This window comes from Dasypus novemcinctus, chromosome 11, assembly GCF_030445035.2.
Source record: "Dasypus novemcinctus isolate mDasNov1 chromosome 11, mDasNov1.1.hap2, whole genome shotgun sequence".
Lineage (NCBI taxonomy): Eukaryota > Metazoa > Chordata > Mammalia > Cingulata > Dasypodidae > Dasypus > Dasypus novemcinctus.
This window is the reverse complement of record NC_080683.1, coordinates 56092160-56313617: the sequence shown is the minus strand read 5'-3', so window position 1 is coordinate 56313617 and position 221458 is coordinate 56092160. Positions and strand designations below refer to the sequence as shown.

General features: G+C 38.2%; 2 protein-coding genes and 2 pseudogenes across 6 annotated transcripts; 3 read left to right on the top strand and 1 right to left on the bottom strand.

Annotated features, from left to right (window-relative positions):
* Positions 1-2162: 2162 nt before the first annotated feature.
* UBE3D (ubiquitin protein ligase E3D) lies at positions 2163-190548 on the top strand. 5 transcript variants are annotated; one of them, XM_058307084.2, is made up of 10 exons: positions 2163-2419; positions 16966-17162; positions 19512-19602; positions 29542-29770; positions 38437-38506; positions 46313-46382; positions 47582-47690; positions 50835-50998; positions 118275-118413; positions 187413-190548. In XM_058307084.2, the coding sequence occupies exons 1-10, from the start codon at positions 2358-2360 to the stop codon at positions 187431-187433; spliced, it is 1152 nt and encodes a 383-aa protein (XP_058163067.1). In that variant the 5' UTR covers positions 2163-2357; the 3' UTR covers positions 187434-190548. The 5 variants fall into 5 exon arrangements, with proteins under 5 accessions (XP_058163067.1, XP_058163065.1, XP_023445750.2 ...); XM_058307082.2 differs by lacking the exons at positions 118275-118413; positions 187413-190548 and adding exons at positions 55125-55310; positions 56834-57296 and having other exon boundaries at positions 2174-2419; XM_023589982.3 differs by lacking the exon at positions 187413-190548 and having other exon boundaries at positions 2174-2419; positions 118275-118443.
* On the bottom strand, positions 6649-7363 carry LOC139440056 (mortality factor 4-like protein 2; annotated as a pseudogene).
* On the top strand, positions 133183-148717 carry LOC139440055 (tropomyosin alpha-3 chain pseudogene; annotated as a pseudogene).
* A 7767-nt stretch (positions 190549-198315) lies between the features above and the next one.
* Positions 198316-198642, top strand: LOC101442486 (large ribosomal subunit protein uL23-like). Its single transcript, XM_058307638.1, has one exon. It carries the CDS (start codon positions 198316-198318, stop codon positions 198640-198642), a length of 327 nt encoding a protein of 108 aa, XP_058163621.1.
* Positions 198643-221458: the final 22816 nt, after the last annotated feature.

Genomic DNA, 221458 nt, shown 5'->3' with positions numbered 1-221458 from the left:
TGTTAAATATATCAATACAATGTGTCAATATTTAAGCGCTTAATAGCCTTTGGGATTCAAGGTGGATGACAGGCGCTGAAATCATCTCCTTTCAAGAGGATGAATTATTTGAGACAGAATAGCAGCGAACTCATTTCTTTTAACTGGGTTTATCTCAATCCATGATTTTTAATTACTGTGATGGTACAGAAATTTGTGCCCCACCAGAATAAACTTAACCCCCCCACCCCCAAATATTGGTTTTAACAAAGTTTCGTATACTACTATCTTTAGGGAAGTGGATTTATTTATTCCTTGAAAATGCTTCAAATCAATATTTTTAGGTATGTGGTAATTATGACCTTGGAATGATGAAGTAGAATGCCAATACACATAGAATTTTCTGTATACTGGCCAGATTGTTTTTATTTTTTAAAAAAATGAATGGCCTCTTGTTTTAAAACAAGTCCTATTGTAATTCTAGTATGGTCGTATATTTTAATATTTCCCCATTATACTAGTATATTTTAAATTATACTACATACATTCCTGTGTCAAAATTTCAAAAAATTATTTTCTGATAGTAATATAATCTTTATAACTTTGTCGAGTCAGTTTTTACTTCTGTAAAACTAGACAATGGACGTGTACATATAGGATCATATCCATCTTCCTTTTTTCAAGATTTGTTGAATGGTTAATCCTGTGATTCAAGACAGTGGATTTCAACCACATTCTTTTCTGCATAGGTAACACTGAAAAAAAAATGCAACTTTCAGTCTTGCAGAAGTCGTTTCTAAATTGAGAAGAAATGTCAAGTCTGTCCTTGACATTTGTTGACTCATACAGAGGGAAGGTACTAAATGACCTTAGTTCATAAACAAGAGATGAAGATAAAGCGGGTTTGGTGTGGGGAATCCGCCCCCCTGTATCACACACTCCCATTATCTCCCTTTCTTGGTGCCTTGTCTCTACCCAAGTTAGCCGAAGGAGTCTAACTTTTGTGGTCATTGTGAGGGAGGCTAATGCAGCAGGGCATGCCAGATGAGAAGCCTTGTCAAAGCACAGCCTGTCTCTCCCAGTCCATCTTTCTCAGTGCTCCTGACCAAAGCCCCATTTTTAAAAAAGTGCATGCAAAAATAGCTTTCTAGAATATATAGAGTAAAATATGTTAGTAGTTTGAAATAAGGGATACTGATTTAATTTGAGAGCAAATTCTCTTATCCTTAGTCTTAAAGTAAATGTTTGAATAATATTCAGCTTATTTTGTTACTCCCCTAAATACTGTCAACACCCTAGTCTAAGTTTGCCTTATGATGCAGAGGCAGCATTTCAAATCATTTTTCAAAGAATACTGTACTTATGCATTGTTTTTCTGTTTCAATACAGACAGATTTGTACCAGCTGTGATGTTGTGCATACCATATGGATCATTTTAAAGAAAATTTCAAAGTTTCAAATAGATTCAACAATTGTATTTCATTACTTGCTTTAGTATTTTTTTTAAAGATTTATTTTTTATTTATTTCTCTCCCCTTCCCCCCAACCCCCCCCCCCTTGTCTGCTCTCTGTGTCCATTTGCTGTGTGTTCTTCTTTGTCCACTTCTGTTGTCAGCGGTACAGGAATCTGTGTTTCTTTTTGTTGCGTCATCTTGTGTGTCAGCTCTCCGTGTGTGTGGCGCCATTCCCGGGCAGGCTGCACTTTCTTTCACGCTTGGCAGCTCTCCTTATGGGGCGCACTCCTTGCGCGTGGGGCTCCCCTACACGGGGGACACCCCTGCATGGCAGGGCACTCCTTGCCTGCATTAGCACTGCGCATGGGCCAGCTGCACACCCGTCAGGGAGGCCCGGGGGTTTGAACCGCGGACCTCCCATGTGGTAGACTGATGCCCTATCCACTGGGCCAATTCTGCTTCCCTGCTGTATTTTAAAGGCACTAAAAAAATACCTCATTATCTTGTAGGTTTTGCAGTTGGGTTTCTATTTTAAAACCTCTACCCTTTGCCATACTATATCTCTAAGGCAGAAAGGTTTCATGTACCCTATGAGAGTTTCTTTTACTGTGAAAGAATGGTGTTTTGTAAAACTTTTTTCAAGTAAAAAATTTTGAAACTTGGTCTCTTTAAGAAAAAAAAGTGCATTTCTCTCCGGCTCAGAGCTGTCGCTGAGGCGCGCTCTCCGTCGGGCAGGCGGCGCTGTGGGCTGGAAGTAGGCTGCGCTAGCCCGGCGCTTGGGTGAGGGCGGAGCACGCAAGCAAGGCTCAGGCTCGTCCAGCTCCTGTTCTTGTTCCTGCTGCACGTGCAGCGGCCCGTGGTCCTTGTGGCCCGGGTTTGTCTGGATTCCTCGGGCAGGATTCCATCCTTTGCTGGGCGGCCACAATGGCAGCGCGCGTGTTCCTGGAGGTGCGGAGAAAACTGCAGAGCGCGCTGCTGATCCTAGGGTAAGGCCAGGGGCGGGAGTGTGGGCATCCGGGAGAGGCGCCCAACCAGCTTTTTTGCTTTCCGGGGAGGTCTCCTCCTTTCGCGGATTTTGAGTTTCTTTCCACTTGCTTAGATAAGTCTCTGGATGCTCAAAGTGGAGTACTCCCCAAAGTGCTGTCCCCAGACCGGCAGTCTCGGGGCATCATCACCTGGGAGCCTCACAAGACCTTCAGAATCAGAATATCATATTCTAAGTGTTCGTATGCGCCTTAAAGTTTGAGGGTCAGTTAGTTATTCAGTATACTCCTGGCAATGACCGGCGTTTCCAACTAAACAAGGCTAAAAGTGCCTTGTCTACCTTTATCCTGATTATAGGACTAATTTCGACGAGTGAGTTTCCTGTTTTGTAAACACCTCCTCCTTTGTTTTAAAAAAATTATTTCCCCAAAACGAATCGCAGAGAAACGCACACAGTCGTTCACTAAACGCATGTTTAAAAGTTGCAGACTTCTTATTGGAGCTTATTCTTTTATTCGTATCCCAAATCCAGTAAGAAGTTGTTGTTTACTACACAAACTCGAAACTTTTAGGAAAAATGTTCTCTTCGTTTGGGAGCAACTTTAATAGTATGTGGTCCCGTCACCTCTTCCCTTTTGACCACTCTTTCAAAAAGAGTAAGCTAGATGGAAAATCCTGAAAAATTCATTTTATGACACAGCGCCACTCGGCGGCAGATGGATGCTTACTTAGCCTGTCCACTTATCCTAATATCTGGTATGGCAGCTTTGGATTTGACATGAGAACTGGGTTCAAATCTAGCTTCTTCACAAGGGTAGACTCATTTAATTTTTATTTCTTCAACTGTAAAATGGAGATGATATTTATAACTATATGAAAAATCATGAGTTCATACAAATATCTCCAATTCCAGTCCACCCTGTAGAGTTGAAGGCTCAAAAAGATAATGTATGTATAAGTCTTTTTAAAATTTTAACCATCATAGAAATATAGATGGCTTTGTATTTCAGATCACTTTAAATCCTGAGTTTCAGCTCCAGAAGAGGAAATTCTTTGCAATTTGCAGGCTTCTGCACCCTTCCCAACCAAGTACTAGAGGTGGTGACTGTGCCCAGTATCCACAGGTTAATTGAATTTTACCTTAATACTTATACTGTAATACAATAAGTATATCATTTATCATCCTGCCACCAGCATCCCAGACAATGTTACACTGTCCTGTTCACTTTCTCCCTGGCCATTTCCTAGTGTCACCTCCTCTAGGACTGGTGTTTGAGTGCACCTACCCACAACCATGCTATTCCAGTAGCCTCCGGATCCTCTGAAACTGTATATTTTTCACATACATTACTCACTTCATTCTTAACTGGTTCTGATTTTTGCAGATGGTGATTTTTTTGTTAACGTATATTTTATATACAATAAAATACACAGATTTTAAACAGTTTGATGAGCTTCGTGTAATGTAAACATCTATATATGTACAACTCAAAACAAGGCACAAACAACTCTAGGGAGTGGATGTGACTCAAGCAGTTGAGTGCCTGCCTCTCACATGGGAGTTCCTGGGTTCAGTTCCTAGTGCCTTCTGAAAAAAACAAAAACAAGCAAAACAAACAAAAAAACTAATTCAGGGAAACTGATAGTGGCTCAGTGGTTTAGCACTGGCTTCCCACATACAAGGTCTCCGGTGCCTAATAAAAAACCCAAAAACCTCTATCAGTTCAGAAAGTTCTCTGGTGTCTCTTTCAGTGAATGTAAAAATTAGCCCTGTTAACTATCATACTGTGATAACTGAAAAGACCAGCTGCAAGTTAATAGAAATGATGTTTCTACCAAGGTGAAACCTCAGTTGTCAGGTGTCATAACCTCTTGATTCATTACTCACCCGTGAACTCCCCATCATCCCTTTCTAATTCTCAACTCCTGAACAAAGATTACTGAGATCTGCCCCCCTTCAAGAGAGCACTGAATCCTCTCTTGAGGAGAGAACTGATCCTAATTTGTTTTAATCCCACTGAAACTCATCAGCCTGAGCTGACGCCTTACAAAAAAACCCACAAAAAAGCCTCCCTAATCTCTCGCTCTCTTTTTTAAAAGATACATAGCTCACACAAAATGTCATATTAAAAAATATGAAGTTCCCTTGTACCCCCACTCCCACACCCCAATATCTCTCATCAGGGACCCTTCATGGGTCCCCTGAAGTACTTTTCCTTGTTTAAGCAAGTTAATAAATTTAACTTTGCTGGACTGCTGGTTTGTCTGTGGCGGTCTTTGGCTATTGATCTTTGCTAACAGTCAATTCCCCCACCTAGAAGCAACCACTATTCTGACTCTTATCAACATAAATTTTGCCTGTCCTTGAGCTACGCATAAATAGATTCATATAGGATATACTATTTTTGTGTGCCTGGCTGCTTTCCTTTAACATAATGTTTTTGAGATTCATGTTTCACCTGTGTTGTTGCATGTATCTTTTTTCCTTAGTTTTCTGTTGTGGGTGTGTATATATTTATACACACACACACACACACACCACAGTTAACTTATCTATTTTCTTATTGCTGGATATTTTGGTTGTTTCCAGAGTTTGCTTAATAAATAGGGCTTCCATAAACATTCTTGTACAAGTCTTTTTGTGGACATACATTTTCATTTCTTGGGTAAATACTTAAGAATAGATTTACTATGTTATAACACAGATATGGATTTTACTTTATAAGGAATTGCCAAACAATGCTCCAAAGTGGAACACTGAAAAAATGGAAGTTCTCATCAGAAAAAAAAAAAAAAGTTTCACATTCTTGTGTACATTTAGTTTTGTCCATTTTTTGTTTTACCTATTCTAGTGGGTATGAATGATATCTCGTGGTTTTAATTTGCATTTTCCTGATGACTAATAATGTTGAGCACCTTTTCATTTGCTTTTTTGCCATTTTATGTTCTTTTGTAAAGTATCTGTTTACATTTTTTTTTTACCATAAAGTAGATTTTTATTTGCATTGAAAGAGTTCTATATATAATCTGGAAACAAGATCTTCCTCAGATATATATTTGTATTTTCTCCCAATCTGTGACTTGCCTTTTCATTTTCTTAATAGAGTCTTCAGTGAGCAGATAATTTTATTTTTAATGAAATTAATTTATCCATTTTTATCTTTATGGTTATGTCTTTTTGTGTCCTAAAAATTATTTGCCTACCTCAAGTTTTTTTCCTGTTTTTTGTTTTTTTTTAAACCCTCCCTAGGAGTTATATCATTTTAACTTTTACATTTAGGATTGTAATTGTCAATTTAATTTTTATGTTTGGAATGAGGTAGAAGCCATAAAGCTTTTTTTTTTGCTGTTTTTTTAAATTTTATTTATTTGTTTATTTTTAAAAATAAGTGTGTACAGTTAACACCATTAAACAGACATTATTTTCCTCATTGAAATAATATGTGTTCATTGGAAATCAGTTGACTGCCTCTTTCTAGATGATTTCATCTGTTCCACTGATCTTTCGTCTATTCTTAAACCAATATAACATTGTCTTTAATGTAGCTTTAAAGGAAGTCTTGAAATCACATAGTATAAGTATTCCAGCTTTATTTTTTCTTGAGATTGTTTTGAATATTTTAGACCCTTTGCATTTCCATATAAATTTAAGAATCGGCTTATTGAGTTCTACCACAAAGATGCTTGCTAGAATTTTGATTGGGATAGCATTGAATCTATAGATAAACTTGGGAATAATGGCCTTCTCAACAATATTGAATCTTCTAATCCATGAACATGGTAAAGCTCTCCATTTATTTAATTCTTTAATTTCACTCAGCAGTTCTGTGGTTTTCAATGTAGAGAAATTGTACATGTTTCATTAGATTTATTTCTAGATATGTGATAATTTTTTATGTCACTGTAAGTGGTTTTTCTGTTAATTTCGTTTTCCAATTGCTCATTACTACTATCTGGAAACAAAGTTAATTTTTGTATACCGACATGTATCCTGCAAATTTGCCAAATAATCCTTGGCGGGAGTCAGGCCTCCTCCTAGCTCTCTGCTAGGCTGGTAGAGAACTGTGTTAACCCTGGCCCTTGGAGGTGGGGGTGGGGGTGGGACTTTCCTGGGATGCTGTGTGGCCCAAGGTCTCTGTAGATGATGCCACGCTAATTGATCAATATACCTTAAGAAGAGGAAGAGCCATGTGTGAATAATAATAATAATAATAATGCAAGACTCTTCTCATCAGGGTGCATCTAAGCCAACACATATTGCTGCAATTCTCATGAATAATCTCAGTATGTGTGGTGCTCCATAAAGCTGGGTCATCAGTCATCAGGGTGAGCCAAAAGGATTTCAGCATCCTGGGGCCTTTTATATTTGTAGAGCAGCTGAGTGCTCTTTTATTCCTGCCATACCTTCATTAATGGTGTATTCTTTATTATTGATGTTTCCTTGAGATTTCTTGCAATTTATGTACTCGTCCAGAATGGCATCTACATTTTTCTTAGCCAGAAGCTGAAATAGCTGCTTCTGTCTGGTAACTAAGCCCCAGTCCTCAACAACCCATAATTTTAATTCTTCAGGAATCTTCACTTTAACTTACATTCAATCCTTAAACACCTCTTCATTTTCAACAGTGGGGTCTGCCTAGGCCCTTTTCTACCAAGGTGGCTGAAGTGTTCACTGGCATTGCCACCATTTCCTTTTCCAGGAGTCTTCAGCTAGTTCTTTCTTGTCTTCCTCTTGAATCCAGAAGCGGGGTGGGGTGTGTGTACTCTGCAGAGTGACCCCTCCCACCCCTAATCTGTTTCAAAAAGCTGGTTCAAAATCCTTCTGCTGTGGACCAGCTGTCTTCTTTCCTGAGGATGCCCCTCTCATCTTCTCTGTGTGTTGTTTCTAGTTGGTTTTTTAAAGTTGTTTTCTGCAGATTGTTGTACATGAGGTTGAGAACTTGGCTTTCTGGACTTATTCAACCCTGTTTTTATTTCAATGAATAATCTTTTTCCTTTGTCCCTTTCCAAGATCTCCTAGTGCATTCTCAGAAGGAATCTCACAGGTCTTCTGGGGAGATCTGGAAGGAAGAAGTTGTAAACACCCTAGAAAACAGGTATCTGAGATTCTGTAATCAGAAATCAAGGATGGTTCTGCACTCAGGATCAGATCTTCTGCTCTTTACCATACAATGAACATTGCTTTTCTGATGGTAACCTGAAACGGAAATCCAACTCTTGCCAACATCTGACGCGTGATCACAGCCCTTCCTCCAACCGCCATACACCCTTTTAATTTTGAGATTTGTTTTGTGCCCCTGTACTGGTGAATGATCCATGTCCACTTAAAAAGAATGTGTATTTTGCTGCTGTTAGGTCTAGTATACTATAAATATCAAATAGATTGATTTATAGTGTTCACATCTTCTTTTTTTTTTTTTTTTTTTTTTTTTTTAAAGATTTATTTATTTAATTTCCCCCCCTCCCCTGGTTGTCTGTTCTTGGTGTCTATTTGCTGCGTCTTGTTTCTTTGTCTGCTTCTGTTGTCGTCAGCAGCACGGGAAGTGTGGGCGGCGCCATTCCTGGGCAGGCTGCTCTTTCTTTTCACGCTGGGCGGCTTTCCTCATGGGCGCACTCCTTGCACGTGGGGCTCCCCCACGCGGGGGACACCCTTGCGTGGCACGGCACTCCTTGCGCGCATCAGCACTGCGCATGGCCAGCTCCACACGGGTCAAGGAGGCCCGGGGTTTGAACCGCGGACCTCCCATATGGTAGTCGGACGCCCTAACCACTGGGCCAAAGTCCGTTTCCCAACACATCTTCTATATTCTTACTGGTTGGTTGTCTGCTTTCTCTACATGACTTAGAGGTGAAAATGAAAATCTGCAACTATGATCATGGATTTGTTTACTTGTCCCTTTAGTTCAATAAATTTTGGCTATATTTATTTTGAAGCTGTTATTACATGCTGATTTAGTGTTATTATGTCTTCTTAATTATGAATTGCCTTTATCTCTGATAATATTCTGTCTTGATTCTACTTTGTTAGATACCAAAATAGATAAACCAGCTTTTTTATCCTTACTGTTTGCACAGCACATTTAAAAAAAAATATATATATATATATATATTTTTCATTAGAGAAATTGTGAGCTTATAAAACAGTCATTCATAATGTGTAGAATTCTCATATATAATCCCTCCACCTTGCATTGTTGTGGAACATTTGTTACATATTATGAAAGATCATCATCAAAATATTACTAGTAACTATGGTCTATGGCTTACATTTGGTATATTTTTCCATATGTCCCCAGATTACTAGTACCATGTATAAGTATTGTACATCTATTATGGTTAATGAGAGAACTCATATTTGTACTGTTAACCACAGTCTTGCATTGCACATCTTTTTCTCCCCTTTTGCTTTAACCTATTTATGTCTTTATGAAGTTTTTTTTTTAAATAGCATGTAGTTGATCATTTTAAAAAAATCCATTCTGCCAATTTTTACATTTTATGTAGAATTCTTAATCCATTTACACTTAATGTAAACATTGATTTAGTTAGGTTTTGTTCTTGTTCCTAATTTTAAAGAAATGTGTCTAGTGTTTTATCATATGGTATGGTTTGACTAGGTTTTGGTGAATTTTGTTTGATAGATTCTATAGTTCCCTTCTATTCCTAGTATATTAAGAATTTTGATTTTGAATAGGTATTGTATTTTATGTCATGATTCTCTGAATGTTTCGAAATGTTCATATTTTTTTCTTTAATTATTATATCTGTGAATTAACTAGAAAGTGAAACAAATACATAAAACAACATTTTTTTCAGAAAGACAAAAACAAAACAAAACAGTGCAAGAATATGATATCTGAGAGAAGGGAAACAAACAAGGTAATTCTTACAAGTATACCAGTTTATTTTCTGAAGTTTCCCTGGTAGTTTCCAAAGAGGTAAAACCCAGGAAAACAATCTCAAACCTGAAAGTAAGTTGCAGTAAGGATATTCTCCTATATAACTACCATGTAACTATCAAAATTGGGAAAGATGTTGCTACCTTCTAATGCCCATACACCATTCAAGTTTTGCCAGTTGTCTACACAGTATCTTTAATACCAAAAGGATCTCGTTCAGAATCACATATTGCATTTACTTTTAATGTCTCCTTAGTATCTTTTAGTCTTTAAGAGTTCCTCAGTTTTCCTTAACTTTAATTATCCTGATATTTTTGAAGATAAAAGTTCGGTTATTTTGTAGAATCTCTCTCCATTTATGTTCATCTCCTGTTTCCTCAAGATTAGATTCAGATTGTGCATCTTGGGCAGGAAATCACAGAAGTGATGCTTTGTTCATCTCATTGCATTCTATCAAGAGCATATAGTTTTGATTTGCTTCATTTTGATCTTGTTAACTTTGATTTATTGTCTGTCAGGCTTCTCCTTTGAAGTTACTCTTTTTCTCTTGTAATTAAGTGTTTTGTGGAGAGGTAGTTTGAAACTATGTAAATACCCGTTCCTCATCAGATGTCCATTTTATTCATTTGTTTATTGTATCAGTTTGCCCCCATTTAATAAGCGGTTTACTTTTTGCTTAAATTGTCACATATTTATGTAATGAAAATATCTTCATACTAGTTTCTGTGTCTTTTTGACATGTCCATGTCTTTCTTTGAGTTCTTCCTTACTTTTTTTAAAATTTATTTTTATTTCTCCCCCCTTCCCCCCCCCAACCGGGGTGGGGTGGGGAGGGAGAGAAATAAATAAATAAATCTTAAAAAAAAAAGACAACTAATCAGTGATAATTATGCAGATCTCCTAAATCAGTTCAAAGAATTGAAGGAAAATACGACTAAAGCGATAAAAGCTATTTGCAAGACACTGGGTGAGCATAAAGAACAATTCGAAAACCTGCAAAGAAAAGTAACAGGTTATGGGAATGAAACACACAGTGGATGAGATTAAAAATACATCAGAGGGAGCAGATGTGTCTCAAGCAATTGGGAGCCTACCTCCCACATGGGAGGTCCTGGGTTTGTTTTCTGGGTGCCTCCTAAGGAAGACGAGCAGACAGCAAGCTGACGTAACAAGCAGACAGTGAGCAGACACAGCTAGCAGACAATGAGCAGACAGATGAGGGTGCCATCTCAGGGAAGAAAAATACACCAGAGGCACATAACAGCAGATTCGAATTGCTTGAAGACAGTGATTTCAAGGACAGAACAGCAGATTTGAATTGCTTGAAGACAATGATTTCAAGAACAGAACATCTTAACTAGAAAAGACAGGAGAACAGAAAGAGAATGAAAAAAATGGAACAGTGTTTCAAGGAATTGATTGACAATGTGAAACACACAAACATACACGTTACTGGTGTTCCAGAAGAAGAGAATAGAAAAGGGACAGAAAGAATATTTGAGGAAATAATGACTGAAAACTTCCCAACCCTATGAAAGACATAAATATCAGTATTCAAGCAGGACAATCCACCCCAAACAGAATAAATCTGAATAGACCTACTCTGAGACACCTGCTATTCAGAATAACAAATATCAGAGATAAAGGATTCTGAAAGCAACAAGAGCAGAGCAGAGCAGAACCTCAATAAGTTAAAGTGCTGACCTCTCATCAGAAACTAGAGGTGAGAAATGGTATGATGTATTCAAGGTACTGAAAGAGAAAAACTTCTAGCCAAGAATTCTGTATCCAGCAAAATGTCCTTCAAAAATGAGGGTGAGTTTAAAGTCTTCACAGACAAACAAAAACTGAAAGAGTATGTTACCAAAAGACCAGAATTACAAGAGATACTAAAGGTAGTGCGGCAGCTTGAAAGGTGAAAGAAGGGCAAGAGACTTGGAGAATAGTGTAGAAATGAAGATTATTAGGATGGGTAAATAAAGGGTAAAAAACTAGACAATAGTAAGATTTGACAATGGAAAGCCAAAGGATAAAATGAACAAAGTAAGTAATACTGTGGCAATTTGATACTATTTATAAATTCCCCAAAAAGAGAAAAAAATATGTTTGTCAACTGATCTCTTCCTCCGGGTGTGATACTCTTTGGTTGTATAATATTAAATTCAAAGGTTTGGGAAGCAGACTTGGCCCAATGGATAGGGCATCCACCTACCACATTCAAGCCCTGGACCTCCTTGACCCGTGTGGAGCTGGCCCATGCGTAGTGCTGATGCGCACAAGGAGTGCCGTGCCGCTCAGTGATGTCCCCCGCTATGGGAGACCCACGTGCAAGGAGTGCGCCCCTTCAGGAGAGCTGCCCAGTGCGAAAGAAAGTGCAGCCTGCCCAAGAATGGCGCCGTACACATGGAGAGCTGACACAACAAGATGACGCAACAAAAGTAAACACAGATTCCTGGTGCTGCTGATAAGGATGGAAACGGTCACAGAAGAACACACAACGAATGGACACAGAGAGCAGACAACTGGGGGGTGGGGGGAAGAGGAAATAAATAAAAAATAAATCTTAAAAAAATAAATTCAAAGGTTTACTTGATAAAGGAGTACGGCTTTGATTTGACCAGGTCAGTAGAGCATGACTAACAGTTGAGTCCCCAGCCCCTTGGTGGGCTGACATAAACAGACAGTCACTCAGGAAGACACAGAAAGAGAGAGAACTCCATAGATACCAAAGGAGAGAATGTCATCTTTGATCCTGCAGCTCTGGGAAAAGAGATGAGCCATTTTTCTGATAGTTTATAGCTGACCTTCTGAAGAGACCAGAGCAGCTGAACAGCTGAGAAGGTCTGGAAAGAAACAAACCCTATGCCAGCCTGTAACTAAGAGAGTAGAAGGCCGAACCCTCACAGAAATTGGCAACCATCTTGCTTTATCATGGCTACAGACTTTGGTGAGAAAGCAACCTTCAGTTGGACACTTTAGAGCCTTGTAAATGCAAGCCTTTACCCCAAATAAATACCTTTTATAAAAGCCAACAGATTTCTGGTACTCTGATTCAGCATCCTTTGGCAAACTAATACCTAATGCCTTTACAGTAATAACATTGAAAGTTAATGGCTTGAATTCACCATTCAAAAGGCATAGACTGATAGAATGGATTAAAAAATATGAGCCATCTATATGCTGCCTGTAAGAAACTCACCTCAGATGTAAGGACACAACCAAGTGAAAGTGAAAGGTTGGACAAAGATATACCACACAAATAGTAACCAAAGAAGGGCTAGAGTAGTGATATTAATATTGGACAAAATAGATTTTAAATGCAAAACTAAGGGATGAAGAAAGTCATTATAAATAAAAGGGAAATTCATCAAGAAGAAATAATTAAATATTTATGCATCTAACCTGAGTACCCCTAGATATAGTAAGGATTAGAGCAGAAATAAATGAAATTGAGGACAACAAAAAAGAATCGACAAAACCAAAAGTTGGTTATTTGAGAAGATTGACAAAATCAACAACCCCTTAACTAGATTGACAAAGATAAAAAGGGAGAAGATGCAAATAAATGAAAGCAGAAATGAGAAGGTGGACATTACCACTGACCCCACAGAAATAAGTGAAGTCATAAGAAGATACTATGCAAAACCGTACACCAAAAAAACTAGACGATATAGATGAGGTGGACAAATTCCTAGAAGCACACGAACATTGTACAGTGACCCTAGATGAAATAGAAGACTGCAACAAACCAATCACAAATAAACAGTTATCAAAAACTTCCCAAAGATGAAAAGCCCAGGACCGGATGGCTTCACAGGTGAATTCCACCAGTCATTCAAAGATGTTCTAATACCAATCCTAATTAAGCTCTTCCAAAAAAAAAGAGAACTGGGAAGAACTCTACCAAACTCATTCTTGAGGCCAACATCACCTTACTACCAAAGCCAGTTAAAGATACTACAAAAAAAGAAAATTACAGACCAATGAATATAAATGCAATGAATGTAATGAATATAACGTAATGTAATATAATGTAATATAATATAATGTAATGTAATGTAATATAATGTAATAAATGTAATGAATATAAATGCAAAAATCTTCACCAAAATACTTGTGAAACAAATCCAAAAGTACATTAAAAGAATTATACACCACAATCAAGTGGGTTTTATCCCAGGTATGCAAGGGTGGTTCAATACAAGAAAATCAATTAGTATAATAAACCACATTGTTTAATTGAAGAAGAAAAACCACATGATCCTCTTGATTGATGCAGAAAAGGCATTTGACAGAATACAGCACCCTTTCTTGATAAAAACTCTAGAAGTAGGAATAGAAAGAAGCCTTCTCAATATGGCAAAGTGCATATATGAAAAACCTACAGCTAGCATTGTACTCAATGGTGAAAGACTGGAAGCTTTCTTGCTGAGATCAGGAACAAGATGAGGATGACCACTGTCACCACTGTTATTTAATATTGTGCTAAAAGTTCTAGTTAGAGCTATTAGGCTAGATAAAGAAATAAAAGCACCCAAATAAAAAGGAGTAAGTAAAACTTTCTATATTCATTGATGATATGATCCTGTATCTAGAAAATCCCGAAAAATCCACAGCAAAGCTACTAGAACTAATATACAAGTTCAGCAAAAGTATAGGAATACAAAATTAATATGCAAAAATCAGTAGCATTTTTATGCACTACTGATGATTTGAGGAGGAAATCAGAAAAAAAATTCCATTTTTAGTATGACTAAAAGAATCAAATATTGAGGAATAAACTGAGCCCAGGACATAAACCACCTGAATTCAGAAAACTGCAAAACATTGCTAAAAGAAACCGAAGAGGACTTAAATGAATGGAAGGACGTTCTGTATTCATCAAATGGAAGACTAAATATCATTAATAGGTCTGTTCTACCCAGACTAATTTACAGATTCAATGCAATATCAATAAAAATCCCAGCAGGGAAAGCAGATTTGGCTTAACTGATAGAGCATCCAACTACCACATGGGAGGTCCAGGATTCAAATCCAGGGCCTCCTGACCCGTGTGATGAGCTGGCCCACATGCAGCACTGATATGCATAAGGAGTGCCGTGCCACGCCCAGGGTGTCCCCCACATAGGCAGGGAGAAGGGGACAGGGAAGGGGAGAAAAAGAAAAAATTTGAAAAATCTTAAAAAAAAAAACCCAACAGCCTTTCCCCCCCCCCCAGAAATGGAAAAGCCAATAATCAAATTTATTTGGAAGAGTAAGGGGCCCTGAATAGCCAAAAATGTCTTAAAAAGAAGAATGACATTGGAGGACTCTGGGCATATTAGATAGGATTGGATTCAGATGTTTCACTTTTACCTGATTAAATAATGATTGAGGCTTTGATTGGGCCACATCAGTAGGACGTTGAGTCCCCGCTCCTGTGGTGGGCAGGGACTCAGAAAACGACATGGCAGAGGAGAAAGTTGGAGTTTTAAAGTTGGAATTTTGATCCTGGAGCCTGGGAAGTAAGCACATAGAGAAGCAGATACATGAGGAAAGAGAGAAGGCTCCATTAGACAAGGCAGAGGCCCCCGAAAGAGAGACGAGCTGTTCACCTGACAGTTTACAGCTGGCCTTGTGGAGAGAGCAGAGCAGCTGAACCCAGAGAGAAATGAACCCTGGGAGAGAGACAAGACTTGTCCCAGCCTGCGGCTGAGATTGGAAGAAGCTGGGACCACAGAGCCTTGGGAGGAGGAGGAAGACTGGACCCTCGCAGACATTGCCCTCCATCTTGAGTCAACATGTGGCAACAGACTCTGAGAGAGAAAGTACCACTTAGGGTACCTTGAGTTGGACTCTTAGGGCTTTGTGACTGTAGACTTCTACCCCAAATAAATACCCTTTATAAAAACTAACCAGGGGGAAACGGACTTGGCCCAGTGGCTAGGGTGTCTGCCTACCACATGGGAGGTCCGCAGTTCAAACCCCAGGCCTCCTTGACCTGTGTGCAGCTGGCCCACACGCAGTGCTGATGTGCGCAAGGAGTGCCCTGCCACGCAGGGGTGTCCCCCTCGTAGGGGAGCCCCACGCGCAAGGAGTGCGCCCGGTAGGGAGAGCTGCCCAGTGCGAAAGAAAGTGCAGCCTGCCCAAGAATGGTGCTGCACACATGGAGAGCTGACACAACAAGATGACGTAACAAAAAGAAACACAGGTTCCCGGTGCCACTGATAAGGATGGAAGCAGTCACAGAAGAACACACAGCGAATGGCCATAGAGAGCAGACAACGGAGGGGGAGGGAGAGGGGACAGAAATAAAAAATCTTTAAAAAAAACCACCAAAAACTAACCAGTTCCTTGTATTTTGCATCAGCATCCTCTTGGCTGACTAATACAGGTATATACATCTTGATCCTTGGATATTTAATACGGTCGTGTGCTTTTCCTAAGAACAAGGCTATTTGCTTATGTATCTATCTTAGGTACTGTTAACCAATTCAAGAAATTTAACATTGTTACAAACCTTACAGCTGATATTGCAATTTTTTTCATGTGCCCTGATAAAGTCCTTCTTTCCTTCCTTGTTAGATCTCATCTAGGATCATGTATTGCCTTTAATTGCCATTGTCTCTAGTTTCTCATATTTTACTTTATCACTTAGACTGAGTAATTTATGTTTATAGTGATTTAAGTTAAGAAGTCATTTCACATTTGGCATACATATATTGTGGTTTTCTTCATTAATTTTTTATTTTTAAAATGGTCAGGAAAGTTATTTCTCCTATGCCATTTATTCCACATAGCAGCTGTATTAGGGTTCTCTGGGGAAACAGAATCAACAGCAGATATCTGTATATAGTATGAGATTTTATAAAATTCTCTCATGTGACTGTGGGGATGCACAAGTCCACATTCCGCAGGCAGGCTGCAAACCAGGGACTCCGATGAATGTTCTTCATGAGTTCCCAGGAGACATTGGCTGTACAAAGTCAAGCTGGAAAATTCTCTGAGTGCTGAAATCTCTTCCCCTTTTAAGGCATTCAACTGATGGGATAAAATGTCACTGATTGCTGACTGCAGTCTCCTTGGTTGATTGTGGATGTAATCAGCCGTCTATGCAGTGAACTCACTGAACTCACTGATGACTAACCTCCGTAAATGTTGTATTACAGTTAGCCCAGTGCTTGCTCGACCAAACAACTGGGCAAAATTACCTGGCAGAGAGGACACATTAGATTAAACATCATAGCCTCCTTGTCAGAACCCTGCATATCAAATAATATTTAGCTCTAGTTTACTGTAAGTAAAACATCATTGTAATGCTGGCTTCAAAAACAAGAATTAAAAATGTGTCCTAGGGGAACAGATGTAGCTCAGTGGTTGTGTGCCTGCTTCCCATGTACAAGGTCCTAGGTTCAATCCCTGGGACCTCAAAAGGAAAGAAGTGCCCCAGGGCTCTCATGTTACAGTGACAATAAAATGTACTTTCTGACCTGGTCAAAATCCCGTATAGGTTGGTTTCCTTGATGTAGGGTTTGCTGCTGGCTTTCTGGGGGCAGTGACTTAAGGGCCCATATTGTAGAAACAAATATCGGTGGTCATTTTTGTCTCTTTCATCATTATTTTTTCATCAGTGGGAAATAATTTGTTTGGGTTTTATTTTTAACTACCAGAGAACCAAAAGAAGGAGGTATGCCCATGGATATCTCTATACTGCAGTCCTCACTCCAGGTGAAAATCCCTGCAGGCTGCACGGAGATCTCACTGCCAGCAGGGGTCAGGTTGGTGCCTTCCTCCTGTGGTGGGCTGCAGTACGTGGCTGAAGATGGATTACACCTGCGACTCCAGGCACGGGCAGAGTTAAGCACAAGTGAGTAATATCAGTCCTTTTGTTTTTGCATTTACTTTTTTTTTAAAGGAGGTACCAGGGATTGAACTCAGGACCTCGTACCTGGCACTCAACTACTTAGCTCCACCAGCTCCACTGCACTTACTTTTTCATCACAAATTGAAGCCAACATTTCCTTTGAAAAGCTCAACTTTTCCCACGTGAAAATAAATGCTCATCAGTGGCATGGAAAGAACCGGGGATCTAGAAGATTTAGGTGCTCTAACCAGCTTTGCCAGTTATTAACTGGGCGCAGTAGAACATGTTACTTGTTCTTTCTGAGGCTCTGTTTCTTTAATTGTAAAATTATCTGCTTCACAGGGTTGATGTGAAAATTAAACAAGATGGCAGTTGTTCAAAACATGTTTGATTTTGAAGATACTTAGAATTTATTCATTCAGCAGACATTTAGCCCTTTCTGTGTGCTGGCATTGATCTAGGTACTGGGGATGCAGAAGTGAACAACACGGGCAAGGTCTCTGCTTTCATGGAGCTTAGTGAGGAGAATGGAGCCCCCAAAGACATAGGATTTGGGTCATTACCTCCTCTTCTGTAACAGTGAATATACAAATAACAAAACTGGAATTCTTATTATTTAGTTAGGCCAGTAAAAATAATTTATTGAGAAATGGGGGAAAAGAACAGACCTTACTGAGAGATGGAAGAGAAGGACAGAAATGCGCCCTGAGTTTTGATGTGGGCTTCTCTAGGCAGAGAGAGCCTGGGATTATTTCTAAAAATTGAAATCAGTTTAAAGGACTAAACATTGTTTGGGTTTAACTGTAGGACACAAAAATATGACATGTTGCATGTTGGTTTGCATATTGTTTGTATTCATTGATCTCCTCTTTCTTTGCATTTTTAAAACACATTTTACTCAATTATCTGAAAAGGGAAACTTTCAAAGGCCTGTACCAGAATGCACGAAAAGGTGTGCAAAGTAGAGTCCTCAAAACTTAATTGCTCTAGTGCCTGGCACAAAATAGGTGGTAAGTAAATATTTGCAGAATGAATGACTGTCAGGTGGTTGCAGACTGATGTAAGCTTGGATTGAAATGTATTGTAGGAGGCAAGTTGAAAATTTTAGTATTCAGTTGTTTTTCAGTATTTTTAAAAAGTTGGCTTTTCAACTATAAGAAAACTTACAAGGAAAACTGCAGTAAACATCATATTGTTGCATTAATATAAATGGAACATAGGTCAAGCCCTGGCCCTTTAAATGGAACTTACTATAGTAAAATCTGATACAGCACAAGCCTTAGGTCCATTGCCAGCTGCAGAACTCTCCCAGGATTCCACTGTGACAAAAAGTTCTGATTTTCAACCCGAGCCAGTGCATACTGCTGTTTGGCCAGCAGAGGGTAGTGTTTCATTGAAAAATTGTTTATTGGTTCTGGAAAGATTAGTTTGAATGTCTTACCCAGGGTCTCTTGTTTTAGCTGCTTAAGTTAGAAAACACAGTTTATTTTTTGGTGTTGTAGCGATTTGTGAGCACCCCAAGAAGTTAAATTGCAAGATTTTTAATTGCCAAGGCTTATTCTTTCTCGCATCAGTTTTTTTAATCCTTAAATTGTATACAAGTAGTATACATCAAATTCAAATTGTGCAATTCTAATAGGTATGACCTAATTTCTTTAATTAGATATTTTGTGTGGACTGATATTTTTATTTTCTTTGGAAATGAAAATTTTCTTTCTTCCTGAATGAAATAAGGGAAACTAAGGGAATGCTTATGCATAATGCTTATGCTGCCATTTCACATAGTGCAGGGAATAAAGCATTTGTCAGAAATTGAGTTTTGCTCAAGGAAAATTGGACTGTCAGGAGCCATTCCGTTCCTAGGGTCATGCCCAGTAAGAACCAGCTTCAACATCCATTATGTTTGTATATACTGGTAACACACAAGAATAAACACCATATTCAAATCAAATTAACTTTAAACTTAAGAGCTATATTTACTAGTAGTCATACTGATGAAAAACTATACCTTAAAACAGCTGAGAAAGGGTGAAGTTGTGTAATTAGCTTGATGTGAAGGAAATAGTTTATTTTCTCTCATCCTTAATATTGATATTTATAGAATGAGTGAAATAACTCTACTGTATGTTACATGGGTAGTCTGGGGGAATACATGGCTCTGAAATAGCAAAAGTCTGTTGTTTTTGAAAATACTTCACAATATTTGCTTCTGGTTGAGTCATCAGATAATATTGCAGATCATAAACGGTGTTTATTGGTGGCAATTTATTGTAGCTATTAAAACTCTGTAAACACACTAGTATTAATATATTCTAAACCGTTAACATTTGCTATTTCATTGATTTCCTTTAGAACTGATTTCAATGTTTAATCAAAGCTCACAGGCCCAAGAATGTTGCACATTTTATTGCCAATCCTGCGGTGAAGTCATAATAAAGGACAGGTAAGAAATGTATTTAATGTTGATAGATTTTGTGCCCAGTGGTGGTTTTTCTCTTTTTCTATCATAATTTTGAAGTAAATGCTAAGTAGTATATGGCCTTAAAAGGAAAGCCAGCTTAATGTCACTTTGAACAAAATCAACCACAGAACTCTCCAGCAATCTCAGAGCAGTGGGCTCCTCTCCAAGTGATAAAGGGGAAAATAGAATGTTGGCTTTGAGGAAGCAAGGCTTATCTTGGCAGAAGTGCCTGTACTGTTCCCTGAAGTACTTCTCTGAAAAGAGACATGGAATCTATCACATACTAACCCATCACTTTCATGAATGAGGTTTTCCACACTGTTAATTTTGTGAATAACAGAAGCTTACCTCTTTATGCAGCAAAACTTTTTATTTGAACCATTTCTATCAGTGTCTTTCTAAAATCTATTGTCTATTTCCCTGCTTAATAAAACAGAGCATATAGAGCACAAATATCTTTTCTCGATGATAGGTTAATCTTGTAAACAATTCTTGTGCTGTGATTACCCTTTTGAGATGGGAAGGGTGCTTTGTTGTATTCTTTGTGTTCCCCAATCTGCTCTTTCAGTGTGTTGTTTTTTTTCCTTTTTTTCTGTCTTCTCCCTTGCTGTTAACAGCCTCCTTGTTTCATGGGGACAAATCCTTCTCCCTGAATTTTCAGCTTTGAATCACTCATAGGCTGGAAAGAGAAATCAAAACTTATTGTTAACAATATCTAAAATAAAAGTTCAGAGTTCTCCTTTAGAATGGTTTCCTCGAGTTAAGTACCTGAGCCTTGCTTGTGAGTGGATCCTTTTCCCCATCTGGAAGCTGCTCTCTTCCAGCATTCCTCATCTCAGTGAAAGCCAAACTTTCCTGCCCACATCCTAGAGGTAGAAACCTGTTGTCGCCGTGGCTTCGTTCCTGTTCCTCAGTGGCCACACAGAGACAGTCATCAGATGCTCTTGCTAGTACTGTCTCAGCATTCAGCCTTTCTTACATACGGCCACTTTCTTCCACCCCAGTGCCCCTGCCTTTGCTCAGGCTGTTGTCTTCTTGCCTAATTACACTTGTGGCCAGCTCCTTATCTGCTTAGCTTCCCTCTAGTTTTCCTGCACTTAATCCTTTTTCTATTACTGAGTGATCATTCTAAAATGCAGCTAACTCCCTTGTTCAAACCCTTCCATGGCCTCTGATTTCTTTCAGGATAGATTCCTAAAGTCATCAGCATGCCATGCTAGGTCCCTTATGAGTTTGCCTCTGTTCACCCCTTGTCCTCACATCGCAGGCCTCCTTTCCCAGCTTCTTTACTTCCTCCCACAAAGCGCCCCACTATCTGTGTACACTCTATGCACAGCTCTGGTGATGAGTGAGCAGCCCACAGTTTCTTTGTGCTTTTCCTCACCCTGGGCCTTTATGAGAGCTACTCCCTCTCCTGGAATGCACCCAACACCCCCAGTCTTCCCATGGTCAGCTCCTACCTGAGCTTTGGTACTCAACTGAGGTCACCTACTACTTGGGAACCTTCCTTGAACTCTGGTTTAGTTTATGACAGGAGTTCTTAACAAGAGGTCTATGAGCTTGAATTGAAATTTAAAAAAGCATTATTCTTGTGGAGACATCTTGGTGAGCGTGTGATATACTTATTAAATAATACACAATATAGCGTGTACTTAGTAAGGGGTCTGTGATTTTTCACCTGAATGGTGAAAGGGTCCATGGAACAAAAAAGGTAAAGAATCCCTGGTTTAGGAACTGTTCTAAGGTTTATTTGCTTCTCTTCCTGATTTAGCTGTAAGCTCTAAGGGTAGGGCCAGTCTTATCGACCCCTGCGTCCTTAAACCCCTTTGTATTAAGAATGCAGTAGAGTGTAGGGGTTAGTAATTCAGACTGGGAAGCCAGATCGTCTGAGTTTGAATCTACCACTTGCTATATGTGACACTGGGAAAGTGACTTAACCACTTTATGCTTAATTTCCTCATTATGAAAAAGTAACAATAGATCCTACCTCATAGGGTTGTTGTGAGGATGGAATGAGTTAAAGTTCTTTTAAAAGTTCCTGGCACATCGTAGCATTCAGTGTATGCTAGCTGCTCCTATAATTCTTATTTTTATCATCAACATAGTCATCCCTAGCATCAGACACAGTGCCCGGTGACTAGTGGGTTTTCAGTACATCCTTGCAGAGTTAAATTGAATAACTTTGACATGTTTATTTTGGCCTTTTACCAGCCTTTCTTCCTTGCTGCCTGATTCCTTGCAGCATCCAGGTAGGTAAGATTGTAGGAAATCATGTGGTATTAAGTGGGAGGTTATGAAAGGAATATTCTCAGTATGGCCGTCTTGGGTAAAAAGGAGCTGACACTAACCCTGCAGAGAAGAGGAGAGCATTTGTTGTTCAGATTACCTAATAAGGGTTGAAGTTGCTGCAGAGTACCCATGCTCTGACAAGGCCACTGGAGCCCATAAGGGTAGGGGATTGTGCTTTAACCAAGAATTTTTCCTTTCCTCAGTCTATTTCATGTTTTTGGTTAGTCCCCAGATGAAACTTCTACAACCTTCATGCTTATGCAACAACAAAGTGACCTAGAAGTTAGAGTAGAAACAAGTTAAATTCACTCTAATGGTCTTTCCTGGTGTTGCTTATACTAAAAGTTATTTTCATTCATCATTGCCTTATATTTATGTTTCTTTGAAAATGGATGATGGCACGAAAAAATCTCCACCTTTGACCCCCATTTTTCCTATTCAGTAGTTGTATTTTCTGTTTTGCATCAGTCTTTTTTAGGATTATGGAATTGAGAACTCAAAGGGTTTAGAGGCTAACATTGAAAGAGAATATTTACCTCCCCACCCCTAGACTGTGTAGGATAGAGGCAAGACTCAGAGATCTGCATCCTGGGTTTAAATTCCAGCCATACCACTTAGTAGCTGGGAAGCCTTGTCTGTGTCACCTCCAAAGACTTAGTTTCTTTTTCAGCAGACATCATAAGGCCTATTTTTTGAAATTGTCAAGAGTGTTAAAAGGATGTAATGTGGGAAGTGGACTTGGCCCAGCGGTTAGGGCGTCCATCTACCACATGGGAGGTCCGCGGTTCAAACCCCGGGCCTCCTTGACCCGTGTGGAGCTGGCCCATGCGCAGTGCTGATGCGTGCAAGGAGTGCCGTGCCACGCAGGGGTGTCCCCTGCGTAGGGGAGCCCCATGCATAAGGACTGCGCCCCGTAAGGAGAACCGCCTCGCTCAAAAGAAAGTGCAGTTTGCCCAAGAATGGCGCCGCACACACAGAGAGCTGACACAACAAGATGACGCAACAAAAGGAAACAGGGATTCCCATGCCACTGACAACAACAAGAGTGGACAAAGAAGATGCAGCAAATAGACACAGAGAACAGACAACCAGGGTCAGGGGGGAAGGGGAGAGAAATAAATAAATGAATAAATCTTAAAAAAAAAGATGTAATGTATATAATAGTAAATGCTCAACAAGTTCTATTTCATTGGTTTTATAGACTCCTATCTCCTTTTCCAAATTGTTTGTATAAGCAAATTAGCAAATTGTCTAGTGGTTTTTGATTCAGGACTGCGTACCACAGAAATAAACCATGTATTTCTCTCTCTCTTTAAGAAGACGAACAGTGAACTTGACTTAACTGTTGCCTCACTTAAGCCAGGCTTACCTCAGCCTTTCATATCAAACCTGTCCCACATCTGTATGCCTTGTGGCATTGTAGGGAAATCCTTAAGTGAATGTAAATAATTTAAGATTTTATTTACATTTCACTCATAGGCAGCATATCCCACTAGTCTTTGGTTTATGGGAAAACATGCTTCCTACAGTATTTGCACATGGATTTCATGTTCACTGTTTATATTAAACCCAGTGTTGTTCTCCCTCAGTTACTTTTTAAAAATATGGGTGCTAAGGACAACTTCTGTACTTGGTTTAAATAGAAAGCAAAACAAAAGTTATTTCAAATGAGGTTTGTATGTGCTGCAATCAAAATCAACTAATGGTACACATCTTTATTAGGAAGACATCTTGGAATGGGTTCAGTTTGTCTATACTGGAAACTATTCTAATAGGAAAAACGGAGCTTAGTTAAGATCTGCTCACTGGCTAGTGTTACTATGTGGGAATCAGTCATTTGAATTCCCTGGTCCTTAGTATCCTCATTTGTAAAATGAACAGGTTGGATTAGATAAGCTTATTAAGCTTCCTACCAGCATGAACATTCTCTGATTACTGAACATCGTAAGGTTATACCTTGGGCTTTTGTGGTGAATGATTATTTGGGTAATGCAAGATAGGTGCTTGTTTCTTTTTGCTTGTTTGTTTCAATGAAAAAGGTCTTGTTAAGCAAATTGTAGAAATATGGTACAGAGGACCGAATAATTTACTGAGACTCGTTAATGGGTTTTAATCACTTATTAGCACCAGAGCACACAAAATCCGCTAATTACAGCAGACTTTTTTTCTTAATAGGATCACATGTTCTTTGCCATTTGTTTTTATTTGGAAACAAATAGTGCTTTGTTTCTTTATAATAAAATTCTCTAATTTACACTTTTTAACAGTTCAGGATAGTTTTTCTATAAAATTTGAACATACGCAATGTTTGATTATGCTATTGTTGAGAACATGTGAAGGCCTATACAAATATTAATAGTACTTGTATAGAATACTTGTGTCCTCTTGAAATGTGATATTGCATTACTTTTTGAGGATTGGTTATCTCCCTAGATGTATTTAGTCTTTAGCTTAATAGCTCTGTATAAAAATGGAATACTACAAGTTGTAGCGTGAGAATCACTCAAATTGATCTGCCTAAGAGGCTTTAATACCAAGCAACAATAATATTGAAATTCACTTCTTCATGAATGGTCTCAGAAGCAGCCATATGGTCATTATTGGGAAATTATGTCTTCTAGAAATAAAATCATAGCAGAATTAAATTGGTTGACCAAACAGACTTTCAAACATAAGCCTTTTGATTTTCTATTTGAGAGTAAAGTGCTCTCCTGAGGTCTCTGGACAGGCCCGCCCAGCTACTCATGAGGGTATCAAAACTTGAGAAGGAAACAAGAATGGACTTTTTGGAAGCATGAAAGATGTTAGAGTAGCCAGCCACTTTGGTCTACCTGGCAGACCAGCTGTAATTGTAATCTGAAAATAACTTTCCTATGAATAGTCACTTTTCTGAGAAAGAGAACAAAGATATTAAAAGATTTCAGATAAAAACTGGAGTATTAATTACCTTTAATGAGCTTCTGGAATAAATTATTATACTTTTATGGGTCTAATCATACTATGTACTATGTTAGTATTAAAGAGTAACATAAGTTTTATAGGATTTGTGGCCTACCAGTTAGTCTCAGCTGAATTTATCTAAATTCCAGCAGCCATATTTTGGGCTTTAGATATTTAATGTTAATTATTAGGATTCTTATTGTTCACTTGGTAATAATCCAGTCTGTAAAAGCTTCATTATTACCAGTGCTGTAATCACCGATTAATGGTTGACTTAAAGGTTAATGGACTTTTCACTTCCTTCTCTATTTATTGTTTAAGTAGTAAATAAATAATCATCAATTCATAGCATTTAATAAAATTGTGTATTTTAAGCTAATTTTTTCTCAAAAGTTTGCTATGCTCAAAATGCATTAAAATATCAGCAAATTTTTATTGTAATGTCTTGCTCTTCATCATAGTATATTATGATGAAAGAAATTTCAAGAAATAATTTCACTCTCTTTTCTGAGCTCTTTTTTTAGTTAAAAACTACCTGTTTTTCAAAGTTCTCTTGGGTAGTAAATTATATCAAATGATACTTTTCAGGGTTTCAGGTAGATATATTTTCGGTAGAGCTGTGATTAAAATACATCTTCTATTATTAAATGTTTTATGTTTTTTTTCTAAAATATCAGGGAAGTTTCTTTCTGCTGTAAAAACACCTTTGCAATAACTTGTGAATTAGGCACTTTTTTGCTCCTGATGTGTTATAGGATGTATTATAAATTGTTAGAGGACATACTATAGTTCTTATTCACTGTGATATAGGGCCAAGTTAAATTTAAAATAACAATTTTTGTGTTAATGTGCATCAAGCCTTCCAGATCTCTATACATCATGGTGCAGTTTTAGTTCTTAGTTATGTATAGGATTTTGATATTTCTATGTTTTGCAACGTATTGAGGGTCTGTTTATTATTGTTACTACCTGTAGAACATTAGGAGACAGTATCTTAGTGATGAAGATGATCTAGGAGCTCATTTAGACCCAATTCCCACTCTAAACAGCAAATTTTGTGTGTCTTCTTCCTCTTCTTTATAAAATTTCAAATCTCACCTGTTACTTCCCTGCTTAAAATCCTATAATGCTTCCTCCCTATTTGTAGAGTCAAGTTCTTAACCCTTAACATGACGTGTAATAGCACACACTATTTGCCATTCTCTCACCTTCCCAGTTCCTTTACTGCTGGGGAAGGGAACATATTTCAGGGTAAAAAGTTTAGTTTTGGATCCAGGAAGACTGGCTTAAGATCTTGATACCACTCATCACCTCTGGCTCTGTGAACTTGTGCAAATTATTTGACGTTCCTTTCCCCCTCTGTAAAATGGGAAGTGTAATTTTTCTCTCATGATGTTGCTTTGAGCATTAGATGGTATTAGGCATGTGCAGTGCCCAGTGGGTGGTGTTCTTAAATTCAACTAAACATGCTGACTTGAGAGACTACCACATGCATGTTACTTGCTAGCTGGCGAGCAGGGCAGCATTGGGCATTCCTCTCAGCACAAACTTGTCTGGGAGCTTTTGTCTCCCCACTTGACACAGTTCCAGGTGCAAAGCTCAAGTTCCGCATCAGGCAGGTGTGGAAACTGCCCTAACTTAAAAGTCTCATGCCTGACAACAGCCAATATCTCTTGTAACCATCTTTGGCATAGTTTCTGGGGTTCCTGCCAAGAAGTTCACTCAGGGAAGCCCAAAGCACGGCATCTTCCTCAGATATTTACAGCTCATTCAGAGTTCCTTCCAGCCAGATACAGTTTACCAGTCAGTCATTTTTACCATAAACAATGTTATCTAGCAGTATGGTTGATACCTATCATCTTACCTGATTTCTGGGGTTAACAAACTAACAGAATTAACCAAAGGTCAGTTTCTCAAGCAGCAGAGGAAAAGATTTTGTTAACCTTTTCATCCTTTTATACAACAGATTGAACCAGGGCTTTACATAATATAGTTACAAAAAAGGCTAGTTCATTCCTTCAACAAATTTTTAAGAGCTTACACTATGAGTCAGGCACTGTGCCAGCCATTAGGAACACAGTGGTAAGTTAAATACATATGGTGCCCATCTTCAGATTGTTTTCTTCACCCGCAATGTCCTTACTTTGTTACTTTCACCTACCTTTTCTTAATGTTAACATCTTACGTCAACTCAGATTGGGAGATAGTCTATAAAATTCCTCGCTAGTACTTCTCAAAGCTGTAAAGATCATGAAAAATAAGAAAAGACTGAGAAACTGTCTCAGACCAGACATATGAGGAGACATAATAACTAAATGTAATGTAGTATCATGGATGGGATCCTGGAATGGTAAAAAAGGATATTGTGGAAAGGCTGGTGAAATCCAGGCAAAGTCTGAAGTTTTGACAAATGTGCCATAGATTTGTAATATGTTAACATTAAGAAAAACAAGGTAAAGTGTATATGAGAATTCTGTAATGTCTGGTTTTTTTTTTTACTTTTTTTGTCTTTATTTTTTTAATGTTACATTAAAAAAAATGAGGTCCCCATATACCCCCCACCCCCCTTTCCCGTCTCCTTCCCCCGTAACAGCAACCTCTTCCATCATCATGAGACATTCATTGCACTTGGTGAATACATCTCTGAGCACTGCTGCATCTCATGGTCAATGGTCCACACCATAGCCCATACTCTCCCACAGTCCACCCAGTGGACCATGGGAGGATATACAATGTCTGGTAACTGTCCCTGCAGCACCACCCAGGACAACTCCAACCCCTGAAAATGCCCCCACATCACATCTCTTCCTCCGTCTCCCTGGCCCCAGCAGCTACCATGGCCACTTTCTCCACACTCTGTAATGTCTTTGTAACTTCTATGTAAATCTAAAGTTATTCCAAATTAAAAAGTTTTAAAAAAATAATGAAATGACAGAAGAAAGGGTTAAGTGATTTGAAATTTAAAACTCATAAACCAGATTAAGAGGTAATAACACTGAAAAAATATTTGCAACAGTTGATAGATGGCTGATATTTTTAATATAGAATACACTTATAAAATTAATAACTCACTAAGAGCTCATTGGAAAATAGTTATGGATCACAATTCACAGAAGAAACAGGGTCAATAAATATGATAAACAGCTTAATCTTACTAGTAATTAAAGAATTGCCAGTTAAAACAGTATTGAAACATTTTCATCTATTAAATTTGCAAAGATGGAAAAATGATAATATTCAATTCTAAGTAAGGTAAGTGGAAGAATTAATGATTAGCACAGCCTTTCCAAAGAGCATTTTGCCAATATGAGTTTTGGGTTTAAAAATCACAAAATAATCAGATATGTGCATACATTTATGAATAAGAATGTTCATCACAAATAATTGGTAATGAAAAACTAAACAATCTAAATATCTAACGTTGAGGGAATTATTTAAATAAAAACTTGTGGCATTATCTATGATTGAATATTATAGATTCATTAAGAATCATGCTATAACTTTAGATAAAATAAGCAGGATATAGTTTTCATATATCCTTTGATCTCAGACTTCGTGTACATGTGTACAAATGTATCTCTTAAAGGGGTAGCAAGTCAGAAAGCTAAGTATAGAATTAACACATGACCTGGCTATCCCACTTCTAGGTATACACCCAAATAATTGAAAGTAGGGACTCAAAAAGATCTTTGCACACTGACATTCATAGCAGCATTATTCATAATTGCCAAAAGAGGAAAGCAACCCAAATGTCTATCAACTGATGAACAGATAAACAAAATATGGTATATACATACAATGGAATATTGTTCAGCTGAAAAAAAGAATGAAGTTCTGATATATGTGACAACATGGGTGAACTATAATATCATGTTGAATGAAATAAGGCAGATACAAAAGAAATAAAATATTTTATGATTTCACTGATATGTAATAATTAGAATAAGTAAATTTATAAAGTCAGACATTAGAATATAGTTACCAGGGGTTGGGATGGGGCCGGGGAATGGGGATTTTTATATATGTTGCTAGAGTGAAAATTTTTAAAAAACCAAAATACCATAGGACTGTATAACACAGTGAAATCTAACGTAAACCATGGACTATAGTTAATAGTACAATTATAAAGATGTTTTTTGTCATTTGTAATAAATGTACCTCACTCTAGTACAAGGTATTGATTATAGGGTGGTATATGAGAACTATGTATTTAATGCATGATTTTTCTGTCAACCTACAACTTCTCTGATAAAGAAAAAAAAAGGATGCCTATGCATTAAAAGGATCAAAAAAAAACCCGCAAAAACCCAATAAGGCTAATTCTGAGGGCTGGTATTATGGATTATTTTTATTTTCTTAGTGTTTCTCCGTATTTTCCAGATTTTCTATAATAAATTATACTATATACTTTTTTTTTTTAAAAAAAGGTGGCAAGGAATATAGCACCGTGTAAAAAATAGTTACTTGTCTTTGGGTAGTGAGAAATGGGTGATTTTTTTTTTTTTCGTATACCTCTCTGCATATTCAAAATTGTCTGTAAAGACTATATAATACTTTTGTGATTGGAAAAAAGGTAACGTTGCATGGAGTGTGGTTAGTGAGTGTTCTTTCATTCTTTAATGTTGGTTTAATTAAATAAATGTTGAAGTTCCATTTTGCGCTGTGAAAAATATTTTGTCCTCTTTCCGCCAGGAAACTGCTGAGGGTGCTCCCACTGCCAAGTGAGAATTGGGGAGCTCTAGTTGGAGAATGGTGTTGCCATCCCGATCCTTTTGCTGACAAGCCGCTGCATCCACGAGAGAATGATTGCTTTACTGGAGACTCTTACCTCTTGGTAAATTTAAGAAGAGATTCGCAGCCAAGAGTTGAACCAGCTCAAGTGGAGATGTACCGTCTTTCTTCTGAGAACCGTTGTGAATTGGTAAAATGTCTTTTCAAAATAAATGATAATTTTGAGGTTGGCTTAGACACTGGTTTCTCCAGTCTTTTATTGATTCAGGGCTTGTTATACAGATTGTTCTAAAGGTGATTTTCAGCTGCCATGGAGAGTCAACTGGGGTGGGGCACTGAAAGAAGGAAATACAGAGGACTTCGTTGTGCACAAAATTGGGAGTGCTACCATTTGCCAAACCAAAATGCCCTACTTTTTCATTTTGAGGGCAGTCTTCTACAATTTATATACATTTTCTCCTCATTATCTGGTTTAAATTAAAAGTGTTCTCTTGCTCTAGGATATATGCTGTATGATTAGGCCTAGGTAATTTGCTTTGTCTGCCCAAGTCTAGACTTTGCTGATGTCATAAAAGCAGCTGCCATTGAAGGGAAAGGGGAAATTAAGTCCAAGCGTGCAAATAAAGCTTGTGCTGCAGATTCCATGTCAGTGCTTGCCAGCGTGAGATTAGGTGGCTCCTGCCATATAAGTTGCTTTAGGGAAAAGACCATTTCCTCTCACTGCAGAGGACTAGTGGTTTACTTTATTTTAAAATCAATGGCATTCACTTGGCCCTTACGAGAATCATTCCCTTGATGGCAAGTCCATACTGATGTGATTTTAAAAAGTAAAGAAAACCATTGCCAGAGAATCTCCATTTTAGCATCTGTTTATTGATAGAAACAAAAACATTCTTTTTAAATTTTACTTAGAACTCATTTAATTTTTGTAGTAAGAACTGAGCTAGCAACAGGAAATACGCAGCTGTTGGGCCATTCTTAGGTTGTAACTTAGTTTATGGAATTAATTTCTATTTTGAGGGAGATTAAGGAAGTTCTTAAAATGGTGAGGTTAAATGGTTATTAACTTGATGTTATTTAAGTGACTCATGTATCACCATAAATACAAAATCCTTTCCTGAAATATGGCTCATTTCAAATTATTGTACTTTAATATTCTTTATTTTTAAAAGATTAGCTCTAAAAAGCAAATCTAAATGTATGGTATAATTACATTTAATAAGACTATACATTTAATATGATTATATTAAATTTTATTTTATTTTATTTTTTTTTTAAATTTTATTTTAATCTCAGTTTATGTACATTATTGTTTTATTTGTTTTGACTTTAATTTTTATGATTATACTATTCATTTAAAAAATATTTGGAAGGTGTGAGCAGAAGAGGAGTGGAAAAAGATTAAGAGAATGTAACAAACTCCCTGCTACTCTGAAATATATTCTTTGAATTATGGCTTTATAAATTTATAGGAATGTCTCTTAATTTTAAAGAAGCATGCTGTTTGTTAGGGAAACCCCTTCATATTTAGACAGTTTTTAGTATCAAAGGGAATATGGGAAATTACTATCCTGAGAAGCTGCTGTTAACAGAATTGTTTTCATGTTATCCTAGATGGAAGCTTCATTTTAATTGCATATTTATAGCAGTTGAAGAGAATGTCTGTGACCAAAGTGGTAATATAAATTTGGAGGGATCTGCATAAACAGTGTCCTCAAGGCCCATGGTAACAAGGCTGTTCTTCGGTATTGAAAACCTATTTCTATTATCACCCAGTCTAGCCATCTAGAAGGGTTTTGACAAGTCACATGGTGACACTACATCTTAATGGTATCTCTTGGGAAACATATTTTTTTGGTAAGACAACATCAAGTGTCCTTAGAAATTGAAACAACACAAAGGAAATTAAAACTAGGACAGGTGGCTAATCCACCTCTCTGAACAGAATTATTGTCTTTCAGATATATTGATTTAATTAGTCTATAACAATGTCTTCCTTTGGTCTTTGCTCTGTAGAGTTCCCACACTGTTAAAGGCTGTGAGGCTGCTTCTTTACACAACTTGCTGTATTTGTCCTTTAAGCATAGGTCAAGAAAAATGCATTACAAAGCAGAGTTTCTTTTTAAACAAAACTAAATGTGTTATATTACTAAAAAAAGACCTTACTTTAAAAAAACAGGTATCCTTTGAAAATAAAAGGCCCATACCATCATGTGGTTCTTTCCCTCAATGCATCCTTAAAGTATACAGTATCTTTTTTGTGCCTCTGTTAAGGTAATGGTATGGGCCTTTTATTTTCAAAAGTTATCTGTATAATGGAATACTACTCAGCTATAAGAAGGAATACAGTACAAAGACATGTGATAATATGGATGAATCTTGAGGACCTTATGTTGACTGAAACAAGCCAGGCATTGAAGGACAAATATTGCATGACCTCTCTGATATGAAATAAGCAAACCAAACTGCCTCAGAGAGCTAGATACTGGATGATAGGCTTACAAGAATTGGAGGGGAAAGGAAGGTGGTGAGCTGACGCCTACATGGGTCATATCTATGATAAAGTGGAAGTAAGTAGTTGTACAGGGAAGGGATAAGATGGGGGCATAGGGATACTATTGGGTGGGGCTTTGTAGGCTTGAGGAGGGCTCGGGTTGGGAGGATGGGTCACACAGCCCGAGGAATTGGGGGCAGGTTTGGGGGGAACAGATGAACATGGGAGATTTCCAGGTATGTGGTTGAAAATGAAATGTTGAGAAGACTCTTCAGAAAATATAATAAGAAAGGGTTACCTGTTTAAGGTACTTAATGGGGGGCATCTGGCACAGGGGTAGGCTTCTAAGGAGTGTGTGAGTGCACATCTTGTCATAGTGTGTTATATCATTGGGTGGAGACCCATACAATGCGTGGGAAGGTGTACCCGCATCTTGGGAAGGCCTGATGTTCTCAAACATAGGGAATTGTGTCTCTCCAGAGAATTGGTGGTTCCCAGTGGGGGAGTGTGTCAAGACCTCAGCATTGCTGCAAATATCTGTGAATCTGGTCCTTCAAGAAGTGAAGCTTGGTTGTCACTGTGGGCCCTGAGGGGGGAGGGGGGTAGGAAGGAATAAAATAGATGGAAGCAGGGTAACTGGGGGCAATGGAACTGTTCCACAAGACTGTGCAAAGATGCATAAAGGACATGCTAAATTTCACCAAAAATGTGTTAAAGTCTATAGGCTAAAATGTAAACCATAATGCAACTAAAATTTTAGAAAATTGTACAGTCTAAAATATAAACCATAATGTAAACCAAAATGAAACCATGTCTGGAAGCTATGTTTCAATATTTGTACATAAGCTACAACAAATATAACATGAACATATATAAAGATCATTGCTGGGGAAGGGGAAAAGGGTTTGATGTTGGCTATATGGGAGTCCCCTATATTGTATATGTGACTTTACTTTGATCTAAAGCTTTTTGGAAGACAAAATTAAAAATTAAAAAAAGAAAAGATGTAGACACTGAGAAAGGAATGTAAGAAATTGCCTTGTCACTGTACACACAGGACAATACCTGTTACAGTGATGAAAGGTAAAACATCAAAAACAAAGTTTTATGATATTTTTCATTTTTAATACCCCAATTCATTTTTTACTTTATTTTAGTTTTTCTAAATTAGTATGTATTCTATTTCTAATCTTTAAACCTACCATTAATATTTCATTTTCCTACTTAAAGAGTTTGGCAATATATTAGGCTTCAGTTTTGAAGAAGTTTTGGACCACAGAGGGATTCAACTATGGCAGGGGAGGAACAGTGGTGTGGGGTGTTAATGATGGTGGACACATGTTTGGGAGGGAGTTCTCCAGGGCATGTATATAGGGTATATAAAAATGTTCAGATATTCATTGGGTGTTTACATAGTAGTTACAAACAACAAACGAGGCAGTGCTGAGTTCCTAGGCAGGAGAGCTCTGTCACATTCCCCAATGGAACAGCAATAATCCCCCAAGTACAAGGGCAAAGACCAGTGAAGAAGGATGGTCCAATGATGAGGATCATCCTTGATACTGATGACTATGCTTATGAGCCTGTGTGCCTGAAATTTCAACTAGGCCTAGAACTGCAGGGTGCCTAAGAGTTACCTCCTGAGAGCCTCCATGTTGCTCAAATGTGGCCACTCTCTGAGCCAAACTCAGCATGTAAATGCGTTACTTTCGCCCCAGCATGGGACATGACTCCCAGGGATGAGCCTCCCTGGTACCGAGGGATTACTACCAGTCACTAACTGGTGATGCAACTAGAAAAAGACCTTAAATAAAAGGGGGAAATGGTAAAGACAAATGAGTTTATATGGCTAGAGTCTTCAAAAAAGAGGAAGTCATCAGAGGGGTCATGCTTATGCACACCTCAGCAGGATCCCAGAGACAGCCACATGAGATACAATCCCAGGTACTGGTGCTCCTGAGGGCTACAGAGACACACCAGTTCTACAGTCATGGCAGATGGCTCTGGAGTTCAGTGCCTGGTCAGTGGGTCCTACTTTGGAATTTATGTTCCTCAGTGTGATGAAGTTGGACTCAGATGTCACCTTTCTACACATGCCTCTTTGTCACTTTTACTGAACCTGTGGTTGGCGCTGGGGTTGGTGTATACTCAGGAGACTTGAAGCTCTGGACTGGCCATGTGCCAGCTGGGCCCTGAGCCTCAGCAGAGTTGCAGCTCCTACTCTCTGGTTCATTGGACTTACCCAGGTCAGATAATAGGGAGGTGAAGATGGTCAGCCACCACACCAGGGAATCGAGAGTGCCTACAACTGCAAGCAGGAGAATCGCATCCATCAACCTGTGGGATCTAAACCCTCTCTCGATTTGGAGGTGGACTGGACATCACCATCCCAGGGTACACGATGAAGGAATGACATATGGATTAGCGTGGACTTACTAGTATTCTACTATAGAACTGTTGTGACTAGTAATGGAAGAAATCATAGCATTGATGTGGAGAAAGTGGCCACGATGGTTGCAGAGGGCAGGGAGAGGGAAGAAGAGATGTGATGTGGGGGCATTTTTGGGACTTGTAGTTGTCCTAAATGATATTGCGGGACAGATGCTGGACATTATATACCCTGCCATAACCCACTGAATGAACTGGTGGAGAGCATAAACTACAATCCATGCAGTGCAACAGTACTCCAAAGTACTGTTTGCATTCACAAATGCAATGAATGTGCCACAATGATGAAAGAGGTTGTTGATGTTGGAGGAGTGGGGTGGGGTGGGTATGGGGTATATGGGAACCTCTTATATTTTTTGATGTAACATTTTTTGCGATCTATCTTCAAAAAATACAATTAAAAAATATAAAAGATATCTGAAGATTTCTTTTGTTTTATATTTTTTGATGTAACATTTTTTGTGATCTATCTTCAAAAAATACAATTAAAAAAATATAAAAGATACCTGAAGATTTCTTTTGTTCTTAACACTCGTAATCTCTTGTGTTATTTTTGGTGATGACCAACATAATAAAATTTTTGTGTCTTTTTATAAAAGGATAATAAAGATGGCACCTCAACTTTTTATGAGAGTCATAATGTTGTTCTAGATTTGTAAAGTCTAGCAACAAATGTGACTTCGTTTTATTTTTTTTTAAAGAGCAAATGAAGTTGAGCTTTAATTATAGTATTGCTAGTAAAAATGGCTAAAAGCTTTACTTTTACTTACCTGGGGTACTTAAAAATAATTTTTTCATTTTGGTGATTTGTTTGTTTTGTTAAATTCCTAAGTGTTTCTTTTTTGTTTTCTTAGAAAAAATGTTTGAACTTTGTAAACATTCACAAAAGTAAAAAATACATATGAACCTCACTATACCCATCATCCTGATTTATCATGTGTACTTCATCTGTCCATTTTTCCTTTTTTCCTTGTGCAGAAGTGCTTTAAAGCATTATATCATTCTCTTCTTACATGTTTCAGTGTATGTCTAAAAATATGATTTTTTAACATAACCATAATGTCATCACACCTAACAAAATTGACCATTATTCCTTTTTTTAAAAGATTTATTTTATTTTTCCCCCTTCCCCCACTGTTGTTTATGCTCACAGTCTGCTCTCTGTGCCATTTGTTGCGTGCTCTCTATGCCTGCATATCTTCTCTTTAGGAGGCACTGGGAACCAAACCTGGAACTTCCCATGTAGGGGAGAGGTGCTCAATCGCTTGAGCCACTCAGCTTTCTGTTTTGTTGTCTCTCATTGTCTTTCCTCTTCGTTGCATCATCTTTTGTCTCAGCTCACTGTGCTTGCCCATCATGGCAGCTAGCTGTCTTGCTCATCTTCTTCAGGAGGCACCAGGAACCAAACCCAGGACCTCCTATGTGGTAGGGGGGAATTCAGTCCCTTGAGCCACATCCTTTTCTCCATTATTCCTTGATGATAGAATAACTAGTCTCTGTATAGATTTTATCAGTGTTCTCAAATGTATTTTTTACTTTTGGTTTGTCTGACTCCACACAATGGTTGTTTGAAGTAATGTGTTTTTTATTGATCAGATTTAAAAATTTTGTTTATTCATGCTTGGTAAGGCAACAATCTTATTTAAGCAAATAAACAGAAACCACTTTCCTTCATTAAAAGGAAAAAACAGTGGTATGAGAGTAATTCTAAATGAATTATATAGCAGAACATGATGAAAAATTTTCTGCTTTGTAAAGAAAAATTCTGAAGCATTGGTACCCTGTATTACTATAATACCCTATATTAGTTTTATGTAAGTATATTAGTTTATAGCAGTATTATAACATCCTGTTAGTTTTTAGTAAAACCTTTAGTAAAAGTTAATAAGGGTGGTCAGATTTAACGTGTACAAAACAGGAGCTTTTAAATAAATGTCTTTGATACCAATAAAATATACCATAGAGGTATATTTTACTATAAGAAAAAAATGGGACTGTCAAAAAGTAAACCTTTACAGTTAAGCATACCTGGTTTCTGAGTTGTGTTCTTCCTGTAACCTTGCCTGGACCCTGAACAAATTGGCACCTGCTTTTGTTTCTCTGTTTGTCTATTAACTATGATGGGAATGACCCCATCTAGTTACCTGCCTTGGCCAGGCTCCACAAGACCTGCTGTCTGTGATGTACTGACTATAAAGATGTTAACCTAAAGGCCAGAGGTGACACCACAATGTGAGGACAACTCTGTGAAAGGGCCGGGATACATTTTTGAGTAAGATCTGATCTGAGTTATGGAACTCGAACTGTATTTTAATTTCCTCAGCCAAGACTCTTAGAGAAAGACCCAAAATCTGTCAAATCCTGCAGCCAGATAAGCCAGATAACAGATGGTTTCTTCACTGTAGGAAGAAACTCATCTAAGGATTCTTTCAAATGGGGAAGAGCCTTAGGGCATTTATGGAGTTTTATGAGTAGCATGGGTATGAGACTGGGCCAAAGAATGAATCATAGAGAAAGATCTCGATATAAGTTCTATAGTTGCTTTAGACTTTTTTGACCTCTCACTAAAGTATGAAATGTATTTTTACATTAAGATCCAATAACACGCACACACTTCAGCCAGGTTTCTTGAAGCAATAATTACCATATATATAAAGCACTATGATATTTTTTTACTCTATTTCTGTTTTTTTAAAAAAATGCTGGCTCAGACCCACCGAATCAGTTCCATGACCCATGAATGACTTGTGACCTGTAGTTTGTAGCACACTTAGGGTAGAGCTTAAATGCATGAACTTTAATGTCCTAGGGTCCTCGATTCAAATTATCAGCTATCAGTAACTAGCAGCAGACCTGTGGAATGTAAATCAAATGAGCTTCTTGTATAAGTTTTCAGGAAATGGTTATTATATCAAGGGAAATATAACTGTATTCCAACTTATCTAAGCAGTTAAGACTAACTTCTCAGATTAATGCAAATGTCCTGTATCAGAAAGTCACTATCCTCCCTTACTTTGACCAAAACTGTATACTGTGGTTTTCCAGGAATGGTAAGCTCAAGTAACCAGAGTTGCAGAGCTTTCTTCTCCCTGCCCACCTGTGTTCTTCCATGTTGTAGTATGTCTGTGTGAGAGAAATGCTTTAACAAAGGTTATTACTGTGGATGAGAAAAGAGTATTTGTGTGTGTGTTTAATGTTAGATGAATACTAGCACTTTTAAATGTATCCCAAATAATGAAATAACATTTTAAAATATTTTGAAGTTTAAGAATGTTTCAGGATTTTGTCCCAGAACATTATCCATCTTTCCAGTGATCCCATGTGTCATAAAAGGAAAAATAGAATTACGTGAACATGTTAAGTATTTATGACTTCTAAATTGTGGGTGATTATGAGTAATAGATTATTTTTACATAAGCTACATGGAACTAGGGGTTCCATGAGTTCTGACTCTGTTACTCTACCCTCTCTGCCTCAGTTGCCCTCTATCTACATGTTCTATGTTAAATTCCACACCAATGCAAGATATTAATAATAGAGTGGTCTATGAGAAGCCTGCATGGTTATTCTCTAAACCCACAATATCTCTAATAATTTTAAAAAGTATATTTGAAAGTGCTTTTTATAAATGTAAGGTGCTTATTGTTCAAATTAATTGGCAAATTTGGATAATTACGAACTGACTAGGTTTGGAAAAGTCAGTCTATACATAATTCTTCCTTTAGATTTTTGACTTGAAAAAAATGATCTCTGAGCATGTGAATTATGCATACAAACTAAAAGTATTCCCAGTATTTAGTAGAGGGCAGAATAAAATGTAAAGTTCAATATAAACTCTGGGGACTATGTTAAAATTATATATTCCTTTTAAGAAAAGCAGAATGACATTTAAATGACATTTTTCTCTTCTACAGAAACCAAAGGCAAATACCAAAGTAATTTGTAAGCGTTGCAAGGTAATGTTGGGACAGACCATGTCATCAGGTAAGGATTTCATAACAAATCAAAATGATTACCTTCTTATTAAAAAAAAAAAACAAGCAAGATTTTATATATGGTAAAGATAAGTGATGAATCTATGTTATAGAAATGATGCTTTTTTAAATAGAAGCAACTAATATATCATCCAGTATTCCAAGAAGCTTGTATAGTTTAGCCTTTGAAAGTACATAATATTGAGTTTTAAACATTAACAAGTTGAGTCATTTTCAAAAGCTTCATATCCTCTTTGTAGATATAAAGCAATAGTATAAAATTTACAGTGGTTCTGTCCTGAAGAAGATTGCAACATTTTTCTTAACTCCTCAATCAGAAGAGTTGATTTTCCAGGCTGCCTTCTGCCCCAGGGCTGTATTTTGGGGCTGTGGGATGGGAGGTGACCTGTTGAAATAGAAGAAGATATTTTCTAAGTTTTGTACTTTTTTTCCCTGCAGTGTTAACTATATTTTACATAGAGACTATGTTTTACCCCTTTAAAATATAATAATGAGATTCCTGATGATGCAAATGCATGGCTATTTAAAGATATGGTTTTAAAAGGTCTGGAGAACTATAATGTGCTGTGTTAGCTTTGTGGGTGAGGAATAATTGGTTTTAATGTAATTAGTTAGAAGATGTGATTTAGGTGAAGCTATTGTATTTAGTGGGAAGGCAGATGCTATTTTATGTTTGTTTTTTAAATTGTCAAAATTTTGTAAGTAGCTATTTTCTCAAAGTGAGCAGAAAAGGAAGAATGAATAGTAAAGGATGCCACCCTCAATGGTATTTTTGAAGAATGAAAGCAAGCACCTTAAGCAACAATTTAGAAAATGTTAAGGCTTCCAGTTAAATAAGGTGAATTGATATTTTAGTTATTATTTCTCTCTTCTCTGAAGCTCAATTAAAGCGTCAGTTAAGGACTAAAAATGATGTGTATGCACAAAGACAAAAGAAATGGAGAAGAGATGTAAACAAATTTTGGAAGCTGTAAAGCTGAGAGACACATGGTAATGAGGAGGAAGCAGCTGCTCAGGTGTCTGTAGAAAGTTATTCAGATGAGGAATGAGTGGATGTTTGCTGTAGAATCCCAGAACAGCTCAGAATTTGGAGGCAGCAAGAAGCAACATGTAACAGGGAAAGGAGTTTGAGGCAAGGGGCAGGAGGCTGTATGATTAATTTATACATAGCGCTATTAGACTCCTAGATTTTCTTTTTCACTTGTCACTTGCTTGTAACAACCAGGAAGATTGGAGGACCCTTTCTTGAAATAATGGACAAGTACCAATTAGAGAAAAGGACTTGGAGACGCTGATTCTCAGAGTTTGGGCAATAAAAAATGAGTTTGTAGTTAATCATCCTATCGGCAGAAAGCCTTGCTCCTATACACCTGAGCTTCCTCTCAGCAGTGCCTCATGCTTAAATATGAATGGAATGCTGAGGATCACCAAATATTTGAGAAACTTCTAACATAAAAGAGACAAAAGCAAGCAAATAAGCAAGCAGAGTAAAGGCACTCAGATGAAACAAACTAAGTATGGTATAGAAGAAAATCTTTAAAGAAAAGCCAACCATAATAAATGTCCTTGAAGAAAAGAAACAACATAATTTGGAGACATTAGAATTAAAAATATAGTAGTTTATAAAAAAACTAATCAAAGGACTGCAACGTAAAATTAAGGGCATAACCTAGAAATCAGAACCAAAAAACAGGAATGAAAATTGGAGAGGAAATATTTAAAAATTTATCATGTAAGCTTCTTGAGTAAGAGATGCTATCTATTTTGTTTATTACAGTAACCTTGGCACTTAGAACAACATCTGGCACATTGTAGGGACTCAGTATATATTTGTTGAATGAATGAATAGATGAATGAATTGAACCTTTTAGAACACCAAACATATAACTAATAGGAATTCTAGAAGGAGAGAATATAGATAACAAAGTGTAGGAAATTGTCAAAGAACAAAAACAGCAAAAACATATTACAAGACTGTTTTCTAGACCTTGATTTGAGTTTCTTAACTGAAAGGGTCCATTGAGTGCCCAGTGAATTAATGGAGGAGTGGCAGGGAAGCCACTCCAAGCCACAACATTGAGTAATTTCAGAACAAGAATGAATTTTCTAGAGAAAAAATCAGATAATATCTAAAGGATTGAAATCTGCTATTGGTTATTTATCACCAAAACTAGGGATTTAGAAAGAGATGACATAGGGTTTGGGAAACAGAGTCCAACACAAGAGAGCAGGATAAGGAAAACCCAGGGTGAGAGATGTGCTGCAGGCCTAAAGAATAGTGAGCTTGTATTGAAGCAGGGAAGGTTGCTATAAAGACTTTTCCAGTTCTAAAGTGGAGTTGATATTTGTTGGACCATGTGTAGAAAATAATCTTGAGACAAGTCATTCTATCTTTGGGAAGAATTATCTAAAGGTACTTGGAAAACTAAACAAATGAAAAAAGAAAGCAATTTTGAACTGCAGGAAAAAAACAAGATTGGACAAGAAAGGAAACATCTCACTTATTATTATGGTCTTAATAATGAAAACACTAAATATTGATTTTTACCAAAAATTATGTGTAATACATAAATATATTAGGAGGGTGAATAGGTGTGCATGTTTGTGTGTGTGGTGGTAATAGTATAAGAGGGACTTCTAAAAGTTAGTCCATAGGATTTTACTTCCAAAAATGTTGATATAAAGAGGATGTAGTTCTTTTCTGAAGAGTGGAATTGTCCAAAACTGGACAACTTCAAAAAATGTATTGAAACAACCATGTGAGGGCAGTGGGAAATAGCCAAAGTTAAGCAAAAATTCGAGAATAATACAGTAATGAAAAACTGCTACTACACTGAGTAAGAATGGCAAGATTGTGACCTTTCTAACCTGGGGGAGTTGCCATCCACCATCGCTACTCCCAGATCAGGCAGAAAAAAAATACCACACCTTTAGTGTCTATAGGTGGTGGATTTGGTTCAGGGTAGATGGCAGAGAATCTAGAAATTTAAGGGGGAAATTTTGGAAGCTAGAGGGCAATAGAAGAAATGAGATAACTTTGTCACACAACCCAGGCTTACTGTTAAACTACACAGGCCCACAGTAGCTGCCAGAGAGCCCAAAGAGAATTGAAAGCCTGGGGAGACCTGTGAATTTGCTGTGCCTCTGGTTGCATTCCTCAATCCACATACAACTTGGGCAGCAGAAAGTGGAAGTCTTCCCTTCTCAAGGTATTTGAGCAAAACCTCTACCTATGTTATTTGCTGACAGCTGGATTATGCAGGTATAGTGGGTATTTTCTAGGGAGTCAAGCTAAAAAAAAAAAAAAAAAAAAGAGAGAGACATCAGTGGCTATACATTGTGAAGGAGACATTTCACAGTTTGAGTCCAGGCCATTTAATTACCTACTAAATCAATAAACCAGCAGGTGCTGCAAGAACAAAACATATTCCAGAGTTGCTATAGTTATTTCACACAATGTCCAGCTTTCATGCAAAAAATTACTAGAAATACAAAGAAACAAGAAAGTGTGACTCATGCTCAAGAAAAAAGAGTCAATAAACTAGCTCTGAGTAAGACAGTGTGGGATTTAGCAAATATATTGAAGAAGTTATAAGTATGGCCAAAGGAAAAAACCTAATAAATGCACGAATAAAACCTCAATTGGAAACTTTAGAAAAAGAACCAATTTGTAATTGTAGAGCTAAATAAAATAGCTTAAAAAAATTTACTAGATGAGCTAAACTGCAGATTTGAAATGGTGAAGAAAAAAATCATTGAACTCGAATATAACTTAATAGAAATTAATCCCGAGAACAGAGAGAAAAAAGATTGCAACAAAATGACCAGAACCTCAGAGATTTGTGGGACAATATCAAGTCTTCCAACTCACAATTAATTAGAGTCCTGGAAAGTGAAAAGAAGAAGAAAGGAGTACAAAGATATTGGAAGAAACATCTCACTGAAATCTCAGCAAATTTGGTGAAAAATATTAACTTTTAGATGCATGAATTTCAAAGAACCCTAAGTAGGATGGACAAAAAGAACACTTCACACAGGCATGTTGTAGTCAAATTGCTGAAAGCCTAAGATGAAGAGGAAATCTTGAAAATAGCAAGAGAAAAACAACATATCACATAAAGAGATGATACAATGTATCACTCATATATGGCATATGGGGATGAAACAATTAAGGTGTACTTCTCAGAGCAATAATGACAACCAAGAGGACACTGAAATGAGATTTAAAGTGCTGAAAGAAAAAATTAAAACAAAAAACACCCATCAACCAAAAATTCTATAACTAGAAAAACTACCCTGCAAAAATGAAGGCAAAATAAGGACATTTCCAGATGAATAGATGGAAAGAATGCATTGCTAGCAGACCTACACTACAAAATGCTAAAGGATATTTTTTTGGCTGAAGTGAAAGATACAAGAGCGTAAGTTGAATTCATGGGAAGAAATGAAGAACAGGGAAATGTAAAATATGTGGATAAATTACCATAAAAGCAAACTCAAAAGAAGTAAGCAAGCAGAAAATCAAAGCCAACTTTTCCCTGCAATTCCCCCAAGTTGTTAGAATTAGAACTTTTATTTTGACTGCTTTGAGAAGTGAGGATAGAAATGAAAACTATACTGGATGGAGAACTTAACAGGTAGCTCTACAAAAAAAAAAAAATGAGTACCTCGAGGACTTTCTGCTTGCAATGAAAGTAAATCAGAAATGGAACAACACTATGGTATTACAGACAATTACCAGTCCTTGGGACTTCAGGGAATTTCAAGTCTTGAACTTGGTTTAATGTGTTTTGAACTAGACATAACCCTGAGTATCTGGCAAAACAGAAAAATTAACCTCTGGGGGTACTTCCCTTCATTGTAAAACTCATATTATTCCCGCATAATTCTGCAGATACAGTGTTCAGCATCCATCTGAAGATAAATAGGCATACAAGTAAACTAGACTTCATCAGCAAGAACTAATAAAAATAGCAAACAATAGAAATAGACTTCTATAAATGGGAGACTGTGATGCAGTGATTAGTAATGTAAAGACAGATTTGAAAATATATGAATGGAAACACTAACAGTAAGCACATTTGGAAAAGATCCATAATACAATTTAGGAAATACATGTCATTGAACTTAAAAAAGTTAGTGGGTGGTTTAATAGTAGGTTAGGCACAGCTTAAAGAAAGAATTAGTGAACAGCAATAAGAAAAATATCTGTTATTTAGCACAGAGAGAATAAAATGCAGAAAATGTAGAATAGAGAATAAGAAATATAGAGCCTACATGGGAAGATCTAATGTATTTTTAATCAGACTTCCATTAGAGTAGAGAGAAAAAAATGGAACATAGGTGATATTTGAAGAGATTGTTACTGAGAATTTTCCAAATATGAAAAACAACAATCTACAGATTCAGAAGGCCCAGTGAATTCCCAATATTGTCCAAGTAATATAAATTAAAAGAAATCTATAGCTAGCCACATTAGACTAATATTACAGAAAATAGAAAAGAAGGAGAAAATCTTGAAAGTAACCAAAGAAAAGTACAGACTATCTTTAAAGGAGCAGCAGTAATGGAAGTTTGAAGACAGTAGAATCATATAGTCAATGCTCACAAAGAAATAACAGTTAACCTAAGATTTTATATCAGGTGAAAATGTCCTTCAAGAGTGAGGACAGGGAAGTGGATTTGGCCCAGTGGATAGGGTGTCTACTACATGGGAGGTCCAGGGTTCAAATCCAGGACCTCCTAACCCATGTGATGAGCTGGCCAATGCACAGTTCTGATGGCATGCAAGGAGTGCCATGCCACGCAGGGGTGTCCCCTGTGTAAGGGAGCCCCATGCACAAGGAGTGCGCCCTGTAAGGAGAGCCACCCTGCTTGAAAAAGTGCAGCCTGCCCAGGAATGGCACCACATACACGGAGAGCTGACGCAGCAAGATGATGCAACAAATGAGACACAGATTCCAGGTGCTGCTGACAAGAATACAAGCAGGCACCGAACACACAGCGAATGGGCACAGAGAGCAGACAAGGGGCGGGGGGAGGGGAGAGAAATAAAGAATAAATCTTAAAAAAAAAAAAGAATGAGGACAAAGATAAATATATTTTCTGACATACAAAAACAGGGTATTTCATCACTTATTAAATTTCTTACTAAAAGAAATTTTATCTTTATGTCAGAAGAACATAACCCTAGATAGGAGGTCTAAGTTGCAAGAAGAGGGAAGCGGACTTGGCCCAGTGGTTAGGGCGTCCTCTGCTACATGGGAGGTCCGCGGTTCACACCCCGGGCCTCCTTGACCTGTGTGGAGCTGGTTCATGCGCAGTGCTGATGTGCGCAAGGAGTGCCGTGCCACGCAGGGCTGTCCCCTGCATAGGTGCGCCCCGTAAGGAGAGCTGCCCAGCGCGAAAGAAAGTGCAGCCTGCCTAAGAATGGCGCCAATGCACATGGAGAGCTGACACAACAAGATAACGAAACAAAAAGAAACACAAATCCCCGTGCCACTGACAACAACAGAAGCGGACAAAGAAGACGCAGCAAATAGACACAGAGAACAGACAACCAGGGTGGGGGGAAGGGGAGAGAAATAAATAAATAAATAAATAAATAATCTTAAAAAAAAAAAGTTGCAAGAAGAAATTGTAAAGAAAATGTGTGGGTGATACTAAATGACTATTAATTGAACTATATAAATAGTAATAATATATCTTATGGGGTTAAAAATTACAGAATTAAATTATGGCTGAACAAGAACTGACAAAACTTCTAGGAGATAAAGATAGCTACCATCATGACTCTTATATATATGCTATTTATTGATCCCCCCCCCCTTTTCTTGCTCATATATTGAGCAATTGAAAACATTAAAAAAAATAAAATTACCAGGAACAATTTTTCATCTTTTAAAAAATTGTTTGACAATACCATTTTTAATGGTGTGTATATTTATCTTGCCTAAATGTATAGGCATGACATTTTATTTAATCCATCCTCAATTTTTAGGTATTTAGTTTTCAATATTCTTTTATTATTTCTTTTTCTTCAGCATCTTTATAGTTAAGGTTTTGCATATATCCATGAGTCTTTCTTTGGGATAAAATTTTAAATGTTTAATTATGGTGCAAAAACATATATTTATTTTTCAAGGCCTTTGCCAAATTACTTTCTAGTCTATCATTTTTAATTTTGTGACAGTAATCTGTGAATAAGCATATTCATTTCTTCATCAGTGCTGCACCTTATAATTTGAAAATATTGTTGGTTTGATCTGGTTTAATATTCATGGTTTTCTGTAAACTAAGTAATCATATAAACATATTTGGTAAGAATTTTATGTTAGAGTCTGTGAGATTCTGGGTAAATACTAATGTGAGGTTCATGGCATCCATACATGGGCTTTGGGATACTATAATTAAAAAGCCTTTATCCTCTCAGTTTATGGCTCATCTAGAGAAATAAGGATGTCAAATGACTAATATGTGGATAAGTGGGAAATGACTGTAATGAGACTTTTATATAATCTTCTGTAAGTGTGAGCAGAATCTTTTTGCTGAACAGATCCACGATTTAGGGCATGCATTTCTAAAATGACACTGTGCCATCTGAAGCCTCAAAACTATCTCCATGGAATCACCAATGCTTTGTCTTCTGAAACTATGTAGTTTTTGGAAAATTTTACTCAATGTTAATTTTACCAGTATGTTGAATATTAATTTAGAATGTCATACTTTGGAACTGATACTCTCATAATAATTTAGCATATTAGGAGATTCTTAATTTTCCTCATTTTGTTCCTAGAAATCACAAAGTTTTATATGACAGAGATAATTATTCAGCCATCTGAGAGGAATTTTCCCATCATACCAAGGTACAAATAGCAAATTGTTTATTTTATTATTTCAAATGTAGGGAAAGGTAGATAGAATTACTATTTGGTAATTCATTTTTATTTATAGTTCTCTTTATATGAGAAGAAAAATAAGCCTTTGAGAAAGGTATTTAGTTATTTGAACCAAGCCACACATAAAAGACTTGAGGATTTATTTATTTATTGTTTTGTTTACATAGTGGTATAGACAAATGTGCTCACATATATCTACTGATTCAGGAAGCTTTTTGTGTCACATATTCAGGATCTTAAAATCTCAGTTATCAATAGATCTTTAATTATTTCTGGTTTTATTTCAGTCAATTTAAAATTTGAAGTATGGTCAATTTTCAAATGACCCTTATGTTTTAAAAAATGGTACTTAACCACTAAATCTATTAGAGTTTGTTTTCTTTAAATCTTTAAAGTTTGCAAACAAAAATGAGCTTTGTGTCTTTATTTCAGTTTATTTATTTTTATTCAAAAGTTATTTCAAATTAAAAAATTAAAATAAAAGACAAAAGGTAGCTCAATAAGTTATGGACGCATTACACCTCAAACATTCTGTCCATACACTTTTATCTCATTTAATTCCAACAACAAACTCAATTGTTTCTCCAGTGTTCAGAGAAATACAGATTAATTAAATGATATAGCCAAGGTCTCCTTATTAATGAAAAAGAGAGAAGAGAAAAAAACAATTTATTTATTGATGCTCAAAAGTTTTAGCAATCTGAACGTAACTTTGAATTTCATCTACCTGTACATACTTTGATTCTGTACCTCAGAAATGACACTTTAAGGAAATATAAAATGGAAAATATGGTAAACAATACTGTCTAATGTTTGGGAAGAAATTTTTCACTTTCTTTGTAACCTAGTTATTCACTGTACAATGTGCTACAGTGCAAATGGAATATTGACTTGTGCAAACATGGAATTTTTTTCCTTTTCCAGTAGGGAGGAATAGTTGGGTTAGAGGACTGGAGAGTAGGTGATAAGAAGAATAAAACAAACAAAAATCTTTAAAATATATTAAAATTTACATCAGCATCAGTTGTGAGGGAAAGACAACATATAGAAAAGTGTGGCAAGCAGATGTCATGCCTTTTAGCTACCCTGTGGTTATTTTTGGCTCATCTTGCCAGTTAGAGTTATTAGGAGAGGCACATTGTGAAAATTGGTTTTTGTTCAAACAGGTCTCAGTTTGTTCAGAGTGTTATTGCCCAGTGTCTGGTGGAACTCTCCTCTGCTAGAAGCACTTTTAGATTCACTATTCAAGGACATGATGGGAAAGCGTACATCTTGGTAAGAAATGATTTCATCCAGTTTTTGTAGCCTAGTAAGCCACAGTCTGAGAATTTCTTTAGTTTTTGTCATTCTTTTTCTTAAATCTCAGGTCTGGAAAATAACTGATTAAAAATTGACTTTTAGGATCAGTTTAATTCATAAATCAAACTCAGTTTAATTACAAATGGTCAAATGCCTCTATGGGCTAAGAACTAGAGACATAGGAAAATAAAGCCCAATACCCCACACAATATGATTTTTTCCTCTCAATTTTTAGTGGCTTATCATGGTCAGTATAACACCATTCTGCCTTGCTTTTCTTTTCTGTTTTTGTACACTTATGTATAAAAGATGTATTATTGCCCCTGTTTTTTATTATGTAATTATTGATTTTTTTGTTTACATAAGTAAGACATTCTTGTACAATATTTGGAAAGTAGAGAAAAGCAAAAGAAGAAATTAAAAGTCATAGTTAATCTCATCAACCAGAAATAATCCCTTTGGTTTCTAGACTTTCAAATATATTCTAAATATTCCAAAATTGGGATTGCATTTTTTCCATCATTTTCCATTATGTAATTCTTTATAAACATTTTTTTAACCTCTGGAAAATTCCATAGAACATAATTTAACTATTTCCTTATTGACCACTTATATTGTAGTGAATTTTTTCATTATAATAAATAATGGTGCTTTGAACATCTTTCTATATCAAATTTAAGTGTATATTCAAAAAATTTTAGAGTATATATTTAAAAGTTGTAAATTTCAGCTTTTAATTGTGTTGTCCTAACACTCTGGGAAGTTAATATTAATGGGAAAAAAAGGGTTGAAATTGTAGGTGGCTGTCTAGAAATTGGAGTAATTCACAGTCATTTTCATTTGTGTTGTAACCATAAAAGGAAAAAGAATCTAGGCCATACGTTTTATAAATGTATCCCTGTGTGAGAATAACTCAGTGGCTAGAAGATTGTCGCTCTTTCAGCTGAGTAGTGGCAGGGGTGTGGTAGTAGGAGTATGTTCTTCCTGTTAAGGCAATTTTGTTTCATGCATTGCAATTTATGTAAGATTATACTTAAAAGTAGGGTTCTCCTGCTTTAAAAATATTCATAATCACTATGACACTTAAAATCACAGAACTTTGATGTTTGAAGGGTAATGGCAAGTTTAGGAGGAGAGGATTTGCAATGAGCAGAATCATCCCCTTCATGTACCACAAACATCTGATACTATACTGCTTCTATTAAAAATATTGTTCTGGGGGAGCAGGTGTAGCCCAGTGGTTGAGCACCTGCTTCCCATGTATGAGGTCCCAGGTTCAATCTCTGGTAACCCCCCCCATATATATATGTACACACACAAACATATACATATATACATATGTGTGTGTATTGTTTTCAGAAAAGAATTTGCACATTTACATGGAATCCAAGAATCATGACCCAAGTCTCTCCTCTGCTTCCATGTCTGTCTTATTCAATCGATAAACATATATGAACACTTCTTATTTGAAAGACACTGTTCTAGTTGCTCAAGGTAGAACAAAAATGCCTTCAAGGAACTCATTGGCTAATTGGGAAACATGGTAGAAGTAAGGAGGGAGAGGGTTGAGATTGTCTTTAGGGGTGGCTTTGTAGCCAGCCAGCCAGCCATTACAGGGACCCCATGCTATTCTAATTACAGATAATTTATGTGCAAGGCTAAACTATTTCATGACTGAAATTGATACTAAGTATAACCTCATAGTCATGGTCAGAAATTACTTTAGGGTTTCTATTGCAAGATTTTTCAAGTTGAGTATCAGGAATAGGAACTTTTTATACATAATAGATATTTAAGTTTAAAAAATTCTTTCAAAAAGTAATACATTCTTGAAATGCATTCACACAACACAAAAAACATAAGTTGTAGTTCCCTCATCTTGTCTCCTCCCCTGCCCTGCTTCATCATACTATCCAGATGTAATCACTATTAAAGTTTGGAATATGCACTTTTTTGTTTTTCTAACCTCATGATAAGTGTGTACATTGAGAGGTACATGTTTGGGAAAAAAAGTCATGTGATTAGCATTTTTCTGAAACATGCTTGCTTCACATAACTATGTCATGAACATTGCTTCTTGTTAGTGTAAATATAGATCTGTCTCTTTAACAACTGGTTTTCCATTGTATTCCTGTTAAAGACAATACTCCACTGAAAATATGCTTTGCACATGGATTTTAATACTTCCTTTAGAAAGTAATCTTTGAAATAGGATTGCCCAGTATTAAAATATATATATTTTAAACTCTGATAGATATCACCTTCCAAATCAATGTACAGCAGACATTCTTGGTGCCCCACCCAGATCCCCTTTACTGGGTGAGTGCCTGCATCCCCCGTCTGCTGAGAGTGTTGGCTACTAATGGCTCAGAGATATTTTCTCACCTGTTCTCATTGCTACTGTCTTCCATCCCTGTCTGGTCAGACTACTGCCAATCATTGACCGAGTCAGGGGTCTAAAAGGCTGGTTCCTCCTGCCTTAAGACGGGACCAAGTCTGTAGGTGCAATTCATGCACTAGAGCTTCTTATGGGATCTGACATCCATGCCTAGCTCCTTCCCCTGCCTTGTCCTGCTTCACTAACTCCTTTCATCTGAGAGTATTCCTGCAATGAATCGCATGCACCCAAATCCCAAAACTCTTCCACCAGCAGTGTATGGGAATGCCCATTTCCAAATTCCTCTTCCAAAGTGGTTGTTATAAATTTTTTATTATTACTCATGATGTTAACCTTTTTATATGTTTATTAATCACTTTTTTCTTCCATTAATTTGCCTATCATATTCTTTGCCTCAGCCAATTTCTGTTGTGCTGGTTCTTCCCCCTTATTGATTTCAGGAGCTCTACATTATATAGACAATAACTTTCTTCTAGTGTATTGTCTTTTTAAACTTGAAAGAATCAGTTGCTCTTTCAAATTTGAATACTTCAAGTACATTAACTCCTTGTATCCTCTCTACCAAATTTTGTGCTTTGGAAGACCAACCCCTACTTAAAAATTATATATAACATTCTGCTATATATTTTTCTGGTATTTTTATAATATTTTTTGAATGGTTGTGTGAGATGTTGGTAGCATAGTGATATCATTACACTTGACTTTTGTCTTCACATCTTTAGTTATGGCTTTTAAACACAGACAGTTTGGTGATTGGATTTTTGGGAAATTCTAAAAGTAACAAAAAATTCCCCCTGTTGGAAGACTCGTTGAAGACCTATTCCAATTCTGCCTGGAATGCTGTCAAGGTTCTCTATCAGCCTTGCATCAAAAGCAGGAATGAAAGGTAAGTTGTGCTTTTGTTTTCTCATTCCATGTTACATTTAGCTTCTGTTGCCATATTTGGAGTTTAACAGATGAGCCAAATGGTGCTGTATTACTTCCTTCCTTAAAGCTGCTAGGAGTCATACTGCTAAATATTATGCTTTCAAAGTAGATTGAGTTAGCTCAGACGAACCCTGCTAATATGCAGAAAATTTGCTTTTACTGAAAATAATTGGTCTTTTTCTTGTAATCTCAGCTGTGGATACATATGTGCTGCAGTACTAAATCAAGCTTCACCAACCATGAATACTTACTGATAAGCACCTTCCAGGCATTAGGGATACAGTAGTGAACAAAAAAATAAAAAAGTTCTTTCCTCCTGGGATTTTCATTCCAATAAGGGAAAGGCAGACCATAAACATAACACAGGCAAAAAAATCAAAGACTCATATGTCCCTTACTAGGTTTCAGGCAGTAACCTAAGGGCTTTTAGCTCATGTAAGCCTAACTACTACCTTGCAGGGTAGGTAAAGTAAGGACACTAAGAACCAGGTGTTAAATTAATCTAGTGAAAAATAAAAGCAAGGTAAGAGAGTATCAGGATAGGTGTTGAAATTGTCATTTTACATGGAAAAATCTGGGAAGGGTCCTCAGATAAGATGACATTTAAGAGGAAAACCTGAAGAAGTTAGGAGTGAGCTATATCTGAGAGCAGAGCATTGCAGGTAGAGGGAGCAGCAGGTGCTTTTATGTGAACACATTGGAAGTTTACACAAGTCCTGTACTTTCAAATGGGTTTGATCAAATATGTTCTAACAGCAGAAAGATCCCAGTCTTTTTCATGGAAGTAAATAAGTCATTTTTTAAAAGTTACTGTTTTTCTTTTTTCCAAAATTATGCAAGTAGTACAAATCAAAGATTCAGACAAGACAGATAAAGTAAAATATGAAAATTTCTCCATCATGTCCCTCTCCAGAAGTAAAAATCTTGGTGGATATTATTCCAGTCCTTTTTCTATTAATTTTACATCTTCACATAATTTACATGATACAATATATATTTTTCACACTTAAAAAAATATTGTATCTTAGAATTTCTTTCAATGTCATTGCTTGGGATTTTATGAAATGGATGTACTATAAATTATTTAACCATTTTTATACTGACAGACATTTGGGTTAATACTTTTTGCTTATAATTAGTATTGCACTGTTTATCTTTGTACATGTATTTGTTTTGCAATTATCTGCAGGTTTTTCTGTAAGAGGGGTTTTCTAGAAATAGAATTGCTGAATCAAAGGATGAACATTTAATATTTTGATAGGTGATACCGATTTGTTTTTTCAAAAGGCTTTGCCAATTAATACTCCCACCTGAAGTTTCTATCAATGTCCATTTCCCTACAACCTCACCCAAACTGTCATTTAGATTTTTGCCCTTCTGATGCCAGTCTAAGTGAAACAGGTTCATTTGATTAATCTTGTGTTATGTTGAGGCTTGATCAGAGAAGATGGCTTATGTGTTTTACATTTTAGGGAATTTATTGAGATTTGTGTGCCTGTGTGTATGCCTTTATATATTTAGATATCTATAGGCAAGATTATGACAATCTTTTATATTCATTTTTTCATGATTTGAAATGTGAATTTTTGAGAAGGGTTTGTTGAGTCTCACACTGTCTAGAAAAACCATTTACTTCGGGTCTTGGTATCAGTTTTTACATTATATATTTTGAAGCTATGCTATTAGGTCCATAAAGGTTTGTGACATGACAACTTAACTGATGGTACATTTTATGAATAGGAAATATTGTTCTTGTTCCATTTGGCGCTCTGGCCCTTTAATTCTAATTAGCATGATGTTACTATGGCCATCTTTACTTTCTTTTTCTGATCACTAACTTGTTATATCTGTTTCATTTTTCTTTGTTTTTAGCTATCCTGTGCCATTTTATCTTAGATGTATGTCTCCTAAACTTCAATGTGAACATTCTATTTTAATAGTGATTGGTTTAATTCACATTTATTGTGATTATTGATATAGTTGAACTTAGTCTTGCCATCTTTTGAACTGGTTACCTTTTTTTGGTGTCATTTCTTTCCTTTAATGATTTGGAAGTAAAAATCTGTGTCAAATTTCTAGAGGTTGGGTGGCGGTCTTGGCCCAGTGGTTAGGGCATCCGTGAACTACATGGGAGGTCCGCGGTTCAAACCCTGGGCCTCCTTGACCCGTGTGAAGCTGGCCTATGCGCAGTGCTGATGTGCGCAAGGAGGAGTGCCCTACCACGTAGGGGTGTCCCCGCGTAGGGGAGCCCCATGCGCAAGGAGTGCACCCTGTAAGGAGAGCCACCCAGCGTGAAAGAAAGTGCAGCCTGCCCAGGAATGGTGCTGCACACATGGAGAGCTGACACAACAAGATGACACAACAAAAAGAGACACAGATTTCTGTGCCACTGACAACAGAAGCGGACAAAGAAGACACAGCAAATAGACACAGAGAACAGACAACCGGGGTGGGGGGGAAAGGGGAGAGAAAAAAAAATCTTAAAAAAAAATTTCTAGTGGTTCACCTTGAAATTTTAACATATATATATAAACTTATTTTTTATTATTACTATATAGATTAATTAGTACCCCTCCCCTTGATTAGAACAGGAAAGACTCTTAACAAGGTTTCACGTTTCTTTTCTTGCTTGCTGCCTTACCTACCCTTTTCCCTATGTTGAGATTATCTGAGATTCTGATGTTGGTAGTTGTGTTTATTCTCAGAGAATATATCATTCCAAAGTCCCATTCCATTTATTTACCTCTTACTTACATATATCATGATCATGAATGTTTTTATATTTTTACTTTATTTGTCCATTTACATCAAACAGAATGTTTGGTATGTTTTTTTTAAATATATACAGGTAGAATTCTGTTTGATGTATCTTTTTGCGATTTATTTTTTCACTCAATATTCTTTGCTCCACTTTTTAAAAATTCAAAAATAATTTTATTATAACACATATATTTATAACATAAGTTTGCCATTTTAACCATTTTTTACCTCTCTAACCATTTTTAAATGTACAATTCAGTGACATTCATTACTTTTACAATGTTCTCACTGGCTTCCATTATTAAAACTTTTTCATCACCCAAAATGGAAATGTGCTTCATTTTTTAATTTACTGGAGCATATTCTTTAGTGGTTCTTTAAAACTGGGACTGGAGTAGATCCTTGCATATCTAAAAACATCTTACACCTATTTTGTATATCTGAAATCTTTAGGATTTCCTTATTTTTGGCTTTCAGAAGTTTCATGAGGATGTGTATAGCTTGAGTGTTCACTCAAAATTTTCTCTTATATCCTAATTTGTTCTTGTTTTATAGAAGCATTATTCCCCCAATCTCTGTGAGAAAAGTAATTATACTTAAAATCTTCCTTGGGTGTTAATTCTTCTTTTTGAAAAGAGAGGTTGTGTTTGATATGCACCTCTCTTTCGTGGTGTTGGTTTTCCCAAATGTTTTGTGATTGCACTAGAATTCTTATACTACAACATAAGCTACAGGCAAGCCAGAAACTTTGCCCACTTGCCCTTATAATATCCAGATGATGAATATTTGCTGTAGGTGTCAAAAAATGTTTGCTAAGTAAGTTAATGGTTTTCTGCTTATTGTTTTATTTGATCATTACTTTTCATCTATTGGTGACTTTGGGTTCTTGTTACCATAGCCTGCCTTGAGGGATTAGTAGAAGAGAACTCAAGGACATACTTTCAGCCTGGGTGCCAGTCTGTCTTTTGGGAGTTAAGAAAAGTAGGTGATTGTGGATTTGGTTATGGTGAGGAACCTTATATTTATTATTATGTATAGTCTTTACACTGCCTTTCTTGAGAACTATTACAAGGATTCAATGTACCTGTCCATTGTTTCACTCTTTTTTTTTTAGAGGTTTATTTTATTTCTCTCCCCTTCCCCCCATCCCCACCAATTGTCTGCTCTCTGTGTCCATTCGCTGTGTGTTGTTCTGTGTCTACTTGTATTCTTGTCAGTGACACTGGGAAACTGCATCTCTTTTTTGTTGCATCATCTTGCTGCATCAGCTCTCTGTGTGTTTGGAGCCACTTCTAGGCGGGCTGTGCTTTTTTTTTTTTCCACAGGGGGCAGCTCTCCTTATGGGACGGACGCACTCTTTGCATGTGGGGCTCCCCAATGCTGGGGACACCCTTGCATGGCACAGCACTCCTTGTACGCATCAGCACTGTGCATTGCCCAGCTCCACACGGGTCAGGAGGCCCTGGGTTTGAACCCTGGACTTCCCATGTGGTAGGCAGATGCTCTATCAGGTGAGTCAAATCTGCTTCCCTGTTTCACACATTTTTAACAAATCCCTGTGACACTGGAAATATGACTACAGTCAGTTGGGTTCTGCTGTTTTGATTAGTGTTTTCTTTTTTTAAATTCTGAATGCCTTGGGGACAAGTTGATGTCCAGTAAATGGGCTTGATTACTTTAGTTTGCGTCTTTTATTGTAGTTTTCACCCAGCTATTATTTGATTCTTTGTCCCCTAAAGATAGTAACAAACTGAGTAAACATCCTGTGAATTATTTACTTTTTTCTTTTAAAGACATCAGCATCTTTTTGGGCATGACTGAGCAATCTAGGGACTTCATGACATATTTTTGGCACATGGAGTAGAGCATTAACCACCAATTAGCTACAGTTTTTTTCTAGTGGAAGTTTGGATTGCCGGACAGTAGTCTAAAAGAGGAAAATAGCAAATGTAACTATGGTTTTATTTCCATGAGCACACACAAAAAGGTGGCATGTAATATTTTTAGAACATTCCTTCTAGCAAGAGGCATATTTCTCTTAATATTTTGAAGTCTGTTGTCATCCCCCAGTCCTACCCCGTCCACCCCAATTTTCACCCTAGTATTTTTTTTTTCTTTTGAGGACTAATGGTTTTTTATTGCTCCAGGTTTTACATGGGGGATTCATTTTACATCTTAACATTCCTTTAGTCTGCATTTCAGAGTTTAGGTCCTAAATATTAACTTTTTTAGCTTTGGACTCCAATCTAAGGTAACTTCTGTAATTTCATTCTGCTAATATGTCAATCCATCTGTGCCTCATATTCTCTAGACCAGGGGTGTTTTTATACCCACGGGAACATTTGTCAATGTCTGGAGTCAATTTTGGATGCCACAACTGGGAAGCTACTGACATTTAGTGGGTTGAAGCCCGAGATGCTATTAAATACCCTACAGTGCACAGGGCCCAAACATCAGTAGTGCCAAGGTTGAGAAACTCTAAAACCAGGTTGTATGTCTACCTTTTCCTTCTGGGTGTTAAAGCCCACTATTTTATCAAAAATTTATTTAAGCCAGCATGTAAGAGAGAATATTGACTGTACCATGAGCCAAAATCCTTAAAATGCCACTCGTTAAATTTGTTAGAATAAACAGATTAAGTGGTTCAATATAATACGAATATTTATTGTTTCACTCCTTTTTTAAAGGAGTGAAAAGTACTTTAAAAAAAGGAGTGAAAAGTACTTTTTCCCATTACTTTCAAAAGATGAAATGTCTGATAGGAATCTGGAGAATCTGGGGAATTTGAACTGAGAAAAACTATTCTACAGTCTCACTTTTAATGGCATTTTTTGGAAAATATACTGAGGGATAAATGTTGATGAAATATTATATTTAGGGAGCTGATGTGGTGAAGTGGTTGAGTGCCAGCTTCCCACATATGAGGTCTGGGGTTTAATACCTAGTCCTGGGTACCTCAAAAAAAAAAAAAAAAGAAAGAAAGAAATATTATATTCACCCCTGTTTTCAGTAAAATTTAGGTTTCTCCCTTTAGCAACACTAACAAAGAAAAAAAGAGAGAAGATGCAAATACACAAAATAAGAAATGAGAAAGGCGATATCACCACTGACCCCACAGAAATAAAGACTATCATAAGAGGATATTTTGAAAAACTATATTCCAACAAAAATGACAATCTAGAGGAAATGGACAAATTCCTAGAAACACATAAACAGCCCATATTGACAAAAGAAGAAATTGATGATCTTAACAAACCAATCACAAGCAGAGAGATAGAATCAGTTATTAAAAATCTCCCAACTAAGAAGAGCCCAGGGCCAGATGGCTTCACAGGTGAATTCTATAAAACATTCCGGAAAGAACTGACACCAATCCTGCTGAAACTATTCCAAACCATCGAAACAGAAAGAACATTACCCAACTCCTTCTATGATGCCAACATTACCCTAGTACCAAAGCCAAACAAAGACATCACAAGAAAGGAAAATTACAGACCAATTTCTCTAATGAACCTAGACGCAAAAATACTTAACAAAATACTTGCTAATCGTATTCAACAACACATTAAACGAATTATACACCACGACCAAGTGGGATTCATCCCAGGTATGCAAGGATGGTTCAACATAAGAAAATCAATCAACGTAATACACCATATAAACAGATTGAAGGAAAAAAATCACATGATTATATCTATTGATGCAGAAAAAGCATTTGACAAAATACAGCACCCTTTCTTGATAAAAACACTCCAAATGATTGGAATACAAGGAAATTTTTTGAACATGATAAAGAGTATATATGAAAAACCTAAAGCCAATATTGTTTACAATGGAGAAATCCTAGACTCCTTCCCTCTAAACTCAGGAACAAGACAAGGATGCCCACTGTCGCCGCTCCTATTTAACATTGTCTTAGAAGTACTTGCTCGAGCACTGAGGCAAGAACCAGAAATAAAAGGCATTCAAATTGGAAAGGAAGAAGTCAAAATTTCATTATTTGCAGATGACATGATCCTATACATAGAAAACCCTGAGAGATCTACAACGAAGATTCTAGAACTCATAAATGAGTTTAGTAAAGTCGCAGGTTATAAGATCAATGCACAAAAATCAGTAGCATTTCTGTACACCAATAATGAGCAAGATCAGGAGGAAATCAAGAAACAAATACCATTCACAATAGTAAATAAAAAAATCAAATACTTAGGAATAAATTTAACTAAAGAGGTAAAGAACTTATACACTGAGAACTATACAAGATTGTTCAAGGAAATCAAAGAAGACCTAAATAAATGGAAGACTATTCCTTGTTCATGGATAGGAAGACTGAACATTATTAAGATGTCTATCCTACCAAAATTGATCTACACATTCAATGCAATCCCAATAAAAATCAATGCAGCCTTCTTTAAGGAACTAGAAAAACTAACTATGAAATTTATTTGGAAAGGAAAGAGACCCCGAATAGCCAAAGACATACTGAAAAAGAAAAACGAAATTGGAGGAATCACACTACCTGACTTCAAAACATACTATAAAGCTACGGTGGTGAAAACAGCATGGTATTGGCATAAGGAGAGACATATAGACCAATGGAATCGAATTGAAAGCTCTGATATAGAACCTCACATATACAACCACATAATATTCGATAAAGCCACCAAACCCTCTCAACTGGGAGAGAGTGGCCTATTCAACAAATGGTGTCTGGAGAACTGGATAGCCATATGTAGAAGAATGAAAGAGGATTACCATCTCACACCTTATACAAAGATCAACTCAAGATGGATCAAAGACCTAAATATAAGAGCCAAGACCATAAAAACCTTAGAAAGCAGTGTAGGGAAACATCTACAGGACCTTGTAATAGGTAATGGATTTATGAATATCTCACCAAAAGCACGAGCAGCAAAAGAACTAATAGATAAATGGGACTTCCTCAAAATTAAAGCCTTCTGCACCTCAAAGGAGTTTGTCAAGAAAGTAAAAAGGGAGCCCACACAGTGGGAGAAAATATTTGGCAATCATATATCTGATAAGAAACTTATAACTTGCATATATAAAGAACTCCTACATCTTGAAAATAAAAAGATAAACAATCCATTTAAAAAATGGGAAAAAGACTTAAACAGACACTTCTCCGAAGAAGAAATACAAATGGCAAGAAAGCACATGAAAAAATGTTCCAAATCTCTAGCTATCAGGGAAATGCAAATCAAAACCACAATGAGATACCATCTTACACCCATAAGATTGGCAGTTATGAAAAAAACAGAAGAATACAAGTGCTGGAGAGGATGTGAAGGAAGGGGAACACTCATCCACTGCTGGTGGGAATGCAGAAGGATCCAACCATTCTGGAGAACAGTATGGCGGTTTCTCAAAAAACTAGCCATAGATTTGCCATATGACCCAGCAATACCACTGCTGGGAATATACCCAGCAGAACTGAAAACAAGAACACAAACCAATATATGTACACCATTGTTCATAGCAGCATTGTTCACTATTGCCAAAAGTTGGAATCAACCCAAATGCCCATCAACAGACGAGTGGATCAATAAAATGTGGTATATACACACAATGGAATACTACTCGGCTGTAAGAACAAACACACTACAAACACATGTGATAACATGGATGAATCTTGAGAACCTTATGTTGAGTGAAGCAACCCAGACATTGAAGGACAAATACTACATGACCTCAATGATATGAAATAAACAAGCTGCCCTAGATAGCAAGAGACTGAACGATAGGCTTGCAGGAAATCGGAGGGTGGAGGAAGGATATGAGCCGATGTCTGCAGGGGTGGAATTTAAGACGAGATGGTGGTAAGTATGAACACAAAGAAGAGATAAAAGGGGGGCAAGGGGTTGCCTTTGCTTGGGGCTTTGCGGGTTTGAGGGTGGCTGGGGAGGGACGGGTGGGTAACGTTGCCCAAAAGTGGGGGGAGGGAGGGGTAGCATACGAACCAGGAGAGGGTCAGGTGTTGGTGGAGAGTAAAATGCCGAGAAAATCATATCAAAATATAATAAAGAGGGTTACCTGTTTAGAATGCTCGGAGGGGAGGGTCTGATGCAGGACGGGCTCCTGGGGAATGTCTAAATGCTCATTCTGCCAGAGTGGGTGACACCATGGGGTAGAAACCCAAGTAGTGAGAGTGGGGGTGGACCCACATCCTGGGGAGGACTAATGCCATCCAATAGAGGGAACTGTATCCCTCGAGAGAAAGGGTGGCTCCCAGGGCATTGGGGCAGTTGAGCAAGTTAGGCCCTGAACACTATTCCATCTATCTCTGGAAGTGGCTCCTCAGGAAACGGAGGTTGGCTATCACTGAGGGCACCAAGGTGGAAGGGAAAATGGACGTTAAATGTGTGGAACCAAAGTAAATGGGGGGTAAGAGAGGAGTTTCTTGAGAGTACACAAGGATGGATATAAAACATGTAATATTACACCATAACATATAGGAGATGACAGACTGATAATGTAAACCATAATGTAAAACATAGGATAACTAAAAATGTAAAGAACTGTGTATCCTAAAGTATGCACCATAATGTAAACACAGATGTCACCTTGTTAGAAAGCTAATGTCTCAGACTCTGTACATCACTTTAAGTAAATATGATATGAATAGGGCGTAAGAGTATCACTGTGGAAGGGAAAAGGTTTTCTGGTGGATGTGTGGGAGTGCTGTATATTATATATATACATTGCTGTGGTCTAGGACTCCTGTGAAGAAAAGCTGAATAATTAGGGGGGGGGGGAAAAAAAAAAAAAAAAAAGAAAAAAATAGGATGTGGAATTTTTTCAAGTCAACATTCTTTATCTAAGTTCTTTATCTAACTTTATCCAAGTTCTTTATCTATCCTTTAAACTCATCGCTATATGCCATTCCCTAGTAAGGGACCATGACATTATATTGGGCTTCAAATTTCGGGGAGTTCTGGATCACAGAGTGTTTCAACAATGGCAATGGAGGGATACTGGTATGGGATACCAATGACAGGTGATATATGACTGACAGGGAGCTGTACAGAACATATGTCCAGGGTGCATGGTAATGTTTGGATATACTCATAGTGGCAACAATTAAAAACCACAGTAGGGGGGGTACTGGGTTCCTGGCCAGTGGTGCTCTGTCGTGGTCCCTAGGGGAGCAGCGACAGTCTCCCAGGTACAGTGGTGGGGACCGGGAGGGAGTGAGGGTTCAACAGTGAGCCCCTGATACTAATGACTATGCTTGTGAGCTGATAAACCCAAAATAAGAACAAGGCCTAGAGCAACTTTGTGCCTGGGAATTTCCTTCTGTCAGCCTTCATGTTACTCAAATGTGGCCAGTCTCGAAGCCAAACTCAGCATGTAAATGCAATGCCTTCCCCCCAGCGTGGGACATGACACCCGGGGATGAGCCTCCCTGGCAACGAGGGACCACTATCAACTACCAACTGATGATGCAACTGGAAAATGACCTTATACGGAAGGTTCAATGCGGATCAGCAGAATATCCATGTCTACATAAAATACCATGACTTTAAAATGCTGTTTGACCTAAAGTAAGGGGGAAATGGAAAGGAGAAATGAGTTTATATGGCTACGAGTTTCTAAAAAAGAGTCTGGAGGCTGGCAGAAGGTTTGCCCTCATGCACAACTGAGCAGAGTCAGAGAGACAGATAAAGCAGATACAACCCCCAGATATTGGTTCCTTTGAGGGCTAAAGAGACCCATGGGAGTTACGGTCATGGCTGATGGGGTTAACTACCAGGGCAGATGGCCCCTCTTTGGAAATGGTGTTTATGTGTGATGAATCTGGACTCAGATGGGATCTCCCTTCATAAGACTTTCATGCTAATGTGCTGGAGGTGCAGTTAATGTTGGGGTTTAAGATATATTTAGGGGATTTGAATCTCTGGACTGACAATGTGATAGCCAGATCCTGAGCCTCAACAGACTCCAGCACCTACAATCTGATTTATTGGACTTACCACACTCAGCTAAGATGGAGGTGAAGAAGGACAACCACCACACCATGGAGCCTAGAGTGATTACAACTGAAAATGGGAGGATTGCATCCAGCATACAGGTGGAATCTGAGCCTCCTCTTGACATAAAGGTGCAATGGACACAACCAATCCAGTGTCCACATAGAAGAGGTGGCATTGGATTGGGAAAAGTGGACATAATGGACAAAGGGTATGGGGAAAGGCAGGAAGAGATGAGAGGTGGAGGCGTCTTCGGGACATGGAGCTGCCCTGGATGGTGCTTCAGAGGTAATCACCGGACATTGTAAATCCTCACAGGGCCTACATGATGGAATAGAGGAGAATATGGGCCATGATGTGAACCAATGTATATGAGGTGCAGAGGTGCCCAAAGATGTACTTACCAAATCCAATGGATGTGTCATGATGATGGGAACGAGTGTTGTTGGGGGGGGGGAGAGGGGGGGTGGGGGGGTGGGGTTGAATGGGACCTCACATATATATTTTTAATGTAATATTATTACAAAGTCAATAAAAAAAAAAAAAATTAAAAAAAAAAAAAAAATAAATAAAATTTAGGTTTCTCTCTGTAGGCTATATATTGGTAAATATTGCCCCTAAAAGTGTTTTTGCCTTAAGGTAATTATCATTGCTTTATCTAATGAAAATAAAAACACGTATAAACCACACCCATACTTATTTCATGTTTATCCAATAGTGTTAATAGTTGTTTTCATTTATGAAGTAGCATTTCCTTTTCTTTTCTTTTTTTTTTTTTTTAAATTTATTTATTTATTTAATTTCCCCCCCCTCCCCTGGTTGTCTGTTCTTGGTGTCTATTTGCTGCGTCTTGTTTCTTTGTCCGCTTCTGTTGTCGTCAGCGGCACGGGAAGTGTGAGCGGCGCCATTCCTGGGCAGGCTGCACTTTCTTTTCACACTGGGTGGCTTTCCTCATGGGCGCACTCCTTGCGCGTGGGGCTCCCCCACGTGGGGGACACCCTTGCGTGGCAGGGCACTCCTTGCGCGCATCAGCGCTGCGCATGGCCAGCTCCACACGGGTCAAGGAGGCCCGGGGTTTGAACCGAGGACCTCCCATATGGTAGACGGATGCCCTAACCACTGGGCCAAAGTCCGTTTCCCCATTTCCTTTTCTTTTTCCCTTTTATTTCACAATAAAATGGAAACTCTGCTTAATTTTGATGCTCTGCACCTGATGTGGCAGAAAATATTATTGCCTGAAACACTTTGGGGATGAAATTAGATAAAATTAGGTGGTTCAGAGGAGCTTGCGCTTTTGATTGGTGAAAATGTAAAACAAGCAAAATGTCAATTTATGCTGATTTTATACTCAGCAGAATATCTAAGATCTGTTATTTATTAGTTGTGTAAACTGCTGATAGTGTGTGGATATGATGCTTAAAAAGAATGAATGAATGAGTGAATTAATGAATTGTTATGTGTCAGGAGCCTTGACCCACCTCACTTAAGTGTATATTCTACCTCCCCAAGTGGGAGTCACAGAATGAAGTTGTCAGTGCACTACAGTTAGATACATTGCCTTTCCAAAGTAGAATCAACCGAAAATAAACTTATGCACGGACAATATCATCATTTTAATTGTAGATTATGGTCAGAGAATATTTAAAACTGTTTGAACCTCAGAAATCATGGAGTCCAAGTAAGGTTGTTTTTTTTTACTCATGAGGAAACTGAGAAATGATATGGTTAGTATGTTAGTGATAGAGGCAGAAAGGGCCAGGTCATCCTGATTCTAAATTCAGTGTGTTTTCATGATATCCTGTAGTCCCTCACCATAAAATTTTAGATATCTGAAAATGCCACTACAAATGTATATCCTTCCTCAAGAAAAATTCACTTGCTAGTTTAGAATATGACAGGGTTTTGATTACTCCCCCAAATACTCAGTGAATATCTGTGTATCTTGATACAAGATCAGTAGCAGAAACTTCTGATTTATATAACATTTGGATCTGATGTTATAGATCAAAATTTAAGGGTACAAATATGATTTTTTTCAGAGGTCCAGTTCCATTAAATGGAATCCATTCAATCCAGGAATCCATTGAGTGGAAATTAATCTAAAAATATAGGAAAGTAGTCAGGTACCTATGGGAAAATATAAATGCTTCTTTGGAAACTACCCTTTACACATCCGTCTGTTAGTACCATATTGTCTTCAAGACTTATCCATCTAAATCTTGGATAATGTTCCTAGGGACTGTTGTTCATTATTAAACAGGCTGAGCATGCAACTCCTAAAGTGGACCATAAATACAATGCCTAAGCTCAAACTTACTTTATTTGGAATCACTATACTACCCATGAATTCATTTGTAATTATTAAAGAAGATACAGGAAATAAGACTATGGCATATAATAAAAGTGAAATTTTTTCCTAGAGAATCCAATAAAAGCAGGCTTCCTATGAAAAACAGTTCGTCTGTTGGGATTTCTCCCTGAGGGGAATCTGATTTCCTTCTCCTAATGAAAGGAATGTAAGCTCAGTATACTTTGACCTGAGGGTAAAATGGGGGAGGGGACTGGGACTGGATAGAGGAAGAAAGGAGAATGTGAATATGAAAATGTTTACTTTTCTATATTTCCTAATTATATGTTAGATATTTTTATAAGGCAGACAAAGTAGTTATCTTAACATTTCATAACAGAAAGGATTGTGGTTTATTTCTCCTTTTTAAAAATTACCTTCTACTGTATTCAGTATTGTAAGTGATTCCAAAGTAGAACAAAGATTTCTATCATAAAGAAACTTAAGGCAATATGATAAATTTACCAAAAACACACACACACACACACACACACACACACAAAAACTTCATAAGACCAAAATCTATATAAATGCTAAGGAACAGATTTTCATGGAAAACTGTATTCATTTACTGAGTCAAATAAAATAGAGAAAGATAGGAGGTACTCCCCTTCATTCCTCTTTTCTCTCCTCCTTACCTCCTTCTCCACCCCACCAGAAAAAGCTGAAAAGGGCTGAGAGGCGGACAGGGAAAGTTTACACATTTTCATATAGTAGATTATAGGGCATACCCCAGTAGGTGGTTACTGAGTTAGTGGCATGTGGCTTTCAGATTGAGAGGCTAGCAGTTATCTACCCAGAGTCTCCCATTTATCTGTTTAGTATATTGAGCTATCCTTACAAGCTTTTTGTTTGAAGAAACAAGTTTCACAGCTGGAAGAAAAAAAAGTTTGAGAACCCCTGTTCTTTGTCACATGGATTTCACTGGCTTGTGCTTGACTTCATTAGGTAATGGCAAGGTTACTATTTCCAAAAACAACCATAAACTATATTTCTCCCAGAAACTCATCCAGGGCTACCAATAATTAATCAGTTGAGTCTTGAACCTGACAGCTCTTCAGATACTCAGGTAATCTGACACTTTATCCTAGGTTTTCTCTTCTCCAGGCCAGACATCTTTCAGTGACATGGTTTCAAGCTTCCCTTTCCTTACGTAGTCACTTTTCCTTCTCTCTTGATTTCCTTTCCTATTACCATTTAGATTGCCCAGCAGTAAATGTTGCCCCAGCATCTTATTAGCTATGTGTGGATCAGATCAATTGGAGAGAAGTTATAGCTAGGGAAACATCCTAGAAGGCTGTTTTAGGTAAGTTAGACAAAAGGGTAAGAAGGCATTTTAGGTGGAACTAAATAGGAAAGTCTAGATTTCAAGAATCCATTGACCTTGGACATTGAACAGGAAAGTTTTCAATCTCAGGTATTGGAGATGGACATTTGTTCAGTCAACAAATACTTATTAGGGGTAGTCTAACTTCTAGATAAAGGAATACAATATTGAGCTAAAAGAGAGCTGATGCCTTCCTTATAGCCCTTATTATAGTCTAGTGGAATAGATATGTAAGATTGCCACATGGTCATGCTATGAAGAAGAGATATATGGTGCTACGAGAGCAAATATAGGGAAATTGACCAAGCCAGGATAGGATCTCATGAAGAATTGATGTTTGCTGATACCTGAAGGGTAAGAAGGTGTTAACTATGTGAAGAACATCTAGGGAAGGGGAAAAGCAAAATAGAGGGACCTGGGGAAGGAGAAAGCACAGTGAATACAAGGTATGGGAAGAAGGCCAAGGCCGCTGTAATGGAGAGAGTGAGAAACAGGGCAGGGGTAATTAGAAATCAAACCAACTCTGGACCCTGAAGGACACTTGAAAGAATTTTGTCTTTATATTTACCTGAAGAACAATGGAAATCTATTGAATGTTTTACCCAGAGAGAAGAGTGAGATGATTTAATTTATACTTCAGATAGAGTATTCTGGCAGCCATGTAGAAAATAGTTGGATATGGGTAGATCAGATAGGAAGCTATTGCAGTAGCTCTGGAGAAATGATTATAGTTTAGACCAGGGCAATGGTAGCTGAAGTTGATTTGAGAGATACTTAGTAAGTAAAATTGCAGTGCTTGGTGATTGATTGGGTTTTGGGAATTATCACTATTCACTGAGATAGAGAGCATTGGAAGAATATCAAGTTTTGGGAAATAATCACAAAGTGCAGTTTTATACATGTTAACTTTGAGGTGTCTTTGAATCATCCAAAAGGAAATATCAAGTAGAAAGTTGCATATATAGACCTGGGATTCAGGTGAAAGGTTTGGGATGTAAAGCAACAGAGTATTGTTTCACAGAAGTTGAGGGAAGAAAGTACTTTAAGAAGGCGGAAGCATTCAGATGCTGCTGAAAGGTCAGGTAATTTGTAATTTTTTTTTTTTTTAAAGATTTATTTATTTATTTAATTCCCCCCCCCCCCCCGGTTGTCTGTTCTTGGTGTCTGTTTGCTGCGTCTTGTTTCTTTGTCCGCTTCTGTTGTCGTCAGCGGCACGGGAAGTGTGGGCGACACCATTCCTGGGCAGGCTGCTCTTTCTTTTCACGCTGGGCGGCTCTCCTCACAGGCGCACTCCTTGCGCGTGGGGCTCCCCCACGCGGGGGACACCCTTGCGTGGCACGGCACTCCTTGCGCGCATCAGCACTGCGCATGGCGAGCTCCACACGGGTCAAGGAGGTCCGGGGTTTGAACCGCGGACCTCCCATATGGTAGACGGACGCCCTAACCACTGGGCCAAAGTCCGTTTCCCGAAAGGTCAGGTAATTTGAATGTCAAATGTATATTGGATTTAGATTATGCAGGTCATTGGGGACCTTAGCAGGGACTATTTTGTAGAGTGGGCAAGAACCTAGATTGGAATAGGTGAGCTGTGAGTGAAAGTTGATATAGCAGACAAAACAAGCATGGATAGCTCTTTCAAAAAGTTTGGCACTGAAAGGAATGTGAGTTAGGAATGAGGATGAATTGTTGATTGAAGGTTGACAAGGTGGGGTTAGACTCCTAGAGTCTATATAAAAACCAATAGGTAGGATCCTCTTGAGGGGAAGAGCTTGAGTATACATGGGAAGTGATGACTATTGATGGGTAAGATTCTCAGCAAGATAAGAGAGGCTGATTATCTCAAGCTCATATGGAGCAACTAGCCTTCAGAGCAGGGATGACTCCCCTTTTGTAACAGGAAGGAAGAATATTGGATCAGAGTGGATGGAACAGGCTTGCATATTTGGTTTTGGGAAGATGAGAGACTTGTCCTCTGATAGCTTCTATTTTATCTGTAAAATAGGAATCAAGAGAAGGCATAAGAGGGAAATAGATAGGGGTGATGGGCACTGGGAGGTTTGAGGAGAATGGAGAAGCTTTAAATGGTTATTTGTAGAGGATGGAAGTGATGTGTGGAATCGACAGGCATTGTTCACTACCCATTTGAGGCTTGCAATCATTAATTTATAATGATATTAATCTTTCCTATGATGTGACTTTTGGCAGCTTATCTACTGGAGTGCAGGCATGGAGAAAGGAGATTGTTGGGTTCATCAAGGGTAAAGTTTTGTCAGCTGGATGCAGAGTATTGTGTTACTCTTCTGCTATTAAAACGAAGGACCTCAGAATCTACATGGCCTATTTTTAATGAAGATTGAGGGTTTGGAAACGGGCCTTAAGCTGTGATAAAAGAAAAATTTACTTTTTAATTATATAACCAAAACTTATCAAAATGTCATTTTTAAAAAAAGGCAAAAAGATTATTAATGAGAAATGATCACCTTATAATATATTAAGGAAATATCTAGTTTCTTAATGGATTTTTAGTACTTATTTAAAAGTATACTAGGAGGAATTGTGAGAACATGGCATCACTTAGCAGATTAGGCTCAGCAGTCTTACAAAAACAATGGAGAAAGTCTAAAGCTGCCAGAGGGACCTGCTTTGGGGGTCAGTAGAACACGACAGCACGTCACAACTCCCCGGAGGTTGAGGGACAGAGAGATGAAGCACCTGAAACTACAAACCATGACTTACTAAACTTCCTGGCTGCCCTCCCCCGCCCCCAAGATATTCAGGGGCGGTAATACCCGAGCATTGAAGCCAATTGAGAGGACACCAGACATTTTCCTCCCTAACAACTGTTACAGTGGAGAAGGGAGGGAAAGCCAGGGGGCTTTTCTTCAGTGAATTTGGTCAGCAGAGCCCACTTTGAATCAATCTCAGCACTGGCCAGACAAAAACTAAGGCACACCAAGAGAGACCCCTCTGTGGAAATGTGCGCCAATGAACGCCATCTGCTGACAGGTCTGGAATTTACATGGACAGAAACTGCTTTTAGAGTTCTCTATCCAATCCCTGGGAGAAAGATTGCACCCTGTTAGCAAGTCCTGGGCACAGTTTTGGTAACTTAAGATGGGCAACTTTAGAACTTAGGATAAGTTGAACCAAATATCAAAGAGCTGTGAAAAAATAATAACAATAGGCAAGAGAGAGAAATTGGCCATCAGAGTAAACTCACCAACATGTCAGATGCCTAGACATCAGCAAAAAATTATGAGCCATACTAGGAGACAGGAAGCAATGGCCCAGCCAATGGAACAAACCAAATATCCTGAAGAGATTCAGGATTTGAGACAATTAATCAATGATAATCACACAACTCTCATAAATCATTTTAAAGAATTGAAAGAAAATATGACTAAAGAGATAAAGCATATTCAGAAGACACTGGGTGAGCATAAGTATATTCATTGAGCTAAATAAGATTTTCCACATGATTTTTGTAGTTTTATTTTATAAGGAAATTTCTTGGCCTATTGTGGGATAATGAGTATAAAGGAAAAGGTACATCATAATATCTCCCAGTATTTTAGTTTGATATTTATGTTTTAAACAATGACAGTTTTGCTGATTGGTTCTGCTTTTAGTCTGGACGTGGGTGGGGCGGGAGGGGTGAGAAGTGAACTTTGAATTCTAAGATCAGCTGTAGTAGAAGGAAGAACTCACTTCCTTTCCTCATCACTTGGTGATTTTTTTATCTAGATGGCTGGAAGAGCCCTCCAGGTGCTTGCAGTGGTATTGAAAGCCAGGATAAATGGAACATTACATTATTATCCTTTCCACTGTTAAGGTTGGCTGGTACTGTAAAATCCATTGGGGAAGGCAAGTGCCTGTCTCAGTGGCCAGGGCAGGGCTTCAGGCCAGAGGCTGAATGAGCAGCCTCCTGGGAGTGCTCCTGGAGTCATTGCTCCCTACAAATTGCCAGAACCTTACTAAAACCATTTTCTTTCCTGTGTCAGAGGAAAATTCTTTCCCTACCTTAAACAAATTAATCATTCCTAATTCCCCAGGTAAATAATGAAGGCATTCTCCTGGTAAAATAATTTCAATATCATAGGTAAAGCTTAACTCCCCTTGACCACCATTTTCAGTTCCAGTCCCCTCTTAATAAGCCACCAATGTAACCAGGTTGCTGTGTATCTTGCCAGACCTTTATCTAAAGACATACATATGTTTTTATGTGTCCTGGAATAACATATAGAAATATTTTGTGTTCTCCTTTCCTTTCTTTTTTTAAAAATATAAATAATATATATTACAGAATGCTTCTGCAATTTATTTTTTCATTCAATATTATGTCTTCTCAGTACATATACCTGCATTATTGATTTCTTTAGCTGCTGTATGATATTCCATACTGTAAGTCTTTCATGGCTTAGTTATTCAATTAAAATTATTTAAAATTTTTCTCTAATACTAACAGTTCTGCAGTGAAGATCCTTATATGTGCCTCCTTGTGCACATCTGCAAGGATTTCTTTCAGCTGGGTAGAAAGAAGTGGAATAGCTATTCCTAGAGTGTATATATATATATATTTTAATGAGTTTTTAAAATTTTGGGTAGTTTTAGATTTTCAGAAAAGTGGCAAAGGTATAACAGATCATTCCCAAGTACCCTTACCCAATTTCAGTTCCCCTACATCTTACATTATCATGATACCTTTGTCAAAACTAAGAAACCAACATTGGAGCATTGCTATTTACTAAATTCCAGGTTTTATTTGAATTTCACAAAGTTTTCCTTTAATATAGTTTCTCTGTTCTGGGACCCAATCCATGATACCAAATTGCATTAATGTGTCCTGGTCTCCTCTGGTCTCTGATAGTTTCTCATTCTCTTTTTTTTTTTCCATGACCTTGAAAGTATTGAAGAGAACTGGTCAGAGATTTTGTAGAATGTCCCTTAATTTTTATCTGGTGTCTGTTTTTTCATGACTAGATAGGGGTTACAGGTTTTTGTCAAAAATAACACAGAAGTGATGTGATCTTCTCATCACATCATATCTGGGGGTCCATGATATCCACATGACATCACTGGTGATATTAACTTTGACCTTGGTTAAGATAGTGTTTGTCTGGTTTCTTCACTGTTAACTCGCTATTTTTCCCTTTTCCATACTCTCTTCTTTGGAATCAAGTCACTAAATTTGGTCTACATTCAAAAGTGGTAGGGGATAAGTTCCACCTTCTGGAAGAGAAAATATCTATGCATAGTATTTATAATAATGTTATGTAAGGAAGGCTTGTCTCTTTTATATATTTACTTCATTATTTATATCTGTATGGAATCAGCATACATTTTATCCTTTGGGTTATAATCCAATATGTGTTAATTATTTTGTTACTTAAATTGTTTTAGCTTAGGTCATTGGGAGCTCTCCAAGCTGGCTCCTGTGTCCTTTGGCTTGTTCCCATACATAATTTTTGAGCACTTCTTTACTTTCTGGTAAGCGCTCTAAATTTAACTTGTATTTTCCTTGCCCCAGCTCTAGAGTCAGTACTAGTTCTTTTTATTGGAGAACAGAAGTGTTCATTACTACTGGTATTTTAAATTTAATAGATATTGACCAGTTTCCCTCCCAGTGACTATTCTGGTTGGCACTGTTACCTTTATCCTGATACCTGTGTCAATACTCAATATTATCAGACTTATTAATTTTGGCCAATCCTATGATTACATCTTTTTAAAATCAATATTTCCCAGATTACTAGTGTAGTTGAACCTTTTTGTTTATATTTACTAGCCAGTTGAGTGTCCTCTTCTGTGAATAGCCTGTTCATATTCCTTTGCCTTTTTACATTGATGGGTGTCTGTAAGTCTGTGTGTGTGTGTTTGGTATTAGGAGTTCTTTATAGATTGTGAATAGTAATGCCATATCTGCTGGGAATACTTTTTTCACCATTTCTTACTTTTTTTTCCTTAAACTTTTTATTTTGAAATAATTTCAGACTTACAGGGCGGGGAGAAAATAATACAAAATCCACACAGAAAATTCCAACATATTCTTCCAGATACCCAATGTATCAATTTTAGCATTTTGTCCCATTTTCCATATCATTCCCTGTCCATCCATCCACCTGTCCACCTATCCGCCCACCCACCCAACCACCTTCCTTTCTTTCTTTCCCTCCCACCCTCCCTTCCCTCCTCCTTACTCCCTTTCGCTCCCGCCCTCCCTTCCTTCCACCCTCCTTCCCTTCCTTACTCCATGTAAAGATAGGGTATGCACATCATGCTCTTTGTACGTACATTTTCTAAGAACAAGGATATTCGCTTATGTACCCACCTTAAATACACTTATTAAATTCAAGAAATTTAACATTGATATAATCCTTACAGATCATATTTCAATTTTTTCGTATGTCCCAATAATGTCCTTTTTTTTTTTTTTGTATTTTTTTATTGACTTTGTAATAATATTACATTAAAAATATATATATATATGAGGTCCCATTGAACCCTACCACCCCCACCCCACCTCTCCCCGCCCAGCAACACTCCCTCCCATCATCATGACACATCCATTGCATTTGGCAAGTACATCTCTGGGCACCCCCGCACCCCATGGTCAACGGTCCACACCATGGCCCACACTCTCCCCCATTCCATCCAGTGGGCCCTGTGAGGATTTACAATGTCCGGTGATTGCCCCTGAAGCACCATCCAGGGCAGCTCTATGTCCCAAAGACGCCTCCACCTCTCATCTCTTCCTGCCTTTCCCCATACCCATCAGCCATCATGTCCACTTTTCTCAATCCAATGCCACCTTTTCTTTGTGGACATTGGATTGGTTGTGTCCATTGCACCTCTATGTCAAGAGGAGGCTCAGATTCCACATGGATGCTGGATGCAATCCTCCCACTTTCAGTTGTAATCACTCTAGGCTCCATGGTGTGGTGGTTGTCCTACCCCCAATAATGTCCTTTTGAACCTTTTCTCCTCCATTATTAAATCCAATCCAAGATCATGTATTACATTTAGTTGTCATTGTCTCTTTTGTTGCTCCTTTTTTAAAATTGTAGAAACGTATATACAACATAAACTTCCCCATGTCAGCCACTCCCAAATATACCATTCAGTGCCTGTAACTGACTTTTAAACTTTGTTTATGGTATCTTTTTTTTTTAACCCCCCACTCCCACCCCATGGCTTTTTCCTTGCTCTCTCCTCTCTGTGTCCATTCACTGTGCATTCTTCTGTGTCTGTATTTATTTTTCATTTCTCCCTCTCCTTGTGGCTTGCTTGTTATCTGCTCTCTCTGTCCATTTGCTGCTTACTCTTCTGTGTTTTTTTGTGCGCTCTTGTGTTTTTTTGTTGCGTCACCTTGCTGAGTCGGTTCTCCGCGGCACTTGTGGGCCAGCGGCGCTCTGCGGTGCCCAGGTCTGCGGCTCTCCGCAGCATGCAGCCAGCCTGCCTTCACAAGGAGGCCTGGGACGCGAACCCAGGCCTCCCATATGGTAGACAGGAGCCCAACTGATTGAGCCACAGCCGCACCCCTGTTTATGGTATCTTTTAACATATAAAAGTTCAACATTTTGATCTTGCTAAAATTAAATTTGGATTTGGAAAGCTTTTGCTTTTGTGTAGTGTATAAGGAGGTCTTTCTAATATATCCATTTTTGCTTATACTCCAATCATTAACTGAAACTGCTGATTCAAAAATCTCAAGTGAACCCCTAGTGAGCAAAATCATTTGCTTTTCCTCATTCTTCAGCATTTAATGTAATCCACTATTTCTCTTTGGAAGTATTTGTCTTGTCATTCTCCTGATTTTTCTGTGGCCTCTGACCTCTTCTCTTCCCATTTCTAATTTCTCCTATAACCTGCTCGCAAAATGTTCTCCCTGACTTCATTTTTCCCTTTGCTAAGCTTATTTGCTCTCATGGTAGTAACTCTAACCTCTGCTGAGTAAAAACATTCATGTCTGCATTTCCAGTCCTACCTTTCACTTAAGTTCTTTGTGTACACCTCCATCTTTTTTTGTTTTTTTAGGTTGCCTCTGCCAGACATTGCATTGACTTCTCAAATTCAGTATGTCTAAGGCAGAAGAAACTCATTAACATTCCTGTCAAATACATTTCCTTTGACTTGTATTTATGTAGTGGCATCATGATTCTCCTAGTCACCCAATCTCAAAACCTAAAGTTGGCCTTTGTTTCCTACCTCCTTCACATCCAACCACTTACCAAGTCATGTCCATTCTACCTTCTAAACTCTCCTTTGAATCTCTTTCTTTTTCCTTCAGCATTACTATCATCCTAATTCAGATGGTCATCACTCTTTATGTGGAGTTTATAAAAATTTCTTCAACCTTTCTGAATTCTAATCTGGACTACGTACTTTAGCCAAGCTGGTCATCTCAGTCATGTCACTGTCCTGCTTTCTTTTGCCTACCCCAAATCTTTAACTCTTTGCATTAGTATTTCAGGTCTTTTATACCCTGGATCCAGTTTAATCTTCCCAGCCCTGCCTTCACCTATGCCTGTCATATGTTCTAAGTCCAGTCAGAATGGAATATCTGCAACTTTCCAAATAGTCACCGTGTAGGTCACATATAGTTCAATATGTTTGTATACAATTACCAATAGGATTCTAAGTTTTACATTTCGGCCAATATCCATTTTATTTTTGTCGTATTTCTCTAAGAAAGGGATTGAGATTCACAAGGGATCATCCAAATTCTCTGTCTGTGAAGCAGAAATAGTGGTGGAAATGGATTTATTTACTAAGAACTGCTATTTTAGAACCTTGGACTATTAAGGCTTATACCCCCAGACTCCTGTAAGCCCCCAAGTAAGGGAAATTCATTCTTCTTGACTACCTAATAAACCGAAATTTAGCTACTGCTTCTAAACCTAATTTCATTACCTACTCTTTTCCCCCCCCCCCATTGGATTGCAAGCATGAGTTCTAATTGCCAGCAAACTCATCCTAGTCCTTTTCCATATTACCATGTATCCATAAATAGCTGTTCTGACTCCCTTTCTTCAGCTGACTCCCTTTCCTCTCTTTTCCACATTTGACTCACATGCTTGTCTCTTTTGCAAATTGCTGTTCCTGCCCCCTTTAGGGTATTTCTTCATTGTTTTCCATGCTGAGCTCTCGTTTACATCTTGTACTTGAATTGCTTTCTCTGGGATTTTTTGGACTCAACTCCAGTAACTACTCATATATCCATACCACCCTCTTCCCAGTGAGGGTAACTGTCTTAGTCATTGTACAACCTCCAGACCCACCTTGGCTTACCAGTCACTTTTTTACATCTTAAATGAAACCATTCTCTGTTTAAAACCAACTGCAACAAAGACAGAATTTTGGGGTGGGAGGATTCCTTAAAAAGACCTTGTTCTTAGCAAAATTTTAACCTTAACTGTTCTTCAGATGGTTATAAATATTTTCAAATTATTAGTGTAATTTAAAAGATACTGAAGCAGCTGTGTTCTTTAGAAGAGTATAGTATATAGAACCTAGAATAAGATTAAAGTGATCATGCAATCTTCTAATAGGTTAAGATGGTAATGAGGCTTCATGGTGCTGTTGCAGAAATGTTTTAAACTTATATTTAATTTAATAATCTTATCTGCCTTGGAGACTTCAGCACTCTGAAATTTCCTTATCTTTTGAAATAGGTATTTGTAACATTCTGCACGTCCACTTAACGTTCTACAAGTCCATGACTTTGAGCCACTTATAAGCATTCTAAAAACTATTGTGTTTGGTTTCTCTTATGAACTGAAGGCTTGGTTTTCTCTTATTGCAAGTATTTAACTTAAGCCTCCTGTGTGTACAACTTTCCATGAGGAGATAAGAGTGCAAATATAAATAGGACATAATTCTGACTTCCAGAGTCTCAGTGTTAAATTTCAGAAACTACAAATAACATAAAAGCTCTATATAGTACATGTGCTATTCCCTATAATAGATACAAACAAAGGGCTTTATTGTTAAAGGAGAAGGTGTTTGATCTGAGAATTGAGCCTGAGGAAAGGGACAAAGGTAGAAAATTGCAGGATATATTTCCCACAATGGAGTGCAAAAGATTTTAATAAGCTTTTGTTGGCTGAAAAAGTTGCCACAGTCATGTAATGTTAAATGAGGTTGTCTTTGTAAAACCCTATTAGTGTGCAGTTATTATTGATGTTTTCATTATCATTTTTTGTTATTAAATGAATTTGTGAATCAGCAGGTTCAATAAAAGTGTATATAGGTGTTTTTACTGCTTTAATGCTCAGTGCCATTAATATGCTAAAGTTCAGTGAGTGACATATAGTATGTAGCATTTATTAACCTTATATGATCATGGAACCCTTTTTCATAGATTACCATTTGGGAACACTAGGTCCAAAGAATATACTTTTAAGAAATTGCACAAGAAAATACTGTATATAAATACAGCAGAGTGGATAAATACAGGAAAGGAACTTTCCTTGAGATTAATTTAACAAAATTTGGAAAATAAGAGTGTAAGGAAGGATGGCAGAATATATATACACACATGAGGATGTCACTTTCAATGGCAGCCAGTAGGTGGCAGTGTATGACAAGTATAGCTTGGTGACAGTCCAGCAAGGGGAATAGATTGAAGGAGGAAAGAGTTGGTAGTTTCTAAGAGTACCTTCCTATACATTAAAAGAAGGGAATTTCTAAGATAACTTATATACTATTTTAAGATTATGTTTTAAATCATTTAAATAGTGAATTGTATTTTGCTAGCACAGGCACACACACATGCACACACAACCCTGCCCTACTGTCCACACAGTAATAGGATAAAGGTTGTTTCAGCATTCATTTTGTTTATTTATGCATTCAACTAATAGATACTGTGTTGGATGATAGGTATACATTTGTGAATAAAAACAGAAGTTTTTGCTCTTGTAGAATGTTTAATCTAGTGATGGGACTAATCTATATCTAGCATTATGTATTATGCAGGGCTTCACCACTTAACCTAGTGACCGCATGGAAAACACTCATAAGGAAAAGTTAGTTCCTACTAAAGGACTCAAACAGAAGTAATCTCTGGAGTGGTTCATAAATACTAAATATGCCAATATATCAGTATTGCCTATGAGCCTTTCATGTTGGACTCTGTCCAGTGTGCTGGGTTTCCAGGATTTTGGTTAGAGAAGAAAGCTGGTCTGTGAGGAATTGCAGCTACTGGATGTTATCCATATATACAAACACAGACAAGTGTTATTCACCATAGAACCCATGGCCCTGCACAGAGGAAGAGAAAAGGTGGAGTAACCAACAGTTCTAAAGTTGTCATCCTGCTTCCAACTCACACTTCTATTGGGTACTTCTCTTTCTCTATCTTACCTTCACTGAATAAAGAGTGCAGACATTTTTGCAGATAAACTACCAATAAATCCCACTTCTTTACCTTGGAGACATGACTCACAAATGTTGGAGGACTTTTTTTACATCTTGGAATATTTATATAAATTCTCTGCGCATGTTTACACTGAAATTGATTGAAACAAAAGAAAATGTAATTAAAAATTTTTGACTTACAACTGTTTTTTTACGTGAAGATCTTAATCTTTTATTGAGACACTTGGGATTTTTCAGGTGACACTAATTAATGCTAATGTGACTTGTGCATCTAATTCCCTGCAACTATATTGATTATGCCTGGCAGCTCTGCCTCCCGAGGCAGTGTGCTTGGCAGGTTTATAGATAAGCAGAATCTAGGTGAAAAACCTTGAGGGAAAATTCTAAAAGTTGGGAATGCAGGAAATGTGCAGCAGTAGGGTTGAGTTTTTTCAGAACATTTGGAAGATAACTTTTAACTGGTTAGGAGTTGCAATATTTATTTTGTATTTAAAAAATTTTGTTTTTCTAAGTGGTCAAACTCTCTTTTCAACAAAATTTGTTCTCGTTACCTTCTTATATAAGATCTTTCTTAGCCAGAATTTTGGTGAGGAGGATTTATTCTTAAGCCAAGGAAGCATAGCTCAGAAATCATCATCCAGTCTTCATTTTGAGAGTTCAATTCATTTGGGGAAAACTAAACAACTAAAGATTTCATTTAGATGCTTCTAAAAAATGATTTGCTATCAAATCCACAGGATTATTTTTGAAAACTACCTAATCCTGCTTAACTCAGTGTATTAATTAGTCAATGTCATATATTTACTTAATAAACATAATTCTGCGAACAGTGAGGGATTCTAAACAGATTAAACATAATCTCACCTTCTTGATATCCATGGTTTATGATGGTTTTAAAATATGCCTACAGATTCTTTGGTAGTTCTCCCTTCAACAGGTAGAGTCTAATTCTCTTCTCCCTTGAGTATGGGCTGGACTTAGTAACGCACTTCTAATGAAATGAAGAAAGTTGATGTGACAATGTGTGACTTCTGAGAGGAAGTCATAACAGGCACAGCAGATTCCTCCTTGCTCTGTGTCTTGAATCACTGACTCTAGGGGAATCCTGCTGTGGAGAACCCACAAGGCAGGGCACTGAGGCCTCCAGCCCCAGTCCAGCCTTCAGATGACTGCAGTCCCTGTCAACATTTTAATTGCAACCTCAAAAGGGACTATACATAGCCATCCAGCTAATATAGATGTTTGTTGTTTTAAACAACCAAGTTTTATGGTAATTTGTTAGGCAGCCATAGATAGCTAAAGCAGACGAGAGAGAAACCTAGAGTCCTTGGACATATTGCCCCCATCCCCAGAAAATTTCATGCTTTCTATGAGCTCCATAAAATTGGATAAAAATTATGGGTATATGGATGTGCATTTTTCTTGGAAAATATTCATAGCTTGCACCAATCTCTAAAAGGACTCAGTCTCTGAAAGATTCCAGACCCTTGTGCTGAGTGTTCAGAGGACACAACAGTGGGGCCCAGAGAGATAGATAGAATGGTTTTATTAAGAGAAACATCCCCTATACACAGAGAGTCCTTGAGACATATTTGTTGATGAAGGCTGGAATTGAATTGGACTTTAAAAAGTGAACAGAGAGGGTCCACTGAGGTCACATAAAATGCCCCAGAATACTGTTCCCTTACAGAGTCTTTAAACAACTAGCAAAAACTGGCAGAGCCAGCATTCTCAGAACTCTGGAAAATAGCTAAAAGGTTGTACTAACTGGACTAGTATTGAATCAAGAAAACACAGTTTTAAAAGCTGGGGGGACGGGGGATGGGGGGGAGTGAAAAGATCTAAAGAACTTAAGTAGGCATATAGGACAGTGTTCTCTTTCAAAGCAAGCTTGATTGTTTTAGCTCATGGGTAGGCAGATTATAGCCAGCAGGACAAACCTATCCCCCTACATCCCCTAATCCTCTCAACCCCTCTCCCTTGCCTTTGTAAATAATATTTTATTGGGACATAGTCACATTCTTTTAAAAAAAATTTAAACATTTATGGCTGTTTTTGCCAAACAAAAGCTGAGTTTAGTTATGACAAATGTCCCATAAGCCTAAAATACTTACTATCTGGCCCTTTAAGAAAAAGTTTGCTGGCCTTACTTTTGAATTTTGAGATGAGATTGGCATTCTTTTGGCAGAGAGCAGTAGCTGAAATGCATCTTTCTAACTGATGTGTAAATACACTATATAACATGTAGCAGACTTACACGAAAGTAATAAATTAATATTTACTCCTCAAGCCCTGGTCTAAGGAAGACTGGTTATCTGGACAGCTCGCTAGAGAAATGAGATTTGTGGAGTGGGGGACAGTGTTAATGATGCCGAGTAGGAGGTGAACTTCCCAGAGGCCCTGAACCGCTAACAGTGGCACTTCAGCTGTAAGAAGCATAAGTAGGAGAGGCCTGCAGGAACTTATTCTATAAAGGAGCTCTTGCTCCCTCTGTATTTCTCTCTATCTGACTTTTTTACTGAGGGTGGGGGGCATGAAGACTCTTGCAAACCTTATCTATAAATGATAGACATGTTATTTTGAAACAAGATGCTAGAGAGTTGGAGTCTAGGCTATTTCCTTTTTAATTCCATTTTATATAGTGCTGTGAACTCTATTGCCACTACGAGTTCCTGATTGATTCTTCTAGATAAAAGGGATATTCACTTGTGTTTTGGGTGCATTTATGGCACTTAACCTCTGATTCTGTTTTCTTATATTTAATATCCTGGTAACAACTGGTTTGGCTTTATTCTTTTGGTTCTAATGTGTTAAACACTTACTTTTAATTATCTAAGGTATTTCTCAAACTTCAGTAATATCTGGTTCAGAAAAACCTAGAAAGGAAACATGGCATGTGGTAGATCAGGTTTTATACAGTCTTTGGCCATATCTCTCAGACTGTAAATGGCTGCCCAAGTTCTCTACCTACAGCCAGATACAGATATATACCACATGTGAACATGGGTTAAGGTCCACAGCAGGAAAGAGCAGTTACCAAATTCATGACTCATTAATTTATGCATCTGTGTTCAAAGCTGATTATTAAATTTATTGTTGGTTTTGTCAGTAAAAGGATATTTGCTTTTTTTACCTTTTTTGCTTTACTGAGTGGGCAGGTTCTCAGAGTACTTTGGCTAACATCCTAAGAATTCTAACTCTTAGAACTCTTAGTTATAGCTAGGTTTCTATATATATATGTATATATATATATATATATTTATTTATTTATTTATATATATAACTTTTCCCCCTTTTATTAGAGAAATGGTGGATTTACAGAATAATCATGTATAAAATAACAGGATTTTCATATACCATTGCACTATCAGTACCTTGCATTGGTGTAGAACATTTGTTAAAATTGCCGAAAGCAGGGAAGCGGATGTGGCTCAATCAGTTGGGTGCCCACCTACTACATGGGAGGTCCTGGGTTTGGGTCCCAATGCCTCCTAAAAGAACATGAGCAGACACTGTCCCTGCTGCAATGAGCAGATGCCACAGCAGAGCCACAGGTATGGCTCAGGCTGTTGGGCACTCGTCTCTCACATAGGATGTCCTGGGTTCAGTTCCCAGTGCCTCCTGGAGAAGGCAAGCTAACAACGAGCAGACAGATGAGAACTATCTGTGGGATGGGGGAAAAATAAAGTAAATAAATAAATCTTTTTAAAAAAAATTGATGATAGCACATTTAAAAATAATTATATTAATACTATTAATTAAATAAAGTACATGGTTTAACTTAGGGTTCACTGTGCAGCGTAGTTGCATGGATTTGTTTTAAATTTTATTTTGTTACCATATATACAACCTGACATTTCTCCTTTTAATCATATTCAGCTATATATTTCAGTGCTGTAAATTGCATTCACAGTGTTGTGCTACTAGAATCACCACCATCTGTTAATAAAACATTCCCATCATTCCAAATAAGAACCCTGAACATTTGAAGCCTTAACTTCTCATTCCCTATCTTCACCCCATCCCGGGTAAACCTATATTCTAGATTCTGACTCTATGACTTTGTTTATTCTAATTGTATTTTTATACTTAGCTTCTTGAAGAAATGCCAAGCTGTTTTGTACAGTGGCTGCACGATTTTATATTCCCACCAGCAGTGACTGGACTGAGTGTACTTATTTCACCATATCCTTTCCAACACCTGTTGTTGTGTGTTTTTAAAATACAGCTATTCTGATGGATGTGAAATGATATCTCATTGTGGTTTGAATTTGCATTTCCCTGATAGCTAATGATGCTGTATCTTTCCATGTGCTTTCTGGCCATTTGTATATCTTCTTTGGCGAGATGGCCATTCAAGTCTTTTGCCCATTTTTAAATTGGGATGTTTGTCTTTTTGCTGCTAAGTTGAAGGATTTCTTTATGTTAATCATTTATCAAATATGCGATTTCCAAATATTTTTTACTTTCCAATATCTTTTTACTTCCATGATTAATTCCTTAGAAGAAGACATGTTTTTTAAATTTTGATTAAGTCCTATTTATTTATTTCTTTTGCTGCTTGTGCTTTGGGTGTAAAAAATTTAAGAAACCATTGCCTAACACAAGGTCCTGAGGATGCTTCCTTATGTTTTTATATAGGAGTTTGATAGTTCTCGCTCTTTTTTTGAGTTGAATTTTGTATATGGTGTGAGGTAAGGGTCTTCCTCTTCTGCCTTCTCCAGTCTGCTCTTGAAACCCTTTTGGGCATTTTTCATTTCAGTTATTGTGGTCTTAAACTCCAATAGATCATTCTACTGAGACTTTAATATTGTTCATTCATTGTTTTTTTTAGTATCCTGTAGTTAAATTATTAATTAATTATTAAATTAGCAAATTATATAAAGGCCGTTGATTTAAAAAAAACAACAACATTTAGACACATAATGGCAGAGATGACCCCACTTATAATAGCAGAAAATAATAAAATACCCAAATTGAACAAGAAATTAACAAAACTTGTATGATGAAAATTATAAAATACCCTTGAAAGAGACTACAAAAGTAGTCTTACACAAATGGAAAAATATGCCATATTCTTGGACAGGTAGGCTAAGTATCTCTGAAGTGTCATTTATCCCAAAGTTAATGTAAAAGCCCAATAAAATAAAATCCAAATAAAAATACCATCAGTCAAACGCTGTTGACTGTTGTTAACAGTAGAAAAATGAGTGTGTTCTCTCATGAACTATAGTAAATGTACAATACTAATACATAGTGTTAATAATAGGGGATGTATGGAAAAAATATACCAAATATATGCTGTAGATCATACTTAGTGGTAATAGTCTCATCATGTTCTTTCATAATCTGTAGCAAATGTTCCACAACAATGTAAGGTGTTGGTTGAGGGGTGGTATGTGGAAATTTTGCACATTATGCATGATTGTTTTGTAAGCTCACAACTTCTCTAATTAAAAAAAAAGTGCCATCAGATGTTTTTTGTTTCGTTTTGCTCTTTCAGTTAGCAAGTTGATTATAAAGTTCATTTGGAAACAAACAAGGAGAATTCAGTAATACCCTATAAAAGAAAAGAAATCAGAGACGGGACTAGCTCTTCCAAGTATTTAAAGTCTATTATAAAGCTACTATAATTACAACTGTATGTTATTGATACATGATTAGACAGACCAGTTGAACATAATAGAAATTATAGAAATAAACCTGATTGTAATATATATGGAAATGTAGTATATTAGTATAACAAAGGTAGCCTTTCAAATCAGTGAGGAAACATAGACTTTATTATAATACTATTGGGATAATGGAACAGATATATGGAAAAAATATAATATTTTCATTATTTTTTATATCTGACACTAGGATAGATTCCAATTGGATCATAAGTATAAATACTAGAAGAAAATTTGGGTGAATTCTTCCATTTCTTTGGAGTGGGGTAACTTTTCTAAGACTCAAAATCTAGGAAGCAAAAGGGAAAAAAATAATGATTTGATTACATAAAAATAAAAATTGAAAAAATATTTTGTATAATCAAAAGCACCAGAAACAAAAAAAAAGATAAATGAAACACTATGAAAAAAATATCTGCACCTTAAATGACAGACAAAGCTACAATTTCTAATATACAAGGAACTTCTCCAGATGGTGGTGGGGCAGGGAGAGGCTAGCAATCCTATAAAAATCTGGGCTAGATATAGTCACAGATATGTCATAGGAAGAGAAATACAAAGGGCTCTTCAACCTAAAAAGAGTGCTCTACCTCACTCCTAATAAAAGAAATGCAAAATAAATCTCTTCTGAGTTTTATTAGGTTGGCAAAAAATTCACAAGTGTGACAACATAATTCTGTTAGTGAGGCTGTGTGAAAATGGGAAATCCAGATATTGTTGGGAATCTAAAATCTTTGATGGAGCAATCCTTCTTCTAGGAATTTATTCCAAAGACAATTAGCTAAAAATGAAAGGCATATACATAAGGCTGTTCATTTTTACCACTATTTGTAATAACAAACAAACAAAAAAGGAAAAACAGTCCACATATCCATCAATAAGAGACTGAATTATAATACATCGTTGCAATTAAGAACACCATACAACTATAAAAACTAATGAGGAATATCACTTTATGCTACTGTGGTAAAGAAAAGTTTGTATAGTATACTATTGTTTGTTGAAAAATGGTGAGACTATGACTATATTTACTTATATTTTTTAAATTGAAGGATATATCATAAAACTTAAATTAGCTTAAAAAGGAAGGAATAGAAGAGAGTGAACAGAAAGGGATAGAAGTCAGACTTTTTTTTTACTATATTTTATTTCATAGATTTTAAGGAATCTAAGTTCCTATTTTACATAATTTTAAGGCAAGATTTAAAAAAAGCCATTCCTAGTGGATGTGGCTCAGTTGGGCACCCGCTTTACCACATGGGAGGTACCAGGTTTGAGTCCCAGTGCCTCCTAAAAGAAGATGAGCAGACACCACCTCCTGTCCCAGTGAGCTAGACATCGCCTCCTGCCTCAACAAGCTAGATGCTGCCTCCCACCGCAACGAGCTGATGCCACAAGCCAGCAGACACCGCATGTGGATCAGGTTGTTGGGATTTCCCCTCACATGTGGGAGGTCCCGGATTCAGTTTCTGGTGTCTCCTGGAGAAGGCAAGCAAACAATGAGCAGATAGTTTAGAGAACCATCTGGGGGAGAGGAGGAGATAAATAAAGAAAAATAAAGTAAATGAATCTTTTTAAAAAAAGTCCATTCCTGAAAATCCAAAGAAAATGAAAGAAACGAAAGGAACCTAGATGTGTATACAGTTGGTGGCATAAACACACAAAGAGGAAGCATTTCAAGAGACTTTGAAACACAGTAATTGGATTGTACTTGTCTCTTGGGATATATCCTGAATTAAAAAGGAACTGGAAAAACATCTTAAAACTTTTCAATAATCATATTATTAGTGATAGGATGATACTGTTATACTGAGACCATTGTGTGTGCAATTTTGGATGAGTCAGATGGGTAATGAGTAGTGGGACTTTTGCTATGTGAGAAGGAAATAAAGACATGAGATTGATGAAGATAAAGAAGAACTGTAGTCTTGAATTTGTAATAGAAGTATTAAAATGAACACATTGGGAAGTGGAATTGGCCCAGTGGATAGGGTGTCCGTCAACCACATGGGAAGTCTGCGGTTCAAACCCTGGGCCTCCTTGACCCATGTAGAGCTGGCCCATGCGCAGTGCTGATGCGCGCAAGGAGTGCTGCGCCACGCAGGGGTGTCCCCCACATAGAGGAGCCCCACGTGCAAGGAGCGCACCCCATAAGGAGAGCCGCCCAGCGCAAAAGAAATTTCAGCCTGCCCAGGAATGGCACCACACACACGGAGAGCTGACGCAGCAAGATGATGTAACAAAAAGAGACACAGATTCCCATGCCACTGACAACCACAGAAGCGGACAGAGAAGAACATGCAGCAAATGGACACAGAGAACAGACAACTGGGGCAGGGGGAAGGGGAGAGAAATAAAATAAATCTTAAAAAAAAAAATGAACACATTATTTATTTTAGTCTTTAAAAAATGTTACTTTTTAGCTCTGTTTGCTGCAAAGGCCTAAAAACATTGACTAACCTAGTGGCAATGAAATTCTTGAACCTAGATTTGTGGGCTCTAAAAACCATTTCCAAGTAAAAGCAGCCAGGGCTCCATCCAGAAATAGGTGATTCTAGGTCTGTAGTAGCAGTGTTCAAGAACTTGTAATGTCTTGTTAGAGCAAAAAGAAAGGAAGCTACCAAACGTTATCAGGGCCATGTCAAATGGATGCAGGTGACAACTTCAATAGGCTCCATTAGCCAAATGGAGCAATTTGAATATCATTAAGGATAATAATTTAAAATAAATATGTTTAAATTCATACATTCATAATGAAACACAAAAAAATCAAACAAGAAATTTCATTGGTCATTATATATATATATAGTTAGGAGGTACTGGAAATTGAACTTGGGACCTCATACAGGGAAGCAGGTGTTCAACCACTAACCACTGAGCTACAACCACTCCCCTGGTCATTACCTTTTGAAAATACTAGCAAATATAGGGGGAAAAAGTCTGGAATATCCATTTCCTGACCCCTCACGAAATCATAGATCTTGGCAATAATCATTTATGATTACTAGTATCACAAAAATAGAGACAGTGAGAGAGATATTGATTAGATACCTCCTTGCAGAAGTATATAACCCCACCTATGAGGTGGTCTTCCCCAAAACATTATACCTGATAAAACCTCTAGATCCAACTACCTGTTTATAGGAAATTTAGGAGTCAGAGGAACATGTTAGATTTTATCATCAGATTGAATCAGCAAAATCCAGACTGAAAAACCACAACAAACAATCTGGTTTTGTAAAAAAGAAAAAAGGCAAGAGAAACAAAAAAGATGGAGGGAGAACATATAAACGTAGGACTTATCAACCAGTTATACTCTATGGACCTATGTGGTTATCAATGAAAAAAAACTAAAAAACGAAATTAAGACTATGAACATTGCGTACTTATTTGATAAGATTGCAGAATTATTGTTAACTTTTTTATGTACGAAAATGTTATGGGTATATTTTTAAAAGAATATTAATCTTTAGAGTATATATTGAAGTACTTACAGATGATTTCCATAGGGTAGTGATTGTAGGTGGGGAATATAGCTGAAAAGAGATCAGCCCATGAATTGACCATTGACAGGGATATATGCATTTATTATACTGTTTTCTCTACTTATATTTATGTTTTGATACTTTCCATAGTAAAATAAAATTTTAAAATTTAGGTTGGGAAACGGACTTTGGCCCAGTGGTTAGGGCGTCCGTCTATCATATGGGAGGTCCGCGGTTCAAACCCCGGGCCTCCTTGACCCATGTGGAGCTGGCCATGCACAGTGCTGATGTGCGCAAGGAGTGCCGGTGCCACGCAAGGGTGTCCCCCGCGTGGGGGAGCCCCACGCGCAAGGAGTGCGCCCGTGAGGAAAGCCGCCCAGCGTGAAAAGAAAGTGCAGCCTGCCCAGGAATGGCGCCGCCCACACTTCCCGTGCCACTGACGACAACAGAAGCGGACAAAGAAACAAGACGCAGCAAATAGACACCAAGAACAGACAACCAGGGGAGGGGGGGGAAATTAAATAAATAAATGAATCTTTAAAAAAAAAAAATCTAGGTTAAATAATTTTCATTGAGAAACAGAAGCAGTATAGTAGATTTCTGCCTGGCTATTAATCAGTTAATCCTTTAAGTAAACAATCATCAAATGACGGAAGCTCTTGTATTAATGCAGTGTTCTTGCAGCAGCATTTGATAAGATGTACTTGGATTGAAAATCAACTTCTATCCTTTATCTAGATCTAGAATATGCAGCATTATTTTTTTCTCCTTCAAAAATGAGAATAAATTTTTTCTTAAAAGTTCCATCATGCCTTATAAAACCATTAGTAGTCCTCAACAAAGAAACAATAAGAAGGTTCTTTCTCAACTTATAAATGGGTATATCCCAAGTTTCTGCTAAGGCAATTGCTTAGAACTAAAAGAATGATTTCTACTAGAAGTTATGTTATAAATGTCACATAGATTCCCAGGAAGTTTTTAAAAATCTATTAATCCATAACATAATGTAATTCACAAAGCTGACAGAGTACTAAGGGTTCAGTACAGGCATATATTAAATTGTTTTTCTTGGAAAATGCTTTCCTCACTGAATTCAAGACTCCAAAAGATGAATGAGTTCCCTGCGTCTTCATAGGAGTTGGTCTCCTTATACTACTGGATCATTTAGTTGCCATGTGCTTTGTAATTTTTTATTTTATTTTATTTTTAGGAGGACTAGGGTTTGAACCCTGGAGCTCGTACATGTTTGGTTTTAGGCTCTTGCCTACAGCCCATGTTGTAAATGACAGACTTGGACCTGACTCTCAAGATTTCCAACCCCAGGTCTGGAGCTCTTTTCATTATTCTACAGTAATAATCATGGTAGGGTTATTTAAATAAATGGATACTAAGTTGAAAAAAGCAACTTGAATAGTAAGAAGATTCATCCATATAATATGAATCGCTGTTGGAGGAAATGGTAAATATTTAGCTTAGAGAGAAATCAGAAGAAAGTGTTAGATGTTTTCATGTATTTTCTGAAGGGCTCTGAGGGTCTAAAGAGCAGATTTCCCTAGTGTGAAGAACTTCCTTGTAGCAAGCCTCTCTGACGCTGGAGTTTTTGAGCAAAGACCACATAGTAACATGTCTGGAATATGGCAAAGGGGCTAAATTCCTCTCAGGTTAGTTTCTGCTCTGAGGTTCTCGCATTGAAATCTACATATTTTCAGAGTTGGGTAGAAAGTCTGAGAATTAATAATAATGAGTCCTGTATCAGGATAAAAATGGCAGGTGATTTATAAGCAGATTAAAAAAATTTAGCAAATATTTACTAAGCACGTAAGTGTTTCAGGGTGATATGCTAGGCACTAAGGTATTTTTAAAAAGCCATCTCTAGTGTTCCATTTTTCAAACGTAAGATTATGTTCTGGTTTCAATCATTCTCTCACCTTTGAAATATACTATGTCAGTCTTTATCTTCTCAGGTCTCATTAAGAAGGGGGGAATAAATGTTAACATTGTCCATCACTTATGTTTTTATTATTCCAATTGATTTAGTTTCTACTTTTGTTGGAACTATCCTCTCTGTGTCGACTTTAATTCTGCAGGGTAGAGTCAAAAGTGTTGAAATGACCTCTTAAAAAAGGAAGAGGAAAATAAATCACCTAAGATAAAATATGTTCTTGTATCCCAGGCTGTGAGGATAAAATATGTGGTTAGATGAGTAATGTATCAGAACCCTAATGCTATTTAAACGTACGGGTGGGTGCATTGTGTGTATTTTGTGTATTTAAAATAGAGATTTTTGTTTGAGCAGTGTCTTTCATTTGGTGTACTTCATGGTGATTTATCATAATCGACTGCTTTAAATTATTTGAAATAGCGAGACATATGAATTTCAACCATAACTTCCCCAAGGCTAGAGAAGTCAGCAGGAGCTCGAACTGCTAGGTAGACATTTTTTTTTAAAACTCATATGCAAGTGTAAAACTTTTATGAGGCTGCTTTAACAAGGTCCTTTGGGATTTAGGGTTATTTATCTAAGCTCTTATTAAAAATGAAAACTTCTATGTTTAGCAAAACTGATCCTAACAATACTGTAAGCTGGAAGAATGAATACTGTTCTGCCAGCTGTCTCAAAAATAGTTAGGAGACTTTGGGGCTAGTGCCCTCCACACTGACATTATAGTAATAGGATAGTGACAGCAGAGCCAATATTTCAAAGTTCTCCTTCAGTTAAGGAAATTTAGCTCTACTCAGCTTGTAATTTAGTGTTTGACATGACTTATTAAAATGACTTCCAGGCCTGGAATTGAGCCCTGTTTCACAGAGCAGTCCAATGTCTCCGTCAGAGTCAACTTGCCCGAGGACTCTGGTGCCTGGTACAACAAAAAGTCCATGAGCATCTTTTCATTTATGGTATCTCTGCTTGTTGAAGTATCTTTGGCTTCCACCCTCCACCTCTGAGAAGTAGGACATGAGAGAAAGGTTGTTTCTGAGATTAATGTGCCGGAGTCACTCTGTACATAACCCAGCGGAAGGGTTGCTGCAGGAAAAATTTTATAATCTTGAAATGTGTTCAGCTTCTTTGTAGGTATGTTCTGGTTTGATGAGCCTGGTCCTGCAGTAAATCTATTCTTAGGCATACCCAGAAACTATGGCTTTAAATTATCTGTAAGGCAGTACACTTTTGGAGAGTTGAAGACATTATGAGGGGAAAGAGCAAATGTTAGAAAGTCAGAAACAAGACTTTCTGCTGATTTTAGGAGTTTATAAGAATTAGGCTAGCGTGGGTGGGCTTAGCCAAGTTGGCAAAGATGTTAAGATGAGAAGGTAGGTGGATGGATGGATGACTGGATATGTAGAAAGGTAGGTAGAGAGACGAATAGAGATATAAAACTAAATAATCATTATTGGTGATATAATTGTTGGTGAATAGATATCTGTGCTACAAAGTAAAGCAAATTTTACAAACAGACATACCTGAATTAAATCATGGTGACAAATGGAGAATTTTGAAGATGTTCATGATAAAGTGACTAAAAAATGAAAACTATGTGCCAATTAATATTTCTAGATTGTTTTTAAGAGTCTTTCTTCAAGATGTGATGTGGGGGCATTTTCGGGACTTGGAGTTGTCCTAAATGATATTGCAGGGACAGATGCTGACATTATATGTCCTGCCATAACCCACTGAAAGTACTGGGGGAGAGTGTAAACTGCAATGTAAACTATAATCCAAGCAGTGCAGCAGTGCTCCAAAGTATGTTCACCAAGTACAGTGAATGTGCCACAATGATGAAAGAGGTTGTTGATGTGGGAGGAGTGGGGGGGGGGGTAAGGAGTGGGGTATATGGGAACCTCATATCTTTTAATGTAACATTTTTTGTGATCTATGTGTCTTAAAATTTTTTTTTAAAAAAAGTCTTTCTTCAACAGTTAACCTTAACAGTATCGACATTAGCGCATTGGAAATAACAAGGACTTAGTCTAGGAGCTTCTGAGTGACCACCTCTGTTTCAAGGGAAGTGAATAGGCTTCCACCACAATAGTTAGATGAATAAGAGTGTCAGACACACAAATGATATTTCTAGTGAAGGGAGTACAAACCACAGGTTAACAGTTAAAATTTAGAGAATGAAGAAGACAAAGGGAAAACACCGGGAGAGATGATGGTAGCAAAAATGTTGGCTGAAGGTCAGAGGTAGAGACAATACAAGTATAAAATTTAAACAGGTGCACATTGTCAGGGTAATAGCAAAACAAACTTAGGTTTAGGAACTTCTGTTCTGAAAGAATCTCAAAGCAGTTGTAAATGGGGAAGAAAACTGTATGTACACTTGGTTTTAACTCTTCAACTTGAACAACTGTTTCAACAGTTGAGTTGCTAAGCACTATCAAAAATAGAATATTTTAATTTTGGAGAAACCCAACTGCTGAAACAACTGTTTGGTCTGATTAGACTTAAGCTGGCTCTGCTTATGTTCTGAGACCTAATGGAATCAAAGCACATTGGCTATTATTATAATTTTATTACACATAGTAAAAATATGAATGGATACTAGGTTGGATGTTAGGTGGGACACACCCTCCAAAGAGGCTGCATTGCCTGGTTTCTTTTGGCAGAGTGTTAGGGCAAAGAACATGGGCTTTACCTTGTCCCAAGTTTTTGGAAGTACCTGAAATAATTTTGCCTTATGTTTTTTGGACGCAAGTCTTTTTTCCTGACACATTAGGAAAAAAAGCATCCCTAGTTCTAGTAATATATTTTTATCCTTCTCATAATAATAGATAATATTCTTGCTTAAGTCACCTCAAGTAGTCAATCATTTATATCATTTATTTTGAATTATTTGTTATTTAAGCAAAGAATCCTATTAATAGTAACCACCAAGTTTATCAATTTGTAGGCAACATACTTTTAATATCTAGAAAAATTTAAGGGATGGTGACAATGGAGACAATCTTGAATTTCAAATTTACCATATTTACCTTTTTTTCATGAAAAAACAGAATTTTCTTTTTTTTCATGAAAAAGCTTTGAATAAAACTTTGGAGCATATTTGCAATTTCTATGATCAGTACTCTTGATGGTCAGCTAATGGATGATTGGTAGGTATAAAATTTAGGGGACTGTCAGGACTGACCTGTTAGATCTTACCCTTATATTTATTTTTATTAAGGTACATATAAATCAAATTCTTACAGAGGAATTGAATCTGAGTTGGGAGAAATGAATTTTCCTCTATACCAGATAACAAAGATTGTTTCTTACCTTACCTGAAATGGGTATGACTAGCTGAGCCCTAATGCTACCACTTAACATTGACATGTGACTTCACAAAAATGTCTGAAGTCCTAAACATGAGGACATCTCCTAAAATCAACGACTCTTACAAAGGCAACATGAATAGGTTAGTGATCTTGAGACTTGGATTTTCATCTCTCCTCATGGAAAGACAGAATTCTTGGTACTAAGTTCATCTTCTCATGTGTCAGAGAAAAAGCCGTTTGTGACTTAGGGGTATGTGATTCACATATTAATATTTGAGATACCTAAATTGGCCAGACCTCATTCATCTGAGCTGAGCTACATCATTGCTAAGTGCACTTTTGTGAAGAATGGCTTTCTAAGAGAAGGCCATCTGAGAGTGGACTTGGAAGCAGTGTGAAGAGAAACCTGTGATACTGAGGGTGTCTATATTTGGGAAAATAGGGGAAAATAGGGTTGGATATGGTGCACACCACCAGGCTACCACCCATCTTGAAGAGATGGCCTATAGAGCTCTGAAAGGTCATTTCTGTCTTTCCTGCTGAGTCCAGGGTTGGTCTCATGGTACATCTCAGCACAATTTTTGCCTATCAATTTGAATTGAAAGATGAAGAAAACCTATTTGTTATACTGGTCTAGGATATCATCAAGGAAGAAAAGTCTTAAGCCCTTGTTTTGTGCTTTCTGCATCATAAACACTTTTACATCCATATTTGCAAAGGACTTAATACGGTGGCACAGAATGGGTAATATTGAATAATGAAAATGTCAACTGAGTTGGCCCCCTGATGGGACACGGAACCTGGTCATGTCAAGTGGGAGGTTTACTTAGGAGAATGTTGTTAGAGTGGACCTAATTGTGTTAGGTTTCAACCCTCAAACATTGACTTCTATTTACTCAGGGAAGTGATTAAAAGATTAAATGTGTATTTCTCAGCCTCCTTTTCAACTAATTTCCTCTGAAAATGGAATGTGGAAAAATTGTGAGCCAGGGGACCTTCTCTTTTAAAACTCTTTGAAAACATTTTCTAAATAGTTCCATTTATTAATATAATTAGCACAATATTATGATATATAATTAGATATATATGAGATAAAAATAGAACTGATTTTATTTTATTAAAAAATGGTAATTTAGAAATAGGATTTTAACCTTAAAGCAATATTTCTTACTCTGGTGTTCATGAATCTCTAAGGGAGGACACAAGTGGTTTCGGGAACAGAGTGCTCTAAGAAACACCTAAAATTATTTGTAAAATTTTCTTTGTAAAGATGAATACTTTTCTGGAGACAGAATCCATAGTTTTAATCATATTTTCATAGACACCTGTGACCTTCAAGTGGTTAAAAAATCACTACCTATCAATTCATATATGAATACCTGAAAGTACATCCACACAATGGAATACTATAGAATCATTAAAAGAACTAAGTAGGAAAAAAAAAATCACTGTTTTAAAGCCCTTTTAATCTGGCATCTTGGTCTTGTGAATTTATAAGAATTCTTTCATACAGATTTTTTGTCTCTATCTGTGTGATATTTTTTCAAGTTTTTGTTTAACAGCACATTTTTTTTTTTTAAATTGTAAAACTTTATAGTTTGGACATGCGCCAGGCAAGGTGGCGCACGGCACACGCGCAGTACGGCGCGAACCGGACGGCTGCGCTCGGCCGAGCCTCCAGCCCCGGCTCACCCTTCCGTCCCGCGGCCCGAGGAGCTAGAGGGGACCTACGCTCGTCGCAGCCAGAAATGACGGTCTCACCCCGCAGCGTCTAGCGGAGAAAAGGGAAGAGCAGTCTGGGATGGGCGGGCGCGCTCAGGGGAGCTGACTCGGAGTTGCGGCGGGCGATGGGCGAGCGGAGTCACCGGGGAAGAGCCTAGAAGAGGAAGGAATTGGCTTGGGCGCGGATGCCGCTCTGATACGGGGCAAGGCAGAGGGGCCTGCGGTTAAGAGCGTGGGTTGTGGACTCGGAAGTGTGCGACTGCCCGTCCTGACCTTGCCATCTCATTTTCGTGACCCCGGGGAAATTGCTCAAACCCTTCAGGCTGTTTCCTCATCTCTAAAATGGCAACAATAATGGAAGCTACCTCCTAGGCGCGGTAGTTTTTGATGAGTTTCTGGAACTTCCCTACCACAGATCCTGCGATGCATTACTGAGTCAGAAGGCGGGAAAGAGGAGCAGTGTGAGAACTTGGACCTTATGGCCCTCACTCAAATGCAGCAGCTGACAGTCGGAGCTCTTGAAGAACTCTGTGACCAGCCTGGTGTAACTCGGGGGAGGGCTGCATGCATCAAAGGAGGCGTCTTAAGAGCATCATGACTTGCTTTATGTGTCCACCTGCCTGGGGAGCCAGGCCTGGCTCTTCCACCTGGACCTTGATACTGCGGCACAGGTGAACAAGAACCTAATCTGAGATGACTCTTGAGAGAGCCCTGAATCTGAATCTGCCATGATGCTTCACCCAAATTGCACTGTACCTCCAAAATCTGTTCCCACGGGAGACTGCAAGGTATCTTCAAATGGAGGCACTCACAGAGGAAGGCTGAGGACATTGCCATGAAGTCAGCTCTTTGGGTTATTCGGTCTTCAACCTGGCCCCTCTTTCTTGGCATTCTGTCCTCAACAGGAAAAAAATAAAAAAGAGTTACTATGTAGGCCTCCTCCCACTCAGTTCCTGACTTCCCTAATGAGTTTGATTCTTAAACTATATGTGACATTTGGTTAAATTAAAATTTTATGACACCAGAATTGTCAAAAGGAAATTATTTATTATTGTGTAATGTTTTTCTGTTTTTTATCTTAAATATTAGTAGTGATCTCCATTTTTAAACTCAATTTTGGAAAAACATAGGCTGTGAACTTTTCTCAACCTTTAATTCAGGGTTTCTGCTGAACTAGCAAAGGACATTGCCTCAAAGAAACTAAATATTTTTTTCTTTTACAATTTATCTTTTTTCTTCAAAATGTATCAGTATAAATTCTTATAAACAGGGACTATTCTTTTGGGATCATATAGTAGATTTCTTTGTATAGACACACATATGCTTAATATACATTTGTTGATTATTTCAGTGGTAGGTGTCAGTATGAAAATGATGATAATAGCTCATACTTATATATCATGTTCTGTATGCCAGGCAACTGTCTTAAGTATTTCACATAGAATTGCTCAATGTAAAACCACTTTTGTCTGATTGTCTTTACTTTTCTGGCAATATTTTAAGAATTTGAGCTGCAAGAAATTCCACAACTCAACCTTCACCTCCCCAACAAGAACAACTAGAATTCCAATGTTTTTCCTTTACTGTTTTGACTCCAGGAAGCTGTCACTTTTTAGATACATGCTTGTCCCCGCAGCTTGACCTTAATACTCAACAGGTAGCTACTTTGCTTATTTTAGGACATAAAGCAGCAAAAAAAGCCTAAGGCACCTATAAGGTAAAACAAAACAAAACAAAAAACTTTATAGTTTGTGTGTTTGCAGTAATTTCTTAGATATTCTGGCAAGATTTTTTAATTGATTTACTGTTTACATTTATGTCTTTAATACATCTTGGATTTATTTTTGAATGTGGTGTAAGATTTCTAAGTTTCTTTTTTTCCATATAGTTGTTTATTTGTAGCAGCACCATTAAAAATCCATCTGTTTCCTCCTTAAATTTTAATACCCCGTATCAAGTCTGAATACCGTAATATGTTAAATCACACAAATAGTAAGATCTCTTTTTGCATTCTCTGTTTTGTTCCATTGATGATTTACTTCTTTAATAATACCATATTGATTCGAATATACTGGGTATGTTAAATGTTTTGATGTTTGGGACTGCAGTTTTGGCCTATCAACATTCTTCCTTTTCATGGAAAAGGATTTTCATGGAAAAATGATTTTCAAGCATTTATTCTTATATATATCATTGTTTTGTCTAGTTCCAATGAAAAGCATTTCCCTTGGGATTCTAATTGAAATTGCATTCAGTTAAAATACAAATTTTAGGACAATTGGCATTTTTATGATATTAGGTATATCTTTCCTTTTGTTTATGTCTTGTTTTATATTCTTTTTTTTAAGATTTATTTTTTATTTATTTCTCTGCCCTTCCCCTGCCACCCCCCCCACCTCCCAGTTGTCTGCTCTCTGTGTCCATTTACTGTGTGTTCTTCTGTGACCGCTTCTATCCTTATCAGTGGCGCTGGGAATCTGTTTCTTTTTATTGTGTCATCTTGCTTTGTCAGCTCTCCATGTGTGCAACGCCATTCTTGTGCAGGCTTCACTTACTTTCCCGCTGGGCAGCTCTCCTTATGGGGCGCACTCCTTGCACGTGGGGCTCCCCTACGCGGGGGACACCCCTGCGTGGCACAGCACTCCTTGCGTGCATCAGCACTGCATATGGGCCATCTCCACATGGGTCAAGGCGGCCCGGGATTTGAATCGCAGACCTCCCATGTGGTAGGCGGATGCCCTATCCATTGGGCCAAGTCCATTTCCCTTGTTTTATATTCATGAGAAAGGTTGTATAGTTTTCTTTCTGTAGGCCCTTGACTTTTAAAAAAATTTTATTCCCAAATGTTTTATAGTCTTAGTTCCTATTGTGAAAGAAGAAAAAACACTTTTTTCCATTATTATTTCTAGGCTCCCTCCCTGCACCCTACCCCTGGATAATAGAGAAACTCTTGGTTTTTATTTAATTATCTTGGCCAAATTTTCTTATTAACTCTTATTATTAAAAGTAGTTTCTTGGGCTTTCTAGGTAAAATATATCACCAAGAAAAAAGGAGTTAATTTTAGCTTCTTTATAGAAAATGTTGGCTAATCATGGTGGTAGTAAACATCCCTGTTTATTTTCTGATCGTCAATTGAATGATTTTATGTTTTGACATTTAGTTTAAAGTTTGCCTTTGAGTGTTCCTTACAAATTGACAAGAAGAGGCCTGGTAAGTAGCCAGGGTGACTGATGGCATCCTCTGGAGTTGAACAATGAGGTAGTCCACAGCGACTCAGCAACACGTTGAAAAAATAAAAATAAAAAAGAAACAATTTATAGGAAGCAAATCCAAACAGCCAACAAATATAGGAAATGATGCTCAAATCCACTGGAAAAAGGCAAATGTAAACTAAATTCATAATGTAGTATAATTTTGCTTCCATCAAACATTCATCCATCAGATGTTAACACATTGATAAGACTATGGAGAAAAGGGTGCTCTTGTGACTCTAGTAGAAATGTGAATTGGCATAGTGTTTCTGGAAAAACCTATTCAAATTAAAAAGATATATACCCTTCAAGCTGATAGTCCCACTCCTGAGAAATAAAAGTACCAGAATAAAAGGATACATAATAAAACTATTATTGTAGCATTTCGTAGCAGGGGGAAAAAAAAAACTGAAGAAAAAAAAGTAGATCTCAAAGGTAGCTATATCTATAATATTTTGGACATATATACCTTTGGACAGTCACAATATCAATATCTCAATATTTATAATATTTTGGACATACACAATATTTTGATATACACATCTTGAACTGTTATACAGTAATTAAAGAGTGAATTATTAGAGCCAAAGCAGTTGACTTTGAGGGAAGAAGAGAGAGAAGTGAGGGAGGGAAGACAAGGAGAATGCATTAAAATGTGGGGTTTGGGAAGCAGATTTGGCTCAACAGCTAGAGCATCTGCCTACCACATGGGAGGTCCAAGGTTCAAACCCAGGGCTCCTGACCTGTGTGATGAGCTGGCCCACACGCAGTGCTGATGTGCGCAAGAAGTGCCGTGCCACACAGGGGTGTTCCCTGCGTAGGGGAGCCCCACATGCAAGTAGTGTGCCCAGTAAGGAGAGCCACCCAGAGTGAAAAAAGTACAGGCTGCCCAGGAGTGGCGCCGCACACACGGAGAGCTGATGCAACAAAAAGAAACCAGATTCCTGGTGCTGCTGACAAGAATATAAGTGGGCACAGAAGAACACACAGCAAATGGACACAGAAAGCGGACAACTGGGAGTGGGGAGGGAGGGGCAAGAAATAAAAATAAAAATAAATCTTAAAAAAAATATATGGGTTTGACAAATATTTCTTAAACAGAACACAGAACTTTAAAATTAAGGCATTAAAACATTAAAATTAAGAGCTTTAAAACATGCTTGTGAATGGATGTAGCCCAAGTGATTGAGCACCTGCTTCCCATGTGCAAGGTCCCGGGTTTGATCCCCAGTACCTCCTAACAAAAAACCAATAAATAAACCAACTCTCATTGGAAAGCAGATGTAGCTTAGTGGTTGAGCATCTACTTCCCATGTACAAGGTCCTAGGTTCAATTCCTGGTACCTCCAAAACAAAAGTATATACTTATCATATGATCCAGCCCCTCTTGAGCTTTTATCCCAGAGAAACGAAAACAGATGTTCACATAAAAATCTGGACTCAAGCGTTCATAGCAGCTTTATTTGTGATGGCCCAAAACTGTCCTTCAGTGAGTAAATGGTTTAACAAAATGTGGTGCACCTTGCATTGAATACTACTCAGCAGTAAAAGGGAACAAATTACTGATACACACATTAACTTGGATGGATCTCAGGGAATTTACAGTGAGTGAAAAAAGCCAGTCTCAGTAGATTACATGCACTCCTATTCAAATAATATAACATTCTTGAAATGACATAGTTACAGAGATGGAGAACAGATTGGTGGTTACCAGGGGTTAGGGAGTTGTGGAAGGAGGGAAGTAGTGGCTGTGATTGTGAAAGGGTAACACAAAGGATCCTTGTAAGAAAACTGTTCTGTGTCTTGACTAGAGCGGTCGTCACAAATATCTACACGTGTGATAAAATTGCAAAAATATACATACATGTACACAAAAGTGAGTGCATGTCAGACTGGTAAGATCTGTGAAAGGTTGGTGGAACCTTCCAAGGTTAATATAGTTATCCAGGATGGGTCCATTTAGGGAAACTGGGTAAAGGGGTTACATGATCTCTTTGTGAGATTTCTTACAACTATCTCAAAATAAAAAGTAGGAAGACATGAAAGAAATAGAAGAATGAAGAAATAGGAAAAAATAAAGAAAGGACAAATGAGTAAATGCCAACCTGACAAGATAAATAATTGGGAGCTTGATTTTCGTGACACAGTATGAGAATCATAAAATAAAATCAAAATAAATATTTAAAATTAATATTTACCTACTGAACTGCATAAGTTAAAGGCCAGTTTGTCTCATGTTCCTCTGCTTGTAAGTAAACATCTAGAGTTAATAACATTAGAATATTTCAGTTTCTGTTGGGAATGTTTTTACTACTTCATTATTACATAATTAAGCCAGTATATTCAATACTCATCCATATCAATAAGACAGAGCCAAATATATATATATATCCCCAAAGCTGATTTAATTTTTCCTCAAATTCCTTTTTTAAAATTTGATATATAATTCACGTAACATAAAATTTGTTACTTTAAGGTGGTTTTCAGTATGTTCACAAGGTGAGCAACCATCACCATTTGATTCAAGAACATTTTTATCACCCAGAAATGAAACTCTACCCATTAGTAGTCAATCCCTATTTCCCCCTCCCACCAGTCCCTGGCAACCACTGGTCTGTTTTTTCTCTATTAGGATTTGCCTATTATGGGCATTTCTTCTAACTGGAATCATACATTATATGGCCTTTTTGTCGGGCTTCTTTCTCTTAGCATAATGTTTTCAAGGTTCATCGATGTTGTTCATCAACAATGAATAAGATTTGATTATATGAATATGCCATATTTTGTATATCCATTTCAGGTGATGGACATTGGATTGTTTCCACTTTTTGGCTATAATGAATAATGCTGTTGTGAACATTCATGTACGATATGAATATGTTTTCAGTTCTTTGAGGTCTATGTCTAGGAGAGGAATTGTTGGGCCATGTGGTAACTCTGCCCTTTGAGGAACTGCCAGTCTGTTTTCCAATGCTAGTCTCTTTTCTAAAGAGCCTGTACCATTTTACATCCAGCAATGCATGAGAGCATTTTTCATCTTTATAAATTGATTATAACTGATATATATTTACATTTTAATAAATAGAATCATACAATATGTTAAACAATATATTTGTTCATAGTAACACATAGTTCTTTTCTATCTGCTTGCTTCACTCAATATAATGTCCTCAGCTTCATCCATGTTGTCTTATGCTTTATGACTTCATTTCTTCTTACTCCTGCATAATATTCCGTTGTGTGAGTATACCACAGTTTGTTTATCCATTCATCTGTTGATGGACACCTGAAATGGTTCCACCTTTTGGAAATCATGAATAATGCCGCTATGAACAGATGTTTGTTCATGTCACTGCTCTCAGTTCTTCTGGGTATATACCTAGTAGTGGTATTGTGGGGTCATGTGACAAATCTCTATTCAGATTCTTTAGAACCTGCCAGACAGTTCTCCACAGTGGCTGTACCATTCTGCATTCCCACCAACAGTAAGTATTCCTGTCTCTCCACATCCTCTCTAATACTTGGAGTTATCTGTCTTTTTAATAGTGGCCATTCTGATAAGTATGACATGATATCTCATTATAGTTTTGATTGATTTGCATTTCCCTAATTATGAGTGTTGTTGAACATTCTTTCATGTGTTTTTTTGTCATTTTTTATTTCTTTTTTGGGCAATTATATATTCAAGTCTTCAGTGCATTTTTTAATTGGGTTTGTATTTTTATTGTTGAGTTGTAAGATCTCTTTATATATCATGGATATTAAACCCTTATCAGACATACGATTTCCAAATGTTTTCTCCCATTGAGTTGGCTGCCTATTCACCATTTTGACAAAGTTCTGTGAGGTGCAAAAGTGTTTGATTTTGAGGAGGTCCCATTTATCTATGTTTTCTTTTGTTGCACATGCTTTGGGTGTAAGGTCCAAGGAACCACCACCTACCACATGGTCTTTAAGATGTTTCCATACATTTGCTTCTAGTAGTTTTATGGTCCAGTCTTTTATATTTAGGCTTTTGATCCATTTTGAGTTGTTTCATTTTTTTTTTAAAGCTTTTATCTGTCTATTTATTTACTTATTTATGCCCTACCCCCTCATTGTTTTATGCTCCCTGTCTGCTCTCTGAGTGTTCTTCTGTGTCTACTTGTCTTTTCTTTAGGTGGCACTGGGAACCGATCCTGGGACCATCTGGAGTGGGAGAGAAGTGCTCAGTCTCTTGTACCATCTGGCTCCCTGGTCAGCTGTGTCTCATATTATCTCTTTTGTTGTGTCATCTTGATACACCTGCTCTCTAGGCAGGCCAGCTCTCTGAGCAGCCAGCACTCCTGTGCGGGTCAGCATTCCTGCATGGAACAGCACTCCGTGTTGGTTGGTTCTCCACTCAGGTCAGCTCGCCACATGGGCCAGCTTGCCTTTCACCAGGAGGCCTAGGAATTCGAACCCCGAACCTACTATATGGTAGATGGGAGCCCAATTGCTTGAGCCACATCCAAATCCCAATTTGATTCTTATATAAAGAGTGAGATAGGGACCCTCATTCAATCTATTCATTATAGAAATCCAATTATCCCAGCACCATTTATTAAAGAGAATGTTCTGTCATATCAACATGGGTTTGGTAGGTTTGTCAAAAACCAGTTGACTGCATAGGTGAGGGTTTATTTCTGGACTCTCAGTTCTGTTCCACTGATCAATGTGTCTGCGTTCACTGACATGTTGTTTTTGTTTTAAAGATCTATCGTCTTTTTTCATCTCTCCCCTTCCCCCCGCACTGTGTTGTCTGCTTTCTGTGTCTTTTCACCGTGCGCGTTCCTCTGTGTCCATTCACGTCCCCATCAGCAGCACCAGGAATCTGTGTCTCCCTTTGTTGCGTCAACTCTCCACGTGCGCGGTGCCACTCCTGGGCAGGCTGTGCCTTTTTTGCATGGAGTGGCTCTCCCTATGGGGTGCACTCCCTGCACATGGGGCTCCCCACATGGGGGACACTCTTGCATGGCACAGCACTCCCCACGCGCATCAGCACTGCGCATGGGCCAGGAGGCCCCAGGTTCAAACCCCGGACCCCCCATGTAGCAGGCGGATGCTCTACCAGTTAGCCAAATCCACTTTCCACTACCATGCTGTTTTTGTTTTTTTTTTTTTTTTTTTTTAATTTTTTTATTTTTTATTGACTTTGTAATAATATTACATTAAAAATATATATGTGAGGTCCCATTCAACCCCACCCCCCCACCCCCCCTCTCCCCCCCCCAACAACACTCGTTCCCATCATCATGACACATCCATTGGATTTGGTAAGTACATCTTTGGGCACCTCTGCACCTCATATACATTGGTTCACATCATGGCCCATACTCTCCTCTATTCCATCATGTAGGCCCTGTGAGGATTTACAATGTCCGGTGATTACCTCTGAAGCACCATCCAGGGCAGCTCCATGTCCCGAAGACGCCTCCACCTCTCATCTCTTCCTGCCTTTCCCCATACCCTTTGTCCATTATGTCCACTTTTCCCAATCCAATGCCACCTCTTCTATGTGGACACTGGATTGGTTGTGTCCATTGCACCTTTATGTCAAGAGGAGGCTCAGATTCCACCTGGATGCTGGATGCAATCCTCCCATTTTCAGTTGTAATCACTCTAGGCTCCATGGTGTGGTGGTTGTCCTTCTTCACCTCCATCTTAGCTGAGTGTGGTAAGTCCAATAAATCAGATTGTAGGTGCTGGAGTCTGTTGAGGCTCAGGATCTGGCTATTACATTGTCAGTCCAGAGATTCAAATCCCCTAAATATATCTTAAACCCCAACATTAACTGCACCTCCAGCACATTAGCATGAAAGTCTTATGAAGGGAGATCCCATCTGAGTCCAGATTCATCCCACATAAACACCATTTCCAAAGAGGGGCCATCTGCCCTGGTAGTTAACCCCATCGGCCATGACCATAACTGCCATGGGTCTCTTTAGCCCTCAAAGGAACCAATATCTGGGGGTTGTATCTGCTTTATCTGTCTCTCTGACTCTGCTCAGTTGTGCATGAGGGCAAACCTTCTGCCAGCCTCCAGACTCTTTTTTAGAAACTCGTAGCCATATAAACTCATTTCTCCTTTCCATTTCCCCCTTACTTTAGGTCAAACAGCATTTTAAAGTCAAACCATGCTGTTTTGACCTCTGTAGCTTTGTAATATGTTTCAAGCCAGGCAGTGAAATTCCTACCATGTGCTTTTTTTTTTTTTTTTTAGAATGCTTTTGGCTTTTCGGGACCCCTTTCTCTTCCAAATGACCTTTGTAATTGCCTTTTCTATTTCAGGAAAGTAGGCCTTTGGAATTTTGATTGGTATTGCATTGAATCTTTAAATCAGTTTGGGTATGGTTAACATCATCATCATATTTAGTCTTCCAATCCATAAACAAGGAATGTCTTTCCATTTGTTTAGGTCTTCACTGATTTCTTTTAGCAGTGTTTTGTAGTTTTCTGCATAAAGGTCCTGTACTACTTTTGTTAAATTGATTCCTAGATATTTGAGTCTCTTTATTGCTGTTGTAAATGGAATTTTTTTCCTCATTTCCTCCTCAGATTGTTCAATACTAGTGTACAAAAACATTACTGATTTTCACATGTTGATCTTGTATCCTGCCACTTTGCTGAACTCATTTATTGGCTCGAGTAGCTTTGTTGTAGACATTTCAAAATTTTCTAAATATAGGATCATGTCATCTGCAAATAGAGTTTTACTTCCTCTTTTTTAATTTGGATTCCTTTAATTTTTTTTCTTGTCTAATTGCTCTAGCTAGAACTTGTAGTACAATGTTGAATAACAGTGGTGACAGTGGGCATACTTGTCTTGTTCTCAATCTGAGAGAAAGTTTTCAACCTTTCCCCATTGAGTACGATGTTGGCGGTGGGTTTTTCATATATGCATTTTATCATAGTCAGGAATTTTCCTTCTATTCCTATCTTTTGAACAGTTTTTATCAAGAAATAATGCTAGATTTTGTTGAATGCCTTTTCTGTATCAGTTGAGATAATCATGTACTTTTTTTTCCCCTTCAATTTGTTAATGTGGTGTATTACATTGATTTATTTTCTAATGTTGAATCAGCCTGTATAACAGGAATAAATGCCACTTGATTGTGATGTATAAGTCTTTTGATATGCTGTTAGATCCAGCTTGCAAGTATTTTGTTGAGACTTTTTTTTTTTAAGATTTATTTATTTATTTGTTTCTCTCCCCTTCCCCCCCTCCCCACCCCGGTTGTCTGTTCTCTGTGTCCATTTGCTGCATCTTCTTTGTCTGCTTCTGTTGTTGTCAGTGGCACGGGAATCTGTGTTTCTTTGCTGATGACAAATTCAGTCTCTTTAAATGTGATTGTTAAGTTCTTGTATTTTTTGCAATGTCAATATAGGTTGTTTGTGCATTTCTAGGAATTTGTCCATTTCATCTAGGTTGTCCAGTTTGTTGGCATAAACTTTCTCATAATATCCTCTTATGATCCTTTTTATTTCTGTGGGGTCAGTTGTAACTTCCCCCTTTCATTTCTGGCTGTATTTATTCGCATCTTCTCTCTTTTGTTCTCTGTTAGTCTAGCTAGGGATTTATTTTTATTGCTCTCAAAAAAAACAGCTTTTGGTTTTGTTGATTTTCCTTATTGTTGTTTTTTTTTTGTTCTCAGTTTCATTTGTTTCTGTTCTAATCTTTATTATTTCTAGTTTCTCTAGTTGTTTAAATTTTTGAGTTTAGTTCTTTCTTCCTTTTTTAAAAAAATTTTATTTATTTATTTATTTCTCTCCCCTTCCCCACCCCCCACCCCAGTTGTCTGTTCTCTGTGTCTATTTGCTGCATCTTCTTTGTCTGCTTCTGTTGTTGTCACCGGCACAGGAATCTGTGTTTCTTTTTGTTACGTCGTCTTGTTGTGTCAGCTCTCTGTGTGGGTGGCGACATTCCTGGGCAGGCTGCACTTTCTTTCCCGCTGGGTGGCTCTCCTTACAGGGCGCACTCCTTGCGTGTGGGGCTCCCCTACGTGGGGGACACCCCTGCGTGGCATGGCACTCCTTGTGCGCATCAGCACTGCGCATGGGCCAGCTCCACATGGGTCAAGGAGGCCCGGGTTTGAACCGCAGACCTCCCATGTGGTAGACGGATGCCCTAACCACTGGGCCAAGTCTGCCGCCCTTTCTTCTTTTTTAATATAGTTGTTCAGGGCTATAAATTTCCCTCTCAAGACTACCTTCACTGTATCCCATAAGTTTTGATAAGTTATATTCTTGTTTTCATTTGACTCAGCGTATTTATGGATTTTACTTGCAATTTCTTATTTGACCCACTGATTATTTAGGAATATGTTGTTTAGCCTCTACTCATCTGCGAATTTACCTTTTTCCTGTCCATTATTGATCTCTGGTTTCATTCCATTAAGTTCTTAGAAGGTGCTTTGTATGATTTCAATCTTTTTATATTTATTGAGAGCTGCGTTTTGACCTAACACGTGGTCTGACCTGGAGAAGGATCCATGGGCACTTGAGAAGAATGTGTAACCCACTTGGTTTGGGTGCAATGTTCTGTATACACTGTTAGGTCTAACTCATTTATCATATTGTTAAGTTCTCTGTTTCTTTGTTGATCTTCTGTCTAATTTTTCTATCTAATGATGTGAGTGGGGTGTTGAAGTCTCCAGTGATTATTGTAGAGATGTCTGTTATGTCTGTTTCTCTTTCAGTTTTGCCAGAGTTTGCTTCAGGTATTTTGGGGTACTCTGGTGAGATGCATAGATATTTATGACTGTTATATCTTCCTGGTGGATTGTCCCTTTTATTAATATATATAATGGCCTTCTGTATCTCTTACAACTTTTTTGCATTCGAAGTCTTTTTTCCAATATTAGTATAGCCACCCCTGCTCTTTTTTGGTTACTCTTTGTATGGAGTATCTTTTTTCAGTCTTTCACTTTGAGCTGGTTTGTATCCCTGGGTCTAAGGTGAGTCTCTTGTAGGCAGCACATGGATGGCTAATGTTTTTTAATCCATTCTGTCAACCTGTATCTTTTGATTGGGGAGTTTAATCTATTTACATTCAATATTACTCTAAATGCATTATTTGCTTTCACCATTTTCTTCTTTGGTTTCATACGTCCTATCATATTTTCATCTGTATTTTTACTCTTTGGTTATTCTTTCTGTTATTCTTTCTCCTATATTCTCCTCCAAGCCTCTCTTTTCTTTTTGTTTGAGGTTCTAAGCCTTCCTTTAATATTTCCTAAATATTCTTTTTTATGAACCCTCTTTGTTTGTTTGTTAGTGTATATTTTTTTACTCACCTTCATATTTGAAAGACAGTTTTGCTTGATAAAGAAATCTAGCTGGCAGTTTTTCTCTTTCCCTGTCCTAATTGTATCATACCACTGTCTTCTTGCCTCCATGGTTTCTGATGAGAAATCCACGCTAAGTTTTACTGGGTGTCCCTTTTATGTGATGTTTTGCTTCTCCCTTGGTGCCTTCAGAATTTTCTCTTTATCTTTGATATTTGACATTCTGAGTAGTATGTATCTTGGAGTGGGTCTATTCACATTTATTCTGGTTGGGTTATGGTGCACTTCTTGGACATGTAAGTTCATATATTTTGAGAGAATTGGGAAATTTTTGGCTATTATTTCTTTAAATACTCTTTCTGCCCCTTTTCCCTTCTTTTCTCCTTCTGGAACTCCCATGACATATATGTTATTGTGTTCCATGTTGTTATTCATCTCCCTCTGCCTCTGCTCAATTTTTTCCATTCTTTCCTCTCTCTGTTCTTTTCTCACTTCAATTTCAGCTGTTCTGTCTTGGTTGTCACTTATTCTTTCTTCTATCATTTTGAGACTGCTGTTGTATTGCTTTAATGTGCTTTTTATCTCATCTATGGTGTCTTTCATGCCCCTGACCTCTGTTGCTTTTCTCTTCAGGACTTCTGATTCTTGTTTGTGTTTGCTCAGTGTCTTCTTGATGGTGTTTATCTCTTATCCATATTATCTTTCAACTCATTAATTTGATTTTGGAAATTTGTGCGCATCTTATTAATTAGTTTTCTCAAATCCTGCATCTCTTCTGGGGTTTTGAAATATTCCTTTTCTTGGGACTTGTCTTCCATTTTCTTAGTATAGCTCATAATTTTTTGCTGATTTCTCAGCATCTGATTAAGATGGTAGTTTACTCAGATGCTCAATTTCTTTCTCTTTCACGGGTAGTTTGTGGTGGAAACTGTGCATTTCTGCTGCTTTTTGATTCTTGATGCAAGTTTTGCCATTGTCACAATTTTCCTTCTCTGTCCCTCTCTCTTTTGGGCAGTGTCCAGCCTTCTCCTGGTTTCCTAAACCTTATGAGAACTTTTCCCAGGCTATTTCAGCCTGTCCTCTAGTTAATTTTCTGGTAGAGAAGAGAGTCCTCTATCTTTCTGGTCTACCATCCCAAATTCCTTTTTTGACCATGTATGTTCTTCTCTTTTCTCCCTTTATTCAGATGCTAATGAGTAATGAAATGCCCAATAAAGAGACAATAAGCAGGGTATATTAGGGGACTGGGACAAGGCTTATTGGCCTGGGAAAATTTTCCAACTCAGAAACTGGCTGTTTTAGCCTGTAGAAGGCAAGAGTCACAAGTGCATTTCTTTTGTTCTCCCACAGCATGACTGAAGTTCATTCAGAGTTCTTTTTTTCTTTTCTCTCTGCCTCCAAGCCCATGAATGGACTTCCATTGGCTAAAGAGTAGACAATTTAAGCAATAATAAAAGTAGTAACTGCAATGAATTAAAACCAATACCTTTAACTCTATGAATTCATAATTATTTAAAAAATTTTAAAACTCCATTGGCCACCTTTTTAGGAACCTAAGGAACCAATTACATTATTTTGAAAACTTAATAAATAAAAAAAAGTAAGTAATTTATCCTGCTTTTCCTTTATAGACTATATTTTCAGGTAACCAAATAGAAAAAGATTTGCATTATTAAAAGATTCAAACTAATAGATGAAGAAGCAAAACAGAATTAGAGTAGTATTATTTTACCATCCCCAAAGTAATGGATCTAGGCAGTGCTGCTATCCCAGAGAGAGAAAGATAACCAGACATTATTTACTTCTAGATGGAAATATTCATCACTCATGACAGTCTTACCAGAAATTGAACTTGAATTCGATTAAGATCTAATAGATCTAATACTAGTCAACAGGAAATACAGCAGTCCCCAGAGGATCATGTTAAATAGCATCTTGAACAAATGAGTTGCAGCTAAAGTGGTGGGGGTGGGGTGGGGGACCTATAGATTAAGAATGGCTTAAAAAGCAAACAATTATCTGCAATGCTTGCAATATATAGACCTTATTTAGATCCAGATTAAAAATTTTCTTTTCTTAAATCATGAGAGATAAGGGAATTCAAACACTGACTAGATACCTGATATTAGGGAATTATTGTTAATATTTTCAAAGTGTGACAAATGATTTAGCTGTTACCTCTTATAAAAGAGTATCTTTTAGAGATACATACTGAAATGCTATGCTGCCTGGGGTTTGCTCCAGAATAATTCAGAACCAGGGAGTATTGTGTAGGGATGTAGATAAAACCGAGTTGGTCATGTAATGCTGATCTTTTAAACTGGGTGATGGGTACAAAGGTCTATTATACTTTTCTCTCTAACTTTTGCGTGTTTAAAATTTTCTATGTCCACACTATCAATGGCAACAACAACTATATATATGAGGGAGTGACTGGCTTCTTTAAATGGACCATTTCTAATTGTGAAGTTTCTAATGCTAGCTCTTCTATTTATGCAGTTTCTGGTAGGAATGTTCATAAACTAGATTCTCTTCTCTAATAAAAGTGTTCCCAGTATAATTTCTGTGTTCTCAGCAACTGGCATCTTGCAATAATACAACATGTATGAAAATGTCCTATTTTTTTGGCATGAATGAATACATTTAATTTAAAATTTGCCTTATTAGTATCTTATTTAAAAAGAACCATCTTCCCATGCTTCCTGATGTGTAGGAAGGGGGAATGTTGCTTTGACAAGCTTTGACAACTTTTGAAACTTGAGATTACAAAAATTGTATACCCAAATTTTCTTCTCTCAAAATCCTTTAATTCAAAGAGAGCTGAAGAAAAAAATATATTTATGATTTAAAAGTGTCAAGTTTTTTCTGTAATTTCCAAAGAAAAAATTTTTTGTGATACTGTTAATTAATTAATGAACATTATGAATATATTAATAAGCAGCAGTGGGTAGGTGCCTTTTTCAAGGTCTAATTTTATTAATATTTTTAAAATTGGTAAGTATAAAAGTTAATAGGCTTATCATAAAGCTGTACCAATACTTTTAGTTGTTTAAGAATTTTGTGTTTTTGACAATGGTTTGTAAGACTTTTTTGTTGATTTTGATTCCTTATCCACATTATCTATTAAATAGTTGTGTGTTTATAGTGATGCTAGTGCTAAATTGTGGTCATTTGCCTGTTGGGCTATTTTAAGAACTTAAATTGATGGGCTCATCATTGTTAGAGCTTTAAGATTAAATTTTCAAAAGATAAAGATATAAACAACATACTTTGATGTCATTAGTAGGCTATTTACTTTCTTAGGTTCTCCTAAAGCTGAGTCCAGATCAACTAGTAGAATATGAGAAATAAGAGATTAAATTTAATATTTCCATATGAGAGCTCCTATACTATATCAGTCTTTTTTAAAATTAATTTATTTTTAATGTTACATTTAAAAAATGAGGTCCCCATATACCCCCCACCCCCTCACCCCACTCCTCCCATAACCACAACCTCCTTCATCATCATGGGACATTCATTGCACTTGGTGAATACATCTCTGAGCACTGCTGTTCCACATGGTCCATGGTCCACATCACAGTTTACACTCTCCCCCAGTCCACCCAGTGGGCCATGGGAGGACATACACTGTCCAGTAACTGTCCCTGCAGTACCACCCAGGACACCTCCCAGTCCTGAAAATGCCCCCACATCACATCTTTTCTTCCCATTCCCACCCTCAGCAGCTACCATGTCCACTTTCTCCATCTCAGTGTTACATTTACTTCCACGACTAATCACATTAGTTCCAGAATAGAGTATCAGTAAGTACACTCTAATCCATACTCTATTCCTCCATCCTGTGGACCTTAGAATGGTTGTGTCCACTCCACATCTATATCAAGAGGGGGCTTAGATTCCAGATGGATGCTGGATGCAATTCTCCTGCTTTCAGTTGCAGGCAGTCTTGGCTCCCTGGTGTGGTGGTTGACCTTTTTCACTTCCCTGATAGCTGGCTGGGTAAGTCCAATAAACCAGAGGGTAGGAGTTGAAAGTCTGTTGAGGCTCAGGGCCTGGCTATCACATGGACAATCCAGAGATTTACAGGTCCAGTAAAAGTGACAGGAGAGGCTTGTGAACAAAGTTCACACCTGAGTCCAACTCCATCATACTCAGGACCACGAACTCCAAAGTAGGGCCAACTGACATGGCACTGAAGTCCATCTGCCATGTCCATAGAACCTGTGGGTCTCTGTAGCCCTCAGAAGAACCAATACCTGGGGTCGTATCTACTTTAGCTGTCTTTGGGACTCTGCTGAGATGTGCATAAGGGCGACCTCTCTGATGACCTCCCAGCTCTTTTTTGGAGACTCATAGCCAGCCAACCACAGGTCCGGTAAAAGTGACAGGAGAGGTTTGTGAACAAAGTTCACACCTGAGTCCAACTCCATCATACTCAGGACCACAAACTCCAAAGTAGGGCCAACTGACATGGCACTGAAGTCCATCTGCCATGTCCATAGAACCTGTGGGTCTCTGTAGCCCTCAGAAGAACCAATACCTGGGGTTGTATCTACTTTTGCTGTCTCTGGGACTCTGCTGAGATGTGCATAAGGGCGACCTCTCTGATGACCTCCCAGCTCTTTTTTGGAGACTCATAGCCATATAAACTCATTTGTTCTTTCCATTTACCCCTTTTATTCAGGGTCAAAAGCATTTTTAATTCCTGATATTACATGTAGGCTGAGATATTCTGCTGGTCTGAGTTGACCCTTTTATTCAAGGTCATTCTCCAGCCAAATCATCAGCTGGTACTTGGTAGTAATCCCTTGGTGCCAGGGAGGCTTATCTCCAGGAGTCATGTCCCATGCTGGGGGGAATTTACCTGCTGAGTTTGGCTTCGAGACTGGCCACATTTGAGCAACATGGAGGCTTTCAGAAGGTAACTCTTAGGCACCCTGCTGCTCTAGGCCTAGTTCTTATTTCAGGCCCACAGGCCCACAAGCATAGTCATTAGCATCAAGGGCTCATTGTTAGATCATCCTTCCTTATTGGTCTTAGCCATTGCACTCAGAGGATTGTTGCTGTTCCATTGGGCATTGCGACAGAGTTCCCCCGGCCAGGGAATTCAGCACTCCCCCAGCCATCGTTCCCAACTGTAACCATTATGAAAATATCCCAACACTTTTATACATCCCACACATATGCCCTGGAGAACTCCCTCCCAACTATGTGCCCCCCACCAATAACACCCCACACCAGTATTCCTCCCCCACCACAATCGAACCCCTCTGTGGTCCAAAACCTCCCTGAAAATGAAGCCCAATATATTGCCAGGTTCCATTAATAGTAAAATGGGATATAGTGATGGGTTTAGAGGTTAGATATAGAATACATACTAATTTAGAAAAATTAAAGTGAAAATAAATTGGGGTATCAAAAAATTAAAAGTGAAAAAGCTTTGTTTTTGATGTTTTGCCTTCCATCACTGCAGTAAGCGTTGCCCTGTATACACATTAGCAAAGCAACTTCTTCCATCTCTTCCTCAGGGTCTATGTCCTTTCTTTTTCTTTTTTTCTAATTATTAAGCTTGTTCACAAAAGCTTTAGACCACAGTAATTCATATATACAATATACAGTACTCCCACATATTCAACATCAGACACTTTGTCTCTTGCCCAGCAATAATCTTCTTACATGTTCACACTATATTTACTGTAACTGATGTACAGATATTGAGACAATAGCTTTCAAACAAGGTTACACTTGGGTTTGCATTGTGGTCTATAATTTAGACTATACAATTTTCTAAATTTTTAGTTATCTCCAGTTTTACATTATGATTTACATTTTAGCCTATAGGCCCCTAGACATTTTTGGGTGTAATTTAACATGTACTATATCCATCCTTGCATAATCTTATGGAACACTTCCATTGCCCCACAGTTACACTGATTGCACCTATTCAATACCTCTTTCCCCCTCCCCTCAGGGCCTACAGTGACAATCATTACTTTTTTCTCTAAGTGATATGTTGCCCTCCTTTGAAATATTTTAATTTTTGGTAGAGTTGTACTACCATCTCTATTTATCATTTTAGGTAATGTTACATTGAATGATCCCAGTGTTTCCAAGCAGACCATCTCTATTTTCTCATTTGTTTTTAGACCGCAGTTCTTTTCTTAATATTGATGGTGTTTGATTCATTCTGTTTCATCAAATTTGTCAGAAGTGATAGAAAGTTCTTTTTTTACCCTTCTTGTTCCCTCTTTAAAAATAGATAAGCCATAGTCAATTCTCTAGGAAATTTTATTGAGGCGAAAGTTCAGAAATAAGGATAGTGTATCCTCTGCTTGCTCTCAGACTAAGGTCACCTGGCTGACAGTTCTGGTCTCTTAGGAAAGATCTTCCTCTCCCATGTCTTTAAAAATCACAGAAGTAGGTTTCAATTTTTCTAGTTCTTAGTTCCCTTTGAAGTATTCTTTTGTGTTAATTTATAGTGGAAGATTACTGAGTTAGCTCTAACAATCCATGATGTCTTTATAAGAAATACCAGAAAAAAATCTAGATTCTGCCCTCTGTTCCTTTTTTTAATTATTATTAGAGAAGTTGTGGCCTTACAAAACAATCATATATAATGTGCAGAATTCCTATATATCACCGCTCCACCAGCACCTTGCATTGTTGTGGAACAAAACCACTAACTATAGTCAATAATGTACAATTGGTATATTTTTCCCATACACCTTCTATGATTAACACTATGTATTAGTATTGTACATTTGTTATAGTTCATTAGAGAATACTCTCATATTTGTACTGTTAAACACAGTACATCTTCTGGCACATTGCCCTGTGTTTCTTAAAATACTTTTATCTTTAACTGAAATTTGTACTGATACTTGAGCCATGGCAAGATAGTTGCAAGTGTCACCCCTGCCTCCTTAGTCAGTGCATCCCCAAATTCCACATAATGTGATTGGTGATTGCTTTAAGATAAACTGAATTTTAAGTTTGCCAAGCCATTTCCCATCCTTCCTTCCCTCCCTTGCTCCCTTCCTCCCTTCCTTCCTTGTTGAAGATAAAATGTGAAAACATTAACTGAAGTTTTTGGGGAAACTTTCTTTAATAATTATTTGCGTTTTTCATATATTATTTTCGGTCTCTGTCCATATGTGTGGCCACTTCATGTGATGAAAATTATAGAGAACATTTAAATCTTGATGTTAAAAAAAAAAATAAGTCCTGGGACCAGTGAAAAATATATTGTGGAAATAAAAAGGACAGGATGAATATTAGCAGTTTGTGCCATGTTAGGTCCAGCTAGTTTGTCTAATTTTAAAAATAAGGTTATTTAAATTATTAGAAAATGAGGTTATTCTAAGATACCTAAAATTTACCCTTTTATTTGCTTTTGGAATTTTCAGTCTTCGGGGATAGAATTCTTTAAAAAATATAGTATAGTAAAAAGAAAATGGGACTTGATGGAGAGGATTATGATTTGAGTTTCTTTTTCATTGTTTACTGGTTGTGGGATCAGCCCAACACTCTTCACCTGAGTAGGAATAAAAAATTGTTGAGGATTAAGTGAAATAATTCTGTTACTGGATTCTCATAGCATGCAAATGTTGTTATATACGTAGAGACAGGTGTAGCTATATATAAGTAATCATGTTTTTTCTTTATAAATTGTGGTCATGATTAGTGTAATGAATACCCTTTTGTGTAAATATCAGTGATTTGATACATTGGACAAATTGTGTGCCTACTCCAGAGTGTTATAAAGAAATGAGGCTGTAGAGTGCTTGTCCAAGATGACTCACTGGTGAGCAACAAAGCAAGGCTCATGTTTCTAATTTTTGTTTGAGTAGCTTTTTTGATAGACCACACCATAGCTATTTAGCAGCATGTAGAAACCTTTAAGCAGCATTTAAACATTCTTTAATCTGTACTAGAAACCACCCTGATACCCTAGCCAGCCAGCTTCAGTCCAAATGCTAACTTAACATAGAACTCCATTGAGAAATATCATCATGCCTGCCTCTTTTTAGTTTTGGATCACAGAGGGGTTCAGTTAGGTCAGAGGAGGAGCACTAATGTGTGGTGTCATTGATGGGGGATGCTTGGGTAGAGGGAGTTCTCCAGGGCATGCATATAGGGTATATAGATATATTTGGATGTTCGTTGGGTATTGACATAGAGGATAGAGTATCACACGACAACTGAGAGTGCTGAGTTCCCATTCTGGGAAACTCTGTCGCACTCCCCAATGCAGCATCAACAATCCCCCAAGTACAAGGGCAAAGACCAGAGAAGAAGGATGGTTCAATGATGGGCCCTTGATACTGATGACTATGCTTATGAGCCTGTGTGCTTGAAATTTCAACGAGGCCTAGATCTGCAAGGTGCCTAAGAGTTACCTCCTGAGAACCTCCATGTTGCTCAAATGTGGCCACTCTCTAAGCCAAACTCAGCCTATAAATGCATTACCTTCCCCCCAGTGTGGGACATGACTCCTGGGGATGAGCCTCCCTGGTACCAAGGATTACTGCTGAGCACCAGCTGGTGATGCAAATAGAAAAAGACCTTGAATAAAAGTGGGAAATGGTAAAGACATGAGTTTATATGGCTAAGAGACTTCAAAATGAGTCAGGAGGTCATCAGAGGGGTCACACTTATGCACATCTCAGCAGGATCTCAGAGACAGCCCAAGTAGATACAACCCCAGGTAGTGGTGCTTCTGAGGGCTACAGAGATACCCAGGTCATGGTCAAGACAGATGACTCTGGAGTTCAGTGCCTTGCCAGTGGGCCCTACTTTGAAATTTGTGCTCCTGAGTGTGGTGGAGTTGGACTCAGATGTAACCTCTCTATGCATGCTTCTTCTGTCACTTTTACTGAACCTGTGGTTGGTGATGGGGTTGTTGTATGCTCAGGAGACTTGAACCTGGACTGTCTATTTGCCAGCTGGGCCCTGAGCATCAGCAGAGTTGCAAACTTACTCTCCAATTCGTTGGACTTACCCACGTCAGCTAACAGTGATGATGGTCAACCACCACACCAGGGAACCGAGAGAGTCTACACTGCAAGCAGGAGAATTCCATATATCAGCCATGTGAGATCTAAGCCCCCTCTCAATTTACAGGTAGAGTGAACATTGCCATCCTAGGTTCCTCAGGATGGAGGAATAAAATATGGATTAGAGTGGACTTACTGGTGTTCTATAGAATTATTGTGACTCTAGCAATGGAAGAAAGTTATATCACTGATGTGGAGACAGTGGCTGCAAGAGTTGCTGAAGGCAGAGAGGGAAAAAGACGTGTGATATTGGGGCATTTTCAGGACTTGGTGTTGTCCTGAATGATATTGCAGGGACAGATGCAGAACATTATATATCCTGCCATAACCCACTGAATGGACTGGGAGAGAGTATAACTACACCATAAACTATAATCCATGCTGTGTAGCAGTACTCCAAACTGTACTCATCAAATGCAGTGAATGTACCGCACTAATGAAAGAAGTTGTTGATGTAGGAGGAGTGGGGGGAGTTGGGTATATGGCAACCTTTTACATTTTTTTATTGTAACATCTTGTGTGATTTGTGTATTTTTAAAAAAAAAGATAATAAAAAAGTAAAAGACAAAAAATAAAAACATACATATATGACTTCCTTTACATTTCTCTGTGACAACACTGGACTTGAGTGGGTACACACCTTATTTGTATGATGCATAGAAAATTTCTGGAAGAAAACATAAGTAATATTTAACTGTCATTGTTCCTGGTGGGCAAATATGGTATCTGAGTGGGGGGGAAGAATTATTTTATGCTATTTCTTTGCAAAGTTTGAATAAAGAATATGAACCTGTAAAAAAAAAAAAACTACCTAAAAGCAGGTAAAGCTAGGTTGCATTTTAGCCATAAATAGGACTGAATCCCCTTGGCTCCTGGAGTTGGCCCATGAGTTCTAGATTCATGGGCACTGGAGAATCCTCAATTCAAAATAACAAATGATTGAGGCCTTACTGCCAACAAGCTGGGATGATATTATAGTTTTATTTTTCCACTTTATCCCCTGTTATTTGCGATCTTGTATAATTCCAAATGCTGTACAGCTGCTTTTTCTTTTTGCCAATTTAAGTTTTCTCTTGGTTAGGTCTAACTGACCTTCCACCAAGGATTAAGAGATTTATGGGTATAACATTAAGGTGGGTTGTTGGGAGGAGAATGTATATGAAAGAGAAATGACTGTCTTTATGAGAAAAATACCCTCATCAACAAAATGCCATGAGTTAAAAGTAATTAGGTTTTTCTTTGCCTTTAAATCTGGCACTAAGCTTTTTATTCAGAAGAAGTTGAATACTTGTCTTTTTCTCATGCTTACTGTCTTTTATCCAGTTCTCTGTCTGTTAATTTGAATACCTATAATCATCTTGTAGTGTCTTTTTGTTCTATGCTGTTAATATTTAATTTGTTTCTGATTATAAAAATAACACTTGGAAAATAAAAAAGTGCAGTGTTTCCCTGTAATGGAAATAGGCATTATATTCATTGTATTTGCTTCTGATGCTTTTCCTCAGCATATAAGTTATGTTGAAATCGTACTGTATATGGAATTTTCTGTCTTCCTCTTTTCTCTTAAACATAACATATGAATTTTTCCCATGTCCATCTTACTATCTTTCTTATTGAAATTTTAGACCATATTTAATAAGGTAACAGTTCAAGAAGGGTAAAAGAACTTACAGAAAGATGGGAATATGCAAATATATATTTTACAAGCTAAAGACTTACCATACATCGGACATAGGTGTTAGCTGATTCAATTGTTAAACTTGTACTTAGTGTTTGAGTGGAGAAGGCAAAAGGGACTTTGTCCTCAGTGATCATTGTGGTATAGTGGAGAACACAGGCTTTGGATCTTGGCTGACCTGAGTGTGAATCTATCACTTACTAGTTATATGATATTGGACAACCACTTAAACTCCCTGACTGTTGGTTTCCTGTCCTTAAAATGAAATGAACAAAGCTTGCCATTCAGGGCTACTGTGAGGATTAGAAATGATGACTATAAATAAAGTGCCTGGCCCAGTGTCTGGACATATTAGATGCAGGAAAAATGATAGTCAGAAGAAAGAAACATAAGGCCTAAGGCTTATGAAATTTAAACATTCATTGTGGAGAGCATGCTATAACCATAGTAAATTAAGATAACTTTGTTTTAAAAATATTTATTTGCATAATTTACTGTTTTTCTGTTCTCATTCCAGTATGTTACTGCCAAAAAGAGAAATGGAAAATAATTGAAAAATGACACTCCTCAAAGATAATTTCCACACTGTCTGGATCCTTATTTTTGAGTACCAGTAGGGAGGGGGAAGGAGAGATAGCCACTGCACTACTACTAAATTTAACTTTTATCATGGGCACCAAGCATTTTATTTCCATTCAGAGACTATTGAGAATGCTATATAATTAGTAAAAGCAGGAAGAATAGCACATCCAATCAATGTAAGATAATTTTTTAAAACACCAAAAAGTTACTCAAATATGTCCTGGCTGAAATTGGACCATTTTTAGGCAAGTAAGCAGTGTCTTATTCCAGTCCAACTAGGCAAATTCTTCAAAGAACAGTTAAAATTTCCCACCCCACATTAGAAATGTGTCTGGACAATAAGTAACCTCATTGACGATACAGATAAACCATCTGTTATGACTTAAAGTATTAAAATCCATTTTGCCTTTAACTGCTGATGTTTTCTAAAACTTTCATTGTTCACCACTGGTATGGTTAAAGATTGCTTTACAGGGAGAAATTTATAGAAAGGGTGAAAATGTATTTCTCTTTAAAAATTAGGACAGTGATAAGAAACACTTTGGAAGGGGAACAGGTGGGAAATGCACAAGTGTAAAATAGTTGACAGCACAAGACGTGTTATTCTTGCTGTGTTGTTTTCTCATAATTATTTCCTAATTTCCCCCCTTATTCTACACACTACATGGTTGTCAGGAAACCAGGATCCTAGAATCAACTTTGTCATTTTCTAACAAATCTGTTTTATCTCACACAAGTCCCTTTATTTTTCCAGCTCTCTGTTTCCTGATCTCTCAAATGAAAGGATTTTCAAATAGGTTCTACAGGATGTAGAAGAGATGGTCCAAGGGCTGCTCTGGAAGATGCAGGGGAAGCCTCCTGGCAACCCTTCCCTCTCAAACAGAGCAGTTTTGCTTTTATTTGTATTATAAATTAGGTCTTTTACATAATTTTGTTGGGCAAAAGGGTTATATCACTTTTTCAAGGTTTGAAAATCTCTAACATAGATGTTTTTTAGGACATATCTAGTGCAGAAAGAATTTCTCCTTCTGTAGGATGGAGATAACAATAGTTCCTTTTCATAGTTTACTGAGGGTTGAACAAGGGATTACATGTAGAAGATAGGAAACATTCAGTGTGTTAGCTATTAGGCCCCATCCCTCAAGAGACCCCTCACAAATAAAACTGCATTTCATATGACTCTTTATACTTTGAGCATGAAAAATGACAAACTGAAAAAATTGCCTAAGCTATCCATTATAGATCAACATCACTGTAAATATATCCTGGACATTTACTCTGTGAATTTTTACTGTAACCATTTATTTCTATTTAGTATACCTTGCTTTTCTTCCCACAACTGAAAGATTTTTTGTATATTTATAGAAATACCAGCTTTTGATGTAGACCAGATACAAGATGAAATTAACATATTGGTGTATTTCAGGCTTGCCAGTACATGGGAAAGTGACATCAGTGTCCACTCACTAACCCTGCCCGCCACAACGTGCTTGGAGCTGCTGTTGATCTTAGCAAGGAATAACGCGATGTTGCCTCGCTCCCTTCGTTATATGAATTCCTTTCAGGTAAGAAACTGCTCTTTTATCAGCTTGTGATTTTGTAGTTCTACTGCTGTCTTTTAAAGGAGATTGCCCAGGGAGACCCACAGTTTCAGATGATAAGAAGCATAATGCATATATTTCTTTGTTTGTGAATATCTTTTTTAATAAATGAACACACTGAGGCTCAAAAATTGATTAGGTATTTGTCAAGTAGCTTTGAACCCAGATTTCTCCAATGCCAGAGCCAGGGTTTGTTCTCTTAACCTCCATCTTTCCTTCCTTTAAGAGAAAACGTGAAAACATCTGTCAGAAGACACATGAATTATTCCTCCTTTTCCAGTTTTACCCTAAAAGCCAATATCCTAGAGTGAGGGTTTTCAGTCATTATTGGTGGCTTTGCTACTCTTAGCTTGAGGCCAAATTGCCAAATGGTCCTCAGCACCATCTCTCTCTCTCTAGCCCTTCCCCACTCCCCATGATACTTAGCTGTGCTCCTGGCAGAGTGCATGGTCAGATGGAATTCAGCAAATATGGATTGACCTGCAGGAAGCCTCCCTCTCTGGGTATCAGCTAATAATTACTGAGGTTGCAAATGATAATCAAGTTGTGACTTTATAGCCACTGAGTGTAATTGAACATTCCTGTGACTTTTGACTGGAAAAATGTTCATGAGCCTTCTGATGCCGCCACATGCATTGCCAAGAACTAAGAAAATGTAGGTTGGTTCTACTTCTGAAGGGCTTGTGTATCTTAAGATAACTTCCAGATCAGGGTATATTTGTGGAAGGGCCTAGTCGTAGCATGGCTTGCTGCTTTTCCCAAGGGCCCACAGATGCATCCATTGCTCAGAACCAGATGTGTTGACCTGGTGGGATAAGACACAATCCTCTAGCAATTAAGGGAACTGCCCGTACATTCCCTTCCCCTGCTGTCCTGAATATGTAAATATTCACTGGAGACAGTCTGATTAAAGCGGTCATATTTTATGGCATCCGGCTCACCACCCAGGTAGTATGTCTGGCACAGAGGCAGTGGATTTCCTCAACCGTGGCACACTTACAAAGAGGGAGTGTTGTGCATGGAACATCTCCCTGCATCTGCCATGGATTGAGACCCACTGACCATGGGGAACCAACCCCACTTGCAAAGATGACTGTCGCTTCTCTGAGTGAGTAAGACATTGCATCCAATGCTGTGTGAGTCATGCTTTGTGGGCAGCACCGACACCTGCAAACCGTGAAGTGAGTTGGTTCCCTAGACCGAGTTCCTGGCAGCATGCATTGCTATGCTCTTGCTACCTGCAGGTGCTAAGAGGTGTTTCTGACCACCATTATTGCTTAGTGCACCTCTGTTAGGTAATATTACGAGACGCAAACTTTCCTATGTATTATATCTAAGAAGATTGGTAGAAAATTGATTGTGCTCATCTAATTTGCATCCATATTCTCCTGACAATCTGTTACATTGACTGTCTGTGATTTTCCTTCTATTTCTGAGCCCTGGGCACTGATAGAAAGTTTGGGTTTGGCCTTGGCCTTTGTGTTTGTACTTGTTATTCGATTGCCAGCTTCAATTCTGGACTCTCAAAGGGACCTTAGAGAACATTTTCTCATTTTGACTGAGAGGAAACTAAGATCCACAGAAATGGAGCATGTGGGCCAGGGGATAGCCAGGTTAGAAATGGAGCTGGACAGCACTAGGCCTGGGTCAGGCCTCTATGAGCTCTTCAACTGCAGTACTAGCAGAAGTGCTGGGAGACAGAGAGTGTGTAAGTGGTAGGTAGAGGCAGGTTGTGTCTACCTTGGAATGTCCATACACACCCCTTGTTTTGTAGTAATTTGTAATTATTTTATTTATTTGTCTACAGTCTGTATAGAAATCACATACAAAGTTTGTATATACCCAAAGACTTCTATCAAGAAGACACTGGAGACCTAACAGTGGTTATCTTCAGGGAGTGAGGTTAGAAGACAATTACTGTATTTTTCATTTCATTCCCTCCTGTGCTGTTTGAATTTTTAATACCATGGGTGTGAAGGAAGCAAGAAGGGCATTGACTCTGACCTTGAGGATTTTACAACCTTTTGAGGGGAGAAAGGAGAAACATGAATGTGTGAAACAAAATGAGAATAACTGTATTACAAAGTAGCCTCCTTATAAAAGGATTAAAGGTAAAAGAATATTATTAGGGGAGTGTGGAGCATTTAACAGGACCATTGTGTTTTTCTTCTCCTTGAGACAGAGGAGGCTTTGTCCCTTTGAGGATCTCAACTTTAGTCTCATATAAACACACATGCTTGGAAGCCTTGCCTGTTCTTGTTGGCATTAGTGTTCTCTCTCAGTACCTTTGATCAGAGGCACTCTTAGAGCCATTTGGATGTTAACTACTGAAATGTCCCTGTGGATTGATGATTTATGTCCTCTAGTTTCAGTCCATTTGCTGAATATTATTGTCAGGAACACACAACACTTTCCCAATTTCAAAGGCATAGAGAGATTTGGCAGGTGCTCTTGAACAATGTCTGTTCAATAGATTTTGTCCCTACTGTCCCCTTGGAAAGATGCATTCTTATCAGGTCTTCCCAATGGCTTCCCAATGGCCCAATGGCCGGTCTTCCCTCCAAGGTAAAGGCTCCGTGAAAATGGGGACGATGTCTGTCAGCATTAGAAAGAGATACTCTGCTTTTTCATCTTTGTAACACCAGCCTAGTCATGTATTAAAATGGCAAGAAATGGGGCTGCTAACTTTGCAGGTATTTAGGATTTCTTTTTTAAATTGGAAACTCAATACACATTTTTAAAGAGCTATATTGGCAAGCACTATAAAATAGCGGACTGATACTTGTTAAAGATTCTATCTTTACGTTTCCAGGCCAAAGCACTCTGAGCAATGCTTCTTTCTCTAAAACTGATTATTTTACGTTTCTGAAGACTCAAATGACATTCTTGCTTAAGCTGTTATCAGTGCCAAACCCCAAAGGGAAGAATTTATCTTATTAATTAGACCTATCAACATATATGAAATTCTAATTCCTTAAATTACAACCTAATGTTTCTCTCAGGCCAAATAGGGATACGTTTTGGTGGTTTTGTTACAGTTTTAACTTCTACTTTGTTATGATACCTTAAGATCCCCAGTGTGTTTATAAGCAAACAGAATGTAGAATTTGATTGAAAATAACTGAAGTATTGCTAAGAACATGCTGCAGTTTTTATTGTTGCAGCTCCAGAAGAGAGATGGACTTAACATTCCTTATCGTGTCACTCTCTTCTTAAAACCTTTCAGTGGCTTCCTGTGGCAATGAGAATAAAATCTTAACTCTTTAGCCTGCCTTCAAGGCCTGGCAGTATCTGGCTCTGCCTTCTCCTCTGACTTCATCGCCTCCCCTCTACTTCTCATGCACTGTGCTCCAGCCACACTGGCTTCTTTCTGTTCCTTATCACAACAAGCTGGTTCTTGCTCCAGCCACACTGGCTGTTCTTTCTGTTACCAACAGAATACTCTGGACCAGGTGATTGCATGACTGCCTTCTTCTTGTCATTCAGAGAGGTTTAACCTGACCATCCCCACAAGTTCCCCTCTCCTCATCACTATTATTCCATAACTTCACCTTTTTTCTTCTTCAGAGCACTATTTGAAATGATCTTGCTCATTTATTCCTTTGTCTTTTTTCCTTTTTTCCTCTACTAAATGTGTGTTGAATGAGAATGGGGGAATGCCTGGTTTTGTTCAATATTGCATCAGCAGAACTTAGAACAGTAACTTGGTTCAGGAAACATTTAATAAAGGATGGATGGATAGATGGATGGATGGATGGATGGATGGATGGATGGATGGATAGATGAATGGATGGATGGATGGTGGTCAGCGGTCAGCTGGGTGGGTAGGTGGATGGAAGGATGGATGGATGGATGGGTGGGTGGGAGGGAGGATAGGTAAGTGAATATAATTCAGATTGACTATGGCCATGCTCCACCCTAGAAATCCAGAAAACTGACCTGGGAAGGAAGCAGAGAAATGAGCAGTACCAACTCTTGGGGCTGTAGCAGTGACCCTTTCCTGCTGGGGCAAGGCTGGACTCTACAGGTAAAGTCCAGATTTATGTCAGCACAGCCTGGGGCTTTGCACAAATAAGAAAGACTGAAATAAGAATTCAGCCTCTGGAAAGAACTAGCAAGATTCAGACAAACAGGGTGACCAGTATAGAGAACTCAGCACTCTCTGGGCTCTGTAGAGCACAGTTGGGGAATGCAATGATGCCCAAGCTGTGGTGACATAAACCAAGGCAGAGAGGATTGGGTGTGTAGTCAGGTCCTGTAGAGTAGGGCAGGTTACAGCCTGCTGCTGCCATTAGTGGTTCCAGTTTCCTTCCACTCTGAGTGAACTCTGCGGTGAGGTGGCAGAAGGCCTTTCTATATCCTTCTTGCTGGGTGGTAAAAGGCCCTAAATGCAGTCTGATTTTAACAGGTTTAAATCAGAGCAAGATGTCTGGAAGATGGAACTTTACAGGTAAACGGGTTAGAACCAGGACTGAGCAAGTGCTGCTGATTTTATTGGTACTGTGCATTTTTCTTAGAATTCTGGACTATTGTAGCTAGAAGGACCAGTCTAATGACCTTTTATAGATAAGGAAAGAAATCCAAGAAGATTAAATTGATGATCAGAGACTGAAACCCTGATTTCTGTCTTGTACTTTCTGTGCTACGCAGGATACTGTCTTCTCTCTAGTTGGAGATTTTTCTATACCAGCATTTCTCTATTCCCTGGGATATAAATAGATGTTACTAAAAAAAATGGAGGGGGGAGGAGATGTTCAGTAATCAGGTAATAATAGTTAATGTTTATTGAATATTTTCTGTATTGTAGAATTGTAGACTCTGTTCTCAGTGAATTACACTTATTAGCTCATTTCTTCCTCCCAAGAAGGTATTATCATTCCCATTTCATAGATACAGAAGCTGAGCCAGGGAGGTTAAGGGATTTACCCTAAGGTCACAGAACTAGTAAATGTGGAGGAGCATAAAGTACACAGCTTGGCTCCAGAACTCCCCATTCAGAACCACTAGGCAGTGTGGCCTCTTTAAATAAGTTTCATTAAACAAAGCTAGATGGATATTTATTTTAACTGTAGAACTTCTCAGGACCTTTTATGTGCGTAAGGGCTGTATGATTCTTCTAGATGAGGTAATATTATTTCCCCAGTGTACTTGCTATTAGGAATTCTTTCTAGAGGCATTTTATGGGATTAATTTCTGCAGAACACAGATGGGGAGAGAGTATTTGCTAAAGATGTGGATGTCCAAGACAGAGTGCTCACATGTGCACAATCTTACTGGCAGTCTTGCTTATCTCCAAAAAAAAGGTAGTACTGCTTTTTGAGAAGTATCAAGAGGATACTATTTCTTCTTTTATTGACTAGGTGATTCTCCTTCTGGTCAAGTCTACCTTGGTCAGAATGGTACAACATCTGCCTTTGGAATTCCTTGATAAACACTGGATGAGGCCGGAGGTCCAGAAAGGCTCAGCCCCATCTGAGTTTTGCTTTCACAGTCTTTACCTACTTCCAGTTCTATTCCAATTGGGTCCAATCCACCCTAAAATACTGCATAAATAGTAGTAGCATGGCAAAGAGTTCTGTTAATAGATTAAGCCATCTGGCTAAACTCTGTCTCTCTCCTGATTTATGGCTTGACTCCCACTGAGAATGCCCAAGAGTCATCTTTGGAAATGTATACCCAATTTAGGCATAAGAATGGGCTGTTCTTTAGCCTGGGTCCCTGAGCTGAGGAAACCTTTTTTGTTTATTCCTACACCTTACCTCATTAACTCTAGCTCTATCCAGCTGCTCCAGGCCATTCAAACAATGTAAATGGAGTTTTCCAGGGCAAAAAGCCCCCAGAAATAAAGCTTCTCCTTTTTCCCAGATAGATTGCTGCATTCTACAATAATTCTGAATGTTTCCACAAACATTACTCTTTTTTTTTCATTCCTCACAACACCTTCCCCTCCCCCACCCCCCGCCCCATTTTAAAGGTGAAGAAAGTAAGTAAAAGTCATATGGGCAAGTTCATAAATGGGTTGCTGTTTTAAGCGTAGGTCTCCTAATTCTGAGTCTGTTATTTATTCCATCTCACAACAATTAAATCAAAGAAAATGCCAGTAGTACTCTTGGGTAGTCCTGAGTCTTATGCTTCTTATTTTTCAATCTGGAAGCAACAGTAGCTCTCTAGTGCTACATCCTTTTACTAATCTCATCCTTTAGAGAACCAGAACCTTCAAACATGGGAGTATGTGAGTAACATTCTCAAGCACTATGGATCCTGGCAAATAATTTGAGCTTCATCAAATTCTAATTTCATGTATATGCTATGTGTTTAAATAAGATGGTGAAAATGCGTAGAAAAAAAGAAACAAAGAAGCTTTGTAGGCCTTATCTATTACCACCTGATAGTCAGGGTTGACCAGGAATATTTTCTCAGCTCTAGTTGTAGTTGAAAATCATACATTGTTTCAGTGGAAGGTGTGAAGCAGATGAAGCTATTTGAATAAGGAACCCATATACTATTCCAGAGAAGGAAATTGTCAGTGATGTTACTTGTATGTAGTCTGATTTTAAATATAAGAAACCTCCTGACATGCAAATTTTATCATTTCCAAGAAGTGGAAATTCTCAATTATTTAGAAATAATTTTACAAACAATTCTCCCTTCTAGTTTTTCACTACCTGTCAATATCTGTATCAAAAAAGAAGAAAACGTGAAAATTTCATTTAGTCATTTTGCCTTTTGTTGTCCTCTCAAGTGAAAAGCTTTAATGGTGTAGGAAGTTGGCGTTTAAATTTTATTTTTTTTTAATAATCTATATGGGCTCCAAGAAATAGGCAGATAGAGGCCTGGGTACTTTACATATGAATAGCCACAAGGGGCTATAGAAAGAAAAAGTGAAATTTCTATCTCACTGCCATTTTTTCTATCTACTTTTGGATGTTTAGTTACCTTTAAATAGCTTTATATGTCTACTACATGTCATTTCACCTCTGGGTAAATTATACCTATTATTATTTTTTAAGCAACATTTTTCCCTGATTAAAAGAAGATAATCATTTTAGTGATAAAAAGAAAATACAAAAATGTGTAAAGAAAAATAAAATCACTGGGAATAGCTAGTATTGGCATTTATAGTAATTTGTCCTAGTCTTTTTTAAATGTTTACGTAGTCATACACACACAAATATATTACAATGTAAAAGTAACATCATTGTGACATTATTGTACTGTTATTGGCAGTACTTTGCTCTTGGTTCTGTTTCATCTTCTACCATGAAGACAGTCTTCCTCGGCAGCAACAGTAGCTCTTAAATCAAGGTCCTGAGAACCTTTTAAATAAGGGCCCTGCTGTCAGGTGACGGGGATGGGGAAGGAGACTTGTGAGCCATTCCAGATGTCCATGGACTGCTGCTGATGTAATGATGAGGCAGACAAACCTGCACTGAGATGGGCTGCACTTGCTTCTGTTTCCACTCTGCTGTCCTGGTGCACATCCCAGCGAACAGAGAAGGGAGTAGCATTGGGACCTGCAGTTGGGAATTATGTCGGCTCTCTTTCCTTCCTGTGAATGCCTTTGTCCTCAGGGGGCAAAGATAATCAGGAGTTGAGTGCTACTCATTATACTTATCCAGACTCAAAGGTAGTGATGACTGCTGTGACTGTTTTCAGTCTCTCTCCTCAAAACAGATTTCTGAGAAGTACCTCAGCATTTTGGATGTGAAAAGGATGTTACCTTCTTCATATTCCTTTTTGCCCTGCAGGGTGTTCTGTGGTTTGGGGAAATACGCAGGTGCCCTTGGTTTAATACAATTGTCTATCCTAAATTCTCCCTCCCTCTGCCTCCTTCATATTGACCTCTATTGCTTTGCCATACTCCAGACAGAATATGGAGGGCTGAGCTGGGAAGAGATTGGAGGCGCCCACGTTGCATCTGCTTACCTGCCCGATTTCTCACTGTGTGTGCTGCTCCGTGGACATGTCGATCCCTACCAAGGACTGCAGGCAAAGCTGGGCAGTTTCCAGGCCTTCGATGGCACTGGGCCTTCACTCTGAGGAGCTGCCCTTTGGTGGGGACATCTGACTGGGCTGGGGGCGTTCTGGCCTTCCTCCTTGAGAGGACTGGGAATGAGGTCTAAGCTCACTGTGTCAATGATTATGCCTCTGTTTTTCATAAATTGTTTTTCTGGTTTCAAAAGAAATGAATATTCATGATAAAAAATGTGGTGTGCTTTTTCATTAGCCAAAATAATACTTGTTTTCACTTTTAGCCTAAAAATACAGAATCCTGAAGTGGAACCAACTACTTCTTGCCCAGTTCAGTCTATCTGTCCTTCATGGCTGGGTGGGGAGAGAAGGTCTGGTGGCAATGCCTGACAGGCTTTTAGCAGCCTTCGTGATTTGGGGGCACTCACTGTCTCTGTTGCTCAATATTCAAAACTTTGAAACTCACATGAGAGGGAATCACTGGAGGACAGATAAGAATTCATCTATTTCTGTGATGACGTGATTACTTATTTAAAATTCAAATTCCTGAGTGAGCTGAGGGATAATGATTCAATAACTGTATAGTAGAGCCCAGGAACCTGCGTTATAACAAACATCCAGAGTGGCTGTGATATAAATTTTCAAGAACCAAACTGAGAAACACTTACGTGATAACAGAATATACCCTTAAAGTGAGAAATGAAAGAGGGGGAAAAAAACAATGCTTAATTATGACAACATCTAGTCACGAGCTTCAATAGTTTCATTAATTTCTTCTTTTTGTCACTTTTCCTTATTAACCTGTACTTACTACAGCCCCCATCTATTGAAATAAACTGAACCATCGTTGTAGTTTTTCTATCACTTGTTTTTCTTCAACCATAACCTTTTCCTTTTACATTCAGGTGTTATGTAAAGTGCAGATAGTAGTTGCCTCTGTAACTCACCTTTCTGTCATTTGGTCTGAACGTTCAGCATCCCAGGGGCTCGCATTCTCTGGCCTTCCTTTTTCACTAATGGATATGCATTCACTGTAGTCCTCTTTCCTTCTCTTATCAAGTTGGATTTGGTGGGACAGTCACCCTGATGATCTAGTCTCAGATCTGCCACCAACTGGAATGTGACCTTGGTCTAGTCAGAAAACCTCTATAGGTCCCAGGTGTTTTATCTATACAGTGAGGGGGTTAGGCTAAATTAGATTTCATTAAAGTAAAATCAAACAGTCATTTTGTCTGTTCCCAGCTGTTCCTAATTTATTTAACCCAGCTGAATAATAAAACTTTATTTCTTAAAGGGACTAGGTCCTTATTTCTTTTGAGCTTCTTGAAAATGTTCAACTGAAAAAAAATTTTTTTTTTTTTGGCATGTGTATGCTTCCCCAGAGAATGGAATTTATATAGGGCATGTCTCCTGGCCCTTGGCTCCATCTGCCTGTGAGAGTTAGATCACTGCTTCATGTGGATGCAAGCAAAGGGAGAATGCTGTCAGAGGAAAGGACCTTGTCAGAGGGAGAACCTTGGCATGTTCTCTGGACCGCCGTTGATCTCTTCCTTCTCTACCCTGCCTTTGGCTTCTTCCACTTTTAGCTTTACCCTTTGTTTTTGACTCTGAATCCTGGTCTACACTGAAGCATTTGTGGCTTAGGAATTTCCTAGTGGTTTCATGTTTGTATTTATTTTATTTATAGATATGAAGTATTTATAAATACTTCAAGAAAGTATTCTAAAATATGAATTCTTCCCTTGCCTTAAAGCTACTAAGCAGAGGACCTCGTTCTCTCCTACGCGCCGAGCATGCTGTGTTCAGTCAGGTGGCTTTCTGGCAGTGAGTCTGGCTCCCTTGAAGAGGAGGCTAAAGATATATGTCTGCTTTGAGAAACAAATTGGTATCAAGAGTGAAGCAACCAAACTCTCTTCTCCCATAGAGAGAGGTGCTGTGTTGTTTGTAGGAGGTTTTCTTGGCTCGAAGAGAAAGCAACACTTGGGAAAGATGCCAGTCTTCAAGGAAATGATGGATTGGAATGTGAAGCTGTTCTAAGCCTCAACTGAGAACCTCTCATGAGCCTCCTAGTAGTGATTAATTGTTTCAGCAAAGTGAAAGTATTTAAAACAGAAAAGTTGTTGGGGGGCTAGGCCAAAGGAATGGTGAGGAACAAAATATGAAGTTATCTTATTGTCTTTTTGGTCCTCATTCTTGCAGAACTGAAGCCCTGGAAATGTGATAGCTGAGGAAAAGTCCTGGAGTAGAGATGGGAGATAAGTCTGGGTTCTGGTCTTAACTTTTATGATATCTGCTACCAGTGTGACTGGGCACCCTGTCCAGCTCCCAGATTTTCTCATTCCTCCAGCTCTAAATTTTACTAATTCTAGATTAAAGTAGTTGAAGGATTTACAGAAGTATAATAGATTGTGGATTCAGTTAGCCAGAAGAGAGGTTAGAATCCAATCTGCCCTCCCTTTAGAGATCAAACCACTGCTTCTTTGCGGTTTAGAAGTAGCAAATGATGGTTGCAGAGGAGGGATAGTGTTAGAGCAGCCTAGAAAGTGTCTATGTAACTTCAACCTGGGGTTTTATGCATTAGCTTCAGAGGTTAGCTTTCAATAATTTAAGATAGTTTGATTCATCTATAGCCTACAAGGGGGTGTCTGGTATATTATCTGAAGCTGAGATTTCAGAACACAGAATAAATTGGAGTAAAGAATAAACTGTGTAATGTTTAGCTACTGGCACCTTTTCTTGTTTCATTAGAGCTGAGTTGAATACAATTTTTATAAAATTACATTTGTCTATAATCCCTATGTTTCTGACTCTCTTCCAGTTGACCTTAAAGTATTAGTTTTCTTGTCCTTGAACTTCAATTTGACAAATCATTTGTAAAGATGATAAACATTTGAAATATTGTCCCTTTGAGCCATCAGTTGCTTTTCAGCATCAAGTTCCCCAATAAGCTAATGTGTTTGGCAGAAATCAGTACTGAAAACAGAAGACATGTTTCTTGGTATTTTAATTTTTAGTAAGTGGTTTTAATCTACTTGCATTTATTGTGGTTACTAATATAGTTGGACTTATTTCTACGTCTTTGTATGTGTACAGATATGTGGGAGGGATTGTATGTAGTTTTTTAAAAAAATTAATTTATTGAAGTATATCATTCAAATATAAACATACGTAAACAATAAGTATATAATAATAGTTGTGAATTTAGAAAACAAACATATAACATCATACAGGACTTTCATAACTCACCCTACCACCAATAACTTGCATTGTTGTTAAACCTTTTAAAATAATGATTAAAAATGATTGTCAAAATATTACTACTAAACAAAGTATTTTTCCCCTAACCAACCCTATTATCTTTATATCATTTATATATGAACATACATAAAGAATTAAGTGTGTAATAAAAGTTGTGAACTTACAAAGCAAGCATGCATAACATCATATAGGGGTCCCATATATCAACCCTCCACCAACACCTTGCATTGTTGTGAGACATTAGAAATTATGAAAAAGTATTGTCAAAATCTTACTACTAATCATAGTTCTTATACATTTTGTTGTGTTTTTCCCCAACCGACCCTATTATTATTTTTTAAATATATTTTTTTATAACAGCAGTTGGAAACTTATGAAACAATCATGCACATATGCAGAATTCCCAAACAACACCCCTCCATAAACACACCATACTGTGGTGGAACATTTGCTGCAGATAAAATAATATCATCTGATTGTTATCATGTCCATAGTGTACATTTGGCTCACATTTTCCATACTGCCTTATTACCAACACAGTACATCTTTGCATAGATGCAAGAATATTATATTATTACTACTAACCACAGTCCATAGGTCACTCCAGCTGTATTTTTCCCATGCTTCTCCAAATTCCCAACACCCTGCAGTAGTGACAGACATTTGCTCTAGCTCACAAAGGACACTCTTGCATCTGTACCATCAACCACAATTCTCATCCATTTCTTGGTTTACTGTGCTATTCAGTTCCTAGATTATTACCTAGCATTTTGTCAATTGGTATTTATATACCTAGACTACTATTTTCAGTCACATCCCCATTTATAAAATAGCTTACTCACTGTGTGTTACCATCCACTCTATCCATTTCCGCACTTTTACAGCACAGCTAATTAAAACTTCTACATACATTAAACATCAGTATTTCACTCAGTCCTCCTCTTATCTCCTTTAAGAATCCACCACCTACCACCAGGTATTGAGGATATTTTCCCACAATTTCTTCTAGAAGTTTTATGGTTCTTGCTTTTGTTTTTAGGTTTTTGATCCATTTTGAGTCAATTTTTGAATAAGGTGTGAGATAGGGGTCCTCTTTCCTTCTTTCGGCTATGGATATCCAATTCTTTCAGCACCATTTGTTGAATGGATTGTTCTGCCTGAGCTGTGTGGGTTTGACAGGCTAGTCAAAAATCACTTGACCATGCATGTGAGGGTCTGTTTCTGAACCATCAGTTTGGTTCCATTGGTCTAACGTGTCTGTCTTTAGGCCAGTACCATGCTGTTTTTTACCACAGTACCTAGGTAATAAGATTTATAGTCTGGAGATGAGGGTTTACTTTTCCTTTTTATGATGTTTCTGGCTATTCAAGACCTCTTACCCTTCCAAATAAATTTGATGATCCTATTTTCAATTTTTTCTTTAATGCTGGTGGAATTTTTATCTGGATTGCATCAACGCAATTCAATGCAATTGATATATAGATTCAAATCTATATATCAGTTTGAATAGAATTTACATTTTAATGATATTTAGTCTTCCAAATCATGAGCATGGAAAATTCTTCCAATTACTTAGACCTTTTTTGATTTCTTTTAACATTGAGTTGCAGTTTTCTGAATACAAGTGCTTTTATCATTGGTTAAGTTTATTCCTGACTATTTGAGTTTTATCTATCATATTTTATTTTCACCACTTTTGACACTTTTAGTTACTTTTATTGATATAATCTTCATTTCTAGATTCTCTTCCAGGCCTCTTTTTCTTGTCTTTTCTTTTCAGGCTCTAGCACACCCTTTAGTATTTCCTGAAAATCTGGTCTCTTGCTTAGAAGTTCTCTCAGTTTCTGTTTATCTGTGAATATTCTAATTTTGCCCTCATTTTTTGAGGATATATATTGCTGGATATAAGATTCTTGGCTGAAAGTTTTTCTTTTGTAGTATCTTAAATATGTCAGACCACTGTCTTCTTGCCTCCATGTTCTCTGGTGAGAAATCAGCACTTAATCTTATTGGTTATCTCTTATATGTTATGCATTGCTTTCTCTTGCTGTTCTCAAAATTCTCTCTTTGTCTTTGGCATTTGACATTCTGATGAGTATGTGTCTCGGAGTTGGTTTATTCAGATTTTTTCTGATGGGAGTACATTGTGCTACATGGATATCTATGTTCTTCAGTAGGGTTGGGAAATTTTCTACCATTATTTCTTCAAATATTCCTTCTGCCCCTTTTATTTTCTCTTTTTCTGGGACACCCATGACACGTATGTTTGTAAGTCTTTTGCTGTCATTTAGTTCCCTGGCACCTTGTTCGTTTTTTTCCATTCTTTTTTTCATCTGTTCTTTTTTATTTTCACTTTCAGAGGCCATTTCTTCAAATTCACCAATCCTTTCTTCTGCCTTCTCAAATCTGCTATTATATGATTCCAATTTTTAAACATTTCATTTATTGCACCTTTCATTCCCATAAGATCTGCTATTTTTCTATGTATGCTTTCAAATTCTTCTTTTTGCTCATCCAGTATCTTCTTAATATTCTTAATCTCTTTAGCCATCTCACTGAATTTATTAAGGAGATTTGTTTGAACATCTATGATTAGTTGTCTCAACTCCTTTATGTAATCTGAAGGCTTATCTTGTTCCTTTAACTGGGCCATAGCTTCCTGTTTCTTGGTGTGGATTGTACTTTTTTGTTGATGTCTTGGCATCTGGCTTACTAGAGTATTTATTCTGGTGCGGTTTTTCTCTTTAGTTAAGGGCTTCTTGCCCTTTCTCCCTTGCTGGTTGTGCAGTAGAAGCCAAGCATGTACTTTGTGCTGTAAGGTGTGAAGGCTCCAGCTACCCTCATTGCACTAGGGAAAAATGAAACTTCTTCCAACTTTCTCCTTTGCTAGGAGAGTAATGACAGAGTTACAGATGTGTGGAATTATCCAAGTCTTAAAGGTCTAGACTGTAGTTGCCTAGAGAGACTGATGAAGCATCATGCCCCTTTCTCCCCTGCCTGTGGCAGGGATGGAATTGCAGGTGTGGGCAGTAGTCTATGCAGTATGGGTCCAAGAAGACCTCAGTTGTCCTAGTGGACTTCTGATATTCAATCTGTGCCAGCCAAAGTTAACTGCAGTTACCTGGATAGGTTGGTGCAGGGCCTGCCATCCTCCTCCCTGCCAGAGGTGGGGCTGAAGCCTAGGCTAGGGCTGCAGGCCAATCTGGGTGAAAGAAACTGATTCCTATCATCACAGAGATTTTCTGTCACCCTGGCTTCCCCTTAGGCTGGGGGCAGAGTAAAAATGGCGGCCACCAGCCTCTTTCTGACTTGGGCTGATCCATACCCCAGCTGTTCCCAGGGTTATATCTTAGCCAGTTGAGTCTACCAATCAATAGCCAAAATCAGTGGCCAACTGTTTCTTCCTCCCCTGTTTTTGGAAAAGGGTGCTTCCAATTCCAGCCACAGAATAGCTCCTGGGGCGGCTCATGCTGCCAGAGTAGGATAATCACCAGCCTCCGCAGCATGGCTGGTAATTTCCCAGAGATGCTGGCACAGGTACCTGCAGCTTCCTCCCTGCTGGAGGTGGCACTTGGGCCTAGGCTGGAGCTGCAATCTGATCTGGATGGAAAGAAGCCAGTCCCCACCAGCACTGTCATTCTCAGTCTGCCTGCTTCCCCTCATGCCAGGTGCGGAGTTAAGATGGCAGCTACTGGCCTCTTTCTGATTTGGACAGGGTCAAACTTTAGCTGTTCTCAGGATTATACTTTAGCCCACTGAATTTACTCCTCAGTAGCTGAAATTGGTTCCCAACCACCTCTTCCTCCTCTGTTTTTGGGAAGTGGAGCTTTCAATTCCAGCCATGAAACAGCTCCCAAGGTGGTTTGTGCCTCCAGTGGAGGATGGGCACTGGCCTCTGTGGCATGGAGTGCTCTACTTGCGAATCTTCTCTGCAGGTGGGCAATCTCCTCCTTCCATTCCTTCAAGGATGTTGTGGGATGCTTTTCTGGCCTCCTGGAGCCCCCAAACAGGTGCTTCAGCTAACTCCAGAGAGCTCTGGGTGTATACTAACTTCCCTGTAGCAGGAGCTGACTCTAGGAGCTCCTTACTGCACTGTCATCTTGCTGGTTCTCTGTATGTAGTTTTTAGATTGATGTACTTTATCTTTCCTTTTTTTATTTCTTATTTCTTGCCCTCTATTGTCTTTAGTTTTTTCATCATTTTTTCCCCTTTAAAAATTTCTCTGCTGATTTGGAGCTGATAGCTTACAGTATTCCTCTTCTGTTCATTATCCTTAAATTTTTAAAATACCTAAAACCCTCTAAAAAAGATAAAATTATTCAGTGTCTTTACTTTTTCTCAAACAAATAAGGACCTACCATGACTACATTGTAAGTGCTCCTTCCTGTCACCCCACATTGCCTCCATAACTATAATCTTCTGTTTTTGTTTGTTTCACTTAAAAATTATAAATTGGTTATTAATTTTAAATACTTTAATATTACTTATTGTAGCATATCAATTGTCATAGTTTTTGTTTTTGTTTCTTCATGCCACATCCTTAGGTTTTCCTTTCACTGATGATCTGTGAATGGTAAACTCTCTTAGTATTTGTATGCCTGAAAATGTCTCCATTTTGTCCACAGTTTTGAATGAGGTTTGGCATAGAATTCTGTATCCCTTTTGTAGTAGTTTGAAGATCTATCACTCATTGTCATCTACTATTTATATCTGTTGATTAAATAAGCTGTTGTAAAATGATTTACTGTTTCTTTGAACATAATCTTCCTCCTATATTTTTTTCCCTGCTGGTGTGTAAAATTTTATCTTTGTGCCTGATGCACGGTAGTTTTACAATGAGATCATAGGTGTGGGTGTTTTTAGTTTAGTCTACTTAATATTCTGTGAATACTCTGAGGACTCCTCTTTTTAATTAGTTTTGGAAAATTGTTGGACATTATATATTATAATTCCATTATTTCCCTGATTTCCATCTTCTGACCTCCTTTTATATATTAGAGCCTCTGTCTAGTTTCCTTATCTCTTAACTGTTTTTTCATGGGTTTGTTTTGTTTTCTGTCTCTCGGGAATTTATCCTGAATCCTCAGCACTCAGGATAAATTCCTTAGTACTAGATCTTCTGATTCACTTATTCTGATTTTATGATCACTATTGAGTTTCATTCTATGGCTACATTTTCAATATGCCAATTTTTTATCTTTTTGAGGATCTCAAAAATACCTGTTTTTAAGTCTGTAGTTGGTTATATTGTTTTTAATTTTTGCCTGGAGCTTTTTAATCTCCCAGTTCTAAATTTTGTGGCTGTCTCATTTATGGTTTGATTTCTTATGTTTTGGGATTTTCGTTTACAAGCTTGCCTTGTTTGATTAAGTTCTCTTTTCTTTTCCCTACTCTCCCCACTACTTGCCCCACTCTCTTGGTGGCTATGCAACTGCCTCCCTGGGCCACTTGTCCAGCACACAGTCTACAATAGTGGCTCTTTGTGGTGATAGCTGGGCTTTCCACGGATTGCTCACTAAGCCAGTAGACAGCTTGGCTCTTTTTCTATCTGGAATTTAACTCTGTATCTTCCCTTTGATTTATAAATCAAAGCCACTAGCAGTTGTCAACAGCAGCTTTCTTTGGTCTCCTTTCATAAATACTTGCCAGTAAGCCTGGGTCCAGGCTCCCTCTCCCCGCAGAGTCTCCCTTGGCTTCAGCCCCAGCAGGCACATTACTGCAGCTCCACTTCTTCACTTTGTGCTTCTGGTCCATAGCTGTGTGTACCTTGTGTTTTCAGTGTAGCTATGGTTATACACTTTCTCATTTTATGTTTTATCATTACCATGTATTTGAAGATTTCAAAGCAAGGATGTTTTTTTCCTTTATAAGTTGATTTATATTTACATTTTATATAAATGGAATCACAAAATATGATATACAATGTATTTGGCTCATAGTAACACAGTCATACAGTTTTTGTCCTTTTGCATCTGGTTTGCTTTGCTCAACACAATATCCATGCTTTATGACTTTATTTCCTCTTACAGCTGCATAATATTCCATTGTGTGAATACACCCCAGTTTTTTAATCCATTCATCGGTTGATGGACACCTGGGTTGTTTCCATCTTTTGGCAATTGTGAATAACGCCACGATAAACATAGGTGTGCAGGTATCTATTTGTGTCACTGCTTTCAGTTCTTCTGGTTGTATACCCAGTAGTGGTATTGCAGGTTCATGTGGCAAATCTATACGCAACCTCTTTAGTAACTGCCAAACAGTCCACCACAGTGGCTGTACCATTCCACATTGCCACCAACAGTAAATACATGTTCCTATCTCTCCACGTCCTCTCTAACACTTGAAATTCTCTTTTTAATAGTGGCCATTCTGATAGGTGTGAAATGATATCTCATTTTAGTTTTGATGATTTGGATTTCCCTAGTATTGAGTGATGTTCAGAATTTTTTTGTGTTTTTTTGCTATTTTTTTTATCTTTGGACAAATGTCTATTCAAGTCTTTTGCACAATTTTTAATTTGTTCATTTGTCTTTTTATTGTTGAGTTTTAACATCTCTTTCAATACCATGGACATTAAACATTTATTAGACATGTGATTTCCAAATATTTTCTCCCATTGAGTCAGCTGTCTTTTCACCCTTTTAACAAAATCCTGTGAGGTGCAAAAAGTTTTTAATTTTGAAGAGGTTTCATTTATCTATTTTTCCTTTTGTTGCACATACTTTGGGTGTAAGGTCCAAGAAACCACCATCTGCAAGGACTTTAAGGGTTTCCCTACATTTTCTTCTAGTAGTTTTATGGTCCTGGCTTTTATATTTCGGTGTTTGATCCATTTTGAATTGATTCTTGTATAGAGAGTGAGATAGAGGTCCTCTTTCAATCTTCTGGTTATAGATATTCAGTTCTCTCAACACCGTTTGTTGAAAAGACTGCTTTGTCCCATTAACATGGACTTGGTAGGTTTATCCAAAACCACTTGACCATATAGGTGAGGGTTTATTTCTGGACTCACAATTCTATTCCACTGATTGATGTGTCTGTCTTTATACCAGTAGCATGCTGTTTTAACCACTGTAGCTTTGTAATATGTTTCAAGGTCAGGCAGTGGAATTCCTCCCATGTCACTCTTCTTTTTCAGAATGCTTTTGGCTATTCAGGTGCACTTTCCCTTCCAGATGAACTTGGTAATTGTCTTTTCTATTTCTAGAAACTAGGCTGTTGGTTGGTATTGCATTGACTCTGTAGATCACTTTGATTGATATCATCACAATATTTATTCTTCCAATTCATGAACATGGAATGTCTTTCTATTTGTTTAGGTCTTCATTGATTTCTGTTAGCATTGTTTTGTGGTTTTCTGCATATAATTTCTGTACTTCTTTGGTTAAATTGATTCCTAGGTATTTGAGTCTTTTTGTTGCTATTATAAATAGAATTTTCCCCTAATTTCCTCCTCAGATTGTTCAGTACTAGTGTACAAAAACATTACTGGTTTTTGCTTGTTGATCTTGTATCCTGCCACTTTACTTAACTCATTTATTAGCTCAAGTAGCTTTGTTGTAGACATTTCAGAATTTTCTAAATATAGGATCATGTCATCCACAAGTAGTGACAGTTACTTGCTCTTTTCCTATTTGGATTTCTTTAATTTTTTTTTTCTTGTCTAATTACCCTAGCTAGAACTTCTAGTACAATGTTGAATAACATTAATGACATTGTCTTATTCATGATCTTAGACCTTTCCTCATTGAGTATGATGTTCGCTGTGGGTTTTTTTTTAATATGCATTTTATCATGTTCAGGGATTTTCCTTCTATTCCTATCTTTTCATGTTTTCTTTTTTAAAAAAAAGGGTGCTGGATTTTGTTGAATGCCTTCACTGCATTGATTGAGATTATTGTATTTTTTTCCTTTAATTTGTTAATGTGGTATATTATGTTGATTGATTTTCTTATGTTGGACCAACTTTGTATGCCAGGAATAAATCCAACTTGGCCATAACTCTTTTGATATGCTGTTGGGTTCAATTTGCAAATGTTTTGTTGACAATTTTTGCAACAATTTTAGAGACATTGGTCTGTAATTTTGTTTTCTTATAGTGTCTTTATCTGGCTTTGATATTAGGGTGATGTTGGCTTCTTAAAATGTGTTTGGTAATTTTTCCTCCTCTTCAAATTTTTGGAAGAGTTTAAACAGGATTAGTGTTAATTCTTTTTGAAATGCTTGGTAGAATTCACCTGTGAAGCCATCTAATCCTGGACTTTTCTTTGCTGGGAGATTTTTTTTTTTACTTTTTTTTGTTGAAATATATCACTCATACATAAACATACATAAACAATAAGTGTGTAATAGTTGTGAACTTACAAAACAAACATATAACATCAAACATATATAACATCTCACCCTACCACCAATAACTTGCATTGTTTTTAAACCTTTTTAACTAGTGATTAAAGAACATTGTCAAAATATTACTACTAAACAAAGTAGTTTTCCCCTAACCAATCCGATTATTATAGAGATTTTTGATGACCAATTCAATCTCTTTAAATGAGATTGGTTTGTTAAGTTCTTGTTAATTTCTTCTATTTCTTGCATACTTTCAGTGTAGGTTGTTTGTGCATGAGTAGGAATTTGTCCATTTCGTCTGGGTTGCCTAATTTGTTGGCATACAGTTTCTCTTAATATCCTCTTATGACCCTTTTTATTTCTGTGGGGTCAGTCGTAACTTCCCCCCTTTCATTTATAATGGTTTTTATTTGCATCTTCTCTCTTTTTTGTTTGTTAATCTAGCTAGGGGTTTGTTCATGTTATTGATCTTCTCAAAGAACCAGCTTTTTGTTTTGTTGATTTTTCTCTTTTTTGTTGCTGTTGTTCTCAATTTCATTTATTTCTGCTCTAATCTTTATTATTTCTTTCCTTGCACTTGCTTTGGGACTAGTTTTCTGTTCTTTTTCTAGTTTCTCTAGTTGTTCAGTTAAATCTTTGCATTTAGCTATTTCTTCTTTTTTAATATTGGTGTTTAGGGCTATAAATTTCCCTCTCAAGACTGTCTTTGCTGTATCCCATAAGTTTTGATAAGTTGTGTTCTTGTTTTCATTTGTCTCAATATATTAATGGATTTCACTTGCAATTTCTTCTTTGACCCACTGATTATTTAGGAGTGTGTTGTTTAGCCCCCACTCATTTGCAAATTTACCTTTTTCCTGTCTATTATTGATTTCTAGTTTTATTTCCATTATGATCTGAGAAGGTGCATTGTATAATTTCAATCTTTTATATTTATTGAGAGCTGCATTGTGCCCTACCATGTGATCTGCCCTGGAGAAAGATCCATGGGCACTTGAGAAGAATGTATAACCCACTGTGTTTGGATTCAGCACTCTGTATATGCTTGTCAGGTCTAACTCATTTACCATATTGTTCAAGTTTCTGTTTCCTTGTTGATCTTCTAAGTCATTTTTCTATCTAATGATGTGAGTAGTGTGTTGAAATCTCCAATGATTATTGTAGAGATGTCTGTTTCTCCCTTTAGTTCTGCCAGAGTATGTCTCATGTATTTTAGGGCACCCTGGTGAGGTGCATAGATATTATATTTTTGACTGCTATATATCCCTGGTGGATTGTCCCTTTTATTAGTATATAATGGTCTTCAGTATCTCTTATAACTTTTTTGGATTTAAAGCCTGTTTTGTCCGATATTAGTATAGCTACCCCTGGTATTTTTTTATTTCTATTTGTGTGGAGTACCTTTTTCCAACCTTTCACTTTCAGCCAGTTTGTATCCCTGGGTCTAAGGTGAGTCTCTTGTAAGCAGCATATAGATGGCTCATGTTTTTTAATCCATTCTGTCAGCCTATATCTTTTGATTGGAGAGTTTTATCCATTCACATTCAATGATATTATTGTAAATGCATTGTTTATTTCCACTACTTTCTTTTTTGGTTTTCATTTTCATATTTTCATCTGTCTTTTTATTCTTTTGATTATCCTTTCTGCTATTCTTTCTTCTATACTCTCCTCCAGGCCTCTTTTTCTTGTTTTTTTCCTTCAGGCTCTAAAGCTTCCTTTAATATTTCCTACAAAGGTGGATTCTTTCTGTTTTTTTGTTTTGTTTTTTGTTTTTGTTTTTTTGATTATTTATAATCACCTTCATATTTGAAGGACAGTTTTGCTGGATAAAGAATTCTTGGCTGGCAGCTTTTCTCTTTCACAATATTAATTGTCTTGTACCCTGTCTTCTTGCTTCCCTGGTTTCTGATAAGAAATCCATGCTAAGTCTTACTGGGCCTCCCTTGTATGAAATGGTTTGCTTCTCTTAGAATTTTCTTTTTATCTTTGACATTTGACATTCTGAGTAGTATGTGTCTTGGAGTAGGTCTGTTTGCATTTATTCTGATTGGTGTATGATGTGCTTCTTGGACATGTAAGTTCATTTCTTTTGTGAGAGTTGGGAAATTTTCTTCTATTATTTCTTAAGGTATTCTTTCTTTCCCTTTCCCTTCTCTTCTTCTGGAACTACCATGACACATATGTTGTTGCATTTTGTGTTGTCATTCAGTTCTCTGAACCCATGCTCAGTTTTTCCCATTCTTTTCTCTCTTCAATTTCGACTCTTCCTTCAGTATCACTTATTCTTTCTTCTGTAATTTCAAATCTGCTGTTGTATGCCTCTAATGTGTTTTTGAGCTCACCTATTGTATCTTTCATTCCCATGAGCTCTGTTGCTTTCCTATTCAGGATTTCAGATTCTTCTTTGTGCTCACTTAATACCTTCTTGATGTTGTTTTTCTCTTTAGCCGTATTATCTTTCTACTCATTAATTTGATTTTGGAGAAATCCTGTCTCTATTTTGGGGTTTATATATACTCCTTTCTTGGGCCATGTTTTCCATTTTCTTAGTACAGCTTTTACTGATGTCTAGACATCTGATTAGGATGTAGTTTACTCAGATGCTCAATTTCTTCCACTTTTGTAGGGATTTAGTGGCAGCAGGCTGTGTAATACTCCTGCTTTTTGATTCTTGGTTTGACCTGGATCATTAGGATTGTCCCTGCTAGTTGCTCAAAACTGGGCTCTAGACCCAGTAATTGGTTACAGACCCACTTCCTTGGGCCTTGGGGAGGAAGGGTATAAAGGTCAGGAAAAACCTCCTTTATTTTTAATTTTCTCTCCTGCACATCCTTGATCTTCCAGCAGATGGTGCTTTTTGGCAGCCCTCTTAGTTCAGTGCCTGATAAGAGTGTGTTTATTGCAGCACAGACAGATCAATGTGATAGAGGTTCCTGCATGGAGGCTAAAAGCCTTATATTTCAAACTTTCTCAGAGATAGTTCTCCAACCTTGCCTGGCAGCCCCCTCCCTTTCCTTGGGTAGGAAATATCTCTATTCCCCTTTGTGTCCTCAACAATCAGTCTGGTAAGTATGAAAGGAGATTGGAAGTATCCTATCTCTTTAGCGCCTTTCCTGGAGTGGTGGATTCCTGGAGCCCCTTTTGTCTTTAGTTACTGGCCCAAAGGCCTGAGTATTCTAAAGTCTCTTTAGTGTGGGGGAGGTTGACAGCAGCAGCAGCCACTGGTTTCAACTCACAACCTTGCTTTGTTGTTCTCTCTCCTCTGGGCGGTATCCAGCCTTCACCTGGTGTCCTAAACCCTAGAAGATCTTCTTCCAGGCTGTTTCAGCCTGTCCTCTCGCTATTTTTCTGGAGGAGAAGAGAGTCCATGTCTTTCTAGTCTGCTATCTTCCCAGAAGTCCCTGCCATCTTCCTGGAAGTCCTGAAGGCAAGGACTTTTAATACCATCTTTGGCTGTCTATATCTTAACCTTGGTTTTATATCTATAGAAGGAGAGTAACAGCTACCCTTCCTGTTGTGAAAACATGCAAATAATAAAGGCAATTTTATACTTAATTTGATATCACATTTTACTAATACTTTCTGTCTTTGAAGTCAAATCTGTTCAGGATTGGGGGGATGTACATGTTTGTGGATGAAAAATCTTAAATCGTAATAGTATTTAACATCTCAAAATTTTAGTTGTTTGCCAAACATTGTTAGCTATTCAGGTCACACATTTACAGTGATTTCTAGAGATAAATGGATTGTGGCTTTCCTTTTACTTTTAGGTTGTATGAAAAGTAAATTACATTCAACAATGGTAGAGACAGCTTAGAATTCTGTATTAGTCAGCCAAAGGGGTGCTGATGCAAAACACCAGAAATCTACTGGTTATTATAAAGGTATCCCACTCTGAAATGTCCCAGAATCAGTTCCTGGAGCTGCCTAAATGAGAATACAAGCAGACACAGAAGAACGAACACACAGTGCATGGACACAGAGAGCAGACATCAGGGGGTATGGTGGGGTGGGGGTGGGGGTGGGATAAATAAACAATAAGTCTTTAAAAAAAAAATGAATCAAAGGCAGAAGACATAGCCCTAAGTTTAACTCTAGAAATATAAAATTGAAAGTTTTTCCTTCCTATTTCCTCATATTGCTGCATTCTTGGCAATAGCCAGTCTGAGCCCTGCTTTTCCCTTAAGCTGTTCTTTTTTTTTTTGTCTTCTTTATTTTTTTAATGTTACATTAAAAAAAAATGAGGTCCCCATATACCCCGCACCCTCTTCACCCCACTCCTTCCCCCATAACAACCTCCCCCATCATCATGAGACATTCATTGCACTTGGTGAATACATCTCTGAGCACTACTGCACCTGATGGTCAATGGTCCACACCATAGCCCACACTCTCCCACAGTCCACCCAGTGGGCCATGGGAGGACATACAATGTCCAGTAACTGTCCCCGCCGCACCACCCAGGACAACTCCAAGTCCCGAAAACGCCCCCACATCACATCTCTTCCTCCCACTCTCTACCCCCAGCAGCCTCCATGGCCACTTTCTCCACACCAATGCCACATTTTTTTCAATTACTAATCACAATAGTTTATGAATAGACTATCAGTAAGTCCACTCTAATCCATACTCTATTCCTCCATCCTGTGGACCTTGAAATGGTTGTGTCCACTCCACATCTATATCAAGAGGGGGCTTAGATTCCACATGGATGCTGGATGCAATTCTCCTGCTTTCAGTTGTAAGCACTCTTGGCTCCCTGGTGTGGTGGTTGACCTTCTTCATCTCCATGTTAGCTGAGTGGGGTAAGTCCAATAAACCAGAGAGTAGGAGTTGCAAGTCTGTTGAAGCTCAGGACCTGGCTATCACGTGGTCAGTCCAAAGATTCAGGTCCCCTGGGTATACACTAAACCCTAGCGCCAACTACAGATCTGGTAAAAGTAACAGGAGAGGCTTGTGGACAGAGATCACATCTGAGTCCAGCTCCAACACACTCAGGAACACAAACTCCAAAGTAGGGCCAACTGACATGGCACTGAACTCCATCTGCCATGACCATAGAACCTGTGGGTCTCTGTAGCCCTCAGAAGAACCAATACCTGGGGTTGTATCTACTTTATCTGTCTCTGGGACTCTGCTCAGGTGTGCATAAGGGCAACCCCTCTGATAACCTCCCAGCTATTTTTGGAGACTCATAGCCATATAGACTCATTTGTCCTTTCCATTTCCCCCTTTTATTCAGGTCAAAAAGCATTGTTAACTCCTGGTATTATATGTAGACTGAGATATTCTGCTGGTCCGAGTTGACCCTTTTATTCAAGATCATTTTCTAGTTACATTATCAGCTGGTACAAGGTAGTAATCCCTTGGTGCCAGGGAGGCTCATCCCCAGAAGTCATGTCCCACGCTGGGAGGAAGGCAATGCTTGTACATGCTGATTTTGGCTTTGAGACTGGCCACATTTGAGCAACATGGAGGCTCTCAGGAGGTAACTCTTAGCACCCTGCAGCTCTATGCCTTGTTCTTATTTCAGGTGCACAGGCTTACAAGCATAGTCATTAGTATCAAGGGCTCATTGTTGGACCTTCCTTCTTCTTTGGTCTTTGCCATTGCACTTGGGGGATTGTTGCTGTTCCTTTAGGGAATGTGATAGAGCTCCCCTGGCTAGGAACTCAGTACTTCCTCAGTTGCTGTTTTTAATTGTAACCACTATGAAAATATCCAAACATTTTTATGTACCCTAGATATAAGCCCTGGAGAACTCCCTGCCAACCATGTGTCGCCTGTCAATAACATCCCACACCAGTATTCCTCCCCTGCCATTGTTGAACCTCTCTGTGATCCAAAACTTCTTGAAAAATGAAGCCCAATATATTGCCAGGTTCCATTAATAGTAAAATGGAATATAGTGATGAGTTTAAAGATTAGATATAGAATATATATTAATTTAGAAAACTTAAGGTAAAAATAAATTGGGGTATCAAAAATTTTAAAAATGCAAGAGCTTTGTTTTTGATGTTTTGCCTTCCATCACTGCAATAAGTTGGCCTAGGCAAATTGGCAAGGCAACTTCTTCCATCTTTTCCTCAGTGTCTACGTCCTTTCTTTTTCTTTTTTTTTTCCCTAATTATTAAGCTTGTCTTCACAAAAGTTTTAGATCACAGTAATTCATATATACAATATACAGTACTCCCACATAGCCAACATAAAACCCTTTTCCCTTCCACAGCAATAATCTTTTTACATAGGTACAGATATTGAGACAATAGCTTTCAAACAAGGTAACATTTGGGTTTACATTGTGGTTTATATTTTAGACTATACAATTTTCTAAACTTTTAGTTATCTTATGTTTTACATTATGATTTACATTTTAGCCTATCAGCCCCTATATATTTTTGGTGTAATTTAACATGTCTTATATCCATCCTTGCATAATCTTGTGGAATACTTGCCCATACAGTTACATTGATTCCATCTATTCAATACCTCTTTCCCCCTCCCCTCAGGGCCCACAGTGACAGTCAATCTTCATTGCTTGAAGAGCTATATTCAGAGATACTTGCAACAATGTTGAGGGCTTGACATGCTCGACTGCCCTAACGCATTGAGAGTCACCATTTCTCTCGGGAGATACAATTCCCTCTATTTGAGAGTCCTCCCCAGGATGTGGGTATACCTTAACTCTCATTATATGGGTCTCTATTCAGTGATATAACCCACTGACAAAATGAGCACTCACACACTCCCTAGAAGCCTGTCCTGTGTCAGATTATCCTCTTTAAGCATCTTAAACAGGAAACCTTCCTTATTATATTTTTGAAAAAGTTTTCTCAGCATTATACTCTCAACCAAATATCTGAAAATCTCCTAGGTTCATATGTTCCCCCACGCTTCCCCCAATTTCTTGGGCAATATTACCCATCCTCCCATCCCTAGTCCCCATCAAGCCTGCATAGCCCCACCCAAAGGTAACCCTATGCCCCCATTTTATCCCTTCCTTGTACAAATACTTACCTCCAGCTTATCATAGATTTCACCCATGTAGGTGTCAGCTTACATCCTTCCTCTACCCTCCAATTTCCTTTAAGCCTATCATCCAGTCTCTAGCTCTCTGAGGCCACTTAGTTTACTTATTTCATATCATTAAGGTCATGTAGTATTTTTCCTCAATGCCTGGGTTGCTTCACTCAACATAAGGTTCTCAAGATTCATCCATGTTATCACATGTGTTTGTAGTGTATTCATTCTTAAAGCTGAGTAGTATTCCATTGTATGTATATACCACATTTTATTTATCCATTCATCTGTTGATGGGCATTTGGGTTGATTCCAACTTCTGGCGATAGTGAAAAATGCTTTAAAACATTGGTGTGCATATATCGGTTTGTGTCCTTGTTTTCAGTTCTACTGGGTATATACCCAGCAGTGGAATTGCTGGGTCATATGGCAAATCTATAGCTAGTTTTTTTAGAAACTGCCAAACTGTCCTCCAGAATGACTGGATCCTTCTGCATTCCCACCAGCAGTGGATGAGTATTCCCATTCCTCTGCATCCTCTCCAGCATTTGTAGTCTTCTATTTTTTTCATAGCTGCCAATCTTATGGGAGTAAGATGGTATCTCATTGTAGTTTTGATTTGCATTTCCCTAATAGCTAGAGATTTGGAGCATTTTTTCATGTGCTTTTTAGCCATTTGTATTTCTTCTTTGGAGAAGTGTCTGTTTAAATCTTTTTCCCATTTTTTAAATGGGTTGTTTGTCTTTTTATTTTCAAGATATAGGAGTTCTTTATATATCCTGGATATAAGTCTCCTATCAGATATATGGTTACCAAATATTTTCTCCCATTGTGTAGGCTCTCTTGATATGAGTAAGATTTGCCTTGTGTGGTAACCTTTTAAGCTATTAATTATTCCTCCCCTTGCTAATGCTAGGGGAGGGGCCCCAGCTGTAATTAGTTACCCCACCAATGGTGAGGGCCAGTGGTGATGCCTGTTTGGAATATCCAGGGCCTCCACTTGGCCTTGGAAGAGTCCCAACTGTGACCTCAAGGTCAAGGTCAAGGTCTCAGCAGGGTCTCTACGCCATGTTGTCTTTTGGCCATGTTGTGGCTTGTCTTGTCCTCATTTTTGTGTCCTAACCTGCCTCACACAGAAAAATTTTACAGAAAACCAGAAAATGAAAATTCTAATACACATTATTTGAGGAAAATCCTCTCCCATAAAACAACCATGAGGTAAAAGAAAACTGTAATTTCACATTCTGCACAGAATTAAATACACTCAGCCAAGCATTTGAGGATATGAAAAGCCACCCTGGATCAGAAATGCAAAATTGGAAAAAAAAATCAGGATAAATACAAAGGCAGTTGACTGAACTCAGTAAAGAAATGAGAGAAAACAAACAAAGTTAGCTTAGAAATGAAGAGTATATTAGAAACTGCCAATGTGAAAATAGACACTGATGAAAATTGATTAAGGAGCTTGGAGAAAGATAGGAAATTAACCAAGAGAGAATAAAAATGACATAAAGAAGTAAAAAGGTGAAAGTGAAGGTACTAGAAAGATATAAAATATAAAAAATATATAAATATAAAATATATATACATATTTTATTATCATAGCCCCATGAAAGAAAAATAAAGCAGTCATTCAGAATATTTAAAATTATAATTTATTTATATATAAATTACAATAATATTTAAAATTACAATTTAAGAAAATATTCCAGAAATTTTAAAAAGATCTGAAACCTCACTCTGCAGAGTTTTGCAGGATATCTGGTAAAATTAACCCAGAACAGTAAACTTTGAGACAAGTGCTAGTAAAACTATTAGATTTCAAAGACAATGCTAAAATCCTCAAGGCCTCTAGGTAAAAAGATCAAAAAACTTACGAAGGCAAAATAATTAGACTATAATCAGGCAAAGCAAGACAACAATGAAGCTACATTAAAACAAACTGAAAACTCAATGAAAGACAGGGTGAATAAAAAATTATTTAGTTAGACAAACTGTCCCAGTATTATGGCTACCATAAAACAGTTTTCAACATACAAAAAAACTTAGGGAATCTTTCACCTGTCAGCCCTTCTTGAATGGGGGTTGACAAACTGTGACCTCTGAGCCAAATTTGGTCTAATGCCTATTTTTGTAAATAAAGTTTTATTGGAACATATTGTCTGTTAAAATGGCAGAGTTGAGTAATGGAATAGGAAATAGCTGGCCCACAAAGTCTAAAACATTTACTATCTGGTCTTTTACAGAAGTATGCCAACCCTTATACTAGAGAATTCCCAAGCAATGACTGGGAAAATTTCAGCCACAGGCTTATGAAGGGTATTAAAAGTATATATATATATGTAACATAGAACTAAAACATAGATAGGGGTGACGGTAGAAGACTAAAGTGTAGATGTTATGAATTGTGATCATTTGAAATAATGCTGCTTAAAAAGAATGGGAGAAGAAGGGATAGGGAAAGATGAAAATATTTTATGAAACACAATTATTGTATAGGCAATAGGTGAGTGATAAAGGATATCAACAAACAAATAAACAAAACCCCAAAATCACAAACAAAACCACCTGATGAACCACACTGAAAGGTTAAATAAGAAATCAGGAGACAAAGGGCATTGAAAAGTAGAAGTACAATAGTAGTCACTAGAAAAAAATAGCAGACCTTCCTAAATACCAATATATGACTCTTAAGGAGAAAGAAACATAAGAAATGTTTTTTTTTTAATCTCATGGTTATAAAATATTATGATGGATGTACATCTAAACCTGTCAGTCATAACGTTAAATGGGAATGGGGATTTCAGGGCAGAGTAGGTGAAAGTAAGGGTGAGAAGTGGCTGCAAGGTGGAGTGGAGGAGGCAGGAACTGGAGTGCAAGCTGTTGTTGGGTGGGCACCACCGCTAGAATCACTACCATCAAGGCGGTGAAGTGCAAGATCCAGGTTCTACAGTAGCAGACTGATGATACCAAGGAGAGAGGCAGGCACCTCCAGCGGGAAGTGGAGGGAGAAGGGCAGACCCGGGAATAGGCAGGGCGAAGAGGCCTCCTTGAACCGTTGGATCCAGCTAGTTGAAGAGGAGCTGGATGGTGTTCAGGAGCACCTGGCCACTGCCCTGCACAAGTTGGAGGTAGAGAAAGCTGCTGATGAGAGCAAGAGAGCTATGAAGATTACTGAAAACTGGGCTTTAAGAGATGAAGAAAAATGGAACTCCAGGAAATCCAACTCAAAGAAGCTAAACACATTGCAGAAGAGGCAGATCCGAAGTATGAGGAGGTGGCTCCTAAGTTGGTGATTATTGAAGGGAACTTGGAACATGCTAAGGAATGAGCTGAGCTGTCAGGGTCCCATTGCTGAGAGACAAATGAGCAGATCGGACTCATGGACCAGAACCTGAAGTGTATGAGTGTTGCTGAAGGGATGTATTCCAAAAAAGAAGACAAAGAAGAGATAAAAATCCTTACGGAAAAATTCAAGGAGGCAGAGACCCGTGCTGAGTTTGCTGAGAGATCTGAAGCCAAGCTGGAAAAGACAATTGATGATTTGGAAGATGTATTGGCCAGCCAAAGGGGTGCTGATGCAAAATACCAGATATCTGTTGGCTTTTATAAAGGGTATTTACTTGGGATGGAAGCTTATAGAGCCCAACTGAAGATACCATAAGAGGTACTTTTCTCCCTCAGGGTCTGTTGCCACGTTTTGATGCAAGATGGCAAGCGATGTCTGTGAAGGTCCAGTCTTCCTCCTCTTCCCAAAGCTCCATGGTCTCAGCTTCCTCCAATCTCAACCACAGACTGGAACAAGTCTTGTCTTTCTCCCAGGCTCGTTTCTCTCCGGGCTCGGCTGCTTTGCTCTCTCCACAAGGCCAGCTATATACTGTCAGGCAAATGGCTCATTTCTCTTCCTGGGGCCTCTGCCGTGTCTAATGGAGCCTTTTCTTTTCCTCACATAGCTGCTTCTCTGTGTGCTTACTTCCCGGGCTCCAGGTCAAAACTGTAACTTTCTCCTCTGCCATGTTGTTTTTCTGAGTCCCTGCCCACCAAGGGGGCAGGCACTCTATGTCCTACTGAAGTGGCCCAATCAAAGCCTTAATCATAATTTAATCAAGTAAGAGTGAAACCCTTGAATCCAATCCAATCTAATATGCCCAGAGGAGCGGACCAGTTTACAAACATAATCCAATATCTATTTTTGGAATTCACAAGCAATACCAAACGGCCACAGAAGATAAACTGAGATGCAATAAAGAGGAGCACCTCTGTATACAAAGAATCCTGGACCAGACTTTGCTTGCCCTGAGTGAGATGCAGAGGGCCCCAGTCTTGCCCTGCTGCGGCTCCTTCCTTTGACCCTGACTCTGCCTGAGGCCCTCCTGCCTGAAACTGTCCTTTAAACTGAGGGCTGATCTAGCTGGAAAGCTGCTTTCTCCTCTTGCTCTATACCCATCCATCCACCCCTGGCCTGTGCCTTTTTCACCAAGCTGTCTCTACCTCTCCCAGGTTGCAGCAGGCCTAAGGGCTGAGCACCTTTGGGAACAGTATTTAAGGAATGTGAGCACAACGCAAATGGCTTTAAAAGCATGTTGTAGTGTATACGTTTTTGTTGTTGTTGTAGGAACCATTTGTAAAACATTCCAAATAATTCCATAGCTCTGAAGCAGCAGTCTAATCGCTTTCTCACTTTTGGAAGATAATTTTTCAGCTTAATACATATTGCCCTCTGCAGAGAGGAGGGAAACAGGGATGGGTCTGCCTCACTGAGCGCCCAGCAGAGCCCAGAAGAAAACTCATTGAAATGTGCTCTACACAAAGCACCAGCCAAACCAGGAGCGTGATCCCAGGAGTTAGTGCCCACTCCCACAAAAAAAATGCTGTTAGGTTTTCAGCTTTAAGTTTTCTTATGGCAGATTTTTTAAAAAGTTTTTTCTCATCATAATTGACCAAATTAATATAGTGAGACCCCTGTCTAAGACCAAATCTTTGTCTGTCCTTTACCCCTTCTCAACGGCTCACAGAGTAGATCACGTGCCCCTTATGTTGAGGTGACCACTGATTTACTTTCCTGTCTCCTTTTAAAAAAAGGAAAGAAAAGAAAATTACATGTTTGCCACTGATTTAGCCATATCAAACATCTCATCACCCTTTTCTGGGTCTGAAGCTGCTGTCTCTAGAAGTGCCATAATGCTTTGGGTCAGTCAGTGCTGGAGAAATCTTGAATTGCTTATGGACAAAACTTTTTTTAAAACTTTCTATTATTTTGAAACTTTGCTTCAAGCCAAAGCATTAAACTTGACAAAGAAGGGCACTCTTTAATGCCAAAACCATAGCTTACTAACAAGAACAAACGAGAAAGGCCATCTACCTGGAAATGTATAAATCCTCCCATTAAACAATTGCTAGGTGTGAAAGGAAAAATTTATTATAAATTGAAATTTTGGAGTTAAAAAATAATGGCAATATGTTAATCTTTTGTAACTGGCTTCTTTCATGCAGCATAATGTTTTCAGGGTCTGTCCATATTGTGGCATGTATTACTACTTTATTCTTTTTTACGGCTAAAAACGAATTCTGTTGATTGGATATCCCACATTTTGTTTATCCATTTATCAGATGATGGACATTTGAGTTGTTTCTACTTTTTAGCTATTATGAATATTGTTGCTGTGCACATTTGTGTATAAGTTTTTGTGTATTTTAATTTCTTTTGGATATATACCTAGAGTTGCTGTGTCATGTAGTAACTCTATGTTTAATCCCTTTCAGGAACTGCCAGACTATTTTGCAAAAGAGCTGCACCATTTTACAATTGTATGATTTCATTTATCTGAAATGTCCAGATTTGGCAAATCTATAAAGACAGAAAGATTAGTGGTTTCCTAGAACATGAGTGGGGATGGTAAATGGGGAGTGACTGCTAATGGGTACGAGTTTCTATTTGGGGTGATGAAAATGTTCTAAAGTTGATTGTGGTGATGGTTGCACAACTCAGTGAATATACTAAACACCATTGAATTGTACACTTTAAATAGGTGAATTATAAATTCCCAGGTCAAATAACTAGGAAAAGAACATCATTAGCAAACTCAAAGGACAACTGACTATCAGGGAAAAAATATCCACAATGTATACCACAAGCAAAGGCCTAATATCCTAATCTATAAAGAAACTCTTTAAAATTGACAAAGGACCAAAAACCCACTAGAAAATGCAAAAAGACCTAAGCAGGCAATCTATACAAAAAGAGATAGAAATGACCCTTGAATATGCATAAAAATGTTCAAATCTGTAGAAAATGCAAAACAAAACTACACTACAAGTGACATGTTTGTGTATGCCTATGAATAAAGAGTAACACAGAAAAATTAAAACAACACTGAGATGCCAATTCTCACCTGTCAGACTGGAAAAAAAAGAGACAGGAAAATAGGCACTCTTAGACATTGCTGATGGAAATACAAATTGGCACAAACATTTTTGGAGAGAAATTTGACAATCCCTAACGAAACCACACATGCAGGTACCTTTTAGTCTAGCAATCTTATATAGATAGATAAATTGATGGAAAAATAGAGATGTTTATATGTATTTGTGGGTTATTATCTATACATATATTTTCTAGCTCTGCCTGCTGATAGACAGTGACACCCTAGTAGCAATGAGTACACAGATCTTAGTTTATATATGCCTTAGCTTCTAAACAACATTCTCTGATAAAAGAAACTCAGCCTCCTTGGAGAAATAATGGATTCCAGTGCTGGGACAGGGAAATACAAAGTGAACTGAGGATATTTTGTGGTACCAAAAGTAAGGAAGTACTCAAAAAATATTGGGGGCTTGTCAGAATGACACAGGAGCCAACCTGCCGGAGGTCCTAGTGACCAAAGTTAGAATACTTTGAAAAACAAAATAAATGATTATTGAATTGATTTTAACCCATAGTATAAAATAAATGTCTGTGCATCCATACTAGTATAAATAAATAAACAAATAAATTCCTGAGTGGTAGAGAAGAGACAGTTCATCCTTACAAAATAATATTATTCATTCAATGTACAAGGAAAGAGGAAAATAAAAAATTGCTACTAAGCAAATGCCACTGTAATAATTTTTGCAGACAAAATCAATCGATGTTAAAATTAGTGGGTAAAAAAATTTTTTTAATTTTTATCTTTTGAAAGACACTTAGGTTACATGATATGTTACATAAAAATATAGGGGATTCCCACATGCCCTGCTCCCATATCTCCCACACTTTTCCACATTAACAACATCCCTCATTAGTGTGGTACATTGATTGCAATTTTTGGACACATTTTGGAGCATTTCCATTAAGCATGGATTATAGTTTACATTGTAGTTTATTCTCTCTCCCATCCAATTCTATAGGTTATGACAAAATATTTAATGGCCTGTAACTGTCATTGCAATGTCATTCAAGACAATTCCCAAGTCCTGAAAATGCCCCCATATTATACCTGTTTTTTCCTCTCCCTGCCCTCAGAACTTCCAGTGGCCATTGCCTCCACATCACTGATATAATTTCTTCCATTGCTAGAATCACAATAAGTCTATAGTAGAATACCAATAAGTCTACTTTAGTACATAGTTCATTCCCTGATCATGAGGATTCTGGGACGGTAACATCCACTCCATCTTTAAGTGACAGGGGACGTTGATCCCATAGGACCGATGGCTGGGACTGTCTTGCTTGCAGTTGTAGACTCTCTCGGTTCCTCGGTATGATGGTTTGTATCATCACCTCCTTGTTAGTTGTCCTGCGCGAGTCTAATGAACTGGAGAGTCAGTGTTGCAACTCCATTGAGATTCAGAGCCCAGCTGGCACATGGACAGCCCAAAGAGTTAAGTCTCTTGGCTGTACACCTACCAACTTTAGTACTAATAATAGGTTCAAAGAGAAGGACAGAAGAGCCATGTGTAGGGAAACTACAGTTGAGTCCAAGTGTGTCACACTGGGGAGCATAAATTCCAAAGTCAGGCCCATTGGCAAGGCACCAAACTCCTGAGCTCTTTGCCCTGATTATAGTTTCTGGATGTCTCCAGAGGCCTCAGGAGTCCCGCTATTTGGGGTAGTATGTACTTGGGTAGTCAATGAGATCCTGCTGGGACATGCATAAGCATAACCTCTGGTATGACCTCCCGACTCACTGTGAAGTCTCTTAGCCAAATAAACTCATTTGTCTTTACCTTTTCCCTCCTTTGCTCAAGGTCTTTTTCCAGTTGCATTACTAGTTGGTACTTGGTAGTAATCCTTTGGTGCCAGGGAGTTTGGCTTAGAGAGAGGCCACATTTGAGCAGCAAGGAGGCTCTCAAGAGGTAACTCTTAGGCGCCCTGTAATACTAGGCTAAATTTCAATTTTAAGAGTAAAGGTTCATAAGCACAGTCATCAATATCAAGGGTCTGTCAATGGACCATCCTCCTTCACTAGTCATTGCCCCTATACTCAGGGGATTCTTGCTATTCCTTTAGAGAATGTGGCAAGTTCCTCAGAATGGGAATTCAACATTCTTTCAATTATTGTGTGAATCTCCACAGTGGGTGAAAATTTGAGGACAAATCGGACATATGCATAGTCTTCAAATATCTTCTCACAAGATACTTAACTAAAAATATAATATAGTAACTTTTCAGTGGAGAAATCCACACACACATTAACCAATCAAAGTTAACGTCTCCAGTAATGAGACATATTGACACCAAGAACCCTTTGATACAATGCACTGAAAAGGAAAGGAAACAATGCCATTTCTCTGATATTCTTGTCAAAATGTATAACCTCTTAATCTCAATCATGAGAAAATATGAGATAAATCCAAATTGAGGGACATTCTATAAAATATTAATCAGTATTTTTGAAACGTCTCATGGTCATGAAAGACAATGGAAGATTAAAGAATTGTCACAGGTTAGAGAAAACCAAGGGGAGGTAAAAAATGAATGCATGTGGAATCCTAGATAGGATCCTAGAGCAGAAAAAAGACATTACTGGAAAAATTGGTGAAATCTGAATGACATTTGTAGTTTAGTTAATAATATTGTACTAGTATTAATATCCATGTTTTGGTAGTTGTCCTATAATTTTGTAAGATGTTAATATTAGGGAAAGCTAGGGGAGAGTGTATGGGAACACTATTATTTTTGTCACTTTTCTGTAAATTGTTATATACAGAGAATTATAAATAATATTTATATATAATATATATATTGTATAAAATAAAAAGTTTAAAACTTAGATAGAAAGAGTTCTAAAAAATCAAGTAAAGTAAAAATGTTCCACACATTTGGAGGCCCAGACTAAGGCTTATCCTCAGAGCCCTAAGAAGCGAAACATGCTGGCAATTTTTAACTGGGAAAGAAAGGATTGGAGAGCAGTTAGACTAAATTTGGGAGTTAGGGCCAGGAGGTAAGCAGGGATACAAATCAAGAAGTCATCACACTGATTGCACTTCACTGTACTACTAATATATAATTATATAGCACTTGTGGTATCTCAAAACTTTCAAACTTGTTGACTATGTGAATCCATATTCTAAGGGATGGAAGGGTAAATAGAAAACGCTGAAGAAATAAATGTTGGTATTGTCATTTTAAAGACAGGCATGCATTGATGAATATTAAGGTTCAAAGTATAGCCAGTTGCATTGAGGAGATGGAATTTTCGGAAAATTGGGAATCTAGTTTTCAGTTCTAGAAAGACTAGCTGTAGTTCTTTATTTAAAAAAAAAAAAAGCTTAGGAAAAATGATAAGTTCTCAAAAAAAAAGTATCACCCAAAAGTCTTAGTTCCATGGTGAGAGAGAGAATTCCATTATGTCAGGTTTTTTTTTTTTGAGGTGCCAGCACTGGGACAAACCTGGGACCTCCTGTGTGAGAAGCAGGCACTCAACCACTTGAGCCACATTGCCTTCCTAGGTTTTTTAAAAAATCTCCATCCCATGTGATTGACTCCCAGGGTCATCCCGGACAAACCTGGCTGTCAAAGAGCCACTCCCATAGATGAAGGACAAAAGCTGTTAAGAAAGGGTTCATTGGCTCTTGGGCTAAACAGCCTACTTTTACCCAAAAGAAGATTTGTGATTTCTGTGACTCTGGTATTATCATTTCTCCATGATTTCTCTATGATTATTATCATAAAATAAATCAGGAATCATAGTAGGTGTAGTTTTATTATATTGGTTACTATATTGTTCTTTTGGAATTCTCTTTGACATAATGCAGAATAGCTGATTAAATAAGATGTTTGGAGTCACTTAAATACAAAGTTGAGAATAGGTTTCGTTATACAAGCCTTTATTATAATTGTGCTTCCATAAGAAAACCGGATTCATATTACATCACCTAATTTACAGCTTTTTCCCCCTCAAGACCATAATTTACCATATGTACAAAGACTGCTGCTATTTGGATTCCCATGGATATCTTTATCCAGCATTTTGTCAGAGGGGAAATTGCCTTATGCATAATCTGAAATAATTGAAATAATTGGAAGTGTAATGAGAGCCAACATTTAGAGGCTCCCTTGTGCTTCTTTCTACTCTGCAAAATAAAATTATCTCTGAATGCATTCATGTTTTAAAATTTAAACAGACTTGGTAAATGAATCTTGTTTTCTAAGTGTGCAGAGGGGCTATTATAAGATGGTTGGTATCCCTGAAACAGGTGTTAAAAGATCTTTTTAAACTTCCCAATACATTTGCAAATTTACCATGATGAAGTAGCAATTTGCAAATACAGAGCTGATTACAGAAATCAGGATAGAGTTGAACTGTATTTTTAAAAAATTCATCGTATTTTTGCCTCTTCCTCTGCTTTTTATGATACATATAACATAATAATGTTCTCATATGTTCCAGAGAGATTTGTTGGCTTGTTTTGTTTTTAGTGATTGGTAGAACTTAACTCAAAAAAGCCATGCATATGTGTGGCTCCCAGGATCATCTGCTTTAGCATCTGACCAAATTTTGTATTCTTTTTCACTTTTTACATGGTTTCCACTTCCTTTCTACATTCAAGTTTAGAAGTCACAGTCAGGTAAACTCAAAAGTCTGAGAAGAGGCAGGTAAAGCAAACTGGGTGCCTTCTTTAGACAATATCTTCTAAGGGTCATCTAAGACCTTTGTTTTATGTCCCTATGAGGGGGAGTTAGTTTGTTTCAGTTCATGAGATTTTGGGTCCTGGAGCTAGAAAAAAATGCAGATTTGAATACCAGTTCCACTGTGGACTTATAGATGTGTGGTTTTGGGAAGGATTTCACATTTGTAAATAAAAATTTCATCTCTCTTTAATAGGGACAAAGAAAACAACCAACATTTGAAATATTAGTTATCGAGTGTTTTTATAATTTTATTATTATCCCTCATATGTTAGAGAATGCATCTCTTGTCTTCCCTCCTATTGGGCCAGGGTTCTTAGAAACTGCAGAATCTACTGGCCAGTTTGAGTAGGAATAGAGTTTATTAAAGAATATTAGGTAGTTATGCAAGCAGCCAAGCACAGAGCCCAACATGTCCCATTTTAGTGAATATATCACTCCATAGCTTACACAGGTGCCTCTCTACGCTGCTCTCCCCACAGGGACAGATGCTTCCCACCATTCTCCCTGCAGGGTGGATTCTCCTTGTTTCCTTAAGTTATTTCCACAGCTCTGTCCTGAGGGGGCATTGTAGTGGTGTAGCCTCATTCTGTGACTCTGCCCTAGAGCCTAGAGGCTGGGGAGGCAAGTCTTCTGGCTTCTGATTTTAGAGAAGTGGGATCAATTAGGAGGAACAGTCCGCAGACATTTCAAAGGGGTTGGAAAGGTACTGGGCAGGCAGAAAACATGGCAGCATTCCAGGGACATTTTTGTTACAGTAGAGTCATTAAAAACAAAAATATATCCAAATAAAAAGGTAATTTTGGTTATTATTCTTTCTTCAAATCTTATATTTTATTTAAAGTAGACTTTCTTTAGGGACAGACATGTGTCACTTGTCCTTATTATTCAAATTTTTGTTCCTATATATACAGGACATCTTGACTTTGGTGGGCCATAAACACAAAATCCAAGCAAATTAAATCTAAGGGAGAAAAAACTCACTTTCCTTACCCCCAGAGATGTGCTTGCTTTTGTCATGAGTGTTATCACTAGCTGACCTGTTTCTCTGCATGGGAATATTGAAATTCTTTTTTTCCTTCATGATGTGGGAAGCTGTCAGGTTTTCTTTCTGATTTTTTCCCACTTAAAAATCATTTTGGTAGTTCTGATATTTTTTCCTTTAGTCGTCATTCTCTTATCTTACCTGCTAATCTGAAAGTTATATAGGTAAATTAAATATCTGTGAAGAAAATTAGCATGCTAACACTGTAGGTTGCACAATTTAAGAGAAAAACAGGTGTCTTTGGCTTTAAAAAAAATAACCTAAATATTTCTCTCTAGTTTTAAAAGAAATACATAATGATTATTAGAAATTTAAAAACTGAAAAGTCTAAAAAGGAAAATTTTAAATTGCCCCAATCACATTCTTCAGAGTTAGCATTTTGGTGTGCTTCCTTCCTTCCAGTTTTTTCTCTGTATGTGTATCCTTGTTTGTGTGTGTGTGTATGTAAGAAAGAAAGAGAGCAGCTATTTTTATGAAGTTGGAACCATACTCTATCTAGTGTTGAATCTTGCTGTCTTCATATATGTCATAAATGGTTTCCCATGTCATTGAATAATAATAATAGCCAATATTTATTGAGGGTTTACTATATGCAATGTCCTAGGCACTTTATATGTATTCAATTTTTTTCAAGAGTTTCTAATATAGGTATTATTATTATTTTTTAAAATTGATTAATTAATTAAATATTTCTCTCCACCCCCTCGTTGTTTGCATTTGCTGTGTCCCGTGTCTTTAGGAAGCATTGGCAACTGAACCAGAGACCTCTGATATGGGAGGGAGGCACCTAATCACTTGAACCACCTCCGTTCCCTGCTTTTTTGTTCTCTCATTATGTTTTTTCTTCCTGTGTCTCTTGTATCATCTTGTTGCATCAGCTTGTCATACCTGCCGGTCGTATCACCTCGCTGTCTTGCTTGTTTTCTTTTGGAGGCACCAGGAGCCTCTGCTCCCTGCTTTTTGTTACATCTCTCATTATGTTTTTCTTCTTGTGTCTCTTATTGCATCATCTTATTGTGTCAGCTTGCTGCATCTCCCTATCATGCCAGCTTGCTGTCTTCTTTAGGAAGCACCAGGAACTGAACCACGGACCTCCCATGTGGTAGGCGGGAGCTCAGTTGCCTGAGCCACATCCACTTCCCTAGGTACTGTTATTATCCACTTTCACTACATGAGGAAATTGAGGCACAGAAAGATTTTTGAAATATATTGCCATGGTCACAATAGGAGTCAGTGGTTGAGGTGGGATTCAAACCTAGGTCCAGCTTGAATCTGTGCTCTTAACCATTAAACTACTGCTTTGCATGATTCAGAAACATGATTTGTGTTCTCTATGTGATATTCAATCATATATAATATTAATTTTGCTTTTTGTCACTTAGTGTTTTATTTTTGTGAATAATTTTCCTTGCCATTAATATGCTTTGCAAAATTATATTTTTGTATATTAGAAATCTTCATTTGTTTGATTGTGCCCTGTGCTTGTACATTTCTTATACTATTTTTGTGAGATTTTAGTATCAAGGTTTTGATAGCCCCATAATTTTGGAAGAACTGTTTTCTCTAGAAGACTTTGTATAAGACAGAAATTACCTATAGGCAAAGAGCTTGAATAGACATTTCTCCAAAATGGCCAAAAGCACAGAAAAAATGCTTAATATTATTAGGAATTAGGGAAATGGAGATCAAAACCATAATGAGGTACCACTTCACACCCACAAGGATAGCCATTTAAAAAAAAAAAGGAAGATAAATATTGGAGAATATGCAGAGAAATTGGAACTCTGTTGCATTGTTGGTAAGAACGTAAAATGAGGCAGTCTCTGTAGAAAACAATATGGTGATTCTCAAAAAGTTAAATATGGAATCATCATTTGACCCAGTAATCGCATTTCTAGGTATATACCCAAAGAAAGTGAAAATGGGATCTCATAAAGATATTTGTTTACCACTGTTTATAGAATCATTATTCACAATAGACAAAAATTGGAAACAACCCAATATTCATCAACAAATAATGGATAAATAAAATGTGGTATATCCATGCAATGGAATACTATTAAGCCATAAGAAAAAAATAAAGTTATAAGACTGCTGCAACATGGAAGAACTTTGAAAACATTATGCTCTGTGAAATAAGAAAGACATGTAAGGACAAAAATTATATGACATCAGTTATAAGAGATGAATAAAAGCAAATTCACAAAGAAAGAAAGCAGATTATAGGTTCCTGGCAGGGAAGGTGGGGAGGGACAAAAGAGGGGGAATAAAGGGGGTGCCTTTAAAAAAGAATTCTATGAATTCTGTGAATTAAACCCTTTCTCAGGGTCTGCTTCTAGGAAACCCAAACTGCAGCATCCCCTTTCCCTTAAGGAAGTCCAAGTAAGTCTATTCCTTGCAATCTAAGGAGCATAATTACCACAGTTACCCAGAGTCATCATACTATTGCTGTGATGATACTATAACTTATTCACAGAAAACATAGAGACATAGGTATAGAAGAAAGACAAAGCAAATGGGAGAGACTTTTAAATTGTATATGTTTTCAAATCTACCTATAATTTTGAAAGTCTCTTGCTCCTTGAGCATATGCTTGATACTTCTTTTATTTCCTTAGACATACTTATTATATATTCTTCCATAATTAAACTATCTACAGTTCTGTGGATCTGGTTCAATATGTTGTTTATATTGAGTGATTGCACATATATTGAGTGATTTTATATATGCAATATATGTTGCACATATATTGAGTGATTTTATAATGGCGAGTTTGTCTTCTCAATGGAACTGTATCTGTTGGAATTTTTTGAGGCCTGGGATGAAAGTACCTTTCTGGGGAGAGGATTATTTGTGAGGCACTATAGCACCATAGTTAGTGTACATTCTAACCTCAGACATGCCTAATGTGGGCATATGATTAGAGAGTCTCAGCTGTGCCTTTCCTTCCCATATCCCATGATCCACCCTGAGCCAAGACCCTGGCATGCAAGTAGCCTAATCCTCTGTCTCCCTCAAAAGGCAGGTTTTTTTGGTGTTTTTTTTCCCTAGTTCATTCCCTGTAGGGGAAGGAGCAGGAAAGGAGGGGCAGGAGTGTCAGCTTTATGTAAGGGTGTCTTAATCAGGCTCTATTTTACAGGGCCCCAGGTTTGTCCTTTGGCTTCCAGCTCGAGTTTAGACTTGCAAGGTTGGATCAGTACCTCCAGAGTAAACTGTCTTCAGCCCTGACTTTATTAAGAAGCTTCAGGATTCTTTCCTACCTTAGAGGATTCAGTTTATTTCCTGACAGCTCAACCAGGTGTTTAAAAAAAAATTTTTTTTTATATTTATTCAGCATTTTTAATGTTCTGTTCTGAGAAGGTTTCTCTTGACATCATGTCTACCATATTTGAAGAAATGGGAGTTGGATCTTATAAAGAAAAGAAAAGAAAAAGTTGTGTTTTAAATCTTATGTGGTAACTTCTTCAGAAGTAACACAGATCAACCTCCATTTCTAGATCACAGTCAAGAGCAGGGAAATAAGTGAAAATGTAGCAGCAGCTACCATTTTGGAGGCTTTAAATAATATAAACGGTTCTAAGCTCAGTACTTTACAGGGATAATCTCATTTTATCCATCATCACTATTCTATGAAATAGCTACTATAATTCCCACAATAGAGATGAGCACACTGAGGCTCGGACAGTGTTAGGTTTCTTGCCCAAGATCACACAACGAATCGGTAATTCATAAGGCCGACCTTGGGTCTAAAGAAAAGGTTAAACTATGCTTGGTGCAAGCTATTTATGCTTGGCACATTGGTATTTTAAAAGATAACATAATGTGTACTGTTTTAAATTTCCATTTAAATTGTGAAGTTTCCAGATCAATGTAATATTATTTTATTAAAAAGATAAGCATATCAAAGGAATACAAAAGGCAATTTACCTTGCCTCCTGTACTACTTAGCTCCTCTAAGAAAAATTACTCTTAGAATACCTCCCAAGGATGTTTCTGGATATAAAATCCCAAAAGACATTTGTCAGCCTAGATGAGAAGGAAAACTTTAGCCAAGGACTTTAGAGATTAATGGTTAGATTTGGTTCCCTTTTGCTCATAATTCATTCCAAACCACTTCTCTCTCATAACTTTAGCCAATTGCCTGGTATTTGGTTACGTTGTTAGAACCTACTTCTCCTTATAAATGTGAATGTGTTTTTTAATTGTTTTAAAAATTCATATATATATTTTACATTAGAACCTTAATTTTATGACTCAGACTTGGAAAATGTGACTTCTTTAGTGCAGTTATCTCATGATATTTGAAATATTTTTTTCCTCAGACAGTATTTACAATCAATTTTCTTTTTTTTTTTCTTGTTTGCCAGTATTTCCTTTTTGTCTGTTAGGAGGGAGAGATTGAAACTACAATATCTATGTGCTTTTCTTAAGCAAGTTTTCAATTCTGAAGTAACCAGGTCAGTCAGTCCAAGAAAATCAGGGAAAAGACTGCTGGTAAGCAGCTCCTTTCCTAAAATCAAAAGTGGGCAACTTCCCTGGTGATTTTACTTCCTGCATGCCAAAGTAGTAATCAAGACCTGTGCTGCTGCCTCCAGGATTTCACTTGTGTCCTCTGGTTACTTCTAAGTCTGGGGCCAAAAAAGCCGTACAAGTCATCATCACTTTGGAATTTATCAACCCAGCCCCAACCCTGACTTGAATCTTAAGAAATCTACTTTCTCCTTTTTGGTGGGCCCATTCCCCTTACATCTGGAAGCTCTAACCTCACAGGGAACCAGGATTTAAGCTCATTAGTGTCCTTTTGCCCTTTCTATATGTGGGGGAAGGAGAGAAGAAAAAATTACCTTATAATTCTTTTGTGAAGAAAATGATACACTAGTTTATAGCAGCAAAGATGATATACAATATCTTAGTAATTATATATCACACTTTATGTTTCCATAGCACATTAATTATATAAGCTAAACCCAGAACCCATACTGAAAAGTTCTTTCATCCTCATCTCAACTTTTTTATGGAGTAAACTAGGTTGTGTTTCTTACTCCCTGGTATATCGTTTTCTCATTTGTGAAATGGCTTTAAAAACCCTGTGCCTGAGGATAAGTCATACGTATAAATGACTTAAAAAGCTCAGATTGGCGGCGGACTTGGCCCAGTGGTTAGGGCATCCATCTACCACATGGGAGGTCCACAGCTCAAACCCCAGGCCTCCTTGACCCGTGTGGAGCTGGCCCATGCACAGTGCTGATGCGCACAAGGAGTGCCCTGCCATGCAGGGGTGTCCCCGCATAGGGGAGCCCCATGCGCAAAGAGTGCACCCTGTAAGGAGAGCCGCCCAGCGCAAAAGAAAGTGCAGCCTGCCCAGGAATGGTGCTGCCCACACAAAGAGCTGACACAACAAGAGGACGCAACAAAAAGAAACACAGATTCCCATGCCGCTGACAACAACAGAAGCAGACAAAGAAGAAGATGCAGCAAATAGACACAGAGAACAGACAACTGGGAAGGGGGGCCGGGGGGGAAGGGGAGAGAAATAAATAAATAAGTAAATCTTTTAAAAAAAAAAAAAAAAAAGCTCAGATTGAAGGGTTCATATGACAGTACTCTTCAGGTTCTCTATTAGTCAGCCAAAGGGGTGCTGTTGCAAAATACCAGAATTCTCTTGGCTTTTATAGTGGGTAGAAGCTTACAATTACCAGGTCATAAAGCATAAGTTATTATACTTCCCTCTCCAAATTCTGTTGCCATGTGTCAGAGCAAGATGGCTGCCTATGTCTGCAAGGGTTCAGACTTCCTCATCCTCTTAAAGCTCTGTGGTCCCAGCTTCTTCCAATAGTCAGCTGTAGGCTGGGATAAGTCTCGTCTCTCACCTGGGGCTCGTTTCTCTCTGGGCTCAGCTCTGACAGTTCTGCTGTCTCCACAAGCCCAGCTGTAAACTGTCAGGCAAATGGCTTGTCTCTCTTACCAGGACCTCCGCCATGTCAATAGAGCCTTCTCTATTCCTCTGTGTTTTTCTCCTATGTGTTTACTATCTGGGGTTCCAGCATCCAAAATCCAACTAACTCCTCTGCCTTGTAGTTTTCTCAGTGAGTCCCCACCCACCAAGAGGGCAGGGACTCAATGCCCTACTGACGTGGTCCAATCAAAGCCTTAATCATTATTTAATCAAGTAAAAGTGAAATCTCTGGATTTAATACTATCAAGTATGCCCAGAGGAACAGACCAGTGTACAAACACAATCCAATATCTATTTTTGGAATTCATAAACAATGCCAAACTGCTACAGGTTCTAAAGGGTTTTGTTTTGTTTTGTTGTTTTGTTTTTTAGGCCAGTAAAAGAATTTACTTGGGAAACGAGAGAAAGAACAGTGCTTGCTGAGAAATGGGAAAGAAAGAAATACACATCAAGATTTGGTGTGGGCCCCTCTGTGCAGAGAGTGCCCTCTGCCTCCTGTGATTACCTTTTAACTGTTAATTATTCCACGCCCTTACTAATGATAAGGGGATGGGCCCCAGCAGTTACTGATTACCCCACCCATGGTTGGGGCCAATGGTGAGGCTCTGAAGGTTTTTTGCTTACTATTTACTTTATTTCCCAGGTAGAAAGGTAAATGAGCATTGTTCCTTCAGAAATTAAAAGAAGACTTGAAGAGAAATTTAAAACTCTTCAAAAAACTAAAAAGTTAACTTCATTTTCCTACCGCATCCATTACTACTTGTTTGTACTACCCTCCTTCCTCTCTCCTTTTTTATCTCCTTCTCTTCCTTCCCAGTTGAGCTTCTGTGATCTCTCAGAGAGAATAGAAATTCATTTCTTTTTAAGAATTTACTCTTTAATTTCAAAGCTGTAATGAGACCTGTAAATTATTCTCATTTTAAACTTCACAATTTTGCTCCATAACCTTTAGAGATAGAGGATGAAGCAGAATTTTGAGGCAGAACCTTAGCCTTTCCCCTGTTCTCTAAGTGCTTCCATATATTTCCTCTCTGTAATCCTCTGAATTAGTTTCAGTTTCAATAGGTAAAAATTGGCTTTACTAGCATCAGCATCTGTTTTCTTAAGAGATATTTTAAGTACAGGAAGCTGGGTAGATAAAATGAAATTTTCCTTCTAGAACATAATTATCTCAAAGCAAATAAAGTAGGCATTGGGACAAGCTGAACACACACAAGTATGACATGCAATACTCCCCCAATTAACTGTGATATCCAGAAGTGAATGTAATTTTGACTGATTTTATCGAACAACAGACAGTGTGTTCATAAGTGTATTTTCCCTATACTGGAGATAGATTCCATTGTATTTTCTTTTTCCATTTAAAAGTTATATTTGAAATGTGTATAGTTATTATTTGTCTAGAATAATTTTCTTGTAAGATTACTGTTAAATCTTTATCAGATTTGTATCCTCTCTCCCCACTCACCAACCCTGGATTTATCTCTTTCAATACCAGTGTATTTTGCATTTAACTTGATATTGCATTCCACAGAGCTAAATAAATATAACTAGATAATTTGCCAGTTATGATTATATTCTGAATTGTGCCAGCCACCAGTATGAGCCTATGGAAACGAAATAAAATGTGTGAGCTATGACCTTCTATGTTGTTATCTTATAGACTCTGTAGTAATAGAACTTACGATGTATTAATGTGAACAGTAGAAAATTATCACATGCTTAGATATTAGTTCGATTTCTGCAGAAATATCTGAATATTTTGAGCTTTGCTATATTTCGTAATTAAAGGTGACATCATAAGGACTATGTTAACACAGATTTACAGACCCTCAGAAATGACAGGGTTTAAGAGGCATGATGGAAGCATGGCCTTGGAAGCCAGACAGGTGTAGTGTGACATCTCACCCTTCCACACAGCTGGCTGTGTGACCTCAGGCAAAACATGTCTCTGAGCCTCTGTTTACTCATCAATATATTAGTAGTATTACTTGCCTTATGGGTGTTGTAACAACAAAGACAATGAATACATGAAAAATACTTGGAATATAACAAATACTAAATAGATGGTGGGTATTTTTATCTCTATGGCTATTCCTTCTAGTTCTAGTTCTAAACATCTACTTCTGTCACTATTAGAGATCAGGCCCCTTATCTCCCAGCTGAATTTTCTGTTAGCTGTCCCACTCTGTTTCAAGAAACTATGTTATCTACCCTGTCTTAGGTACTGTGAAGGACACAACAATAGGATGAACTTTACTCCTTGCTCTGACTGCCATCATGTAATATGACCTACAGCTGCCTAAATCTATGTCCAGAATCTTCAATGTGATTATAAGTTCCTTGAAAACAGAACAATCATCTTATGCTTTTATAAATATAACTCTTGGTGGAGGACTTGGCCCAGTGGTTAGGGCATCCGTCTACCACATGGGACGCTCACGGTTCAAACCCAGGGCCTCTCTGGCCCGTGTGGAGCTGGCCCATGTGCAGTGCTGATGCGGGCAAGGAGTGCCTTGCCACACAGGGGTGTCCCCCGCGCAGGGGAGCCCCACGCGCAAGGAGTGCACCCCGTAAGGAGAGCCACCCAGCGTGAAAGAAAATGTAGCCTGCCCAGGAATGGCGCCGCACACACAGAGAGCTGACACAACTAGATGGCGCAACAAAAAGAAGCACAGATTCCCGTGCTGCTGACAACAACAGAAGTGGACAAAGAAGATGCAGCAAAATAGACACAGAGAACAGACAACCAGGGTGAGGGGGGAAGGGGAGAGAAATGAATAAAATAAATAAATCTTTAAAAAAAAAGAAAAGAAAAATATAACTCTCAATACCCAGAGCTCTGCTGGTCGTGTAGTAGGCCCAGCTGTTTAATGAGAGAATATTTTTAAAAATCATAATCCTAGGGGGAGCATGTTGACAAGGCCATGTAGAAAGGGCTGTGTTTGTGGAGAGTGTGAGAAGTAGAGTTGAACAAGCTGACCTCCCATTTCCCCTCTCATCCCAGTGTTGTGCCATCCTTCATAAACATGTTAAGTGATGGGGTAAAAAGCAAAAGCAGAGAAATACCAAACCTCAAATAGAAAAATGTTATGTGGAGTGGTCATTTTTCAGTACGTATTTGTGAAATCATATATTTATACTCAAATTGTGTACAGCCTCGCATAGACCCAGACCATGATCCTGATGTTGTAACAGAATCTACAAGAATGATTGCTTGCCAGAATATTCCTGCTAGCTCCTGCTAATGTTATAACTGTTTGTTTTTTTTTTTTCCGTGTGTGTGATCTTCTGTAATCTGCTTTTGCCATATTATAGCTCAAGGTTAATGCAATACAAACAACATTATTTAGGCTTGTATCTTAGGGGCATGAAGTTCTAATTTTGGGTGAAAATGACCAAATATATTGCTTTGTAGGTTTTATTGCTTTTTGCTAGTTCTCATTTTTCCCCATCCCAAGTTATCAAATGTTCTATAAAACTTAAAACTTTTTGCTTCTAAAAATATACACCCAACCTTTTGTTGTCTGAAAAAAAGGAGGGGGAAACATTTCACATGTTCTAAAAAAGAAAAAGGTGGTCAATCCACTTGGGGTTTCTGGTACAACTATAGCAGCATGAAGGCCTTTGGGATGAAGATCATCCTGTGAGAAGTCAGGGAAATGGAAAATGTAATTTCCCTTGTCTTCTGAGAACGGACAAGGATGGAGTTAGATTTTTTTTTTTCTCTACCTGCTTTCTGTTCCTGGTCCTTATTTTCTTGCCATTAGCAGGCATATTATGAAGATGGTGGGAAGACATGAGGTATCATCTTGATTGTTAAAACAGCAAAGTAATGAAACAGCAATAGATACAGTCAGATGCAGTCAGGAGAAGGGGCTCTTCGCAGAATGCTGTAAATTATTTATTTAAAAATGGACAAGGGGCCCCACCTTGTTGAAATTTTAGTAGGATATCGTGCAAGAGTTGGTTTTTTAGCCCTCTCACTCCCAGCGGCAAACTCCTATCCACCAGAAATCGAGCAGAAGGCCAATTTAGAAAGCAGGTAGAAAGTAAAGCCACCCTTCTTGAAGCCATGGTGGGAACACAGGGTCCCCTCTGCAAGCCGGTCTCTCTCTGCTCCCTCATCCTCCATGGCAGCACTGGAGGCATCTACCTGTAGCAGCTGCAAAACCTCGGGTCTAATAGTTCTTGTCTCCACCTAATCCACACTGCTTAACTTCTTTATGCTCACTGACATCTTCAGGAGTCTGATAAAAGCTTTAGACACTTACTTCTAGAAAAATGCACATCCACTTAAAATTTTGTATGCAGTTATTATAAGGACATTGATGGACCACTCGACCACCTTCACCAGGCACATAGAATAAATCCCCTGATCCAAACACCTTTTAAAAGTCAGATTGCATCTTCCTGACATTAAGCAAAAGCAATGCAAAACAACAAACAAACAAAAACAGGAGAGGATAACATCAACCACCCTGATATACTCCACCCAAGTCCCTTTAAATTCTTTTTGGGGTGAAACTATCAAGAAACTTAGATTCTACTTTTAGCTCTGCAGCTATGAGCAGGCCATTTAAGACTTCTTTGGGGCTCTTCTACTCCATCTCTGAAAAGATGGGATTTGGCTGGGTTATATTTGGAGTCTCTTCCAGCTCTAGTATTCTGTAATTCTGTTAACCAAATTGAGGGGAAACATAAAATCAGTCAAATCCTCTCTACGTCCCATCATGTAGTGTTTGCGTCCATTCATTCATTTTGAGCTGGTGGTGAATGGCATTCCCCGTCCCTTAGGCTAGGTGTGAATGTTGTAGTTGATAAGCAGGGCAACATTTATGTGTGCAAATGGAAATATAGTTATGTTGGTAAGTTTGAATCAATGAGGCTTTTCTTTTTCTTATCCAGTTATCCCTCGTTCCTCATTATCCTCTTCTCACAAATTCCTCTATCCTCCTCCCTAAGCAAAAAGAAAATTGACTTAATTTCCTTCCTTTTCCTTATCTCATTCAAAGTAGTTAGCTACTCCTCAGAACTAAGCTATATCTAAATAAGTTTGGGTCTTTTCTTTTCTCAGTAGTATGAGCCCACTAACAAGCAGTAAATAACTAGAGAAGCCATCATAGGTTTTGCAGCATCCTGGGAACAGTGTCTGCCCTGGTGCATCTCCCTACAGCTAGGTTTGTCATTCTGGCTCCTCCTCATTTTCTGTAGGTAATTATAATTTTTGACATAATTTTTGAAGTGACTAGCATGCCTAGAATGGAAAATAACCCACTGACATCCTTCTCGGGATAAAGAAGGTTGTTATTTTTTGTTTGTTGTTTTATTTTGATTCATTTGTAGTTTATTAGTCTGCCTGGCACATTGGAGGAGCCCAATGAAAGCATCAAATGGCTGACCGTGTGGATGTGCATGTGAATGAAGCAGCCCATTCTCCACGGTGTAAGTGACCTGAGTTTGTGATAGTGAATACAGAAAGCAAAATTGTGGCATTCCATGCAAGTGTGACTTTATTGCCTACATCCCAGGCACAAAATACCCATATAACTCAGTACATGGCTCTTTGAAGCTCTGACAGTTTTTTATATTCCATTTGCCAAATCCCTTTGTGCAGTTACAAGTAAAGTATTACACCACTTTCATTGGAAAAAAGACTAATTTTACATTGTAGTAATTGTACCTGCTCTGTGACAAAGTCTTGATGTTTTTTAAAAAAACATTTTCCAATTTAATAGCTCAAAGAAGAAGATCATCCCTAGGGAAACTGTGACACAACTCTAAATTTACTCATTGTGCAATTGTCCTTCAGTGTTAAAATGATTTTTAAAAAAATAGTAAGGATGAATGTGAAAAGCAAAGGCTGAGAATAACTGGCTAAGCGCGAAGGTCATTAATGACACTAAGAGGAGTAAAAATGATAAAGCGAACACAGAAAATTATATTCTGTGAAAAATGAAATAGGATTCTACTTAGCAGGGGAAAAAAAAGGAAGACAACAAAAAAGGATGGATGAAGTATTTTTAGTACATTCAGGAGGATGGGAAGAAGGACTGTACCCAAGTGAAAAACTCTGAGTTGGAGCCAAAGAATGGGTTCCAGCCCTTACCAGAATTTCAGAGAAATGTAGGCCAATAAGACACGTAGGAGAGAAGTCTGATTTCCTGGAGACATTTTATCTGTTCCCCTGGAAGAAAGTCCAGTATCAGTTTGTCTGTGAATCCATGTGCCTGATTTAAGGAGGTGCAGCACTAATTGGAGAGAGCTGCTGGTGTTAAGAGTGCTGAGCCTTTCTGACTGATGACAGAGGGTAGATTTCAGTCCCTCTCATAATGTATCCTGAGATTATAAAACTTTCAGTGTGGATGCTATGGCTCCCCTTCCTATACAACCCTTTTTCTGCACTCCTTATTGTCATTGGCGAAAGGCATTCATTACCTAGAAGGGAGCAGCACTAGTGAAATGTGCATAACTCAGATTGTTTTTGCAATTCTGACTGTTGTGTTTAAATAAACTCTTGACAGAAATAAAATACTGCCCACACATGGGCCATATGCTGAGTTTAAAAGGTTGCTATGGGGAATGATATAACATTTAGTCTCCATGACTATACACTGCCTAGCACAGATTCCAAATACATGACTAATTTATAATGATAGATTTTATTTTTCATGTCATTAGAAAAAGAGCAGCACTACGGTTGCTGTCTCAAATGCTGCGCTCTTGCTGTTCACTTTAGAAGCAGTGTTCTGGTATGGGGACTTTTGCTGTGTCCCTAAGCACAGCTATTGAGAGCTCCATTCTGGCCCCATTACTGTGTAGGAAGATGATCAGAGAGTACAGAATGAACCGATGATCAAGTCTTATACTGAGATGATAAATGAAAACATGGTGTCACAAAATCCATTCATGTCCACTCTGGTTTTTTTTTTTTTTTCTTTTTGCCTAAAGTTTTTGCTGTGACCTACTTCTGCAGATAAGAAAAATGATTTCGCCATCCTTCTGTGACATTATGGCTATAGTCAACTCTTCCTAAGTGTCTTGGTGTAGGTGGCCATACGAGGATAAGCATTAATTATTTTCAGACTGCTGATGCATCACTCTGTGGTGTCTATATTTGTCTTCTACGAATGCATCATCGCTCTCTAATTATAGGTGATCTTGTGGGATTAGGTCTTCTGAGTTAAACAGATGAGGGTGACACAAGATATACAGGGAAAGTAAACACTTGAAAAATTGGTGAGCCATGGTAATTAAGATCCAAACTCTTCCTTGGTATTAAGAGTGACTCTTAGAGCAATCTTCACATTGTCAAACTGCCAGTGTTAACACCTGCCTAATTCCTACATTTGAAAGCATGTACTGATTGAGGTCCTCTTCTCAGTTTGTGTTTTCAGCATGGAAATTGTTATCATCACCTGATTCTAATTCTCGTAATCTTAAGTGGCATCCCAACAAATTACTTTTGTAGGAAACAAAAAATTTCCAAGGACCCCACTCTGTGATAGTTATCTCTCTGCAGAACTAGGAGCAGGGAGACATGTGTCAGTCCAAGGACCTCTTGGACTCTGCTTCTTGGTCTGTTTTGAGGCCTCTGAATCAGTACAGGGCAAAGTGATAGGCAAAGTTGTAAAGACCAGATCTTTCCTGGCTGAGGTGCTGTGCCGATCCATCTAGAAGTATTAGCGTTCAGGGGCTGGAAATATTGAAGAGAATGGAGCTCTTTTCAGCTCCATCCTCTCCATCCTATAAAAGATTATTTTATTTGACTCCCCAATAAAAAAGTACTATACCTAGATTCTAGTTATACAATTTATTAATACAATCATTTGTTCATTCCATCCAACAAATATTTACTGAAAGACAGGGTGTGTAAAACCTCCCTCGTGGAAAGGGAAGACAGAAATTTAGATAAGGCAGTACTGCTCCACAAGCATTGAGAATTAAAACCCACCAGTGCGCTGTTTCCTTAAACCCCAGTCTCAGAAGTGACTCTCTGAAATCAGCAATTCAAGTGTTTAGTAAAGGATGAACATGAACATAATGCTGGTGTGATTTGAAAGTACACGTCAAGGATGGGGGCCAAGCTGTAAGCTCCCATTTCTGAAGCGCAGTGCCATTTTAGACAGTAAAGTTGGGGAGGGGGAGGACTGCTTCCAATTCCATTCTCCTACTGTGCAGCAGATGTGCCCACAGGAACAACTGCACAGTGTGAGGTTGTCAGGTTTCCAAAAGAATTTAGCTAATGGGCTTCATTGCTCATAGACTTCGAAACCTGGAGAATCAATGTGAAGGTTAGAGACAAGTACAGAACTTGAGGCTTCTGAAAGAAAGTTAGTGATGAAGTTTTGTGGGCAAATTTTTAACTTGGGAGCTCTAATTTGCCACCCTTAAAATTTGAAGCAGCTCCCCCTGCATAGAGAGAAAGAGAGCAGATGTGAATGCATGTGTTAAAAAGTCAGCTAATTTAAACTTAAGGGAAAAGTTCTTGGCTGGGGAGAAGGCCAGAATATTGAAGACACTCTGTAGCATCTCCTCCAGAGGCATTTCTGAATAATGTCTCTCTTGAATGGTTTAGGTATACAGGTAATGGGAAAAGCTGACTCAGGGCTGCCTCCAGGCTTAGCAGAGAATATATTCTGGGTACCACTGTAAGCATTAGGGAAGGCCTGAAAATCACTGGCAGAAAGACTAATGTTATACAGTTCAGATTCCCCTAAGGGGGGAAAAACATTTATGAAATTCAACTTTAGTAACCTGAGTCATGAGCTACTTGTTTTCTGCAAACATCAGAGTTAAGAGTACCTGTCCAATAAACTATTTTATGGCTTTACGTTTTCTGATCCATTTTTCTTTCCACTTAAGAACAACCTTTTTCTTTGTTCCAGAATTTTTTTCTTTGATTCAGAAAAGACCTTTGAAATCAGTTTCCAGCTTGCTGCTGGGACACATGTAACAAAGGGGCTCCTTTGGAAGTCCTCTCCCAGCTCCAGGTCTCCCACTCCCTGTGGAGACCTCAGACCACGTGCATTAGTTGAGAGCAGAGCTACGGGCCCTCAGAAGAGTGTGGCACACTGGGGTTGGGTAAACGAATGCTGAAATTTACTGGAAACCTGGGCTGACTCACCTCCACCCCCACACTGATTTATCATCCCTGCAGATGGTCTTTGTGCACTGACTGTTTAAACATTTCCCTACCTAGACCAAAATTGAGTTCCTTCCGGAAGTTTTAAGTAGAGTAATGCAGGCATGAGTTGTACAAGTAGAAGGGAAGATAGGGAGAGTGTGCTGAAAGGAGGGTTTTTGAGATGGCTTACCCCACCCCAGCTATCTTTTCCCCAATATTTTATTATTTCAATAAACAATTGTTCACCATTTGAATAGATCATGAATTTATTGAGCAGTTGAGCTTATAAGAGTCAAATATGAAATTTTTTCCCCCCAATTTTCTCCTGCAGCCACACTTTGGAGTATGGGGTAGGTTGGGTTTGTGTGTGTGTGTGTGTATGTGTGTGGGGGTAGATATAATGAACATAGTAAAATGTACCCACTAGATCCCAGTAGCATTCTCCCAATCATGACAATCAAAAATGTCTTCAGACATTACCAAATGTCCACTGGGAGGCAGAATAACCTTGTTTGAGAGCCACTGATATATACCCATGTAACCACCTTCCTAAACAAGATATAGAACATGTCCATTCTCCCAGAAAGTTTTCTTGGGGCCCTTTCCAGTCAGTCCTCCTTCCCCTGCAATCACTGTCTGAGTCTAGATTTCTATCCCAGATTAATTTTACCTATATTTGAATATTATATAAATTGAATCATATACTGTATACTTTTGTGTCTGAACTTTTTCACTTAACCTGTTATTTTTTGAAATTTATCCATGTTATTGCATATACCAGTGGTCTTTTTAAAAAATTGTTTATTGCCTAGTAGTATTCCATTGTATAACCATAATTTGCTTATCCATTCTTCTTTTGGCCAGGGGGGTGGGGGGTGGCGACATTTGGGTTGTCTCCGTTGTGGCCCTGTTTTGAATAAGCTGCTATAAACTTACTGTTTTCATTTCTCTTGTGTAAATATCTAGGAATAGAATTGCTGGTTGCCGGGTAGATGTGTTGCCACTCTTCTTTTTTTCATTTCAGCTATTCTGGTATCTCATTATGATTTTTTTTTTTGAAGATTTATTTATTTATTTATTTATTTATTTTTCTCCCCCCCCCCCCCAGCCGCCCACCCCGGTTGTCTGTTCTCTGTGTCTATTTGCTGCATCTTCTTCTTTGTCCGCTTCTGTTGTTGTCAGTGGCGTGGGAATCTGTTTCTTTTTGTTGTGTCATCTTGTTGTGTCAGCTCTCCGTGTGTGTGGTGCCATTCCTGGGCAGGCTGCGCTTTCTTTCGCACTGTGCGGCTCTCCTTACGGGGCGCACTCCTTGTGCATGGGGCTCCCCTACGCAGGGAGCACCCCTGCGTGTCCTGGCACTCCTTGCGCGCATCAGCACTGCACATGGGCCAGCTCCACACAGGTCAAGGAGGCCCGGGGTTTGAACCGTGGACCTTCCATGTGGTAGACAGATGCCCTAACCACTGGGCCAAGTCCATTTCCCCTCATTATGATTTTAATTTGCATTTCCCTGATGACCAGTGATATTGATCACCTTTTCATGTACTTCTTGTGTGAAGTGCCTGTTTATCTAGTGTTGATTTGTAGGAGTCCTCCCAGTGTTACATTTGAGTTTTACATGAACTTGCTGCTGCTTCTCAGGAACTAAGATTTTGGCTGATTAAATTTGGCCTAAATTATAAAAACTACTATAAAATATGCTCTTTTTTCCCCCCCATTTCCAAACATACTGTAAAGTTTAGAGAATATTTTCCCAGACAACTATACAAAACTATGTTTATTTTCTTTGGAATAGTTTTCCAGTGCCCACACTATCCACACACTCATCAGCACAACCTCATCTTTTCACCGCTTTGAAAAACAAATTAACAGCATGAGCCTGCCCCCACACAAGGCAGTGGGACATCTTTATATAATTCCATGCCCAAGGGAGTTTCTTGGTGAGCCTTTTTCTGGAAGCAGTTATTTCTCCCTCCTGCTTCCATTTTTCTTTTACCTATGGAAGAATGTCTTTACCTAGCTTTTGTGTTTGTTGTTTTTTAATTTAAGTTCATTGTCTGGAAAGATTTTTTTTTCCATTCCCATTTTCCAAGAACAGAACTTAGCTATTTTTCCTAAGTGGAAAAGGGAAGGGACTAATGAGTGTTTTTTGTAGTTAGTTCCTGTCCAACAAAATAAATTTTGTTGCTAGGGTGATGTTTTCTAACCTCTCCTCCTTAGCCAGCCAGACAAAAAGATTCATCTCTGAGTAGGGTAGGATGCAAGGACACTTGAGGCAGGGGTTTCCTCACTATACTTTAAAAAGGAAACATGGAACCCTGAGGGGGAGTGGCTCGTATATTTGTGTACATGCAGGAACGTGTCCAAAGCACCTCATAAGAAGGAAGAAGATCTCTAGTTGTGCTCTCTAGATACCGTTTCCCACTTTAAAAAGACCCAGGCTTCTTGGGAAAATGGCTAATTCTATGTCTGGGATAAGAAATGTGCAAGATGAGGCTGATTCCTGACATACCAGAAAACAAAGAAAACGAATGTGATCTCCTAGGGCCATGCCTAGGGTGGTACCAACAGGACTTAGCGGTTTCTTGAAGACATTCTCACTACAAGGATGTACCAATAAAAATAATAACTGCAATGGATTAAAGCATATAAAATAAATTTTAAGTCCATGAATCCATAATGACACTAAAAACACAAAAACACTCTGTGACTACATTCCAGTTTATGGAAAACTACAGGACAATTGACCTTATTTCTTCAAAACCTAAATCGCAAAGAGAGAAAAAAGGAGGGAGGAGGGACCTATGGTTTAAAAGAAATGTAAAAGGCATAGCAAATAAACTCAGTACTTGGATCATATTTGGATTTTGAACAAACATCTACTGTATTTCTGAGCTACCTGGGGAAATTTGATCACTGACTGGATGTTTGATTATAGTAAGGAATTATTGCTAAGGTTTTGTGTGATCATGGCATTGTGGTTCTGTTTTATACTAATCCTTCTCATTTAGAGATACATACTGAATTATATGCAAAATGCTGAGTTTGAGTTTGCTTCAGAATAGTTCTGTGGCAGGAATTTGGATGAAACCAAAGCAGCCATGAGTTGGTAATTATTGTTGCTGAGTAATGAATACATATGGATTCATTATACTATTCTCTTTGCTATATAATATGTTAGTATTTGAGATTTTTCACAAGTTAAAAATAAGCAAATAAAAAACAGGCAAGCGCCATGCAGATTGTTGGTGAGTGCATTGACTGGAGAAGCCAGCCTGCAGTTTGAACAGGGAGAGGCGACTGCCAGGAATGGCTGGACTTGAGTGAGGAGCTGTATCTTGTTGCGTTTGTTTATAGGTGTGTCTGAAAGGAAAGATTAGTATCCCAGTGATCTGATCTTCCCCCAACATTCTCTCTTGACATTTGTTTATTGGCATCATACTAGTTTCCTATCTTGGCTCTTGAGAAAAGGAGTAAGATGGCACAATCTTATCTCATGTCCTACACTAATCCTCATAACCACCAGTGGGCAGAACTGGAGGGGGAGACTCACTCACAGCCCTCTCTTAGGCCAGACCTTGTATCTTTGTGCTCTCCTACAGCCTCTATCTGTGTAGAGAGTGCTGCCTTTTCCACACTTTACCTGCTTTTAATATTAATTTTTATTAGAGTGGTTGTAAGTTTAACAGAAAAATCAGGCAGAAAGTACAGAATTTTCATATCCACCTTCCTCCCCCATCCACACACAGTTTTAACATTTTGGATTAGTGTGGTACCTTTGTTACAAGTGATGAATGAATGTTTTTATAATTATGCTATTAACTCTAAGTCCATAGTTACATTAGTGTTTCTTCTTTGTGTTGTACAGTTCTATGCTGGTATACCCCAAATGAATCATTTTAGCCGCTTTCAGTGGTGTTGATTACATTCACAATGTTGTGCTGCCATCACTACCATCTATTACTAAAACTTTTCCATCTCCCCAAAGAGAAACCCTGTATCAACTGACCATTGAAGCCCCATTTCCCACCCATAACCTGTATTCTAATCCGGTCCCTTTAAGGTACTTTGACTCCAATTCTCCTTTTCGTGTGAGTCTTTTCATATCAATTAGAGCTTACCTTTCTTCACCTTCCTAATAGCGACCTGATTCTTCTGGCTTCTCACAGAGTTAAGATAGTTGGTGCAAAGTGTGTACCCTCAAATACTGGGAGCCCTTGATTACTGCATCCTCTTTTCCAGTCCCATGCCCTAAGTTATTCTTGACCCAGAGAAGCTTTTTGGTCAGTGTTGCATAGAAGATCCTCTTTATCTTCCATGTGACTTAAAGTAAAAAAAAAAAAAAAATATATATATATATATATATATATATATATATAAGAAGCCATGTGGGAAAATAGCACATCAGTTTTTCAGTGTGTCTTCCCTTCTGTCAGTATGTGAATTTACTGTAGTTTGGGTTTGTGGTTCTGAAGTCCTCACAAGCTCTTCTCTACCCCTCCTTTACAATAAATAAGCTAATTACAGTTTTATCATCTCTGTTTATTTCTAGCAAACCCAAATAACAAGCTTAAAAAATAGTGTTTCTTTATAAACAGATATACACACGTTTTCCTTTTTAAAGATTTACACATTTTTAAATATGTTTTCAAAGTAATGTGTAGCAAATGGCTAAAGAAAATAAGCATCTGATTACAATATATCCCTTTCTCACCAGTCCTTCACTGTCATTTAATTATTCCAAGTCATAATCTTTTACTGAACTGAGTAAACTATGCCAGTAAACTCATCCTGCTTTCTGAACTTACAGAGAAAAATTCCTTTCTGAGACTTCAGGCCAATTTTTCATCTATTCTTTTGGCTTTCCTCATCTGCCAGAAGCTTTCTCCTCTAGTGAAGGAATTATTTTCTTTTTATAAGAAGGGCTTTAATTTGCCATTTTCTACCTCCTCTTTCTTCCTCTTTGTTCTTTGTGGATGCCAGTCATATAGTTAGTGTGTGTATTTACAGTGGGAACTTTGGGATATATGTTTCTATTCTAAAAGGAGTAATTTCTTTTTAAAAAATAGAATGTCTGCATCATTCCAACTGCTACTAAATCTGGCTTAAAATCTGAGTATTATGGATTCCTTCTGTAACTAAAATTATCATAGCAGTTCTCTCTCGCCATAATTAGATGGAAGGGAGCTTGTATAATGGAATGAATATTAGTCTCAGAGACAAAAACCTGTTGGCAAATCCAGCCTTATTATTAGCTTATAACAAGGAGCAAAAGTTACTTAACTTCTCTGAACCTTGGTTTCTTATTTATAATTTGGGGACAATTAAATTAGATATTTAATTCAAGTGGATTTTGTAAGGATTTAGTGAGATGTGACTATGCCTGCCACTTAATCTCTTCACTGCAGAAATACCTATTAACATTTGCCGAAAATTTCATACAAATTATTAAACAAATTAAACCCTCTGTCAACAGGTAAAAGAAAAGGACATGAATTCACAACTGATCAAAAAGAAAACAATTATTAAACAGAATTTTGGGAAAATATTTAAACTCAAAACAAATTCAGACAAAACAGTGAGGCATCATTTTTCTTTTATATACTATTTAAAAAAAATAAGACCTAATTTTTGTGGCATTGTCAGTTAGTACAACTTATTTGAAGAAAATATGCATCGAATTATAATAATATTCATACTTTTCAATCTAGTAATCCCATTTCTGGGATTCTGTCCTATGGGAAAACTTTAAAATATGGGGGAAAAAAATCTATCAACATGACAATAATTATTTCAGTATTAATTATGACCTTAGCAAACTTGGGAGCAATCTAAATTTGTAGTGGATTAAATTATGATAGACTGATTTGAAGCTTACTGTAAAATACTAAACAGCATTTTTACATAGGATAAAAATTTGTAATATGAAAATATGAACATATGATAATATGAAAAATGAATCTTGAAACTATATGGAAATGTATCCAACTGATAATTATGTAGGGGTATTAGAGCATATGGTCCTTTTTCCTTTTTACCTGTTTCCTCAAATCTTTTGTAAGGTAATACTACTTTAAAATTAAAATTTGAGTTTTGGTCTGATGTATTCAGTCTGAAATATTTATCGAGTGCCGATTACGTCTGGAAAATTCACTCTGGCATTTTGAGTTTTAAACAGTGCCAAAATCTTGCCTCTTTACTTACTCCAGGGCAATAAAAAAAGCAAAGACGTGTACATAGTGGACTATTTAGAATAAGTACTTCATATTCAGCCTATGATTTAAGGTGCTATTGTGTGTAACCTAAGCATTTGCTGGGCTGTCGGCCCAACCCGTGTTAAATATAATGGTGTTCTTTCTTGCTGCAGCCATCTGCTTCAGGAGGCATTCCAAAATTCACTTTCTGGCTTTCTCAGATCATTCCGCTGAGGAAAATGGGATCTAAGTGATGTATTGACCAGAACATCAACTTGAGCAAGACTCAAATTGCATCCCAAAGCTACGTCTAGAGGTAGATGTGGTGAAGTAAATTAGACAAGATCATTTGCCAAGGATTGTAGCTTATTATTTGTAATGGAAGTTTTTATTGAGATCATTGTAGATTCTGGTACAATTTTAAGAAATAATATAGAGAGATCCCTTGTACACTTTGCCCAGTCCTCACCTCCACTCACTTACCCCTGTAATAACATTTTGCAGAACTATAATATAATGTCACAACCAGGCTATTGACACTGAAGCAAGTGCCTTCCCTCCCCTCGCATCTTCCCATCTTACTCAGATATCTCCTGTTTTACTTATACTCATTTGTGTGTGTATGTGTGTGTGCTCATTGCATTCCATAAGGTTTTATTACTTGTGCATTTTCACGTGTCTACCACAGTCAATGTACTGAACAGTTCCATCAGCACAAGGATCCCTCCAATTGCCCTTTTATAACTACACCTTCCTTTCCCCCCAGCCCCCTAAATCCTGACAACCACTAATATGTCCTCTATTTCTAAAATGTTGTCATTTCAGAAATGTTATGTAAATGGAAACACAGTATATAACCTTTTGAGATTGGCTTTTTTCTTTTTTTTTTTAAGAAACGTTTTCCCTTCCCTTCCCTCTCCCTCTCCCCCTCTCTGCCCTGCTGTTTCTGCTGTCTGTGTCCATTTGCAGTGTGATCTTCTGTATCTATTTCTCTTTTTGTCTTCTCGTCTTTCTCCTCTAGGATTCATTGGGATTCAATCCTGGGGACCTCTCATGTGGAGAGAGGTTCCCTGTCACTTGTGCCACGTTAATTCCTGGTCTCTTCTTCACCTTGACTCTCTCCTTCGTGTCTCTTTTGTTATGTCATCACCTTGCTGTGTGACTCACTTGCATGGGCACTAGCTCTCCACGTAGGCACTCGGCTCGCCACACAGGCACTGGCTCACCACATGGGCACTCATGTGGATACTCGGCTCACCACGTGAGTACTTAGCTCACTGTGCAGGCACTCGTCTCGCCATGAAGGCACTGGCTCGCCATGCAGGCATGCTTTCTCTTCTTTTTCACCAGGAGGCCCCAGGAATCAAACCCAGGTCCTCCCATATGGTAGGCGGAGGCCTTATCTCTTGAGCCACATCCACTTCCCGAAATTGGCTTTTTTCATTCAGCGTAATTCCCTGGAATTTTTCCAAGTTGTTACATGTATCATACTTTGTTCCTTTTTATTGCTGAGTAGTATTCCATGGTATGGAATTATTATAATCATTATTGTTTAGCCATTCTCCTGGGCTGATTTCATCCTTTGGCTTTTAAAATAGTGTTGCTGTGAACATTCACGTAAAGTTTTCACATGAATTTAAGTTTCCATTTCTCTGGAATAAAATGTCAGTGAGTTCATGCAATTGCTGGGTTATAGAGTAATTACATGTTTAGTTTTAAAAGACACTACCAAACTGTTTTCCAGAGTGGCTGTACCATTTTACATTCCCCCCTACAATGTGTGAGAGATCCACTTTCTCCACATCTGCACAAGCTTTTGATGTCAGTGTAGCCTTACTTTGAAGTCCAATTTGTGACAATTGAATTGAGCAAATAATTTTACCAAAGAGACCCATACTGGATGACTAGATTTAAAAAAGAAAAACACAGCAGGAATATTAGAAGCTCTCCAGTCCTCCAAAATACCCATTCACTTAACTCTTAAGAAACTAACTGCATACATTAGGTCAATTTGAGAAGTTTGGCTCCTTTGGTCTCTAGCCAACTAGTACAAAGTACTCAGCTCTCCTTTATAGGAGACACTGAGGCGAATTGCCTACATCAATTTCAGAAAATGGGGCTAGGCAATATTTTGTTCCTTTCTCCCTTGTATGACAAATGTATTGTCTTCTAGAGGAAAAAAATACATATTTTTAAAGGATTTTTAATAGCCTAGAACAGCACCTTCAGTTTGCACTGGTCTAGTAATAAAGGTACTGGATTAGGAACTAGAAGAACTGTGAATCCCTCTTCTCTTCTAATCGGCTGTGTCAACTTAGGTCAGTTACCTTCTCTAAGACAGTTTGCTTGGCTGTATAAGATGGTTGGACTAAGTCAATGGCTCTCAAGCTATCAGCTGGAAGTCTTATAAAAGCACTGATTGCTGGGCTGTACCCCTACAGCTTCTGATTCAGGAGGTTTGGAGTGGGGCTCCAGCATTGCCTGACTAACAAGTTCCCAAGTGATGCTAATGATGTTGGTTCAGGGAACACATATTGAGAATTGCTGGATTATGCTAAAGGGCCTTCTGGGTCTCACAGTCTAAATACCACCATCCTCTCTTTTGCACATACTCCCCACCCCAAACCAAACCAAACCAAACAAAAACAAAAGCCCTCCAATTTTATTTCTGCTGAAAGACATTATGCATTTGTCCCTTTGTTTTTTTAAGTGGCACCAGTGTAGAGTGGAATATAAGGTGAACATTTATAATATTATAGAAGACTAGTTATTGTCATGGGAGAATTATATGTGATACATTATTAGTTTAAAAAAGCACATTCCAAATGTCTAGGTATACATAGAAAAGAAATACCTAGAAAGAGATATCCAAAAAGTGTGGTAGATCACTTGTGCCATTCTTTCTGCTTGACAGAATTCTCTGCTCATGCATCTGAATGGTCCTGCCTCTGAGCCACTGGTTACAGCATTTCACTACTGCCTGCCTAATGTGCTCATAGCCCTTTTCCAGTGTCAACTAGTGGACTCCACAGCCACAACCTCCCAAGCTATTCCTTCCTCCATTATTGACATTGGGTTGTAAAGTATTTTATAGATTAAACAAGTTTCTCCCTTGACTGTTAAAAGAATTCATCTTTACAGGTAATGTAGAAGTTTAAAAATGGAAATATCATTGAAGTAAGTAAATCTGCTTACATGGCAAAATCTAGGCCTCTGTTATGGAAAGCTATTTTATTCCTCAGTATGTGTGTCCGAGTTCCCTCCTGTAATTTCTAATTGTACTGATATCCTAAGGATGGACTTACCTTTGTTGTCTTCAATTCCCATGCTTCTCAATCTTACAAAAGATAAGAGTGAGCATGGATTGCTCGAAATATTATTTGTTAAAAGTTTTACTGCTGAAATTGAAATTATGTTAATGAATTAGTAATCTAGAAAACACAACATTGTCTTTCTCCTTCTTCACTCCTGAGCTTTAGTCACTGTTTCTGAATAAACGTGTTTGGTCAGAGGTCCATCACCAACAGGGCAGTGCAGTGGGGCTTTTGAAAACACCACTCAAGTCCTGAGTGGCAGTAGTACCACCATTCCCTGCTGTCAAGTTCCCTCCTGCAGATACCCCATGGGAATGAGAAAAATGACCTTTAGATTAATGAGCAGTAGTGTATTTATTGTGGTAGCACTGTTTTTATATCGTGCATTTCAACATCTACACTCTCTATATTGGTATCATAGGATTAAGTCCTAACAAATGTTTTATGTTTGAGACAAGCTATTCTCATCTAACTAAAGACTATTGTCATATAAATATTGAACCCATGAGTTTGATATCATTAGCAAAGTTACTGGATTTGCCTTATATAACTGGAGCTCCAGTGATTGGTTGGAATTCCTTATTCATATAGAGTTACAATAGCAGTGCCAACATCCCTTTCCACATCTGCTTATTCTAAAAGGAGTGATGAGAAGCCTGTGTTTAGAACTTAACTGCTTTGTTGAAAAGGGTAGGGATCTGCAACTGTTGCACTTGCCTATATGTTCACCCCATCTAAAGGTGGTGAGGCATCAATGGTCCTCTTCTCTTTCTCCCCCCTCTTCACGCCCCATCTCTCTCGTAGTACTTAGACCGGAAGTGGCATTGCCACCTTTTAACCTCCTGTACACTAGAAAAAAGTTGTGCTTAGCTTAACTGTTTCCCAGGTAGGTGAAAACCAACATGCTTTGTATTTGTATGTAAATTATCAGCTTGTACCCATGGCTTAAAGAAAACACAAGGTGAAGGTATAAATTTATTTACAACATCCATCTTCCCCCCCCACCACCTACTTTTAGAAGTGCCTCAAAAAATTTTGCAGAAACTATGGGGTGTTGGAAGGCTACAGTGATGTTCCTTTAACCAAGTATTTCTGTCCACGATTATTAAGTACACACAGGATTGTTGTTGTTTTAGATGGAAGGATCTTCCCCCTCATTGTACTTTTCTCACAGCTTTGGTCTTTGTTCCATCCTTCCTGTTGGCTAGTAGTTCATTTAGCTACCAGCATCTTTTAGCAGGAACAAGTATGTGCCAAACTCTGTTCCATGCCAGGTTTTATTGCCTCTCCTTGCCAACAAAATATTCGTAAGTACAGTAATAATTACCTCCTTCAGGGGACTGCCTCCGAAGTCTGTTTTCCTTTTATAATGCAAGAAGAATATTCTTTCTTCTCTCAGCATGTGTTAGGCATCCATCTTAAACTTATCCTGCTTTATCAAAATCATGTCATTAATTGACTGTCTCCCCACTCACAGGTTAATACCATAAGAGAGTTCTTCCTTATTGTGGTCTTTGGGACACTTACTGGCATATAGGAGGTTCTTATATGGATGAATTGAATGAATGAAGCCAACCAGCCAGTCCAGAGAGAAGAGTATCTAATACTATTTACCTAGCTCAAAAAATTGAGTACAGGTGTTATCAAGATGGGCTTGATCAAAGCAGATTTAGTGAGTTAGTAAAAATTATTTAATCCCAATGTTATTGTAAGATGACAAATATATTGTACGAATGCTATAAAAAGTCATCTTATGGGAAGCAGATTTGGGTCAAAATGGATAGAGCTTGTGCCTACCACATGAGAGGTCCAAGGTTCAAACCCAGGGCCTCCTGACCCATGTGATGAGCTGGCCCACACGCGGTGCCAATGCGCGCAAGGAGTGCCCTGCCATACAGGGGTGTCCGCTGCATAGGGGAGCCGCATGTGCAAGGAGTGAGCCCAGTAGGAGAGCCACCCCACACAACAAAGGTGCAGTCTGCCAGGAGTGGGGCTGCATAACCAGAAAGCTGATGCAGCAAGATGACCCAACCAAAAGAGACACAGATTCCAGGTGCTGCTGACAAGAATACAAGTGGACACAAAAGAACACACAGCAAATGGACACAGAGAGCAGACAACTGGCAGGGGGCGGGGGGGTGGAGAGAAGGGGAGAAAAATAATCTTAAAAAAGTCATTTGTTTTTATATTTATGTTGTGTATTTTATTTTGTTTGGATCCTAGAAACTAGATTTTAGAGCAAGTATAATACTCTCCTTTCCTATGCCAGAAAGGCAGTCCATCTCAGAACATAAATTTGAAGAGTTGTACCTGGACAAATATGTATTTTCAAGGCATAGTTTTATTTTTAAAGTCCACAATGCCCTTTTAAAGGAATTCAGATGTATGGCTATGCTACCTACTTCTGAAGAGTCCTTTCAAAAGCCTACAAGTATTACGAAACTGACATTTTCCAGTATTTTACAATTTTGTCTGTCTCGTTTAGCACTTATGTAGCTTTTTTAAAAAATGTTAATCTTGTCTTATGTAGCCTGCCTTGACAGCAATGTCTTTTTATTGATTGAAACCCAAATCTATGTTCAGGAGTAAGCGTTACTAATATAAATGTTATCTACGATAAAAAGAACATTAAAAGTGTTTAACATGTTTGCATATGTATTAACGTATTATAAAACTAACATTTGGACAGATATTACATTGGTCTGGCTTTCCTTATTGTGGTTTAAGAAGATTGTTTTTAGATGATGACTCAAAACAGAGATATTATTGTCAGACATCTTAACTTCCTTTCCCCCTTACCTTTCCCAGGTGTCCATTCTAAGGTGTACAGAGTGTGAAGAGTCAAGCCTTACAGCAAATACGAAAGAGCCCCTTCTTCCCATGTTTTTAATAATAATTTATGTGTTTGTGACTGTATATTCCAGAAAGGTAACAGTGGACCCTACTCATAGTCTCTGAAAAGCTTTAAAACTTTTACTTCTGAGAATAAAACTAAAGATGAAATACAGAGATTTTTCTCAGTCCAGTGGAAAAAAATAAAATTATTGTTTCTTAAGATAAATAACTGTTAGGGAAAGCAATTTTTCCTATCATGGATAAATGGTAGGGAACACGAAATCAGCATTTAATATATGTTAACTCATAGTATTTTAAGTAAAGAAAAGCTAAAATGTATTGTACAGGATTTCCAAGGATGATTGCAGTTTCTTATTATTAAGTACTGAAAAATTCATAATGTCCCAGGGAAAACTCTAAAAAGTAGGTTCAACTTTTCAAGTTTTTTCTGTCTTTTCAGTGGGGGGAGGCTCCATTTTGCATTATTTAATTTAATGAGCTCAGTTTCATGTAGCTGTTCTCCATCTTGAGTTCATATTCACAGGCATGCAGAAGGAAAGAAATTTTTTGTTATTTGAGGTAATAGCAAAGGTTAAAAGTCCCTAAACTTTTTATCTTATTCATCTGTGACATTATAGTACATTAGGAATCAAAACTTCTAGGTCCTAATCCCACCTTTGTCAATTCATAGATTGGTAACTCAGTTTTTCTCAGCATCTTCTCTTGTAAAACAAAGTTAAAAATGCCTGCTGTATCTAAATCATGAGACAATGCTGAGGAGGCAATAAGTCAGATAGGTTTAATATACTATAAAATGCCATACAGGTCTCAGGTGGGTCCTATTATAATTCCCATTTTGCAGCTGAGGAAAGAAAGGCTTACTGAGGCTAACCAGCTTGTTCAGGTCACACAGCTAGTAAATGAGAGAGCTGGTTCTAAGATTAGCATTTCTCCACAGTGGCCCTACGGCCATTTGAGGGCAGGTGGTTCTTTGTTGTGGGGGGACTGCCCTGGGCATTGTAGGATGTTTAGCAGAATCTCTGGGCTCTACCCACTAAATGCCAATAGCACCTGCTCCCCAGTTGTGACAACCAAAAATTTTTTCCAGACACTGCCAAATGTACCCTGCAGGGCAAATTTGCCCCCAGTTGAGAATCACTAGTCTCTATGACTCCAGATCTAAAGTTTTTAACTACTTTCAGGGTGATTTTTATCAGTGTTATTGTTATTCTGAGTAGAAGTTCCTGTTTGGAATACTGCATGATGTAGCAATTTTCAAAACTCAAAAGAGATCATTGGTTTTGCCCGATCGTCCTCCTGTTTCTGAATATTAGTGGTGGCATTGACTTCTTTGGAATGTCGTGAGTTTCCTGTAAACTGTTCATACAGTAGCAGGACATCACCTGCCAGGGCTGCTATCCACAGTGAGCCAGCAGCCAGGCAAAGGACAGCTTCTCTGCAATTCTGTGGTCATTCCTAGCAGGCCCCAGCAGTGTCTCACACAGCCCCTTCTCATGTGAGAGTCATAGGTTTCTAATATCTACTAGCAGCTGAGAGGCAGGGAAGAGAAACACGTAGGTTTTCATAACTATTATCTCATTTAATCTTCACAATAAGCCCTTGAGGTTTGTATCAATTGTCCATAATTACATTTTGATTAGGCATATTAACCTTTCTTTTTTGCTAGCTTCTTCAACTTGATGTTCTCATTGCAGAAGTTGATACAGAAACTCAGCAGGAAGTTGAGATGGAAATTCAGCAGGTGCCTTTCTTACCAGCACTATATGAAGAGGAACAAACTTCTGAATTACTCAAAATAAAGCAGATGCTTTCAGTCCTGCATGACTCTTCCTTTTCACTCCCCCCTTAACAGGGATCTTTAAATACATGCCTCCTTTGACTTCATTTTGAGACTTAAGAACCAACTTTTTTAATGGTATTGACAGGTTTCCCGTATTTCTCCAAGAGTAGAATGTTTATACTTCTTTTATTCATTCCCCATACCCCTCCACACCCTGCCAATAAAGCCTAGTACAAGTTTCCCAAACCTCCCATCCTTCCCTGCCTTCATTTCTAATCCATATTTAGCTCCCAAGAATGGCATAATTCCCAATTTATTATTATCTCCAGGTTAAAACTTTCCAAACCCTTGTGATTGACTTTATTTGTTTTCTTCATATTGAAACTGTTGTAAAATTACATGTGTTTGATCTGGACCTCATTAGATAGTCTGAAAATATTAATATTTTATATCTAGGCCTATATGAATTAAACATTTTTTAAGCACTAGGTTTTAATTTTAAGATAAATTGCTTCTGACAAACACAATAAATATAAGTAATTGAATGTGATTTAAAGCATCGGCATGACCTGAGGAGAGGCCGGTGTAATTACTGGTAGTGATGAGGCACTAGAATTGCCTGTGACTCTTCAGGACTCAGAGCTCTGCTTTTAGAAGTTTCAGAACGGTAGTTGGAACCAATGGGAATGAGGTTTGGATTGCTTCATGGCAGTACAACTTTAGCGTCAATTAAAACTTTATGCTTTTTCTCTAAAGTGCATGTGAATCACTTTAATTGCTATATGGTTCATTTAAAAAGGACTAATTGGCTCCTGCTGTAAAATGGCAATGTCTAGCTGGACTAACAGAGTCATTTTTCTTTTTAGATCAGTGGGCATCTTTATTGACCAGATTCAACTGATTCTGCTTTGATGTGCATTCAGCCATTTCATCATGTTATATAAGTAAAGCAATGTGGGCTTTTCTTTCTTTTCCAGGTGGCCTTTTTGAAGATGTAACTGTTGGAGCCAAGGCATTCCCTGCCCAGCAGATAGATCTCCAGCCCAGAGCACATGGAAGTCCAGCAGTTTGCTCAGTGGGCAGCTATTACAGAGACAAAAACTAGTGCTACAATAGGAGAGCATTACACTGAACTTTTGAGTTCACTTGTTTGTATATATTCTCTAAGAGAAAAGTTAGCTTTAGATCATTGAAAAACCAGGGCTCTGAAGGAAGTCGTAGTAGCAGGCTGCCAGTGCTAGAAGTTACATTTTTATTTCCCACAGAGAGGAATATTCAGATATGTGCTGTGTCAGCACCACCTGGGAGGATATTAGCTAATGGAGACCCATCTGTCCTGTGTGGAATGCAGTGAGGAACTTCACTGATATTGGCAGAACTGTAAACCCTGTGAAATAAACTTTTAAAGAGCTTCCTGGGTTCACTTTAAACAAATTTTTAAAAAGAAGAAAAAGAGTTTTTATAGCCATACCTTATTCAGAGGACATACGCAGTAGATGAGAGATTTTCAAATTAACATCTTCCCATTTATGCAAACCTCCATGTTTTCCTTTTGTTCTTCATTTCCTTTACCAAATACAATGGCAAATTAATAAATCTATCTCATTGGCATCCTATTACAGAATTGTCTTCATCCACGTGTGCTAGGACAGGTAGTGAGGAAACTCTTGAATGAGAATGTTAGAGCTATAGGGAATCTTACAGAGCACAGGCTCCCTCCTAGAAGGTATGAGACTTGCTGTATTCACACAGCTAGAATCAAAGCTGGGACTGGAGCCAGGCAGTCACCTCCTCTGCCTGAGCCCTGATCCTTATCTCTCTGCCTATCATCCTTTCTCATGCTCCTTATCCAAGAAGTCAGTCTGAATTTGCAAATATACCTGCTACTTATCAAACCTACCAGTGTTAATTCTAGCCTACATTACACCTAAAACCTCTTTGCTCAAAAACCTGGTTTTTTTGCCCCCTAATTTCCCAACATTCCTATGGTGGTTTGAAGCTGTTTGTCCCCTAGAAAAACATGTTCTTAAACTTAACCCATTCCTGTGGGTGTGAACCCATTGTAAGTAGGACCTTTTGATGTAGTTACTTTTGGTTAAGGAATGCCCAGTATGGGTCTTCATCCTATTACTAGAATCCTTTATAAGTGGAATAAAACCCATAGAAAGAGAGAGAGTGAAGAGAGAGAGCCAGCCAAAGGGAAAAAGGGGCTGAAATTCATCTGAACCTGGAAGAGAACGGAGAGGCCAGGAGAGGCTGCCACAGCATTGCCATGTGACAGAGGACCAAGAGTCACTGGCAGCCGTCCCAGAATGCCAGTCTTCAGGAAAAAAAGCATCACCTTGAAGAGTCCTTGATGACATCTTGATATGGGCTTTTTCTCAGCCTTAAAACTTTCAGATAATCTATTCCCATTGTTTAAGCCACCCCATTTCATGGTATTTGCTTAAGCAGCCGAGGAAATGAAAAATTCCTAACACAGGCATGTCACTTGACTTTGTGATTTGGTGAGTCTTTCATGACTTCTTCTCCCTTATGGTTCAACCAAAACACTCGTCCTATCAGCCAAGCAGTGCTATTTGTAGCCCTCCTAATTCTGTAACTAGTAGATTGATACAAGAATAGAAGTGATCTCTTTGTTCCTGCAGGGTCATTTTATAGGCACAATTTGAAACACTGAAGATCTTAAGGATATGCTCAAGACTTCCAGCCATAGAGGAGATTTAGTTTGGCTCTACTTCAGCTCCTAGGCTTCCAAACACCATGCCGACCTTTCAGGCTTTAGATTTCTACCTGGAGTGGAGAATAGGGTTTCTCAACCTCTGCTCTACTAACTATTGACATTTTGGGCTGGATAATTCTTTGTTATGGGAGACTGTCCTGTGCATTCTAAGATATTTAACAGCGTCCCTGGCCTCTACCCATCAGATGCCAGTAGCATCTAGTTTGGTTATGACAACCAAAAAAATGTCGTAAGACATTGCCCTGGTTGGCAGAGAATGACTGGTGTAGAGGATATGGCCTAAGAAAATTAGGTGACTGCTTTTAGTTATATATTGCTGATGACATCATCATTACAAAATTGGGCTCTTTTTCCAGCATGTGGCCTGGCCTTAGTGTACTGTTGTTTTCACAAATGAATGCCTTCACAATGAACACCTTTGTGTGTATTTCTTTGAGTTCAGTTTGTGTACTGTTGGAGAGTAGAATAAATTAGGTGAAGCAGATTTCAGCCTGCACATATAAATGAATTGTCTTCTCAGATAGTTTGCTTTCCTCTGGGAATGAAAGAAGCCATGTCCACACTGATATGTGTTTACAGTTTAGATGGTGAAGGTGCTCATGATTCAAAAGATGACTCTACTGCTCAACCAAACCAGCTAGAAGAATGTTCTAGTTTACTAACCTTGTTTCTATAAAATTAAGATGTGTATGTGGCTCAAGTGGTTGAGCACCCACCTCCCACATGGGAAGTTCCAGGTTCAGTTCCCCATTCCTCCTGAAAAAACAAAAACAAACAACAAGCAAAAACGCAAGAAAACCAACTCAGGGGAGCCAATGTGGCTCAGTGGTTGAGCACCAGCTTCCCACATGTGAGGTATCAAGTTCAATCTCCTGCCCCCAGTACCTAAAAAAAAAATTGCTGAGTCAAATGTAGTTAGCTCCCCTCACCTCTGTCCAAGCCTTAGGAAGAATAAAGCCAATGTTAGCCAAGCCCACCTCCTTTCCGATAGCATAGTGTGGGGAGTAGAGGTAGAGTGAACCATGAGAAGCCCTGAAGGAAAGCAGGGTCATACAAAAAAGGCTCCATTTCTGGCTACAGACTACACTTACTATAAAGTTCCATCAATCATGCAACCTGAAATCCTGTCCTGGTGAAATTCTCAAGCTCAACAGGTCTCCATTGTTTTTTTCTGGGATGGGAAGGGTTCTAACAAAGCTGAGCCAGAGGTCAAGATGAGCTGTTAACATCTATCTAGTCCCTGGATAAGCCGGGAAACTTCTGAACACCTAAGAGTCTTCTTTTTCCCACCCAGAGGGATGGAAGGAAGAGAAGGGAAATGGGGCATTTCTATGTATCTATTTGCCTTAATAAAGAGAAAATCACTTCTTTGTGGTATGTGTGTGTGTGTGTGTGCATAAGAGAGAGAGATAGATTCAGCATTAAAGAAATTTAAATTCAGTTAAACCACATTAGTAGGGCTAGAGTGAATTGAAACAGGTTGTACGTTCTTGATATTATTCTTGGAAATCAGTCCACATTAGCCTCCTGTGTCTTGTGAATATAATTCCAGAATCTGTTCAATTGCATTCCTAGATAATGGTACCACAAAACTTTGATATGTTACTAAGGCGTTCCCAGGAACCAGAGGCATTGTAAAACACCAAATTTCCAGTGCATTTTTTCTATCTGTGAAAACTGCTATAAATAAGTGACTCTGTGAATAATTATGGTAGATCGACCCTGTTGAAAACTTTTTTTAGCCACCTGGTTTTTCAAAGTGGTAAACCAATATATAAGTTCACTCAATAAATAATTATGGAACACCTACCGAGTCAGGCTAATTTAGGGAATGAGATGAATCTGGGACCTGGCAGAAAACCATGTCATGAAACATGTGGCCGTGGAACCCACCTGGAACGCCCTCAGGGAAAGACCCCCACCAAAAGGCAGCTGGAAGACTCTCGAGAAATTCCCCATTTGGAATCGGATTTCATCCGGAGTCCAGGAAAAGTCCCCAGTATTCTCAAGGGGCCTTATGGCCCCCCCCAATTGCTGAGTGGGGTAACCAATCAAAACAGTGAACAGCTGGGACCCCTCCCCCAAACACTAATAAGGGGAGGGGTAATTAATGATTTAAAAAGCAACTGCACATGCTCACTCTCTTTCTGCCTGGATCAGCCCACAAGTTTACCTGGGACACATAATCTTTTATTTTCTCCCATTTCTGTTCTCTTCTCTCATCTTAGTGAACTACTGGCCTGTTCTGGTATGTTCTTAAATTCTTTTATGCAACATAACCAAAAACCTATATGTTCTTGGTTCATGCCAGCATAGTTATGGGCACTGCAGATAGAGTCAATAAGACAAAATCCCTGCCCTCACAGAATTTCCATTCTCATGGGGAAAGAAGACAAAAAATAACTATTTTACTATAAAATATTATATTTTAAAATGATATTTCTGAAAATAAACATAACAAAGATAAAGATAGCTGGGTGAAGGCAGCATGGAGAGAGGTGTGCTGTTCCAGACAGGGAAGTCTAAGTTGAACCTAAAATGAACATGTGCCCTTAGTACCATATATGATCAAAATAATTCAATCCATCCGGAGTGACTGTGGAGATACATCATTACATGCCAAAAGAATGGAGAAAAACTGCAGCCTCATATCGTTTTGCCAAAAGTAGCATGAATAAATGACGATCCACTAATATTTGCAAAGCTTGTTTGATTCCATTGATTATAGAAAGTGAATCAGACTGGAACCAGGCAGTGTGATGTAGCTGGCCTTGCTCTGACTGCGGTAATTAACCTCACTCAGGAGCCACTAATGCAAAGAGTGCTGACAGGGTTTAATGGTTTGCATGTTAGATAAAACCAACAAAACCAATTGTACAAGGAACACCTTGTACATTTGTTTTTGTGCTTATTGTATAACAAAGATGAATTGAGACCAAAGGTTTCACTGTAATTCAGGAATAGAGAGATGACTGATTTATCTTACAAAGTATTAACATTTATCTTACACATAGAGGGGTGGTTCCCACTAATTGCTTATCTAAAAGTTTTACAAGTTCTTTATCTTAAATACCAAGACCATTCAGTGTAGTTGGATGTAACAATTTCCCTTTATTTGCATCTTGAGACGTTTCAAGATTTCATCTGGTATGGAATTAGAGCTCATCATCATTGCTTAATATGGGGAAGAGGTAAGAGGGAGTTACCTGGAAATAGTAATTTTAATAGATAAATTCTGTAGTTTTAAAAGGAAAATGAAAACACTTCCTCCTAACAACATTTAAAAGCATAGCCAACCTATACCAATATCTTTTAAAATTGTGGCTCCGTTTTCATTCAGGAGTAGATGAGACCAAACAAAATTTCATTTGTTCTCAATCCTGTTTTATATAAATTTAACAACCCATTTTCAGCCTCAAACCTGTTCTAGGCTCTTTGGATACAAGGTTCGATAACCAGAGTACAGGACTGGACCCTAGTTCAGCCTCTCGGTGGACCCACCTGTGTCCTTCAACAGCCTTTGTGGTCAGGATGGAAGCCACTGGCAAGATGGCTGCATTAGTCACCGTTCTTCACCAACTATAAAGAGCCTGATTAGTTTCTTTCTGATAAATCTTTATATTTTTTATTTGACCTCTTTTATTTCATGAATTAAAACTTTTTTCTCTTTTTTGGAGGCAGAAAAAGTGAGTGATTTTTATTGCCATAAATTGTTCACACACGTGTCATTAGCATATTGGTCGCAGACTTCAGGATTTTGACTAGAAAGCCAAATCATAAGCACATTAAGTGAGTAATTTAAAAGAGCAGCAGCATTCCAAATAGGGGCAGTTTAGGCTGTACCCTGCCTAAACTCAAGAATTAATGGGACTCTTTACTGAGGAGGCCACAGCAGGCTTTCTACAGTTTTAAGCTGGGAAAGGAACTGCAGAATCAAAGCACTTTGCAACTGTCCAGGAAAAAAATGGAATCTTGTCTATTATTTCACTGCTTCTTAGTAAACTAACTCTTGTGAACAGCAACAGATCTCTCTGACTTGGTTTATCTCCCCCAAAACTCCCACTCCCACCTCACTCCTCCTGACCCAATACCTTTTCTGGGAAACTGATACAGAAGTGACATTCTTGGTTACCCCTGCACTCCCTGTCCTGAATCAAGACTTAAGGGTTGGTTATTCGCTTGAAGCTCTCTTAATAAGGTGGTGACATAGTATCAAAATTAGTCATCAGTTTTATGTTCCATGGTAAAACATGTTGAACTCTGAGAGTGTACCATTTAAATTTATTCAGTAACAGTCCCTTCCCCTTGTTGTAATAACCTCAATAAAGGGCACTATAAATTGCCTTAAAAATTGTTAATGTGCTTATTAAATTTGGTGCAAATGTTAAGAATTCTTGAAATGAAATAAGGTGCACAATATAACAAAGGAATTGAAATTAAATACCTCATTATTTCAATAAAGTCTGAGAAGTGATGATTTCCAGAAGAAAACAAGTTTCTCTTCTAGCACAGGGAGCAGATGTTTTGTGTTGATATTAAGGGAAAAATACAAATCAAAATAATTTTTAAAAATTTTTAAGGAAAACCTGTAAATTGGAAATGTGTGTGTTAGAAATCACTAGAGGAAACAGAGACCTTGATCAATAAAACACATTTCCTGTGGATCTTTCAACCTTGTGGTAATTGTCCAAGGCAATTTTAGGAAAGCCCATTTCAATATGTATATTTATTTGTTTTCCTGCATTATTTTATCAAGCCCAGAATGTTCTTTAAATAAAAACAAAGGCCACTATCTGTTGAACATTTGGTAGTTGTATTCCTTACAGTCAATAAAATGTTTCTGGAATGTGAACTGTCATTAGACTTTACTTTCTGGTGGAATTAAAGTTTAGAATGGAGATGGAGATGAGAAAAACATATCAGAAGGGACCCCTGCTAAGCAGTGAGTAATGATATCAGACTGCTGGCATGGACACCAAGCATTATAGAAATCCAGTGTCCCTCCCAATGCACAAAGTGGTCAGCTGTCCTTCGTGGCCTAAGATAACATTTGAAAGATAAGAATATAGGAAGAATGTCATTTCAAAAGGTAAGAAGGGGACTTGGCCCAGTGGTTAGGGCGTCCGTCTACCACATGGGAGGTCCATGGTTCAAACCCTGGACCTCCTTGACCCGTGTGGAGCTGGCCCATGCTCAGTGCTGATGCGCACAAGGAGTGCCCTGCCACGCAGGGGTGTCCACCGCGTACGGGAGCCCCTCGCACAAGGATTGCACCCCGTAAGGAGAGCCGCCCAACGCGAAAGAAGGTGCAGCCTGCCTAAGAATGGTGCCGCCCACATGGAGAGCTGACACAACAAGATAACGCAACAAAAAGAAACACAGATTCCTAAGCCGCTGACAACAACAGAAGCAGACAAAGAAGAAGATGCAGCAAATAGACACACAGAACAGACAACTGGGGGGGGGGAGGGGAGAGAAATAAATAAAATAAATCTTTAAAAAAAAAAGGTAAGAAGGTTTAGCTAGATTGGAGGGATTGAGGGGATAGTGAGTGAAAAGATAGGAAAGAGTTCTTACTAGACTGTGGGAGGCTGGAATGCCACCATGAAGTCAGAGAACCTTCCCCTTCCTTCTGACCTCTGACTTCTCAGAGATCAAGCACAATATTAACATGAAGCCCATTTTTCTTTTAGCACCCCTGAGGGCTTTTATTTGTTTTTTTTTAGGTACTTGGAATTGAACCCAAGACCTCGTACACAGGAAGCAGATGCTCTACCACTTGAGCTACATCCACTCCCCCGAAGGCCTTTTTTTTAAAGATTTATTTATTTATTTATTTATTATTCTCCCCTCCCCCCCACTTCGGTTGTCTGTTCTCTGTGTCTATTTGCTGCATCGTCTTCTTTGTCCACTTCTGTTGTTGTCAGTGGCACGGGAATCTGTGTTTCTTTTTGTTGCGTCATTTTGTGGCAGCTCTCCAAGTGTGCGGCGCCATTCCTGGGCAGGCTGCACTTTCTTTCGCGCTGGGCGGCTCTCCTTAGGGGGCTCACTCCTTGCGTGTGGGGCTTCCCTATGAGGGGGACACCCCTGTGTGGTAGGGCACTCCTTGTGCGCATCAGCACTGCGCATGGGCCAGCTCCACATGCGTCAAGAAGGCCCGGGGTTTGAACCGCGGACCTCCCATGTGGTAGACGGACGCCTTAACCACTGGGGCGAGTCCGCCGCCAGCTCCTGAAGGCCTTTTGAGCTCTAGGATTTAGATGTAGTTAGTGGCTAAGAGTGAGAGGGCTCTAGAGTCCATCTGCCTGAATTGAAAGGTCAGCTGGATAATCTTAATTAACAAGTTTCTTAAACTTATTAAAATGGGGTAAAAAAAAAAAACCCATCTATCTCAGGGATTTTTTGAGTATCGAATGAGTAAATGCTTAGTGTTTAGAAGGGAGACAGGCCCTCAGTGTGTGATACATTTCAGTTACAGCTGTTATGCTATGAATTTGCTACTCTCTGCTTGCCCTACCCCCAACATTACCTATGGAATTTATTTATTTATATTTATTTATTTATTTAGTGATTTTAAGCTGACGTAATGAAACTGATGCATGCGAAGATTTAATCTGATAGAGCGCTAGGTAGATTGAGAAGACCTGTTGTAAAACAAGAAGAGGGTTTCCAATTCCAAAAATCTCTCAAAGAATGTACTGACCAAATAAGTTTGTGAATGTTTTTTTCCCTATTCTACTTTTAATTATTTTTGAGGGCCATTAAAAGTACAATGGGAGACATACTTTTCCATCTGCAGTCAGTTTTGATCTAGCATAGGTCAGGGAAACCCGTTCTAAGCATTTTCATGGAGATCCTTTAAAATGAGTTCTCTTTTAGATCTTCTCTTGAGGACCAAACTTTTGCAAAAATCTTTAAATGAGGAATGGAAACCAGCCCAGAAGTCTCTGACCAGACATCCTATAAGGATATTCCTCCAGACTAAATTTCAATTTACTTTTTATATAATTTTCAAATATTTTTTATCCTTGTTCCTTTTTCAGTGTTACTGGTTCTCAGAAGGTTACAGCAGAGTTTTCCTGTTGAACAAATCCGATTCCCTTATATTCTTAATTTTCTTCTGTACTTTTTCCCCTCACTTACTTTCAGCATTATGAATGTAATACAGTTTAAAATATAGGTACATGACCAGAGATGCCACAGATGGGAAAGAAGTTGTTGAAATTACTAAATTTCAGATAAGTGAGCGCATTTCCTTTTAGAGAGTAATTCAGAGTATTTTCTAAATGATATGAGCTAATGTCTGAGTAATCTGTGTTTTTGTGGTCCAGTCTCAGCATCAGGGAGTAGGCATATTTCTCAGTTCTTAATCCTCACCTGCTATGTGAAATCATATCTTCCTGCAAAATACTCTGTATACCGAGGGGTCTGTATCTTGTGCTTGTGTATGTTCATGTTTCACATATCATCTATTAATCACCTAGTTTCTTCCTTTTATTTTCCAGCATCGTTTGGTGCTGAAGTTGCCCACAGTCAGGCTCTCCTGGTGTGAAGTGTGGCCCCTCTCCCTCCTGGACGCCAGCAATGGAGCAAAAGGGCGCTACCATCTCTGAAACTTTGATGAGTCAAAGTCATACCATATATGGTGCAAAAGTAGGGAGAATGTCCTTTCTCTCCATTTTGTGTTGCATTTTTGACATGGATCCCAAAGCAGTGCTTCCCTGCAGTGCAGTGCCTATTATTATGGTGTTTTTAGTAAAAATTGCTCTTTCCTGTATTTTAAATTTGAAATCTCCAGCCCAGCCCAGCCGAGGGACTTGTGACGAATGTTGAGTGCCATATGCTCTCCTCTTTGCAACACTGGAACACCATTATTGAACCAAGGTCATGTGTTGAATTCTCTCTTCTCTTAAAATGGAAGTCTCTTGGTCTCTTGTGTAAAGGACACAGGCCAAAAATTCCAGATATTAACACTGTTTGGGTTCAAGCTGGGACTCCAAATATATTTTTATTTTTGCCTATTCTACTTTATAGATGTGCTATAACATAAACACTAACCAAGTTTGTGTGTGTGTGTGTTTGGTTTGGTTTGGATTTAGTTTTCAGTTTGCAAACAGTATTACTATGTTTGATGGTCCAGTTATTGTGAAAGTTTATTGGATTCAGTTTGTTTTTTGCAGGTACATACTAACCTGGAAAACCTGTCTTCTCTGTATCTTAGGTCACTTGATTTTCTTTTACTGAGAAAATTGCTGTGAAGCAAAACTTTATGGGGAAGTGGATGTGGCTTAAGCATTTGGGAGCCTGCCTACCACACGGGAGGTCCTGGGTTTGTTTCCCGATGCCTCCAAGAGAAGACGAGCAAGAAAGCAAGCTGGCGCAATGAGCTAATGCAACACAGTGATGCAACAAGGAGACACAAAGAGGAAACACAATGAGAGACACAACAAAGCAGGGAACAGAGGTAGCTCAAGCAACTGAGCACCTCCCTCCTATATTAGAGGTCCTGGGTTTGATTTCCAGTGCCTCCTAAGGAGAAGACAAGCAGACACAGAGAGTGCTCAACGAATGGACACAGAGAGCAGAGAGTGAGCACAAACAACAACGTGTGTGTTGGGGGGGAGACAAAATAAATAAAAAAAAACAACTTTATGCAGAGCTTCCAACTGAAACTCAGGGTCAATTTATAATGATTCTTGTGTTTTATTTATTATAATTCAATTAAGCAACAGTTGGACTTTGTGAAGGGTGAGAGCTCCTTGAGGGCAGGTCCAATGTTTTATTCATCTTCTTAATCTCAGCACTTAGCATGATGCCTGATAAAGAGAATGCATTAGATAAAATTAGGCTTCATTAATTACTCTGTTGGGGCCATAAATATTGGAAAACGGGAAAAGTTGGATCAGTAGGGTATAATTGATTTAAGTCAACCCATTCTTACAAAATGTCTATGCATCTGACAGTTAAAAGGTTCTATATCCTTCAGTAGTCATTTCAAATATCACTTCATCTAAGAAACATTTTCTTTTCACTCCCATGTCAAAAATCAGGTGTTGTTTTTTGGAAAAAATATTTTTCCAAAGTAAAATGTTTAAGTCTTTGGTCTATTGAAAATGTATTGGACCCTTTTCATGAAGATGGCACCGAAAGGAAGACATCCGCCCCTCACAAAACTGAAGCAAAAGCAAAAGCCTGAAAGCCAAGAAGGCAGTACTGAAAGGCGTCCACAGCCACACACAAAAAAGATCCGCATGTCACCCACCTTCTGGCGGTCTAAGACACTGCATCTCAGGATACAGCCCAAAAATCCTCGGAAAAGCGAGCCCAGAAGAAACAAGCTTGACCACTATGCCATCACAAAGCTCCCCCTCACCACTGAGTCGGCCATGAAGAAGACTGAAGACAACACACTTGTGCTCATTGTGGATGTCAAGGCCAACAAGCACCATATGAGACAGGTGTGAAGAAGCTCGATGGCATGGACGTGGCCAACGTCAACACCCCATCAGGCCTGCTGGAGAGAAGGCATATGTTCAACTGGCTCCTGGCTATGATGCTTTGGATGTTGCCAACAAAATTGGGATCATCTAAACTGAGTCCAGCTGGCTAATTCTAAATATAAGTTTTTCTGGCCGTAAAAAAAAAAAAAATGAAAGAAAACGTTTTGATGACATTTACCCATCTATAAAGTGCAGAAGGAAACTCAGTCGTTATTGGATTATATGGTCTTAGATAAATATGATGACCAGGCTTACAAATTCATTCTGTGTCCTGGCTTTCCTGACCTCGTTTGGAAACTTTGTGTAAAGTTCCGCTTTATCTCTTATTAGTTCCAAAGATGATGGACACAGAATTTCATTGTCTTGTTAGTGGAAGCTGCACTCTCTGATTAGCTGCCTTGCCCTTTATGAGGCTTTGATCTATTAGGGCGAGCAAGCACTGGCTTTTGTATGTACTGAAAGCAAACTAGGGTGAGGAATAATTCATAGTTCCCTCTTTGTGGTTGAAAAAAAATAAAAGTTATTTTCATTATATTGCTATAAGAACTGTTCTAGAACAGAAGAAAGATACTGTAATAAGCAGAAACCCAAAGAATGACATCGAGTACATTTCGACTAACTTAAAAATAATGTTTAAATCATATTTTGAAGCCGATTGGCCTTGCTGAACTCTTATCTTAATTTTACAGAAAGCAGTGTTTCTTCCAATCTGGCATCAGAGCTGTGCAGAGTAGCATTTCTGCAGCTCCCAGGCAAGTTACATTTGCCCAAAAAAAAAGCGTGGGTGGATGGTAGCAGGGAAGATTTGGCTGGTAGTCCTTTTCGCCTGGGAAAATGCTGCCAAAGAATCCAAAATGGAGGTGTCAAAGGAAAACAGTGTTTGTCCATGAAAAAGCTGCCCTCTTGTTCCAGTCCAGCTGCTGTTCTCTACTTCCCACCCTCAATAGTCTTCCCTGGGCTGATATAACGACTTTCTAACAAAGTTTCTTTCTCCCCTTCCTTCTGGTCCCAATGCATTCTACAAAAGTGAGCTAGAAAATCGTCAGAAACCAGGACTCTGATCCTATCACTCTCCACAAAACGTCATGCTCTCTGTAACCTTCACAATTCTGTCCAGACTCCTCAGCCTGGCTCTCAAGACCCTCCACAGTTGGGTCCCAACCTATCTTCTCAGCATTACCTTGTCCACATCTCCTTATAGATGTTACTTTCTGAGCATATGAACCAGACTTTCCTGAGACCTGTCTTATACTTTGTAACTTCCACTCCACACCTCTGCTTATAGAGAACTCCCTGCCTCAGATACCTCTGCCTTAACCCCTTCCCATTTTGTGAAAACTCCTCTGTCTCCCAGATCAAATTACCTACTCCTCTAGTTCTCCATAGTATTTTTCCTATGCCTCACACTTCATATTTCTCTCATTCCTTATTATGCCATAGCCTTTTGGGTTTAAGTCTTTATCCCCAGTTAGATCTCTCCTTTGATCAAAGGCACTGGCTTATTCATCAGTGTGGATCCACTACTTAATAGCTGTACAATGAACTCACTGAAATGAACTATGCTGAAATGAAGACATAATCACTAGGTCCTGAGCAGAGGCTACCTTTGACAATTGACTTGATTGGTCTATTTCTTTTTCCCAGAGTCAGCAAGTCATCTTGGACACTAAGCCATACCTTGAGGGATGAGGTGATTATGAAGCCACTTAGGATGGAGTGACTTAGAAACATACCTCAAAATTTTTACAGCACAAAGAAAGCTCAAACCAGGCTAATTAACTGAAATTAAGGCAGGAAGGAAGAGTTTGCAGAGGTCTTCACCGTGACCTATTCTTACCATTGTGGAATAGCTTTTCATGAAAAAGGGGGAGCCCAAGGCATTTCCTATTTTTTATGTACAATCGGCATTGGGCAAATTGGATGAGCAGGGTAGGACATCATACAGAAATGAAATCCACAGGTATTATAATCTACATGCAAATGCTATAAAATATTTGTGATAGATTGAATTATGTGCCCGGACAAGTCATATTTTTTATCTTAATCTACAGTCCTGTGGGTGTGAACCCTTTGTAAATAGGACCTTTTGAAGATGTTATCTTTAGTTAAGGTGTTGCCCAGCCTCATTAGGGTGGCGCTTAATCTGTTTTACTGAAAACCTTGTAAAGAGAAGTCAGAGAAGGCCAGGCGGGAATAAACCCAAAGTCAGCAGAATCCGGAAGAGCAGACACAAGAGAGAACCCCGAGGATTGCTGCAAGCCAGCACCAGAAGGCTAAAGACTTTGGAGATACCCTTGCTGATACCTTGATTTTGGACTTCTGGACTCCCAATTAATTTTTTGAAGAAAATGAGTAGTTTTTAGTGAAAAAAAACAACAACTAAGAAAATAAGAAAAGAGTGAGAACAACAGAATAATACACAACAAAAACATACTACAAAGACCTGAGATACTGGAATCATCAGATACAGATGATAAAACAACTATGCTTCCTATATTTAATGAAATTTAAAACCCTAAAGAATACAAGAGATATTAGGAGATCTTAGGAAAATAAATATACATTTTAGAATATTATAAGAGTTGACATTCTTCATTTTATACTCTTACATACATAGACAATAAATAAAAATTTTAATCTCCTGGAGATGTTTCCAGAGCTGTGGATAAGTTAAGATTGTTGTAGTCAAAAGTACATTCCTTGGTGCAGATGTAGCTCAAGTGGTTGATCACCTACTTCCCATGTGCAAGCTCCTGAGTTCAATCCCCAGTACCTCCTAAAAAGAAAAAAACATTCCTTCTGACCTTACCCTTTGTATAAAATAGTAGAGATCTTACATAATGCAGAGCTTTTAAAATGAAGTGTAAATGCAAATGTTCCTCCCCTAATGTGCTTCACTTGAAACAAATTATTAGGCCTACCATTTATTAGCTATTTGGGTTTGAGCAAATTAGTTAATATCTTTAAATCTAACTTTTCTATGAAATGAAGATAATGATGGCATTGACATATTTTTCAATAAAATGAGCATGACAATAGTGTTGACCTCATAGGAGTATTGTGAGGTGTAAATGAGAAAATGCAGAGAAAGGGCTAAAACATACTTGGCAAAGAGTAATTGATCAATGCACGGTAGCTTTTTATAAAAAAGGAAAATGTATTGTTTAAAAGAGGATAAATTATGGGGGCAACTATTCACTTGAGAAAAGCACACAACATGGCATTCCTTTAAATAGTAGTATATTTAAGACATGTTAAAACATTCTTTTCTTCCATTGCTAGAATCACAGTAGTTCTGTAGTAGAATACCAGTAAATCTACTCTAATCTGTATTTTATTCCTCCATCCTGTGAACCCTGGGATGGTGATGTCCACTCCACCTCTAAATCCGTATTTTATTCCTCCATCCTGTGAACCCTGGGATGGTGATGTCCACTGCACCTCTAAATCCGTATTTTATTCCTCCATCCTGTGAACCCTGGGATGGTGATATCCACTCCACCTCTAAATCGAGAGGGGGCTTAAATCCCACATGGTTGATGGACGCGATTCTCCTGCTTGGAGATGTAGGCCCTCTCGGTTCCCTGGTATAGTGGTTGACAATCTTCACCTCCTGTTAGCTGACCTGGGTAAGTCCAATGAACCGGAGAGTAGGAGTTGCAAATCTGCTGAGGCTCAGGGCCCAGTTGGCACATGCCCAGTCCAGAGATTCAAGTCTCCTGAGAATACACCAACCCCAGCATACTGGGAGAAAATGTAAACTACAATGTAAACTATAATCCATGGGGTGCATCAGGGTTTCAAAATGTATTCACCAAATGCAATGAATGCTACAATGATAAAAGAGGTTGTTGATGTGGGAGGAGTGGGGTGGGGGTGTGGTGTGGGGTATATGGTATTTTTTAATGTAACATTTTTTGTGATCTAGGTATCTTTTAAAAAAGACAAATTAAAAATTATTTTAAAAACTAAAATTTCTACATACATTAAAAAAAACACACAAAAAATGTTCTTTTACCTCTGGATAAACTGGTCTGTCACTTAGGAAGGGAGGGAAGCCAGTGGGGACCATTATTTACAGCAATATTATATTCTTACAAATCCGTTTCCTTTCTACTTTTCTCTTCCCTTTGTTTTTCACATCTTTCTACCCAGTGAAAATGTAAAACAGATGCATCCTCAGCAAAATAACACTCCAAACAACTGAAAACTATTTTATTACCTCTTCTCTGTCCTGGCCAGAGTTTTTCAAAGCTATCATCATCAATCTTTCAGAAGCTATGCATGTTTTATCATATTCCCACAAGTTTGGAACCCAAGGAAGACATTTTATTCAATGATGGTCTGACTAAAGCTGATCCATTTGGAAGATGAATTTCTTGCTCCTACTATGTTTCCTAGCACAGAATCATGCCAACTTTTATTCTTTCAGGCATTGACAATTGAAAGACTTTGACTCGCAAGCCAAATCTACCATGCTGTCTATTTTTGTAAATAAAGTTTTATTGGAACGCACCCACATGCATTCATTTAAATATAGTCTACGGCTGCCTTCTTGTTACAACCACAGAGATGAGTGGTTGCAGCAGAAACCTTCATGTCTGTTAAAACCAACAATGTTTACTACCTGGCACTTAACAGAAAGATTTCATTAACTCCTACTTTAAAATGTTTTTATGCTTCAGACGTATATTTAACCCTGGATGGCTTCTCTCCCACTTCACCTCTGTCTCCACTCTCTCTTAGTTCACTATTCTCAAGATTCACTATCTTTTCTTTCAGTTTCTAGAAGCCACCAAGACCTTTCCAACCCAGGGCATTACCACAGGTTATTCCCTCTTCCTGAAATAGTCTTCCCTGTCTGGGACAGTCTTCTTATGCTTCCCAAAGCTGACAGTTTCTCATCTTTTAAGTTCTAGCTCACACCACCACCTGACAGAGGCTTCCCTACTTCCCTACCACTCTACCTAAATAGTTCCTTCTCTCACATACCAGGTTGTTCTTTATCACATTACTCTGCTCATTTCCTTCAAAGCACTTATCACAATTGGAACTCGAGTTTTTATTTCTTTATTTACTTGTTTGATGCCTCTCTCCTCTCTTATCTGCGAGTTCCATGAATGAAGGACAATGTCTATTTTGTTCACTACTTCTTTGCCAGATACTGGCACATAGTAGGCACTCAATAATTATTTGTTGAATAAATGACAAACTTGCAAGTGCATTGAACTTCCTTTTAAGTGTGCTGTTTGGATTTTCTTTTAAATGTAATACTTTGCTTTGATCATGTTTGTTATATTTTCTTCCCTTTGCTCCAAATTATCAAAGTCATGCTGTATTTAATTTTTTTCCTTTTCCTTTAGGATAACTCTCTCCCAGCTTGATGCCCTATCTGCAAACTTCATGAATGCTATTTGGTTATTTAAGTAGTTAGGAGCAGAATGAAGGAAACACATTATTTTGACTACTCTGTTGCATTTGGGTCATTTCAGGAATAGGAATCTTGGATCTCCTCACAGAGAAAGATCAGCTCTTTCCTGAATGAGATGCTGGAAATAGTATATTAGAATATTACTGAATATATTATAAATTGCATATTTGTTTTTGGGCTATTTGTAGGTTGATGCCAGTATATATTTTGAATTCTAGAAAAGCATTTTATGTAAGCCAACATTTATTGTGCTTATATAGTATTCTCTAATTACAAAAATTCTGCTTTTAAAACTGTCAGCAGTAAAAGTCTCTTCAGAGTAAAAGGAGATGCAGCAGAGTAAATGAAAATTCTTATGTAACACGACAAATATGGCTCTGATTAAACTGGGTCTTTACTTTGCAGGGATGGTACTATCTACATGAAAGCTTTGTGTACACATCTCCTCACTTACCAATCCATCATCAGCTTTTAGGTAAAATCCAATAGCCACTTAATTCAAGAACACTGTCCAGAGGGGAAGAGAATTCAGCACTGTTAGGGAGGGCCAGCAGTTTTCAAAGTGAGGGCCCTGGACCAGAAGCGTCACCATCACTAGGAACGTGTTGGAAATACAGATTTCCCAGCCCACTCCAGATCTATTGAATCAGTAACTTGGTGACAGTGGTGTAGGGAGGTCCTCAGTCTGTGTTTCAAAGAGCTCTTCAGGAGATGCTGATGCCGGTGAACTACTGAGAAGCCAGAAAATAAAAATGACCTCAAGTGGTGTTTTGGGAATTGAATAATGAGCCCCACAAAAGGCATGCTCGGGTCCTAACTCCTGGTCCTGTGGGTGTGATCCCATTTGTAAATGACCTTTGAAGATGTCATTAGTTAAGGGTGCCCAGACTGAATGAGGGAAGCCTTAATCAATTATGACCGACGTCTTTATAAGCAAAGGAAATTGTGCACAGGAGAAACCATGGGAAGCAAGAAGCTAGAAGCCAGTGGGATCTGGAAGAGAAAGAGGATGCTGCTGTGTACACCGCCGTGTGACAAAAAGCCAAGGACAAGGGCGGCCAGCAGCCAGCCTCAGGCCACCACAGTCCTCCCAGAGAAAGCATCGCCTTGCTGACCCCTCGTTTGGACTTCTAACCCCAAAACTATGAGCCAATAAATTCCCATTGTTTATGCCAACCCGTTGTATGGAATTTGGTTTACAGCTAGGAAACTAATAAATGGTATATAGGTAAGAGACTTGTGTTTTAACTCACTTAATGTGAGGGCCAGAGGTTCTCTGGCTATTTGCTAAACAGTGAAGTGCTTCATTTGGGCCCATTCTTCTGATACCTACTAAGGCATTACTTCTGAGATGAGTCTCAATGTCAGTGAATTTATTTCCTGTTCTGGAGAGATCTTCAGGGTTTTGTTGTTGTTGTTTTTTGTTTAACTTTTTAATTGAAATTTATCATTCATACATGAGCTTACATAAACAATAAGTGTTTGTGAATTTTCAAAACAAACATGCATAACAACTTATAGGGCTCCCATATATCTCCCCACCACCCACACCTTCAGGTAGGTTTTAAACTCACCCCTCCTCACTCTTGGGCCATGTTTTTCTTCTCTGCAGTCTGTATTATACACTTACTTGTGGACATATAAGCTCCTCCACTTTTTTCCCCTTGAAATTGACCTTGGGTCTTCCTTATTAGTCTTTCTTGACTTTGACTTCCTTACTTTGTAGGAGGAAATAAAAGAGAGATCTGGACCTTCAGCACAGTGGTTCTCAAACTTTAGCAGGCATCAGAATCACCTGGAGTGTTTATTAAAAGAATCATTGCTGCCTTCCCATATCATTACCAAGTTTCTGATTCTGTAGGTCAGAGGTGGGGCCCATAAATCTGCATTTCTAACAAGTTCCCAGGTGATGCTGATGTTACTGGTCCAGGGATCACACTTTGAGAACCACTGTCAAGAAGAGCAAAAAAGAAATCAGTTTAATTCATCAAAAAATAGGTTCTCACAGATGTGGGTGTTCACCAGGTACTCATCCAACTTATCCTCACAGGGATTTTTTTAAAAAACAAATCAATTTTATTGATACATATTAATATAGCATAAAATTCATCGAAAGTATATAATCAGTGGTATGTGGCATAATCACATAGTTGTACATTCATTACATCAATCATTATTAGAGCATTTATTTATTTTTAAAGCAATTTGTTCTTGTTGTTTTGTGTGTGTGTGTGGTTTTCTTTTTGTTTGTTTGTTTTTTGAAGTACTGGGTCCAGGAATTGAACCCAGGACCTCATACATGGGAAGCAGGTGCTCACCTTCTTGTGCTACATTCACTTCCCTTAATGCAGTTTTATTGAGATATATTCACATTCCTTATGATCTATCCAAAGTGTATTATCAATGACTTTTAGTATAATCACAATGTTGTGTATTCATCACCACGAAAAATTTTAGAACAATTTCATTACTCCAAAAAGAAAAACTCCATACCCCTTAGCAGTCATCTTTCAACCTTTCTATCCTTCCCTAGCCTTACATAACCACTAATCTATTTCACCTTCATAAATTGATTTATATTTACATTTCATAAAATGGAATCATACAATATGCAGTGAGGGAAGGCCCAACAGTGCAGCCGTCCAAGCCATGAGACTTGCGCTACAAGACACGGGACTATGAGTAAACTCTAGCCCCCACATGCCCTTGAGTAAACTCAGGGATGGTCTTCAAAGCGCTGAGTCACGGGGCGAGGACAGTGCGCATGCGCTGCGCTGCCATTTCCTCTCCTTCCGCCATTTTGTCTAGTAAATTTATAGTTACCACATATAGACATATTGCTGTCCCAACCAATCAGATAATGTTTCCGCATTCACCCTATATAACTCCCGTCTACTACCCCTTCCCCGGACTCGCTTGCAGATGGCGCGTGACCCCGTGCGCACTGGCTGCCCCGCTTCTGCCAATAAAGCTGTCTGGCCAGTGGCTTGCGTGAGTCTGTAGCGCGGTCCCCCTTCGCTGACTAGCAGCCCCGGCCAGCAGTCCCCGGCGCATGGCTGGTGAGGTGTGTCGACAGCCCGCGGCTCGCGAAGGCGGTGTGAGGAAGGCTTCCCGTGGCTACCGCGGCGGTGGCGCGGAGAAAGCGAAACCAACATCCATGCTGGCGGCGTGACCCCCCGCCGACAACATAGAACTTTGTGTTTGATTTCTTTCACTTAGCATAATGGGCTTTTTGTCTGATATTAATATCTTGTATTAAGATATATTAGTTCAGTTTCAAAGAAAAATAGTCTTATATAACAATTTTACCCATAGTCATATTTCACATGCAGTTTTACTGTGCTGTACAGTTTCATGTTACATTTTTTAGCTTTCTTTTTAATAATATACATGATCTTAGGCTTTACCTTTCAACCACTATAATGCCCATATAATAGTACTGCTAGTTACAAACATTATTATGTGCTTTCACCTTTACTATTCATTTCCAAAGATCCTTTTTAGTAATTCTGCACAAGTTGCTTCAGTTTTCCATTCTCTAACCTCATTCTATTTTCTGATGACCCATAATCAAATTATTAACTCTATGAGTTTATACAATATATTTAGTTCATAATAGCGCAGTCATTTAGTATTTGTCCTTTTGGGTCTGGCTTACATCACTCAACATAATGTCCTCCAGGTTTATCCATGTTGTCATATGCATTATGACTTCATTTATTCTGACAGCTGCATAATATTACATCAAGCGTACATACCATAGTTTGTTATCCATTCATCAGTTGATGGACACATGGGTTGTTCCAATTTTGAGCAAACATGAACACCTCCCTCATGAACATAGGTGTAGGTTCATGTCAATGCTCTTAGCTCTTCTGGGTATACACCCAGTAGTGGTATTGCAGGGTCATGTGGCACGTCTATATTTAACTTTTTTCAGAACTGCCACACAGTCCTCCACAGTGGCTGTACCATTCTACATTCCCACAAACAGTGAATAAGTGTTCCTATCTCTCCACATCCTCTCCAACATTTGTAGTTCTGTCTTTTTAATAATGGCCTAATAGGTGTGAAATGATATTGCCGCTTTGATTTGCATTTCCCTAATCACTAGTGATGTTGAATATTTTTTCATGAGTTTTTTTTTTTGTTGTTGTCATTTATTATTTTTTGGAGAAATGTCTATTCAAGTCTTTTGCCCATTTTTTAGTTGGGTTGTTTGTCTTTTTATTGTTGAGCTGTAGCATCTCTTTATATATTATGGATATTAAACCTTTATTGAATATATGATTTCCAAATATTTTCTCCCATTGAGGTGGCTGCATTTTCACCCTTTTGACAAAGTCCTGTGTGGTGCAAAAGTGTTTAATTTAGAGGAGGTCTCATTTATCTATTTTTTCTTTTGTTGTTCATGGTTTGGGTATAAGGTACAAGAAACCACCACTTACTACAAGGTCTTTAAGATGTTTCCATACATTTACTTCTAGTTGTTGTATGGTCCAGGCTTTTATATTTAGGTCTTTGATCCATTTTGAGTTGATTCTTGTAAAGAGAGTGAGACAGGGGTCCCCTTTCATTCTTTTGGTTATGGATATCCAGTTTTCCCAGCATCACTTGTTGAAGAAATTGTTTTGACCCATTAACATGGTTTTGGTAGGTTTGTTAAAAACCAGTTGGCCATAGAAGTAAAGATTTATTTCTGGACTTTCAATTCCATTCCACTGATCTATGTGTCTATCTTTATGCCAGTATCATGCTGTTTTGACCACTGTAGCTTTGTAATATGTTTCAAGGTCAGGAAGTGAAATTCCTCCCTTATCGCTCTTCTCTTTTAGAATGCTGTTGGCTATTGGAACCCCTTTCTCTTCCAAATGAATTTTGTAATTGCCTTTTCTATTTCTGTAAAGTGGGCTCTTAGAATTTTGATTGGTATTGCACTGAATCTTTAAATTTGCTTAGGTCTTCATTGATCTCTTTTACCATTTTTTTTTTGTAGTTTTCTGCATGTAGGTCCTGTACTTTTTTTTTTTTTTCCAAATTCTACTCAATTTATTCATTTTTTAAAAAAGATATTACATTAAAAAAATATGAGGTCCCCATTCGCCCCCACCGCCCCCACCCCACCACTCCCCCCACAATAACACTCTCCCCCATCATCATGTCACATCCATTGCGTCTGGTGAGTACATCTCCGGGCATCACTGCACCCCATGTCCCGTGTTCCACACCATAACCCACACTTTTCCACGTTCCATCCAGTGGTCTTGTACTTTCTTGGCTAAGTTGTTTCTTAGGTATTTGAGTCTTTTTGTTGCTATTGTAAATGAATGTTTCCCCTAATTTCTTCCTCAGATTGTCCAATACTAGTGTACAGAAACATTACTGGTTTTTGTGTGTTGGTCTTATATCCTTCCACTTCACTGAACCCATTTATTAGATCAAGTAACTTTGTTGTGGGCATTTCAGAATTTTCTAAATATACGTCATGTCATCCACGAAAAGTGTGAGAGTTTTACGTCCTTTTTTTCTATTTGGATGTCTTTTTTTTCCTTCTCTAATTGCTTTAGCTAGAACTTAAAGCACAATGTTGAATAACAATGGTGGCAGTGGGCATCCTCTCACAGGGATTTTAAGAAAAAAAATTTCAGCTTCACATTATTCAGTGTAAGGAGGAACCAAGGTATGCTGGAGTTACTGGCACCAGATGTGTAAAGTCAATTGTGTGCATCTCTTTCCAACTCTGTGTTCAATGACATTATATTGGTGAGTTAAAAGTATCCATGGTGGAAGTATTTATACACATGCCACAGATTGGGTCTCCCCAACCCACAGAGCCTATTGTTAAACTTTTGCCAGCATGCCACTGGGAGGAACCTTGAATAATGAGCATACATGATAAGATCTGACTTTTCCTTGTAGGATTATGGATATGAATTGGAGGGGGTTGAGGAATGAAATTTGTCAATAAGTATGTCCTGCAAGGAAATATGAAAGGGAACAGTGGGGTTAAAAGGGTATTCAGCAGCTTCTTAAGAAAAGTTGATAGGCTGGTGAAAGGTAGTATACATTATCTGACTGATTGGCTTTGGATCAAATACACCTGGAATGAGATCTGACTCTCACTTATTGGATGCAAAATCTTGGGTAGGGCTCCTGACCACTCTAAATCTTAATTTCCTCATCTGTAAAACAGAAATAATGTTGTATTATAAGGTAGAGTGAGAGCATTCATTAAAACCAAGCACAATGCTCAATACTTGGTAAATTTTATTTTAACTCAGGAAATTTAATTATTATTATTGTTATTAGGTCAGCAAGTAGCCAAAAGTCTATCAGCAAATATTAACTGAGCACCTTTTATGAGCCCAGCATTCTGCCAGACACTATTAATAAGTTGATGTTAACTGCAGTCAAGAAATTTACAATGTGATGGTGACATCACATTTTCTAATCAGAATGCAAGAAGGGACCATTGAACAGTATTTATTTAGGTATATATGCTAACATTTTAGAGTATAAATACTTACAAAACAGAAGTAGGCCAAAAGAATTAATAGAATTATGAGCTGAAAAATAATTGCTATTATGAAATATAAAGTGAGGCTATTGCTCTTACTGATCATGCATTTGCAAAGACTGAAATAATTTCTCTGATGTTAGAATACTTTGCAAAGAATACATAGAGGGTAAACGAACTCCTGTTTGAACAAGTGAAAATGCTAAATTATTATTTAAAATGATTAAAGATGAGACCCTCTTGTCTCTTTTCAAGATAGTAAAGAATGGTAGCATATAATACAATTTGCTTAGTCAAACCCATTTAAAACACTAAGATATAATTCTAGAAAGCAGCTGTGGTTCAAATAATTGAGCTCCCATTTACCATATAGAGGACCAGGGTTCGAGTCACGGGAACCTCTTGGTAAAAAAAAAAAGAAAAAAGGCGTTACTATACCAGCGCGGAGAGGCACAGTCCTCTGCACCGGGCAAAGCAACGCACCAAAAAGATGGCGATACAACCAGATAGAAAAAAAGAAAAGATACAGTTTTATAACATGGGGACTATTCATCTGGTTTTTCATTCTTGCTACCAAAGTATTGATTGCAATATCTAGGTATCTAGACTTGACACTAACTAGAAGAGGAACTTTAACACAATTTTATGAAGGTGTAAAAAGAATTCGTTCAGAATGCCTGAGTCCACTGTGTGAAAAGGGTATGATATGTATTTGACTACAAATTTTTAAAGCATAAATATGCCTTAAGTATTGATATTATGGAGTGGAATTCTTCCCATTAAATCTTTTCTTTTTCCTTAAATATTGGGTGACCATCTTCTCACCTGTCCAAGGACAGGTGTCAAGAGAAGGGTCTCTGTTTTGGATTCTGTCTCTCCTTGTGTTATCCACGTTAAGGTAATCCTCCTTATGTTCTATTACACCTTCTGGCTTCACATAACCCTGGGCCAGGAACGTAAATCTTGGGTTAAAATCCCCTGGATTCTGCATATAAGCTCTATGATCTTAGGCAATTTACTTTCCTTCTCCGATACTCAGTTTTACTTTTCTATGAGGTGACTAAAAATAATAGTTCTATTTCATAGGACTGGTATGAAAATTCACAAATACAATGCATGTAACATATTTTCATATTTTTACCAACACATGGTAAAAACTCATGGTAAATGGCAGAGGCTTTTCTTTCTCTCCTTTCAGAGTTCTTACTATAAAATTACTCTGAACTCTTTAATAGTTCTTATTACAAATTGCCTCCAGTCAATGAATATGAAATGAATCCGGTTTTCTTGAAATGTAGTCTGTATAGAAATTTTTCCTTCACTATGCTTTGCAAACTACTGGCTGCCTGCCTTACTGGAAAACTGTAGCTTTAAAATTGCCCCTTGCTGTTGCTAGACCTTGCAGCTCTCTCAGCCTGAATATTCTTCCTAAGTGGGAACACTGTATCTAATCCTGATTGCCCATTTTGATGGTAGGCGCTTCTTCTTGCAAAAGGATTTTTTTTTTTTTCTTCAAGCCTTAGATAAAAAAATGGTTGTGAAAGTGCATAGGTTCTAAGACTTCTTGGGTAACAACATTAAATATCTCCTCTGTGTACTGAAAGTACCTGAGACAAGAAGTAAACCTGAGAAGGCTTTAAATATTAAAATACGTATTGCCAGCTACAGAAGCATTTAATAGAGACAGTGTGGAATGGAGTGAAGTAATGATATTGCAGTCAAATTAATAAACATTAAAGTAGAAGTCACAAGGTTGGATAGAGTCAAGGAGATGAGAAGAAAAAGAAGGTGAGGGGACAGTAAAGACCCCATCCTCAGAGTGTGCACGGGACAGAGTAGGGAGGACAGTGTTTAAAGAGGGAGGATGAAAATGATGCAGGAATGGTTTCGGATATGGCTGAAGCCATGAGATGGATCTGAGGGAAACATGTTTGCCACAGACGCCAGGCGGCTTACTGGAGTCACCGGCAGGGTGCGTCTCCCGGGTTTGTGAAACAAACATTTGTACTATTTGGCCTGATGTATTCTATGCCTTGGGGAGGGTGAAATTTGTTATAGAAAGAATACAAAGGGGGCGGGGGGGTACGGAGGGGTAGGGAAAACAAGGAAAAAAGAAAAGAAAAAAAAAAAAGAAAGAATGTTCGTAGTTAGCATCTAAAATCCAAAATAGGATTTTGCAAGTCTTGATCTTAAAACCCAGACGTTTTAAGAAAAAGGAATTCTCTGGCTCTTTTAGTACCCTGACTGTATCATGGCCTAGTTGACCTGACCTTAGAGGTTTCTCTGAAGGCGTGCCCGCAGTCAGGAAGAAGGGTCTGAGTTGAGTTCTGCGTCCTTCGTGTGAGCTACATGGGACAGAGAAATTCCTGTCTGTGCCTGAGAAGGGACACAGGGGATATGGCCCAGTGGTGTCACTGGGGCGAGGGGTCCTGACCGTAGACAAAGCCTGCAGCAGACAGCCTGGGCGGGCCAGGGATCCAATGGGCATTATCGGCAGAACTCGGCGGTGCTGCAGGCGGCTGGAGCCGGGACAGAGCTGGCTCAGCGGCAGGGACCTAGCCCTGAGCGGGAACAAGCGCGCCAGACCCCGCCCGGCCACAGCGCCGTGGAGGGTGGCCGCCCGGGCCCCTGGCAGCCTTCTAAATGGCATGTGGAGAACGGTGGCATGGTCAGGCCGGGAGAGCGAAAGTGTTTGCAATGCTTTTTTCTTAAAGACCTGAAGTGATATTTGAATTGTGATATTTGAATTGGTGGGCACTAGTTTTACTAAAATCAGTTTCCTAGATTTTTACATAAATCATCCTTCAAAGACACACTCCTTAAAATGCAGAGGTCTGGGATATGTAAGATCAAGCCAGTGCAGTGAAGAAAAGGAGTGAACTTAAGAGAAATTGTAGCGTACATCGTAGGAGTGAACCGTTCTGCTTACTTAAAACATGCAGATCAAGAAAAGATTTTTCTTTTCCTCTTTAAAACCAGGCAAAGATGCCATATGCCACGTCTCCTGCACACACAGGTGAGAGTCATTCACCCCACCTAAGCAGCATCCCCTTGGGGAGAAGGTTGCTGGAGAAAAATGTAAGTGGTGGAGGTAGGGGTAGGAGAGAGCTGTAAAGCAAGGCCAGCATGGGGATTTTACTGTGGGAGCTTCTGTAAAAACTTACCTGAGTCTGAAGAAGGATGGAGGGAGAAAAAGTAGAAGGCAGCTTAAAGATGGAATAAGTCATAGTTTATGCGGACATCCTCACTGGTAGAAACCAGAGAAGGGGTGACAACAGCCATCCTCTTCAGCACACTTCGATTTGCCAATGAAAGGAAAAATGAGCTTCAGTGAAAGGCGGATTCATCCACATTTGGGTCTAACAGGGCTCTCCATTCAGGGTCACCTGGGCTCTGGGCTTTGACCCGTTTGTGGAACTGCAGGGGGAAAAAAAGGAAAGAGAAGAAAAAGCACAACCACAGCAACGGTGTTTGTGAATCGTTGGCATCTTGGGGCAGAGATGGGCACTTGCTGCTTCTGGGCACTGCAGGGCTGTCAGAATTCAACGATCATCAGCCACTTCCTGTTCACTGGACAGGATACAAAACAGAGTCAGGAAAGAGTTGCCCACCCAATCTAAAACTCTTGGGAGTTAATGTTCCTTTGGGCAGTAACTTTCCATGAGGGCAGTTGAAGTTTTTTGCTAAATAAATTATGTGGCTCTTATTTCTAGGAGGGGATGGAGTTTGGTGCATACCCAAAACCTGACAGATGTTTATTTTGTGTTAAACTTGGATAATTTATTATGTGAAGTGCCTTGGAATATAATAAAGGTGGCCTTGATTCAACTTTTAAGCCAAATATTTGCAATTTGAAGTAATTAGTAGTTAGGACAATAACACTTAGTATCTTTGCAGGTACATTTCAAGAAAATTTTTGCCATGGGGTCATCAATATTTGTTGAACTCTTTTAGCTCACTTGCAAATAGCCTACCCTCACACTAGATTTAAAACCAAAGGCGGAAAGAGGTTAGGTTACCTGCTCTGGACTGGTAGCTTAGTGGCATGGTTATGATTAGAGTAAAAGAAAAGCTGATCTGGCCTCAGGGATCTGCCCTTTGAGGAATAGCAGGTTACACTGCAAATGCCAACTCCTGTTTACTGTGACTGATACCTGGAGAAATCTATGACTCTAAGGATATGATGTTGCTTTCATAAATTAATATTTACAAAGTTATATATTCACAGGTTATAGATTATTCACAATGAAGCCTTTGGGGCCGATTATGCTTTGGTGATTGCATTACATTAATGCACAGGAAGGTAGAATACATACAAGCAAATTTTGTCAATAGAAGAGAAACCTAAATGTGAACCGCTACTGCAGGTATCTTCTCGAAATGAGATTTGCCAGTCTCCTGTAGGCTTTGTACCGTATAGGGAAGCCTGAGAACGCTGACTTGGAAGGGCATAAACTAAAGCTGCCTGTAAAGAGAACCAATTTCCAATGTGTAATTGTGAATATCTGACTACATTATGAGCTGGAAGAGTTGAGAGATTATTCTTACATGAGGATAATCTGCATATTCAAATGATTCACAGTGCATATATTACATCAGAGGCCTTTACTTTCTTCTCATGTCCACCTGTCAAAAAACCCTGCATTCATTGCCAACTCAATAGTAATTTCATCTTAATACAATACATAAAGAATCTACTGGCAAAACCTCTCATGGGGTGTTTTGATAGAAAAATGAAGGCCACCTGTGCTGGAGTCTCTGGGTAGTGCTTTCTTTTGTTCTGCAGAATTGCTTTGCTTTGTACTCTAACTTTCAGCAAAAAGCAATTTTGTAAACGGTACACTCAAATGCTCTGATGAAGTTATAACTGATAAAGGCATTGAGACTAAGATGCTGCAGTGAAAAATGGGGCATGTCAAAGAAAACTGATTAGTAATCATAAAATGCGGACGAGGTAGTATAAAGTGGTATGTGCCTTGCAGGCTGTCAGTTGCCCACTTCCAGGTTTGTCCCCAGCCTGAGGGAGCTATAACTTGTCATAAGTGCTTGCGAATGCTAATCTGTCAACACTTATTCAATGTCAAATTGTATCAGAGTTCAGCCTCGTTTTGAACTTCAATAGTGGCCTCCTAGCTCTAGTTGGTCAAATGAGTTTTCATTTTAAAAACTTTTGGGCTTTTTTCTTACGTTTATTTCCCCCATGGAACTGAGAAAGTGGATCTTAAAGTCACAGGTACTATTTATTTCCTCTAACCATGACATGTTACAGATCTTTGATGTAAAATTCCTATTACCTGCCAGAAAACACATCACCCAGCATACTCCTTCCCTCACTTCTGGGTCTCTTTATCCAATAGTCCTCCCTGCCCGGGTAATGGATACCAACTGCTTTACCCTTTCCTTTTGTAGATGCTTTAAAAGTGCATCTACAGGGTGTCTGCAACTTGGAACAGAGTGTCCGCAACTGTGAGCAAGATGGCTCCATCCATCTGCCCCGTGGGATCTAAGCCCCCTCTCATTTAGAAACAGGGTAGGCATCACCATCCCCAAATCCTCAGTAGACTTATTATTATTCTACTATAGACTAATTATTTTAGCAATGAAAGAACTCTTATCATTAATATGAAGGTAGTGGCCACCAGAGGTTCTGAGGGGAGGGAGAGGGAAGAATAGTTGTAATATGGGTGCATTTTGGGACATTGGATTTGCCCTGAATGACATTGCAGTGATGGACACGGGCCATTGTATATTTTGTCATAACTTACAAAATTGTGCAGGACAAAGTATAAACTATAATGTAAACTATAGTCCACAATTAGTAGCAAAGCTTCAAATTATAACAAATGTATAACACTAGTGAAGGATGTTGTTAATGTTGGAAAGTGTGGGAGGGGGAGGGAGGGAGCATATGGGAATCCCTTATATTTTTTATGTAACATTTATATAATCTAAAGCTTCTTTAAAAATGAAAAAATTAATTATTAAAAAATTCCTTAAATAAATACACCTGGAAAAAAACTGCTTTTCTTTTGCCTAGAGGTCATTTTTCCTCCTCTCCACCCTCATTTCCCTTTCCCTTTCTCAGCAAATTAAAGCCCTCTCTAAGATCCATCATCTCACAGACTTTTCTAATATATTACTACTTGAGATTTACCTGAGACTGTTTTGTATGAAATAATCTGAAAATCCTCCCATGTCAAAACATCTAGAAATTCTGCATAAACAATTTTTAAAAGTCCCCTTTAAATGGATAGATGAGTTCCTAAAACATAATTTCCAGGGACCAGGTGAAAAAAAACCCAGATCTGACACTATAGGAGGTAATACTGTTGCTCTTTGTATGTATGTGTGGGGTATGTATGAACTCTGTGTATGTGTGTGTATATAGGGCAGTGGATGTCATTCATGGTAAACCACGGATTTAGATTTTAATGCACATGGAGGGATGGGTAAAAAGGCTCAGGCTCCATAAGAAGCAGGAATTGGAACTGAGATCCATGCATAAAGCTGGGATTCTTTTTTTTTTTTTTAAATTTTTTTGCATTTTATTTCTCTCCTCCCCACCCCCCACCCCCCACCCCCCCGCCCCGCCCAAGTTGTCTGTTCTCTGTGTCCATTTGCTGGGTGTTCTTTGTCCGCTTCTGTTATTTGTTGTCAGCGGCACGGGAATCTGTGTTTCTTTTTGTTGCATCATCTTGTGTGTCAGCTCTCTGTGTGGGCGGTGCCATTCCTGGGCAGGCTGCACTTTCTTTCATGCTGGGCGGCTCTCCTTATGGGGCACAGTCCTTGCGCATGGGGCTCCCCTATGCGGGTACACCCCTGCGTGGCACGGCACTCCTTGTGCACATCAACACTGCACCTGGGCCAGCTCCACACGAGTCAAGGAGGCCCGGCGTTTGAACCGCGGACCTCCCATATGGTAGACGGACACCCTAACTACTGGGCCAAGTCTGCTTCCCAAAGCTGGGATTCTTGAAGGGCAACATCCTCAGTGAAACAATAAGTAGAAAATAAATCTACTCACCCACACAAAAAGAAAATGTGGAAGATTTTCTGGGGAACAAATGAATTCTCTAGAGAATGTCATAACCACAGGATTGTCATCTCATGGGTTTGTAGTTCAAATATATAGTACCTGTATGATTCATGAACCCAAAAGCTAAAATCAACATGAGAAATGGTCATAGGCCAGTGAAACTCATGGGTTCCTGGCAAAAAATAAGCCCATAACCCAAGCCACAGTGGTTTCCCACAGAAATAGACCCTCTGAAGATGAGCTCACAATCTAAAATTATAAAATATTCAAGGAAACAATTCACCTAGAACTAGAATCAGCAAAGACAGTAAACAGACATCAGAATTATAACCCTAAGAAATTAAGGTGTTATCTGTAGAGACTTTATCAAAGTTATCAAAATGATTAAAAGAAGGAATATCATAAAGTAAGAAACATAATGTAAAGAGATCAAATAGAACCTCTAGAACTCTAAAATGTAACCATTTAAATAAAAACTCAGTGAGCATATAAAACAGGGTATTACATACAGCTGAAAAGTGACTTAATGATTTAGAGGCTATATTTAAAGAACATTATTTATAATGCAACTCAGAGATAAAATTATGGATGATCTGAACTGGAGATAGACATAGAGAATAAATTATGATGCTGTGACATGCATCTGAGTTCCAAAAGGAGGAAATGAAGAATAGAATGCCCTTTAAAAGAAAGGATCACATACTTTCCTTCTTTCCTATTATTACACATCCACTGATCCATCCATCCACCCATCCATCCATCCATCCATCCATCCATCCATCCACCCACCCACCCATCTATTCTTCCCTTCCATATGTCCCTGCAATAAACATTTATTCGAGTTTAAGTTTTATTCCTTGCATTATGGTATATGCTGTGGACACAGAGATAAAATATCTAATCCCATACTAACACTTCAAAAAAATTGCTCAATGTTGTACAGCCATCCTTTGATTAAAATCTGCCAAGGGAGGAAACTAAAGCTTATTTAGGATCTCAATTAGATTCTCATCCCAAATTTTGTAATCCAAGTACCAAACAGTAAAGTTAGCCATCCTGAAAGAAAAGGAGAGAAAAGAGAAGGGCCATTTTGTCGGAGCAGATATATATATAACAGCAGGGATGAAAATTTGGATATATAGTTCTTCTGCAACTGACTGAGGTCATGGCTGATAGTGCTGTCAGTAAGCACCTCAGATTGTTGGGTTCTTCACTGAAATCTCATTCTCAATGAAACTTACTCTTGGTGTCTAATCAATCTTGGCTTGTAGGAGTATTTCACTAATATTTACCTCTGAACTTAATGAAGTCACCCTTGGATAAACTGGGGGCTAACCATTCTCCTTCCTGTCCTCATTTTGTAGCAGTTACTCTATTGCCCCTAGAGAGCCAAGATCAAACAATACTGTTTTGCAGGTTTATCCAATGTTCTGAATAGACAGATGGTGATTGCCACTTCCAATTCAGTGGGATCATGGTTAAATAATCCAGTGGAAATATTTCCCCTCTGGATATTAAAAGCCCTAAATCATCAGAGTACAAAATCATGGCTACTGGGAAAAAATATTTAGTGAGTAGATTTTTGGGCATAACTATAAGAATTAACAACCCCATTCATGCTCTTATGCTGGGACCAACGTCTTCTAGCCATAATTTTGTTCCTGATCAGAGAATTTATCATTTCCAGTAAGATATCATTTCAAGTTTTCAACATATTATGTTCTGGCTGTCTGGGTAACAGAGTCTTTAACAGGTGACTCTACCTACATATGGGTGATGGAGAAGTAGGTATAATGAGTGAAATACTATCCTGCTGTCTTAATTCTTTTTTACAATAAAAGAACTTTCTTGGCCAGAAGCAATGTTGTGTGGTATTCAATGAGAGTGAAGAAGCCATCCAGTAAGACAATGGGTTGTATTACTTGAAAAGTCTGGCAGGCATGGAAGGCATTTCTAAATCTAGAATATGTACCTATTCCAGAGGATGTAGCAGGATTCAGCATAATCAATCTGCCACAAGAAGGCTGCCTGGTCTACTTGACTATTCTATCATTTTGGGGAGCTCAGAGTCATTCACTGCTACTGGCACCTGGCTATGAGAGTAGCCAAGTCAATCAGAGTGAGAGGAGGTCCCTGTTGGTGCGTAAACTCTGACCTTGTCTCTATTTTTAGAAGCCTGTTTAGTTAAGTCTGGGTTGGCTGGAGAAAGAGGCTGACTTATACCACAGGTGAGCTGAGTTTCTTCCCTGTACTACTAAAACCTTCCCTGCAGTGGAGGTATTATATGAACATCAACGTGAGACATAAATATTCTCACAATTTAGGCCCATCTGAGAGACTCATTCATCATTCCTCCTCGTTATCAATCCTCCAATCCTGTTTTTTCTAAGACCTTGACAATCTATTCAGTCTAACCAATCAGAATCTTTTCCTACTGGACAAAATGGACAATGAAATGTACTTGACGGTCTGCATATTGGAGAGATTTCTCTTCTCCACCTCTCTTTTGGGCCACCCCTCGTGGGCTGTAATATCACTGTGGTCAGTCACTCTCTATTGCCAGTCTCAGGGATCTCTTCTACATCACCTAGTTTTAGGAACTTTCACCATGAAGCAATGTAAGCCCATGAAGTATGCTGAGAGAGAGGGGACAGTATGGCAGAAGTAGACCTGCTAAAAGATTGGGCAATATTCTTATTCAACTTTTTCCTTGAGGATCTACCTAAGGCTGGTCTTGCATGTACGAACTTCGTGATTGTGGAGTATATAGCCGGCTTTACGGCTAGCTATATCTGATAACTTCAAATTCATCATGGGCATCTGAGGTTCCCTGATCACCAGATGTCTTATGGTTAGATATTTTTCAGGGTCCACAGGCAAGCTATTATTTTCCAAAAGAACAATACTTACATATAAAAAAGATGTGACTTTCTTCCAAATTCCTACATGTCTTCACAGTGATTCTTCTAGTGTTTGCCACAGGCTTCTGGCATTGTCTTAATCTGCCCAAGGCACATTAAATACCATTGAATTGATTGAATCATGAGGATCAAAGGGCCGAGCTCTTTACATTGTGCTTGTACAAGATGTAGACTCTACTCTCGTGCCAAGCCTTACTCAAATCAGGGAGACTTTCAAGTCACCAAATAGTATTACCTTATAAACATAGCATATACAGCTTCCAAAAAACAAAGATACTATGATACCAATCATTGTATTGCACAATATGCTGCAATCTATTTTTTATTTTGGAGGTAATATCCTGCCTTGCACCAGGCTATTAGTCTGCTGAAAAATTCACTAGCTGTCAGATCCCTCTTATTTTTGCAGAACATATTTGCAGTTTCTGATGAGCATATGTCTAAAATGGGCTACTAGACAATCTGCTACTTTTTGTTCTTCAGTTTTTACTGCTATCATTATCAATGGTAGATATCTTGTGGAATGGGAAGCAGTCAAGATTCCTGAGGAATAAACCGTGGCATAGAACTGGGGTGTTGATGTAACCTCAGACAAGATAACAAAGATGTTCTACCATTTCTTCCGAAGGAAATAATGCTTTCTGCTTTTTTGAATCAATAGTTGCTTACCAGGTGCCAGCAGCTGTACTGATTTGCACCATTAAAAGATCACATCTGGAATAACAGCTTTTATTGGTGTCATTAACTAATGAAGTTATGAAAACTATTATTTTCTGAGAATCAATGCTCTTTTGCATTGACTAAACTAGAGAATTAAATTTGGCATGTTAAGAATTACACCCTCCATTTTCCAGCCTTTGATGGTAGCAATAATC

Coding starts and splice junctions, on each gene's coding strand:
- UBE3D (XM_058307082.2), top strand. CDS start 2,358: ATGGCAGCGCGCGTGTTCCTGGAGGTGCGGAGAAAACTGCAGAGCGCG. Junction 17,163..19,511: donor ACGGGCAGAGTTAAGCACAA/GTGAGTAATATC, acceptor GATTTCCTTTAG/AACTGATTTCAATGTTTAAT. Junction 19,603..29,541: donor GAAGTCATAATAAAGGACAG/GTAAGAAATGTA, acceptor TCTTTCCGCCAG/GAAACTGCTGAGGGTGCTCC.
- LOC101442486 (XM_058307638.1), top strand. CDS start 198,316: ATGGCACCGAAAGGAAGACATCCGCCCCTCACAAAACTGAAGCAAAAG.